General features: G+C 38.1%; 1 protein-coding gene and 1 long non-coding RNA gene across 7 annotated transcripts; one reads left to right on the top strand and one right to left on the bottom strand.

Annotated features, from left to right (window-relative positions):
• Positions 1–87,054: 87,054 nt before the first annotated feature.
• On the bottom strand, positions 87,055–249,662 carry lzts1 (leucine zipper, putative tumor suppressor 1). 6 transcript variants are annotated; one of them, XM_028805988.2, is made up of 5 exons: positions 249,419–249,662; positions 144,270–144,376; positions 105,682–106,172; positions 91,072–91,923; positions 87,055–88,638 (listed from the first exon to the last, which is right to left on the bottom strand). In XM_028805988.2, the coding sequence occupies exons 3-5, from the start codon at positions 106,036–106,038 to the stop codon at positions 87,934–87,936; spliced, it is 1,914 nt and encodes a 637-aa protein (XP_028661821.1). In that variant the 5' UTR covers positions 106,039–106,172; positions 144,270–144,376; positions 249,419–249,662; the 3' UTR covers positions 87,055–87,933. The 6 variants fall into 6 exon arrangements, with proteins under 6 accessions (XP_028661821.1, XP_051789280.1, XP_051789257.1 ...); XM_051933320.1 differs by having other exon boundaries at positions 105,682–105,770; XM_051933297.1 differs by having other exon boundaries at positions 144,275–144,376.
• LOC114655096 (uncharacterized) lies at positions 144,794–155,406 on the top strand. Its single transcript, XR_003716808.2, has 3 exons — positions 144,794–145,154; positions 147,163–147,239; positions 154,756–155,406. It is a non-coding gene; the product is annotated as an uncharacterized LOC114655096 (long non-coding RNA).
• Positions 249,663–275,000: the final 25,338 nt, after the last annotated feature.

Here is a 275,000-nt window from a genome sequence, read left to right as displayed (position 1 = left end):
AACGCTCCCGTTAAGGATTGCAATAACATATTCGCGAGATAAAAGAACGAAGTAGGGGGAAATGGAGGAACAGCCGCAAACAGCGAAGAGCAAAAAATTAATTAAACAATTGAGAACGGAGCGAGTTAAGCATACAAGCATGTTCATAAGGGAAACAAAGCACGGTGTAAAACGTAAGTTTAAATTAAGTTTATAGAAACGCTCCCGCTGCGGATTGCAATAACATATTCGCGAGATAAAAGTTTAATGAGAAGACACGAGGTATAAACGAACCACACGCCGTGGCGCAACGTTAGGGGCAACAGTTTCAACCATTCTATGATCTGCTTCTCGCAACTGAAAGACGGCACATGGCGGATGTTACCCGACTTGCTGACCGCAACGTTAGGGGCTTCAACTATGGCGCTGACGCCACATCTCAGTGCCAACACTTTGCAGACTGTACTTAAAAGACACGCCCTCCTCACTGGACAGTTAAAAACACCAATCAAACTAACGATGACATCAAGTATTACCCAATCAAAAGTAGGAAAGGAGGCATCTTCATAAAATGCGTGTGGGATGATTTGCATGAAGACGCTGCTTTAAAAAAAAAATGATAAAAAAAATACGGGATAAATCCCGTCCAGTATTGATTCAAAACGGGACGCGCAATTTATGTGAATGTATGTATGTATATATCTATGTCTATATATATATATGTAGATATGTAAATTTATATATGTATATATATGTTTATGTGGATGTGTATATACATATGTATATGTACATATGTGTATATGTAGATATGTATATATATATATGTATATATATGTTTATGTGTGTGTGTGTGCATATTATATATATAAAAGACAGCAACACTCATAACATATATATATAATATATGTATATATATATATATATATATATATATATATATATATATATATATAATATATGTGTATATGTATGTATATATATATATATATATGACAGCAACACTCATAACAATGACAACACAATTACATTGACAATCATGTTACGTTATTTTTAAAATGTTTCCTTTACTTTTTCATAACCTCTTTAACACTACTTCTCCGCTGCGAAGCGCGGGTATTTTGCTAGTTATATATATATATACACATATATATATAATATATATATATATATATATACACATATATATATATATTTGCAAACTGTTTCTTCTTCATTGAGGTTTTCTCTTGGAGAGCTTTTTTCATTTCATTGAAAATTAAAGCAGCAGCTGCCAAATTATGTAGCTTTCTTATTAATTTTTCAACATTGTGTAAAATAACTTTATAAAGTAGCATAAAAGGTTTAAATACTGGTTATCCTTTTACACTAAAATATTACTAAAGAGATAGAAAAAAAGTAAAATGCATATGTTCTTTTTCTTTCAGGAGATTAAATATTACTGAAGAAAGAAAAAAAAAACTAAAACAGCCAATTGGGGCTATGCATACAAACTTAACAGGTTTAAATAAAACAGAAATATACACTTTTTTTTTTACTTGCTTAACTTGTGGAGGGTGTATCCTGTAGCAAAGCCCTAACTTTTTTCGTAAAAGCCCGTTTCAGTCAATAAGTCTTAAAAAGAGGTGTAAAGATATTGACAATAAGCTACGCAAACCCACCAAGCAATGGAATCGTTTAAATCAAGTATCATTACATCTTCCTTTCTTAAAGAGAAGTAAGGCAGTACTTATAAGCTTACATATATATATATATATATATATATATATATATATATATAGACATACATACATATATATATATCTATATATATATCTATATCTATATATGTATATCTATATATATCTAAATCTATCTCTCTCTCTCTCTCTCTCTATATATATATATATATATATATATATATATATATATATATAAATCCCCGCGAAGTACTGCTTTTAAATTTTTATGAAGAAGAAAAGCTTTTTAAATTGAGGGAAAATATCCCAATAGCAATTTGTTAAGGATCTTTTTATTTGTGAAGCAGCCTTAACACAGCTTTTCCGCTGTTTTATAAACGAACGCCATATAAGGTCTTCCTTTTTCCTTGCTTCGCCAAGGAAACAGCCTTTTTATTAAATCCAAGGGTTCTTCACTTTTTATTTTGTTTGTTTATTACGATTGTTATAGTTCTGTTTGTATACGACGTTGTAAGTTCAGCACTCAGGTTGTAATATGACCAAGCTGTGCAAGCTTACTGTTAAGAATGCAACGTATAGTTGTACATGAGAAAAGCAATCTTGCCTCAAATCAATGGCAAACTTTTTGTAGGTCTATGAACTTAATTTAAAGTTTAGGTTTACACGGTGCTTTCTTTCCGAAGTACCTGCACTCATGAATATGTCTGTATGCGTCAGTCGCTCAAATCCCCGCGCTTCGCACCGGCGAAGTACTGCTTTTAAATTTTTTATTAAGAAGAAAAGAAAACCTTTTAAAATTGAGGGAAAATATACCAATAACAGTTTGTTAAGGATCTGTTTTTTTGTGAAGCTGCGTTCACTCGAGTGATCACTTCGAGATGACTTGCTGGCTAACCATAAGCGTTACCTGGTAGGTAACCACCCATACAATCAGATTGTGAATCAGACTACGAATGCCGTGAATGTAATTACCCCGATCTACATGCAGTCAAATAAACGAACCACACGCCGTGGCACAATTTTAGGGGCTTAGCCTCTCGCGCTGACGTCCGAGGTTCGATTCCCGTAAGGGAGTGAAGTGAGCACTTCGCACCGGCGAAGTACTGCTTTTAAATTTTTATTAAGAAGAAAAGAAAACCTTTTTAAATTAAGTCTTAAAAAGAGCTGTAAAGATATTGACAATAAGCTACGCAAACACACCAAGACATGCAAACGTTTAAATCAAAGCGCGAGTCGAAAAACACCATCCCATAATATTAGTTAACGATTAACAGATTTCTATATGTATTGTAAGCATACAATACAACTGATAATATGTTGCGCTTATTTATCTGGTGTACTGACATTTTTGCGCGTTTAACGGCTGAAATCTGACGTGGTTTGTGCCCTTCAGAATGAAAAGAGTTTGCATTTACCTTTTTAATAAAAGGCAAGCTTTTAAGCCTGAGAAATCACCCCGTAAATGCACACGTTTAATTGCACATGTGTTAATATGTATGCTTACACAGTATTAACCCTTTAACCGCCAACTCCCTAAATATTCCCCAAGCCAGGCGAAATCTGAACAATTTTTGTTTTTTTACTTTTTTACATTTTTTTTTACATTTTTTACATTTATTCAAGCAGTATTGACCACTAAATGTTGTGCAAGTTGCCAGTGTATACACGAAATCTATAAATGTAACCTGAATTCTCAGCTAAGCAAAACATCTTGATACCAAACCGTGCCCTTTTCAATGGTAGATACTGTCGAAACTGTAAGCGGCCCTTCCACGACAATAAACTTTCATCAACTGCAACTGACGGTCCTGGCATGTAGGGCAACTGAAATGCTTCAAATAAATGATCAATCAAAGGACGTAGCTTGAACAAGCGGTCGCGGTTTGGATCTTTCTTATCTGGCTCATTTCTGTTGTCATTCAAATGAAAGAATTTCAGCAGCAAAGAGAATCAGTTACGTGTCATGACAGCTGCAAAAATATGTGTTGCATACATAGGATCTGTAGACCAGTACATCTCAATATCTGGTTTTCTGATTATTCCCATCAACATCAAAATCCCAATGAATTTTTTCATTTCGTTTTCATCAGTGTCAAACCAAGCACGAACACGGGAATGTGGAGGTAAATTGGGATTTTTCTCAATAAACTGTGCTGCACACAGATTTGTCTGATGAACAAAATGTCTAATCAAATCAGGTGACACAAACAGCTCATAAAACTGCTCAGCAGTGTAATTGTTTACATCAACAATAAAGCCACACGTTCCCTCAAACGAATGCAGAAAAGGTAGTTCACCTCGGGCAGCAGCCCAGCTGAGATGCTGGGGATACACCCACTCAGTGCCGTCATCCGATGCGTCTTCATTCACAATATCATGCAGCGCACGTTGCTGCTCATCACTGTCACTAAAATCTTCTTCAGAACTGCTACAATCATGATCAGAACTGTCCAAAATCGCCTGCAAAGCCTCACTTGAAGTCAGTTTACGTTTCGCCATATTCACAGCTGTTACATGCGAATCACGTCACATGACCGGCCAAAACAACCACAGACTTGTCGAAATACAACGTAGTAATAATACCCACGCCAAACCGTCAGTTATACTACTTGCCAGGCATTCATATAACCACAGGCAAATGTGCCGGATAATTCCGGCAGTATGGCGTTAGCATTAAAACAGCGGTGCCGGATATATCCGGCAGAGGGCGGTGAAGGGGTTAAAAGACACTCAACAATTACACAGTATTAAAAGACAGTCAACAATTAACGTCATTTACCTTCGTTCCCGCGTTTGACTTGTGCTGTAAATCTCTTCCTCGTTTTCAGTTCACGTGATTACGTAGGAGGCGTAATACGTGATGACGTGATACGTGACTCCGCCTCCTCCATTAGAGTATATGGACAAAAAACAGGTTCCAGTTATGACCATTACACGTAGAATTTCGAAATGAAACCTGCCTAACTTTTGTAAGTAAGCTGTAAGGAATGAGCCTGCCAAATTTCAGCCTTCTACCTACACGGGAAGTTGGAGAATTAGTGATGAATGAGTCAGTCAAACAGGTTCCAGTTATGACCATTACGCGTAGAATTTCGAAATAAAACCTGCCTAACTTTTGTAAGTAAGCTGTAAGGAATGAGCCTGCCAAATTTCAGCCTTCTACCTACACGGGAAGTTGGAGAATTAGTGATGAGTGAGTCAGTCAAACAGGTTCCAGTTATGACCATTACGCATAGAATTTCGAAATAAAACCTGCTTAACTTTTGTAAGTAAGCTGTAAGGAATGAGCCTGCCAAATTTCAGACTTCTACCTACACGGGAAGTTGGAGAATTAGTGATGAGTGAGTGAGTCAGTCAGTCAGTCAGTGAGTCAGTGAGGGCTTTGCCTTTTATTAGTATAGATTAGAGAGAGAATTAAATTTAAAACCCATAATAATTCTCATTCAGGAAACTACTGTATAACAACTTATTTCCAGTTTTACATTTTTGTCATTTTCTCATTTGGCTATAACAAACGTCAACACAACTTGTGCTCCACTCCTGTGTGGAATGAATGGTAAATAATAGTACCCTCAGAATTCCATACTCTCGCCACTGTTTTACTAAGATATCACAGAGTATGCAGTTATAAAACATACATACACTGAATTAATATAGTCCTGTATCTTTCCTACTACCTGGCCATGGCCAAAGAGTTGGCCAGCTTTCTGTGTCTGGAAATAGATGGATTTAATAATTTGGGGGCCTCATAAATTCCATTGATCACACTTTTCTGTACTTAATTGTGTAATGCAAGGGTGGGCAATCTTTTCTGGAAGTGGGACATATTGTTAATAATGATTCATACAGTGGGTCATATAAAATCTAGGTCTGTCTATGAACCCAGGGAAACTAGCAAATGTGTTAATCTCAAATGATTATGCAAGACAATGGCAAGCAACCAGCTAAAACCATTGCCAATTATCCCTCTGCAGACTATCCCTGTTCCTATGGTAAAAGCTTGTTTTTTTTGGATGACGCCACTTGGCAGCTTACTACGCTTGCACCAGCAAACTGCAGCAACATTCTGTTAAGAGCGTCTTGTGAGATACGGAATATTAGGATACAGTACAGGGGCTGTTTGCACTTGTGCCACAGGCCATACTTTGGCCACCCCTGATTGCATGAGCTGGTGCTTTCATTATACCATCAGAAGTATATGACACAGTGGTGGTGGCAGAGCATTATCCAGTTGCCTTATTTTCTCTTTGGCTGTTGCATTTGTTGTAACATTTTAAAAATGCCCTCTGAGAAAAAGAAATCTAGTATCAAGCTGCAGGTTATTAAAAAAAAATATCTTTGGGAGCTTTGCAACTTTTTTTTCTGTTTTCTTCCTTGTTTTAATTTTTATGCTCCACTTGGGTAGCTTTGTTTCATTTTCTAGTCATGAACTTGTTTTTTTGTAGAACATTCTGATAAGAGAAAGACATTGCTGCACTTGAAGCCTCTTTACTTAGCCATGTTGTAAGTTTACTCTTTCAGGCTACACTTTCACCAGCGCAGTAGTGTGGCAGTAACATAGGATAGTCCATTGTAGTCTTGGCTGAATGGGGGAGCCCCTACGTTGACAGAAGTGCATTGAAAATAACAGTTTTAACTGTGGTTAATGTTTAAAATTAAAATAAACGTTCATAAATGCATTTTGTCATGGGACCCTGAGCTCTTTTGGGGGCCTAAGCATTTGCCTACCCTTGCCTAATAGTTAAGTCTGCCCCTGTGTGTTGAACAGAATCTCCATTTTTCCTATATGATCTGCAGGTTAAATGTTGCCCATAGTCTCCTTTCTGCCTCTTCATCATTGACGTCTCCTGTAAGGCTGAGGAGTTTGAGCCCTCAATAATAATGCAGCACACTCTGTTCTAGTTGAGAGGTGACCCTGCCCACCTGCTCTGCCAATCAATAGGCACGGTGTCCACCTTCCACACATCACAAAGTGAAAGTGTTAAGTAAAAGAACTCCAATTTACATAGCATTTTTGGACCAATGTCATCCACCCTATTCGTGCTTGTCATTTCAGAGATTCTCAACCCATCTAGGAGCTTCCATGACTTGCTGTGTATCTATAGAGAAGATCATAACTGGAGTTTCATGAGGTCTTTAAAGAGAAATACAGGGTGGTCCAGATCTAACTATGCAACTTTTAATGCAATGCAATAATTGCATAGTTAGATCTGGACCACCCTATATAAGGAAAACTTTAATAAATATAATAACGGACAGTGTTTCTCTGTCAGATCAGCCAGTCCAGGCTGAGTCATCAAATGGCTTGAATGAACTTAACTAAAAATCATTCACTATGGTCTTGGCAAACTACTCGTTTTGGTTAGAGCCAAAGGCCATGCAAGAAAAAAAGTCTTTCAACTTGTCGATTTACCAACATTATTAGTATCATCTAGGCTTGCCACCACAAGCAACCATATATACCTGCGTACAAGTCTGGTCTTGAAACCCAAAAAATCAATCATAAATTCAGACCCTGAATTATACGCCCGTTCAAAAATACAACACTTATTATTTTTTTATTTTTTTTTTACATCTTTTTGCTTCCTCCAATCACACACCAGTTTCTCAGACATATCAAATTTTGTTGCAGCAGCACAGTTACCGATTTCTTTCACCACTTCAACAGCTTTTAATTAAAAACCAGCTTCATATTTTCTTCTGATCGAACGCTCCATCGTAGATAAGGGATGCTTTTACAATAAAGGTGTATGAGAGTGTGGTAGTGGTGTTGTGAAGTAAGGGATAGTTTGGATTGTCTCCTGGACATTCTCAACAATGACTATTGTCAAACCCTTTCTGCTTCTTTGGACACAGAAGAAGCTGCCTCTGTGCTCACTAATTGTAATACGATGCCCATTATTGCCCCTTCTTTTTGTTCTCTCTTTCTCTCAAGGTAGTGGCAGTAAGCTTTATGCTTGTCTATCTTTTTACTCCTGTTGTCACTTATGATATCTCTCATAAGATCTTTTATATGCAAAGTATGTGCTTTTATTGGAGGGGAATGTATCTTTTGACTTTTCCTTTGTATTTCCAAAAGTATAAAGCCCTTTTTGGTTACAAAATAAATTGGAGCAAATGTACTTTACAACCTTTAAATTTGTATTGCAATTTCCTTTCCTTCCCCTATTTATCCTGACTGTTCTTTCCTTTTAGTATTTAGGCATCACATTTAGGAATGGACTGATTGGGTTTTTTAAGGTCGATCACCAATTTCAAGTTACTTGATACCGATTCAGATTTTTTTTTTTTTATCCCTTTAAAAGTCTTTTTGCAGTCTAATCTCCTGCATAAACACCCAATAGAAGTTTTATGTCCTATACTAAAGTGTATTTTTTTAATTAACCTATAGACCACAGGAAATGAAATCAGAACGGGAAGCGCACTGGAATAGCGTCGCAGCCAACATGGAAAAAGCAGCGTCGAGACACGAGTACCGGACACTGTACCAGACAATCCGACGGTTAGGTGGCAAAACTACATCAACGAATGACAATATTAAAAAGTCGGATGGAACTTTCGTGAACTCTCCTCATGAGCGCCTGCAGCGGTGGAGAGAATTCTTTCACCAGCTGTACAACCATGATCCACCACAAGGTCCAGTGCCCGAACCACCGATTATCGAGCAGCCGATGAATCAGTTTCCCGATACCGAACCAACAATCAACGAGGTGAAGACGGCAATAAAATCCCTGAGAAATGGTAAAGCACCAGGAGGAGATCAAGTAACCGCCGAGATGATCAAAGCCAGAGGAGACGTCTTATTACAACAACTCCACGTTCTCATAATGCATATATGGCATTCGGACCGCGTTCCATCGGCGTGGAAGAAAGCGATCGTTGTGCCTATTTTGAAGAAAGGTGACAGTCAGGAATGCAAGAATTATCGCGGTATTAGCCTCCTCTCGATTGTCAGCAAAGTTTTTATGAAAATCATACAATCAAGGCTACAGAAACATCGAGAGCAAACAAGTCAGGAAGAACAAGCTGGATTTAGACCACATCGAGGATGCATCGACCAGATATTCGCTCTCCGTCAGATAACGGAAGAAAGTATTCGATGCGGTAAACGAACTGTTATCGTCTTCATTGATTTCAAATCTGCCTTCGATTGCATCGATCGGACCAGTTTGTGGAAAGCCCTAGAGATCGAACATGTGCCGCTGAAAATCATTCATCTTCTTCAAGCATTGTACGAGGGCTCAACCAGCAGTGTCCGTATCCGGAATGACATGTTCTTAACCGATCTGATGTTCGCCGATGACAGCGCTGTTTTCGCTGACACGGATACTGAAGCAACGGACACTGTGTATGACATTTCCCGCATTGCACAGTCATACGGATTGAGAATCAGCGTAGATAAGACCAAAGTACTTACAACAGACGGATCGGAAGCCAGAGTTTACCTTGAGGGAACTCGACTCGAGCAGGTTCCAAAGTTCAAATACTTGGGATCATTGATCACGGAGAAGAAAGCAGCGTCGGCAGCCAAAGTTCACAGCCGGATCGGCCAGGCAACAGCAGAATTCGCCTCACTCAAGTGGTGCATATGGAAGCGGGAGAATATTACCATCAAAACCAAAATACGCCTATATAGGACGCTGATCCTTCCAAGTTTTCTTTACAGATCGGAAACATGGACATTGCTCAAGTCAGACCTCAACAAGCTCGAGGCCTTCTAAATGCGATGCTTGAGACAGATTCTCCGTGTCTCACTCCGCGACCGCCTCCGAAACGAGACAGTCAGTGAAAGGTGCGATCAACAGGCATCGATCGGGTAGGAAATTCAAAAACGTCGATTAAGATGGTTCGGCCACGTCTGTAGGATGGATGGAAATCGACTACCGCACAAACTCCTATGGAGAAAACGTCCTCCCGATTGGAGGATACAACAACAAGCACTGACATGGTTGAAACATGTAGAGAACGACCTAAAGAACCAGCGACTGACAAAAATCGAAGCAAGAACCGTCGCAACCGATCGACTAGCATGGAAGAGTGTGGTGAACAGAGCACGGAATCCAGCGGCACCAACAGCAGCGTATTGGCTAAGAGGTCGACCTCCTTTCCAAACGCCAGCTATGGAATAAAGAAGAGAAAAGAAGAATAGACCACAGGTGTTAACTGTTCATTTTTTATTAAGAAAATTAAATAAAATAAAATACTTAAATACTTCAATTAATAACATATGTACAAAAATATTTATCCATAATGCACATGGCATAAAAGGCACTAAAATGCTTCTCATAATTAAAAGCTGTCATATTGTTTATTTTTTTCTGTAATGTTACTATCTGAAACGAGGCTTAATTAAAAGCAGTTTTCACCATTTCTCTAAATATATTTATTTCTTTAAACGTTTATCTCATGATTAATGATGTTAAGCTATCCAGCATTACCTGGAAGAACATGGCATTTTCATTACAGTCTTCATTGTCTACTGTTAGGTTGTGCGTCATGTAAACCAGTGAGGTTGATGCGTCCACTTTGACTCAGCTTTAACTACTGGTAAAGTCGCTTATTTCTGCTTTCCAGTGGAATGGGTATAGAATGAAACTGAACCAGAGAGAGTTGAAGAGGATGAACTTTGAACCAAACTTCCTGAAGAAAGGCTGAGGGTTCCCCAGACTTGGTAAGTCAATGTTTAATTTCAAACCATTGCTTGAAGTGTCCTTCCTGAGAAAAGTTGTTATGCAGAGACTTTTCACATTTGATTTGAACAATAAGAAGTAAAAACAGATTTGCCTTTACTAACAGTCTTGAAAAGTGGAATATTGAGTAAGCTTTATTGCCATAACCATAGAAAATTGAACATCATCACAAATGCATACATATTCTTTTCTTTTACTTCTAGTTTACTCTTCCCACTCATGTATTCAAACACACCCATTATGCACACTTTTGTTATTGCGTAAACTAAAATTAACTGTTTTCTTTCTAGTGTTGTGCATGCAATGAAAGCATAAAATGTAATGGTATATTGAAGTTAAACACGTACAACATTGCTCAAGTTGTATCACACAAACGCTTCATTGTTATGACAAAAAGAAAATTCAAAATATGAAGTTCTTTGAGTTACACACACAAACGTATTTCCCCTCACATAGAATTTGCTGAAACGTTTTATGGTAATCCAAGCTCTTTTGTTATAATGTTGAAAACAAAAAAAAAAATAGCATGAAACATTTAATTTTGAAGCTATGCATTCTGTACAATCAAGGTGTGTAACATTTGTTACATTATTAAAACCAAGCAAGTTTATATTATTTCAAAAAATTGCATTTTTTTATTATGAGGTGAGCTTCTGTTTATCCTATAAAGCCCCACTTACCCCATCCACATTTCTCTTGCCCTGTGAGCATCTTGTGCCATAGTACCAAGTTGTTTTAATTTGATTTGATTTGGGTAATACCTATAAATCTGTACTAGTTAAAGGATAAGTTCAGTATTTTTCAAGTTAAAAATAGTTTTCACAATCATGGTGTACTTTGGCAAACGACAATGAATGAATTTGATACGTTTTCAAACCGTTTTCAAACACCATTTGAAACTGCAAACACTCTATGTATTTTTTTTTTAATTTATAGAAAATGCTTAACAATTTCTAATGAAAAATGAGTGTATACACCATGTTTTCTCAAAAACTAACTATGACTTGAAATATGTTTTTGCAACTGTTGTTTGAAACGCATATTCATTCATTTCTCTGTAGAATCATGAAATGTAAAAAGTGGCTGATTTTCTCTCATTTTTGCCTATACGCTTTGCAAGCAAGATTCTCTTATTTTATGATATTGCCACAACTGGAGTTCATTTCAGATGTTTCCTAATTTATTGTCCTCCTTAACTTTAAAACAATCTGCCAAGGGTAACCTAAAAAATAAAAACTCAAGGATGCTGACTATAACTCTGAGGATCTTTAGAGTATGAAAACTATTGTACCTTTAGCATGCCAGAGATGTGATTTCTTAGAAGAATGAATTACAATTTTGTGTTAAATGTATTTTTTTAAATCAACATTATACTTTATTACCCCTTGGCTGGTCAGTGTGCAGAAAAATAAATAGATAGACTGGGCATCCATAAATAAAGGCTTTAAAAATTTCACTAAGAAAAAAGGATGCCTGTTGAATGTAGATCTCTTTTCAAAATGCACAATTATGGGATTCTGCTAGTTGTGCTATAGAGAGAGGGGGTAAGCTAAAAGATGAACAGCCTGTTTAAGTGTGAATACAACTGTAAAGGGTAGACATGATATAGAGCTTATCTGCTGAGACCTTTCCAATAAGTCGCATTTTCACACTGGATTTGACCCCCCCCCCAACCCCCCCCCCCCCCCCCACCCCCAGAGGATGAGAAGTTATCCAATTAAGTCTTTCAAGTCTGAGGGTTAGCAACAATGCTTTTAATGTATGAGTGTAAATTATTGGATGCTGAACAAGACAAGATATTGATTTGTGCCATTCCTGATTATTCTGGCTACTCTTGGATGCGGGTTAAGCTTGCTGATTTATTGACTATGGCTTTCACTCCTTTATTAAAAAAAAAAAAAAAACACCTTACATATGGCTCTGAAGTTCTCCTTTGGAAAATGTGTTAACACTTATTTTAGTGTTTACCCACCTATGAATCAGTGCCACAAGCTGGTTTGGTACAGTAATGGCAGCTGTCAAATGTTTCTTCTGGTCAAAGAGCATATACAGTACATTTAATGAAAACAATGTTGCTTCCCGGCGGCGCAGTGGGTAGCGCTGCTGCCTCGCAGCTGGGAGACCTGGGGACCTGGGTTCACTTCCCGGGTCCTCCCTGCGTGGGGTTTGCATGTTCTCCCCATGTCTGCGTGGGTTTCCTCCGGGCGCTCCGGTTTCCTCCCACAGTCCAAACACATGCAGGTTAGGTGGATTGGCGATTCTAAATTGGCCCATGGGTGTGTTTGTGTGTGTCCTGCGGTGGGTTGGCACCCTGCCCGGGATTGGTTCCTGCCTTGTGCCCTGTGTTGGCTGGGATTGGCTCCAGCAGACCCCCGTGACCCTGTGTTCAGATTCAGCGGGTTGGAAAATGGATGGATGGATGGATGTTGCTTCCCTTTCATTGTATGTTTAAGATAAAAGAAAAGCTTAGCAAAGGTTTTGCAACTCAAATTAATGCCAACAAATGTTTTTAAGGTGTAGATAGAATAGATAGCATTATGTCCTGCATAGATATTTGATTTATGTATATAGTACATGTATAGCATTATGTCCTGGGTAGTGTAATATTTAAAAATAAAATGATACTGTTAATGTATCTATACTTAATCATGTAGTCATTAACATCGACTGAAAAGGAGGTCCTTCTTTACTGGTTTACCTCACAGTACAACACACACATCATTGAACAGCCAACTTAAGGAACACACTTAACATTTCAATGCACAGTATTCAGACCCCTTCAGTTTATAATAGTAATAATACATTTTATTTATATAGTACCTTCTGCACACTTTATTCTGTTGTGGATTTAGTTTTAAACCGTACAATAACCCAAAAGTGAACACATTTTTCAAAACTATTTAAAAACTTATTTAAAATCAAAAACTGAAATGTCTGATGCATAAAAGTATTCAGACTCTTAATTCAACACTTTGAAGACCATTTTGGAAGGCCAGTTTGGGTAGTTTATACCATTCTTTTTGGCAGATCCTCTCAAGCTCCATCAGATTGGATGAGAAGCGTATGTAACTGGCCATTTTTGGGTCTCTCCACGGATGTTCTATTGGGTTTAAGTCTGAAGTTGTCAGAGAGTTGTCTCAAAGTCACTCCACTGTATGCTTCAGTATTAATGAAATGCTGAAAAGTTGAACATCGCCCCAGTGTGAGGTCACATGCAGCCTGAAGCCGGTTTTCCTCAGGGGCCTCTCTGTATTTGGCACCATACATTCTCTCCCTCAGTTCTGACCAATCTGGCTGTCTCTGTCGCCGAGAAGCACCTCACAATATGATGCTGCCACCACCATGCTTCACTGTAGGGATGATAATAGGCAGGTGATGAGCAGTTCCTGGTGCTCTCTAAACGTAGTGCTTGGAGTTTTGCCCAAAGAGTTCATTTTTTGTTTAATTGGACCAGAGAATCTTTTTCTTCATGTTGTCAAGAGTCCTTTAAATGTTGTCATCATCTTACTTTTACTTGTGGGGCTTCCATCTAGCCACTTTACCATTCACACCTATGATGAAATGCTGCTGAGGTGGTCATCTTTCCGACAGGCTGTCCTGTCTCAGTAGAGGACTTCTTAAACTCTGCTGGAGTGACCAATGGCTTTTTGTTCATCTCCCTGATCAAGGCCTTTCTTGTATGTTTACTCAGTTTGGCTAGATGGCCAACTCGAAAAAGAGTCCTAGTGGTCCTAGACTTCCATCCATTCCAAAATTATTTTGGTCACTGTGCTCACAGGAACACTTAAAGCTTTAAAAATGGTTTTAAACCCTCACCCTGATCTGTGCCTCACCACAGCTTTATTTACAAAGAGCTCCTTGGACTTCATGGCTTTGTTTTGCTCCTGTCATAAAGTGTGAATTGTGAGACCTTATATATGCAGGTGGGCCTAAAACTGTCCAAAGTCAGTTTGCCATATGTGGACTCCAGTTAAGTTCTAGACATGTCAAAAGAATAATCAAAGTAAACCGGATTCACCTGAGCACAATTTGGAGTGCCACAGCAAAATGTCTGAAAACTTACAGTAATGACAGATGTCAGTTTTTGATTTTTAATAAATAAACCTTTCTGAAAGCATATTTTGACTTTGCCCATTATAGGTTATTGAGTGTGAGTTGAAGGGTAAAATTTACAAATGTATAAACTTAAAATTAAATCCATGACACAAAAAAGTTGGCAGAATGTTAAAGGTTCTGAATATTTTCTGAATCAACAGTAATAGATGTCTCAAATAATACCTTACAGATAGTTATGCATGTCAGCGCTAATTTAACAGAAAGAGGTATTCTAGAGTTTCAATCATGCAGCATAAAAATATTTGACACATAACAAACACATGAATGCTTCCACCAGGATTTTTTTTAATGATCTGCATTGTTTTAATTCAGTCCTTCACTGTCTGATCTACTGGAAACAATGCTTGTAACCAGCTGATACCTTGTGAGCCCATTTTGAAGACAAGCACCTTAAGGGTAAGTAACTCTATCAGTGTCACATGTAAAATGTCACTCACTTATTTATTTAAATAAATTAGGCTATTTATTGATACAGTTTCAACCAGCAACAAGGCACCATATTCTTTGTATTCTTGTAACATAAGTGCAGTATATGATTGTATACAATGAAAGCAAATATGACCTTCTATTCTGGGTTCCTTAGGTAATTCTATTCCATGAGCTGCATCCTGGGTCCTGCCTCACATGTACTTAAACAATTCCCCACCTTGTTACAATTAGCTCTAAGTTCAAATTAGATGATGTCAACTCTGAGAATTTCAGCTTCTTTTATCTCTGTGACTCAGAGTTAATATTGATGGTAGTAATTCTGAATCTCAATAAAAAAGTCGCTTGTTGTGAACAACAAAGTGAATGGGACAGTATCTTCAGTAATATCTGCACAATTCTAATTTCATTTCTAATAGCCATTCTTTCAAAGTGATTTTGTAACTCATCCCTAAATCCATTAATTATTCCAATGATTGATCTTCTTTCTTTTACAGGTTGTTCAATATTTAGCATGCATTCGTTTGTAAAACTTGGCCACTTAAAAACCTAAAAAAGCTTTATAAATGTACCGTATTATTATTATTATTGCATATTACAGGCCACTAACTATAAGCCATCAAAGATGAACAAATATTAGTCATTACTGTAACATTTAGTATTGCTATTATTATTATTGTGATTTTTTTTTCTTAATACTTACAGATCCAACACATCATAAATGTTGACTAACAAACTGACAGCATTTAGGTATGCTTTTAAATGGGGGAAAAATGCAAGTGAATGGCAGGAAAAGATTAATAAATAAAATTCATTATTATTATATCATTTGTGGAATATGGCCGGCAGCTTATCCCGGCCAATACCCCCAAGCCGCCTGATGGAGCCATCCCTGCACCAGGAGGGGCCCCAAATTCCAGCAGGGCATCATGGACCTTGGAGATTTCCTTCACAGCCCTGCTGGATACCGTGGGGGCCGCCAGAGGACACTGCAGGGAGGCTCAAGGACTTGTATTTTCCCTATAACCCGGAAGTACGTGCTAGTCGCAGTGACAGAGGAAATGACGTACGTCCAGGCTGAAGAAAAGGAGTTTTACATGACCCGGAAGTGTTATAAAGTCACATGGACTGAGGGACAGAAACACTTCCGGGTCAAGAAGTATTAAAGGACTGTGGGAGATCCCAGCAGTTGAGCCGAGTTGGGAGGAAGGGTGACTGAGCTGCTGGGAGGTGCGGAGAATTATTGATTATTGTGATTGTTTTGAGTATTATTGTGATTTATTTAAGTATAGTGGAGTGGAGGTGCTTTGTGCACATTATTAGTATAATAAAACCATTATTTGGACTTTTATCTGGTGTCTGGCGTCTGATCTGAGGGTTCAAGGGGACGACAACGCCCCCTATCTGTCACACATTGCATACTACAGTCAGGGCCATAAGTATTTGGACAGTGACACAATTTTCATAATTTTGGCTCTGTACACCACAATGGATTTGAAATAAAGTAATCATTGACATTAAAGGATTTTCAATGTTGAAAATGATTGTTATATTCATGATTGTCAGTTTGTCCAAATACTTTTGAGCCCCTGAAAATAGGGGGACCATGTATACAAATGTCTGTCATTCCTAAACGGCTCATGCAATATTTCTGGCAAACCTCTTAAATTGAAGCTGAATTTCTACACTCCAATCACATAATGACTGATATATTTCAAATCCATTGTGGTGGAGTACAGAGCCAAAATTATGAAAATTGTGCCTCTGTCCAAATACTTAAGGAATGACTGTATATGCCACATGACCGAAGATTCTGAAAATTAAGCCGTCGATGTACCATACATTATTTTTTTTTTCTATTTCTCCGCATACTTGCATTTTGGGGGGCTGAAGCAAACAAATCATGGTAATAACACAACACCCCAATCATACCTCTTAATGGTCGAAGCGAGGAGCAGACTCTGCCTAGCAAATGTTCCTGTCAATTTAGGTTATAATTAACATCTAATTTAACAGAGCAAAGAATGGCCTGCACACACAAAGTGGTAGATTGCTGGCTGAACATGCTAACTCAAACCTGATATTATCATCACCGAGGACTGTAACATTAATATACAGTATGCAGTTCCCAATGGCTTTATACCAAGGTACTGAGTCAGGCTCATTTGAACCTCTTGACAACTTGGTTCTGTCGGCTCCTACTTGTTTACCTTCATAATGCACAAAAAAACTTTTGTAATGCTTGACCTATTAAGTGCAGCGTTATACGTTTAAGCAAAATGGGGCACAAAGAATTATTGTTATGGTAAAAGTGAGTTCAGAAAAATGGATAATACTAACAAATTATAAGATACTCCTTAATAACTGGCTTTAATTATGTTCTTTTAATAAATGAGGTAAATGTCAGTTATTGATGAAAAATGCTTTTTTGAATAAAATGAGCATTTCTATAGGTACAAGCTATTCAGCCAGTTGCATTTTCCACTATGTGATCTCAGGGAGATGGACACCAGGGTTCAGGACAGGAAGCAACCCTGGACAGATCACACTTTCACACATATAAACAGATTCACATTTACGCAGTCTGGGCACTTTTCAAAATAATTAATTAACTTAACCTCTCACATCTTTAGGTTGTGATAACAAACCAAGAGGTCATGAAGAAGTTCTAGTTGAGGGAACATGCAAACTCCACACGAATTTGGAATGAAAATAAGTAATAAAAAGCAAACTTTATTTTTGAAGGAATGTAATTTTCTTTTTTTCATCTTGCCTTGAACATTGACTAAGACAAAAAAGGTTCAATACTAGATGGCCAAGTGGGCTGCTGCATTCTAGATGTGCACATTTAGCTCTTGACATATTTTATTTTTGCAGCAGTGCAATGATTTGTATTTAAAAACTCTGAGCATAGCAGTCATTCACATTGACAAATAGTAGAAAATACTTCTTTTGTTAAAACACAACTAGAAATGTGTCACAGGTATTAGCTCTACTGCCTTACAAATCCAGTGCTGTTGGGTTCTCCCTGTGTCTGCACAGGCTTTTTGCTGGATATTCTGTTTTTCTCCCTCATCCTAAGAGATGTTAAGGTTAGGTTAAGTGATAATTCCAAGCTGGCACTGTGTGTCTGTTTAGGGCTGGTATCTGCCTTTTGCTCACTGGATCTGGGATAGACTCTGGATGCCCTCTGAAAATGAGTTAGCAGGTTTCATGTTTTATATTATGGAAAAACACAAAAGGTCATACATACTCTACAATCCATATATTTGGAGACATTGTAATCATTTTCTTAAATATACACTTGAAATTTTAAATGGTAAAAATGTAATTAAGAAGCAATCAATAAATTGGACTTGTGGCGTATCTTTTTATAAAGTTCACTTGTCTAACAGCGAATTGGTGCAATCTCGCAACAACGTGAATTAAGCAGAGTTAGGATTCCCACAAGTATTGAAAGTGGAGCACACATATAGTTTCATGGTAACTCCAGAGTTTCCTGTAGTTGTTGCAAAGGAGGTGGTATTGGGTATTAACTCTTAACAGAATAATTTCACATCATTAAATAGATGCCCAGTTTAATTGAAATAAGGTAAATGCAGAGGATATTGCTTTAAGGTGAATTCACTGACATGTTCTGGGAACCACTACAGCCTTGTGGCATGGAGAATTGTTCTGCTAAAGAATTGCACCGTGTTCATAAAAAGTCAGCAATATTCATAAATCATGAAACATTCAAACACTGCTTACATCAAGAGATCCAATATGTGCCATGAAACCTCACTTGATACTATCAATACTCTGCATTATTGACTTCTTGGGAGATTAAATTATGTATTTGGGTGGTAGGGCTACCATATACTGGTCCTGATATGACACATCAGACCAGGAGATTTTCATTGACCTTAAAACAAAACTGAGTGCCATTATGAACAATTCCGCACATCCCCTCTCTGACACACTAATGCTGAGTACTTTTAGCCAATGAATCATTCAAAGTGTGTCAAGGAACACTACTGGACATCCTTTATACCAACAGCAAAACGCCTGCACGACTGTGATTGCCAAGTCAGAAGTTTTTTTTTTTCCTTTTGAGTCAATCTGGTATGCGTTCAGACCATAGTGTATGTGTATATCTGTCTATCTTTTTGAAACTGACAGGAGAGCAGATTGGTTAGGTAATTGGCTGCGATAACTCAATGACCTGTCTTTTCTCATTGCTGCACCCAGATATTATTTGTTGGGAGTATATTTTACCTGTTACTCTGTACAAGCCATGTTAGCTCCCATCATCTCTTTTCATCAGCTGTTCCTTTCTGGCCTGTCGTTTTACAGAAAGTCATTAGCAAATGAATCCATCCTGATTAGTCTGGCATCATACCCATATGGGCAGTCTCTGATAACGTATAGACTTCTGCATATCCTTGATTTGATTCCTTTCCCTTTCTAGCCCTTCTATTCTTCTTTCCACATGAATTGGCAAGTTATGAACAAAAATAAACATTGGAATGCGTTTTGAAAATCTAGTCAAGACTTTTACTCTTCCCCCTCTACTGCCCTCTTGTATAAATATCTTGCATCTCATTTTCCATTTGTAGGGAAGCTAGGCTGGGCTGCCTTTGTCTCCTTTAATCTTTAACTTATCTCTCAAACTACTTGCATTTGGCATACATAATTTCCACTTTCTATTCCCCATAACAGTTTTAAATTCCATTTATTAATATTCTTTTATGCTGACAATGTCCTTCTCTACTTGGGTAATACTTTGTCTGATATTCTATAGAACTGTTCAATTCTTAATGCCTTGCCCAGTTACAAAATCAATTGGTCTAAATTTTCTTTCTTGCCTGTTAATGATGTGCACTGTCAAGTATCCCATCTGCAATCTGTCATCCCTGTATCTAGTAGCCTAAGATATTTAGGAGTCGATATTACTACCTCTACCTCAATGTGTCTTTAAACAACTATTGTCACATCTTTGCTGATGTAAGAACCTCTTTTAACAACTGGTCAAACCTTTTCTTTCTAATAAATATTATTAGAATATAAAAATATTTGTTGTGCCTCATTTTAACTTAATCAATTCTATTCTCCTTCCTACTAAATATTGGCTTGAAATTGGGTCACTGATTTCAAGGTACCTGTGAAATGGCAGGAGACCAAACCTTAAACATTCAAATCTGGTCAGAGACCGATTGAGTGCTTGTGCAGTGTTACCGGACTTCAAATTGTACCACAAGGCTTCACGCTATTTGGTCATTGCTATGTCCTCTTCTCCACCCTCCTCCGTGGTTCCCTGTAGAATCCGCCCTAACCTCCAAATTTTCTTTTCAGGGTATTCTTTTTGCCTCTCTAAAGTCTAAGCCTTCCAAACATTCCTTTGGTTCACCATCAACATTTGGCACCATGTGGAAAAGCTACTTGCATTCTCTCACTCCGATATTTAATAACCCTGCTCTTTTAATAGGTGGCCATCCCTGCGTATTTTCTTCTTGGGAACATACAGAGATCGATGTATTGGAGTATTTGTTTGATAGTTCTGGATGTATGATGTTCCAGTCTTTACCAGCTCATTTTAATTTCCCTAGTTCTATTTTAATTAGTTCTCAGAACATGAGGAGTTTCTCTAATCAGTCCTGTATCAAACCATTCATTGTACTCTGCTTTGCTCTTTCTGCCCACATGGAAGGCACCTGAGCACATTACTGTGAACAACTGCCGGTCCTCCTTCAACAAATTAATACACCTTCAATTGTCCACCACATAGATTAATTATGCCTCCAGCAAAACAATTGAAACTTGGACAAGTACTGCTCAAATGTTTAAATCCCAGTTGGCTGCAGTGCTTTGACTGTTTGTGACTTCTTGATTTTTGTTTTAACGTAGCTGTTGTGACTTACTCATGATTCTTTAGCTTCCCTCTCCTTGTCTCTGGTGACTGGATTTTCTCAGAATTTTGACCCCTTGGCCCAGGCAGGATCAGAGTGTAGTAAATTTTGTTGGATTCTTTTATATCTTATGGTTATTAATTATCTCCTGTTAGTTTGCCCCCATTTAATAAAAACCTTCTTCCTGACCAAAGGATCATGTTTGTTGTGAATTGTTTTATGTGTTGGCCCATTCCTGGTGCACCCAAAATTCTATTGTGTGTGTGTGTGTGTGTATATATATTGTGGGGTACAGCCCAGACACAGACAGGTAGACAAGATGTTATCACCCAACACACGTTTATTTACATTATTCTCATCCATTACAGTGCACATTCCCAGTGCCTCAGCACCAATCACCCCTTAAGTCCTTGGCCACACTCACAATGCCTTTACAGTCTCTGGTCTGCCTCCACTCCTCTTCACCAAGCTTCGTCCTCTTTCACCCGACTCTTGCCCCTTACTGGAGGGAGGCGGCCCATTTTATACACCCCGGAAGGACTCCAGGTGCATCCTGAGGGCTTCTGTAGCCACACCCCTGTGTGGCGGAAGCTCTGTTGGTGTATCCGGAACTCCTCCGGGTGTCCCCAATACTCTTCCCCCAGCACTTCCGGGTGTGGCGGAAGTATTGAGGTCCAGGGCTCCCGAGGCATCGGGGCGCCCCCTGGCGTTGACCACGGGCCCCTACAGGGTTGAGCTTCCAAGCTCTGTACCCGTGGCCCCCAAAGTAACCAGGGAGAACGCCCCCTCATGTTCTGGAGGAGGCACAAGCCCTCCTCCGGTCCTCCTGGGCATCCCGGTCGGGCATGAACCCCCGCCGGGTACCACAATATATATATATATATATATATATATATATATAAATATATGGGAAAGTTAACACATTAATTTTTGCTATTAATTTGGCCTCTTTAACATTAAAAAATATTGTCGCATCCACAGCTAGCAACAAGGCAAACACCTCAGGCAGTGCTTTGGTCAGGGTGGCATTTTTATGTATTTTTTTTAACATTACAGAATAATAATACAAAAAAGTTAAGTGTGTATCTAAAGAATTACATACACATCCAGTATCATATTTATTTACTACCTTTAAAAATTTTATGAAGTATAATTATCAGGTTGTTGATGGTGATGAACAATTGAGGATAGTATTTGTGGAGCTTTAACACAACTTTTAAAGTAGGCCCATTTAACAGATGTGTATTCTTTCAATTAAATCGGTCTTTAGTAGTGCATTCAAATTCAACAGTTGTTTCGATCGTTTTTACTTTGACGTGTCAGTGTCTCATATGTTATGCAAATTTCAGAATTGGCCTCGTTCTCTTGTTGCCTTCTTTTCAGCTTGCCTTTTAGAAAGGTATTCAAATTCAGGTTGTACTCGCTCAAGTAGTATTTTGTTAAAAGTTCATGTTTAAGTTCATTGTTTAAGTTTAAACTATGCTATTCAGTTTTTTAATTCCTTTGTATTGATTCTACATAATTTTGTGATTCAGTATGTATTTACTTTATGATTTGTGCATTAAGAATTATATGCTTTAATGTTAGTTATGATTAATCAAGATTAATTACATACAGTACATGTATGTGATTAACTAATTTTTTAATCTATTCCCAGCTCTAATTATAATTATATACATACATCAGTGGAACCTCGGTTCACGAACGTCTCTTAACACGTACAAATCAGGATACGACCAAAAAGTTCGCCAAACTTTTGCATCTGTTCACAACCACACACTCGGTATACGAACAAGCCAGTTTCCCTTTCGGTTTGTGTGCACCGATGATTTCTGCACGTCTTCAGTCTCTCCCTGTGCATTCCCTGTGAAGCGAGCGCGAAAGAGAGCGCAAGAGAGAGAGAGAGAGGGCTGGCCAAGGTCATGACCCGAGGTTCCACTGTATATAAAATATACTGTATACATATTCTAAATAAAACAGAAGAACATAGTGGAAGGTTTGGAGTAGCCACCCCATTTACTTGAAGATTCTGGCGAATTAAAAGTAAAAAAAAACATGTCTTTGCAGACGCGAGTCCAAAACAGAACTGTCTTAATGGTACAAAGATGATGGTTTTATAAACGGTTGGAGAAAATGGTGCCAGTAGGACTGGAACCAGAAGTGATGTTGATGGGCCCAGGTGGGATTTCCATTGGGTGGTCTGCAGAGAAAGAGAGTAAGGGTTAGTGCACACTACCATTCCCTGGTCTGGTGTGGAATTACCATTTTTTGAGCCCTTTTAGCTGCCTCCCATGCACACGTGTAAATATTGTGCCCAGCATCTTGGAATCTGCTTAATTGCTTTGAACAGCATTGTCTCCATTTGTGATTTGAGTTGCTGAAAGATTTCTTGGAAAAGGCCACAGTCATTCTGGAATGTGCAAGTTCTTTGAGTGTTTTGAGTATTCTTTTTTTCTTCCATACCTTAATCATGTATATGTTAGGATAGTTATCAATTTTAATTTTGAGTCAACAACTGTGTGCATAACTGGCAACCCAGGGCTGGTCCTTATACTCCTTCATTTGCAATCAAAAAGGATGCTTGTGGCTTGGATTGAATAGAGAAATAGGCCAACACATTTGTGCACATTTGCATTTCTAGCTAGGAGTATGAATGCATCAAGACTGGAATCCTGTAGGACACAACATAATAACTGCCCACATGAGATTAAAGTCATGCCCAACTGGGGGGCTGGGTGGTTTTTTTGTTGTGGAACCCCTGTAAATTTTCGGTTTTTTCTCCAGCATTTCACCCCGGAAACATTTTTTTTTTTTTTTCTGTCCTTCCAGGCCATCTGACCATAGCATTGGACTTATCTTTAGAAACTTAAAATCAAATCTGTTTACAACAATCAGCCACATTACATCTACTGCCAAGCATTGATTATCTTGTTACAATGGCACCTGCCAAGGAGTGGGATATATTATGCAATAGTACCTACAATGGTCACATAATCATCAGCACTGGACCATGGAGCAATGGAAGAAGGAGGCCTGATCTGATTAATCACATTTTTTGTTTTAAATCTGGTACATGTGCATCGTCTACCATGGGAAGAGATGGCAGCAAGATGCAATATGGGAAGAAGGCAAGACATTGGAGATAGTGTGATGCTCTGGGCAATGTTCTACTGGAAAATCTTGGGTCCTGGCATTATTGTAGATGTTATTTTGACATGTACCACCAACCTAAACATTGTTGCAGAGCATGTAGACCTGTTTATGGCAGCAGTATTCCCTGATAGCAGAAGGACAATGCACACTGAAAAGCAGCAAAAATTGTTGTGGAATGGTTTGAGGAGCATGACAAAGAGTTCAAATTGTGCGCCTCTAAATCCCACAGATCTCAATCCCATCAAGCATCTGTGGGATGTGCTAGAAAAAGAAGTTTGATCTATGGAGGTCCTACCTCACAACTTACTGGACTTAAAGGATCTGCTGTTGAAGTCTTGGTGCCAAATACCACTGGACATCTTTAGTGATCTTGTGGAGTCCATACCTCGAAAAGGTGTTTTGATGGACTGAGGAGGACCCACACAATATTAGGCAGGTGCCAGATCGGTGTATAAGAATCCTTATACAGTATATAATTTGATAGTATCCGTATGTATGGTGTTCGCGTCAATACCTTGACTCAATGCAAGTTAGAAGCATGAGTAATGACAGCTGGGTATTAACAACGATCATTGTTTAAATTTTAGCCAATCTCGGATCTAAAACGAGTGACGATCGCAACGCAGCCACAACAGCAGCGGCCGCGGAAAGGATGCATAGGAAACGAAGTTACATGACTGACGAGGAAGGTAGACTTGCTAATGTGACCAGACGTACACAACGTGTACAACAAACGGATGAGCAGCATTCGGCTACAAATGCTACTAACGCTGAAAGAAATCATGCAAATCGGACACAAAGGACAGATGAAGAACGTGCGCTACAGAATGCTACTGACACTGAAAGAAATCGTGCCAGCCGTGCTCGAGCACGTGCTCTTGCCAGCCGAAGCTCGAGCAGCCGCAAATGCAGCACGGGTTGAAAGACATTGAGCAGCCCGTGCCTTGTGGCATGAAAATGCTCAGCGGCACGGCATTGCCATGTGCAATCACACAGATATTATTGAGGACGAAGTTCCTGAGCACCACTCTGGCGCATTTGACAACCTGTGCAAACACTGCAACTCATTCAACATAGAATTTGTAGCCCGATTCGATCAGGCTCCCAGTCGCTAGTTCTATTTAATTCTATTATTGTATATCTATGTTATATATGTACATATTAATTTATTTTTGTTTATTATTTTTTGTATCTCATTCATGTTCTTAAGTATTTCTAATTTGCTTTTCTTGCAACTGTTTTAAAGCACTTTGAGCAACATCCTTATGTGTGCTATAGAAATAAATGTTATTTCTTATTAAAGTGAGAATTGAGACTGTTGCACAAATGCGGTGATAAATTGCCCATAGTATTATAAAAAATTGTTGCTTTTCTTATGTAAAAAAAACTCGTGTTATACTTTTTGTTTTATGTATTAAAAATCCAATCGTGACACTGTTATTTTTATGTGATATCCAAGCAGCAGGTACTTTTGAGCAAAACCAGTCAGAAGATTCACAAAAAGTAGTCAAAACTGGAGAATATACCTGTAGTACACTAAAAAGACAGATAAGTTAGACATTTGGAAAGGAGATGAACTGTCAGAACTTTTACAAAGTTAGCGTGAGGCACAAAGTCAGGTACCTCTGAATTGCTGTGGCATTCTTGCTTAATCAATAATGACTTCCATTAAACAACAAACAACAGTGAAAAGTGTTAATCTTGTCTGTCATGACATTCATCCCTGTGATTTTATAGCTAGTAAAATAAAGACTTTGTGTATCTTGTGAGATTTAATGGGAGTAGTTAAACATATCTGTAGGAACAGGGCATACACAATAAGCTAAAGAGGCAGAGGAGGGAATGCCATATCTGATTGGAAGAGTCATGGGTGCAGAGAACTTCTGTCAGTTTGTTACAGACGAAGTACAGTCCATCCCCTGTATATACAGACAGACATGTCTAATTTTATAGTGTGTTTTAAACCTGTATACAGTTTATCATAACTGACACATTTAATAAGTTGTGTAGCCAGGTAATGTATTTAACAAATGAATGCACTGCAGTGCAAAGGTCAGAAAAACTGAAGGAACAGAACAGCTTTGCATGGTTGATCATACACTGAAAAAGATGCAGAAAAAAATATTTTCTCAATTTCCACTAGGGGGTGATGTTGGACAAATGTTAAAAACTAAACCGTTATTTTCAAGTGAGAAATTAAAAACACAAGTTGGTATTAAAGTCATAAAAAAGCAGTAATATAGAAGCTTTCATTTGTATCAAGGAGACTGAAACATTTCATGTTTTATAACAGCTATACAATGAAATAAATCTTACATAAATATTTTACATCTTCTTTGTAATATGAGCAGCATGGCAGTTTTGAATGGACAGGTATAAATAATAGAGGCTCACATCCTTATCCATTAATATTTGATAGCTCTTTGCAAACTTGTTTAGTAACAATCGTGTTTTTAAAGTAAATGTAAGATTTCTTGATCTTTAGCATCCAAAAAGGTGAGTGTTTTAGGTTGACTGCACTTGGTGTGGAGCAAGAACAGAGTACTTTCAACTATCCATCCATCCATTTTCCAACCCGCTGAATCCGAACACAGGGTCATGGGGATCTGCTGGAGCCAATCCCAGCCAACACAGGGCACAAGGCAGGAACCAATCCTGGGCAGGGTGCCAACCCACCGCAGTACTTTCAACTATTTTATTGTATTTCTGAGGTGACAATGACAGACTTGTGTTTGGTTTTGTGTGTTGTGTTTACTCATTTTTTGATACTCCATTCCACCCAGCCTACCTGGAAGGGGGTCTCTCTCTGAGTTGCCTCTCCTAAGATTTCTTCCATTTTATTTTCTCTGCAAGGCTTTTTTGAGAGTGGGGAGGCTTTCTTGTCTTCTTAGAAAGTCAGGGCTGGGAGGCTGTTAAAGCCCCCTGAGGCATTTCTTGTATGATTTTGGTCTATACAAGAAATAAATTGCTGTTGTTGTGACTGCCCTACCCTGTGATCTACTGATGCCCTGTTCAGTGTTGCTTCCAGTCTTGTACCTTATGCTGGTGGGCTCCAGCTCTTCGTGACTCCAAAGTTTAATAAAAAGAACAAATGATGTGTTCATTGTCAACATTTGATAAAGACATTTATGTCAGCTTAAGTGATGACTCTAAATTGTCACAGTGTACCCAGTGAAGGAGTGGCACCCGATCTAAGGCTAATTTCTATTGTCTACCTTCCTTGAAACAGATTATTGGGTCTTTTTTTTGGTGACTGCCTATATGGACATTTAATGTGTTACATTTTATTATACATCCAGGCCAACTGATACTTGCAGAAAAATACAAAGCGCCTCAGAAAATGGATGGACCATATAGAGTGAAATATTTAAATAATCTTAAAAAAGTTAGAGAAGACCAATACAGTATAATGAATTGGAAATCATATATGTTCATTCTTGTTAAGATTTGATTATGTAAATTTGCTTTGAATAATTTTTTCTGCTACTCTGTTGTGTTTTTTTTGGAAGTTGTGTGCATGGGAAGTATTAATACATAGGTGTCTTGAATTAATAAGTTGACTACAAGTAAATGTGATTTTATTATCATTACTTGTCCGAATTTGCCATGTCGCACTTTTGCAGATAATGTCTTATCTTTGTGGACTCATGGCAATTAAACTTTCTACTCCTTCAAAAGTCATGCTTGTCATCAAACAGTTCACGCAAAACTGTTAATTTCTGATTCATGGGGTGCACCTTTCAACTTCATTTTCGGGTGATGTGTTTAAGTTTTGTGATGGTACATCTTTTGATAATTAGCTTCTAGTAATTTTAAACTATCAAGGACAATATTATGGAGTATAGTACAGCTACACAGGTGGAGCAAGCAATAGTAATTCTGCTGCCTTGCAATAAGATCATGGATTTGCATCCCTCCCTGCATGGAGTTTGCAAAGAGCTTTGAGTAGTGAGTAAAATCGCTATGTAAATGTAAAGAATTATTATTATACTTGACGATTTGTGAATTTCAAATTTTAAACATTACGTTTTTTCACCAAATAAACAAAATATGTAGCGCTAGGACACTCGGCCTCTATATAACTTCATAGTACCTCAAACTTGATCCAAATGTAACATATGCATAATGCCACCTTTTCATTTATAAAAAAGGCAAAGCTAATCACATATGTGGTGATTTGAAACGAACCTTCTGTATATTCCCTCAGTGTGCAGCAGACGTCGTATTCATGTGTGTTAGTTACTATTATTACTTGCTGTGGGTTTGTGCACCAATAGCTTTGATAGCATTGATAGTACTTTTTTATTCTGTTAAATGCACATTGTGATGTGCCTGGGTCATATATGACCAAAAGATTTATTTTATTTCAAAAGGTAAATAAATGTTATTGTTAATACTGTGCACCTCTTTTTTTCTTTTATGCACATTGAAATATGCCTGAGTCAGATGTGAAGAAAACGTTTATTTTATTTCAAAAGGGAAACAAATGTTATCGCTAATACTATGCACTAGTTTGATTGAATCCACTTCGAGATGCGCATAGGTCAGATATCACCAAAATGTTTATTTTCTTATTTCAAAAGTGGAAAAAAGTATTGCTACTACCTCAGATTCTCTTCAGTGATATATATATATATTTTTATCCACTTTTTGATGTGCCCATGTCAGAAGTGACCAAATTTAAAAGGGAAACAATGATTAAACATTACTTATTTTTCAATACATTCATTTGTGTTGGTTTAGCATTTATTATTACCTGCTGCTTACCAGTCACTGAAAATGTCTGGCCCAGTTACATTTTTTGGTTTGAAAATCTGGTCCAACTGAATTTGTAATTGAGTAGCAGTGGTTTACTGTATCAAAGGCAGAAGATAAGTCTAGAAGAATGAGAACAGATGATGTAGTGGTAGTTCTAGCTACCCATAGCATGTTGACAACAGTCAGCAGAGTATATCAGTGGAATAAACCTTAATAACTCTTATAACGGTATCAAGGATAAACCTTTATAACATGTAGTTTTCTATACCCATACACCTATATACGAGTATTTGCCGTATATACTCGCATATAAGTTGGGTCTTGAAACCCGAAAAATTGATCATAAAATCAGACCCCAACTTATATTCTCATTCAAAAGTGCAACACTTAAATTTTATTTTATTTTTTTACATTTTCTTGCCTCCTCCAATCTCGCTTCAGTTTCTCAAACACATCGAATTTTGTTGCAGCAGCGCAGTTACCAATTTCTTTCGCCACTTCAACGACTTTTAATTTTAAACCAGCTTCATATTTTCTTCTGATCAAACACTCCATCGTAGATAAGGGATGCTCTTACGATAAAGGTGTATGAGGGTGTGAGATGCAATAAACACAAAACAGTGCAAACGTCGCTTCGGAATAGCTCAGGTATTACCGTGTAGTCACATAGGCACAATACATACTAAAAAAAGGCAGTGTGCTCCGTGGTTACTCTCAGGTGGGTGTTCGCATATCGTAATCTCTTGGACTAATATGGTGACTTTTCCGCATTCAACTTATACGACTAACATTATAAAATATCGGAAATTATACGGTAAAATCGACTTAAAGGACTTATCTGCAGGAGAACTTAAACGTGAGCATATACGGTAGGTTCTTTAATATTAGGAACAGCTCATTGCAAATAAGTTTCCTATTGTGGAGTTTCATAAAATATTTTTGTAATATTAATTTGAATATAACAGAGGCGGAATAGGTAATGCTGTTGCCTCACAGCTCAATATACTTTAGTTCAAGCTGTAGCCTAGTGGTTGCTCTTGTGGTTCATATCTATATTTCTGTCGTTTTTGCTTTACCACCATAAAAATGTTCTTGTTTGATAAATCAGCAACCTTGACTTGGAATGAAGGCACGGAGAAATGAATGAAAGAGACCTGTAATAAACTAGTATGCTGTCCAGATTAGTAGGCTCTAGCTCCTGCAACTCTGTAATTGAGAGCACATTCAGAAAACTCTCGAATTTTTGTGGTTGATTGCATCATATCTGTGACTTATAAATAGTGCGTCAGTATTATTTTACAATACGGTATTTACATTTTTCAGAATTGTCCCAGAACAATGCATTCTGCTGAAAATGCCTCTAAAATCTCCCCAGTGATTTTGGGTGAACGATGACTTTAGTGAAAGTGATGGAAAATAAAAGTATGCATTATTAGCTCTCTGTGCAGATACTGTAAAAGAACATCCCCATCCACCCAGAGGCAGTCTTATGACGATTGCTAGGACTCATTTTCAGTGACATTTACATTTGTTCCTCTGCTCTTATGGGAAAGAGCTTACTGTTTAATTGACTGACTGAAGCTGGACATTCAAGTAGTGTGCTGCAAGCATACCGTTGCTGAAGAAGGGCCATGTTATATTCATTAAAGTGCTCTGCACTGTGTTTGGAAATGTCATGAGTACATTCGATGGCAAAGTAGCTAACACTCTGACTTTTTCCTCTGGCCTTTGCTCTTCATATCAATTCTACAAAGGCTGTGCAGAACTATGTGAAGTTTCGAAGGTCTCCATTGATTCCTTTTGATCACAACATTCTTGCTATTGCCCTGGGAAGCCACCTAGTCAATTGAAGGTCTCTGTCAAATTCGGCCCGAATGCTTTTCTTTTTTTGAAAGCTCATAAACTACATGTCCCGGCGGATATTATGTGCGTGACATTAGAAGTGTGAACACTGCTCCTTATATCAATTTAATAAAATGTCTTCTATGAGGGGAAAGAAGGTCATACTTTATGGCTGAATTCCCACAAGTGAATCCTCCTCATCAGGGCATGTGAAAAAATCAGCTTTTAGCAAAAGGCAATTACTAGAAGCACAATGTACAATCCTTCCCATATTAGCATTTTTATGCATACTAGACAGTGTCACTACATAATTCTGTGAATTTCTACTTATTTTCATTTTATTCTATGTTGACACATGCATCAATATTTCATCATCATATAAGAGCTAATTTCAGAGAGGAACATAATTATAGGGTGTTGAGGTGACACATAGAACTTACTGTTTGTCATCTCCATTTACATGTGGGAGAACTTTGACCCAGAACAATTCCTTTGAACCCACCGATGACCAATGAATAACATCACTATTCCAGTCTCCAGGGTGCTTAGCCCAAAGAAATCAACAAGACAGTGCCTAATGGAGTCACACCGGTGTGACCAACATGATCCAACAGACAATTTTTTTCATTTGTAGTTTTAAATATCTGTCTACCCTTAGCATTAAACAGAGAAGTTCGAGGTTGACCCTCAAAACATTTTGCTTACTATACAATATAATTATTTAACTTTTCTGTGGTTGGCACACATTCCCTTGACCACTCTAAAGCTCACTACAAGGTAAGGTAGAAAGTGTTGCTTTTTGTAAAAGAGAAAGTAGACAACCTTTGCCCTGCTGGCGTACTCAAATCGTTTTTTGTTTTTTTTCAGTAATGGGATTGACCTCAGTGTTGGTCACTTTTGTCTACAGCCCCAAAAACTGGTCTTCACAGGCAGAGCGAGGAGGCCACTTTCTGTAATCTTGTCAGGCTGGGCAGAGCCAGATAATTGAGTTTCATTGGTCTATTTGTCAGGGGACAGCACCACCTTTGACATGCCTCAAGAGAATTTGAGAAGGAGGACATAGATTTTCAGACAAAAAGAAGCCCCATGTATGAGTTGTCACATTTTCTTTGTCTTGGTGATGGTAAGGAGTGTGCTTGATGGAGATGATGGATGGCAGAGTGAGAGATGGTGATTACTGATGCTGGCGGCATTCACAATGGAGGGGGAAACAGAACAAGGCTAGCCATATCTTCTCTCCAGTTTGTTTTGATGTTTTGTGAGGTGTTTCCTGAGTCTCATAATAAATAGAAAGTGAAGTAAGGTAGGCGGCATGGTGGCGCAGTGGGTAGCGCTGCTGCCTTGCAGTTAGAAGACCTGGGGACCTGGATTTGCTTCCTGGGTCCTCCCTGCGTGGAGTTTGCATGTTCTCCCCGTGTCTGCGTGGGTTTCCTCTGGGCGCTCTGGTTTCCTCCCACAGTCCAACGACATGCTGGTTAGGTGGATTGGCAATTCTAAATTGGCATTGGTGTGTTTGTGTGTGTCCTGTGGTGGGTTTGCACCCTGCCTGGGATTGGTTCCTGTGTTGGCTGGGATTGGCACCAGCAGATCTCCGTGACCCTGTGTTCGGATTCAGCGGGTTGGAAAATAGTTGATTGGTTGGTTGAACAAATGAGATGACAACTTGATACAGTATTTCCGTAAACTCATTTTGTTCTTGACATGAGACGGTAGTAGACGTGTTTGCAGGTGACAGTCATACGAAGTTCTTATACCTTCCTATCCATCCGAGGTGTTTCTCGCGATTCTCAAACTTTTTTTGTTAAAACATTTTTTTATTTTTAAAACATTTTTTATTGTGTTCTAATACTCCGTGAGAACCCTAACTACAAAGAGGACTATTTCATTTATGTTAGGTAGAATGCCCACAGGGGACTGGGCGGTCTCGTGGCCTGGAACCCCTACAGATTTTATTTTTTTCTCCAGCCTTCTGGAGTTTTTTTTTTGTTTTTTCTGTCTGCCATGGCCATCGGACCTTACTCCTTTTCTATGTTAACTAATGTTGTCTTATTTTAATTTCTTATTTAGTCTTTTATTTTTCTTTTCTTCATTATGTAAAGCACTTTGAGCTACTTTTTGTATGAAAATGTGCTATATAAATAAATGATGTTGTTGTTGTTGTTGAAGTAAGGTAGGTGTATATCGTTGGTGTTAATTACTGTTCAATAAATATAAATGTTGTTTGGCTAAGCCATCATTCAGTGTTTGCCTTAGTCCTTCTATCTTGCTGCTGCGTAAAATATACAAAGAAGTATTCGGCCCTTAGAAGTTTTCACATTTTATTATTTTACAATATTGGACACTAATACATAAAAAGACTCTTTAATGTCAATGTTAAAGCAGATCTCTACAAAGTGATCTACATTAGTTACAAATATAACACACAAAAGAATTAATTGCTTAAATATTTACCTCTTCAAGTCAATATTCACTAGATACACCTTTGGTAGCCACAGCAGCCTTGAATCTGTGTGTACAACTCTCCCACGATCAGCGTTCTTCACAAAACTGTTCAGGCTCTGTCAGATTGCACAGGGATCGGTGGACAGCCGTAAATTCTCAATGAGATGGAGATCTGGGGCCTCATGTATAAACGGTGCGTACGCACAAAAATGTTGCGTGCAAACATTTCCACACTCAAATCGTGATGTATAAAACCTAAACTTGGCGTAAAGCCACACACATTTCCATGGTAGCTCCAACCCTGGCGTACGCAAGTTCTCCGCTCGGTTTTGCAAACTGGCAGCACCCAGCATCAAAGCAGTACTACTGTTCCTGTGTGGTTACCCTTTCTTTTTTAGATCCACATCCCTGACACGGCTTTATCATATACACTGAAACTAACTGCATATTGTTTATTAGTTTAGTGCATCTGATTGTAATTAACCTGTAACAATATAATGGTTCACAGAATGGTCAAACTATAATGGTCAAACTATTCCAAATACCATTGTTACTCTCACTGCACCTTCTTCTTCTTTCAGCTGCTCCCATTAGGGGTTGCCATATTACTCTCACTGCACCACTCGGAGGATTTATATCACTGTATCTGAGTGTGGAATCACAGATCTACAGCAGCTGATTGGAAAGAGAATTATCGGGATACAGCATCAAGTACATACTGCCTCAGCCATGCTGTCTATTGAACTGCTGTCGTACGGCAAATGCTTCAGAGCCTTTCCTGCAGGGACATCGCGGTTCAGAAACAGTTTCATTCCAAGAACGATAAACACATTCAATCAGTCCATCAAGTGCTCCTTGTAGAACTGTTTGTACTTATAAGTACAATTACCCCACTGTAAACTTGCACTACAGTTATAATATTGCACAACCTGACCCACTTTATAAAGCGTGTATTTACATATGATGACGATATCATTTTTAAGATGAAATGCAGCAAAATATGTTTATTATATTATACAGATAAATTTTTAACTTCATTTAAATAATCTATATTGTTAATAATAGGACACGATGCCGCAGCACATGTTAGCGAGGAACTGGCGCTCCATTCACGTATTGTTCCTGCCACGTGCTGTATTCTTCCTGGTGCTGACGCGATGCTGGAAGGATGGATGGATAGAATAATTAAACACATACTACGAAGATATTTCAATGTTCCTTAAAAGTTTTGAAGAATCTGCGTTCTAAACTTACAGATGGCTTAACGTCTATTACAGAGCTGATTGTGTGGCGATTGGGTATTTGGAGAAAGAAAAGTAAGGACAGGAATTGGGGGTTTGTATGTTTGAAAGAGACAGTACTGCTGCAATAAAGTATTTCATCGAAGGCCACGCATGGCGCAGCAAGCATCTTGAGTAAGACATGAACAATCGCTGCACCACCATGTTCATATGTTTAATAACATGCTTTAACTCTTATCATCATGAAAATGATATCACGTATACATCTCAGTATTTTAATTATTCAGCGAGCTGTAATATTACAAATGTATTGGATTCTATGTCCTGTCAGAGGAAGAGAAAGCCCAGAAGCATGTAGTGATTCACACACATAGAGCACATAGAAGATCAAATACAAAACAAAGCATTTGATGTGCTACTTTAGTTACGGGCGGCACGGTGGCGCAGTGGGTAGCGCTGCTGCCTCGCAGTTGGGAGATCTGGGGACCTGGGTTCGCTTCCCGGGTCCTCCCTGCGTGGAGTTTGCATGTTCTCCCCGTGTCTGCGTGGGTTTCCTCCGGGCGCTCCGGTTTCCTCCCACAGTCCAAAGACATGCAGGTTAGGTGGATTGGCGATTCTAAATTGGCCCTAGTGTGTGCTTGGTGTGTGGGTGTGTTTGTTTGTGTCCTGCGGTGGGTTGGCACCCTGCCCGGGATTGGTTCCTGCCTTGTGCCCTGTGTTGGCTGGGATTGGCTCCAGCAGACCCCCGTGACCCTGTAGTTAGGAATATAGCGGGTTGGAAAATGGATGGATGGACTTTAGTTACGATTGGATGAAGTTTATGATGTTCTACTTTAGTGACAAAATAAACTACGTGATTAAAGTTGACATTTCGTGCTTTTTTCCCCACTGTGTGCCTTTTTTTTCTCTCTGTACCCTAATAAGCTTTCATATGACACTCAGACGGTGGGCTACGACTCACCTTTTCACGGCGACTTTGATATGTGACAACTTTTTTTATTTCGGGCACTGTGCGACTTTGTGAACTTGAGCTTTTGAGTTTCTCCGACATGCTATGTCACTCGATCAACTTGCTTTTGTTGTTTATACCACTGTTTGAACCAACAAATAGTACATTTTTCCTTGCCTCCACTTGGTATTCGCTGAAATTCTTCTATTTTCCCTCATGCTTTTGCCATTGTCTTTTCACAGAAGGCTGAGCTTAAGGGCTATTTATATTGATTTGCATCAAATAGGCGTACTTCTGGGAGGAGTTGGGGCAGGACAGCAGAAGAACGTGGAAGTTGGCATTCGCACTGATTTATGCATCTGGATTTTTTTGTGTGTACGAACATTTCCGCTTTTGTGCCTACGCCATGTTATAGTGTGAGTTCTACGCACAGCGTTATACAAGAGGCCCCAGGACTCTGACTGGATCACTCTGGAAAATTAACCTTCTTGTTTTTAAGCCATTGCTGTTTACCTTTGCCTTTATGCAGGAATGGATGTTGTCACAGACGGCCGGGGTCCTTGCCTTTTCACTGAGAGGACCAGGGGAGCAAGCGTGGCCAGAATAGTTCCTCCCGCGGGACGCTAGATGGCAGCCCCCATGGATTGCAGTTGTGTCTCGGACTCCTGCAGAGCTTCATGAGAGATAGAGTTGGATACAACTCTGTTGTGATCCGGGGGCGCTGACAGGGGGTGCTGCAGCTGCTGCTGAGCCTCGGGGATCAGCTCTTCCGCCGCAACCGGAAGTGCTGCCGGAAATAGGTCATCAACACTTGGAGCACTTCCGGGTACATTATAAAAGGAGCCAGCAGCCACTACTCGGTGAGCCAGAGTCGGGAGGAAGGAGAAAAAGCTTGCTGGGAGGAGTGGAGGAGAAAAGAGAAGAAGAAAGTTAAGGAACTGTGATTGTGCTTGTGTTTGGGACTGTGTTGTGGGCTCATGGGAACAGGGAAGACGTTCTCCACTAGCAAAAAGAAAATAAAAACAGCTTTTGTTTTTATAAATGTGCCTCCTGCGTCTGTCTGTGTCGGGTTAAGCGCTGGTATAGTGCCATCTATTGTCACAATGTATATTAACAAATGAAATGAAGTAGACCAGACAAAACATGAAATATCTTAGGTTCATACCGTCTGCAATGAAATAAAAGTCAAAGTAAATTTAAGAATCACTTTGGTTTATTTTTATTTACATTTTCCATACCATCCCAACTATTTATGATTTGGGGTTGTATGAAAGGGAATGAATACTTATGTGTTCAAATATTTTGTGTTTTTTATCACTTTCACTTTCGCATTAAAGAGCCTTGTTCTGTTGGTCAGTATCAAAAGGCAAAAATAGAAAATCTGTGATTCATTGTAGTGAAATAATAAAATTTGAAACTTCCAAGGGAGTAAATACTTTTTTTAGGCGCTGTATTTTTAAACTATTTCTACTTTTGGGTGCCAGAAACATAGCACTTGCAATTTATGAATCCGTAACACCCACTGAAATACCTCATGATATGCGTAATTTGGAACATAGTTGTGCTTTCAAGTATTTATTTCATGGCAAGTCCCTCAGTTTCTAAAGTGCACACTAACACAGTATGGATATATACTGTATAGATACCTGACAATGACAATAAAGGTGAATACAGTTCAGTGATAGAGGGGTCACTTCATTATATTATTGTCTACCCACTTAACACTACAAACATTCAAGTCACACAGTGCAACGTTATTAAGACGTATAACACCAGTTCCCTGTAAAATGTATAATGTGTATAAAATCCATTCTTCTGAGGAGGAGGTTGGGAGCATACACTAATACAGTGCCTTGCAGCTGCCTCCAAATGACAAACCACCTCAGGAACCCACAATAAACAGCCATAAAATAGATTAGAGAGTTCCTACCAGTTCCTTTCCTAAGCAGGCAAATTTCAAATTAGACATTGTCTTCAGAAGCGTGCTTACAGTCCCATCCTCAAAGGCCACTTTAGTATACTGTATAATCCAACATTTGGAATTGTAACCGTAATCCTTTACCTTCTGGCTTTCTTTCATCCCCTGACCAGCTTTCACCATCTGACCTACATGTTTGTTTTTCCCTTTTTCTGGTTAGTTCCCATACTCCCTATAAATGTTGCGAATAAGAAATGACTTCTTATTCTATACAGGAACCACTTTTCAGTCCTCCATGTTGAGGGGCAAAACCATGTAAAGAGTCAGTGTCAACTGTCACACACGTGCACATGGGAGGCAGCTAAAGGGCTTGAGTAAGGGCAATTCCAAGTCAGACCAGGATGTGGCAGAGTGCACTGATTCTTTTTCTCTTATATACATTTTGCAACTTTGCAGCCAGGATGCCAATATACGGGTGGCTGGCCCAAACCTTTTTATGACTGTTATGTCTGGTTTTTGCGACACAACATACATATAACATTCCATAGTGTATTATACATAAAACATGTACATATTACACAAATGTATTGCTGCTGCCAATTACATAGGGTGAAACTTTTTAGTTTCCATTGTTTAGAAAATTCTGATCTTTCCACAATAGAAAATACAAGTAAAAATAAATTGAATTCTTGAAAATACAGTATTCCCTCGCTACTTCGCGGTTCACTTTTCGTGGATTCACGACTTCGCGGGTTTTTAAATACAAGTGATTACCCACCTATCGCGGAAGTTATATTCCAGACCCATCAGCATCAGGAGAAAATCCGCGATATAGAAAGACCATATAAATAAACATTTTTATAGTTTAAGCCTTAAAATACCCATCCCACATACTTTAAACACATGTAAACTTATAAAACACACTTTGTTAACACATATGATATGTGGATGTCGGGCTAAGGATATGAGTAACATCTCACTATTATAAAACATTTTAACTTCACGCAAGACAAGACAGTGAGACAGGAAAATAGGTGATGTACACCTAAAAGCCTGATTGTACAGGCTTTTAAATTATTGACACGCAGAGCGACAAGCAGCACAAAGCCAGCACAAAGTCCACTTCTCCTTAGCGTTCATTCACCTCCCCACCCCCTTGACAATGCGAAGTGGCAGGAGCGAACTGCGCCTCCGGGGAGGGGGGTTTGAGCCGAACGTGCGTTCAGCCCTCACACACCCCCACTCCTCCTCCTACTTCCGAACGCGCAGAGCGACAAGCAGGCATTTTGGCAGAAGCAGCACAAAGTCCATTTCTGCTCTGCTGAGAGTTCAGCTGCCCCCCTTCACAAAGCGAGTGCAGACACATTGACGTCTGATCGCTGCGTGCAGTGTGCAGTGTTGGTCTGCGGTGTTTAAGAATGCAGAAAGTGTTTAAGAGCATAGGAAGTGTTTATAAGAGCGTGGGAAAGGTTAACAAGAGAGTGAGAAAGGTTTATAAGAGTGTGGGAAGGGTTTATAAAGCCTTAAAATATGTATAAATAATAAAATAAATATAGGTCGCTACTTCGTGGATTTTCACCTATCGTGGGAGGCTCTGGAACGTAACCCTCGCGATAGGTGAGGGATTACTGTATTGCTACTTTTGTCAGTTCAGTGCTGCTATAAAGAGTTTCAGCCCTGACAATTTTGAGTGCTTGAACTCTTACACTTTATTTCAAACTTAACAGTATTAAAAATGATTGGGAAAAGTTCAGGAAGTAGATCTAACACAACAACAAAGCAGAGTTCATAAGTTGTGCTTCATAGCATGAGAGCACACCTTAGCATGACTCAGTCAGATCATTTTTGGAACCAATTTCAAGGTCCTTGTGCACCCACACAACCTGATGTGACCTGAGGAAGCTGAAGGTCTGTAAAGATGAGTGCTCTTCCTGGCCACAACAAAAGAGGATGTTAAAGTTTATGAGTGGCTTCTTTCCTGCTTGAAAATGGGAACTGCTGGGTAAGATTAGCAGGAGCTGTAACTGCTTTAGTAGAAAAAATCTTCAGCAGAAGCTCTGCTTAGCCTCCCCAGGTAAGATTGTGAGCAATTTCCTCATAATATGCTGGAGTTTATATTCATTATTTAATTTAAAAGTTGCTGTAATGGACTCTATCTACTCTAAAATAAAACTTGTTTTGCAACAGACTGACCCTCACAAACCAGTATAGCCTGTTTAAGAACGACATACTGCTCGGTGCTGGGACTCCAACTGACCACCACTAAGAGGACTGAACAAAGACATTTCCCTGTTTTCCTGAATGGCTTGGGTTAGGCAAGTAAAAGCCTTAACCCCTTGGCGATTGCTAGTGTCCATAAACACAAAGTAGTTACAGTAATATCATAACTTTATTTAAATTAAAATATATATTTATTTGCAGCAGAGAAACCAGACATATCAAATACTTGGTGGTAAACAAATGAAAACATAAAACCTGAATGACATAAATTGGATAACTGAGAGCTTGTCAATGGTATTGTTACTTCTCAGTGTGGCCACTTTGATCATTACCACATAGTGAAATACAATGACATGTCAACTAAAAAGGTCGCATGGAATTATTTTGGATTTTCTTACAAGCATGCACACACTGGCTATTTTATATTAGCTTGTACAGTCTAATAGTCATGGCACTACATTAGTAATTGTTTTTAATTTTGCATATGATCCTTCAGCCATCTTCATTATTCATTTATATGATTTATATGCATTTACTGTATATGCACACTGACTAAAACTTATGTCCAAAAAAGCACTTACCTGTTAAGCTCCTGTTTAAATACACACAGGGGGTGGAGTGGTGGCTCTGAGGCTAAGGATCTGCGCTGGTATCCCGAAGGTTGCTGGTTCAAATCCCCATCACTGCCAAAAGAGATCCTACTCTGCTGGGCCCTTGAGCAAAACCCTTAACCTGTAATTGCTCCAGGGGCACTGTACAATGGCTGACCCTGCACTCTGACCCCATGTACAAGAAACGGTATAAGGCGAAATAAAGAACAAAAAAAAAATTCTTACTTTACAGTCGTGTTTACATAGTTTATTCACTTAATAACTACATCAAATCTAAATGATTAAATACTATGAGTGATTTTAGCACATAATGTACCTATACTATAAAAATAGGTGCTCTCAAGAATTTAGAGCATTTTTCTAAATGATTTTTCTAATTTTTATTCTAATTTTTCTAAATCTGATTTTTTGCTATTACAGGTCTTTGTTTTTGATACCACAAATGTGGGATATGGTGTCATGCATGGATGTCCAAGGATCACCTTCCAGGATCAACTACGGTATGTAAGAGTAAAGTGCCACCGCTGTCTCATTTCTCTTCCGTAGCTCCAAGAAGCCACCCACTGAGGACATATTAAGCCCCACCCACTGTCATTGAGGTCCGCCTTTTCGGGTCAGGGCCATATAAATCTGAGAGCTCCTGGAACATGGCATCTCAGTCGAAGGATAACAAAAGCTTCCTGACCCAGTTCAAGAGAACTGTTACTTTAAAGAAACTGCAGAGGTTATGAAGGCACTTAATACATCACCTTTCTTTTGTGATGCCACTGCATGCTCATTTCTGGTCAGTTTTATGGACAACAGTATTAAACAGGGTGAACCAGTTGGCACCCCAGCTTCTCTTTGGAGGTCCTTTGCCTCATTTGCCCTTCACAACGGACCATTTTCCACTGTAAGGCACATTTTTTCAAATTCACATCACACCAGGCTTACTTTTTCTTCACTGGTTTCCTGTTCTTTACACCATGATTTTTAAAGAAAAGATAACAGTAGGTAGACAAAGGGACAAGATTAACTGCAGGAGCACAAATAAAACACACAATCTCTATTCTTTGTCATTTAAACTAAGAACATTTAGTGATATCCATGTTTTAATATCTTCCAGATATTCCAATAAAGGTTTAAAAGAATGTGTATTGATCTGTTTCACTGGAAGGTATATCTGTGTACCAGAAATTTTGTGTTTTTTTTAAAATGGATCCTAAGGGTAACATGTACAATAAAAAAAGAATAGACCCCAGAATAGATCCTTGAGCGACCCCACAGGTGATAGGGGCCGAAGCTTCTGCCTGTGAGGAATGACCTGAACCATTTTCAAAGCAGTTCCTTGTATCCCACATACTACTCAAAACAGATGATAAGGATGTCATGGTCAGCTGTATCAAAGGCTACAGTTATATATAACAGCAACAAGACAGCTTATTACTAAGAGATCATTTGGAACACTTAAAAGTGCAGACTCTGTGCTGTGGTGTGTCTTAAAACCAGAGTGAAATACTTCAGAAATGCCATTTTTATTGAAAAAGGTTTGTAGCTGTAGAAAAACAAGCTTCTCCAGAATTTTAGGAAGAAACGGTAACTTGGACATGGGTCTGAAGTTCGAAAAGTCTGTAAAATCAGGAGCTGTTTTTTTTAAAGGGTGCACCACAGCATGAGTAAAAAAGGAACCAGTCTCAAGACAACTATTTATAATGTCCAAAATAATTGACCTAACCACTCCAAAAACAAAGACAGGTGAGAACAATATCTAGCGGACAAGTTGTGGGTTTAAGGTGACTAATTATTTCTGCCAATAAAGGGAGAGATACAGACTCAAACTGATGAAACAGAGCTGAAAGGCTGGCTTTTCTGTAAATCCGTTTGATTCTTTTAACTCTGCTATACATTTTTTGTGGATTTTTTGTATTTTTGCTAATAAATCTTTGATTTATAAAAAGATAATTTGTTGCATTTTACATCACAAGCCTGGGGTTGTTTGGTTATCATCCCTCTTGTGGGGCTTTTTGTTAGAATTGTAGATATTTTGTGTTGTATTGGGGCATGCTCAGGCTAAAATCAGCAGGTAGTATTTGGGGCCTGGCTGAGTTAAGGTAAGTTCTACCCAGCAGATTAATGAAGTTAATGACAGGTTTCTTGTCTTATTTTTGGAGACCTCACAACCATTTTGCATTTGTGAAAACTCCATATGATGACAATAAACACTTAATAATAATTTAACACACAGCTTAATAATTAAACACACAGCTTTCCCAATTGACAACTATTTGATTTTAAAAATGGTTTAGGGTTTAGGTTGGATTAGGGTTTGTTAAAATGTGTACAATTTTTTTATACGACGTTTTGTAAAGAGACATGTTTGTAAATTTTGGAAAACTGAATTACAGCACATTGTTCCTTGATTTGTTCCTACAATGTTTGCATAACTCTATCACACATTAGCAAAATGTGCTGCTTAATTTTAATTCACCAAAATCAATCAATTGGTAGTTGGTTTTTAGATTTATATTTTAAACACCAGCACATAATCTACCGTATTAGAATGTACCGTATTCTGTAATTGACTTGACAGGATTGAATCCTAAAGCCAAAGTCTACTTCAAGGCTGTCAAAACAGACGATTTCCTGGCAGTGAAATGATAATTAATTATTTGTGTGTTTGCAAGCTGCACAGTTTCCCAGTCCAATTTGTTTGAAACGTACCTTTAAAGATTTTTTTTTGTTTAATTACATGAGAACCATTCAAAAGAGAATGTGTTCCTTACATAAGCTAACAAATTCTGTTATCCTTGTGCATTTCAGGTTTAGCTGTAATTATGAGTGGATTATGTGGAGATGAGCTAAGAAATACCTGAGCCAAGCGTCACTCAGCAGTGAGATATGCAAGTCCAAGTCTCACATAAGGTAGGAGGTTTTTAAACTGATTTACTAAAACTACATTATAGAGAATAAGAGTAAAATTAATGAGGGATATAATCAGTACTAAGTCCCATTTGTTTATGTTTTTAGGAGTCCTCTGCCCAAATACAGAGCTATATAATCAAATAACCTAATATAAAGCAATCTCTCTAAGAGACGAAGACATCAAAAATGACTGCCAAATTCTAAATAAACTTTGGACTTTCATTTTAAAAAGGGGCAGAACAAACTGATACACCATACCAGATTTCTCCCATTCAGGCACAGGATTTATGCCTATAATGTCTGTTCAGTTCTTGACACTTCATTACCTGCTATGCAAGCTCAGTATTCTCTCTCACTGAAGCACACACATGCCTTACACTGAAAAAAATAAGGTGATGATTCACACTTAATATTTTCAATCTGAACCAATATAATTCTTTTTAGCTTATTGATCCCACAATTTTTAAGTTGAAGCAAATCATTTAGAGTGATTGGGTGCAATTCACTTGTTTAATACTGAAGTAAATCTATTTTTTAAGTTGTTCTTCTTTTTTGGCAGTTGGAAAGCCATCACACTGGAAAGTTCGACTGAAAGAATATACAAACGGCCCCTCAAACACAGCACGTGAACAACCTAAAATATTAAGTTAACTGAAATAGGATTTTTATGTTTATTCCCTCCACCATAACTTACTTTGGTACAAACAATTTTTTTTACTTTGATTAAGATCTGAAACCAAATATTTCAAGCTACAACACTAAATGACTAATCTTAAGTTGCTTGAAAGAGAAAATTTACGTTGAATGAACAACATCAATGTTATACTTTTTTCAGTGTATGAATCCAGCCTGACCAGGTAGTATCTTTCATATAGTGAAAGAATATATGTGATCTTAAGCGACATGGATATGCTGTGTTGCAATATGTGTGTAATCTCAAGACGTGTGGCAATACTAGTGTTCTTCTGCGAATTTCACCAACGCGTTATTCGCAGCGAATTTCCTGTGGTCACCCTTGTTTGTCAAATTATTTACTGATAATTTGGCCAGTTTAGGAGAATTTGTTTTCCCAGTGCCCCATAATGTAAGAGCCAACATTGGATGGGACCGCCTCCAGGATATTTAACGCTGATCTTTTGCATTACAAACTCTGTGGGGCTTAGTTAGTGGTAGAGATAAGGGCGAGAGAGAGAAATAAAGGACTTATTGCTGTTGGGATTTTGTTTTTCTTCGGTGATCAGTGCTGATGTCTGAGTTTTGTTTTTTTTTTTTTTTTACTTATTGTTAGTTTGTGGCCTTTTGTTATATTTTCTTTGTGGTTATTGTTCTGTACACATCTTTTGTTGTTAAAGGCATGTGGACATGTGTGGCCGGCCTTTTGTGAGGCACTGTAGGATTTAAAAAGCCCTAGTATTTTTCCTCTGGTTGTTTTGTGTGTTTGTGTATTTTATATTTATCCCCCCAAAAAAATATATTCAATTCCCATGAAGAATGGAGGAAGGAGAGCTGGCCGTGGAGTTGATGGAGGGCACACTACCACCAACCCATCCACGTGCACTCAGCCACCTGTGGCAATACATGTCAGTCTTGCAGAGACTCAGTGGTAGTAGCAAGCAGCTGTGCAGGCAAAGCAAATCTGTGCAGCCAATGAGCTGTGGCCATAGCTCCAGATCCTTAACAGGTACCCCTGAGGAGGAGGAGGAATCTCTCCTACTCTTTGATCAAACCTTGGGGAATCTCTGGAAAGAATTCAAAAAAGTGCTGAGGATAGACCTGGAAAGTGACGGACAGGAGCTGTTGGGTATGTGTTAGGCACATTTAGGGAGGAAGACAATGAGGACTTGGAGCTTCCATCAGCTACAGCCACACAATGGGGCAGGAGCAGTTCATCACCCTGGCAGCAAGGGAGGTGCAGCTGCATGTTCCTCTTATAGCTGTCTCTGTTGACCTAGGGTCTGACTCGGTGGAAGAGTAGGAGAGTGAAAGTGACAGACCCTGGGTGCCCCCTACCCAGTCGCAGAGGAGCAGCTCCAGCAGTGAGATGGAAAGGCACCCGCATCAGAGGAAGCGAGGGGGGAGCAGAGCCGCCACAGAGCCCAGTGCTAGACACTATCCTGTCTTGGTTGGCAGTGCCACTGGTAGGCAGTAGCCTGCAAGAGACAACCAGATCCATGATGTGCTGCATGTTGACGCTTCTAATGCAGCCAGGGTGGTGTTATGCATGTTGCTTGTCTGGGTCTATTTTAACATATTGCTAGAGGATCAGACCAATGCAGTATGCAACCTCTGCCAGCAGAAGGTACACAGCAGGCAGCCTGTTTCCCATATGGGCAATACCCCCCTCATCAACCATACCACCACAGGTTGCTGTGGAATCAGTATCTGGGCAGCATAGGGCAGGGTTGGCTGTCATTCAACCATGCTGTGGGTAGAAGGAGCCACTTTACCAGCAATATGTGGACATGCAGGCACAGGCAGGAGTGATACGTATCATTTACTGCCCACTGGGTCACCCTTCTAGTGGCTGGGGAAGGTGCGGTTAGGGAAGTACCATTAGAGTTGATGGTGTCTTGCTTGGGGCTTCAGGGGAAGACCAGACCCCCACACCCCAACCTCTGCCACTTCCACCTCCTCCTAGTGCATAGCTGCCACCAACCAACCAAGACACAAGGATGCACTAAGCCATCCAGCAAACACAGTGATACACAGCTGGTGCCAGGTTGTGCTGGAGCTGTCTGGGTGAGAGGAGCTGGGCTGCCTTCCAGGGTCAGGTCCTGAGGTGGATGACACCCTGGCAGCTCCAGATGTGCAGATATTTATTTGATTTTAGGGAGGCATGGTGGTGCTGTGGTTGGCAATGCTGCCTCACAGCTCGGGTCACCTTCTTGGCCAAAATAATTGGTACGGCATTGTTTGGAGGTGCTTCCCTAGCCCTAGCCATTTGGGACACATACAAAACCCAGTGAGCTTGGATTAAAAAAGTATTCTCTTTGGCATTCATTTCTTTGAATTTCCTTGTTTTAAAGATCTCATTATATCTGACTTTAGACCCTAATTTGGCATTTTCTTTTTTTTGAGGAAACATAAGATTGCCTTCTGGTTACAAAGCTTGCACATCTCTCACTACGTTCTTTCTTCTTTATCACATGGACGCACAGTTGTGCAGTGGTTGGTACTATGAGTCTACTGCCTGACACAATGCAGATCTGAACACTGAGAGAACCCTGGGGTTAGCAGAGAAATCTCTTGCAGATATAAACAGAACTGCAGATGTGCTGGAAATCGGAAGTGCTAAGGCAGCTGGTGAACTACTATAGCTTCAGTATACATACAATGATGCAAAGCATTAGCACAGGCAGCTGGGAGTGCCTTCAGCGTGACTTCAAAAAATAGAACAAGCCAGCAGCTTCAATCTTGACTCACCACTTGCTTTTTCTTCTTTGATGTCACAGAGACATGGTGGTGCAGTGGTTGGCATTGCTGCTGCACTGCTCAGGTCACCCTTTTGGTGACAATAATCAGTCCAGTATAGTTGGCAGATGTTTCCCTAGCCGTCAGAGACAATTTAAAGATGATTATAATTATAATCCAGTCACATCTAGTTCAGTTAGTCCTTCCTCATTGACTTCAATGCATTTTGCCGAGTTTGGTGATATTAGTGAACACTTCCGTGATTTCTCCAAACTCAAGGTGAAGCAAACACCATGGAGTTCACTCATTACTAGTCAATACTTGATAACATTTTTGGCTTGCAAAATTAATATATGTGGTAAGTTTTAAAGATTTTGATGTCATGGACTCTGAGTTCCGTTCAGAAAAGTTTTCAAATTTACTAAAACTTAACTGAAATCTCTCATTTATGTAAGTATTATAAATTGTGGTTAGGTGCATCCCGTTTGCTTTAATTATCCTTGTGATGTATCCAGAAATGGACTGGAGTTCACCTGTGGCAAGCTGAATTGGTTGGAAATCATTCGGAATGGTGCACACTTGTGTATATAAGGCCCCACAATTCATACTGTATGTCATGACAAAAGCCAGGCTATAAAACTGAAGGAATGTTCTGTCTCCACAATTTTGGTGAGGCAGAGATTAGGGCATAGGTTATAAAACCATTTCTAAAGCTTTGAGCATTCCTAGGAGCACAGTGAGAATTGTGAAATGGGAGAAGTGTGGAACCACCAGGACTATTCCTAGAGTTGGCTATCCAGCCAAACTGAGTAACTGTACCAGAAGGGCTTTGGGAGGTGACCAAGAACCCAATGGTGAGTCTAACAATGCTTCAGAAGTCCTTTGCTGAGATGGGAGAATCTTTCAGAATGATTACCATGACAGCCCACTTGGAGTTTGCCAAACAGAATGTAAATGAGAGCATGAGGAATACATTGCTGACGAAATAAAAATTCAGCTCTTTGGGGAGAGCGGCAAGCAATTTTTGTGGAGAAGTCCTGCCTAATGCCATCGCTAATGTGAAGCATTGTTGGGGCAGCACGTGCCAGTCACTTCACCTGCCTGTGTTCTAATTAGTAAAACAAAAAAGAATTGTAGCTAATGGTATCTTTAATGTAGAAATGTAGTTTAATGTAAAAAAAATGCAAAGTGCTACTTGTGGGCAAAAGAAATGTCAAATATAAATACAAGATGGAAAAGACATTATCCTAAAGGAAGCAACTTCTGAGAAGGATTTAGGTATATATATTGTAAGAGCCATTTGCCTTGTTCTATAAGATTCATGACTATTTCTTAGATGACAATGCATAAATAACGGGAGGTTCCTATAACCCCCGTAAATAGAATCGTAGTGGTATATTCTTACCATTTCTAACAGCTTGGAGTAAACATTGTTCTTCAGTTAGCTAGTGATAGCCTAGCCTTGTATAAGGTGTAGAGGCATACGGTTTTTAACCATGATCGCACGTCACCGTGCCTGGGCACTTGCCTATGTGCCAACCGGTTTACGAGCCTTTTAAGTGTGTGAAGTAAATATGCACTTAACAGCACTTAATTTATGTGTTGTACCGTACGTAAAGCGTACAGAAGAAGAAGAAGCTAAGAACCTTTAAGTAGAGGAAAAGAAATTAAGAACCTTTAAGTAAAGAAGAAGATACGTGACCGCACGTAATAGTGCTCGATGGCCTATGGGCTCTTTGAATGTGAGAAATAACAAGTAAAGAAAACTTGTTTACTTAAGTACCGCACTGTACGCTAAGGTGTACAGAAGAAGAAATTAAGAACCTTTAAGTATAGAAATGACTAAAGTCTTTCAAGAAAAGCTAAGTTTAAAGAAGATACATTTTTTCCCTTTTTTTTTTTGCCTTTTATTTTACGTGTGTAACTATTTTTTCTTTTATTATTGTGTGGAATATTTGCTTTTACCTTTCACTAAATACCTTTAAAGCGAACTCTTGGACTCTGAGAATTCTTTTGACATGCGTCTTACCCGTGCCTGATGACACCTTATATATTTCAGCAGCTACATATATTGACACAACATTTCCATTATCTAAGCAATGTGCAAAAGCAACTAAAATGGCAAAAATATTAGGTTGTATCATTAAAACTGTTGAATATAAATCAATGGATGTCATGCTTAGACTATATAATGCACTAGTGAGACAGCATCTGTTGTATTATGTGCAGTTCTGGTCACCACACTATAAGAAAGACATAGCAGCACTTAAAGCTGAGCAAAGGAGAGCGACCAAATGAATCTTGGGACTGAAGGACATGTCCTACTCTGACAGACTTGGAGAATTAAACCTGTTTAGTCTCAAGCAGAGGAGACTGAGTGTGAACGTAGTCCAGGTCTTTTAAATCCTCAAAAGGCATTGATAAAGCAGATCCAGTAGAATTCTTTCAACTTCACATACTCAAGGACACTTGTGGAAGTTAAGGGGACATGCATTTAGGACTGAAGCCAGAAAGTACTGCTTTATGCAAAGAGTTGTAGGAATCAGGAACTAACTACTGAGCCCATGTGGTTGAAGCAGAAACCTTGAAAACCTTTAAGAAGTATATGGGTGAGATATTGGGACAGCTTAGCTATTACTTAAACAAATGAGCTTGATGGACTGAATGGTCTCCTCTTCCTTAATTATAATAATTCTTTGCATTTATATAGCGCTTTTCTCACTACTCAAAGCGCTCAGCAATTGCAGGTTAAGGGCCTTGCTCAAGGGCCCAACAGAGCAGAGTCCCTTTTGGCATTTACGGGATTCAAACCAGCAACCTTCTGATTGCCAGTGCAGATCCCTAGCCTCAGAGCCACCACTCCTTGTCAAATTTCTTGTATTCTTATGTTCCAGGTTCTGCCTACTTTCTAAAATAGGAAAATGTTATAGATAGATATAGATAGATAGATAGATAGATAGATAGATAGATAGATAGATAGATAGATAGATAGATAGATAGATAGATAGATAGATAGATAGATAGATAGATAGATAGATAGATAGATAGATAGATACTTTATTAATCCCAATGGGAAATTCACATTTTCCAGCAGCAGCATACTGATAAATTAAAGAATGATAGAAAAATACACATACACATACAGTCATACACGGAGCTGCTGAAAAGGCTGCTACTCTCAGCGATTAGAAGTCTTAGTTGTGACAAACGTTGATTGAAGCCTCCAAGAAAGGCACATATCCAGGCCAGGATCTTCAATGACCAGCAAAGAAGAGGTTCACACTTACTCCAGCTGTTAACAATGGGCCTTGATCTAGCAGGGATCAAAAAAGTGGAGTAATTTGCTGCAAAAGGGGGAGAAATTTTAGAAAGGTCCAGCTGGTGTCCAAAAGTCAACAAGATTTTTAATTAATGAAGAATTTTTATTTAAACAAAAGAAAATAAAGTTGCGGGCGGCACGGTGGCGCAGTGCGTAGAGCTGCTGCCTCGCAGTCAGGAGACCTGGGTTTGCTTCACGGGTCCTCCCTGTGTGGAGTTTGCATGTTCTCCCCCGTGTCTGTGTGGGTTTCTTCCAGGTGCTCCGGTTTCCTTCCACAGTCCAAAGACATGCAAGTTAGGTGCATTGGCGATTCTAAATTGTCCCTAATGTGTGCTTGGTGTGTGTGTGCACACCCTGCGGTGGGCTGGCACCCTGCCCGGGGTTTGTTTCCTGCCTTGTGCCCTGTGTTGGCTGGGATTGGCTCCAGCAGACCCTGTGACCCTGTGTTAGAATATAGCAGGTTGGATAATGGATAGATGAAAATAAAGTTGCTCAAAGAGCAAAATGATTTGTTCAAAAAGGGCATTCTAAGGTAAACAAGTTCCAAAACACACATCCAGAATCAGAATCCAAAGACAGAAGCTAAGTCATCAAAGAAAGAGCAAAAAAGAAAAAAATAAAACAAAGAAATGGCAATACTTACAATGCATCTATATACAGTAACTTCATGGCAAACTGTTAAGGTCTCTTCCCAAATGAACTATATAGCCAGGGGGGAGGTCAGGATGACCTCGCCTCAAAGGACATGTAATGGAGGCACATTTAAGGAGACAGAACACAAATAATGATACTAACAGAAACAACATAAAAACATGAAAAAATAATAACACAAAAATGAGCAAATGCAACAATAAAACTGTGCATAAAAACAAGCCAGGGAACAAAGCTTGGATATAACATAACAGAAAGTCACATTAACATCACAGATGGAAGGCGTTTCTGTCCTCTTCACCAAAGAAAGCCAAGCACACTCATACTATAGCAGAGAGAAGGATTACTCTTTGGTCCCAGTCTCCAGTCCATAGTCCTTTACACTGGGGAACCTCCACTGCCTCTCAATCTTTTATTGGTCTGACAGATCTGCTGTTTTGTTATTTCTATGTTAAACAGCAACAGCAGCTCTACCATATGGATTCTTCCACTTTCCTGGCACATGCATTTCTTTGCCATGCTCTAATGCCCTCTTCAGTCTGGTTTCCCTCAAAGCATAAATGCTAATGCATTACGCCACTAGCCTCTGCCACCATATGCCTACTAAGGTCTGGAGCAAAGGTTTATTAATTTACCACACAATATTGGAATCTGGGGGGTGGGAGTGCACTAGTAAACCAAACCAAAATCACAAATGACACCAAACACTTTAATTAACAGACCTACACGGAAACGGGGAACAGTATAGATTTGTCCCCTTCTTGTATGAGCAAATGCATTATGGCTTCTGTTAGAGGAACAAAAAAAAGAAACAAAATTTTCTAAAAATATGTTAACAATTCCCACAGAAGCCGCTGTCTTTCTCTCATGACACATATGGTTAATTCCAAAGTAAATACTCCAACAAAAGGAAGTACACAGCTCGGGGTTTTGCCTGAGGAGTGGTTTTATCGATACATAACATACTAATTTCTAACCAAAATCTAGGATTAACAAACAGAGGATTACTCGGCAGGCGCTGCTCACTCAGCCAGCACCTCACACCATGTGTCATATTGAAATTCTAATGCAGGAAAGGCCAGAGCAGAACTAGGCAGACAGCCCAGGAGTATCTGCCTATCACTTCCGTAGAGGAGTTCAGCTACGAACGTTTGTTTTATCCATAAACCTTTGGATTTTGAGCATTGAACGGGGTAATTGAAACTGTGTAGAGGCTAAAAATCCAGTTAAATCTATCAAATACTCTAACCTTGCTGCAATGCCCTGGCCCTTCATATTTTTCAGCCATGCCAAATATCCTTTCTAGAGATGGTTAATGTAAAAAACATCTATGCACTCCAAAATGCTTTGCTTTTTGAGGCAAAAAATGATAACATTAAAATAAAAAAGGCAGCCATTACAAAATCATGACCATTTCAACATCCAAGAGATTATTACTGGGGCTGCTTTTCCTTGACAGATGAGAGATCTGCTTGGTATGTGTGGTAGCTGATAGGGACCCATGTTTTGTGCCTCATGTCAGTTTGTGGGGCCTGCTGACTGAAACATCAAAGCTCTATGGCTTCTTCAGATTACCAGCAACCCTCTGAGCTCAGACAGCCTGCGGCATAAACAGATGGTTGATAAGGTTAGCTCACAACCCCCCCAGGACAGCTCCCCAAACAAAGAGAGGAGCAACCCCCACACACACAATCATGCCTGTAATCCATGCTACCAGATATCCACAAAATAAGCACCAGTGACTCAGCACTGCCCTTTCAGTGTTCCCCCTACCCCCTCTCTCTTTGTGTTGAAATGATTAAAATAAGAAAAATATAGCAAAAAATCTGACGGATGAAGCTATTCAGCCATGAGGAGCTCCTCTGTGTTTATGCACCTAATGTTTCTAAATCAATACTTAAAGGTCCCTTGGGTGCTTTCTGGTTTGCATCACCACACACACACGCACACACACACACACACAAATATAAAGCTTTCTATCTATAGGGCTACATCATCTCTAAGTCTGCTTCCAGCTGAGCCCCCTTGTTATTTTTAAATAATTTATTTGGAAGCAAGTGCTTGTGTCAGCGTTATTTGTGCTCCTTGTAATATTTCATGCATGGATTTTATGTATTAAAATATATTGTTTTTGGAAACCCTACATTGATCAAATGTGAGTATGCCATGTTATGGACTGGAGAAACATTCCTCAGCTCCACATGACAGTTGGTCCACCACAATCTGAAATCTGTAAATTGAGAAATGGAGGATTGTTCATTCATTCATCCACCCCTTTATTTTCTGAACCCACTTGGAACACGGGCACACACCACCACTCAGTTACACATAGCTAATAATAATAATTCATTACATTTATATAGCGCTTTTCTCAGTACTCAAAGCGCTATCCACACAGGGAGGAACCGGGAAGCGAACCCACAATCTTCCACAGTCTCCTTACTGCAAAGCAGCAGCACTACCACTGCGCCACCTGTGAGGACAATAGCTAATTTAAAGTTACCCACCTGGTGTTTAGATTAACCCGGTAATGCTTCAGGGCTGTCTTCTAACTCCAGTTCTTTTCAATCTCTATATAGTGTAGGAGTCACTCCTTTATCTAGAAACATCATGATGTTTAATTCTGATGCTGACTGGATGGTAACCTTTTTATCCTTTGACATCTGAAGGTGAAATCCAAGACTTGTATTCTAATCCTATTTGAGCTTCAATATGTTGAAGCTGCTGCTGCCACATCCCTCACTCCTGCACACCTCCAGAATATTGTTTCCTATTGTGGCACCCGGACGGGGTTCATGCCCGGCCGGGACGCCCAGGAGGACAGGAGGAGGGCTCATTCCTCCTCCAGAACGCGAGGGGGCGTCCGCCCTGGTTGTATTGGGGGCCAGGGGGTGCCCTGATACCTTGGGTACCCTGGACCCCAGCGCTTCCGCCACACCAGGAAGTGCTGGGGGGAAGAGAAGAGGGGACACCCGGAGTGCTTCCGGGTACATAGCCGACACTTCCGCCACACTGGGGAGTGCCGGTGGAAGATTGCCGGGGAGCACCTGGAGCAAATCCGGGTGTGTATAAAAGGGGCCGCCTCCCTCCTGTCATTGACAAGAGTTGGGAGGAAGTAGGATGACGTCAGGAGGAGGACAACAAGGAGGTGGCCTGAAGAAGGCATTGTGTTGTGGCCAGGACTTTGGGGTCTTTGGGGCTTGTGAGCACAGTATAGACAATGTATATATTGTAAATAAACATGTGTTGGGTGACATAAGCGTGTCTGCCTGTCTGTGTCCGAGCCAGTCTTCACACTATATAGATTCAGAATATCATGGTCTTGAATTTGAAATGAATTGTCAAAAAACTGTTAGAGTGTTAACTAGTCTCAACAATTCCTGGACATCAAAGTAAGCTGTTAAGTGCTTGAGAACATCCACTCCTTCACCTAACTTACAAGCATCATCAATAAAAATGGTCTGATGGACAACCAGATTCAAAATAGACTCAAGCTCATGTCTTCCTAGTTCAGAAATTTTCATCAGTGGATGTTTTACGTTTGAGATCCTTTGTCCACCAAGATTACTGTATGCCATGATATGTTTGTGTTTTCAACTTGCTGTATGTCTCCGAGACTTGGACCCTTTATTAAAATCATTTAAAATCTCTTGAGGACTTCCATAGTCATTGCCCTCAAAAGATTCTAGGAATCACATGGCAAGACAAAGGCTCCCTTCTAAGATTCTTCAAAGAACAGGATCTGAGAGTATGGAGTCAATTTTCATGCATTTACGGCTTCGTTGGATTGGACATGTCATACGGATGCCTCAATCTGGTCTTCCTCATATCATTTTGTATGCAGAACTAGAATCCGGTCACTGGAGATCTGGATGACAACAAAAGCAGTTCAAAGATTATTTGAAGAAAACCTTGAAGATAAATTGTTTTGGAAACTCTACATCGATTGTATGTAAGTATGCCATGTTATGGACTAGAGAAACATTCCTTCACCCCACACCACAGTATTGGTTCCCCACAATCTGAACTCTGTAAATTGAGAAATGGATGACTGTTCATTCATTCATTAATATCTTGAACCCAATCTTGTCTCAGTCCTATCGTTTTGTATGCAGAACTAGAATCTGGTCACTGGACAACAACAAAAGCAGTTCAAAGATTATTTGAAGAAAACCTTGACGTTATGTAGCATTTCATCAGAGCAGAAATTTACACCAGATTATAAAATCTAGAAAACATCCCTCAAAAATGGCATAACGTTTTTTTGAAACCACAAGAACACAAGTTTGTGAGGAGCATTACCAACAAATTCACCAGCAATAAATCTTCTAAATACCCCTCTTTTTCAGTTTCCCCATTGTCTAAGAATGTATGGCAGCAGTATTGGCCTGTTCAGCCACATTCGCTCACGTCACAAACACCTAGGACACTCTAAGTGACTGCTACGCTTTAATTCCAAGACTATTAAATAAAAATCATGTAGCATATAGAGTGTATTGTTTGTTCAGTTAGGTGCACAGTATATCAGTATGGGAGCATATCCAAATGCCAGAAAACTATGTATCAAATATCAAATATCAAACTGAATAACAATGAATTTAATTTGGCTTTTTTGACACTGATCAACAGTAAAAAAAACTCTTTACTGTCTAATTGAAATGATCTCTGCAAAGTGGACCAAAATAATTACACATATAAAACACAACATAATTGATCACTTAAGTATCCCCCCCCCCCCCCCAAACCCTTTAATGTGACGTGCCTAAATCATCACTGGTGGAGCCAATTGGTGTTAGAAGTCACATAATCAGTCAAATGGAGATCACCTGCCTGTAATCTAAGGGTTTTAGTTGATTGTAGTCTAAATGCACCTGGATGTGGAACGCACAATTTGTGGGGAGTCAGTATCATGCCCTAACGTACCCAATGAAGACAATCAAAGCCAACAGCAACTCTGTGAAAAGGTGAATAAAAAGCACAAGTCAGGCAATGGAGACAAAAAATATGCAAGTCACTGAATATTTAGTTAAATTAATCATTAAGAAATGGTAAGAGAGTGGCACAGTTGTAAATCTGCGTAGAGCAGGCCATCCACAAAAACTGAATGATGATGCAAGAGGACTAGTTGGGGAGGCCACCAAGAGATCTATGACAACTCTAAAGGAGTTACAAGCAACAGTAGTTAGGACTGGAGACAACAACTGTTGGCTGGGTGCTTCACCAATTACAAATTTATGGATGTACGGCAAAGAGAAATGCAACGTTAAAAAAATACACATGAGATCTGTGCTAGGGTTTGTCAGAAGGAACATGAGAGATTTTGAAGTCAGCTGGAAGGAAGTTCAATGGTCTGACAAGATCAAAATTGAGCACTGTGGCCGTCAGACTTAACGGGATGTTTGAACTCTGCACTTTATCAAAAACACACCATTCTCATTGGGAAACATGGTGGTGGACGTATCATGCTATGGGAATGCTTCTCTACTACAGGCCCTGAAAAGCTTGTAATAATAGAGGGTGAAATGAATGCAGCAAAATACAGGAAAATCTCAGAGAAAAACCAGATGCCCTGGGAGAAGATTTGTTTTGAAGCAAATCAACAACCTTAAGCATAAATGATGATGACTCAGGCGCCGCCGCAAGTGGCAGCTATTCCAGCAGCTCTGTGTATGACTTTATTTTTCTACCTTTTTCTCTATTTCACTGTAAACTCCTACCACTTTCTTTTATGTGGACTCGTTCCCTGGACACTTTTTACTACTTGGACATGGATTTTTACACACCAAGACTCGTCTATTCAAGTAGTCAACTTCTAGAGCTGAGAACAAATACCCGCGCCGGTGTGGTTCCCTATCTACCTGACGAGGTAAGAAGACGGTATCGCAGCAGCAGAGCCGGTGCTAAGATAAAAGCCAAGTGTTTAGCAAGAAAGTGGCGCTACAAACCTTCGGTGCCTTCTGTGATCCTGGGAAATGTGAACTCACTACCAAATAAAATCGACAAACTGGCTGCGCTGGTGAAAAATGTCAGGACCTACAGAGAATGCAGTTTGTTGTGTTTTAATGAAACGTGGCTAACAACTAACATCCCAGATGCTAATGTGGAGTTTTAGCACAGTTAGAGCGGACAGAGACACAAATACCTGCGGAAAGCAGACAGGAGGTGGACTTGGACTTTATGTCAATAAAAGATGGTGCAACTCTGGACATGTTAACGTTAAAATCTCCAGTTGCTGCAGGGACAGCGAACTATTGGCCATAAGTCTGCATCCCTATTACTTGCCCAGAGAGTTTGGACACGTGATTGTTTTTATTGTTTACATCCCTCCTCGAGTGGACGTGGAGATAGTGGGTGACATCATCCATTCCGCAGTTGCTAAACTACAAATGCAGCACCCTGAGGCACTAGTGCTAATCGCTGGAGACTTCAACCATGTAACGCTGGACAAAACATTACCTGCCTTCTCCCAGTATGTGGATTGTAATACCCGGGGAAATAGGACTATTAATCTACTGTATGCAAACGTTAAAGACGCATACAGCGCCACCCCGCTGCCTGTGCTTGGGAAAGCAGATCATAACCTGGTTCTGCTTCAGCCTCACTACAAACCAAGAGTGAGGTATTTACCTACAACCACATGCTCATTCAGGAAGTGGTCCCCTGAGGCAGAGCAGGCTCTGAGAGACTGCTTTGGAACTACGGACTGGGATATCCTGCAGGGATCTTATAGTGAGAACATTGAGGAGGTTGTTGACTGCACTACTGACTACATCAACTTCTGTATGGACATTGTAGTTGCAGTAAGAACAGTATGCTGCTATGCTAACAACAAGCCATGGATTACAAGTGACATCAAGGGCCTTTTGAACCAGAAGAAAAGGGCTTTTAAAGGCGGTGATCAGCATGAGCTTAAGCATGCGCAGAAGGAACTCCGAGTCCAGCTCAGGGCGGCGAAGGAGCAGTACAGGAGAAAGCTGCAGCAGAAGTTGCAGAATAACAGCATGAAGGAAGTGTGGGATGGGATGAAGATCATCACTGGCTGCAGCTCGAAGTGGGGTGCCACCATCGAGAGAGACGTGGAGAGAGCAAACCAGATGAACAACTTTTTTAACAGGTTTGACCACCCTAACCCACTCTCACCTCGGAGTACTGCACCCTCCACCCATCCTTCTGATGATACCAGCATAGGAGAGAGTTTACCCCAACCCACAATTACAGCAGCCCAGGTAAGCAGAGAGCTGAGGAGACTTTGTGCCAGCAAAGCAGCGGGTCCAGATGGAGTATCGCCACTACTGCTGAAGGCCTGTGCATTGGAGCTGGGGAGTCCTCTACAGCACATCTTCAACCTGAGCCTGGAACAGGGGAGAGTCCCGAGGCTTTGGAAAACATCTTGCATCACCCCAGTCCCAAAGGTATCACATCCTAGTGATCTGAATGACTTTCCGGCCTGTCGCTCTGACGTCGCATGTGATGAAGACCATGGAGCGGCTGCTGCTTCACCACCTGAGGCCACAGGTCCGTCACGCCCTCAACCCTCTGCAGTTTGCATACCAGGAGAAGGTGGGAGTGGAGGATGCCATCATCTACATGCTACACCGATCCCTCTCCCTCTTGGACAGAGGCAGCGGTGCTGTAAGAGTTATGTTTCTGGACTTCTCTAGCGCCTTCAACACCATCCAAGCTCTAGTTGCAGTGTCAGTTGGGATGAAATGTTACTGGCAATGAGGTACAATGACTACAAGAGGAGGAGATTACTGTTAAGGTAGGCAAGTGGTAGATGCAAGTAAAAGGTTGTAGTACACAATCACATAAAAGCTATTCTCCTTTATAAACTTTTCAATTTTTATTATTATACAACATTAAGTCACAGTGGATTTAACTTGGCGTTTTTAACTGATCAACAGAAAAAGACTGTTAAAGAGTCATTTTTTTTCTTTTCCCTTACAAACTACCTCTTATGCAGATTTCCATTGCTATGAAACTTTTGAGAGTTCTTACTTGTGATGTCTCTCCTTCCCACTTTATTGTGTTCATATAAATTTCTGATTGGCGTGTGGAGAAACGCAAAGTCACTGTTGATTTGCTATTCGGAATGCACATAAAGCAACTGAATATTTCCTGTAGTTTTTTATGATAGATAGATAGATAGATAGATAGATAGATAGATAGATAGATAGATAGATAGATAGATAGATAGATAGATAGATAGATAGATACTTTATTAATCCCAAGGGGAAATTCACATTCTCCAGCAGCGTGAATTTTTTTGACACTTTTTTTTTTCACACAATTTTTTTATGTGTGAACATAAAAGCAAACAAAATGCTTTAAGTGTTTATTGCAATGCCCTAAATATAATTTGACCACACATCCCCTTTACTTGGTAATTATTTGTATTGTATTGGGTTCTTTCATAGTTTGTTAAAAAAGATGTGTAGTATTTAATTTGTGTGACATGTTAATATAGGAATATAGCATTATTTTGATAAGATGCAGCTTTTAAGTAAATAGAATAGAATACAAATGTAGAATTTAAGATGGTTGGGATGAGTAACTGTTTTTCAGGGAGAAACCAGTTTGAGGGCTGATGGGATGTATATAAACGGCATGCTCTTATAATTTGCCAGGGTTTTAGCCTTAAACTGAAGATAAAATAGAACTAATAGGCTTGCAAGAAGATATAAGACAATTGATTGAGACATTTTTAGTTAAATATTAGTAATGATAAGACAAATAACATGACCATTAACAACTTACCAGTTGTTCAGATTTAGCACAATTCAACTATTGCTTTATTTCTGTAAAACTGTTATGACCAGTCATCAAAGTATTGCATAAAAGAGAGTTGTTTAAATCATCTGGGGATTTTCTTTGGATTATCTTGGCTCTTCTCTTTTGAAAGCTGTCACCTGCAAGTACTCGTCCTCTCTTTTTCTGCCACCTGCAGCACTCTCTGGACAACTCCTGACTCTGTGACTTGTCAAGGCTCTGTACCCAATATAAAGTTTGCTGGGTGACATTGATTTGAGCTGTTAATGTTATATGATTATAACTGGTCAACTTCTGGTGTAAGATATGTCTGTTTTCTCTGCAATAACTAGGTTTAAATGAAGTAAAATTTGTTATTATCTCACTGAAACTACCTTGTTTTTACTGACACTAGTAATCACGGAGGGGGTTAGGGTTTTTTCCTACCTTATCCAGGTCCTTTTATACAATAAACATGTTGCAAACATTTCCTAATACTTAAGGTTTCAAAAAGAGTTTTCACTTTGGATACTAGTAACTGAACTTGAGCACCAGAATTCCTTCTAATTTTTAGTTTTTGGTCTGACGTGTTGATAATGAACTGTGACCATATTTAACAATATAGCTAGCTTATTTGCTTAACTAGGAGCATAACAGTTAGTATGTATGTTAATTGTGGCCCATTCACAAAGTCTGATCACTGGTCAAAAGCATTTTGCTACTGGGATTCTTTCATCTGTACAAATTTCACTTGCTCCAAATCTGAAAACCGTTTTCGTCCAGCACATCCCATTTTTTAGTTATGATGTTCCAGGTCTTGGACAATTAGGGTAACTGGACAGTAAAGGCGATGCGTTTCAGCATTTAAGAAATAAGTTTGGTCTCGAGAAAAGTGAAGCCAAAATTAAGGAAGGTGTTTTTGTTGGCCCTGAAATACGTGAACTGATGCTTGACGATGAGTTCAAAAAGAAACTGAAGCCAACTGAATCAGCACCCTCATTCATGCAGGTTGTCCAGAATTTTCTTGACAGTCATAGAGCAGAGAATTATACTGAGCTTGTGGAGAATATGCTGAAAGTATATTAGCTTACGGGAGCCAGAATGTCACTGAAGACGCATTTTTTATATTCTCATCTCGATTTTTTTCCACCAAATCTAAGCGATGTCAGAGATGAGCATGGGGAAAGATTTCATCAAGATATAAAGGCGATGGAAAACTGATATCGGGAAAAATTCACTCCGAGCATGATGGGTGACTTCTGTTGGTTCTTGCAAAGAGAGACGGATGTGCAGTACAAGCGCAAAAGCGAGTGCCTCCAACATTTTTGGGCACACTGACCTCACTTTTATATTGAGGTAAATTGACATAAATATGCTTTAACATGTCTCTGGTATCATCTTCTGGTTTGTTTTCAGAATAAACACATCAAAACAGTTTTGGTGGGACATAGTCCAAACTCCAGATATCGTGTTGATATATTGATTTTCAAAAGTGTCAAAACGTCAATGATGTGTATTTCAAAAACCTGATGTGCTAGCTTAATTCCAATTTCATATATGAAATCGGTGTAAAAAACTTAATAAAGAGATGTTCTGAAGTTCCCAGAAGCAAACAAAAAATATTTTTTTGTAGACCAGTAATCAGTGCTGATAGCAGCCCATTTAGATACCCTTTAGATGCTGCTCCTCGGTGTCTATGGCAGGCAGTCTGTATTAATAGACTTAGAGCACCTATGCTTTCTTAAACCTCAGGTGATGGTGTGCAGACAGCAATAGTATCAGACTTGGACATCCAGGAGCAGTCCGCCTTGGTGTCTGAAGCGTGTGCCCCTTTACCCATAATCCTTTTTCCCTCCACTAAAAAAGAATCATTTACAGCGAGACCCATTCTTATGTCATTGTTCACCACCTCCAACACATGCTGTAAAGCTTCCTGCGGGCCTCATCCTCTCCACCTCCATCAAGGTGTACCTCTTCACCCAATCACCCATTGACTTTAATTCCACAAGGCAACAGTAATGTGAAAGTACAATGTAAGGAAAGATAGATCAATGCCATCCCTTACTTTATGTCTTTAAATGTTCTACTTCAATATTAAAATTGTTTTCCACCATTTTATAATGTTTGTGTTTAGAAAATTAGAGTGTGTAGCACTATGTTGCAGTCATACAGTGAAAGATTCTATCATACAAAGAATAGAAATGCCTGACTCTGTCTCTGTCGGCACACAATGAAGTCACCTATTTTAGTGCTAAAGTAAGTCTTAAAAATGAATTTAAAGGACAGTGTTTTTCCATATACACATTTGAAATATTAATTTAATATTGATAATTTCTCTGTGTAATATTACATATCTGTTAATATCCACAATTGATAGTTTTTGATTTGGAAAATACAAATTTAAGTTTGCACAGCCTATAGTACTATAGACCATCTTTTGCTATTTAGTCACCTTACAACAGATTTTGAACATGCCAGCTAATAAAAAACATCCCTGAAAAATTTTGTGGCATAAAATGTGAGCGCACATTAAGAAAAACGTGTGAGTATGTAGTGTAAGTATGAAAAGTAGAGTTTGTCACTAAGGACTGTTAAGGACTGGTGGAGCCTCAGATCATGACGCAGTAAGATGATCATTTAAAAACTGCTCACAACAGGGTGGCATAAAAATAACTCTGACACTTTCACAGTCAGCCTTTTAGAAATGCCATTACTGAAACCACTGAGGAGTTTTCCTTTTTCCTTTTTAAATTATTGATGAAAAGTGGAACATTATAACGGAATAGCAATTTACTTTAAAATCAGTCTAGAGAAAACAAAAGAAAAATAGATATGCAAAAAAAATAAAAAAATAAAACAGGATTCAGGGGAAAACCATAGACTTTTTAAATTAACCTTTGCATCTGTTTAAAAAGGGGTGGCAAACTGGTGTACTGCTGCAGCACTGCTCCATAATTATGGAATCAAATCTCATGCCTGGACACTGGTCATTGTCTATGTAGAGTCTGCATATTCTCCATATGTCTGCAAGGTTTTGTACTTTTGGTTTTCCTCTGACATCCTAAAAACATGCATGTGTGTGACACAAGGTCAGTCCAAAAAGAAACCAAACTTAAAAAAAATAAAATATATATATATATATATATATATATATATATATATATATATATATATACAGGTAAAGTTCCGTTACAATGAATATCTATACAACAAAATTTTCATTACAATGAAGTATTTTTATGGTCCTGACAGTTTCCCCGTATGACACAAGTCAATAGAAATCTCATTACTACAAAGTACGTTCAGCAGATACTTTCATTACAACGAAGTGACCTTGAAATGCCTGAATGAATCATGCACAGAGCAGTTAGTTCTGTGGTCGCAGCTCAGTTGGGCACAATGATCCCCAAACAGAAACATTGTAAAAAAAAATTCTTTCTTCGAACTTTCCTCGTACTGTTTTTTTGCTGTTTTTGTTTTCGGTGGTTTTCAGTGATACATTTTGCTTATTGCTCGTCAACATTTGAAAAACATCCACTGGAATTTAACTCAATGTCACTCTCCTATAGAGACGGCAGACATGAAAAAATGATAAGAGTTCATATTAGAAAAAAAAAAAAAAACTACGTTTTTGCAGCTCTCAATTGCGGCATAAAGAAAAAGACGTTGCCAGTAAATTTGGAATTTCGCCATGGAAAGAAGAAAAATGTTGGGTTGCAAATGTATGCGAACTGCAGCATTTGAAGACATTGAGAAAGCCGTTTTTATGTGGTTCAGTGATGCTCGTTCAAGAAACATTCCTATTAATGCGGCACTCATTCCAGAAAATGTGAGGTTTCTAAACTCTCTTGGGACCTCCCCCAACTGAACAACATGCCAAAGAGCGTCCCGAAGTGCGATCACCGTGTCTGTGGAAGACTATCCATTGCCGGAGCAACAGCAGGCTCACAGCTCTGCTGCGGCTCTTCACCGAAGCAAACAGAAAAGATCTCGATGGGTGATGCAAGGAACATTGTAAATGCAGGGAACAGGATTACTTGGTCACTAGCCTGGCCACAACCCTACCTGAGTGCTGGGTCTGTGTATAGGAGAGTGGCAGATCCCACTATAATAAATAACCGTGCTGTTCCTGTTTCAAGATGAATAAAAGCTGGTTTTGTTAAAGTACTGAGACTGAGCCTCATGTTTTGGGGTGTAAAACAGGGACTTATAGCGCGACCCCGATCTTTTAGGATGCACTTTTGTGGGGCCTCACTGCAACATTGTGAGCCTGCGGTTGCCCTGCCCCGGCAACAGACAAGCAATCTTCCACAGACGCACAATCGCGCTTTGGAACGCACTTCAGTGTGACGTTCCCGTTGGGTGTGGGGGATCCCAAAAGAGTACTGTATGACAGAATTTTACTGTATATATATATATATATATATATATATATATATATATATATATATATATATATATGCCTTCAACTTAATCAGATTTTTCTCCATGAAAGTATTTCCCTCATCAATTTATGCACCACTCCCAATGGTTTTACCATTTTTGAAACACATTTGAAATCAACAACATTTCAGAGTGGATTTTAACTTTAGGAACAAAGTCCAAATCTGGAGAGTAGGGCAGCTGTGGCACTAGAGTCACTTCATGCTTCACCAATAAAGTTTTCATCAGTATTTGAAGGATCTAGCAACACCTGACTAACTGTTACTTGTTCGCTTTTTGCTCATCTGTCAAGAGAGGAGGCACAAATTTTGTTGCAACATGACGCATCTGCAGTTTATCAGTCAAGAATTGTGTAACACTAACTTTTAATGATGCCCTCTTCTTCAGCAACTTCAAGATTCACAAATCAAAACACTCATTGTCCATTGACGTGGAAGGTCATCCAGTTCTGGGATTGTTTTTGTAGGACATTCTGCCAGATTTGCAACATAAGTACCACTCGTAATGTGTGTGGCTTAAACAATTCTGTCCATCAGCTTTCTGCAATGGGAAGCACTTTGAGCTACTTTTTGTATGAAAATGTGCTATATAAATAAATGTTGTTGTTGCAACATCTGAAAAGTCTCAGTAAAAGTTTTTGCCAATTTCACACAGACTTTCCAAGAAACACATTGCTCTTCAAGATCCTTCATGTTTCAGCTTGCAAAAGATCACAAAATGTATCGGGAACAAGTTCACTTTACTGCATGTACTGTATAACAAATAGATGTAGCATGGTTGATCAAGTGGGAGGCTAGAGGTCAAAGTTGCCACAACACACTATCACTATTGTGTCTGTTCGTTGGCACCTTATTTAAGAATTTCAGTTTCTTTTTGCACATACTTTGCATACTTGCCTCTCATCTAGGGTTCATTCTTGCCTTGCACCTGATACATCCAGAATGGGCACCAATAACAGTTAACTAAGCAAGTAAATTCTATAACTACTGGATGGATGTTTGGAGTTCAGCAAAGAGAAAAAATCTAAAAAGAATACAGTGTTACTGAAATAACCAGTCTTCAAACATGTAATGATTATGAGACCTCATGAAGTGGGAATTGGCACCAAACTAAACTTTGGGCTCTTGTAGTTCATGTACCAAGCATATTGATGCTGAGATCAGAGAGACACAGACACAAAATTATAAAACTGAAGAAAAACATGTGCTCTTTATTAACAGGTGCTACAAACAAAAATGGAGAAAAAACAAAAATCAAAATGATGCGGTGTCATTAAATAAAACAATAGTCCTAAAGACACACCCACAGCAAAAATGATGAAAATCAACAAAAAGCAAATATTTACAAAAATACTGTCCTTCCCTCTTGTTTTCCTCAAAATAAGGAAAAGAAAAGAATACAAATTAAAGCTCTTATTCAAAAATAAAAAGAAATATATCTCCTTCCTCCTACCAACACAAAATAATCTAGAAGAAAGAAAAGCTTTATACAAAAACAGATGTCCTTCCTTCACCTCTGTTAAACAAATAAGGAGAAACAAATCATAAACTATTTCCTTTACTGAATACAAAAAAAAATAAACACTGTTAAAGTCCCCCTATCAGCATGCACAGGCTTTAATTCATGCTCACTACTCCACCTTCACTCTATTCGATGTTCTAAGGTTCGTCAGACACCCATCCCGGCCAAAAGATGACCTCTAGTGTCCATTCTTTAGTTTTATAGGTCAAAGGAGGATTGTGGCACCCAATCCCCACTGACGTCCTCTCGTTCCCCAATCAGGGAGCATGCAGTGACACTGCTCACACTGTGCTGAGTCCTCCTCGAGGAACTCTCCTATTTCCTGAGGCAATTGCTGGTGCGTGCGCCATAAGGAGTTGCCTCTCTCCTCCACTGTCCCGTATCCCATTGTGGTCACTCCAGTAAGTACTACTCTCTCTCATTTTAAATGTTTGCCTGGGACTTTGCAAAACTTGCATAATCGGCTTCCTTTTTAACAAGACAATGCGCCACTTGCATTGCCTCCTTTCCCTTTTCTAACAGCGGCAGAGTGCAACAGGTGGCAGACCTCACCCGATATGACACCATCCAATTCCCACCCGCAATGCCACATAAATCAGGTTTGCGTGCCATGAACACACAAGACGTTACCATTGAGAAACCGTGTCTGCTCCGCAAATACAACACACTTCCCAGTCCAAGGCAAGTGTGCTCATGATCTTGATAGCTATTTAAATTAAAGAAAAACACAGATAAGGCTATAAATAGCTATGTTGCACTAGTGTGACAAGCATTGCTTTCACTGCCAGTGGCATGCTGCACCACAATGATAGGTTTAATTATGTGAAGCATAAAATAAAATATTTTACTCAAATCTAATAATGTTATTCTGTGTCTGGTGGAAAATACATTGAAAGCAACATGATTAAGTAACTGATAGCCAACCAATTGAGGGAACAGTTAGACCTTCAGCAGGGGTGCCTACATTAGAATTGTGATTGATATTAAAATTAGAATATAAAACCAGTCTACAATCTCCTCTTTCTTTCTACTTACTGAAATCTGGTTTATTAATTCTGACACCTTTCCTTTAGCTGAGGAAGCACCACATGGTTTTACTGTTTTTCATTTGGCTTGTTATCTTTATTTTCTTCTGATTGTCCCTTTGTCTCTTTAATTATTTTAAACATTGGGTTCAGGATTATGAAGATCAATAAATCTGCTGCTTACATCTATTTTTTACTTAAATATGTTTTTAATAAGGTTGAAAATTAATTACATTCTTTCATGGTGCCATATTGTTAAGTTAAGACCTTTATGTTGACACTTGCTATGCTGTAACCAGGCAAGATGATGCCGGAGGTCATCAACATGACTGTTTAAAAGTCAGTGTCATGCAATTCCTGAATGTCTGCAGAAAAACTTTAGCTATTAAATTTTTGTTAGTATATCCTGGTTATAAGCATTTCTAGTGTTGTTTGACTATTCATAATGTCTGCTCCATTTGCTCTGGGTACATGTTCCCCTTTGACTACTAAACCCTGCACTATATTGATTCTTGATTGATGGTGTGAGCTTTGTTTATTTAGTCCACATCTTCAAACCCTCTGCTTGTTATTTTGATTTTGCAACTTCTACTGATTCCGTTTCCACTGCAACCTGATGCTACCCAGTGCGGTCCGTATACTCTCCTTCCTAAATCAAGAAAGATTGTTCAATGATGTGACCTTGGAATAATTTAAAGTGACAAACTGCAAAAAATGTAGGTGATTTCAGATCCCTTGAGGTGCTTATATTCAATATTAAAACACATTTTAGTGTAATTATAGTATACATTTATTTTTCTTTTTTTAACATTTTATTGAATTTATTAAAATCAAACAACATTCCATACAAGCAAGTCAAATTTTACAAGACAAGGTTCAAATAAAGTCAACCCCCACACATGAGAAAGAGAGCTAGGCCAACATAGTGAAACTTTAATAGTAGAAAAAACAAGTAAGTAAATAAATACAATAAAACGGGGAAGAGAATCTGCTTCCTCAATTTTAATGCTTATTCTAAAATTTTATTAATTAGATCCTGCCAGGTTTTAAAAAGGTTTTGCACAGATCTTATAAGTGAGTATTTAGTTTTTTCCAATTTCAAGTAGTATATAGCATTGGTTACCCACTGACTGAAAAGAGGAGAGTTAGGGTTCTTCCAGTTGAACAAGATAAGTCTACATGCCAATAGTGTAGTAAAGGCAATTACAGTTTGTTTGTCCTTCCCCACTTTAAACCCATCTGGAAGTACAAATGGTATAAATTTATAGACCACAGAAGCCATTTTCATTGTTCATAATTGTATTTGGCAGCATTTATCTTCCATCATTCTAGATACTTTTTACATAAAAACTCCATATCATTAAATAAGTATATATCCTTGAGCACTTTCAATAAGACAGTTTTTGTTTCTGAATGATCTTTGGGTTATTTCCTGCAGATTTCTATGTATGTACTATTGGTTGTTTTGTTTTTTCTACAGCAAAGTGAGTGGCAAAAATCTATAATAAAAAGTAATAACAGTATTTCCAACTTCATTCATTATCACAAACATATGTTTGAAACATGAAAGCCGTGATTTCTGAAATTCAAACATTTGTCACTTTGAGGTGGACATATTCAGTAATTTCAGTAACATCAACCAAATGAACACAGTAATATTGTTGCCTTATTCCACTGCAGAACCCCTAATCGAAACTGGATTGATAAGCATATTGGTATAGATTTCTGCTGAAGAGTCTTCAGAGGTGTTTCTTTAAAAGGCAAGGGGCTCTGTAGAAGGGATGAAGTTGGTCACTTGGTCTCACCAGCAAGTCAGTTATCAAAAATGTTAAAAAAATGTTTGACGGTGGTTATTTATTTCTTCCTCGGGAAGACAGCCTGTTTGTGTATGTGTGTGCAGATACCACTTCAAAGTCAGGCACACTTATGTGATTGCTCTGTAAGTTAGTGTTCCACCACGAATGTTCTGAAAAAAAGGTAACCTTTACAAAAAAAAAATTTAAATGACAGGAAATGTCCATGATCTGCATTAATGTCTTCTCAAAGTCATGATGTGTTATAGTGAACAAGTCTTATTTTAGAAGGTTGTTCAGACATATTAAAGCCTTGGATGTAAAATGGTAATGTTCATTCAGACCTTTCTCTGAACGTGCCAGAATGTCTATTTGGGATCTGGTTACGTTTCTCTGGGCAGAAAGGAGTTTTGCTTTTGTGTCAATTGTTCATTCTGGAGGAGACACAACCTATTCAACATTTTGTGGGCTTTCTTTTTCAGCTTCTTAAATAGTGCGGCTGCAATCCACATTTCAGACAGACCATTTATGACCTGTAATCTTATGTCTGGATGCTCTGTTCCTTAATTATTGATGATGGAAAGCATTATTCCTTCCAGTTAAACTTGTTCATTTGCATGGTAGTTTCAGAGAATTGGTTACCCCTGTAACGGAGCTGGATTTCGTCAAATCTTTCTTTCTGGAACAGATAAACCTGAGCTTGTTCCAACACAACAGGATTAACAAGTTATGTGTGTCTTTGGTCTCACTGGTCACATAATTCTGGCTTAATCAGTACCAGAAATACAGGTTGGGCAAAATTCAGGAAGGGAACTAACAAGATTTGGGTGAATTATGTCTTACTTGAAACAGATTTCACACTAGTCCTGCTTTCTGGTACAAACCCCTGATTAGGTTAAATTGAAAGCTTATAGTAGTAGCTTATAAATAATTGCTACTAATAAATTGCTGATTGCAATTACTCCATATTACTGTAAGTAAGAAGCAAGGTAGTCACATATTGTCAAAATAAGTCTTGTGACTGTTGTTAAACACAAATGTACAGTTTAATAGTTATTCCTAGCTTTAATGATCAAATTAGGTTTGGCAAATGTAAGCAAAACTAAATGCTTGTTTTTATTATTCCAGTCATTATATATGTCTGTGGCATTGACTCTTTCTGCCTTAACCTATTCAGTCAAAGTCAGCAGTTAAAAAAATGTTATAAAAATGAATTTACAATAACATTTATCCTGCTGTCTATGGAAAACTTTGAAAGTGATTCACGATAGTGTTTGAACTTTTTGCAGGAAATAAGAGACATAGCCACAAATTAATTTAATAACAGAAGGAGCAATAATTTGTTTGGTTGTACAGGTGGTTTAACTTATTTTTTCTGTTTGTCGTGACCTAACTGACCAGAACATAGATTGGTTATGTTTTTATTAGTAGAGAATCATACTGATGAAAACGAAACCAAAGTCATAAGTCTAATGAAAAAGAGTAATCTGTTAAAATAGTACAATCAAAATTATGAAAAGTAACACTAAGTGGATAACCCAAATAAATGACCCTTGGTAACATCAGTGGTGCATCCACAACATACAAATTCACGACACAATGAAGAAAGTGATAAATAATAAAGAAACAAACAAAACAAAACCAGTCCAATACCACAAATAAACAGTAGCTAATAATGGCAACATACTTGCACAATTTTCATTCAAGGAAGATTCACATCATGTTGTTACCTAGTTTGTCATTCAAGGAAGATTCACGTCATGTTGTTACTTAGTTTGGGTACTTACTTTTAAATTTTATGAGTCTTCCTTCATGATTTTAGTGTTAGTCTATAACCTTCCCAGATTCGCAATAACTGATCACTTGCTTGGCACCGGCTTTGGCATTCAGATGACCAACTGAAGTTAATCACCAAAACTGAGTGGAATGAAACTCAGTCACAGCCAGCTTACACCATTAGTCTATTGTGTAGTGGAGATGGAGGTAAGCAGTAGAGAAAAAATCCATGACAAGGTAAAATTATATAAAACTAGGGGGCTCTGTCCCCTACTCGCTTCGCCCACAAACAACTGGGTGGGCACTATGTGCCAGCTACTTTGCAGCTCTGCCGCTCATTTTTCTTTCCGTAATAAGTGTGTTGTTTGTGACCATTATCTCTGCAGCAATAATCAGGAAAGCCAGCCTTAGTCATATCTGTTGAATTAATGAAAGCTTTAGGCAATTTAAAGACTTTTTTTCTTTTGAGTCCCAACATACTGAATCTTTTAAATGAGGTCAGTGAGACATTTGTTTAATGACTTTGTACCATAATTTAGGATAGGTTTCTCTGTTTTGAGGTTCAGTACAGACAAACCAATCTACATCATCAACAGTTAATAATTTATTTTGCAAAGTAACCAATAAATGCATGTGAGGCAAACCCCGTTATTGAAATTCGATCGTGTAAATGTATGCTCTAATTTGACTGAACACCGATTCAAGTTCTTTCAATAAAACTAAGACTTTCTGATAAAAAAAAAATCTACTTATGAAAGTCGAAGTAGCCGGTGGCATTGTTCTCAAGAAAGGATGAATTTCTGGCCACTGTGGATTGCAAGTCATTGTAATAAATAAATCTGGCCGACCGATGGTTCGGGATGTTGCCATTGTATAATGATATAACTGTTGCAATGCTCTTGGACTACCTTGATATGATGATGGTAATATCATTGCTTTACCTACTTTGAATTTGTCGGAACTATTGATATTTGAATTTTGAACGTGATCAATGAGACCTTGCATATGTTCCGTTCTAAGTTTTGCTTGATTCGATTTAATAAAGAAGAGACGATTAGCTTTGACTTTTAGATACGCATTAATAATGTAAAGTTGCAATAGATGTTGAGATGGCAGAAGTGTGTTAAATACATTGGGACGTATCGCTAATTTTGACCCAAATATTGTGTGGTTGTTATTCGTTTAACCGAATTTGTGTGATTCATATTATACGACCATCTTGTTTCGCCATCTCGGAAAAGCAAAGGAAAGATTAAAGGATCAGAATGAGGTGATTTATTAGACGGAAATGATGAATTGTGCTGTGCTTTGGGATAAACACAAATATCAACTCTGCCTTTGATATCTCCGTCGTTCGAAACTAAAATCGCTGACAATTCGTCACATTGGTTTAATATAAATGCGAGGGTGATATTTCGGATTCATTTAGAAATCCAAGAAAACTTCTTTGTCCGTGTTTTGCAGCTAAATTTTGTGTAAAGTGTGATACTTTTGGACGCATGGTAGGTGTTCAATTCCACTTGGTCCAAGCTGATTATTACTTTCCTTATTTTCCGAATTTTAGATTATTATTGTTCTTTTTTGAATTCTTTTCTCTCCAATGCTTTTGGGCCCCTTTTTGATGCGCTGCCTTTTCTTCTTCTCTTAGTCATTGATGTGTCATCTAGAACGTATAAAAATTATTGTACAGAAAAGGACTACAACAAAGGAATCAAATAGATTGCATCTATAAAAATACTGTCCAGAAAAGCTTCTTTAAAGGATGAAACTGAGGACTTTTCATAAACGACTTAAAATGAGGAATACATAAAAAATTATAAGAGCTGAGAGCGCAGGAAGTGAGTCAGACAAAAGCATTCACATGAATGGGAGGTGAGAGGACCGTGGCCATGGGCCGTCAACCAGAAATGGTTGAGACCAACTTGAAAAAATCTCTTGGCAATAGTCACGTCTCGTATCAAGATAATAGAGAGATGTGTAATACAAACAAAACCACAGGTTAGTGAAAATGAAAAAGGCAAATTTCAATAAAGCAGCACTATCCAAAATAGGAGAGACATCACAATGCAAAAGATTGTGAACTGCTTTTTCAAAGGCCATACCTTTAGAAAACAAGAAATCAAAGAGTTTATATAGAAAATTGGAACCCATAGAAGGGAAGGCTTCTCTTTTTATATTTCTCCCTCCACCATTATATGACTGCCACACAATTAGTTTTTGCCTGTGAAATGATTCCATTTAATGGGGTCGGGTGGAGAAAGTACAAAGAAGGGGGAATTCAGAAGCAGAGTCCTGTACAGATGAGTTGCATTCAGCTATAGATTCAGATATTTGCGTTATACGTCCTCAGTGTTGCATCAAGCGCCAGATTGTTACACTACGTTGCACAGGCACTTTTCCTCATTTTTGCTGCTTTTTACTGGCGTGAAGAGAAAGAAAAAAGTAAAACTGCCTGCCTATTCAGTTAGGACATCCTGACTTTATTTGTAGCTGTACATTTCTTTTAAATAGGTATTCATCCATGACTCAAAGTTTAACTGTTTTGGGGCTTTACATAATACTTAAAGCAATGGGGTGTTTCTGGACTACACATTTTATCTGTATGAGGATTTATGTGAATGAAATGCTTCACAGTCATTATATGTAAATGAACCTAGATGATTAAAGGAAGCTTTCTGTTAGATTTCTTCAGTCTCTCATGTTGCATTAACAAAAGTTTGTGGGACTCCACCAGTTGGTATAAATGAAGTACAGTAATCCCTCACTTATCGCGGGAGATAGGTTCCAAGGCCGACCGCGATAACTGAATTTCCGCGAAGTAGGGACACTATATTTATTTAATTATTTAACGTGTATTTGGACGTTTTTAAACCCTCCCTGTATTGTTTACAACCCACCATTTACTCTATTAAAAACAGGGACAACTGCTAAGCAATATGAAATCGGTAGATAAGTTTACACTTACTGTATAGCGAAGTACACGTAGCAGCTTGTAGGCGGTCATGACGTCGTCGACCTTGTTGCAAAGATTCCTAAAGCAGATTCCATCCAGACTACTGCCTTATCACGTCCACTTGCAAGTCATTTTGCACCCTGGTTAAAGGACACTGTGGCTGTAGATCTTATATGCTTTTCCTCCTTTTTAAATAAAAAGAATCGATGTCCTGCAGCAGTGTAGCTGTTCCCTTCCTTCAACATATCCAAAACTTTTACCTTTTCTGCAATCATTTGCATCTTCTGTTGGTGCTTGGACACGGCCCCTGAAGCATTAGCACGTTAATGATGAATGAGTGAGATGAGACTTCCTGGTTAATGCAACACTCCGTCGATGAGCCAATCAGCAGCACACAGGAACTTAACTACGTGCTCTGATTGGGTAGCTTCTCAGCCATCCGCCAATAGCACCTCTTGCATGAAATCAACTGGGCAAACCAACTGAGGAAGCAAGTAAAAAGACCCATTGTCCGCAGAAACCCGCGAAGCAGTGAAAAATCCGCGTTATGTATTTAGATATGCTTACATATAAAATCCGCGAAGTCGTGAATCCGCGAAAAGTGAACCGCGAAGTAGCAAGGGATTACTGTATATCCATGTTTGAATATCATTTGTAACGATTACTCAAGACACTTTTTTATTTACTGAGTAATTTCCACAACACTAGTTTTTGGACTATTTTCATCTGATAGACAGTGAGTTGTTGATGTAGATACTCATACATTTCCTATGGACCCCATGAGCAACAGTTTACGTAAGGGTCCATTCAGGTATCTTTATTATTCAAAGTCTAACAAGTTCTGTGATATTTTATTATGTATGTGATACTCAGATACAGTATTAGTAAAACTATCAGTATTTCTTACTCTCCCCACTCTTTCTGTCAGCTTATTTAGCATTAAATTTTGGTTGTAGTAACTTTTTCATTTAAATAAATTATGATAAATCTGGGATACTCCTGGCAGTCACAAAATGACAATGCTGACCTTTTTTACAATAGTAACAAAATGTATGTAATGTATTTGACATGCAATTCAGAAAAGATGAGAACAGCAAATTACCATATGCATGTGTTTATTTTTCTATAAAATCTTCAATCCCAGTCTATCCATTTTTCCCACTGTCCTGGAAGTTTGGAAATATCCATTGCAACTGTGTATGCTGTTAATTGGGCAGCCCATCAATTCTGCTTTGAATTTTTTTTTTGCACCTTGAATAATTTATTTTTTCTTGCCAGAATTATGTATTTTGAACTCAGTGAGTCAGATATGAACATCCTTTATTATAGCATTGGATCCAATGGAGCCTACATATCAACTGGTTACTTTGTAGACTACAGAAAACGGGAAAGCAGCAATTTTTATTACGCTAGGTATATTTGCGTAGCACACTTAAGAAATACATTAGTCTACACCAATCAAAATACAAATAAATAATATAATCCATAACACATACTATATCTTTGTATATCTAAAGGTCCCAAAATTTTTAAACAGACTAAAAACCTTTCATAAACATCCTCTTATTAAATAGGAGCTTCTTATATATAACTTCTTATAATGAGCAAAAGGCTTTTAAAAGAAATTGTGATTATTTCACCATTGTCTTGCACAATATTCAATAGATCTTAATAGACAAGGATCTTAATTACACATACAGTCAGAAATACACTCAAAAATAAAATACACAAAGATACATTTTGTTTTCTTCTACAATTTTGAAAGATTAATTTTAGAGCTTTGCATTCATGTATGAGTTTACATTTTATCTTATTCTTCAAGAACGTTTTTTGGTTTGGTTAAATTAAAACTATGTCACATCACCATTTTGAAAGCTGCTATGGGCAAAAAAATGGTTGCTGTGGGATCTTGCCTGCTTGCTAGAGTTCAACTTACTGATACAAGTTGATATATTGTAGTGCAGCGATTGGAGCTGCTTTGTCCCAGATATAAATTCAAACTGTAAATAAATACTCTAGGAAGGTCTTGTTTTTCGCCTTCTGGTTTTGAGTCTAGCTCTCTTGTTTTATCTTTGTCTTGGTGCCTTGGCCCTTCTTATATGATAGAAACTTTTGTAACAATCATTTTGGTTAAGTCCTCGGGTTTAGAGAAACACCTTTCAAAGCTTAGAAAACTTTTCTATTGGTCTTTCATTTTATTCCTAGTTTTCAAGAGGAATTGTTTGTTTTATTGTTGAACTAGCTCAAATAGTAGTGAAACAGGACAAACTTAAAAAAAAAAAATGTAATACTGGGCAAGCGGAAGGCCGGTATGCTCCAATGTCAAACGTTGGTACTGTATCTGTTCGTGTTCAACTTTGATTTTGTTTTGGGGGGTTGGTGTCCCATGCTTGGGGATAAAGCAAGTGGCCATGATATCTCTGGCAATCAGCAGCTACCCTTTAAAACACACATCGCTCTGATCTCTCTCTTAAAAACATCAAACCTTACTCCTTAACAATCTCTAGATGATAATGTCTGCTGAAAAAACAGGTATCACTAGCTAAGTGGAGGATAGATACGCTCCAACACGTGGCGAGAGGTAGAGCGACTTGAACGGAGGCAGGTGCGTGAGTGAGGATTTTATATATATATATATATATATATATATATACATAGATGATATGTGCATATCCAGTTTAACTGAATTGAACATCTCAGCAGTGCTCTCTGACACAAAGTGCCAATAGTAAACCTAGGACAGTTAGTTTGGAAAAAGAGTAGAAGGTGGGCATCCAACCTGTGAATCTTCCTGGCCATTTTGAATTTTTATTTTTACTACTGACATAACAGTGTTTAAACACGGGCGCAAACAATGCCTAAGAAGCGTCACTGATTTAAATTTTATGTGATGGTTCCAGTACCCATGTCAACATTTCCATATACTTACATGATTGCCAGCTGCATAGATTTCCTCCTTAAAAGTGTGTATAAAGTGCTAGACATATTAGTGTTCTTTTTCTAGATTTATAGAGTAGTCTGTTCTCCATGTGTCTGCGTGGGTTTCCTCCGGGTGCTCCAGTTCCCTCCCATAGTCCAAAGACATGCAGGTTAGGTGCATTGGTGATCCTAAATTGTCCCTAGTGTGTGGTTGGTGTGTGTGTGCGTGTGTGTGTGTGCCCTGCGGTGGGCTGGCGCCCTGCGCATGGTTTGTTTCCTGCCTTGCACCCTGTGTTGGCTGGGATTGGCTCCAGCAGACCCCCGTGACCCTGTAGTTAGGATAGAGCGGGTTGGATAATGGATGGATGGATGGATAGAGTATTCTGCTGGTTTTTGAGAAATTCATTTTATTAATTCTTTTATTTGGAGACATCATTGTCTTCGTCGTCAATGATGTCAATACTTTTGAATCTATCACAGTGCAAGCACATTGCAACAATATCCAGTTATATTTGCACAGACACTTATGTGTCATGCTAGTTACATTTTACATAATTCCAATAGCTGCTGAAAGCAATTTCCATTTGAACTTTAAATAATTAAGTAGACTTCATTAAAAAAGAAAACTAAACTCTCATTTTTACATTTCCTGGAAAAAGAATTTCACAATTACAGTCTCTGCTTGTGTTTTCACCTCAAGCTACAATGGCTTTCAAATATCTACATGTAGCTGCCTGTGGTTTCAAATCTTCTGGTTGTCCAAAATTTTACACCTCTGCAAGCAGATTGCAAATCTAAGAACCAATGCATATTAATCAAGAAGAAATGTTTTCAATCCTAAAACAAACATGCACTTGTCAGCTATTTCCTTGTACAAAAGTCAGAACATGTAATAGAAACAGATGATGTAATTTTTTTTATTCAAGTGTAAGACGATTGATTGCACTTCTGAATCCACATCTCACATTTCAATATTGTCAGATATTGCTTGCTGATTCTAATGTGCTCATTCTTTTTGGAATGCCTCATATTTTGGTGATTGATGGTTTCCTGTCAAGCCCTTTATACTATCTACACATCTGAAACCCTTATTTCATTCTTCTCTGCCGTTTCAGACATACAATATGTTAAAATTCCAGTGAAAATGTATTTTTTTAAGTTGAAAAATCTTACAGATTTCAGACTGATCTCTTAATCTTTATTTCTCAGACATGCAAGTAAAATATGTTGTTTGGACTATTATAATATCTCATTGTAGATGCTTCTAAAGTCAACCTTAAATGGATAGTATCATGTTCAGAATTCTGCGGCCAGTTGTGTGACTTATAATAAATAATGGATATTAATTAAATTACTCCTTCTTTAAAAAGAATTTTTAGATTTATAATGCATTGAATGATTATTCACCATATAGTGGCTATAAATGGTATTCATCTGTTGAGAGTTTTCACATTTTATTGTTATACAACATTGAATTAACAATCAACTTCTGAGCACTGTGCAAGCAACAGCTTTTTACAGAAGCTATGTATGTTTCTGAACTTGTTTTACTAGTCACTAGTCTTGATTAAGATTAGATTTGATTTGACCTCTGTCTTAAACTGACAATAGCTGCTAGAAATCAGTAAATAAATGGATATTAAATTTACCAACCCAGGCTCTGGCTCATCTTGACTGCACTTCAAAATGTCTTCAAATTTGGGAGAAGTTGCAAGAGATCTCCAAGACTGCCTTATATCTGCAACACCTGGAAACGTAAGCAACTCTGAGAAAATAAAAGCAAGGTGTATTAAATACTCCTGTAATAAGCTACTTGCCCTGTGATCATGAGTGCTTAAACAGCTCAGTTTCAATGTACTGCAAGAATTGTTTGTCTAAGGACGGAGAGGGCAAAGTGTTGGTGTGAGAATGATAGCAAGGCATATAAGATTTAGAACTGGTCTGCCATCCATTGTAATGTTTGATCACTGTCATATAAGATGGATGAACTGTCTGTTCTTATAGTGGGTCAAGGAGCATACATGTACTGTGGCATTTTGTGTTTTGCAGAAAGCTGACTTATACCTGACGCTGTCCTAATGCGTCCTAAAGATCCAGTGTTACATGCAAGAAAGACATGAGGGGGACTGGTCATCTATGTGAATGAGGAGTGATGTAAAAGGGAGCATATTACAGTTTGAACTTCAGGTATTGAAATTATGACTGTTGGAATTCGTCCACGTTATTTCCCCCGGAAATAAGTTACATGATCCTTATTAATGTTTATATTCCTCCCACTGCAAATGAGGACTCATCAATGGAAATGTTTTGCTCTGTTACCAGCACTTTAATGATAAATCACTCTGACCCTGCAGCGACTTTGGTGACCCTGTGGTGACTTCAACCATGTGAATGTGGAAAGGAACTATAACAAATTTCCATCAGTTTGTATCATGTTCCACTCGATGACATAACAAGCTCGACCTGCTGTATTCAAACGTTAAAGATGTTTTTAAGTGTAAACTACTGAACCCTTTGTGCAGACCTGACCACAACCTGATTCATCTTATTCCTAGCTACAAGCCAATTCTTAGATGCTAACCTGTTGCCACCAGAATAGTCAGGAGGTGGAGCATGGAGGCTGAAGTGACTCTGAAAGACTGCCTTCAAATGACAGACTGAGAAATGATGTGTGAGTCACATAAGGATGATGTTGAAGGACTAATTTACTGCATCACAGACTATTGTAACTTTTGTCTCAACCCTGTGGTAGCCTCAAAACAACAACAAGCCATGGATTACTAAGAAGCTAAAACCGAAGAGTATCCAATGGTCACTTTGTTTCAGTGGATATGTACATGTCAACATGGCACTCTTAACTACATAACAAACAAATAAAACCACTGTGCATATCTGGCTGTCTCAAAGTGTGGTCGAACACAATATATGCATGTATTAATCTTACATTACTTAAATTACACCATTTGTGCAATACAGAATAAAGTATCTTGCTTTCTAGATCATAACATTTTCTTTTTCTCTACTGCAAACCACAGAATGTGTCCTAAAATTCAGCCTTTGATACATCTACTGTGTGGTTCCAGCCATTGAGTTTAATGTTTGGCTGTAATAATTAAACGACGTTGGGGTGACCAGCTTAATGGAATTAGATAGCTCAGCTTAAATTCTTTCTGTCCATCTACAAGTAATACCCAAAAAGTCTTTCAAAAGTAAATTAAATTATGCCCAGCTTGATATAAATGACTACTGTATATGAAGAAATTGTTCTGGACCAGCATTATTAGATAGATGGTCATTATTATAATGTAGAAATCATGGCAAGACTTCATAGACTGAGTCTTAGAGAATACCAAAACTTGGTACTAGCTGTTACCACATGTGTTATGAGCTGCATCATGTGAAAGATTGACACATTGTCTTACAAAGTTCATTTCACCTGGGATGGATGTGCAGATTCAGGACTTGTTCCCCTTTATATTGCAGACTTCAGACACATAAGTACAATTATAAGCCATATTATTTTGGAAACTAGACACAAGTTCAAGTCCAGTATACACGCTGTATTCACGTGGGGCAGTGCTTTTACTTCGCTCCCTACACCACTGTACAAAAATATAAGGAAACAATTCTCAGTCACTTCTTTCTTCTTCTTCCTCCTTCTCTCTTTCTTAGTTGCCTCCACTCCTAGAAAGCTTCCTTCCTCATGACTCTGCCTCCTTGAATGGAGGGAGGCAGCCCCTTTTATGTTGCTCCTAGGAGTGCTCCAGGTGGTTCGTTAGCATTACCTGGAATCACTCCCAGTTGTGATGGAAGTTCAAGAAAAGACAGCTCCCCCCTGGTGGCCCCCACGGAACCCAGCAGGACTGCACTAAACTCCAACTGCCGGCATGCCCTATGGGAATCCGTGGTGCCACTGCCCCCCAGGAGGGCTGCCCTGTAGCATCCCAGGGGAAGTAGAGCCTTGTAAATGCTGTCTCCCCAGGGTTGTCTTGGCCAGGCAGGGGCCCTGGTCATCCGCCATACCATCAATGCAAAAATTCTCCTCCTTTTAACTCTTCCCACCATTACCTAATGTCCATCATCTGACTGAACCTGACCATCATTATATCATACCCTGTGCAGATGTCCAAAACTCACTGATCAATTCCCACTATTAGAGTCGAGATTAGGAGGACCCCCACATGAGATAAAGTTTTCTTAAGTGTTTATCCCTTAAGAAATGTACATTTTCTGCAGTCATAATCAGAAGACTCGTCAAGCAGTATTTTAATATACTACGACTATTTTAATATACCTGCGAGTCATTCCAAGCTCGATTTTCATCAATTGAATATCACTGTCTAGAACTGCTTTGAGATTAAACTTTTCTCAAAATAAAAAACTTTGTGTCACCTTTGTATTTATGCATCTCTGGGTGAGATTCATATTATATTGATTTAGCAATGCCAAAGTGAGTTCTACAAAGAGTCATGCATATCGGAGCATAGATCAAATTGTAAAGCAGACTTCAGCATGTTAACTGTCACATCCTATTTCAAGTTACTTCTCTAACAAGACACGTCTGCTTTCAAAGGTTATCCACCAGCTTTGCATTCCGCTTAGGAGTCAGTGTCGCATAACTCAAGGGTTTCACGGTGTTAAGCAGGAAAAGTGCAAAAGGTTGACTTTGAATGAAGCTGAGCTTTTCTTTTCAATCTTACACAGAAGAATCAGGAGAATCAAAGCCTTTTGTTGTGCCCTGTACCATTTGTTCTGAGAATCTGTCATTTATTTGCCTTGTTTAGGGCTTGTACTTGTTAATTGGTGGGCAGTTCAAATGAAGCACATACTGTACATCAGTTTCCAGAGGTTGATAGAGAATCTGTCTGCCTTTTAACTGAATTTGTTATCCCTCGGTCTACATGAGAGGCCATTTTGTTTGACAGATGCAAATGATTGATATCATTTAATATCTTCTCTTGTAGCTATTCCTATTTTTATGTGGGAGCTGCTATTTCCTTTTTTTTACTAGACTTCTCCAATTGAGGTTTTGGCATGAATTTCACAGTCAGATGTCTTTCCTGATGCCAAACCTCCCCTCATCATGGAATATGCAAGGGTCAATTCAAAGTTCCCTTTCTGTAAATATTTGTATATGCTCTTGTCATTCGACTTATAAAAACAGAGGAGCTGCATCTTTATGTATAAATTAGAGTTCTGAGTGGTTCTTCCCCTTTTGAGGATTTGAAATTGTGGGTGATGGGTGGATTTTAAGGTACATAATAACATTTTGTGATCTATTGGCACTGTAATAGATAATATAGAGAACCAGTGACGACGCACTGCACGATAACATGCAGTGAATACACTTGACTTGAGCATTCCTAGTTTTCATACTCTTTCTGTGTACGTTTAGCATTTGTTTGCTCAGAGGTTGATGCACTTGCTGCTTCCTGAGCAGCTCTTCTTCTCACCACCCTAGTGGTCCACTTCTCTTCTTTTGTCAGCATCTTTTTGAGTTATAACTGATCAATTCAGTGTTTGTGTTGCAATTACTTAGTACGTTTTCCTTAAATTTTCACTTAAGCTGGCACTTAAGTCTTCAATCTGCCTCAAAGATACAAAGAGGTAGGGGAAGTGACGGTGAAGGTGGTAGGGATGAGAATGGCGCCACCCTGCTGGCCGCTGCCGAGAGTTAATTCTACAATAAAATAAAATAAAAATAAAAAGAGAAATAATCATGGAGGTCAATCATCACCCAGAAAGCGGATAGTAGACGTCTCGTAGTATATGTGTACCAAATTTCAGGTCAATAGTTCAAACGGTTTGAGAGCTACAGATGATTTAAAATCCTGGACAGACAAACAGACAGCCACGGTAACGTATTATATGGAAAAAAAAAATGTGTGAAAGCTTAAGACAACTTTAAGGCAAGTGATGCTATTGGCAAATCTTGACATGAATTGACGTATTCAATTGTAGACATGCAGTAGCTGTTTGATGCTTAAATGACACTGGTATTGTATTGACCAAGTCATAGCAACCAGACATGTGCATAGGCCATAACCCGTGATCACGCTAAGAAGCTCTTACAGTATATTAAGATTCCATCATATCTAGCAACTTTTTGAATATCTCATTTTGTTTAGAGCATTAAAAAAAGTGTTTTATAGTAAACTGAAAAATGAAAATAAATAGAAAATGTACAATAGGTATATAAACCACAACACACTTCTGAACAGAGTAATTTTTTAGATACTCAGTTATAGACTCATTACTGCCACGAGTATAGAATACAGTGAAACTCTTACTTGCATGTATTAATGAACATTGCGACATGTCACCATCAGTGATGAATGAAACAACAGGGTTTCATTTTTTGTATAGTAAATTGCCCGAAACTTTGGTTAACAATTGATTTGGCCATTGTGAAACGTGAAACTCATTAAGATGAGTTTTTAGAGTTGGCAAATGGTTTTTGGTGTGGGAAACAAACAATTTTGTTTCCTCAGGGTCATTTCATATCCGAAATCTCAGTCTGCTCTCCAACACCACTCCGACAATGCAGCTCCACCTGCTCTCAACAGCCTTTCATATTCATACCTCTTATTTGGGGGTCAGAGATAATACTGTTGTCATTTTCCCCAACTCCCTAAGCCTGGATCCTTCCACATGCCGCTTCAAAAATGGCAACTTGATTTAAAAATGGGCGTGAAGCCTCAAAAGGGGGCCATAGTCGCACTTTCAGTATTAGCTGTAGTAGAGTGCTTCATCTTATCTTGCAACAAGGGTGTTAGTTCAAACAAAGTCCATCTGCAAGCTTTGTCCTGGCCATAATATATTCTGCGTATCAAAATCCTTGCCCCTTTGGAATGTGTGTGTGCATGTGTGTGTGTGTGTGTATAATCTCATTGAATGTTCTAAATTTGGTTAAAGTGAATTTGCAGCTTATTGTATGCATGTTGCAGGCTTCTGAAGGTGTAAAGTATGTTGGCCCTGGGAATTTGAATATAGCTGTTCTGTATGTACAGCTGTGAGGACCAGCCCCATAACAACATTGCCCAACAATCAGTTGCATGAGGGTGCACTTTATGCGACAGCCTATTATTATGCCTTTCATATGACCTACACAAACTACATCTCTACTCTTCTCTTGGTTCTACAAACTGAGATACTTCAGGATGCCTTACATGAAAGAGACAGAACCCCTTCCAAAATGCAATGGCAGAATGCAACAAGTTAATTAGCTAAACTGGAAATTCATAGGAAATTTAGCCCTTAGATATTGTTGGGTTCTTGCCTACACATGCATCACTTTTAAGAACCACTGGCTGTTGCCTGGACATATTTGTTTTGCGTAAAATGTAATTTGAAAAAATGTGTATTGAAGGCACCTCTTCACGGCAGCTTCAAATTGTCAAAAGTTTCACTTTTTTAGTTTGAAATACTGGATAGCTTAAGATCAGCTCATGTTGTTGTGGCTTTGTTTTTGGCATATTCTAACAATGCCTGAATAATGTATTGGAGTTCTGATTGAAGATATACCACATTCAGTGTTTTTTTATAATTTTAATATGTTAGAAATATTGGGAATTGTAAAAAGTTTAAATCTTCACATATGATATTGCTGCATGATTCAGGAAACATTTGTATCAATAAAATAATTATTTTGTGCCATCTTTGACTGGTGTGTTTTGGTACTTTTTTGGTGTCATTTACACAAATATTAAGAGTGATTTTTTTTCTTTTCTCCTGCTAATATTCTTGGTTTGGGAGCTTTTATTCAATAATTTATTAAAATTGCCTAATATTTCTTACTTAAATCCTACCTTAAAATGTTTCATCTCATGATTCTTTTCACTAAATTCAAGCTTTTTATTTTTTCCTTACAGTTAGATATATGGTAACAATCATAATTCATCCTGAATTTGAAGGGCCATTTTTTACAGTGTGAACACTGCAGATATCCATTGAAACCATAAAGTTATAGTATACTGTAATTACTGTAGAGAATACTGTGAAACTTCTCAAGTGGTTACTAACCTATTCTCTTCTCTAAAAGCCCAGATAAGTGAGGCTACTGTGAAGCAGCTCAAATTCAGGTGGACGCACTGCCGAGCTTCTGTTATGGTTAGTCCTTGATTGATTACATGGTCCACCAAAGTTGCATGTATTTCATTGGAAATATTGGCTCACCTTTGCCTTCCTTGTCCTCCTCCTTGTCCTGGATGGCCTCCTCTGCCTGCTAGGCCTCTTCTTGTTCTCACTCTTCCTCTGTGTTCCGGCTGCTCCATCGTCTTGCATAACACCAGTATAAGTCACTTGAGGCCTCTTTTATACCCTGACACATTTTTGAATTGTTCTTCCAATTGAATTTACACAAGTGCATCATAAGTGAGATTAATTGGTAATCAACATTTTGAAGACCAGTGTTTCTAGATGAACAATGTGTGCTAAATTATGCAATTTGTCTTCAGAGATTTACAGTATAAAACTGTGATTTAGAAAATATTTGAGTGAGGCCAATGGAATTGTGCTTAGAGATTAGCAGTTTGGAGTCATGTTTTTCATACGTGAGCTTCATGTTGTTGCAGATGGCCGGGGCCCTTACCCGGCCAGGACACCCCGACTACAGAAGGACTCAGGGAGAGAGTATTTTCAAGACCATTCCTCCCCTGCACCAACAGATGGCAGCCCAGTGGGGCCATGGGTTATGAGCATGGAAGCGCAACTCTGCTGGAGCCCATGGCCACTGCCAGGGGTCGCCTGGAGATTTGCAGTGCCCTATTTGGCAGAACTTCCACTACACCCAGAAGTGCTACTGGAAGAAGCTCGTTGAGCACCTGGACTCCTTCCAGGTGCCCTATGAAAGGAGCCATTCACCATCCCTCAATGACCTGAATCGGGTGGGGAAGTGGATGAAGCTCGTCAAGAGTGGAGGTGAAAAGACTGGCTGAGGGAAGGGACTGTGTTTCCTGTAACTAAATCATGTGCTGTGTATGAAATTAGTGCCCTGCCTCTCTGTGTTAGGGTTAGGTGGCTGTACGTGTCCTTGGGCATCACAACGTTTTCAGAATTGTGTGCATAGTTGTATTTTTTGTGTGTATAAAATGGGGAAAACTGTAATATCTGATGGGCTTCCCCATCTGGGGTTATCCGCTGTCTATTAAGCAGATGTTTGAGGATAGTGGCCAAGACAGGTGAGGTTCCCTCCACCGGGCTCAAGCATGATCACGGTATTTCAGAGCTTCCAGGAGTAGTTCTAAAAAAAGATGTCCCACCAATCATTAACTAAGGAAGAGGTAGCTAGGTAGTTAGATAGATGAATGTTTTCTGTGGAGCCCCAGTAGGTGTCAGGAAGAGGAAGTGCTTCATACCTTGCTGCCTATCTATCTAGAATGTCCTGGCCTTCTTTCATTTCAAGAACCTCTGCTGGGTTTCTAGCCTGCTTGCTGTTTTCTCCCTAAGGGGGCCTCCAATGTGGAGAAGTCCCAGGCGTGAAAAGCAACTTTCTTAGAGTAACCCCACCACGCCAGCTGCAGCTAAGTAGTCAAAAGTTCTAGAGCACCTCAGTTTTTTCAGTTTTTATGTAAATGTGCAAAGTTTAATATCTTAATGTTTTAAAAAATCAAGGCATAGAACAAATAAGCAACAGCAAATTAAATTTAAGTCAAGGAATCATTACGTGTACAGATATTTATTCATATTTTTCATTCATCAAAGTAGCCACCTTTTGCTGATAACAGCCAAACTGTGGTGTCCCCTTTGATTCAGAATGCCAATCACTCTGTGCAGGTCACCAGCTCTGCCTCCAGCAAAAGAACCCCAGACCATCACACTTCCTTCCTCCTAACTGGACGGCATACAAACACCCTAGGTGATGAACTAAAAATTTCAAATTTTGATTCATTGGTCCATAAGACTTTCTTCCAGTCTGCAGTAGTCCACAGCCGGTATTTCCAGGCCCTATTTTGTTCTTTATAGAATGGCTTTCTTACTGCCACTCTTCCTGTCAAACCTGCAGCATAAAGTCTCCTCTTCACAGGAGAAACTGACACTTGCTTTTTTCGACCACTGTTAAGCTGTGCTTGAAGCTGTTGTGCTGTGAGGTGTCTATCATGCAAGCTGGTGACCCTCAGAAACTTGTCTTCTGATTGGGTTGTGACTTTAGGTCTGTCTCCAGTTTCAATTGCCTTTAGATTGTGTAGGACACAGTATTTGCTTACACTTTGATTTTTTTATTTTTTGCAATTTCTATAAATGAAAAGCCTTCACTTCTAAGGATAGTAATGCTCTGTCTCATTTCATTTTATAATTGCTGTTTTCTTGACATTATCACTGGAATTTACAACTTTCTACTGTGTAATATTGTACAAGCAGAACTTCAGAGAGTGTAGTAATACCATCTGTTCTAACTCTGCTTTAAGACAGAGTGAGGGTTTTTAAGCAATCAACTAAAATTAGGACACTTGTACAAATTGCGTCAACTTACAAGGCTGAATTTACTTTAATTGCTGCAGAACATCTGAAGGTTGCAACCTATTAGTTGTTTTTTGAAGAAGGCCCATTTGTGATATTCCAAAATTTTCTTTTTTTCAGCTTTTGCTGACCTAAACTTTAAATTTAAGCCTCTGGTAGTTTACTGATTACCTTTTCACCATTTTAGGTCATTCATTGCATTTCAACTGATTAAATCTGAAGAAAAACTAAGGTGTTCTAAAACTTTTGACATTTGAGATTTTTAAATACCTTTTTGATCCTGTAATATTCCTGAGCCATACTTTTTATTTTGAAGATTTCAGAGACCCATTTTGGCAACTTTATTCTTTGACCCTTCTACTTGACTTTAAATCTGTTTTAAAAAGAAATGGTAAAATAATTGATGGAATCTGTCTGGGAGTGACAGTTATGAATTTGGAGCTAAAGCAGAAGTAAGCAGTTTATTACCAATGGATCATTAATAATTCTTACCAACACTCTATAAGAACAGGTCCATAGGTTCCACTACCAAATTTAGGGTGTTAATATTAGTAATTTAATGAGTGAAAACTACAGTCACTAGCAGCAAAATGGCAAAATGGTCAGTGGTTTTCCATCACAGCTCCATTCTGCTTGGTCTGAATCCCAGCTCAGTCATTGTTTGCATCATTTTTTCTGAGTACTTCAGTCTCCCTTGAGAGTTACAAATAAGTAGATTAGGTTGATTGGTGTCTCTCAATTGGAGCCACATATGGATGTGTTCTCTGTGATAGATAGATAGATAGATAGATAGATAGATAGATAGATAGATAGATAGATAGATAGATAGATAGATAGATAGATAGATAGATAGATAGATAGATAGATAGATAGATAGATTTTGCCTCTTTTTCCTCAATCTGCATCATTTTTTCCAAATACTTCAGTCTCCCTTGATAGTTACAAATAAGTAGATTAGGTTGATTGGTGTCTCTCAATTGGAGCCACATCTGGATGTTTTCTCTGTGATGGATGGCTGCAGTATCTAGACTTAATTTAATGTCTTGCAGTTAATGCTGCTGGGATGGGCACTGGCTCACTGAGACCTTGTAACTGCATATGAGTACCATCATTAGCCATTAATAAATAAACTTATGGCACCTAGTACTGGACTCACCAGGTATCAAATTACCCATTGACATTGACTGAGAAACAATGATAATACTCAATGATAAACAAGCAAACAACTTTTCCAAAAACTCATTTATACAGTGATAGAAATAAATAATGAAGCATGATAAAATAAAACAAGTGTGCCAATAGAAAGTTTCAGTGTGCATTACTTGCTTTTTGGCTTTGTTCAGTTTTTGAACCTACTGGCCACTGTGCTCTGTCCAGTGCCAGGATTAATGTCTACAGCCAAGCAGTCCAGCCCATCCTGCTCTACTCAAAGGGAGAGTTAATGGAAAGCAAGGTCTAGCAGAATGGTTCCAAAATCGTAAGCATACCTTTCTTTTATTCTTCATTCAAGTAAATCTTTTTTCAGTAAATTGCCACCCCTTTATATAGTATATAAATATCAAGGATCTGCCGAAATGTAATACAAAATGATTTTCCTGTTAGTTCCATATTATCGTCATTTTTTTATGATGTAGGTGCATCGCCCCAACTCAAAGATTTCAGTTTGAATTATTGAAAAAGCTTGAAAGAATCTGAATGCAAAAATGAAACACTGCCAAAACATTTTGCACCATTTCAGCGTGTCCTGCATAAGTGCACACAAAACCCTGAGAAGGCTTCCTTTATTATGTAGCTGTGCTAATATTCAGATACTCTTAGTCACAGTTAGCAACACCAATGGAAAAAAAAGTTGGACTGAAACCAAGTGGTGCATTATAGTCTAGACATTTGGCCCTTTTTTCTTGTTAATGCCTCCTTTTCAAGTAGAGTACATTTTTAAAGTACATTGATTGCTTTGTGGTCAAGACATTAAGTGAAAATATTATCCAATGTGTCTGTGAAAGTGTATCCTGTGTAAAGTAATAAAGTAGAATTTTACCAAGTGCTAGAGGTTCAAAGGACAAGCATTATGTGCTTCCATGCATTTTGTCCTGCTTATTGCGCCATTTATATTTCAGTAGCTACAATTTCCTCATATTGAATTTCTTCGTCATGCAGTTCAATATCCATGTCTGCTCTGCTCTCCAGTTCTGCCGTTAGCTCCTTTAAGATTTTTTCTAGCTCCTGGTTCTTTTTATGCATCTGTAAGTAATTTCGTTGCAATTGCTTCTGGTACCGGATGACTTTCTCCTTCTCCCTGTTCCAGGTCAGCCTTTCTAACTGAAAAGTCGCCACCATTTTCTGTTTCTTATGTTTCTCTTCCATCAGGTCTGTTTTGAGTTTCTCCACTTCTTCCTGTAATGTCTCCATCTCATCTGCCCCCCCATTGTCAGAATCTTTGGCTTGGTGAAAAGTGGCAGCCCGGCTACCCAATTCTTTTGTGCGATTTTTCTGTTGTTGTTCCTTAGCCAGGGCCAGGTCTTGCTTCATAATCCGGATGTCCATCTCTAGCTTGCTCACTTTCTCCCTCAGCAGGTCTGCCTCATTCTTCTTCCGCTGCAGCTCATTCTCACAAACCTCTACCTCCACACTTTTTGCCCGAATAGACTCCTCCAGGTCCTTGACTTTGCTCTCTAGAGTCTCCATCTTTCCTTTGGTTTCCTTCAGCGTGGCTTTGAGACTCACAATATCATTGAGTTTGTGGCTTACATCTCCCTGGGATTCTTTTAGCTGCTGCTTTAATAAGGCAATTTCTCCTGATTTCTGGCAAACCTAAAATATATAAAAAGCTGACATCATTTTTTTGGGCAAAACACATGGACATAAAAAAAAAATTCTCACCACAGGGTGGTTCAATGTGAGGACTAATGCTACTTATTGGCATATTTTTAGGAGCATGCATGGTTTCCTTTTGTAGAAGTCACTACATTGCTCACAGTGTTGAGCAGATACATACTCACAATACCCAAAAGACTCTAAACATCGGTGGCTATTTGAGAATAGGAAAATTTTCTACAGTAGCGCTACTGATAGAATAGTAGCTGGTGGACATCTTGATCACAGCTGGAACTGGAAAGCAGCAATGGTTCAGATACCACTAGAGATAATAGTGCTAGGAATAACAGTGTCTACAATTATCTTATAACAGGTTATTAAATTGAAAACTTTCTTTACTTAAAGTGAAATTTCTCAGCATAATCAAATTATCCATAGTTCTCTAAAACTGCCTTAATGTATTAAAAGTAAATTTGTCAACTTTTCCCACAGTGAAGTGAAAGCAACCAACATATATTATACAAATTTACAATCTTTTGTAATTTGAGTTCAATCTTTTTACCATTAAAAAATTGAATTATGTATTTCTATGTGTTTGCACTGCTTATTATTAATAATAATAATAATACATTTTATTTATATAGCTCCTTCCCATGCTCAAGGTACTTAAGTGCAATGGAATCAGGAGATGGCATGGACAAATAGGAATTCAAGCAGGGGTCATAACCAGGAAGACTAATCTCTCTCTCTATATAAAATCCAACATCTGTCTGTCTGTCTGTCTGTCTGTCTGTCTGTCTGTCTGTCTGTCTGTCTATATGTCTGTCCACTTTTCACAAGAGAGCTACTTAATGGGTTTAGATCAGGTTTATTTTTTAAATTTGGTTGAACATTCCAGTTGATTTTGCGACCTCTCTCATCGCGCTAAGTATCATAGTTTGCTTCTGGTACTGATTTATTTGCACAAAGCTGAGAGAGACACATTGGGGGGGGCCCTCCTTACTCACACGCCAGCCTCTGGGAATATCTTACATCCGCTTAGCTAGCAAACGAAAGAACTACTTACCAGATTTAGATTGGGTTTTTTTCTAGAATTTGCTTGAACATTCCTGTTGATTTTGTGACTACACTTCTCGCGCTAAGAATCATAGTTCGCTTGCAGAAGTGATATATTCGTGCTAATCCAAAACAGAGGCTACGGGCTGAGGGGGGTGGGGAAGCATGACGTCAGGAGTGGGGAGCCACGCAGGGCCCTCCTCGCTGTCCTGTTTCACTATTACACGGGCAGAGCCACAAAGGATGGTTAGTATTAAATAAACAAAAATCAGGATGTGTAGCCAGAATCGTGGTCAAAGAACAGAGTGGTATGTCATAAGCAAAAGAAGGGTACATCAAACCAGAACCAAGAAAACATGAGATGTAATTCATAGTCAAAGGGCTGAAAAAATGGTTGAAACTAACAATAGGAAAGATTTTTTTGTTCGTGAATCAAAATCTTGGATAACCAGGAAGTGGAATCTTCTGACCTGTTTGCTGTTGCGGTAATGAAGTCACGTGTTACACATCCCTATTGTCAAGTTTAACAATGGTGTACAAACTGTCAGCAAAACAGCGCCATGGAGCAATGTGAATCATACTGTAACACTGACTGGGCTTCCCCACCCTGTGTGCCCATTTGAGGAGAGGAAAAGAAGCATCTGAATGGCAGCCTATCAGAGGCAGGACAAAAGAAGTGACAAAGCAGAGGAGGTGGAGCCTGGGGGAACAAAAAGAATGAGTAGCGGAGGAGCTCGGACGATTCAGGAGAATAGTGAGACGTAGGAGGAAAGCAGTTCTAGCTAGAGCAGGGAGCGAGACTGTAGGTGTTTGTGATTTTCTTTGGATCTGATGACAAGAGGAAAATGGAAGTGGGGACTACATTGCACAATTAAAGTAAGGTGCTTCAGCCTCCACAAAAAGCTTCCCTGGTATCCTGTGCAGTTCCTTCAGTATGTAACACTGGTAAAAGCACATGAGACCAAAAAATAAATATTGCCAATAGATTCCTTGACCTTCAAAATCTCAGGGAAATATACTTTTAAGGTCCAAAGAACAGTTGAACAAAATTTAAAATCCTAAGCCTTATCATGACAATGTTTCACTCGTCTTATATGTTTTGTGTTGTGATTGTTTTATGTTTTGTTGCAAAATGAGACTTAAACAAATGTACGCATGTTAGTTTGAAACTATCTGTTGATCCCTGGATACTATCTACTGGCTCTGTATACTTTACTTAAACCGTGGGGAAGGACAACATTTAACAAAAGCCTCTGCGTATACACAAGGTGAAACACCAGCTGTCCTTCATTTCCGGTTACAAAGCACAAGGTCAGACGATTTGTGAGATTAAGGCACAGCAATGCTGCCTCTACCGCAGTATATGCTACCTACCTCCCACTGCGTTTCCTCCAGTGTTGGCGCCAATTTGGTCTGCTCCTTCTCGTAAGATTTGAGCTTCACTGCCAGCAAATCTCTTTCTCGTGCAAGTTGGTTCATTTCATCTTGGAGTTTCTTTTTTTCTTGCTGTAGCTGAAAGACTTGGAGCTGCATGACCTGCTGGGCTCTCACAGCTCTTTGTGAAACTTGCCTGAGTTTTGTTGAGCACCTCTGTTTGAGTCCTTCCATCTCCTCAGCACAGTATTTTTGTTTCTCTTCAAATATCTGGCAGGTGTCTGCTTCTTTTTCCTCAAAGCTGACCTGTAATTCTTGCAGTTCTGTCTCCCTTTCCAGGAGTTTCTGCTCCAGCTGTTGAATGAGGCTTTCTTTCGTGGAAATGGGTGAGCGAATACAAGAAGTGACTTCTGAAAACATGTTGATCTGTCCAGAAGAAGAAGCAACGGGATTATGAGAAGCCTGGACGCTGTCAGAGAATGACATCACTTTTAGACTGATGATATTGCTCTCTTTTGACCCACTCACATTACTCGAGTGGCTCACATTTTGAACAGAACCACCAAATTTGTTCGGAGGGCCTACTGAAGATGAAAGATTCTCCACTTGGCAGCAGCTGTTTGTGCTTTGTGTTGGAAGACTAGACATCGAGTTCCTACCAGAGTCAGACAATGTCCCACAGCCGTTGGATGGCTTCTGTTTTTGCTCTTTTGATTTGTCTGATGGGCTCAGTCTGTTCTCATGGATTTGGCTAAGACTATGACTTTCAGTAGTAGTGGAAGTGCTGGAATTGCTATTACGGGGAATGACAGGTTTGAAAGCTGTAGGTCGTATGAGTCCCTTTTCAGTGCCCTAGTGTGAGAAAAAAATCAAAGTAAGTAACTTTGGAGTTGAAAGAGACATTTAAACTTTAAATTGCATTTCACAAAATCTTTCAGGAACAATTTTTTTTTTTACAATTGAAACCATGTTATTTCATCTCAGAAGCAATTTAGTGATTTTTCCACTGCAGGATTGAGATAATGTTTGCAATATTAATAATGAAGCTTCAAGGTCTAAACATAGAAAATCCGGTGGGTTCTTCATGATGGCCTGCAGAATATTTATAGCATAGCATGCCAATAAAGAATCGCAGAAGACAAGCTTTACTGATTCTCTATTCTATAGCTTCAGGTTATATTTGTATTTATGGGTTCTGTCTGTACATGTTATGTTTTATTCCTCCTAATCCTCTTTGATTCATTTTTAGACTGCTGTGCCACTCTCAATTGCTTTAGCAAATTTTACACTGCTTTTCTCTCATTTCCTTGACTAATAAACTGGTCAAGTATCAAGGTGCTGTATATTGCATATGTACAGTAAATGCCCTTATTCAACAGCCTGTCAAAAACAATAGGTACAAACTAATTTAAATTAAAACACTGATAATGAATTTTGGTCATTGAATCAAAACTTCATTTTCACCCAAATGTTTTTGTCATATCATAATGACTGCCTCACAAAAGATTACCAGAACCTGCCAACAAGCGAGTGTCATTTTGACTTGCTTTTATCATGTTTATGGTATTATTTTCATGTATATTTTACTGGCTGTATTTTTCACATTTTTGTCTCATGAAGAACTAGTGATGAGCAAAACAGGCAAGATTTGATTTACACACAGTTTTGTGCAATTGACACAATTTTTTCTGCAGCTGTGTAACGCATGTAATCTGTCAACCACCAGTGAAGTCAACTCTATTTATGTCTCTTATTCACGTCCCCATAGAGGAACACAAGAGATTGAGCATTTGCACTTTCCAAGTGCTGTGGAGCTTCAAGGAAACATATGCATGGTAATGATTTTCCAGTCACGCTCCCGGACACTCCCAATATAATTCCATCTTGTTCCCACCTACTTTCTCCCACACACACAAAATGTTTTATTCTGTTCCCGACCTCATTTCCACTTTCCACTGTAAAAGGCACTTGAACTGGATTCATAAACTAAGTGAATTATTAAAACAGCAGAATCTACAAGGGGGGGAGGTAAATTTGTTGATGGCTGCTTTTTGTCTTTTTCACAGTATAATCGGAGTTGATCTATTGATATCATCTTCAAAAAATAATAGATAGATAGATGAACAGATAAAAGGTGGCCAGATTTACTCTTTTTAATGATCTGGCTGGTATTTACAAAATTCCATAAAATTTATCTGGGATTTTGTCTTAATAGGTACTTAGACTGTGTAAACAAACAGCACACCTCCATATTTTGTCCAATCCATGTTTGACATGTACTGTATATGTTTGGAACCTGCAATCCATGTATGTCACGTGTGGGGTAAGGTTTGTTTGAAGAAGAGCACACATGGCAGTGTAAATCAGGTGACAGCTAGGAGGACTGGATAAAGCCATCTTACTGTTCAAAATCAACTTAAAACTACAAAAGGTACCCAAAACACAAATATTTACATTTACAGACAAGGTAAATAAATAAATAAAAATGAAAACTCATGTTTACAACTAGGATGTAACCAGTAGGAAGCTAAAGGTATGATCAGTAGAAAACCTCTAATAAAGGAGAGAGCTCATCACCAGAAGTGACTGAAAATTTAGTGAGGCTAGTTTCATTATGTTTTAAAATGTTCAATTAAAAATTGTCGCTTTTAAAACCAATGAGGACTTCTCCTTAGTTATGATATATGGAGGTATCTTCGTTTCTACTTTAGAGGTTAAAATGTCTGTTGTGATAAAAACATTTTAACATAGAACGTTTTTATGTTTTTCCTTTTTCGCTACTGTGGGAGGGAAATAACCACTCTGCAAGCCTTTGAAATGTTAATTAAGTAGTTAAATATAAACTAAGATGTTGATTGAAATGTTTGTTTAGAGAAATTAATAAAGATCCATTGCAGATGAAGGCTTGTGTCAAGTTTCACTTAAATCTGACTCCTGGGCCTTTTTTTTTGAAAATCAAAATCTGGTGGTCCTAATAGATAAATAGATATGCTTACTGTGCCTAATTTAAAAGATGCACTATTCACACACACGCACCAGTCAAGTTTACATTTAAATAAAAACTGGAAAAATTAAGGAGTACTAAAACGTTTGAACAGAAGTGAATAAGTGGGCAAAACCCACCCTTTCACGTCTGTCACATGTGCTCACAGTGAACCTGCTCTCATCTGTGAAAAGCACAGGGCGCCAGTGGTGGACCTGCCAATTCTGGTATTCTATGGCAAATGCCAATCGAGTTCCATGGTGCTGGGCAGTGAGCACAGGGCCCACTAGAGGACATCGGGCCCTCAGGCCACCCTCATGAAGTCTGTTTCTGATTGTTTGGTCAGAGACATTCACACCAGTAGCCTGCTGGAAGTCATTTTGTAGGGCTCTGACAGTGCTCATCCTGTTCCTCTTTGCCCGACGTAGCAGACACCGGTCCTGCCGATGCATTAAGGACCTTCTACTGCCTGTCTCCTGGAAACTCCTCCATGCCTTTGAGACTGTGCTGAGAGACACAGCAAACCTTCTAGCAATGGTACGTATTGATGTGCCATCCTGGAGAAGTTGGATTACCTGTGTAACCTCTGTAGGGTCCAGTTATCGCCTCATGCTACCAGTAGTGACACTGACCATAGCCAAATGCAAAACTAGTGAAAAACAGTCAGAAATGATGCGGAGGGAAAAATGTCAGTGGCCTCCACCTGTAAAACCATTTCTGTTTTGGGGGTTGTCTCATTGTTGCCCCTCTAGTGCAACTGTTGTTAATTTCATTAACACCAAAGCAGCTGAAACTGATTAACAACACCGTCTACTACTTAACTGACCAGATCAACATCTCAGAAGTTTCATTGACTTGATGCTATACTCTAACTAAAAAGTGTTCCTTTAATTTTTTAGCAATATACACTATATATATTGCTACAGGTCCAAACTGTCAACCACATTATACTTACACTAATAATTGGTTCTTAATATACATTATGCACCACTTATTTTATTTTTATGTAAGAAATTAGTTTTATGCTTCTTTTATGATTTGCTTCTGGAGCCTTTTATTTTTGAAGGTAGGGCTGGAATTTCTCCATACTATAGCAACTTGACTTGTATTAGCAGAAATATATTAATAAAACGTAACATTGTGTATTGATAAAATTATTTTTTCCAGATTTTATTAATCAAAGGACAACCTGCGGCACAGTAGTCTTCACCAAATGACAGCTTTAAGGACCTGGGTTTAATTATTAATCCAATTAATCTGTAAGTTTGCTCTGGGAATTTCATTTTTCCTTCACATCTGTAAGATCTGCGTTCTGTGTTTATTGGTGGCACTGAATTGGTCCAGTATAAATGAATGTGGATTCAAGAGTGGCCTATGATAGGCTATAAGCTTTATCGAGGTTGTTCCCTACTTTGTGTTTAATGCTACCAAGGTGCTAGTCCTCTACAACTTTGTAGTAAAAAAAGATGGTTCAGGAAATGTGATGAATGTTTGCTTTTTTATCATACAGCTCTCTGAAGATTGCTTTTTCCTTTCAGAAAGCATTCAGTTAACCTGATACATCACTCTGTTTTTGAACATTTAACGCAGAGGCAATCCACTGCTGTTGTAGTCAATGGTGCTGCCTCACAGCACCCTGAATCCTGTCACTGTCTGTGTAGAGATTATACATTTTTCTTTTATCTGTGTGGGTTTATATTCAGATACTCTGCTTTACCTTTCAAAGATACTTGTGTTAGGTTCATTTGAAACTCTGTTCTGGCATATTGTGAGTGAGTGTGTCCTCTGAGGGACTGGCACTTCATTCAGGATTATTTCTTACAATCAGGATATTGGCCCCAATGACACTAAAACAGAATTAGTTGAGTTCAGCAAGTAGATTGAAAGATTGTAGGAATGTGTACTCTGTAAATTCAACTGCTTAATATTGTCTTTAGGAGCAGCAAGTGCAATTTCTACAATATCTTATGTCATCAGCATATGTTGGCAAAATCACAGCCCCGGAACCATGCATAAGAAAAATGTTCACAAAAGGAAAAAAATGAATCAAAAGATAAAACAATTCTTTCAGTGCTTTAGCTTTTTGCCACTTTCCCTTTCACCTTATCAACTGTGCAGCACAGATTGCATTCCACTTTTATTATTAATAGTTGGCAGGATGGACTAGAACTTAATTTTGTGAATTTTACATTCCCTTGTAATGATCACATAACCCCGAATCACAGAGTGAAACTCATGACTCAAAACAAAGAACAGAGATCCTCTAAGAAGAAATATTTACCCAGGTGCAACCCTGGCAATATATCAAAGCATTCCTGGAGCGATTAATCATTGCCCTACATTGTGCCAGAATACAACAATGTATTGCATTTAGCAGGTCTGATTAACTTCGTCTCTTATTTACAAGGTCAACAGTTTCTCATGTTGAATGAAGAGTAAATCAGCTGGTGTGAAATTGCATGATCCCAAGAAGGACTTATACATACAATACATTCTGTTCCATCATGTGAAGCAAATATTCTGCCTGCACTTTATGAAAGATGCTAGTTACAGTGTAATTTGCAATAAAGAAAGGTGCATATTTTGTTAACAAAAAAAATAAGAAAAGAATTACTTAAACTAAAATGCACCCATTGTAGTATACAGATAACCTGTTTATTGTTTAGCAAAGTTGAAAGCTAAAGTTTGTAATTGGAAACTTATGCAACTATTCTGATCCTGTACTCACTAAGGACAACTATATGAAAATAATTTGAAAATTAATCAAAAACACACATAACATGAAAAATCCCTACTCATTAGACACAATTGTGATCCTGAAAGTAGGATCATAGTTAGCTGCCATGGCATTAACCCAAAGCATCTCTTAAGCTCAGAATTTTGTGTAAGAACAGTTAACCCCAAATATCTCTCAGGATAAACTGTTATGATCCTATGTAAAGCGTTAAGTCCGAATAACAAAATAGGACAGTATTTTGCTAGCATCTAGTGAATGAAATAATATTATTCTGCAAAATAATCCTGAAAATTTCTATGAGTTTTGCCACCTTACGGATAAGTTAACAAGATTCATGAGTAGGTGGAGCCTTCAATCAAAAAACACAATAGCATGGAAATGGAAAGCTGTCAAGCCAGTTTTAAAACAAACTGAAAATGAGGTATTAGTTGAATCAAATGATAGTGATGACAATGTAAATTGCTCAGTAGATGTTGGCATGGATAGTGAAACTGATGCATATGGCAATGTATGACCAAACCACCTGATGAATTTTGTTGCCTGAAGATTCACTGTAATGTACAGTAAGTAAGGTGAGGGGCAAAAGTCAAAATGATTGTGATCAAGTGGAAGGACAAGAAAGATGTTAGCCTCCTAAGCATTGTTCAGAATGTAGCAACTGTCATTTGTCTCAGGGAAAATGTGAAAGTCACTAAATCTTGTGCTGTGGTAAGCTACAATAACACAAGGGGCGTGTTGATCATGGGGATCAGGCACTCACATTCTACCCTCTCATGCTCAAGCAACAGAAAAAATATTACAACAAAAGTGCTTAATGAAACACACTTCTACTCTAGTGAGTTGGTGACAATTTCAAAATATATCACACAAAGGTCATGTGTGTATTTGCATGTATTTACATGTTTCTGTTACACATGATTACATTTTTTCTTTTTGAAAAAAGTAACGTTTTTGGCTCATTTTTTTTGGGGGGGGAGGGGGTAAGTATAATGCTAGAGAATGCCATTTCATATCGGGAATCCTAGCCTTTGAAAAAAACGCTAGTAGCTAACAACAGTGAGGTGTCACAAGGGAGAAATAAACTAAATACATGTTGCTGGGATGCAGAAAATGATTGCATCATGGACAAATATATTAGGGGGGTCTGCTTGGTTTAATTCCAGGGAGTGTGCTACACCCCTTCTGGAGCCATCCCTACATTTAATGATTTACACATGTGGGAGTAGTGGGGACATGTTTGTCAGGACACGTATTCTCTCTGTACTTACTGTAGAGCTACCTAGCTGGAAAGGAATGGCATTGCTTTCCAAAGACTGAACCAGGCAAATCTTCTGCATAGTCATCATTGAGCTTAAACTTTAACCTTATATTGATTTTAGGTTTGGATTTTGGTTTGTTGGCAAAAGGAAGAAGGATGAGCAAGGGTTAATGTGATGGTTCAGAATGGGACCATGAGGTGGCTTATACTAATTGTCATTAACTTTTTACTGAAAAAATATTATCATAAGTCATTGTCATAACAAATTGGTCTCTTACCCACACATAGCCTAATGTTCTTTGCTAACACTTTATGTAATACTGTATATACTCACGGATAAGTTCTCCTGTAGATAAGTCGGGGCTTGATTTCCGGTATTTTATAATGTCAGTCATATAAGTTGAATGTGGAAAACTCATGCAGTTGGTCCAAGAGATTATGATATGCTAACATCCGCCTGAGAGAGCAACCATAGAGCACACTGCCTTTTATCTATGTATTGTGCTTACGTGACCACATGGTAATATCCAAACTATTCTGAAGCAACGTTTGCACTGTTTTGTGTTTTTTGTATCTCGCACCCTCATATACCTTTATCATAGCAAGTGCTCAAAGCACTTTGAGCTACTTTTTGTATGAAAATGTGCTATATAAATAAATGTTGTTGTTGTTGTCATAAGAGCATCCCTTAAATACGAATAATTGTTCGATCAGAAGACAATATGAAGCTGGTTTTAAATTAAACGTCATTGAAGTAGTGAAAGAAATTGATAACTGCACTGCTGCAACAAAGTTCGATGCGTCTGAGAAACAGGTGCGAGATTGGAGGAGGCAAAAAGATGTAAAAAAAAAAATGTGTCGCATTTTTGAACAGGCGTAAAAGTTGGGGTCTGATTTTATGATCGATTTTTCGGGATTCAAGATCCGACTTATACGTGAGTAAATACGGTATTTATTTGGCACTTTTTTGTCACAATTTATTGCTTCCAGAGGTCTAACCTTTAACTAACAGCAGTGTTACTGGTCAGCCAGTATTAGCCTAGGTACATACTGTGAGAAAAAATAGCTATAAGAAACATATGTAAAGGAGAAGTGAACATAGTTTTAAAACCATTATGGTACAGAAGCATGGTCAGTTATATAAATGATTATGCTTGTGTCTTTGCTACTGTTATGCTAAAGGAGAATTTACCAGGAGAAGAGACATAGTGAGGGTCTGAAACAGGAGAACTAAGGGAAAGACAGAAATGAATACTAAAAATATTAAGTTAAAAGCAAAGCAAACTTTGCTTTTAAACCAGAAAGAGCTTTTTGTTAGAGAAAATGGATTTGAAATAGCAAGAATTACGAATACCATGAGGTGTGTTGTATCCGCAAACCCGTATTGGAAAACACAGCAGTAGATGACCTTTCATTCCGTTGCATCGTGCAGGCAAAGGTCGCAACCTCTGACGACCCACCTCTAACAACCACAGGATGCATCCTAATGAAGGGTGGACAAAATGGTCCAAATAAATTATTAACAATTAAATATCTCTATGTTAAGAATGAAAAAATCTAATGTAGGACATAAATTCATTGTGCAAGAAGAAACACTGACAGGATAGTTAGATCACAAAAATCCTTGAAGGAGAATGAGTTAAAAGTCCATGGCTGATTGCCGTCTTTTGAATAAATGATTGCCAGACTCCCGTCTTCAGGTGGTGGCATGGTAGTGTGGTGGGAGCGGTTCCCATGTGCTATGCGGGAGCGGACAGCCCTGCACTTAGTGCACAGGTACAGGAATGCCTGCAACTCTAATTGACCCCAGGAGCTGCTGGTTGCCTCAGTTGTGCCATGTTCCCATTTTAAAAGGGAAGTACGAGTGCAAGAGAGGCGAATCAAGAGGAAAAGGCCTATTGGTAAGAGAGAGAAAAGAAAAGAGTTTAAAAGATAGGGAGAGAAAAAAGCAGGGGGTGAGGGTGAGAGCCAGTGCAAGTGAGAATAAGACAGGTGGAGAAGGCAGACAGCTGGACAGAAGTCCCTCGGAGCATGTGAACAGCGCTCAGGGGCTGACTGCCGCTCCTGCTGAGTGACCTGGGGAGTGGAGTGGCCGAAGCACTGTTTAGTTGTAGTGACTCACCGGAGAGAGGCATCATGGCTGTAGGTGAAGGAGAGGCTGGTGAGAGGCGTTCAGCGGGTAGTGCCATGGACCCCGGGCACACAAGCCTGGCAGTGGGAGTCAGAGGTTCAATGTGGTGCCCTGCCTGGAGGCAGAGAGGGCTAAAAGGGTCAGAGCCTAGGAGCAGTACTGGAGGTGGGCTGAACTGCTGGATAGGCGCCTCCTTGGCTGCAAGGACCCGCTCTGGGTTGAGTAAAGGAGATTGCCAGGTTTTAAAGGACTGCACCATGGCTCAAGATTTTAGGGATTTAAGATTCTGAAGCACTGCACTTTGGGACACTGTTTTGGGAATTATTTTTAATTAAAGCACTTGAGCAATTTTCATCATCCCCTTACTTGGTGTGTTTGTTCTCATCTACTCAGCTCATCCCGGTCATGACTATTGACGGTGTTGGGTACAAGAAGTTACCAGTAGGAACATGGAGCCAACCAGCACCATCACACAGAAAAGGCAGCATCTGGAGTTTGATTGTGTGCAATTTGGGATATTTTACTGTCATTGCAGCTGGGTTGGGGCGGCACGGTGGCGCAGTGGGTAGCGCTGCTGCCTCGCAGTTGGGAGATCTGGAGACCTGGGTTCACTTCCCAGGTCCTCCCTGCATGGAGTTTGCATGTTCTCCCCGTGTCTGCGTGGGTTTCCTCCGGGCGCTCCGGTTTCCTCCCACAGTCCAAAGACATGCAGGTTAGGTGGATTGGCGATTCTAAATTGGCCCTAGTGTGTGCTTGGTGTGTGGGTGTGTTTGTGTGTGTCCTGCGGTGGGTTGGCACCCTGCCCAGGATTGGTTCCCTGCCTTGTGCCCTGTGTTGGCTGGGATTGGCTCCAGCAGACCCCCGTGACCCTGTGTTCGGATTCAGCGGGTTGGAAAATGAATGGATGGATGGATGGATGGATGCAGCTGGGTTGTCCATATTCTTTTGGAATCAGTATTTAATGGGCTGGGGGAGCAGAAAAAGATTTAAATGAGTAATCACAAGTATTAGTTAATGTTTTTAGATTATTTGCAAATATTTGTGCAATGACTAAGAAACACCCACATCTCTCTTCCTCATTAACACTTCGCAAACACAGGAAGTCCAAGGAACTTAGAAATGTCCATAGATAGTCACTCAGTTGTTATAGACTACTTTCCAGTGCACAACAGTGAATGTGTTACAGTAGGCAAGCCATCAATAACAAAAAGAAACAGACAATCTCATGGGCACAACCCATTAACTGAAAACTTAGAATCAATACCAACTTGAAATGCCCCATAATTGTGATATACCCCAATTGTGAAAGCGAAATCATCAAAACCATCTTGCCCAACTTAAAAAAAAGTTTTTAATATTGAGCTTAATTTAAGAATAAAGAAGTTTAAAATACAACAAAAACACTTCAAAACACCTAAAAAACAAAATTCAGATTACAATTCAACATTCAAATTTAAGAAAAAAAGATCAGGTGCAATTTACCAAGGTGAAATGAATAAAGGTAAAATTCAAAAGCACAACATTTTGGAGCCTAATAACCTTAACCTAATCACAATGAGAAAGTGCAATTGCAAAAGAAAGCAAAACCCTAACAAGGAGAATGCAAAAGAGAGATAAAGATCACCACCTATAACAGCTAATACCACAGCAAGGAGAGCCTAATGTCTACAGCAACTGAAGGCTTTAGCTCAATTAAAGGGCTTGGATATATAGAATCAATTGAAGTAAATATTAATTAACTAAGACAACACTTAAAGAAATGAAAACTACCAACAAAAAATATCCTGACAACAAAGGATAGAATCGATTAACAAAAAAGGAAACCAAAGAACAGATTACAAAAATCTCAGCCTGGGATTTCCCAGGGAGGCTTTAAAGTGTGATCCCTCAGTAAATGGAACATATTATCTTGTTTCCCTTGTTAAAAAACTGGGACCACCACCTCTGCCAGTATGTTTGCATATTCACTAAAATACCACTGCAATATCCAGTGATTTTGGCTTTCCCAGTCAGATCTATCCTGTAGCCTTACTTTTTACTCATTCCAGTGATCTTAGCCACAGAGGTGGACACAACCCCAACAAATCCTTCTGGCATTTCCTTTGACAAAGAGATCATATGCCCCGAGTTCAGGAATTTGTTAAAGTGGTCCTCTTTAACCTCTTGATGGGGTTATTATGCTAGATGAGCTAGCAAAGTAAGAGGGGTCAACCAGAAGAAAATTTGTAGTTAAAAAGTCAAAACAAAAGGTTCAAAACTGGGAGATCAAGCTGAACCTGAGTCAGAACTGAGTCAAGAGATAAAAACAAAAGTCAGAAATTTCAGGCAGAGGTCAGTACTAAAAAGATTATGATAAAACTAGCTGTGTGACCCATGTTGTAAAAAGCATGCAATCCTAGAAACTATTGAAATCATCAGAAAAAAAATTGAAATGTAGAGATATCAGGTAATTGAAAGGAACTACTCTGCGCGTCTCTGTCCTGGGGGGTTTCGTTTTGCCGATGTCCTCACATCGCTTGTGTATTAGTGGCGGGAGGAAAAGTAAAAGGGACACCATTTTGTTGATATGCTCACCACGCGTCTGTAATAGCTTAAAAGCGAGTGACTCTCTCAATTGGATGATTCGCTTTGCCGAAATGCTGGCCTCACTTGCGTATCCTCGGAGATGGAGCCCTTACCCCAACTCCACCTCTCACTTGCGGGACGGATAGACACACACACTTTCACACACAGATGTTTATGTATAAGATTTTAGTTTAAGGAAAGTGCACAAGGCAAAAAAAGGTTTAAGAATCTGCAAAGCTCAGATGAGGAAGTGAACTACAGATGACCTTTTTATCCTGTTGATTCATTCTCAACAGGTCATGTCTACTGATATGGCCATAGCAACTCAGGGTGCTATCCTAACCTGACAGTGACAAAATGGTGGCAGCCAATTTGCTGGATGGAAAAGTGCAAATAATTAAGCAGAATCAAATCTAAAGTCAGAATCAAAAACTTAATAACAGATTTGAATTTTAGGGCTAGGAAACCCCCCGAAACAAGTGGTAAATTATGCATATTAATAAGGAAAAATCCCACAGATCATTAACCAAAACCTGTTCCAAACAGAGTTGGCTTGGGTCGCATTCTACCTGCCTTCCCAAAGTCATGGAATGGTTTACGAGAGCCTTTCTGAGGCCGAACAAAAGATATGCTATGGAAGTGGACTGGGTCTCAAAACCAGCCCGGGCATCCTTCAACGTGTGAGGTGACAAGGTTGACCCACTCTGCCCATTATTCATTATCAGTCAGTCAGTCATTTTCCAACCTGCTATATCCTAACTACAGGGTCACAGGGGTCTGCTGGAGCCAATCCCAGCCAACACAGGGCACAAGGCTGGAAACAAACCCCGGGCAGGATGCCAGCCCACCGCAGGACACACACACACACCAAGCACACACTAGGGACAATTTCAGATCGCCAATACACCTAACCTGCATGTCTTTGGATTGTGGGAGGAAATCAGAGCACCCAGAAGAAACCCACACAGACACGGGGAGAACATGCAAACTCCACACAGGGAGGAATTATTCATTGTAATTTTCTTCAAATTTGTGATGAGTGCGCGGCTCGCTACTTGCTATGAGCCTATGATATGAACTCTGTCTAAACTGTTGCTAAACTTAATCTGTACACAGTTGTTTAGACACAACTTAAAATTTGACGGCATGCTTAGAAATAAAATTTAATGAAGAATAAAAATTTACTAACACGGCTTACACGCTATTAGAGTACATGTCAAAAGTCAATGTCATGTCCAAGTGCCAGTACCCTAGTAGGCTAGTAGCTGCTAATTTACAATGGAATACATTATAACCGAGGTTATAATGAAAACCTCACATTAACTTAATAATAAACTATACAATATGAAAAATTCCAATCCTGTGCTTTATAACTTTATTTCATCATACTAATAATCGCAGCTGAAAACCACTAATTATTGCTCACACCGACGACCAGAGAACAATAAAATGCATAACACATAATCAAAACTAATTATTCGTACCAAAAATTTTAATATTAGATATGAGATCATATAAATTGAAATAATGTATATGCTAACTGAAATGTAGAGGTATCGAAACAGAAATCGGCAAAAAGGCAGTTTCACCAAATTTTTCTTGCAACGTTGTGTACTGACAACTAAAACAACTTGATGACATAATACAGTATATTATATAGGACTATATAAATCGCAGTACTGGACAGTACTGGACTACTGTTTAGTAGTTTAGAAAATTGATTTTAATGTCAAACAGTAACCAGTACATAAAATTTATTTCATGAAACGGCCGGCCCATGACCAGACCAGAGTCTGCGGCCCACCGGGCATTGCCCAAATACCCTAATGGCCAGTCCGCCCCTACTCTATGGTCTTGCCAGACTCCACCCACATACGGGCCATCTCTTCACTGCCTGTAGCTGCTGCCTTTTTGGCCTGTCAGTATCTTCAACTCTTCCTTCAACTTTTCAGCTTCCTTTTTTGCTAGTGTTAACCAACAGGCTCTGAAATGCAACATTTGGGAAGCTGACCTTAGACACAGCAGTAGTAAATCCATTGTTGTCACTGATTCAGGTTCAGCTAAGGTTTGTATTTAAAATTAACAATAGAAGTTAGCTTAAAAGTAGTTTTTTTTCATGTGAATACTTAGGTTGACCAAATTTTCACAGTCCTAATTTAGGACACAATTTATTAATCAAGCACTCGGTTCAGGGTCAACAAATAATTTAGACATTTATTGAATTGAAAAACCTTGGCAAGGGTCCCCACTTAGAGTTGTGTGTGCTTTGTTAGAAGAATATACAATTGAAGGTGGGGGGGGGGGGGTATTTTGTTATATTCCATAGGTTTGATCACCCTATAACTACTGTATCTATTACAGTATTAGTTCTTTTTGTTTACAATGTTTACAAGTTGCTTTAACAAGGGCCTTGCAGCTTTAGGTAACTTAAATAATTTTTAATCTTGACTACCAAAAAATATGCACAGTACAAAAGCTAAATCATATTTTCAGCGTGTGATCCCCACTTATTCATTGTATCATGACAGGCAAAAATAATCTTGTAGTTACATAAATTCAGCAGTGTATAGGCATATGTAGTGTTACCTACTGGTATGAGGTGGAATAGCAAACAGTGTATGGGTGAACAGCATAAAGCACTGAAAAGTTAAAATAAGGTGAGAAGTACAAGTAAAAGATATATTATGTATTTTTAAAGTAAAAGAATTAGTATAATATCACTGTTAAAGTCTGTAAAGTGGAGTAAAAAAGTTAATGATGCCATAAAGAGGGAAATGGTTTCAATGTCTTACTTTTTAAAAAACAGCAAAATAATAATAATACATAAATACTTACAACAGGAAAGGGAGAACCATCACTAGCAAGGTCTCCTCCTGAGAGAGAGTGAATGCAAAGAAATATATTCAATGTATCAAAAAGCAGCCCGAGATACTCACTTTTCCTAACTGTCCAGAAATGGGCACCAGTTTTGGCGGTGTTGACTTCCCAGTCTCCATTTCTTTCTCTGCTCTGTTGTCTTCCTCTCCTGCAAAAGGTTTGCTGGTGTTATTTCTGGCAGGTACTCTATCTTTGTGGCTCACTTTAATATAGAAGAAATCCTCGGTCTTCCCATGTTTGGAGATTGCTTTGGCATTGTTGTTAGCTGAATCCTGGGAAAAGCCATACTTGATGTAGCCTTCCGTACTGCGGCTTGCTTTCTTTGATTGTGATGTCTTTTTCAACTTGTATTCAGAGGCACGGCAGTGCTTGTTGTGTAAACTATGACCTGTTATCAGACTGCTAACACTTCCCATGATTTTTTGGACTTCAGGAAGATCAAAGTAAAAGTGGATTTAGCCTTAGTATTCAGAGTAGCGCTCTGATGGGGGATAACATGTAACATGATCATAGCCACAACATATCCAGAACAAATCCCCTTGAATTAAACCTGCAAGAAAAATATACTTGTGATCAGTACTTGGCTCACTATGTTACTATACTTGATTAATTATTTAGAAATCTATTCACTGATAAATACAAGAAAAGCAGCTGGTGCTCAGAATGACAGAAAGAGACATAGTAGGAAGTTCTGAGACAAATTAAAAACCAAACCACTCATCATAAGTATTCTTTTGAGGTGCCTTTCAACTAAATTAAACAGGTAACAAGTAAACAGGATATTCAAATTTTGCAAAATTATTTAACATAAAAAACTGAAACATCACATTAAGACATGTGTTCAGACCCTTGGTTTGACACTTTGAATTAAGCTCAGTTGCATCTCATTCTATTGATCATCATTGAGATGTTTCTATGCCTTCTCTGGAGTCCAACTGTAGTAAATTTAATTGACTGGACATGATTAGGAAAGGCACATACCTGTCTATATGATGCCCCACAGTTGACAATGTGCATCAGAGCAAAAACCAAGCCATGAGTTCAAAGGAATTGCCTGCAGAGCTTAGAAACTAATCTGTGGAAGGCTACAAAACACTTTCTTCAGCACTGAAGGTTCCCAAAAGCACAACGGCCTCGATATTTCTTAAAAGCAAGAAGTTTAAAAACAACCATGACTCCTCGTTGAGTTGACCACCAGACCAAACTGGACGAGAAGATTCTTGGTAAGAAAGGTGACAGAGGGCCCGATGGTCACACTGGCAAAAAGTGTGGAGATGAGAGAAACATCTAGAAGGGCAACCACCACTGCAACACTCATCCAATCTGAGTTTATGACAGAGTGCCCAGACACATTCCTCTCCTCAGTAAAAGATATATGAAAGCCTGCACTTCAAGAACTAGGAGAAACAAGATTCTCTGGTCAGATGAAACCAAAATTGAACTGTTTGCCCTTAATTCTAAGTATCATGTCCAGAGTAAACCAGACACCGCCCATCACTTGTGCAATCCCATTCCAGTGGTGAAGGATGGTGGTGGCAGCATTATGTTGTGGGGTTGTTTTTCAGCAGCAGTGATTATGAGACTAGTATATATACTGTATATGGCTTGAAGTGAGCTCATGTACTGACAACCATTTTTTGGCACAGCATACTGGCATTAAATTCCAGTATACCGGAACCTCTCACTCTGACCATCAAGGGGGATCTGTTTGAATCCTTGATTGATATACAGCTAGATAGATTTCTTAATATAGGATGGCACAGTGGTTTATGCTACCTGGGTTTGAATTTTGTGCCCAATCATAGTCTGTTAGGACCTCACATGTTCGCTGCCTGGGTTTCCTTCATGCACTTGTATGCTATACAGCAGTATAAAATCAATTTGAATCATTAAACTGTTACTTCTTCATTTAATGCTTAGTTCAAGTTGAATCCTGTATCCACTTGTGTAGGTAAACTCCACTGTATTATTTATGATTTAACTACTTAGCAGATGAGCACTTACTGTAGTCTGGAGATTGACATGAGATGAGACCAGAACTTAATGTGTAGATCATAAAGAGTCAGAGCTCATAGTGACAGCCTGGGCAGAATGGGGTGCATTGACAATGGCAATTTGAGCACCGGAGCACAGTGCTGTTACTTAGGCTGATGAGGTTGAATTACTTCATCATCCTAACAAATAACATGAAATCAGTACTGTTTACACAAATGCTTGCATGTATAAATTCACTTAGACATCTTGTAGTCTTCAATTGTTCCATTGTCCACATCTTGTACAGTTGTGCAGCAGCCAGCTTATTTTTAGACTACATTGACTTGATGGTGTTTTTCAGTTTGTGCAGCTGCCAGTGTGACATGCGTTTTTTTCTTTTTTACTTTAGCAATCAAGAAACAGATAGGGTTAATATTAAGTAGGCTGATTTTATGAAGTTTACACAAAGCCTGTGTAATAAACTTTGTGCATTTAAACATTCTAAAAATGTACAAAGAAATATTTAATGTAGTTTGGGATTTGGAGTGTAGAGTGCTGAAAATCAGAAGTAGGAGAGCTAAGTGCTGGGTGAGACTGAGAGCTCATTAGCATCTTCAGATTAAGGAAGAACCCAACTTTAAATTAATTCAAGGAATGTTCCTGAAAATTTCACTTAGTTCATTGTGCTCCTGAATTATACAAATAATGGACAACAGACAGATGAATAAAGTATATAATAATTGAAATAAGCTAAAACTACAAATTGACAACATAAAAAAATAGATGCAATGATTAATGCAAGAAGAATTTAGCAGTAATTAATATGTTTGAAAATTGCTAATTGAGCTGAGAGAAAAACATTTAATGTACTGTACTATAGAGGACGTCTAAACAAGGAGATAAAACACAAGAACATGAAAAATCTGTGTTCTTCCCAGTTGATTCTGGGGTTCGTCAGGGGTGTATTCTAGCTCCTACTCTGTTCAATGCTTGTATGGACTGGGTGTTGGGCAAGGTCGTGGGGTCTAGCGGCTGTGGGGCATCTGTTGGTGAAGAAAGATTCACAGATCTTGACTTTGCTGATGATGCTGTGATCTTTGCGGAGTCAATGGAGGATCTGATCGGGGCGCTCGAGTAGACTGAGTGAGGAGTCTGAATGTCTCTGAATGTTTAATGACCTCTTGAGCACAGCCATCAGCAGTGTGTCTGTTTGCAGACAGAGTGTCGACCATGTGGAGAGGTTTACTTATCTTGGCAGTGACATTCATGTCTCTGGTGACTCTTCCTATGAAATCAGTAGACAAATTGGGAGAGCATGGGGGGGTCATGAGGTCGCTGGAAAGGGGTGTGTGGCGATCCCGATATCTATGCAAAAGGACGAAGGTCCAAGTCTTTAGAGTCCTGGTGCTTCCTGTCTTGCTATATGGTTGCAAGACATGAACGCTATCCAGTGACCTGAGACAAAGACTGGACTCCTTTGGTACTGAGTCTCTCCAGAAAATCCTTGGGTACCGTTATTTTGACATTGTGTCAAATAAGCGGTTGCTCATGGAGTCCCGAATGAGGCACATTACCTGCATTGTGAGGGAGCATCAATTACAGCACTACGGCCATGTGGCGTGATTCCCTGAGGGTGATCCAAATCGTAAGATTCTCATTGTTGGGGACCTAAGTGGCTGGATCAGGCCAAGGGGTCACCCACGTAACACCTGGCTGTGGCAGATAGAAGGTCATTTCCGGAGGGTGGGACTGGACCGCATGTCGGCCTGGAGGATTGCCAACCGGATCCCGAGCTGTTTCATCATGTGGTGTGTATAGCAATGGACTGTACCAGTGCATGCTCCCCAACTTGACTTGACATGAAAAATGACCAAGTGCTTTGTGCTTGCAAAGAGATACAATGGTTTGCTGGAATAGAACTATGGATTTATACTCGTGAAAACATTTGGTTATTAATATTATGAAAAACAATCTGAGATCAATATAAGTAACCAGCACTGTAAAGCATAAAGCATCTTGCTAAATGCAGAAGAAAGAAACAGAAATTTCGCTTCAAGAGAGTATTATCTACAAATAATGCCTTAAATAAGCACCCATTCAGCATGAGAAGAACTGTTGCAGTGATCGATAGAATGAACAACAACAAACAGGGAAAAAGCACAGTAGTTCTTAGTGGAAAATACAGTTATCAGTACTATATAAAGAGGAATGATCAATACAGTGAGACAGTATATCTTGATTAATGAAGGAGTGACACATTCGCTGATTCATTCAGGCAACAGTATTTAGAAATCAACAGAGAACAAGAACACCCAGTGATCGATAAAAAGGAGCAGATTCAACATTCACTATGAAAGAAAAGAATGTAGTGATTAGTATTAGTGAGAAATGGAGTGATCAATTAAATCAGATACACACTGCCAATTACTTCAGAAGCTTACTGAGTGATTATTAGAATTCGCTACTATTTAAGATTATTTTAGAGGGCTTCTGGCCATTTTTTCTAATATATTTTAATATTTTTATGTTCTTTTCCTGTTGTTTATGTTATCATCCAATACTAATGGTGCAGGATAGTCACCGTGATTGAAGTATAAGTTCAGTACTTTTTAACGTCAAAGTTCTTTCTTCACCATCATGGTATATACCAATCTGTCACATAAAACTGTGTTCTAAAGTGTAGCATTTTTTATACATTTTAAAAATACCTTGTCTGTTCTTGCCGCTTAAAATGAGACCAAATGGCACATGGGGCCATAGATGATAGAAAAAAGTCTTAAAACTTACCAAATATTTCCACTTTGTAGCAGCAAAGGTTTTGAAAAACATGCCTTCTGCATTTAAGAGGCATCATTGCGATAAAAAAAGAAAACGGGGAATATTTATTTTATTACAGATTTTTGGTCCAATTTTTCCTGTTTGCTTGTCATCTTACAGCCATTGTTATGAGTTGAGTTATGACATCCCAGCCAGCCCCTTCTTTGACAAACTATATTACCCATAATGCCCTACTTTTGCTTTTGCAATTCTGCCTCTTCAGCAGTTATGTTCTGCCTTGGCTTGTAACAATAGACAGATGTGCACTAAAAGCATATGATTATTTTTTCTGAAACAGTGCATTCTCTCTTGTTATTTTACATAGCCTACAGAGCAAGATTCACGGCAAGAAGACATATATTGAAAAGAGCACATAAGAGTTTCATTGTACTTTGTACAAATAACAGTAAATCTAAATCAAACCAATTGCATTGCATTGTATTTTAAATAAAAGATTTGGATTTTTGTAAGAACCAAGCCAGAGGAATGTATGACAGAACAGACTGAAGCCCCAAAAGGCAACTATTCACATTTTTCTTAATGCAAGATGAGTCACAGTTGCTGAAGATATGGTAATAAAAAAACTGAGGACTGGCACTCACTAACACCAGTCAGTCTGTAAATACTTGAGAGAGAACATGCAATACTGATGCAGATCCTGGAGCTGTGAGGCACGGAATCATAGCTCTGCACTATCACTGTGCCTATGTTAAAAAATTAGTATTGAATTTACTAAACCTCAACCTGATTAAACTTTGGTGATTTGGCGTTACTAAACTAACCCTAATCTGTGTACGTGTGTGTATGTATGTGTGTGTATGCTCTGCTAATGACAAATTACCTGATCTGCATCTATTTTGAAAGTTTATTAGAATGTACACAAGCTAAAATGTTGAAAGTCTTAGGGCTCAAATATTTTTTTGGATAATTGTGAACCTGTAATATCTAATATATGAACAAAGATTTTTGAAAAAGTACTTTGCTGTTTTGAGTTTCTGTATAACTGCAACTAGTCTGGTATAATTGTGGGGGCTTGTGATTAAGGGGCTCAATGCAGTCTGTATCAGGATACATTACATTGTACTTGTGGAAAGAATCTTCATGAAGAGGAGAGACATGGTAGCTCTCTATCTCACTCTTTCTCTCTCTCTCTCTCTCTATATATATATATGGTTAGGAAGTCGGCGATTGTTCAAGTAAAACTTTTGTGACACTTTGTCATGTCAGTCACTACAGTATCAAAGAAAAGATGGAAAAGATCGCATTATCGCAAACAAAAGGTGATTAATCATCAGAACCAGGTGTAATTGAAAAAATAGCAAGAAAATTCGAGGTCAGAAAAAAAGAGTAGACAACAAAGTCTTTTCGCATTCGCATCATTCAATGCACAAAACATGGATTTACACAATAATGGACCAAACGCTATGAGAACCTGTGGTCCCGGAACAGTTTAAGCAATGACAAATTAAATTTCAAAGAATACACAATTCGGTTAGGTGTATATTGATGATCACAGAGAAGCGATGCAAATTTTAACAGGAAAAAAGAAAGGTAATGTATATATTCCGCGAATAACATTACACACTAAAGGAGATCGTGTTATGCCATTCGTATTAAAATGTTTACAGTTTACCGTGAGAATAGCTTTTGCTATGACAATCAATAAATCACAGGGATAAACATTAGAAAAACTCGGATTATTTATTACAGAAACAGAAACAACATTCACTCACGGGCAGTTATACGTTGCGTTGTCACAATGTGTCTCCAAAAAATATTGTTTTTAATGAAGCTTTAAAGTAAAAGTGCAAATAATGAAATTGAAACAATTCCAAAGAAAAAAAAATTTTAAATTGTATATCTGATTAACCAAACACAGTGGTTGGTGAGCGAAGCGAGCAGGGGGCGAAGCCCCGTAGTTATACAGAAAAACTGATCTAAATCCATTAAGCAGTTCTCTCATGAAAAGTGGGCAAACATGCAAAAAAACTATAAGAAATTTTGCGCTTGGACCATGAAATTTTTAAAACCGTTTCTTAGCAAGCAGCTATGGGCCAATGGTAACCTACATTTCAAATTTCAAGTCCCAAGTCCTCATGGTTCGGGAGATTTCGTGATGAATGAGTCAGTGGTATTTGGCTTTTATATATATAGACTAGCTGTACCCCATGGCTGCTCCTACATAGTAATGAAACAGGACAAACTTTAAAAATGAAGAGACGTTAGCACTATATCTGATCGTGTTCAGCTCTGACGGGAATGTGTTCCCCGCGTGGGGAGAAAAGCACATGGCCGTGATATCTCTGGCAGTCAGCAGCTACCCTCTAAAACACATGGAGCTCTGATCTCTCTCTCAAAAATGTCAAACATTACTCCTTAACAATCTGTAGATGATAATGTCTGTTGAACAAACAGGTATCGCTCGCTAAGCGGAGGCAAGGTGCACTCCAATATGTGGTTTTTGGCTTTTATATATATAGATATATACTTATAATCCCTAGGCAGATTATTGAATTTCCCAGAATAAGAGCTTTATATGCCCAGAACTATGACTTGGAGTACAGTAGCTGAATTGTGATTCTTAATTATCTGAAACTAAATGCTGCCGTGACTCAGTTAAGAGAGCAAACTACTGAATACAACAAAAGGTTTGAACCAAGTTATTCTACAAACTATAGTAGTGTTTCTTTTTGATTCTTAGATTTGAGACATTTCTCTTCTTTTTTGCTTTGTGTTTGGTAGCCTCCTCTTCTACCAACTTACTCTGTTCCCAGTGTCTGTTGCAAATGAGGCTGAATAACACGATTAGACATCACAAGTGAAATTGATGAATTTATTACAAATGAGTCTTCTATGACAGAAAAGCTGTAAAAATGACTTTATGTGGCCTTTTAAAGAGATGTAAGGAAAAAAAAGGTTTTGTTGTTTCAAAATATGTTATAGCTTTGTCTTATGGAAAAATACTGACCCATATAAACACACTGTACAATTCATAGGTTGCCCTAAACAACAAAATGAACCACATTTGTATTTAATGGCTTCTTTTTGCTTTTTTCATTTTGGATAATCAATAAAGAGTGGAAAGAATGGATCCATTTTACATCTGTGAATTATCCTAGGGGCATCACTTGAAATGTAGGTAATTTCAGCCTTGTAATAAATGAAGGGCCTCCAGGGATGTTATGCAGACACTGCCAGGAAATGGAGAATCCTTTCTGGATGAAGGATGACTGAATTGGTAAATGCACATTTGGATATCTGCAACTTCTGCTTTCTTTTTGCAAAGATGAGCACTTCTGTAAAATAAGACTGGGAATAATTGCTTAGTCTACCAATAAAAATTACAGCAGTGAGTGACTGATTTTATGGTTCACTCATGTCAAGTGAGAGTCTCTTGCTCATCATATAAGGAGCCAAACACACTTCCAAGGTATGCTACAAAGAAAGCAGGATTTCTGTTTGATTAATTTCTTTTCATGGGCAACATAGGCAATTATCAGTGTTTGAATAGCATGTTAAATTGTGTAGCTTGTAATAGAAAAGTTACTCCGGGCCTAATCATTTCGCTTTTGTCTATTTAGGCTACATGTCTAAATGCCAAACTCTTTAGGAGGAACTGATGTCAGAGTTATCATGATCTTTAAGATGCCTAACCTTAACCAACTAGCTCAAAAACCTGATATACAGTACCTTTTTCTGACAGATGGTAGAGTCTGCATAAGGCTCAGTAATTCTCAGAGTGTTAAAATAATATCTGCACGGGCCATTATCACACTCATGTGCTCTAGAACGCTGGCATCTTCTTTATCTGACAATCAATTTCAGAAAAGCGCTCATCTGCCATTTGCCATTTGTTTTTTTTTTAAGAAGAGAGGAATTTCAGCAAGAATATTCAGGTTCACAGCACAGAGGTCTTTCGTGGTGGACACGATCTTAAAGCATCTACCACAAACTGGGCAGTATTGTTTACTGAGATGTGTTTCTGTTAAGAAATTCATTTTGAAGACAGAGCAGATTATCAGGCTTTAGCGTTCTGCTTTACCACTAAATTCATTTATTCATTCATCCATTCATTCAATGAATCATTCATATTCCAGTCCAAATGATAATTGAGAAATCATTATTTCAAAAATCTCAGTTTCTCCATTCAGTTTTTTTAACATTAGCCCTTCAACAATATGTCACATATTTTAAAATGTAATTAAGTACAGATTTATATGTTAATACAGATGTAATGACATACATAACTAGTATATTGCAAGTTTTAAGGAAAACAAAACACAAACATGTATGTCAGATTAACACTATAATCTAAGCCACCTTGCCATCTAATATTAAATACCACTAGTTGTACCAATAGTCCTGTCATGTATATACAGAGCAGGGAAATTCTTATTTGCATGTCTGACCAACATACAACAATTCACCATGACTTTTGATTATACTGTCTATTACATAAAACTGAATAATACCAAGTCTGTTAAATAAATATAGATACATTCATCTGTCAATTGATTGTATGTTAGTAACTACATTACAAATACAGTATATATGGCTTATAGTCTGAGAAAATGTTATGTACCTATTACATATATAGTAATATGCATATTATAAATATTATTATATTATATATTGTGACAAGCATCAGCATTAAAGCTATGACACACTCAATTTTTACGTGTAAGTGAGGACTGTTATTGTTTTCTTCTGCTCCAGTCCCACCCACATTTAGCCACATGGGACACCATCAAAAACAGCAAACGTGCAGGATCCCCACAATCTGTTCTCCGAATCTCACTTTCTGCCCCTATTGCTTTCCATCTACTCTTTCTAGCTTTTTTTCTTGACGCCAGTCTGCAGGTCTTTCCAGTCTCCTTTCATTCCTGCTATTGTCCTCATGACCCTGCAACGCGTGCCCAGCTGCCTGGTTTATTTGTCTCTATGATGTCATCCATGTGTACTGGGCTGAAGTGCCTACACAGCTCCTCTGTGCTTTGGCAGCAGGTTACAATATAAAATTATCTGTTTGATTATTATGTATACTAAGCGTAAGTGCTGCCCAATATAGCATGTGATTGTATTACTTGGAAACTGATTGCAATAAAACACATATACAGTATTGATTAATATAAAATGATCTACTATAGTTGTACATACATATTGTAACAGATATGTAAAAAATCTATCTATCTATCTATCTATCTATCTATCTATCTATCTATCTATCTATCTATCTATCTATCTGTCACATATTACATTAATAATAATATTACTAAGTATAATATAAACCTGTATATTTATATATTACGCACATAATTGTGGCTTGTACAGGTAATAGCATATTAAATTTTTAAGTTCATACATTTTATACCCTTTTCAGGTTACTTTTGAAATATGTTTTATAACAGACAAATTATAATTTGTTTATCTAATATGTACACATTTTCTTTTGTGGTGAGCAGAAGTAAAAAGGGGTGAACAGATCATCAGGCTTTACCTTTCTGCTTTACCACTACAGTCATTCATTCAATCATTCATTTTTTAGTCCCACTGAGACTAAAAATTGAGAAACCTTGTTTCAAAAATCCCAGTTTTTTCAGTTGTGCAATTTCCCCCATTCTTTTATTTTCTATGTTGAGCCCTTCTCAATCTGTCAAAAATTTTAAAATGCAAATTAGTAGATCAGGACACAATCCACAAAGAAATCAATTTGATAGACTCCGTAGAATAACTTGACAATATTCCTAATGATAAATTCAGTGCCAAGCTGATGAAGTGACATGCTGAAATTTCAGATAGAGCTGGGATTTTGAAATCAGTCTTATCACCACGCATTCAGCATGACAGCCAGTAGAAAAGATGCATGTGATGACATATGGGCAGAATGTACAGCGAAAACCAAAGTACATGAGTGACATTTATGTTTGCCTAGGGTGTATTTATTATTTCAATCCCACAGTCCTATTTCAAGGCATTATTCAAATATTGTTTGTCAGAACCCTAGACACAAATTTTTTCATAACTTTATCGCTTGTTGTTTTCTTGATAAACCAACAGAATGTAAAAATATGAAAATATTTTGTGGGTTTGAGATGCTATCTCTTTTAAGGATTCCGCATAATGTAAACTGCTTGTCTTTTTTAACCTGACTACTACTACAGTACATCATCATTCTGCCAGTCATGACAGCACCTCAAGCACATATACAACATTTTAAACAAAGTGCAGAAAATGTTAGGTAAAGACAGGCAAAAATATAAATGAGTTAGCTGCAGGTGTACAACTTCCACTTCAGGTTATTCTTTGCATCAGTGGGCCTTTATCCTGAAAGAAGAAATATTGCTATGCTACTTACAGGTTGTTGGGATTTTGTCAGGTTCCTCTTTTGAAACAAAATGATGCTAGCTGCCCATTTTCTTCAGTAAAGACATCTTTAGCTGCTACCTTTGGTGTGAAGAAGGGATCAGATTAGCCCAGGAGAGAGCACAACAGACAGCCTAGGTTTGTTCATTGAAGAACCAGCATCCATCTTCTTAGGTGATCCAAACCCTCACATCTTGTACATCCACACATTACCCTTGGTGGTGCATACCTGTTCGTTTTTATCTATTTTTTTGGAATATTTTCTGAATGCCAAGACTTGCTTACTTACTTAAAGTCCAGGTAAGGCAGCTTAGCTTAGTCCACTGCTGAAAGGCAGTACCCATCCCTGCTTGGGACCTTTTCTCATTACAGAGGGCTCCTGCTTTGCTCAAGGTGATGAATGAGTCTCAGGCCGCTCAGTGAATAGTCCTCCCAATTTAACTTGCTCTCTGCCTGCCAGCCTACTACTTGGGGGGGTCAGGGGCATTTATTTAACAAGCACAGCTTTGCATAACTGACATGTAAATGTGGAGTGGGGGAAGTGTTTGAGAGTGTGTGCGCGCGCGCCAGAGAGTGATTTGTTCCCCCTGGGAGCAGACAGCACAACGCACACATCGTTACACAAATGTGCCTCTAAAGTGATTAACTCCTCCACTGACAATGCTTTCTTTGGCCTGACTTTACATCCTTCACTCGGCACACTTCACACTCACAGTTCAGATCGGCTCAGCTCACCAACGTTATATGGTGCGAACAATGAACTGATATGCTGATTAGACAGAGGCCAGGACCCTTTGTCTGGACAGAAGGAGCATTGCCATCTAATTTATTCTTTATCTCTAACCAATCAATGGAACATTTAATGAAAATCACCCTTGAGGGAAAAAAAAAAGAATGAATCATAACAATAGTAGTAAAAGTGCATAATTAAAAAACGATATCAGTAGGGATTTTGTAGACAGAAATTATGCATCAAATGAACAAAGCGGGCGGCATGGTGGTGCAGTGGGTAGCGCTGCTGCCTCGCAGTTAGGAGACCCGGGTTCGCTTCCCGGGTCCTCCCTGTGTGGAGTTTGCATGTTCTCCCCGTGTCTGCGTGGGTTTCCTCCGGGTACTCCGGTTTCCTCCCACAGTCCAAAGACGTGCAGGTTAGGTGCATTGGCGATTCTAAATTGTCCCTAGTATTGTGTGTGTGTTTGCCCTGTGGTGGGCTGGTGCCCTGCCCAGGGTTTGTTTCCTGCCTTGTGCCCTGTGTTGGCTGGGATTGGCTCCAGTAGACCCCTGTGACCCTGTAGTTTGGATATAGCGGGTTAGATAATGGATGGATGGATGAAGAAAGCAAAATTTACTGAAACTTTCTTCCTACAGAATAGGGATACTACTAATATATGTATTAATAAACATAGAATCACTAGTATAATTTAAAAAAATGAAAGCAGCATGTGTCCTGTATTCACATTCTGGTTACTGTGTGTGTGTGTGTATGGTATCTGCAGGTCCTCCCTGTGCCCACATGGCTTTTCTGCAGACATTCACGGTTTTTGTCCTTACATCCCTAGAAACATTTGGTAGAGTCTCTAAATTGCCACATTGTCATTGAGTGTGGGTGGCAGCTTAAGAGTGCCCTGGGACAGCCTGGCATCCCACCATCCTGGTGATGGTTTCTAACTTGCAGTGAGTTCTGCTGGGGTAGACCTCAACTCACCACAGGCCAGTAGTGCAATAGCTTAGAATAAATGGATGGATGGATGGATACATTAAAAATGCCTCACAACCTCTGCTGAAAACTATTTTTACCAAAAGGGTGTCATGGAAGTTAGCGTTCCTGCCTGAATCCTGGGAACAAATGTTCACTTAAGCACTGCTTATGTAAGGTTTGCATGTTTTCTTGTGTTCCCAGATTCCAAAAACTGTGCACTTTAGGTTGGTTTGTGACTTTAATTTGGCCCATTGTGTCTGAATATGAATGTGTGTGTGTGTGAGTGTGCCCTGTGATTAATTGGTGCTCCATTCAGGGTTGATTGTCTTCTCATCAATGGCGTGGGCATAGACACAGGCTTGGCAAGACTCTGGGCTGAATAATGAAGTTAAACAAATGATGAATGAATGGATGTTCCCTATAGAAAGACAGACAAAGCAGCATCCCACACTAATTATTTTGATATTTGAATTATTGCTTCTCTCCTATGACCTTGAATTTAATAGGAAGTATAAAAAATGGATAGGTGAATTATAGCATCTATAAATTGGTAGTATTTCAAATGGAATAATTTACTTTCACAGCAAAATTTTCTGGCGAGTGCCACCTGCACTAAGAAATCAAAAATTACTGTTTCAAGTAATAATTCTGTTTTTTAAAAGAAATGTGTGGACACACTGCTTGGATGACTATTCAATTATTGGTAATATTTTAGTTTAGCTACTGCAAAAATAAATCTATTACTCATTTACTCTTATGTAACAAGACCTTAATAAAGGCTTCTCTGGATCTTCATAACACTTAACAAAGCAACAATAAAGTGTTTTTTCATCTCTGCAATGTTACCTACTAGTAAAACTTCACTTTGGAATGGTCTGAGGTGGCTTACCTGAGAAACATTTCTCTTGATATTATATATTTAGTATAAGACCAGTCAATCCTTCATATTAACAAGTTATTTTACCACCAGGTCAATATGCCACACTGCACAGTGATGAACAACATTGTTATTGTTAACATTGTTATGAAGACTAAAAGAAGCCTTTGTTGAGGTCTTGTAACATAAGAGTAAATGGGTTGGATGCATTTTTGCAGTACCTAAACTAAAGTGTTACCCAATTATTAATTAAGCTGTTGTCTTTGTGAACTTTGTATGTTCTCCACAAGTCTGTGTGTGTTTTGCTTTGGTTGTTGTGTCTTTCATCAGCTGAAAGCTTTCTGTTAGCTTGATTAATAACAGTTAAATGAGTGTGTGTGGGTGTATCTGTGTGGACTGTCGCCTCCTCCAGTGCCTGTTGCTGCAGGAATCAGATTCACTTCCCCACCATCTTGAACAGAAAAAAGCAAGTTTAGAAAATACACGGATTGAAAGTCAAAGCATGAAACAGACATTTAAGATACAGCTTTATGTTCATATCATATCCATGTGGTGAAATCAAATAAAATGAGATTTAACAGTTTTTATTAACATGTCAGACACACTACAACAAGGACTCCACAATTCCAGTTTAAAAAACTTCTTATTGATTAATGTGATGGTTTTTGCTGGTTTTTGAAAAATATAGTCTATTGCTAAAAAAAGTAAAGACAATGGGCAAAAATTGGTTTCTTGGAAAGTGAAATTAAAGGAAAACAAAAGTGGAACACTTAAACAAGAGTGACTGGAGCTTTTAGAGTCTTTGAAATGGTTATGAAGAAAAATATGGTCTGATGTAAAACAGTATTTTAATAAAGAAAAGAGAAATGTTCATTCGTTTTAAGTCAAGTTTTAAAAACCTGGTTGAGCTCTGATTCTTGGTGTACTTTTATTTTTTGATAAAGGTAATAAATAATAATACTAATAATATAATAACCCTGTAATTGACTAGCACAGTCCAGAGCTGCTCCTCTCCTGGTGCAAGATACTACCAGCGTACACAGAAATTCTAAAATTAATTTAAGCCTTTTAAAATGTCGGATGAAAAATAATAATAATAATAGTGATGCTGTTACTGTAATGGGTAGTGTCACTAAATCAGAGCAGACCTATGTGTGTGTCTGCATGCCCTCCTCAGATGTTTCTGTGGGTTTCCTCCCACTGTCCATAGACCTTCCATTAGGTTTATTGGTGATGCAGTTTTGAGTCATTCTGCATATGGATGTATTGGAGTCAGTCTGGTAATGGACTGGTATCTTGGCTTAATTTGCCTGGTCATGGTTCCCCTATTACTCTGAATTAGATAAGAAAATAGATAATAGTATTAAAAAAATAATACTATTAATAATAATAATACTAATTCTATTACTAGTACTACTAATAATAATAGAATTATAAATGCATTGCATGCTACTCCTTTTACTATATAATCAGATGATTCCATTGGCCTTGTTACTTAGAAATTTAAGTATTAAGTTTGACCCCATTCTTTACTTTCCATAGCCATATTACCTCTGTAGCAAAGTGGTCTTTCAGGAATACTTCAGGAATATATCCAAACTCAGATCATTTCTGCTGATGCAAGATGTTGTAAAGCTAGCCCACTGTTTTACATAATCCTGCTTGGATTTATGCATCTTTCTTTCAGTTAGCCTCCTCCAAAAGACCATCCAGAAGTTCAGGTACTGCCCAAAATAGTGCTGCATGTGTACTTACTAATACACAAAAGTATTTCCATATAACCCCTGTGTTTTACTCCTTGCCTGTTGAGGAGTGGATCCCGTATATGTTTTTTGCTACTCGTACTGTATATAAGGGTCTTGCTGCTACTGCAACTACATATCTTTTGGACTTACTTATTCCATCCACTTCAACTATCTCTCTTCAGTCTGCATTACTTTAATTACATTATATCTAATTATATATCTAATTATATATATATATATATATATAATATATATATATATATATATATATATATAGGGCGGCACGATGGCGCAGTGGGTAGCGCTGCTGCCTCGCAGTTGGGAGACCTGGGGACCTGGGTTCGCTTCCCGGGTCCTCCCTGCGTGGAGTTTGCATGTTCTCCCCGTGTCTGCGTGGGTTTCCTCCGGGCACTCTGGTTTCCTCCCACAGTCCAAAGACATGCAGGTTAGGTGGATTGGCGATTCTAAATTGGCCCTAGTGTGTGCTTGGTGTGTGGGTGTGTTTGTGTGTGACCTGCGGTGGGTTGGCACCCTGCCCAGGATTGGTTCCTGCCTTGTGCCCTGTGTTGGCTGGGATTGGCTCCAGCAGACCCCTGTGTTCGGATTCAGCGGGTTGCAAAATGGATGGATATATATATTATATTATATTATATTATATTATATTATATTATATTATATTATAACTGGGAACCCCTCTTAATTCTTTGGATTTTTGCTTATCATTAGGTGAGCTTTCAAAGTAGCAACTTCGTTTTAATATATGACATGCCTTATGGAAACAGTAGTATTTCAGCAGTGACATTAAGTTTATTGGATTAACAGAAAATATGCAATATGCATCACAACAAAATTAGACAGGTGCATAAATTTGGGCACTATGACAGAGATATGACATCAGTACTTAGTTGAGCCTCCTTTTGCAAATATAACAGCCTCTAGACGCCTCCTATAGTCTTTGATGAGTGTCTGGATTCTGGATGGAGGTATTTTTTGACCATTCTTCCATACAAAATCTCTCCAGTTTAGTTAAATTTGATGGCTGCTGAGCATGGACAGCCTGCTTCAGATTATCCCATAGATTTTCGATGATCTTCAAGTCAGGTGACTGTGACGGCTATTCCAGAACATTGTACTTCTCCCTCTGCATGAATGCCTTTGTAGATTTCGATCTGTGTTTTGGGTCATTGTCTTGTTGGAATATCCAACCCTGCGTAACTTCAACTTTGTGACTGATGCTTGAACATTATCCTAAAGAATTTGTTGATATTGGGTTGAATTCATTCGACACTCGACTTTAACAAGAGTCCCAGTCCATGAACTAGCCACACAGCCCCACAGCATGATGGAACCTCCACCAAATTTGACAGTAGGTAGCAGGTGTTTTTCTTGGAATGCAGTGTTCTTCTTCCACCCTGCAAAGCACTTTTTGTTATGACCAAATAACTCAATTTTTGTCTCATCAGTCCAAAGCACTTTGTTCCAAAATGAATCTGGCTTGTCTAAATGAGCATTCGCATACAACAAGTGACTCTGTTTGTGGCGCGAGTGCAGAAAGGGCTTCTTTCTCATCACCCTGCCATACAGATGTTCTTTGTGCAAATTGCACTGAATTGTAAAATGATGTACAGATACACCATCTGCAGCAAGATGTTCTTGCAGGTCTTTGGAGGTGATCTGTGGGTTGTCTGTAACCATTCTCACAATCCTGAGCATATGCTGCTCCTGTATTTTTCTTGGCCTGCCAGACCTGAGTTTAACAGCAACTGTGCCTGTGGCCTTCCATTTCCTGATTACATTCCTTACAGTTGAAACTGACAGTTTAAGCCTCTGAGATAGCTTTTTGTAGCCTTTCCCTAAACCATGATACTGAAAAATCTTTGTTTTCAGATATTTTGAGTTGCTTTGAGGATCCCATGCTGTCACTCTTCAGAGGAGAGTCACATGCATTCAAATCAGCAAAATTACAAGGGGACCCAAATTTTTGCACTGCCAGTTTTTCACATTTGATTTAATTTCATACAACTAAATACTGCTTCACTAAAAATATTTGTTTGGAAAACACCCCAGTACTCAGATGTTCCTAGGAAATGAAAGACATACCACTGTTATCTTTTTTGTTGAAAGTAAATATGCAGCTATTACCCTTGTGTAAACATTGTCAACAGGGAGTGCTACTGTATATAACAGGTATAAACAGGTAGCAACGGAAAGGACAATGAATGTGAATGTTTAAAGATACTAGCAACTACACTTTGCATGACTTCTTAGGAAAATAATTATTTAGAGGGTTATCAAGTTCCTCTTTATTAGGATTAATAGGAGGGACATCTACCTGTGTCTCACTCTTTCTATCTGTCATGATTTAAAATACCTAAAGAAACAATTCAAACTTGAGTTATCTCAGACAGCCATTATGAAAGACGATCATAAGGGCTTGATACTTTAATCCACTTTTAGGTTCCACAGTATAGAGGTCAATGACAAATTCAATAACTAGGCAAGATTCCTATTGAGCATTTGAAACATTTGCAATAAAAATGCATTTTTTTGCTTTTAAGGGTATCAAAAACCAACTGAATAAGAAAATCTTTGCCCCAAAATAACATTGTCCCAGTGAAAAACCATGCCAACCAAAAGATGATGAAAGTATATTACCTTTCCTCTATTTTTAACAGAAGATGACAGCTATAACTCTAAAGTAGTTGAGCCTGAGTAACAAATCATTATGGTGTTAGACAATGCTCAGAATATTCACAGGCAGCTCAGCTGATGCTTTGGAGGCAGTTACAGGAGAGCTTTGAACCAGAAATCCATCAAATACAATATAAATAGCCCTTAAGCTCAGCATTCTGTGAAAAGGCAATGGCAAAAGTACGAGGAAAAATAGAAGAATTTCAGCGAATACCAAATGGAGGCAAAGAAAAATGTACAATTTGTTGGTTTAACCCTTTAACCGCCAACTCCCTAAATATTCCCCACGCCAGGCGAAATCTGAACAATTTTCGTTTTTTTACTTTTTTACATTTTTTTTACATTTTTTACATTTATTCAAGCAGTATTGACCACTAAATGTTGTGCAAGTTCTAGAAATGGGCAAACACATAATAAAACACAAAATGTACCTTTTCTCAGGCTTCCACAACAATAAACTTTCATCAACTGTAACTGACGGTCCTGGCATGTAGGGCAACTGAAATGCTTCAAATAAATGGTCAATCAAAGGACGTAGCTTGAACAAGCGGTCACGGTTTGGATCTTTCTTATCTGGCTCATTTCTGTTGTCATTCAAATGAAAGAATTTCAGCAGCAAAGAGAATCGGTTACGTGTCATGATACCTGCAAAAATAGGTGTTGCATACATAGGATCTGTAGACCAGTACATCTCAATATCTGGTTTTCTGATTATTCCCATCAACATCAAAATCCCAATGAATTTTTTCATTTCATTTTCATCAGTGTCTACCCAAGCACGAACACGGGAATGTGGAGGTAAATTGGGATTTTTCTCAATAAACTGTGCTGCATACAGATTTGTCTGATGAGCAAAATGTCTGATCAAATCAGGTGACACAAACAGCTCATAAAACTGCTCAGCAGTGTAATTGTTTACATCAACAGTAAAGCCACACGTTGCCTCAAACGGATGCAGAAAAGGTAGTTCACCTCGGGCAGCAGTCCAGTTGAGATGCTGGGGATACACCCACTCATCGCCATCATCCGATGCGCCGTCATTCACAGTATCATGCAGCGCACGTTGCTGATCATCATTGTCGCTAAAATCTTCTTCAGAACTGCTACAATCATGATCAGAATTATTGTCCAAAATCGCCTGCAAAACCTCACTTGAAGTCAGTTTACATTTCGCCATATTCACAGCTTTCACTTTCGAATCACATCACGTGATCGGCCAATACAAGCGCAGAGTTGTCGAAATACAACGTAGTAATAATACCCACGCCAAACTGTCAGTTATACTACGCGCCAGGCATTCACATAACCACAGGCAAATGTGCCGGATAATTCCGGCAGTAAGGCGTCAGCAATAAAGCTACGATGCCGGATATATCCGGCAGAGGGTGGTTAAGGGGTTAAACAGTTATATAAGCAACAAAAGGAAGTTGATTGAGTGACATAGCGTGTCGGAGAAACTCGAAAGCTCAAGTTCACAAAGTCGCACAGCGCCCGAAATAAAAAAGAAGTCACATATCAAAGTCAGCGTGAAAAGGCGACTCGTAGCCCATCCTCTGAGTGTCATATGAAAGCTTATTAGGGTACAGTGAAAACAAAAAAAGGCACACAGTGTGAAAAAAACATGAAATATCAACTTTAATCCTGAAATTTCCACTTTAATCACGTAGTTTATTTTGTCATTAAAGTAGAACATCATAAACTTCATCTTAAAATCGTTTAATTTACTAGTTTCTCAAATCCCATCATAACTAAAGTAGCACGTTAAATGCTTTGTTGTGTATTTGATCTTATATGTGCTCTATGTGTCCAAATCACTATGTGCTCTTCCTCTGACAGGATACAGAATCCATTACAAAGTAGCTCAGGTTGTGCAATATTATAACTGTATCATAAGTACAATAACCTCACGGTAACTTGCAAGTACAAACAGTTCTACAAGGAGCACTTGATGGACTGATTGAGTGCATGTATAGTTCTTGGGATGGAACTGTTTGTGAACCGCAAGGTCCGAACAGAAAAGGCTGTGAAGCGTTGGTCGGATGAGAGCAGTTCAAATAGCGAATGGCTGAGGCAGAGAGTGCTTGATGCTGTATACCGATAATTCTCTTTCCAATCGCTGTAGATCTGTGATTCACACTCAGATATAGTGATATAAATACTCCAAGTGGTGCAGTGAGAGTAATATGGAAAAAGATGATCCGCTGTGGCAACCCCTGACAGAAGAAGAAGAAGTTGCAGTGAGAGTAACAACGCTAAAGCAGTTATGGTATTTAGAATAGTTTGACCATTTTGTGGACCATTATATTGTTACAGGTTAATTACAATCAGATGCATTAAACTTATAAACAATATGCGGTTGATTTCAGTGTATTTATAAAGCCACGTCAGGGATGTGGATCTAAAAAAGAAAGGGAAACCACACAGGAACAATAGCACTTCTTTGACTCTGGGTGCCACCAGTCTGCAAAACCAAGCAGAGAACTTGCGTATGACAGGGTATGAGGTACCATGGAAATGTGCGTGGCTTTACATCAAGTTTAGGTTTTATACATCACGATTTGAACGTGGAAACGTTCTAACGCAACATTTCTGTGTGTATGCACCGTTTATACATGAGGCCCCAGGACACCAAATTTCCAAAATGTCCAAGTTGGCAAGTTTAGCTAAATACAAACACTGAGATCTTGAAGATAAGAAACCTCTGTTCAACTATAGATGAGTAAACATAACATCCTAAAATATCATTTTAATAGACAATGAAAATCAGGTGAATGGTAAGTTGGCAAATAGGTCCTATACAACCAAGTAATATTCTAGCTGAGTAATATACTGAGCTTTATCATAGAAATATACTATAGATGTCAGTGATGTATGATCAGCAGTTCTGGTAATTTTAATCTTCAGAAAAGTGCAGGTTTACTGCCAAAGATCTCAGAAAGTGGAATATTGGATAAAAGTTAAACAGTGGTGTCATTGGCTAAAAGAAACAAATATGGAGGAAAACAATTGGAGAGGCTAAGCAGGAAGGAGAGAGGGGTGATAAAGGGTGGGCAAGAAATACAAAACAAAAGAGTAATCTGAAAAAATATGTTTGAAAATTATAAGAAAGTGAATATGCTATAATGAACTACAGACAAGACACACCAGGACGGCATACCCTATGAATGAAATGCATTTTTGTAAGTTATAAGTACCAGGTGAAATCCAGTAACCAAGCAGAGCAGGAAGATGCCATAAATCCTTAGCCCAGAATATTGAGAGATCTAAAGGTTTATTTGAATAAATGAGGAAGGCTGTTTTTGGAAGACTTGGATGTTAGGAAATGAAACAGAGAGTTCAGACTTAGTTTAGCTTGTAGGCATAACCCATGGATCTTCAAAAGAGAATTGCAATAAAGACAGAAAATTTGGCAAATTGTTGGACCATAACCATACTTTCACTAAAAAAGCAATCATAGCAATGCTTATTCTGGGGCATTTTAGAGAGCAGGCAATGGAAGCCTTGAGCATTTATAGCAGGGTTCTGACAACTTGTAAAACCAACAGCTTTGCCATTTTTCAAAAATGGAATTGCTGCAGTTACATGTAGCTCCTCTGGAGAGAACAGAAAATATTCAAAGTTGTTTCATGCCCTTTTAAATAGAACAATTTAAGTAAAATGATTGCCTCTTCAGGAGATGTATTGAATCAGCGTGTTATCCATTTATGAAGAACCACATAACAACTGAGAAAAAGTTCCCAACTTGGTAGTGTTTATTTATAAATCTCAGAATGTTATTTGCACTGCAATGAGAGAAAGTCATGTAAAATTCAGCTGTGCATATTCTGTAAAAGAATGCCAACATAAGTCATAATCACAATAAATTCTGAAGGGTTGATGAAACTGTAAATGGAAAGGATTACAATACAAACTAAGCAGAAATTCACAGAATACCATTCCCCAAAATGATTGCGTGAAATACTTCATGGTAATTAGGCTCCATTAGTCTTCCATTTTTGACTGAACACTGAAATCTGAATATACTGCTATTACCACAACATGTAACTGTGCTATATAAATTCAGAGGCTGCATGGAGTATCATGACATCCATTGTGAAAAGTACTGTGATGAAATGTGACTTACAAAAATTCTAAATATTAAATACATCTTTGAACAGGAATGTATTTAGCTAGAAAGGTGCAAAAAGAGTGGATATGCTACCAAAGACAATGAATGTGCTTGCAATTTTCATTTATTTTAATTCATAATCTTGAAAGTGACATGTTGCATGTTGGTGGGGGATACAAATAAAAATTTCACTTTACTCTGCACAATGATAATACTACTACTACTAGTTTGGTACTATAAAATATTCAGTGAGCTGTGTAGAATCGTATCAATTGTAATATGCATATCTTAAAAAAACAGTGGTGCAGTGGTGGCTCTGCTGCATCACAGTAAGCAGACCAAGGTTCACGTTCTGGGTCCTCCGTGTGTAGAGTTTGCATGTTTCCCCCATTCCTGAGTGGGTTTCCTCCCAAAATGTCCAAAGACATGCAGGTTAGATGAATTGGAGATGCTAAATTGGCCCCAGTGTATGGTGGGTGTTTGTGTTCGCCCTGTCCAAGCTTTTTTCTGTCTTGTGCCCAATCTTAGCTGGTATAGGCATCAACCCCCAATCTTGCGACTCTGGTCTGGATTAAGTAGGTCTGAAAATGATCTGACATACTGTATCTTAAGTATACAAATCGCATCGCCCACAGATACAAAATTTGTTAACCAAATATAGGCTACCTTGTACTTCTGGCCATCACACTTTTTGTGACACACATGCACATAAGCATGAGAGAGCAGAAGGTACCAACGTCGTAACAGTGCTGACAATAGCTTCAACAGCAGTAAGGCTTTTGGGTTAATTTTGCTTTGTCTGTGACGTGTTCATTGTTCAGTGCTCAGTTTGATTTTTTTTATAGTAAATCCAAACTTTTTATGCATAGAACTTTGCTTTCTTTCCTTCCCAAGAAATTAGTAAAATGGAGCTGAACTTTACAAAATATGTGAATTGTGATGATATAGAAAATGCACTGCTGAAAAAAGGGGGATTACAACAGTATAGAATCATTCAAAACCTAGTGAAATTTACAGAAAAAGAACTGGTTATGAAGAAATCTTCAAGGACATTTGAAGGGGCTTTTGGATGAATTGAAGACCTGAAGTAAGACAGACAGGTTGAGTAGATGAAGATGACTTGAAGTTTTGAAGCATCAGCTCCATGAATGATGGGTTTTGAAAGCTTTCCACAAGATGGCCATTTGCTTGTAGAAGTCCTGGTATGTGTAATATTGAGGCTTCAAGGTTTTGAGTATATACTGCATATATATATATATATTCATTGCATTCGTAGACTGAGTCTCGACGACCTGAATTGTGTGGGTGGTTACCTACCAGGTAACGCTTGTGGTTGGTCTGCCATTCGGCAAACATTCGCCATGGTGCCCTCTTTCAGTTGCGAGAAGCAGATCATGGAATGTTGCATAGTGTTTCGTCCTCATTTGGGCTCATCAGGCGTACACACTCTACTTTTCCCCTCTCGGGGAATTGAACCTCGGATGTCAGCATCAGAGACGAAGGCCCTTTATGCTGCGCCACAGTGTGTGGTTCGTGTATTTGACAGCCTGTAGGTCCGGAGTAATTACATTCATTGCATTCGTAGACTGAGTCTCGACGACCTGAATTGTGTGGGTGGTTACGTCCGAGGTTCAATTTCCCGAGAAGGGAGCAGTAGAGTGTGTACGCCTGATGAGCCCAAATGAGGGCGAAACACGTGTCACATACTCTTTGCATTATTTGACAGTAAACTATGCAAACTATATATATATATATATATATATATATATATATATATATATATATATATATATATATATATATATATATATATATATATATATATATACAGTATACTGTATATATATGTAAAACATTTACTCACCATACACAATTTCTTGTATTAGTCATTTTCACATACCCCAACTTACTCTCCAGAGACTCCTGGAGAGTTTTTTTTTGGGGTCAAAGCACAGGGTCAGCTATTTGTACAGTACCCCTGGAGCAATTGCAGATTAAGGGCCTTGCTCATGGGCCCAATCGAGTAGCATTCCTTCTGTCACTTCTAGGATTTGAACCAACAACCTTTGAGTTACCAGCCCAGCTCCTTAAGCCAGACAGCCACCACTTTGCTACTGCAGTAGAAAGGTGAACAAATATCAGGGACAGCCAATTTTAAATCACAGGCTCACAGCAACGCAAAAACACAGGCAAACAGACATAAATCTTTTCAAAAATGTACCATGTATGTTCTAAGGATATCAAAAATTGCTTTTCCATTGTTAGACATTTGCGATTAGTAGGTAGTTTCAGGGCACTGACATTACTTTTATTTGCCCTCCCTAGCATGAGCGGACGCTGTTGGCAACTCCTCCTCCTCTGTTGCCTCCAGAACAGTTTCACATGCTGTCTACTGATGTCAATTCCTCCTCCACTGGACTGAAAGTCACGCCACTTCTGCCCCAGACAAAATATAAATCCATCTGAAACTGGAAGCAGAGGTCACTGTGGAATCAACTCCACACCAGAAGCAACATCCTGAATAAGGATACTTGATCTTGCGACCCAAGTGGTCATATTCTGTTTTTGTGGCTTCACTTTCTTTTATTTTTTTTCACTATATGGGGTTTACAGAGGAGATACCAAATCCTTTTTCTTGTGTTTGCTGTTTTATTACAATAAAAAAATAAAATGTGAAGTCTTTTTTTTTCATGAAAACAATACTTCTTGCATAGATTTCTGAAAGTAAAAAAACTTTTCAAATGAGAATGCGTATGTCATCTTCTATTTAAAAAAACTAATAAATAAAGCTCTGCCAATACACAGAGGCCCCTGAACACTGAAACAAAATGGAACAAAAATCATAATCTTACTGTGTTTAAATGATAATAGAGTACAAAATAAAATGAAAAAATACCACAACTGCTCAGTCACCTATTCACTCTCCAAGTGTAGGCCTACCTGACTCAATATGATCCTTTAGTGTACCATTTAAACTTAAAATCAAAAAATGAGCTAGAAATTACAAGTGCATTCTTATTTCTTTTTTCTCAAAAATGTCCTACAGTACAAAGCCGCAATGACTCTGCTCTCTCATGCGCCTTATTCTGCCAGCTCATTTTGTCTTGCTGGCATCAGAATTTCTCACTGCCGGCTGCAATCATTGTCATCATCCATAAAGGCTGGGATTGATCTGATCCATCACCAATCTCTGTCTCTCTTCTTCCAGTTTACACTTAAGGTAACTATTTCAAAAAGATATTTCAATACGTCCAACTTAAATGGCAATTAGTTCGACTCACACAAGAGAAATGTGCACTCACTTTCATTGGCAAGGTGGAACAGTAAGGTAATACATTAATTAGCATAAGATAAAAGCAAAATCATTGTACATTATTATACAGAATATATAATAAAGCATATACAAAAATAAAGTAAAAAATAAATAATCATGCTGATGAACAAGCATCACAGAAGCATCTCAAATTTCCAAACATAACAGAAGTAAAAATAAAACATTAAAGTAAACAGTTGGCTACAGGGTAATAATTTGCCACATCTAAGGCCAAAAAACTTTCCGCCTTTTAAGAAACAAATTATGTTTTGCAAATAAAGATATATATCAACAAAATATTACTGAAGAATTAGGGTGAGTTGCACACCGTTTGGAATAAAACCACTCAAACATTTTCCAAAGACTTATGAATGATTTATTATACGTCTGCTCAGAAGTGTACTTTTATCTAAATGACTTATTGGTGGCAGGGTAAGCCATAAAAATATTACAGTTATGCTGAGTCCACATTATGTAAATTGAATATTAAATATAAATTGTGACAAATGTGGCTTCTGCCAGCATGGCATGACATATTTAAATCACGAAAATGATAAAGAGGGCTTGTATCCAGATACAAAGAAAGGGCTGAGTCTATGATGAAAAGCCAGTGAACTACAAGCATTTTTATCACTCCTGTCGTTTTTTAGGAAAATCTGCAGATCTGCTGAGCCAATTAAACTCTACCTGTCATTGATCAGACACAGTAGGTAAATTGTAATGTCTAGTCCATGGCCTAACATTAGTTGTAGTAAAAACAGTACTGGTGAGGGTCCATTTCAGGTTCTTCTGACTCCTGATTTATCCGACTTCAGATTTTATTACCTCCATTTCAAATCTGCCTCAAAAGGGAAACAACAGCTGCGGAATTCAAGCATTAAATCAACATATGGCCTTGTATTACTCTCACGTTTATAAATTAAAGCAGATAAAAATGAAAATGAAGCCAGAGAAATAATCTCTGTTTATATGATACCTTACTATATGTGACATACTGGAAATAATAAAAGTACTGGACATCATGCCAAGTACTGGAAATAATAAAATGCATCTAACAGAGATATATAGGTCTGCAATTGGAATGAGGCTGGTGATAAGGTCTGAACTTGGACTCAGTTTTATTGAATACTAAATTAAAATATGTTTTTACTATGGTCCATAAATATATGTGGTGCCAAATGTGCAGTCTTGTTGGATTATTTCCCCTTATCATGCCCTCCTTATTTATTTTTAGCGTAGGTCTCTTTCTCTCTCATCACAGCAGACTTTACTATCTTACTATTCTTTAAATATACAGTGGGAGAAGTTAAAATAAGATAGCATTAATTTCCTGCATAAACTGCACTTTTATTTAAAGAAATGTCAAGCAATGTAAAAGCAAAATATACTTTTTGATGTTGTTCATGTAAGGACAAACACAATTTGGAAGGCCTAATATTGTAGCAAAATTATTATTAATGATGTTTGAGCATCTTTAATTTCTATATATTGTGGTACCCGGCGGGGGTTCATGCCCGGCCAGGATGCCCAGGAGGACCGGAGGAGGGCTTGTGCCTCCTCCAGAACATGACGGGGGCGTCCTCCCTGGTTGCTGTGGGGGCCACGGGTACAGAGCTTGGAAGCTCAACCCTGTAGGGGCCCGTGGTCACTGCCAGGGGGTGCCCCGATGCCTTGAGAGCCCTGAACCTCAGTACTTCCGCCACACCCGGAAGTGCTGGGGGGAAGAGGATTGGGGACACCCGGTGGACTTCTGGTTACACCACCAGAGCTTCCGCCACACAGGGGTGTGGCTACAGAAGCCTCAGGATGCACCTGGAGTCCTTCCGGGGTGTATAAAAGGGGCCGCCTCCCTCCAGTCAGGGGCAAGAGTCGGGTGGAAGAGGACGAAGCTTGGTGAAGAGGAGTGGAGGCGGACCAAAGACTGTGAGAAGGCATTGTGTTGTGGCCAGGACTTAAGGGGTGATTGGTGCTGCGGCACTGGGAACGTGCACTTCAATGGATGTAAATAGTGTAAATAAACGTGTGTGTGGTGAAACTATCGTGTCTACCTGTCTGTGTCCGGGCTGTTCCCCACAATATATAAAATCCAACATCTGTCTGTCTGAACTACTTAACGGATTTAGACCGGGTTTTTTTCTATAATTTGCTTGAACATTCCGGTTGATTTCATTTAAGTATCATAGTTCGCTTGTGGTACCAATTTATTCGCTTGAAGCCAAAAGAGACATGCAGCGGGCCGAGGAAAGGGGGGGCAGGTACCTCCTCACTCATGCACCAACCTCGCGGTGTGTACCTTACCCCTGCTTGGCTAGCAAACGAGAGAACTACTTAATAGATTTAAATCGAGTTTTTTTCTACAATTTGCTTGAACATTCTGGTATATTTTGCGACTCTAAATGAGCTAAGAATCATAGTTCGCTTGCAGGAGCAATATATTCACGCTAATCTGAGACAGAGGCAGTGAGCCGAGGGGAGGAGAAAGTGTGGCATCATGAGTGGGGAGCCGGGCAGGGCCCTTCTCACTGTCCTGCTTCACTACTACGTGGGCGGAGCCACGAGAGACGGTCAGTCTATTATAAATATTAACTTATAAGTACAAACCTGCCTTTTTAATATTATTAAAGTACTGAAGTTACTGTCTGTATTCTATAATACACTACTAAAATAAAGGCATCTTTCACTAATGCTTTCCAGCATTATACAGTCGTCCTCACTAAGATGCGGCTTATCATCCAACTGAAGTAGACACACATTTAAATTCTGTTTTACATAACCCCTAGAGTAATTATGGCAAAAAGCATATGGTTAGCAGAACAACCTTGAATTCATAATGACATAGAGTGGTACAGATGCTGAAATTTATGTGTATGGTTCTATGTAATTGCAATTCTAGTGATTCAGAAAGGGTGTAGTTGGTATCCCCAAATGTCTCATGTATGTTATATTGAAAAAGATCTGGGGATATGACTCCTTATGCTGATGTCGCATAGGAATTGTGGAGGTTCCAGCTGTGAGTGGTCAGACTTTGTACTGTTAGGAATTGCACCAAACAGACCTATGATGACAAGATCTATGATGATTTTTGGTAGCATCTTTCTAACATACTGTATCATAAGTTGATAGTCATTTTTCTGCCAGTGATAAATTCAAGAATATCTCATTTGCACAGGTGTCCAGGTCACCTCACTGTGTGAATCTAGTGGTAATCAGTGTCAAGTGGGTTGCAGGACCAATTGCTGAAAACAACTCAAAGCCAGAGTATGCAGTCCAGGTAAATATGTACCTGGAACTGAATAATGAAAGTATTACATATTTATTTTTATTGGGATTACACTTTAAAACTGTTAAGCAATTATGCAATTATTTACAATGCAGAAACTTTAAAAATATAGAGAATGCTGCCAAGCACACATAAGTCTCTTTGGCATTTTGAAAGCAGTTAGGTTAAACTCGAAAAGACATGCATCCATTAAAAATTTATTTTCCTGAAACCATGGCATTTTTTAAATGCTTTGCTTTTAAAAGTACTCAAATATCTACTTTATAGGCCTGTCAACATTAAAGATTGACCATAAAAAGATTAAAATAGAAACCGACACCACTTTAAAATGCTGATCTGCAATGAGAGAAAGGCAATGAAAAGTAAATCAGCTAAAGTGCATTTGTGCAAGTGAAAGGGTTGAGGCCAAAATGAGAAAACAGATAAAGAGTTCCGTTATAAATAGGATATGGAAGAACCTCTGCGTGCAACATCACAAGCTTAACTTTGATAAGGTTAGATATACATCAAGTGAACTGCAGTTTTTATGTGGCTTTGGCTAAGGCTGAAGTCTCACAACTCCAGAGTCTTAAGTTCAGGTCCTAAGCTTAACTTTTGCACTATGCATATAGGCGTTCACTTAGTAGATGCTTTTTTTTCCTAATTTAAATCCAGGCTTTACCACTGCATCTGTGGCATTTATACATTTTCCCTATTACTCATACAGGCTTTCATTTTAAACTTCAGTTTTTTCCTTTAACCCTTTTCTTGTCTTCTTAGAGAGTCGAGGCTCAGGGGATGTCAAAAAACAGGGCCTGTTTGAGGCATTCCTTGTATGGTTTTGGGCTAAACATATGTTTAGCTTATACAATGTTATTGACTGTTATACCTGCCTCACACTCTCCACCTTGCACTTTTTAACTTGCACTGTGTTTTTATCACGTTTTAATTAATATTGTTTTTATCAGTATGCTGCTGCTGAAGTATGTGAATTTCCCCTCGGGGATTAATAAAGTGTCTATCTATCTATCTATCTATCTATCTATCTATCTATCTATCTATCTATCTATCTATCTATCTATCTATCTATCTATCTATCTATCTATCTATCTATCTATCTATCTATCTATCTATCTATCTATCTATCTATCTATCTATCTATCTATCTATCTATCTATATAAACAAGAAATAAATTATTGTAGCTATTGTCAGTTGATTGTCAATCCTAAATTGGCCCAGTATGAGAAAATATTCCCTGTGACTGATTGCTATCCCATGCTGGGTTGGTTCCTTCCTTGGTCTGGAGCTGTGAAGACAGGCTTCAGTTATCTCCATGACCTTTTTGATTGTATATAATGAATGAATACAGTTGATACATACATACACAAATTTTATCATTTTTAATAGTAATGTTCATCTAAAATTGTATGCCAAGAAATATATATACATAGTGTCACAGGAGGCTGGGGGACAGACCCAGCCGAGACGCCTGGAAGGACCGGGAGGTGGCATATACGTCCCCTGGACCACGAGGGGGCAACCGCCCTGGATGTTGAGGGGACCTCGGGAAAGGAGCAAGGAGGCTCAAGCCCACACCAGGAAGTGCTGCTGGAAGAGTGTCATCAGGCACCTGGAACACATCCGGGTGGGAATAAAAGGGGCCGCCTCCCTACAGTCAGGGAGCTAGAGTCGGGAGTGGGAGCAGGACGAAGCTCCCGTGAAGAGAGGAAAGGCGGCCCACGGACAGGGAGAGAAAGGCCCGTCTTGGGACTGATTGGTGCTGGGAGCACTGTGTGCTGTGCGGGACTGTGTTTCAGCAATAAAGGTGTGTTTTTTATAAATAAGCGGTGTCTGTCTGGTGGTGTTCGGACCCGGGTCTTATATTGACGTGTGAGTCACTGTCTTGCACCCCAAAACACGAGGCTGAGTCTCAGTACTTTAGCAAAACCAGCTTTATTCAGCTTGAAACAGGAACAGCACTGTTATTTATTGTAGCGAAATTGACCACTCTCCTGTACACAGACACAGCAGTCAGGCAAGGCCGTGGCCAGGTTGATGGCCATGTAATACTGTTCCTGCAATTATAATGTTCCTTGCATCACTCATTGACAACAGGTGCTTATACCGTGACCACGATTGGCTCGGATTTGCTTCCTCAGTGCTCCACTGCAGCGCTGTGAGCCTGCGGTTGCCCCGACAAAGGACAAGCAACCTTCCACAGACATGACAATCACACTTTGGGACGCACTTCAGCAAGTCGTCCTGTTGGGAGGGAGGTTCGGGTAGGGTCCCAAATGAGTTTAGAAACCTCTCACTACATGTTACATGTTACTCTGCTTGACCTCAGTAAAACTGCTGCTGATTAATCAGCTGTAGCAGAAGTACTATATAGCTAACTTTTCTTTACACAATATTTGCAGGTTTTGTGTTTTTTTTTAACCAACAGGCTGTGTGATTTGGAAGTGGCTTGTGTGTTCAAATCTTGCTACAGACACTCTGTCATCTTGAGCAAATCATTTCACCTGCCTGTACTCCATTTGGAAATAAGAAGAAATGCAACCAATTGTATCTCAAAATAATAAGTAAAATAATAAGAATAATATTATTAGTTCATTGGAGCTGCTTACTCTTAAACATGTTATTTTCATTTTTTTCTGTTAGTAAAATCTTCCTCCTATTAGTAAAATCTTCCTAGTGACTTAGTTTTGTTGATTGCCAGTGAAAAGCACTGTTTTACAGTAAAGTGTATTCATTTGAGTTGAAACAGATAAGCAGCTATGTTCTGTCTTAGCATCATTTTTCTGGGTGCGGCACAACACATTTGAACTGCACTCATGGCTCCTGAGACAGCCCCAAAATCTCAGTCGTTGTTTATTTGTTGGTGATAAGTGCCACTTGACACCTCCAGTCACTCATCATTTATGTATGTGTGTCTCGTTGCTCGATACTTAATGCCAGGTGTGATGATAGACAGCATGCATCTAAGAATGCTCATAGTCAAGTGCAAAAAACGGCGCTTGCTAACCATTGAGCTTTGCATCTTCTTTGAGCTTTAACACATTTTCTTCTTCCTTTTCAAAACGTGACCATGTCTCTTTTTTCCTGTACAGGACATCGCATCATCTTTAGTCATCCATACAACCTATTGATGAGTCCTGATTTTCATGTGACCTGTCAGTCAGTTCTGCTGAATCCTTCATTTGAACAAAGCATGATTTTAGTGCGATGCAGAGCTTTTAAATTAGCATAATATTAATAAATGCTGACAAAAGAAATTCATCAACAAATAAAAACACACTTGTCAGCTAATTTTGTTTTTTCTATAATGTCACTAAATTTTAATCAAATCTGTTAAGGCATTTTTGAAATTTTGGATTATTTTAGTTTTTCTGTTGTGGTGGGGGTTTACACATATATATTTATATATCAAAATATCCTTTCTTAGCAGACACCTACCAACCTAGATATTTCATCATCAAATTTCAGCTTTATATTTTTTTAGAAAAATATTCACATTTTAAAATGTATTTCCCCAGTGTTCCTTTCAATCACATCTTTGCTGCCCAGCTTCACCAGACGCAAACCTTCATTTTATTTTAACAGCCTTGAATTACATATTTGTCCCTTTTCTAGATAGATAGATAGATAGATAGATAGATAGATAGATAGATAGATAGATAGATAGATAGATAGATAGATAGATAGATAGATAGATAGATAGATAGATAGATAGATAGATAGATAGATAGATAGATAGATAGATAGATAGATAGATAGATAGATAGATAGATAGATAGATAGATACTTTATTAATCCCAAGGGGAAATTCACAAGTAGCACACTGAAAGTCCTTTTCTAACTATTCAAACCAATGTTTGCTCTGCAAGATACTTTGAAGAGAAGAGACATATTTATAGCATTTTAAATCAGAATGAGATATTTCCTTGATTTTCTTCTGCATCTCAAACATGTATACGTTAGGGTTAATTGGAAGCTCTAAATTGTAGAGTGTGAATGTGTGTACAAATGTCTGATGAGGTTTGTTTCCTATTTTATGTCTATTGTTTTTGGGATAAGCATGCATTGTCCAGAGCCCTGAGCTGGATAAGCAGATTAGAAAATAAATGAATAGGTGGACATTTTCCTTTCTCCTTGATAAACAATTTCACTTCACCGCCTGTGCTCAACATACAAAATCCAAGGAAAATGATTGCCAGATTGATCATGCCCTGTATATCCTGCGATCCCTGAGCCAAGCTAAAATGTTAAGGCTAAAGAGTTCAGGTTTGATTTCTCCACAATGTGCCCCATGCAAGCTATTATTTCAAAAGGGAGGCAAATTGTACTAAAGAAATTGATTAGATCTTATGAAAGCAATGAATTATTTAAGATAGGCTATAGCTCATAAACTGTAACAAAAGCTAAACGATTTTGGAAAAAAATAATGCATTGCTACTGAAATGAAAACCTGACCTTAGGGAACAACAATGTACAAATGTAGTAGGAAGGACAGTATAATCTATCAGCTGAACTAAGATAATAATGCAGTATACATTTTACAATTTGCCAAGTAAATGGATATCACACTGCTTTATTTTATAAGAAGTTCAGTTTAGACATTATACACTGCTTGAATGACACTTATGTTTTCTATTATATTGTACTCCGGAAATGAAAACTTACAAATTGTGTTTTAACTTTAAGTTTATTTTTAACTCTGTTTTATGGGAATGTACTATAAAGCTTAATCTGCATCACTGTAGATTGTTCTTTCTAGCTTATAACTGCCTGTGCTTTAAGTTTCTTGTCACCCCTCACAAAAACACACAAAACACCCTAATTATTCAGTTCCCTGCCTTTCCTCCAGGGTTAAGATTCTAATTTTAATCCTAATGGTTCAATGACTACCATGCTAATTTTCTTGATTAAGGCATCCATGCAAACAAGAAGTCCCCAACTAAGCAATGATGTAGGTTATGCAGGAGTAATCATGCTGCAGGAAATGTATAAAATAGTGTAAAGTTTCAGTAGACATTAACAGCACAGAAACATATCAGACAAATATAAATGAAAGACCTGTGCACCTATTGAGCAGTATGCTCTATTCACCCTCAACCACAGCCACTAGATGGTGAATGCATGCACTTTTACATTTTTTAGGTGCTTGCATGCACCTCATTTCTCACTACAAAAGACCTTTGTGCAACAAACACCGCCACACAACAACGTCATTCTAATAACACAACATTGAAACGAAGCAAATGCTGCAGCTCAACAACATATAAGTGAAACACCTCAGCAACAGAGAGTGAGGCTTGAAGTTTTCACTAAAAACACAGTTTATCTGGAGGTATTTTCTCGAGGCAGAAATTAATAGAACTCATATGCCAGCAATATGGCTAAGATATGATATCACCAGTGGGGCAGCAAGCACAGGTGGGTCCATGTCCTCTGCACTGGGTACTTCTTAAATTCTCCAAGTTCATGAATATAGTAAAACTGCAAGATAGTCTTTGGGTTAATTTGGCTGGGCCTCTGGCACTGAGTAAACTGCCTGGATTTAGCTGGTTGGCTGTCTGATTAATCTCAAAGATGACAGAGTTGTATGTGGACATGAGAGATTGTATGAAAGTTAAAAAAGAAAAGGAAAAAGTGGTGGAAACAAAACTATGGTTCAGAACTGTTACGGCTCCCATGATGTAATGGAGCACTATAAGAAAATAGAGAGGAACAAATAATGTTATATTTTTCTTGTCTTTTAGCTGTCCCCAACACTAATAAAAGATGGGCAGTTGTGATAGCAGTTTATTTAAAAGCTAGGATGCCAGAATCTGTGAGCCACCATCCTATATAGGCAGAGAGTCATGATGTAACATGAATTCTTTGACATTTGACCAGCAAATGGCATAGTAACAGTAAATAATAAGGTGTTGCCCAAGACAAAACAGAAAAAAATTTCTGGTGCCAAAAAATAATGTTTATAATAGTTTAAACAGTAAGCTGACATACTAAAATATACCAAAGTATGCCAGGTGGCCAACAATAACTATAACCAACGTATCAAGTGATCAAATTTCTTTTTAGATATGTAAAGATGTTAAGACCTTCAGAGGAGACCATATCAAGGGAGTCCAATTAACGGTCAACAACAGTTGGTGAAGTAATAAGACAATGCTAGCAAGTAGTGTGCAAGAGTATATGAAAATGGTGGCATGCTCATGCTTTCTGTTGAAACTCTGCAGTGTCTGCTGTATGAAATACCACCTTTACTGCCACCTTTACTATTTATGGTCATGAAAATGATCAGATAGTACCTGAAAGTGCTTTACAGTGCAACTAAAACTGCAACATAATTCAAAATTTCAAACAGAATGCTGGTCTACTACAATATCAGATCCAACTTTTTCTCTCTGGTAAATGGTGAAAAGTGAAAAGGTGCATAATCAAGAAACTTTAACTAAGTAGACACTTTCTGCATCGTCAAATGCTGTATGTTTGCATCAATAGCTTCTGTATGCAGAATGTAAGCATCAGTTAGTCTAGCATAACCAGCAGGGGCTATTGGAAAAGTATCTGTGAGAAAAGACAAAGTCAAAAGATGAAAAGGAGTTAAAAGCCAGGAATTAAATCACACAATTTCCAAAGCCAAATTGCAGGACAAGACATGAGTCAAGAGCAGGGAAACTTACTTTTTGAGAGACATTCAAACCTGTTAATTCATTAGTCAAAGATCACAACCTCTGAGGGCACACCCCTAGAAACATGGTAGCTAACCTAATGAGAGGTGAACATACCACCGACAATTGTAACTATGCCAATAACATAAAAACAAATGTAAGGTTATAGTTGAAAAACTAATGAAAGATCCAGAAGCTGCATCCAAAAAAATTCCAAAAAAACAGATCTCTCAAAATAATGATGATGTCCTGAGAGCAAACTTTTTATGAAAAACCTGAGATGGGTTCAGCTGCAGACCTCCATTGCTCTACAATCCAGTAGCTCCGCTGAACAGCCAATTGGATTGCGGGTTTATGCCACCTGGTTTGCTCCACCGGAGTCAGATAATCCTCCCCCAACCCTATTCTTAACCATATTGTAACCAGGCATATCAATAACGTATAATGTAAGGCAGTAACCTCTTCAACAGAGAGGATCTCTGGAGGTCTACAGCTGGAGTCTATTGGAAAAACCAGGAGATATGCGTAAAGACAGCAAAAAAAGGGTCTAAGCTGGAAGATCAAAAATAGCCACCAAAACCAAAGGGGAACAAAATTCAAAATCAAAATGTACAGGCAATGAGGTAATAACCAAATAATAGAAACAGAGCAAAGGTCTTTGAAAGTCTTTATTAGGTATCTGTGAATTGGTTAAGGAAGAGAACCCTGGGGGATGCGGACCTAGTGACTGGTACTCAAAATTGTGGGACCTGAAATGGAATCTAAAATGAAAAAATTGAACAAATAATGACAGGAAAGGAAACCCTGACCTCAAAACCCCCCAGTTCAAGGAGAAGATCATGCCACTTAAATATCAAAATGAGCAAAATCAAATCATGATGGATGAAAAAGTATAGAAACAATTAAGATTAAACAGGTAGTCCAATCATAACAGATGTACATTGGGTGCACAGATCAGTTTACCTTTAAATGCTGTAGATTTACAATCAGAAAAGACAAGTCTCATACTTTAGTTGGTGCTGTTTGCACTACTATCATAAACAATAATTTGGGCTACAGAAATCTGCAATCCACCCAATGTTAACAAAGCCACAATCATGTTACTGGCTAACAATTCATCTTAAACATTCTGACTGCTTTGTTAATTTTATGTGAAATATTTTCAAATTATGCAGAAAAAAGGAAAGTGTATGCATTCTACATTTAGCCAACATAAATCCACTAGCTGTAATTTATTTGGTTAATTCCTGATATTGTCATGCCTGGAATAGAGTATGCACAGGACAATTAAGTCAGAAATTGATTTATAATATATCATCTCATGTTGCATTCACTGTTTGCTAAATTCATTATCTGTTGAGGTTTTGCTCTTGGGCTTGTCATACCCTATGGGTGACACACAACAGCAAAATTCAATGTGTTGTTTCTACTTAACAATAAACGTGATCTTCAGCTTCAGCTAACTTCAACATTTGAGGCAAATCACAGGATTCAATGCCATGTATTCCAATGTAAGAAATGTACAATTGAAAAAGTAGTTTAGCAATATTATTGAAGAATACACTGGAAATATAAAATTTTGAAGAATTAGTGAGAGATAAACTGTTGGCAGGGCAGTACGGTGGCACAGTGGTAGTGCTGCTGCCTCACAGTACAGAGACCTGGGTTCACTTCCCGGGTCCTCCCTGTGTGGAGTTTGCATGTTCTCCCCGTGTCTGCGTGGGTTTCCTCCCACAGTCCAAAGACATGCAGGGTAGGTGTATTGGTGATCCTAAATTGTCCCATATGTGTGTGTGTGCCCTACGGTGGGCTGGTGCCCTGCCCAGGGATTTGTTCGTGCTTTGCACCCTGTGCTGGCTGGGATTGACTCCATCAGACCCCCATGGCCCTGTGTTAGGATATAGTGGGTTGGGAAATGACTGACTAAACGTTGGTTACAGTAACTTTATCACTCTAAGGAGTGGGTAGGTGCCACTATTTTTCTAAGCAAATGTAGGGAACTGGCATCTACCCCACCACCTATGAGCCCACAGCGGGACCCATTGTCAGATATATTCATCCACACAAGGTGAGAATATTACAGTCATAATTATTATTAAGTACTGTACTGGAGAGACTGCAGCTTTAACATGTCCTGGTATGGATGCAAATTATTAAATAACTTAAGTATCCAGTGTGGGAATAATATTATAATGAAAGCACAATGTGAGGACAACAGTTCATGGACTAGATGTTCCCCAAACAAGTAGGTGACAGCAGGAAGGCACACTATCTTACATTTGACCCTTTGCTAATTGTGTTAGTCAAGACTCTACAAGCTTATTTTACCTGTAACATTCAAGGCTGCAGTGGAACACGGGAGCTGAGGGGCACTATTGGGCATGCTTTACCCTGATAAGAATTCAAGGCTTTGCTCTGAAACTAAGTTGGGAGCGAAAAAAAAAAAATCTAAATTCTCCACTAAGTAAAAAAAAAAATTAAGCACCCTCATAAGAATTCAAGGCTTTGTTCCAAAACTAAGTTGGAAGGGAAGCCAAAAAAGTTCTTTTCTTCCAGTCATTGTTCCAGCAAGGTTGAAGTTTGGGGTGTAGTGATTGTCAAGGGGTCCTGTGGCAGGAGGAAAAGAAGCCAGTGTATTTCAAAAGAAAGGAACTGGAGGCAGAAAAGAGCACCTCCTTTTGGTTCTTGGTGTGGGATACTGGATCAGCCACTTCATGGACCATAAAAGTCCGATCCAGATGTGTTTTAGGTTTTCTGTTTTTGTTATTATTTTGTGTTTTGTTACTCCTTTTGTGCATCTTAAATAGGCTTCCCTGGTATTTTCTGGGTTTAGTGGCAGTTCACGGGTGCCCCTACAGACTATGTATCCAAACTTTGATTCACCGGTGAGCCACTAGTATCAGGCACAAGGCAGGAGCCAACTCCTGATGGGGCATAAGAACACCAAGGAAAACCCATCCAGGTACACATGAGGAAGCCGTGTAAAATGCCTGGGCTAGGATTCACTCCCAGCAAAACGTAAAGCACCAAGTCACTATGTTGCCCTATAAATATCTGTATAACAAAACTGCATATTACTTCCTAGTGTGAAAAAGTGTTAAAAAACAGATTTCTTTTCCATACCTTACATTTTAAGGGCTTGGGATTAATTTGTGTTTGCTTCCAGTCAAACCAGGTAATCTTCTTTCATTTTGCCACACTATATTTTTTTCTTTTGGAATTACTGTTTCCTAGAAAAAAAAAAAGTTTCAATTATGGTTACTCATAGAAGTTGTGTACCGAATAGACAAGCTCACCTAACACTTCCTTTTGGAGTGATATAATAGTGGCTAACTTGAAAGTTGATTCACTAGGTGTTCTCAATTGATGAACCTTCTAATCCTAAACAATAATTTTAGTGCAACACACAAATCAGCTCTTAAGCAAATTAAAGTGAGTACCTTATAAGCAAATGGTATCTTAGTTTGTCACTTATAATGTCTTTCTTGTACAGACACAGAACCATAAAAGAACAGAACAGCAGACAAAATTTCTTAGACATGTAAAATAAAACTGAATCATCAACATTAGGAGCTTCAGCTAAAAATACACCACATGCATCTACATTCTTGCTGAGGGAGATAAGCCAGAAGCGATAAGGTATGAAAACAAGGACAGAAGAGTGAACTTGAATGTTCTATGAAAGTTAAGTAATTTTTCTTCAGGACAGGATTTAACCTGTCTGTCTTTCCCAAGAGCACATTCCAAGTGCATTGCTCATAAACCCACTGAAGTGTGTCTTTAGAGATTTAGTAGACAGTGAAGCTGTCAAAAGACAGACTGATCGATGGACGACCTTACTCAAAACAGTGAATTACTAGAATTCATATTGTAGGTTAATTAAGCACAATTGGGAATATGATACAAAATATTAGGGAGCAGAGTGTTCTGTCTGAGGGACAGGCTCATTTAACTATCTCTACCAGATGGACTCCTCCATATTTAGAAGCATGCTGAAGTTGACTGAAGGTTAGTGTTCTTAATTTTCTTTTTACTTAGTGGAGAATTTTGATTTTCACTCTATTTTTAGCTGTTTTTATGCACTGGTATTTGGTTGCCCTTGGCACCTTGGTACAAGTGCAGAAATGAAAGCAGACACTGAATAAAATCTTTTATTCATGAATTTATCAACAAGCCATGCCTACTGCATTTATTTAGTCAGATTTCGTCACTTTAAATCAGGCTAAAATGCATGTTTCTGTCTCTCCAGTTTAACTTTCACATATTAATGCGCAAGGAGTTTTTCATTTTACTTAATATACATGGTAGATTTACCATCAGAGATCACTCAGTTTAAAGAATATCTCTCACCTAGGACCACAGCTAACCTGCCAGGCTTTTCTTCATTCTCTCTTTCTCTCTCTCCTACTCTTTCAAGGTGCTTCTCTTCTAAAAAAAATTCAGGTAAATGAACATATTGATTCTGGAAATCATTTTTACTTTATTTTAGGTTGTCGGTGGATGATTCAATTTCTTTGACACTAGACATTGCTTTTAACTTGAAATGAGAAACTTATTTTAAAATGTTTTTTATTGATCAGAGCTTGCCCTTAAATGCAATTGTTATTTTCACAATTGTTTTGAGTCTAGATCCAAGACTGTCTGTCTTGTAGTTTTCACACAGTTTTACCTCATGATACAGTCAAATTTTCTGATGATGAAAATGTTCAGCATCAAAGACTAGCCGGCATTAATAATGGAAGAATCAGATCCGACAAAATTGTGACAATAGATTGCCCTGAATGTCAGCATGACGAAAGTACTGATTGAGGACTTCAGTAGACTGAGAAAAGCAACCAAATATACAACCATAATTTGTATATTTTTATGTGTAATCTTTTGATTTACATGTTCACATTATTGGTTTGAGTGCCACTATACTGGTTTGATTCATATGAACTGTTTTGGTTCATGTCTGTATATTATTGGTTTGTCTATGTATACTATAGATTTGCATATGAACTTCATTGATTTGTCAAGTCGTCAGTTTTATTTATAGAGCACATTTAAAAAAATAGAAGGCGACTCAGGTGCTTTACTTATTGGTTTGTGAGAGAACTGCATTAGTTTGACATCAGTTTGTGTATTAACTATATTGGCTTGTTCATAGAGTAAATTACCAGTCTATTTAAATTGCAATGGTTTTGTGTATTCACTATAGTTTTACGCATGTCTTATACTGTATTCATGTGGGTAATATATTAGTTTTGGGTATGAGCATCACTGCTTTTATGTATGCATTAGATCAATATTAAAGTAGTTTTGTACTCGCCGTGGATGACAGAGGAAAAGTCATGGAACCACAGATGCATCATGAAGACTCCACATAGTCAAATATAGTCAAAATTCAACCTCAGAAATGCTGTACACAGTGACAATAATCATTGAGCCAGCTTAATCTAAACACACAAGTATTTATGAGATGAATTCATTCAATCTTCAAGGGAGGAGAAGAAAATACTTTAGAAAATAACCCGTGGGTCAACATTCTGCATTAAAATTTAAAAAGTCAATAAGACCTAGGTTGACAGTTAGTAAAGTGAAGTATTGTGGCTAAGATTGTTGTGGAGTAATGTTATGGTCTGACGTGGGGCTGTCAACGTCATTGGCTTATCTCTCATTCTCTTTCATATTGGACTACAAGGGCAGGATGAGTAGCTTGGTCAAAACGAGAAACGGATATCTGGCATTTATATACTAAACTTAAGTGAAAACCAATGTAGTGACTTTCTTCACATAATATAATCATACTTTATCTTTATAGATCCAAGATCCTGAGTTCATATCCCACAACCTGTTTCAGTCAATGTGTATTTTGGACATGTCTTGATGGCTTTTTCTCTGTGTACTCCATTTTCCTCCCACATACCACAGACATGCATGTTAGGTCAATTTGTGATTCACAATTATTCTTTTGTGAGGGTGGGTGTTGGTGTGCTTGTGAATTTAACCTTTAATAGATTGTTGCCCTGTCCAGATTTATGCCTTGGATTCAAAGCTGCTAAGAAGAGCTCTGACTTACCACAATCCTGAATTGCTTTAAGTTGACTCAAGGTAAGTGTGATTGAAAATGGATTGATATTATATGTTATGAATTATTAAAAAGTCTGATTGAATATAAGCGCCACTAAACTGGGGTGTTCATTTCAACATTTACATTTCCTTATTTGATTAATGTCTTTATCCAAAGCAACTTACAACATTTATAATATAATTGGTTACATTTCTTTTGGCTTTACAATTGGAGATCAAGTGACTTGCTCATGGTCACACAGTGTCAGTAGCTGGATTTGAACCCACAATCTCAGGGTATGAAGTCCAAAGCCTTAACAAAGAAATGTAATGATTTTCTTCATGAGGGAAAAGTACAGACTAAACAAGAATAGTTGCATCAGATGTTAAAAAATATTCAGTTTAAATATTTAAAGTTTAAATCTTCTCGAATATAATAAAATTCATCTGTGCTCATAGAGCTCCATATAGAGACAGATCCCTAGTAAAGGATCAAATAACAAAAATAACATCATATTCATAATCACTGAACCTGAAATAATCTAAAAAGATGTTTGAAATTTGTCACTTTAACTGGAAGTGTCTCTTCAAGGGCTAGGACCACAATTAAAAAATCAAAATGATATATTTGTGAATAGCAACCATGAAATAGCTTAAAACAACACTACACATGCCTATATTACCGATCTCCATTTTTTCAATGTTTTGTGAAAAGAAGTAACTTTGATTCCTTGTATCCCATTCTGTGGTGAACCCCTGGGGTTGAGTGTTGTGGCATGCAGAACTCCATGTCCTTCTGGTCATTTTTAGTGCAGCAAGATATTGATTTACTCTTTATTATAAAAGTGTAATTTCCGGCACAAAATTTGGTCCCAAAATAACCTAAAAATTAGGGTTTTTGTTTAGGTTTAGGACCAAAAATAGAGAGGAACATCAAAATTTTGCACAAGTAGATATCAAGATGAGTCAAACAGTATGTCAAATGTGGAGATTTTCTTATACCAGTGGAGACAGGCGATTACAAAAAAAACTAAATTGATTCCAAAGCGTAATTAAGTAATTCTTATGAACACAATAGAGGCATCCATTGTTGCAGATATGACTTTAACCCAAGGTCTAGATATGATTTGGTTATAATTTTTATGTTTAAGTTTTATGTGGAGAAGTAAAAAGTGAGAGTTTGAATATTGATGTTTTCCCTTTTGTGCTTCTACAACAGCCTCCATTCTTGAACTCTCTTAGTGCTTTATGTTCTCTAGGTGTTTTTGTGTCTTTTTTGGCTTTGCTTATGGTTTATGACTTGTGTCTAGTGATTTAGCTTTATTTTGGCAGTGCCTTCCTGCCTTGTATTCTGATCTTCTGCTAGCATTTTGCCTGGCACATGTCAATCCGATATTTAGACATTGCATGCTGCCATGTAAAGCAAAGCTGGCAGAGCTAAGGCTGTATTCAGATTGTAGACCTGGATGAGATGAAGGTTTAAGGGCAAAGAAAAACAGTTCTGAATATTATGTTATTTAAAAAAAAATCTGCTAACAGTAATCCAAAACAAACAGGCTCTAGTAATCACAAGGTAGGCAAGCACAGGCAAAAGTTTTCAACCAGTTTCTGCTACTATGGCCTCATGGGTGTTTTAATCAGTTATAGCCAGTCAGTTTTATTGCCTTATTTGGGGTAACATGAAGTATTCTTTTTGGAAAAGATCGTTTCTTTTTTAAACCAAAAGTTACAAAAAATCATGACAATTATTTACAAAGGCTATGACTTCATATGCACTAACCAGACATATTTATATCTTGACAGTAAGCTCTGTTTTTAAACTTTTAACTGCTAACAACAAATATCTTTAGTGACAGGATACACAGCCAAGAATGAGACTTCTTAGTAGGGAAGCATGTCTAATAAGTCCATAATATTTAATACACTTGACCCTATTTTCCCAGAGTACGTCACTAGGCTTGGTAATATTCACCAAAATTAATGAAAAATTATAACTATTTTTTTATCATTGTTCTAACAGTACCTGTGAAGCATTTTATTTCTAGTCTACCTTTTGTTTTTACCTGTTTCTGTAAGCATAGTTTAATAATCACTTTGTGGCTGAATTTCTGTTGCAAATGAGATATAACTAAATGACCTGACTTCAGACTTAATCCTTTTTTTGATGTGCTGCCTGAGCTGACAGTCAGGGCAGTGAAATATAAAGAATAAGCCAAGATATGAAATGTAAACCTTAAATGACTGTGATATCGGAAGATCTATTGACAGAATAGAACACTAAACCTATTTCATCATCAAAAAGAGTGCTGCAAATAAGTTGTTAGTATTCACAATCATGATGTTATTAGACACATGGTGCCAGCTTATAAAACATTGTGCCATGTCAAGAAACCAGAAACCTTGAAAAAAAAAAAGAAAAAAAAAAAAAAAAGAAACCTTGCCCACTAGCGTGAGATCAGTTTAAGAACAGAATCAGGCCAAATATTAACTGGAGAGATTCAGCTCATAATAAAATATTGAAATTGGCTTGTGAAAGTGTGACTATCAGTTTGGAAAATTTGAAAATTGAGCCATGTGCTGAGCATGCAAGTTGTAATGCCACTTGAAAAATTACATCTTGTCAAGTGCTGCACAAGAAACTGAACATTTGAACTGCTGTTTTTTTATCACCTGTCAAATACAGCACAGAAATCTGATCTTTTGAGCTGTTACATTTTGAAATTATTAACTGTATGAAGCATGAAGTATGAAGAATAAGGCAAACAGAAATAAGAAAATATTACTTATGCACAGAAAAGTATGATTTGATTGTTTGCTATGGGCTGACATACATGAAAAGAAACTGTTAGTTTCAGAAAAACTATTACAGCATCCTATATGGGAAAGTCCAGGAAGGGACAAAAGTTAATTTTTGTGTGCAAAAATGATTTATATAAACAAAATGAGATTTACAAAACACTGAGATCATCTTGAATACCAAGAGGAAGGTCGGAATCTGTATCATCATTGTCAGACTGTTATAAGAAAATACATTTTTATTATTACTTATATTTTGCATTTAATCTTTTATTTTTATTAGGGCAGAGTAGTAGCTCTGAGGCTAAGGCTCTGCACTGGCAATCGGAAGGTTGCCGGTTCAAATCCTGTAAATGCCGGAAGTGACTCTACTTCTTTGGGCCCTTGAGCAAGGCCCTTAACCTGCAATTGCTCTATCCTGGGTATGATGTTAATCGGCATCCAGCCCTGCAATCAGGTCCTCTAACCTACAGGGAAAACTTGGAGGTCGGTGGCAGGATTGGCACTCCAGCCACCGTAAAAAAACTCATACTGTCCAGTGTGGTGCTGTGGTGCCACCCACTGCACTTGGGTCCCAATCCAGGTGGTTTCTTGTGTGGTGGTCGCGGTAACATGCTATCAGTGCATGCTCCCAACCTCTCTCTCTCTTTTATCTTTGTATTTACATTTTTGTGCCTTAATAAATAAGCTACTATTAATTTAAGATTCTTACATTTTTTGGTGTTAGAAGTTCAGGTGAAGAAGGTGTTAACTTAGGGGTTTTATTGAAGAGCTAAACAGATTTAAGGACATTTAATACAAGTCTGTGACACAATAGTCTACAACAGGTAAGCAAACCTGTTGAAGTTTCAAAACCAGAGATTTGGAACTTCAGGGTGAACTTTAAGGGCCTTAAACTCACCAGTACCTCCAGATCTCTCACAGAGAGACCAGGGTACCTCTCCAGACCCAGATTTAGACAGCCAGTGACATCACACAGCATGACTTCTGTGACCCCCCCCCCCCCCCCCAGCAACAAAGTGACACAGTTTGACAATGGGACCGCTAAATGGCATCATTTACGGAAACATAAAACTGGCATTGTGGAAAAAATGAAAACATAACAAAAATAATATTTACATAATTTCAGACACCCAACAGGACATAAATAATTACACATAAATAGTCTTGGATGCTTGAAACATCCAAAATTAATCAAGAACATTCCAGGAAAAATTCATCCAAAGCATAAAAATATTTTTAATTTTGTCTGCATTGTAACTATTCGTTTGCCTATCAAGGCCCTTACCTGGTCATCCGATTTAAGTATCCTTGCAAACAAGTTTAAATGGCAAATTTAAATAAGTAATCATTTTTTCATGTAAAAGTGCATCATCTGTAATGACAGTGAAGATATTGTACAGACACACAGATGGCCTCAGATGGCATGGCAGAGATATACACTTAATTCACGCTGATTTACGATAAAGAAAGGTCCTGCTAGAAGGAGGTCTGGATTGGAATTACTCAACTCAGCTGTGGTTTCATGGTTGACACATTCAATTATTTATAATAATTACAACAACTATTAGTATTATTTCATACAACTAACCTTTGTCAACTCACTACTACTGTATATTATATTTTAGACCTAAATTAATTTGCTACTGCTTTGAAAAATAAATACATAAATAAATAAGGTACAATAATTATTATGAAGTGATGGACCAACAACAGCAAAACATCTGAGAATAGAGGTTCTTGCTGATGTTTAAATATGAACAATACTGTGAGAAGATGCTAGCAGAAAACCTCATATCCAGCTCTTAATGCAAAGAAAATCAGGGGGTTTCACAAACTTCACTCAAAACAATTATGACAGGTGACAGAGTTACATATTACTGAAGGCACTGCTCTAAAATTAAAGCCATGGTACCATCCATACTATATACCTTAAATCTCTTTGTTTGATATTCTTAGACATTTTGAATATAAATGCCATACATATGTTCACTGTAAAACACAAATAAGCAGCCTTTTTTTCCAGAAAACTGCCAGTCCAGCTTTCTGAAGCTAGTTGAACCATAGTGTTCACACAAAGAACCATAAATATATGGAATAAACTGTCGAGAAGTGTGGAAGAGTGTAGGGTGTTAAGGACCTTCAGATCTGAATTTGATGTTATTTCTGTGAAACTAGCCGAATAGGATTAGCAGGGTTGCTGGTCCGAATTGCCCGTTCTCATCAAAATGACTCAATTTTTCTACTATTCTAAACTATTAGATGCTATGCAATTTGGTCAACACTGGTTGGCACACAGTTCACTCTGATATGATCCTTGCGTTACAACCTCCATGTTGACTTATGACGTCATCTTTTCAGACAATCTTCAATGACACGGTATGGACAGACTTGTTTCTTGTTTTTGTTGCATAGCTCTTAGAACACGTAGTCTACCACCTTTTCACCAGTCTCAGAATTGTGTGTGTCAGAGGAGCACTCACAATATAATGTTGTTCCATGGATTTTTCACATGTCAACTTAAATGGGCCTGTACTAACAATAAGCTATACAATCAAAATATGCTGTTCCATAGAAAATGGTATGTCTCCTCTCCAGCACGCACAAATAGAACAAACAAAACTAAACAAGACATGCATGAGGACATCCTATGAACAGTACTTGATTTTGTTTTCTGCAACTAAATCATTGCAAGTGTACTTTTTCATTCATCACTATTCACCAGTTTAATTCATTCAGTATTTTTTCTATTAATTGTCACTCTGTATTGAGGGTTGAAGGGGGAGAGAAAGAGAGCAAGCTATTTCTAATCTATCCCTTATACCCCCACAATTGTAAGTGCTAACACAACAATAGGCTTCATTGCAATAACTCTTGGAAAAATTGAAAATTAAGATTAAAGCTATATTATGTAATAATTTACTACCTTAATTTAAGACTACAAAATGTCAACAAAAGTTCAGAAGCAATGTCTCTATGACCAAACAGTGAACTTCGTGAGGTGGAATGTCAAAGGTCTCAATCATGAATTAAAGAGAAAGAAAGCATTCTCTCACTTAAAGGGTCTAAATGGCAAAATAGTATTTTTACAGGGGACTCGTTTATTAAGCAAGGATCTGTTTCAGTTCCAAAGACATTGGACTGAAACAACCAATAAAGGCTTCATTTAAAAGATGTCATTAAATAAAATTTTTAAAAAATTGTCTCTCTGTACAAAGAAAGGCTCCAGCCTTGCAGCCATTAGTGCCAAGTGTGATGAATGGCCGGGGCCCATGCCCAGTCGGGACGCCCCTGCAGCATATGTACCAGGGGAGCAAACATGGGAAATACAACATCTCCCCCTGGACGCTAGATGGCAGTCTCTCTGGGTTGCAGCGGTGCCTCGGACTTCCCCAGGGCTTAATGGGGGTTGGAGTTTTGTGCAGCCCTGTTGGGTTCTGGAGGTGCCGCCAGGGTGTGCTGCAGCAGAAGCTGCTAGCCCCTTTTGGGCACTGGTTTTGCCACAATAAAAGGAGCCAGCAACCACCACTCAGTGGCCAGACTCGGGTGGAGGAGAATGAGGTTGCCTGGGAGGAGTGGTGGTGCAGAGGAAGAGTGGTTTGCTTTGGTATGTCGGTCTTTTGGGACTGTGTTGTGGCTGGGGGACATGGGGAAGACGTGCCCTCAAGCTGAAGAAAATAAAATTTTATTGATTTTATACAGTACATGTGCCTCCATGTCCAATCTGTATTGGGTCGGGCGCATATATATATATATATATATATATATATATATAGGGCGGCACGGTGGCGCAGTGGGTAGCACTGCTGCCTCGCAGTTGGCAGACCTGGGGACCTGGGTTCGCCTCCCGGGTCCTCCCTGCGTGGAGTTTGCATGTTCTCCCCGTGTCTGCGTGGGTTTCCTCCGGGCGCTCCGGTTTCCTCCCACAGTCCAATGACATGCAGGTTAGGTGGATTGTCGATTCTAAATTGGCCCTAGTGTGTGCTTGGTGTGTGGGTGTGTGTGTGTGTGTCCTGCGGTGGGTTGGCACCCTGCCCAGGATTGGTTCCCTGCCTTGTGCCCTGTGTTGCCTGGGATTGGCTCCAGCAGACCCCCGTGACCCTGTGTTCGGATTCAGCGGGTTGGATAATGGATGGATGGATATATATATATATATATATATATATATATATATATATATATTACACAAGCTAGTACTTAGCTCACAGTGCTCACAAAGGTGATAACATAGATAAATGGATGTCTTTGACTAGAATAATAAGTAGATGTAATATGTTGCTTAATTATTCACATACAGGACTATAGAACAGCTGTGCTTCAGTGCACAGTTGCTACTAATTATATGCACAAAATCTTTAGATTAAAAAGCATTCTGTGCGCACTCATTTCATGGCAGCTCTTCCTAACCTCCTAGATGCTGTTATCAACATGAATATAAACAGCACAAGCCTGTCTAGGGCCCTTGCTCCCATCTCTGCATTAAACTGAAATAAATGACAAACATAAATCCTGTGTATAGGGACATCGTAATGCTTCATAAAGTACAGTATAATTAAGATAATGCTTTACTCATATATTCAGATGTTGACTGACTTCAGCTGACCGCACCAAAACATTATGGGCCTTATTTTTAAATGGTATTTGTTGCTAGCAATATATAACAAAGTAAAGATTCTGCAGGAGTTGGATTTTCTTTACAGTCTTCTATCAGTCCTTCTGTTCATCCTTCCACTCATTCATGTTTGGAATCTACTTCTTCCAGAATCACTGTGAGACCCAGACAGTCAGAACAGCAGTGGGCACAAGAAACCATTCCTGTACTGGGCACAATCATTCCTGTTCAGTTTCAGGACACCAGTTAACCTAAGATGGATGTTTCATGAAATTTGAAGAAATCTAGATGACCCAAAGGAATACTGCATAGACATGGTGACAATGGGGATTAGACTGAGAGATTAACAATAAGAACAGTAATAAAAAAAATCACAAATCAAATATAAGCAAACAGTCAAAAAAAAAAAGATTTATATGTAGAGTAAACTTTGCTTCAGGCACTTTTCATTCACCCTTCACAGGTAGCTGATGTGATGTAAGTTGATTTTGTTCTGTTCAAACATCTTTTATTTTTTTTCTGTTCTTGTTTTCTTCTGACACTATGCCAATGCCTGTTCCCTAACATTCCAACCCTCAGTAAAGAAAGAAAAAAGAATACAGTGATGACTTCAAGCTGCAGTGGAAAGGATAATCACAATAATTCTTTATTATAGTGCTGCTACTGAACTGCAGGAGGGCCTGTCTGTGTGAATTTTTCTTATATTTTGTATTTCCTCTGCTTAATAAAGATATGTTGGTTACATAACATGGCAAGTCAGAAATGGTCCAGTATTAATAAATGAGGGTATGAGCCCTTGATATCCATGACCCTGCAATAAAGAAAGTTTTAAAAAACGGACCATAAGATAATTATTGTATTTTTTGTCGACACTCCTCCATTTCCATTTGTGCTTCATCCAGTCATTTAGCATCTCTTGTGCTAACACAGCTGTTTTCCTTGCACAAATTCTTCATATTGTTTCTTTTGCATGTCCAAAAAATGTTGCCATCATGTCACTCACATCCATCTTCTTCCTCTTCCTCCTTTTATTGTGTTGTTCTGGGGGTGTGGTATCAGGTTGTCCACTGTAAGTGCTTTCACTCTTAGTGTTTGTGTGATCTGAATGGAATGATGTGACTGTCAAAATAATAGCAGAATAAGCATTGTAAACACTAATATAAATAACAGTTCATCATAATCTTACTACTTGTTTCCTTTAAGATATGGCCAAATGATAATATAACGTATGCATTACATCACTCACTGGTAGGTGGGCTACATTACTCACTGTAAGTGGACTAATTTACATGATAATACAGAATACACGTTTCATTACTCACTGTTAAGTGGGTTAATATATGATAATATAGCAAATACATTCTGTTACTTACTGGTTAATGGGCTCACCAGTTCAGTGTCCCAGTGTTTCATATGACCTGTACTATTCATTGTAACAGCAATCATGCCATTACATGTGCCATGTACTACTGGATACCCACTCAGATGCTGACGTCTTCTGCTCTTCCTGCCCCCAGAGGACAGATGAGAGGCTCTATAATGTCGTGCATGATCTTGGCACAATGAGCTGTGGAGCTTACAACACGATGCATCAGGAGGGAGAATGCTCTACCAGCCAATGAAGGTCTGCAGCATCATGATTGTATTTGTCTCAGCCCGGAATTCTTTGTGCATTCAAATGTGCATATTTACAAGAAAGTTATTATTTATAACAGTAAATTGCATAGACATGTGCACACATCGGGTTTTACAAATTGGATTTTTTTTGGCAGGTTCATTTTCCTGTCTTCTGGTATAAGCATATTTTCATGCTCAAATCCACACAAAGTTTTATAAATGAAACCCATGATGTCTGATTGTGTGGAGTTTCTACGTGGGCTTTTTGTGTGGAATGTCCGTGTGGGTTTTGCTCAGTAAGGTCTTGTTTTCCTTTCACATTTCCAAGATGTACACAATGAGTTCATTGACAGCCTCAACTGGCCCACTATGAAAGAGTTACAGTATGAGCTTGTGTGTGTGCTGTCCAGAGTTGGTTCCTCCTTTACACCCAGTTTTGCCAAGACTAGACATTGACTATACTGGCTATATGTCTATACTGACTAGATATTGTAGAACCTGTAATGAATAAGCAGGTTAAAAAAAACATTCATATTATGTATGGATATTGTGAAAAGTATTATGGATGTAGTTTTGTGGTTAAAATATTTCAATCTATCCATTTTGAACATTCTTAATCCAGCTCAAGGTCCAGAGGCTTATTCAGGAAACACCAAATACAAATCAGCACCCAACCTTAGATGAGGTGCCAATTTGAAAATAATTGCCAGTTAAATTGAGTTCAATAGCAATTAGCTGGAATTTTCAAGGATTATGAAAAACTGTTCTGGAGTATAAAATGACAACTTTTGGAGCATGTAAGCCCTGCTATGAACTTTCATTTTTATTACGCTCAAGCAGAGAAGGAGTTGTGCTAATGAGAGTGTCCGCTTTCTGTCTGGCTTCAGTGAGCTAATCCCTCAATCAGTGAAAGACAGCTGTTTCAAAGAGTCCATTGTCTGGTGCATATAGGAGTTAAGACCTAGTCTGCCACATTATGAGAGGAGAGATAAGCGCGGATCAGCATGGATCAGAATTATTAAATCTAAAGGATATACCTTTGATGGTGTAATTTACCTACTGCCATCTACAGACCCCCTATACTAATGAGAATTTTCAGAATCTTCCCAATCAAATCGCCCATTTTCATAGCTGAGCTCTTTGGCACTGCACTGTAGTCAGTCAGGGCTAGTACAAAAATGGACTTCATTAACACAGAAATGAAATCACAATACAGCAAAGATTTTGGTGTTTCACAACAATAAAATTCAGAGGGAAAACCTTTATTATGTAGTGAGCAGAACGGAAAGCATGTTAACCTATAAACTGTACAGATGTATGGGACAAAACATGGGTAGTGATCCCTAGGATAAGACTGAATTTTTGCTGAACTATATTCTAGTTAATACATCTCCACAATTAGAAACTAATAATATGTTCAAATTTATGTATCCAGGATGTGAGAGAATCATACAAATAATAACATTTGAATATTACAAATGGTTTGACAATGACTGCAAAATATGAAGCAAGCAACCAGTAACGCTGCAGAGTTGTGTAACAATTACAGTGAAGAAATAAGAACGTACAAAAATCTCCCTAATTTATACAAAAACGAAACCTAAAAAATACCAAATCCAATGCTATTTTGAACAAATTAACACCATGCAATTCTAAAGATAATTTAATGTCATTTTTAAAAACAAAACTACCATGGCAGCCTTTACCAAAATGTATATTTAAATTAATTACATGTACAATACAATTAGATAAGCAAACAAAGTTAATGACTGTTCAAAGCCATGGGATATAAATTGGCGTCATACTTTTCTAATTGAACAATGAAAACAAGTCAAAAAAGATTAAAATTTTCACAAAATTCAGGCTGAGATAACATACTGTGGTTATTAAAAATGACCACTGAAGAAAGATATGCAGCAAAAGTAAACAGAGCATGTACAGTATGGTCATTGCGAACAGCGAGAGGGGAAGAGAAAACAACACCTTCTTCCATTCTGCCACACTTATCAGAGTTTTCTTACTGTTTTATATTTAAGCATCATTGTAAAGCTCTTAGGTAAGAATAAATTAAATTAAAATGAATCAAAATGTATAAGTTATATCCTTTAAATGTTAATTTCACTGGTCCTCCCAACATGGAGTCTGCATATTCTCCCCATGTCTGCACGGGTTTCCTCAAGGTGTTCCGGTATCCTCCTACTGTCCAAAGTGTGCATGTTAGGTGCATTGATGCCCTGTCCAGGTTTGTTTCTGCCTTATATAGTCACAAGGCTATTTACCCCTCAACACTAGAATTGACAAGGGCTCCCTAGCTGCCAGTGTGTGTGCTCATCTTTCTTTCATTAGTTCTTGTCCTGCCATATCCTTATCTCCATCCAAGCTGATGCCTGTGGCAACTCCTTAAAATGCCTTAAACCCAAGTATAAATAGGTTAATTATATTCCATGTTCTGGAGCTAAATCTGCCCTTTGGATTTTTTGTTATTCCTCTCATTGGTCTATGCCATCCCCTGAAGAACAGACAGAAAATGCCAGAAATAATATTCATACACATGCCGATGTGTTTGCATATTACCTCTTATAGACATAAATGTGGTGACACATCTGGAACATGGAAATAAGAATTCCAGTGGGAATTACAATGGCTGTTAAACATTTGCAAGTTTCCAGATACAGTACCATTACAGGCTATTGTACTATTTGCCTTAGACTTGAAGACAAACAGAGCCAGAGATTAGTAGGAAATTAACCAGCCATATCTTAACTTAGTGATGGAAAAATATTTATAAGTATTATAAATATGAAGCCAATCTGCATTCTCAGTGTACTAATTTGGGAATAAATTGACTTCTTTGTGTGTACTGAGAAACTGTGAGAGGGGAACCTATAAATAAATCTCATGCTGCATGGAAAAAAAATCTTAAATTGGGTACTGAATATATACACACTCCATATACTGTATGTATAGTATAGAATAACTGTTACATCTATAAAATCTGAGAATGTACACTCTGAGGAACTTAAACTGGGATATATTAAATATTCCCACATTCTCCTGGTAGCACTGTGATCACTGCTGCCCTGTTACACCCTATTGGAAGAGCAGCTTGTCCAAGATGGAAAGAGTGAAGATTCAGAGTGAGGATAAAAGTTAAAAGCTTGTCCAAGGGGTGAAGATCCAGAGCAGTGATAAGGGGTAGAGGGTTCAAATTTGGCCTAACTCCATATGATAAGAAATTGTTGATTGCTTTTATATAAGTTGTACAAAACTGCTATATCTCATGGGGAGTCATGGTGAGTTCAGGTGCACCTATTTTGATGCTAGGTGGAGTTGTAAAATGATAAAGAAGTCTAGAGATGTATGTGAATGAGCAATGGTGAAAAGGGGGGGGGGGGGGGGCACAGTACTATTAAAACTAAATGTGCAATGCAGACATTGAAATGTAAACTAAATTTGCCCACATTACTGCCCAGGGAGATAAGTTACATAGCACTGCCTGACTCAACAACAGAAATGATTCTCTCTGTTGCCAATATCTTAATGATGAATCATTATAAATGTTGGTGACTTCAATCAAAGAAAGAAGGAAACTTCCATCAGCATGTTCCATCCGTGGATACTACAATCTGGACCTGCTCTATTCAAATGGTAATGACTTTAAATATAAATTTGTGGTACAATCTGAACAGTTCTGAGCTAATCTTACTCTCACCTACAAGCCTGTTACTGACAGCAACAACTCTGTATTATCAAAGCCAGACGTTCTTATGTGTGTTTAGGGAAAATGTTGTTTGTTTTTATTGTTTTATATATCTCTCTATTATAAAAGAAAATCTTGAGACAAGACTTTTGCCAAGAGATTTTTTCAAGTCCTGCCCTCCTCTCAACCATTTCAGGTTAACGGCCCATGCCCACGGTCGTCTCACCTCTCATTCGTGTGAATGCTTTTATCAGACACAGTTCCTGCACTCTCAGCTCTTATAAATTTTTACATTTTCCTCACTTTAAGTTCCCAATAAAAGAAGACTTGTTATGTTCAAATCTTATTGAAGAATTTCATTGCAAAGGATTATCAACAGAAGAAATAAGTACACGGGCAATCCTAGCACTGAGAAACAATGAAGTCAAACGAATTTAAACGTTTACAGTTTCCCATTAGAATAGTTTTTGCTATGACAATTAACAAATCACAGGGACAAACATTTGAAAAAGTTGGTTTATTTATTAGAGAGAAGGAAATGATATTCACTCACGAGCAGTTATACATTGCGTTGTCACGATGTAAGTCCAAACTCGGAATCAAAATTCAATGCAATATTGATGAAAAGTTAATTAAAAAAATTGTTTTCACTGAAGTTTTACAGTAAAAGTGTGAGTTTAAAAAGTATTTGCGTGTTAATTTCAAAACCAAACAGAACGAAAACATATAACACAACGAATACCTCTAATGCAACATGAAACATAATTTTCTTTCAACTGATTACGTTTTACTATTTTTTACTATGGTCAATTACTCGCTGTAATGTTAAATAGTTAGTTCTATTATGCATATGTAACAATTCCCCTGAAAATAACAATCTGTTTAAATTGTACATCTTCTTCCCCATATGCGAGCAACACATCTGCAAAGTGGCTAGCATGTAGCGCCTGCCCAGGGGTTGGTGAGCGAAGTGAGCAGGGGGCAGAGCCCCCTAGTATATATATATATATATATATATATATATATATATATATAAAAGCAATACCACCCTGGGATGAGAGGTCACGAATGATGTCTTCTCTTTTGCCTCAGTCAAGACATGAAGTCAGAGAAGGTTGTCTAGCACCACCCATGCTCCACCCAGATTCGCCACACGCCTTTAGACAGAACAGCCATAAAAACAGATGTGCCCCAATGAATGCCATCAGAACTCGACCAAGCATCGTTGAGGATGGAGCACCCTACGAAGCCTTATTCTCTGATTGCAAGAAACAATAACCAAAGATAGAACTAATAAAGGAAAATGTGAAAACCCATATGCACAGCAACCAGGAATTTAATTCAAACCCAAGGTAACGGATTGGCAGCAGCATTAACCACTGCGCCGTCCAGCCATCTCTCTATATACTAGATACCGAAAATTAAACTTTACAGATAACCTATTCAGTGAAATAATAAAGTGTTGAAAGGTTCCTCAGTATAAAATAGTATATACAATTAAAGGATATTTCATAAAATGTTTGGGTTTACATTTTATTGTTAATAAACTGCCATGGCTGGCATAGCAGAATGCAAATTAAATGTAAAGATGAGATCAACAACGCAGAAATAACAAAGACAAAGTAAAAAAATAATCAGTTTGTCAGTTCTCTACTTTCAATACAAAAACAAAGGGATAAAACACAATAGAATAAATGTGTATTGGAAGAATAATAGTTTTTCAGTTGATATAATATCTAAGACTTCAAGAATGGCAATCAATTGAACCACGTCACTTGAATAATTCTAAAAAAAATTCTTTTCAAAAAGAAGATGCTTTTAGTATGACATAAACTGCATGTTTAGCCCCACAGCTTTCAAAACCCACTTAAACATTGTGGGGACTACATCTGGTTAGCTCCCTTGAGACAGGATGACTTACATTAGCCTGAACATTGGGAGCAAGAGGGGTGAAGAAACTGGCTGCTGTCCAGCTTCTAGAGAGAAAATGGCACTATTCTGAGATGATTGTAGACGAGAGGTTAGCTGCATGAACTAAAGCTAACAGCCTTTATCAGGCCTCCTCTGGCAGCACAGCATCAGAGAATGGGCACAGAGTGAAAAGAACAGTTAGCATTGGAAAGGAACATGGCAGGAGTGAGGAAAAAGGTTAATGTAGCTAATTTGAAAAAAATTTTAACTAATGTTTCTTTCAAATGTCACATTCATCAATGCTCCAGACAACTATGTTTTGTAAAATCTCTTAAAAGATTTACTCTTATTCATGGACAATTAGTTTGATTGAGTTGATTAATTTATTTAGTTTACTTCCAGTTCTGTGCAGCTCTTAGAGCAAGTGATTCTCACACCTGTAAAATTGAAAACGCATCCAGAGTTAAAGTTTTTGGACACTCTGCATACTACAGGAGTGCCAACAGCAAAACAGACACAATGGACTTTCACCGCTAACAGTGCTATGAAGCAGTGTGGTGCTTGGTGTCTGTTAGAAGTTCAGAGAGGCATGGCTCTCATTGTTAGCCAATATGCTGCACTTGTGGTCAGTATCGACCAGCTATATAACCCAATTATTCTTTTTGCCCTTTTTTCTGGCCATCTGCCCAATCAGTTGTTGGTCAATATGTCTAGAGACAGCAGCCATCCTGGCTTGTCCGGCTTTTGTCCACTACAGGATAATCCTTTAATTGAACTGACTTGACCCAATGACCTTTGCTTCTACATTCCCAAGTGGCTATATGTTTCAGAAGATTTGCCAAAGGATTTTGTTTTAACTACAATATTACCAGCCTAGAAGTAATAAACAGAAGGGATTACGGGGTTGCTTTTAAATGGCATTCAATGCCTACTATTATACATGGAAGCTTCCTGCAAATGGATTTGATTAACTTGAAACGCCTAACCCCAAAGCCAATTCCCTCTCACACGTGGCATTATTGATTTTCTTGCAAAGGCGACTTTCATATTAATATGCAAGATCAGCCTTCTGTGAAAGTTCCACCTGTCTTTTTGAAACATCCTTTTGTAGTCTGCTTTGTGAAGGCAAGCAGTAAATGCGTGTGGCAGAGTGGATCATCATCCAAATGTACGATGGGCTGCACCTTTTGGTTTGGTGTGCTACTTCAATGAATTAGATTTATTTCTTAACAAAAATCAAATACTATTGTGACTTGCTGAAAGGTTGCTTTTGAGTGATTTTTTGGAAACAAAATGCAGTGGTCACATATAGTAAAACATTCTTACAAACTGGGTAAACGTATTTTGAAAATATAGGCAAGGTGGTGTAGTGGTTAATGTCTGCCTCTTGACTCTTAAAACCTGGGTTCAGTTCTCATCATTGTCTCTTCTTGTGTGGTGTTTGCATGTTCTTCCCATGTAAGTGAGGGTTTCCTCTACATAGTCTGCTTCGTCACACATCACACAATTTGGCTGATAAATGAATCTAAATTTGATTGATACGAGGTAATATAGGAGGGCAAATTAGTATGCTCATAGACTGGTGACCAATAAATGATTGATTCCTGCCTACCAGGCAGTGCTGCATGGGGTTTCTCTCTGGTTTCCTCCTCACCCTAGAAACATCCATGTTATATTAAATGCTAACTCTAAACTGTTTGAACATGAGTGTGATACTTGCTGGTCGTAGCACAGAAGAAGGTAACTATTACATGGTTGCTGGAGAAAAAATTTGAAAATGATCCTGAATGTACCAAGTGATGGACATCTTCTAGGATTAATTTTTGCCTAAATTCAATCCTGGCAGAATAAGCACTTGTACCCTGTGTAAAGGAAGGTATGAATGGGTAGGCATTACAGCAGGGATAGTTGTTAAACACTTACAGGCATGAATGGTTTGGGATTCTTGCTGGGATGGCTGTTGCACCCTTACTTGGATGGAAGGCTATTAGAGCAGGACAGACAGTGGGAGACATCATCCCATAGCCATATTAGGTACTGGGTGGCAGCATCTCTACCAGGAGGCTCCCACTTGGATACCTCCAGGAATGCTTTGAAGTCCCATTAAACAATTCTGTTGTGGTCCATGGTGCCACTGGAGGGCTGTCTTTGGAGGCCACTTTGTCATATGGAAGTTCCACTTGACTCAGAATCGCTTCCAGGATGCACAATCATTGTATCAGAAGTGATTCTGGGTCCAGCTTAAAAGAACTTCCTGTGCCTCAAAGGGGGGAGTTAGTGGCAGGAGAGGAGGATGACAAAGCTCCCCTGGGTTGGAGTGGAGGAGGAAAAAGAAGAAAAGAGAATTATGTCATTGATTGTAGGGAAGGAGCCTGTTTAAAGATACTTGGTGTGCAATAATGTGTATTTGCACTGTCAGTGCAGTTGTGTCTGGGGCTTGAGGGTCTGAGATGCCCCCCCATAGTGTGGTCACAAATTTCACACTATAATGAAGGAAAAAAATACAGTTTTGGAAATGAAGGAATGTAAAAAAAATGGTACAGTATCACCTTAAAATAGTGGGCTACTGGAAACTTTTAGAATTTTAATAAGCTGTCTACTTCTGACATATGTGTTTGGTATCTCTTAAATTTGAAATGGGAATTTGGCGTATGCGAAACCTTGCTGAAACAAAGCAAAAAGCAAAGCCTCCCCTACTTCCTAATAGCTTCAGAATCTATTTGTAGGCTTTTCTACATAATTAAATCACTTAAGTTTCATATTATACAGCACCTTTCACAGAATAAAAAACAAGGCGCTTAACAAAACTGACTTGACATGCTTGAACGGAACCAAAGATTGCAAGGTAAATCACCAACTTGGAAAATGGAATATAAAAACAAGTGACGTGAATGATTAAGACTGCAGAGACACCACTGTGGAATCATCATCAGAGTCAGTTTAAAAAATATAAGGAATTAAAATGAAAGAGAGAAAAGATGGGATTCAAGCAAGATCAGAATATTGTAACTGTTGCGGTGTCACAGGCAGACCTTGGGAAAGTATTTCTTAGAGTTTGTGCTACAGAGGGTCACTGAAACAAATGTGACATGAATGCTAGAAACTTGATCTTCATTCGTCTTTTTTGCCTGTTTTAAAATACATTTTTGTTCTGTAGCTTAAATAATGACTTATCCATAACTTTGTTGATACATGTTTGTATAGTGAGGGTTTTCAGTTCCTGAAATGGGCTACTAGTAGAGTCATACTGTACAGTTATCAAAAGAGATGATGATATATTTTCAGTATCTTTTTGTATATATTTGCAAAATTCTGGCTACGCTATCTTACCAATACACTGCACCTTCAGCTGACCAGCTTGCATCAAGTCTCACAGCGGCAGTTTCACCCTTAACAACCTATTCACATGATATTAACGCAAGGGATTTCTCACAAATAAAATACTCTTGAGGTTGCCACAAAACAATCTATCGCACATTAGGAGTTTGTGTGTTTTGACACTGCTGTCTGTTTATTTAGAGCATGCTGAGCATTTGTGCAAATAAAGATTCATGTCAGTTGCGGTCATCATGTCTTGCTGAGAGGAAGGCAGCATGTGTTGACGTCCTGCTGCTGACAATGAAGCAGAACATTTGTGCAAATAATGCAAAAGATCTGTAAGCATGGTGAGTGCCATTCTATTCATTCTTTTCAGTGAGGCTCATCATTATGATTCCTAGAATGAATGCGTGAAGGGTATATGTGCTTTAAATATAGATCATTTTGGAACTATTAGCTGTTTATTTGTGTGCCACAATAACAAATATGATAGACAAGGCAAGTTGCCTGCAGCAAGTATTTGAATTTCATACTATGAATCTTTGAACAATCCTACATGGTAAGTATTTCCTATTGTCTTACAGCTGAGTCTTGTTTTTTTAGTTCTTGTTAACCTTTTCATCAACTAGATCACAATTTATATCACAGATATAATCACAATTCCTTTATTAATTTCCACTATCATTGTAAATTAGGACTGTGGTCATAAGCAGTACAGACTCATAAATGACTCAAGCATTTTGATGCACACCAAGTTAAACAAAAGGTAATGCTGTCTCATGTTTAAGACCTTCTTCTTAATTTTTGTGTTTTGTTTTCATTTAATTTACCAAGAGTATTGGGGGCTTAAAATGATGTTTAAGCTGAACGTACGATTGTTAATTGTGCTATACTACTGTTGTTTTTTGATTTAGGTGGGTAATGTAGAGGCATTCAAATTTTGCCCAAATTTAAAGTCTGGAGTGCCAATCCTGCCACCAACCCCCAAGCTCTCCCTGCAACTTGGGGCAGGATGCAGGTTAACATCATACCCAGGACAGAGCATTTGCAATGTGCTGTATCAGCCCCGACCTCTCTCCTTAAAAGCTGGCTTTAATTTTGTTTTGGATTTCTTGTTGATTTTCTTGTCCTTTGTTTTTAATTTTGAAATTTTATCATGTTTCTTATATTTTTAAAAGTATCTTATTTTGGTTTTCCTTTTGTTTGTTTATTATTGCTTATTTCTCTTTAGTGTTTTAATTACGATTGATCTTTTCAGGGGGCAGGGCCTTCTTCTTCTTCTTCCGCTGGTGTGCTGTTTGGGTGATCATCTGAGCCTGCTGTTTCACTCTTTATGGTGCTTAGTAGGCTGTTGACTAAAAGTGAGTGTTGCTACTTTTCAGTTGGGTGATTCTTTGTTTCTTTAGTTCTTCATTTTGTAATTTATCTACTGGTATTTGTTCTTGTATGTTTCTAACCTTGTAAATTAATTATGGTTTGCCTATTGGCAATATTTAATTTAGGATATTTTCTATCATCATTCAATCCCTTTTCTTGCCCTTCTTGTGACTCCCTGTATTTTGCTTTTTTGGCTTTGTTTTTCGAGACATAGCTTGTTTCGTTTTCAGGTTTTTATGTCAATTAAGTTAGTATCTTTCATCTTTTCTTAAGTTGCCTAGTTTTTAGTTTCATAATCTTTAAACAGGCGATCTGATGGTGCTGTATCACAGTAAGGAGACCGGGAGTTCTCGTCTTGTCTGTATGGATTTCCTCCAGGTTCCTCTGGTTTTCTCTCACAGTCGAAAGATGTGCAGGGTGTGTGATCTGGCGCTGCTATGTTGGCTCTAGTGTGTTTGCGTGTGTTTTTCTCTGTGACGGACTGGTGCCCAGTTTAGGTGATGTTCCAACTTTGTACCCAATTTTAGGATAGGCTCCAGCTGCCTTGTGACAGCCAAAGTTGGTTTGGAAAATGGATGGATAATATCTTTAAATGTGGTTTGCACAGGTTTTGTTTCCTGTCAGGTATTACTGTTAATTATCTTGTTTATTTAATAAATCATTAAACTCAATTTATTTAGTCAAGCTTTCACTTTCATACCAGCTGATTACAACAAAAGGGGGAGCTTAGGACCTTTTGTTTGGTTCTCAAACGACTTTCCTTCTATTCCTTCTTGTTCTTTGTAAGCTAATGTGAGTTTCCTCGGTGGACACTGATTCTGTAGACACATTGATAAAAAGATTGTCCCTTTGTGCTTTGTCCATGAGAGTTTCTTGGTATGGAATGTTTATTCGTGTCATGTTCTGATTACTGCAGGGATAGACTGTGACTTTTGATGTCAAAAATAAGTTCTGAAAACAGCCAGAAAGAATAATGGTTTCTTTAGGATTCATTTGATTACATTTTTTTTTCATCAAATAACCTAACAGCTTTCACATACAGAAGTGTTTTGCCATCATTTTGAGTAATAACTGATTTAATTATTTGTTGCTATAGAGAGCGGGTCCACAGTAGGTGATATCAGAGTCATAGTGTCAGCAGTACTAATTCTGCCTGAATGTCTTTATTGAATAATTAGCTTATCAGCATATCAAATTATCCAAATTACCAACTCTCAGGGTAAAAGCAACTACCTGGAGACAAACACATCATTGGTGTCAAAAATCTGATGAATGTGGTCTACACAGCACTTATTTATGCAACATACAGTACAGTACATATACAGATTTAGGTGGCACATTAGTGCAGTGGTTAGTGCGGAAATCTCAAGGCTCTAGAATACTAGTTTTATACTTCAGGATAGTCCCTGTCTCTATAAATAATAATAATACACTTTATTTATATAGCACCTTTCCTAAGTGCTTCACAGAAATTCAGAATGAACAACAGGGCACATACTACATTGCATACAAATAATGTTCATTTTAAACACTAAATAAAGATAAATACAGGATATACAAAGCATTGAAATAGAATGAGATATATTAGACCAGCATAAAATAAAAAGATACAATCAAGAACAAATTACAATTTATGATAAAAACACAAATTATCCACAGCAACTTCACCAAGAGAGTAAACTGAAAGAAGGTGGTGGCTCTGAGGCTAGGGATCTGCACAGGCAATTGGAAGGTTGCCGGTTCGAATCCTGTAAATGCCAAAAGCGACTCTGCTCTGTTGGGCCCTTGAGCAAGGCCCTTAACTGGCAATTGCTGAGCGCTTTGAGTAGTGAGAAAACTGCTACATAAATGCAAAGAATTATTATCCCTATCAGACAATGGGAGAACATGCATACACAAGGAGCACCTGGGATGTGAACCCCAGTCTCAAGGTTACGAGGCAGCAGGGCCACCATAATTAAGAATAATCAAAGAATTATTATTAAGGTTTAAAAAGTCAGGGTAAGTTAAATGCCTTCCAGTTAAAATAAGTTATATATTTTTTTTTTTTTTCAAAAGAATAAATAGAGTTTGCTGATTTCCTTCATTTAGGAAGGCTGTTTTCTGGGTCTGGGTGCAGTAGACATGAAGACTATGTCACTCATAGAGCACAGGTTAGTTTTGGGGCACAAAGAAGACTGGGAGAATCATTGGACCTTAGTGGGTTGACAGAAGCATAGTGATGGAGGAGGTTATTGATGTATCTTAGTGCAAGGTAATTTAAAGCTTCATAGGCTATTGATAGAATTTTAAATTCAATCCTGTAAGATACAGGGAGACAGTGAAGACACAGCAGGATGGCTGTTATATGCTTGCTTTTATGGGTCTTTGCAAGGACTCTTGAGGCCGAGCTTTGAACCTGCTGGAGCTGTGATAACAGAATAGAAGGGGCACCTGTCACTACAGAGTTATAGTAGTCAATGTGGATATAATAAAAGCATAGACAAGTTCCTAAGCACCAGAAAAGGAGAGGAATGAGCGAACGTGGGATTTGTTACAGAGGTGGAAATAAGAAAGTTTCTTAATATAATTAATGTGGCTAGAATAAGAAAGGGAGGGATAAAAATGACACCTGGATTCCTCGTAGTAGCAGAAGATCTGATAACATCATCACCAAGCTAATTTTCTTAAGCTGAGCTTTAGTGCCAATTAGCATGGCCTTGGTTTAGTTGCAGTTTAATTTTCAAGAGTCATATTCCATCCAGGCTTAGTTTTAGTTCCAGTCGAAGGACAATGCACATATAATTGGCATTGTTTTGCTGGTTAGTTCAGCTCTACCAATTACAAGGCCCTCCAGCCTTGTTCTGAGTTTCTAGCCACTGCAAAGTAACACAACTGGATGGAGTTGCCTCGATTAGAGACACAAACTCCTTCAGTTTTTGCAATGTTTCAGTTAAACTTAACATATCAAGGTTGCAGTCTGCACAGAATTTTGACAATCCCCGTGCTTTGCCATTGATGGACTTTATGTTAAACACTGTGATATTAGCAGCTAGAAGTTTGTTGTGCCCATCTCCACATATTTCAATGTAGTTCAGATTTAACACTTTGACACCTTTATTCCCAAAATCCTGAATAGGACAGCATAATCCAGAAGTGCTGCTGGTGAACTTCCCGGTCACAGCCTGGTGATAGTTGCATCCTGATCCACGATGTAAATATTTTGCGCACTGCATAATACTAATGTCTTTCCAGTCTGACTATTTGCTATGAACAACCTGTTTAAAAAGCAATGGTTTCACACGTAAATCAACATAAATTGTCTGTTGCTATGTGCTGTGGCTGATGTTGGCGCATGTTCGGCATCTCTGGGAGCAGTGGCTGTGCAGGGACACCTCGATAGTCAGCAGGAGTACATAGTGAGACAGCTACATGGCTGTCTTCGCACAGCAGGTTGGCAGCGGCAGTGTGACGCAATATGGTTTGTACCTCTTGTCATCATAAGTGGTGGTCCCAGGCGAACGCTGCTGTAGGCGCATCAGCTACACAAAGTGTTTAGCACCACGATCAGCTGGAGACCGATCAGATGATGCTGTTACCTCACTTTCGTTTTCGATCTCCATCTGCAGATCACTTGCATTAAACTCGGGGTCTGACAAGTAAGAGACCTATTCAACGAAATTACGTAAAACGTCCATGGAGTATTTTGCTTTGTACATTCGCGTTGGTCTCTCGCCAGATGTTGATGCCATTTTACAGGTTGTTTGCTCTTCACTACTCATAGGGAATCGAAGTTGAATGAACAAAGCTATGTCATTTTCCTTCTAGCAAAGAGAGTTGAACTAAAATTTAAGGGAGAGCTTTGTCGCAGTTTACAGCTGACTACTGTCCTCTACTCCTGAATTTTGACAAAAGTCGTCATCAGCCCTGAAAGAGTTAATAACGTAGGCAACGATAGAAGATGCGTATAAAAATTATTACCAGAGCTTGGGGGTGTTCAGCACACAGCCGTGGGCAATCAACAAATGTGATTGCCCTGGTGCTGCTTAACCCCAAGGAAAGTTGATGGCAAAGGAGCAATGATTCTCACAAATGTCACAAAAATGGTAATCACAGTGGCCAGTAGGCTTGTGGCTGCACAAAAAATGAACAGAAAGAATAAACTACTCACGTTATTATTTTATTTCTGCTGCATTATAAACAAGTGATGTTTCAGTTGATGGGTGACTCTAAATTGGTTCATTATGAAATAGTGGGACAGATGTTTGAGTGTCTCTGTTTGTTGAACTCACTTTCTTTTGACATATTCTTCTTCTCTTACACTCGATATGTCTTGGAAAAGGTTTGGCACACCATGAATTAGCAGGTTAAAAAATGGGTGGATGAATGGATGGAGGGTTCCATGAGACACATGGATGAATAGATAGGTAAACTAGCTGCACAGCTTCACCCAATTCTTCACAAGACAGAAAGTCACTTAAAATATGTAAGAATTACCAATCAATCCCTGAATGTATATACCATCTATCAGGGCAAGTATTAGGCACAAGGCAGGATCAGTCCCTGGACAAGGCACCAGTCCATTGCAGAAGAACACATTCACGCACACACAAACAATGCCAATTCACCTACCTTAATTTCTTAATTTGAACTGTGGGAGTATAACAGAGCATACGGATGGAGGCGGAGTGGTGGCTCTGAGGCTAGGGATCTGCACTGGCAATCAGAAGGTTGCCAGTTTGAATCCCATAAAACACCAATAGGGACTCTTCTCTGTTGGGCCCTTAAGCAAGACCCTTAACCTGCAATTGCTGAGCGCTTTTAATAGTGAGAAAAGCACCATATAAATGCAAAGAATTATTATTATTATCCCAATCAGACAATGGGAGAACATGCAAACTCTACACAGGGAGCACCTGGGATGTGAACCCCAAGGTTACAAGGCAGCAGGGCCACCATAATCAGTCTATTATGATTACTACTATTACTTATATTTAATTAAACATATTCTGTGTTTTTACTAAAGAAATCCCCAAAATCCCTCATTTACCTTTAACATCTATTCACTCATTTATGTCCATGTTTGCTTTTTACTGGTTACGAGGGGTGCAGAGAAGCAACCAAGATGAACACAATATTACTTATCCAGAGAAAAAACCCTTCATGTTGACCAAGCTCCAATTATAAAGGTATAATATCCAATCTGAAATTCTGTCAGTTTCCACAAATATTTGCAAAGTATGAAAATATACATGACATTCTTAATTATATATATAGCAGTGGTTCCCAAACACCATCTTGGGGACCCCCTGTGACTTCAGGTCTTTGCTCCGACCAACTTCTGTTTTGAATTGGACTCCTAGCCTAATATGTTTGATACATTTTCACTAAGCAGTTATATGGGAATAATGTATGTTGTTTTTACTTTTTAGCAATATTTTCATCCTGATTTTCATTCTGCTTTTCCAGGAGTTCTGCTTATTTAATTCATTATTGACTAATTACTGGCTCTGACGCTGAAGTAATTGCAGCCTTTCATCCTTTGGAGTCGTTTGCTCCATCTGTGTCTGCTCTGCTCATTTTTAATTGTCATTAGGATACAATGAAGGGAGGAAACTACATGGAAAAAAATAATAGGGAAGCAACACAAGACAGTTTAAAGCATTTAGGAACAGAAATATTTCTAAATGTCTTCTAAATGTAAAAATCATACTGCTGTGGTTTTCTGAATGCATAATAAGAAAAGAAAAAAAACAGCTAATTAAATGAGATCCATTTTTATCACTGATTATGAATCCAGAAGAAACAAACACCTGCAGCCACAGGGGGCCCCCAGGACTGTGTTTGGGAACCACTGATATACAGGGTGGCAAGTAAATGCCTATCTTGGCAACATCAAGTCAGGCGTAAGGCGGGAACCATACCAATGCAGGGCTCTTTCCCATAAAATCAACTTAGAGTCCCCAATTAAACTAACATGCACAATCTTTGGGGATGTTGAAGGAAAATGCATGTAGACACTGCAGAATGTACAAACTCGACATCATGGAAACTTACCAGAATTGGGATTAAAACCCAGAACACTTGACCCTGGTGACAGCACTGATTACAAGTGCACCACAGTGCAGTCCATTTTCTTAACCAATAATAGACTTTATAAAAAGTGCCATATTCCTAAAATAAACAAATTCCTGTAAATGCATTTAAAATTTCCATTCAGAAGCCTTTCATACACTTTTATATACTTCTGTTTAATGGCAAGCATTATTTAGTTACCACTCTGTGTGCCTGTGTCTCTCTCTCTATATATCTATCTATGCTCATGAATTCAGACATTCAGAAGTGGCACTGGCAGATGCTTTAGTGTCAGCTGGTATGGGCTCTTTCAAAATGTGCACACTGCAGGGAACTGCATTTGATTTGCTTAAAAATGCAGTAACATACGTGAAGCTGTCATTTGTGTGCCCTGGTGGGGATTCATTATGATGCAAATATAGGAGGCTCCATTGTCCTGGTAGTTGGTGCTCTCTTACTGGCAACTCGCTCAACCAGTTACTGAGAAATGACAAAAAGATAATTAAATAGGGTTTCTTTCCACTGTTATTAACTTATAAATCTGAAATGGAAAAGCACGTACATTACATTTATGTTAATTTTGTTAAAAATGTCACAAATGTATAGCTCAGTGTTTCCTAAACTCGGTCCTGGGGACCCACTGTGGCTGTAGTTTTTTGTTCCAACCAGCTTCTGTTTTTAATGGGACTCCTGGGCTAATTAAGTGATGTGTTATTTCTTAAGTTCTGAGTTTTGGGAACAATATAGAAATTAGAAAGCTGAAATTGGTAAAAGAAAAAAATATATATTAAAATGTACCAAGCAGTTATATGGGAATGTTTTTTTTTTCTTTTTAACAATATTTTCGTCTTGATTTTCATTCTACTTTTCTAGGTTTTCTAATTAACCCATTATTTACTAATTAGTGGCTCTGACACTAAAGTAGTTGCAACCTTTGATTATTCAGTGCTGTTTGCCTGGGTGTCTGCTCTGCTCATTTTTAATTGTCATTATTAAGATAAAACAAAGGGGGAAACTGCACAGAGAAAGGGCAAAATATAATGAAATTAACAAAAGAGAGTTAAGCATTCAAATTTATAGCAAAAACAGAAATATTTCTAAATGTCTTATAAATGTAAAAATAATGCTGTTGTGCTTTTCTGAATGTAGAATAACAGAAAAAAATACCAGTTAATTAAATGAGATCAGTGTGTGATGATTCAGGTTCTCGCTCCATGCCCCCACTACTGTCACCGGATGAGCGGGACAGTGAAGACATTAATGGTGAAGCAAGGGGATGGTGCAAAAAGGTGCAAAGTGCTTTAATTTAAAATGTCAAAACCAAAAACAAAAGTGTTCAAATAAATAGTTCACAACGTTATTAAATAAATAATCCATAAAAACAGGTAAAAATCCCAGACATTTAAAACAAGGCTAAAACAAGATAAAAATCCTGCTGACAACATTGGGGTCATACCAGCCAAGCTCTGCTCCTTCCTAGTCTCTCCAGCTCTTTCAAAGTTGTGCTCAGCGGGCAAGACTTCAGCCACCGCAGTCCTCATACTGCCTCCACTGGCATCTGCCTGACCGCCCAGGGTCGGTTGTCCTCCCGTCTTCCTTCTCACACTCAAAGTCATTCCACGGATCCCTAGAGCAGACTTGTCCCTGATCGTACCCACTCTTCTAACTCAGTGGGCACCATCCTGTCCTACGAGCACCGATCATTCGCTCCATCTGGGACCCCTGACTGCGCTGATCTTTCTCTTCCTCATCTCGCTCGCAGGTACACTCTTTTCACCAGTGCTGCCCTCTGCCTCTTCCTTTCTTTTACCGTTTTTTCTTTTCGCCTCACGCTTCTCCTATTTATCCTGGGGACGTGGCTCCGGTGTGGCGATTAGCAGCTCCCGGCTTCAATTATGGATGCGGACAATTCCTCACCTGTGCACTTAAGTGAGGAAACGTCCACCTCACGTAGTGTCCAGGAACCGCTCCGGCCACACTACCACACCCCCTCTTTAAGATGCGAGTGCAGTGATTATTTATTTAAAAACTGGGCTTTCATTCTAAGCTGTGAATTCGCTATATCATACAGTGTGATCAGGTGTTGTCACTGATTAAGTCACTCATGGGAGCGAAAATGTTTGGAACGAAAATGTTTGGATACAAATATAAGAAAAAATCATGACAAAACTGAAGATTTCTCTGAAACGGTACATGATGTGATATTCGTGATCAGCACCCAAACATCTATAAGAAACACCCAACAGTGTTCAAGAAGCAAAAACTTTGTTGTGCAGTGTTATGAATCTGGTTGGAACAAAAACCTGCAGCCACAGTGGGCCCCCAGGACCGAGTTTGGGAACAAAGCCAAAGAGAACAGTGGTTTCAGAATATCTCTGCATCATGGGTAGCATTTCTGCCTCATATAGCGTCCACATGGACCTGTCTGCCTGGGTTTCTTCTGGGGGTCCACATTATAAAAACATGCTATTAGGTTAATTGGACACTTCATGGGCCTTTTGTGAATGAAAGATTGTGGGGTGTTTGTACATTTGCTGTCTAGTACAGAAATGTTTTTGGCCTTCTGCCCATTGCTGTTTTCATAGCCTCCAGTATCTTAAGGGTCTCTACTGAAAATAGAAAGTTCAGAACATAGATACACAGATATGTGTTCACATTCATTAAGTATCCATCTCTCCATTGATACATTTTTTAATGCTCTTAGGCTGACACATTTTTTTATTGAAACCTATAAAATACACATTCATCGAGCATTCATTTATGGCAGGGGTTCCCATCCAGGATTACCTGAACTGCCATGGTTTGCAAGATGGCATTTCTGGGGGTGGGACAAAGAGGAAAGCTGTGTCGTGATTTACCGAAATTGAGTGTGGTGCATTGTCCGACTTTATCGTGGTGCAATCATTGTCTTGCAGTGTACCATCCTTTATAGGTTATCTATTAGTTAGCACTTCTGTTCTGTGATTTGAAAAGAATCAAGCATTGTACATGCATGTGTCAGCTGTGAATCAGCCACAGAAATGCATGTTCTCACAGTTCCTTGCTGCAGGCAGAGCATTCTTAAAGGAGAATAACTTTTGTTAAGAGAATTAAATTTGTAGCCTGCAATGATCCTTAAAGAAGGGTGAGGTTTAGTATTGATTTCTGTGAGGGCCCTGATTGTGAAACATACTTATTTTCAAGTTTCATTGACATTTTTTCCTGGGGTGGACAATGGGGATTGGACTGGATGCAACACTTGCTGATGACAACAGGGCTTACAAGTGCATTACAGTGCAGTCCATTTTGTTAACCAACAAAATCTAATACATAGACTTTATAAAAGAAGCAAATTCCTAAAATACGAATTCTTGTAACTCTATAAAGTAAAATTCTCTGCAATCATATTTAAAATTTCCATTCAGAAGCCATTCATACACCTTTTTATACCTCTGTTTATAGGCAAGTGTTATTCAGTTACACTCAGTCCTTCTCTCCTGCTGGTGGTCCAGGCAGTAATACAGCAATTTTAACTGTGTGGTGCATCTGTTTCTGAACTGCAGTGCATGTGTTATCAGGAGACAAAGCTCATCGACTGTGTTTCATTAGCGGTGCACCAGCACCCATTGCTTCATGGGAGTCTCCAGACCCCCAAACATCTTGATTCTTGGTCTTGTGTCATTTCCTAGTGCCACTTGATGGTTTGTGAGATACTCCAACCCCAGGATCATCAATCGAATGTCTAAGCTTCATGGGGGACACATTTACAAGATTATTGTGATTTATAAAGGTAAATTGTGCAATTTATATTTAAATGTTATACACTGAGTTAAAAACGTATTAATTTGTTCAGCCGCAGTGCTGTATGTGGTTCAAAAATGAGAAATTTGACTTCTGCGTCTTCAAAATTAATGTTACTTTTGTAGGGGGCGCAAATATAAATCAAAATTTTCTAAATTTTCAAAAACTTGGCAACCAATGATTTATGGTAATGCTGATTTTGTCTTGTAATGCCATTTGGGACTTTCTAATCGCCCTGCAAGTTATTTTCATTTTGATGCTTATTTGAACAGTAGAACAATTGTGATGAGAACAGGCCATTCGGCCCATCAAGCTGGCCAGTCCTTTTTACCAAGATTCTCCAAAATAACAACATGTGGATATCTAACGCCCCCTAAAGTCCTACTCTTTCCCACACTACTTGGTAATGTATTCCATGTGTCTATGGTTCTTTGTGTTAATGCTATGCCTCAACTATAACAAAAGGAGAGAAAAAACAGATATACACACTCCATTTGATTACTGGATTTAGCTAAAGATAAATGCAGAGCTTTCTCATTTCAGTGTCCTACCTTCCACCAATAACTCCCTGTAAAAGTATATATGTAGAGAATACCGGCCAAATATAAGCCTTAACCAAAGAAACAAATAATAATACGCAGAGACACCCATGTCAAATATATTCTTTCTGCAAAATCACACCCCTTAAATTCACACATGGCAGGTGTTACTTAATGCTCTCAAAAGAGCTTTCAGGAATTACACACAGCATATCCTGGCCTGACCTTATGTTCCTAAATTACGGGTCACACAAGGCCACAGCATACAGCAGCACCTCTGTTTAAATAAAAGCATCTGTCTTTATGAAAAGAGAGCATTTTGCAGATATGTCTGTGTTCATTTTGTGAGAACATTATGAAGATTGTACTTAATTGCATTGAAAAATGCTCCGTAATAACGGGGAATACAACATCTCCATCAATGCCTTTTCTCACTTTTGAGTTTAATTATCATAATATTAAAATTGTTTAGCAAGTAGGAGTGCTGCCTCACAGTCCCAGAAACCTACATTCTGAGTTCAGGCCCATTCACTGGAGTGTGCAGGCTCTCTTGGTGTCTCACTGGGGTTTTTTTTTTGTGTGTTTGGTTAATTTAATTGGCTTTGGACATGTGCAGAGGGGAGATGCTGAGTATATTGGGAAAAGAATGTTAAGGATAGAGCTGCCAGGCAAGAGGAAAAGAGGAAGGCCTAAGCAAAGGTTTATGGATGTGGTGAGAGAGGACATGCAGGTGATGGGCGTAACAGAACAAGATGCAGAGGACAGAAAGATATGGAAGATGATGATCCGCTGTGGCAACCCCTAACGGGAGCAGTCAAAAGAAAAAGAAGAAGGTTAGTTTAACTGGCAGTTCCATATTGGTCCAGTGTGAGTATGTGATTCTTGCTAGATGCCAAGTGTTTCTTAGAAAGCCCAACACACCCACACACCCCCTCTCCCAAATTTTTATAATTAAAATATTAAACTGTCATTATTATGATTGTGAATGCAGTGTTATTGTGAAAGAAGAGCTCATCTCCATAATATGAACCCCAAAAGAAAGCATACAGCTGTGGTTCTGAATCCACTGAGTATGTTCTCTTTATAGTACTTAATAACAACTGGCAACCTCAACAATGACTAAAGAGTTCAATTTGAACACCTGCTCGATCGTTTCTGCAATAATTGCACGCCTCGTGTGAAATCCCTTAAAATAAATTATCAGTTACATACTTAAACATTTGCCAAGCTCTATTAATACTGTATTTACTTTGTTCATTAGAAAGACAAAACACAGGAAAACTGGAGTAGATGCTTTTGGCATACCGTTATATTAGGAACTAAAAAATCACTCTTAGTCAAAGTAAAATTACTTTGATATTCAATACACTTAGTCTGCAAATTTCAGAAATCAGGGAGCCACAAAAAACAATTTCATGCAGAAGTAAACTTGACAGTTAGGCAAATTAGTTTCCTCGCATATTGAAAATACATGTATTGTATTCATTATGAAAATTGGGCAAAACAACCCAAGGCTTGTACAAACAGTACTTTATATAACTTATGAAAATATAATAGTGCTTAAAAGGATTTTATTGATGTTTTGATCTTTTGTGCATGCATTTTGCAGGAACTGAGTGCAAGAGGAGAAGATCCATTTTTTGAGGGCACATATTGTATACAAGGATTTGTAGATTTATGCAAAACATTCTAACTAGACTAAGCAACAGAAATTTACTCTTGCCTGGGGTGGACAGTACACTATAATGTTTAAGGCACTGAAGTTTTAAGGCAAAAGGTAATCACTTCAAGTCCTACTTCTGTCTCACTGTATGACCCCAAGCAAGTCACTTAGCCTGCCTGTGTTTCACTTATGAAAACCTCTGTAAACAGTTGTAATGCATCCTGTTCTTATAAATCACCTTGGAGAAAGGAGTCAGGCAAATATCTAATAAAAGAAAGTTTGAGTGCTAACATTAGTAGCGCAAAATATATGATGTACAATGGCATTACAGAGCTATAATATTTTATACTTTAATAGCCTGAAGAATTAAAGTGAATTCTGATCCATTTTATAACTAACTACATACTGTACAAGTACTCTGTCCTCACTCTATATTATCATTGTACATTGTAGATTTATTGAATAACTAGCTATACTACCAGTAGAAGACATTTAATAAAAAAATATAAATTATATTTGATATGTATTACTATGTGTACCTTCAGTGCCTTTCCTCGTTATCATCATGAGTCTGAACTTCTCTTGCCCAGCATATCCTCTCTCAAGTGCATTCCCTTAAAGCCTTCTTCTCAGATCCTATCATTTTTATTTTTTTTTTTGTTCTTTATTTCGCCTTATACAATTTCCTGTATTAGGCATTTGTTAGTTTTCGCATACCCCTTGGGGTCAGAGCGCAGGGTCATTGAACAGCGCCCCTGAAGCAATTACAGGTTAAGGGCCCAGCAGAGTAGGATCTCTCTTGGCAGTGACAGGGATTCGAACCGGCAACCTTTGGGATACCAGCGCAGATCCTTAGCCTCAGAGCCACCACTCTGCCCATAAACCCACCACATCCGTATGATTTTGGGTTGTCAAAGGCTGCCGATGTTTATTTCCATCGTTAGGTCCACTTCCAGCATTGCTCATGCATAATTGATGTAACGGGATAAAAGGACGACTATGACTGCAAATTCTTATCCAATCTGCAGATACCAAATCTCTGAAATATTCAGAGTTTATCTTTGTGCTCTTTTCTCGCTTGTACTTTTGGTTTTGACTCTCTTGTTCTCTCTACTATGATTATTATCTCTCATATTGTGCTTCAACTTCATTTCACTTTATATTTTTTCTTTGTTTTGTTTTGCTCTTTATGCGCTTCTCCTGGTTTTTGCTCAAACGTTTTGTCTGCCAGTTCACCAACAGAACATTGAGGCTCCTTGCTCACATCCTGTCAACTTTCAGCCTTTGAAGGCAACTCAAAGCTTGCCTCCTACACCTTTACTGCTCCTTGTGTATCTCACACTCACACATCTTATACTCACATCACCAAAGACAAACTGACCAATCAGATTGCTTGGAGAAATCTGGACAAACATACAGACCTTAGTTTTATATTATATCTTCAAAAGATTAGTCAAAATGTTGAAATCAAAATGTAGTCCCTCAGCATTCCTGATTGTTCCTGTCACTGTTGTCTCAGGAAAGGGAAGTTGCCATCTTTAAAGCTGTTTAAATCTTACTTGAGCTCTAACATGTGCCATGGGAGACTTTCAGCCCTAGCTCTAATTTCAGTATCATGCAGTGTTTGAAGGTTTTTGGATCACAAAGACATAGTGGCTTTATTTGCTGTAGCCAAAACCCATAAGCAATGATTTAGAAAAGCAAAAGTAATACCTTAACAAGCCATTTTTTGTTTTTAAATATTCTCTTGTGTGTTTTTATTTTTTTAAATAGTACAATTTGCATTTACTTTTTATTACCATGTGTACCTTATATTTATTTGCTTTTTATTCACTTTTTAATTTAAATTTTAATATACATTTTTCTATTACAGTAATCCCTCCTCCATCGCGGGGGTTGCGTTCCAGAGCCACCCGCGAAATAAGAAAACCCGCGAAGTACAAACCATATGTTTATATGGTTATTTTTATATTGTCATGCTTGGGTCACAGATTTGCGCAGAAACACAGGAGGTTGTAGAGAGACAGGAACGTTATTCAAACACTGCAAACAAACATTTGTCTCTTTTTCAAAAGTTTAAACTGTGCTCCATGACAAGACAGAGATGACAGTTCTGTCTCACAATTAAAAGAATGCAAACATATCTTCCTCTTCAAAGGAAACAGAGAGTAAAGCAAACAAATCAATAGGGCTGTTTGGCTCTTAAGTTTTTTTTTTTTGTTTTTTTTGTTCTTTATTTCGCCTTATACAATTTCTTGTATTAGGAATTTGGTAGTTTTCGCATACCCCTTGGGGTCAGAGCGCAGGGTCAGCCATTGTACAGCGCCCCTGGAGCAATTACAGGTTAAGGGCCTTGCTCAAGGGCCCAGCAGAGCAGTGGCCTTTTTGGCAGTGACGGGGATTCGAACCGGCAACCTTCGGGATACCAGCGCAGCTCCTTAGCCTCAGAGCCACCACTCCGCCCTAAAGTATGCGAAGCACTGCCGGTACAAAGCTGTTGAAGGCAGCAGCTCACACCCCCTCCGTCAGGAGCAGGCAGAGAGAGAGAGAGAGAGAGAGAGAGAGAGAGAGAGAGAGAGTTTGTTTTTCAAGCACAAATCAATACGTGCCCTTCGAGCTTTTAAGTATGCGAAGCACCGTGCAGCATACTTAAAAGCTGCACACAGAAGGTAGCAACGTGAAGATAATCTTTCAGCATTTTTAGACGAGCGTCCGTATCGTCTAGGTGTGCGAACAGCCCCCCTGCTCACACCCCTTACGTCAGGATCACAGATAGTCAGCGCAAGAGAAAGAGAAAGAAAAGTAAGTTGGGTAGCTTCTCAGCCATCTGCCAATAGCATCCCTTGTATGAAATCAACTGGGCAAACCAACTGAGGAAGCATGTACCAGAAATTAAAAGACCTATTGTCCGCAGAAATCCGCGAACCAGCAAAAAATCCGCGATATATATTTAAATATGCTTACATATAAAATCCGCGATAGAGTGAAGCTGCGAAAGGCGAAGCGCGATATAGCGAGGGATCACTGTATTGTTTTTTCAATATTAATTTTATAATAAAGGTAAAAGGTACTACAGTTCCAACATGAAAAAAAACAATTTACTGAATATGTACATTTCAAAGCCAAAAGTGTTTGAGTATCGATCCACATCTTGAGATTGCCGACATATTGCAAAACTCCATGTCCGTGTCGTTTTAGGAACGAAAAAAGGAAAAAGTCAAAATAATTTTGTGAGATTCAGCCATTTTAAAAGAAGGCTTTGCACTTCACTTTGCTGCTTGTCTTCCTCCACAGCACTCTTCAGGGCCAGAAGCATGGATTCACCTGAGTCATCTCCCAGCACTGTTAATGACATTATTGACTGCTGATTCCCAGATGTGAACAGCTGTTTCTGTTTTGTAGACAACTAGAGAATAATAACTGAAAAAAGTCACATGATCACTCACAGCCTTTCACTCCACAGAAGTTTATTTTCCTCACTCAAAAAAAACTATTGAATTATTTCAAAAGATATTGTTTGCTGTCACGGGCATCAAAATGCATGCACAAGTTGTGATGGTCTATCAACAAAGTTGTGCACATGAGTAATATGCAATGAGTGACAAGAAAAGAACAGACATTATAGGGATATACTGTATTTAGATTTAATCAGGTTGAAGGTTAGCAAATTTAATGCAGATGTTTTATCATAGGCAGTGTGGTAGCTCGGAGATGTCATTCCTGCTTTGCATAGTGCGAGTCAGCAAGGAGTTTACATGTCCTTCCTGTGTATTTATGGTTTGATTGATATCAGTGAGTGTCAGTGGATTTTTCTCAATCAAAACCATTGTCTTTGGTTCTTTTATTACTATATCCTCAGGAAGAGTGACCCACCAAATGCAATAAAATTCAGTAATAGGTTTGTGGCACTTCAATTTCTTTGATCATGGTTTGGCTCTATCACACACTCTGTCATTTTCCATTTCTAAGCGACTGAATGTGAATGTGCACAACATACCATGGAAAGTGTGTAACACTTAGTGTTGATTAGTGCTGTGTATTTAGTATATATAATGCTTTTATAAAAAATGCAATGTAGTGTAATCAGTTGAGGTTTATTGTTGTGTATAAAATACAATAAAACTCTTTCAGGGCTGTTTACCATGACACTGCCACTCAGTGTGAATCTCACTCTAGTCTGTATACTATGTAAAATAACAACACAGACTATGATAGGTGAAAAGCAGACGGTGTTTAGACAAAATAATAAATTGATTTAATTGCACATCTGTCTGTTGTTACAAGCCCTGGCAGAGCAAAAGAGCTGAAGAAACAGAATTGCAGAGGCAAAAGTCATACATATGTAGCCTGTAGTGTCAGATATTTGCCATGGAGGTTGGTGGGTGGATGTGGGGAGTTGGGGTTTTGGGGGTCTTGTCTTTGTCAGAACTTCACCCATGATGATCCCTATGAGCAACATATCCTGATCTGAAGAAAATAGTACTAAGAATCTGTGATTAAATGTATTACTTCAGTTAACTTTTGTTGTCACAAGCATGTCTAAGAAACATGGAAGACTACTTTACTTAAAACAAAAACTTTGCTTCTTCAAATTGGATGTGGTTGGTAAGTTTTAAGGCTTTTATTTTGACATTGGGACACCAGTGCCCTTAACCTTCATTATAAACACAAGTGCAGGCTAGGAATTTTTTTAAATTTATAAAAAAAAGGCTTCACTTTAGAATATAGTTTTATGTGGCAAGTTAATATATGCCATGATTGTGAAGAAGTGATTTGAAAAATACCAAACTTATCCCGTAAGCTTTCTTTCTTTTGATGTTTCATTACAAATGAGATATCTCATAATGGGCTCTATGAACCAGATAGGGGAATGGTATTGAATTTCAAATATGACTTCATTAAATTTAACTTGAAACATTCAATTTTTGTAAGGACAGATTTTTATTTGCATAAACTGTGATTTTGTTATTGTAAAGTGATGTATAAAATTATTACACAATTAAAAACAGTTCCAAAATTTTGTGTAAATATATACAGTATATACTGTATATCTTTTAAAAGAGAAACACAAATGGCTTCTGAAAGTAAGGCCTTTAAGCTCTTTTCTAGCACCTTGAGCTTTGGAATGGTGCCATATAAATAAAATGTATTATTATTATTATAAGTACACACATTTGTTTTTACTGAGATTAACTCCATACATTTTTCAAATGTTGTTTTCAAGAAAACAGCTATGAACATAAACCCGAAATGCAGCCTAAGAATAAGAATTTATGTAAGAAGGAAAGTGAAATGGGTGTTCTGCAATTGCTAATTAATTTTCAAAGCCTGATAAAGTGGGAAACTGAAGCAATAATATAATCAACAACCCCAACCCCCATTACCCTACATAATTAATTTTTCCTTTTTTTTTCAGTAATCACACTTCAGAAAAGCATATGTGCTGAGTTTCAACGTGTTATAGGTTAATTACTTCCATTTCGGAGACAAAGGAGTGAGAAGACTTCCCTCGTAGCAATTAAATTACAATAGAAGATGTGATTTGAAACAGCCCGCTCATTAATCACTGATTGTGTAAAGGTTGGCACGGTTGTATGGTAGAGATCGATGGATGGCATTAACATCTCCTAAAAGTACAGAGTGGTCTATAAGCAAAGAGTGTAGTGTAGTGTGGACCTAAAGAAATTATTAATAAGACTGAATATCTGCCATTTGTAGATTTTTTTTTATTATTTTAAACTTCTATTTTCCATATTGTCTTTCAAACTAAAATATATTCCTCTCTGTTCAGGTGAAACAAAGGAGCTATGCAGACTATCGGCAGTGGGTTTTTTTTCTCATATTGAGTTTTCACTAACACAGGTCTAACTGGACCAGTCTAAAGATGACTGGCTGCTTCTAATATGCTATTTAGAGTAGGATACTATATTATATACTGTAACTAGCTGAAACAGTGGCTTAGGGAAACTTCTTGAATAAGTTACTTTTCATTAAATGTTGTTTATTCAATAGTAGCACTATAGACCGTGTTGATGTAGTAATGTCTTAAAATATAAGGTAGCAGGTTTAGTCCCAATCAAAGTTTACAGTTTGATCAGGAGCAGTTTATTTTCCTTACAGGTATTTTGAGATGTGTTTGTTTAATCAGAACCCCCACTTTGATACTGTAAATGCAATCCACAGCAATTGGGCAGCATGATGGTGATAAGGTAAGCACTGGCTCAGATCCCTTCCTGGTTATTGTGTATTTATATGGAGTTTACAAATTTCCCCATGGTACACAGGGGTTCTTCAAGGAGTCCTTAGGATTCTTCATATATTTCAAAAATGACTAGATGAGGCTGATTGGTATGAATGTAACAATGAACATATTTTGGACCACCACCTTCTCTATCCAGTATTACTTTTACACTTCAGTTCATCCATCCATTTTCCAACCCGCTAAATCCAAACACAGGGTCATGGGGGTCTGCTGGAGCCAATCCCAGCCAGCACAGGGTGCAAGGCAGGAACCAATCCCGGGCAGGGTGCCAACCCACCGCAGGACACACACACTAGGGACAAGTTTGGATCGCCAATGCACCTAACTTGCATGTCTTTGGGACTGTGGGAGGAAACCCACGCAGAAACAGGAAGAACATGCAAACTCCACACAGGGAGGACCCGGGAAGCGAACCCAAGTCTCCTTACTGCGAGGCAGCAGCACTACCACTGTGCCATCGTGCCGCCCACACTTCAATTCTACTAATCATATATTAAAATAAGCAGATTCTAAAAATGAATGAAAGAATTTGCAATAAGAAAGTACCACACAAAAAACTGTATTTTTAAAATACAAGAACATAAACATTTTGACAAATTGAAGATCATTCAGTCTATAAAGCCTATTTGGAGCTAATAACAAGTGTTAAGAAAAATGGGCATAAGAATATTCTCATCTACTTTATACATTAATCCAATTGGTTAGTTTAGTAAGAATAGAAAATTCATCTGAGTCACAACTCAGCAAGACCAAGATAATGCTAGCATTATTGTTTAAATTGATTAATTTGCTACTGTTCACTGCTTTGTGTTTTTGTGATTTATGTGCTACTAAATATTAGGAAGTGGTGAAGATTATATTAATGAATGTCCTGTAAAGCTAGTCATGTAACTGAAGTAGAATTCTCAATAGCTTTAAAAAAATTCCTGACGGACTGAAATGATGTCATCTTGTTTGTCCGAATTGTCATTTTCAAATATTTTCATAATGTAAATTCTACTCAATCCCTGTTTATAAACACTAATACTTAAAACTAAGGGGCCAAATATAACTTCCATGAAGCGTAAATAAAAGAAACATTCATTGCTAAGAGCATCAGCCTCATATGACTATTTCTAAATAAATGCAGTATAAGACAATACGTTAATGAATATTTGCTGAAAATGTATTGACTTCTTTGGGTGCTACAAAATATTAGTACATATGAAGATGGTGACATGGAAAAGTCAACATTTCCTTACTGGAAAGCACAGTAAATATCAGAATTAAACTAAATGAAAAGTTTGAAAAATGACATTTCCTTTTTTGCAGAATAAGCTGCCTTCATGCTCAAGGCTCATATCTCACAGTAATAAGAACCTTTATAAGAGATTTATTTTTCTAATGCAAGTAGTTCTTCCCTGAGGTGGGGTTTTTGTGACTTGAAGACCACTCATGGATCTTGTGGTTCCTACCTCTGCAGGAGGACAACTGTGCTGATGACAACTTAAATTTTTGTAATTCTAAAAAGACAGAAATCAATTCAGAGGTCTCTTAAACATTTACTAAACTCCAGTATGGTTTCTACAATTCCAAAAATAAAGTGTGCTTAAAATGACAGTTTTATCTGTGCAACTCTGAACCTGTCACTGTATATATAAGGTATACAGGTATATATAGATATGCACATATTGAAGTATTAAGTCTAGCTAATAAAAATAGTGAACCCATATAAAAATGGGAATAGCTATGGAACAAAAAGAAGAAGAAAACAGATATACTTTATTTGTCCCCATGGGGAAATTAAAACTTTAAAGAAGCTCAAGAACAAAGATATATATAAAATTATATATAACAATTAAACAACAGCCTGCCAAAAACAAATAAAACATCTTCTGGCTTGCATAAGAAAGCTTCTACTGTCAATTACAGCCTTGTTGGTAGCAGTAAGATGAGGTGAGATCTGTTTGGTTATATTGCAGGTTTACATTTAAAGACGTTGACATTGGAACAGAGCAAAAACAACTTGTTGTGTCCACAAATTTAACATGCTAAATGAAGTTTGTGTGTTAAAACATTCTTGAGTCAGAATGATTCATTCATAAATATACAGTATTAGTACAAATAATCATTTCTGATACTAAGCTAATAAAAATTAATCAGAATGATTCAACTTGCTCCTGATGGCTCACATATATATATATATATATATATATATATATATATATATATATATATATATATATATATATATCCTCTTTAATAAAATCCCTTTGTGCGTCCAGGTGTCCGTGTGTGTGTGTCTTCTGGTCAAGTGCACATGCGCAGGGCTTCTGGTGAAGTGCGCATGCACGGGGCACGGTGCAATGTGCAATATTACTGTCAGAGAAAGTTAGAGGCGTTTTACGGAAATTCAAACCAATATTACTGCGAGAGGAAATTAAAAGTACACAATACAGTGACATATATTACAGCCACATACAAGCCAGTATTACTGTCAGAGGAGATTAAAGGCATATTACCGACACGCACGCCTGTATTACCACCAGAGAAAATTAAAGGTATATTACGGACGTACAAGCCAGTGGACGTACAAGACAGTATTACTGTCACAGAAAATTAAAGACACACAATACACGGCGGCAGCTCACGAAGAACGGTCAGCTCAGCAAGTACACATCAACAAAAGAAAGGCTGAAAGAAAGAAAAATACGACCAACAAAAAGAATGAGGTCAAAGTCCCTTGCCATTTAATATAGACTGTTCCTACTAATGTTTATGCACTACTGTTCTAGCGCCCGTTATTGTAACGGGCTAAATGACTAGTATATATATATATATATATATATATATATATATATATATATATATATATATACACAGTATATATATATTCAGAATGCCAGTCACTCTGTGCAAGTCACCAGGTCTGCCTGCAGCACAAGAATCCCAGACCCTAACAATTCCATCTCCATGATTGACAGTTGGTGTCACACACTGAGGAACCATAATTTCGCCAACTTGATGGTGTTCAAGTTCACCATGCAGGATGAATCAAAGATTTCATACTTTGATTCATCGGTCCCTAAGACTTTCTTCCAGTCTGTAGTAGTCCACAGCCGGTATTTCAAGGTCCTATTACTTTCTGTAAAGAATGCCTTTCTTACTGCCATTTGCCCTGTCAAACCTGCAGAACAAAGTCTCCTCTTCACCGTAGAAACTGAGATTTGCTTTTTTCAACCACTGTTAAGCTGTGCTTGAAGCTCTTGTGCTCTTGAAGATCATGCCAGCTGGTGACCTTCAGAAAGTTGTCTTCTGAATGGGTTGTGACATTGGGTCTGCCAGATCTTTTTCTATCAGAGCTTCTTTCAGTTTTCAGTTGCCTTTGGATTGTGTAGGGTGTCATACTTACTGACTTACTGACACTTTGATTTTATATATATATATATATATATATATATATATATATATATATATATATACTCTTTATATAAGAAATCCTAAGCCTAAAGGTGCAACAGTGATGTTTTTATGTCAGGTTTTTTGTCACACTTTAAATCGGGCTTATTTTAAAACTTGTTTGGTATCATTATTTTCAGGATTTATCAAACTTTAATGTGATGTTGTTAGATTTTCAGATTCTTATTCCGTTTTTAAATTATAAACTAAAAAAATAACAAGAACTCACGTCTCGCGAGACGAGACTTTGTGGCAAAAGATTTAACCACGCCTGGGGCTGGAAATAAAACACAAAGAGTAGGACAGCTGCTGTACAGGCTTTTAAATGTTCGAAGCACCACACGAGATGCAGATCACGTGGCACGGCAGCAGCAGCAAGCCAGCAGCTTATCGAGCAAAGAGGAGGTAAAAAAAAATATTTGTTTCCCATTGTATCACCATTTAAGAGGGGGTTTCGGAGGAGCGACCGCGTCTCCTTGGGGTGTGTTCAGCCCCCCTCTTCACAACGTGAGTGGCAGAGATGCAAAGTGGCTGGCGAGCGAAGCAAGCAGGGGGGAACCCCCTGGTATATATATATATATATATATATATATATATACATATATATATATATATATATATATGTAGACAGTATAGTATATACTTTAAGTATACCATTTTTTCATAGTACAGTGATCCCCCGCCTATCGCGGAAGTTACATTCCAGACCCACCCATGATAGGTGAAAATCCGCGATATAGAAAGGCCACATTTTTTTATAGTTTAAGCCTTAAAATACCCCTCCCACACGCTTTAAACACATGTAAACTTATTAAAACACAATTACACACATACACATACAATACACAGATGTCGGGCTAAAGATATGAGTAACATAATAATAATCATCATCAGTTTTACCTTCTCCTGTATGGTCAAGGTCTTCCTCTGGCGCTAAGGCTCACTGCTACCAGAAGGCTTACAAGATGCAGGACGCTTGGGAGCCATCATAGGGTTTAAAACAAACGAAAAGCTCACAAAAGTCGGACCACAAGCAAGGTACGCGATACTCGATTCGTTGGGGACCCACGCTCGCTGTTCTTGCGAGATTACACCACGTTAGCAGCAGCTAATCACAGCCCAAGAGAATAAAATCTGCTCTGATTGGTTGAGTCTCCTCTTTCAGCCAATAATGGGCTTCGTAAAAAATCATCTGGGTACTGTAACGCGAAACACTTTGTCTGCTGAAAACCGTATGCTTTGTTATGAATTGGCTGCAAAGTACACTAAAGGTAGGATGTACTTATTGAATTTTTCCACAATATAGCGGGGGCACAATAGCTGAACTGTGATAGAGCGGTGGATTACTGTATTGGATTAGTAAAGTTACAAAGAGTGGTGAGACCTGTCACGTAATACTTTATAGTTGTATATGCTGCATTTCCAGCAATACAGTTCTAATTTAAAAAAGAACATACCACTTTTTAAAACATCAAGTTTATTTTACCATCAGTGAAACATTTTGTGTATGTTTGTAACAATCTAATTTATTTCTTTTTTTTTGCCTGAGCATACAAAATAAATGTGATGCGTTTGTTTTTTTTTTGTTTGTTTTCTTGTTTCCCACCATACAGTCATTCTTAGCTACAGGAAAATTCTGCTCATTTTGCACAATGATGACATTTTCTGTAATAAAATTAAAGGGTATCATACAATCTTCTCATTTTACTGATGAGGAACATTTGCTGTTATATTATTGAGAAAATGAAAAAAAAATCTAGAAAAAGAAACACATTTGTTATATTGTCGGCAGTCCTGAACAAATGAGCACTTGCATCTGAATAGAAAATGCGCCTTGCCAGCCTCTTTCTTTGGACAGTGACAACTGGTGAAAAGGAAGCCATATAATCAAATGTTAACTGCACTTCATTATAAATGCATTACATGTCACAAGGAACCAGGAAAACAATTCAAAGCCACTTAACCAGAAAGGCACCATTGTGATGCAAATACTGAGTTACAAATTATATTATATGTTGAAGAAGAACAAGAATGATTTTCCTTTGCAATTACACATAACCACAAGATAGTTTTCTTTTGGCTTCAATTAGGCAGCCTAAAACTTGCCCTTGTAATGCATATAGGCATGGCAAAAAAAAGCTTGTAAGAAAGAAAAAGAAATGATACCCATGTCAGCAGCTTTTCATGGACAACATAGTACTTGCCGTAATCTGGATTACTGCCTAATTATATGATTTTGCCTGCTGCTTGCTTGTATAGAAAACATTCATCGATTACTGAATACTACAACAATGTTGCTCAATCAAGGGCTTAAAAGTAAATTGGTTACAGAGTGACAAAATGGGAAGGAATTTAAATTGTGAATAGAAGTGGGATTATGCTCCATTCGTTGTATCGCAAAGAACAGAATTATACTTTTCCCAGTTGGATTATGTAGAGTTTACAGAGTAAGCCTTGTTTTTAATGTTTAAAATTAAGAGCCTATCTCATGATCCTTGTTGTTTCCCACATCTTTGAATGTCAACCATTCTTTTTACTCAGAGTTGAAATTCACTTAAAATATACAAAATATAGCATGTTGAACATTTGCCATTATTTTGAAAACTTGTGTGTTTAAATTCTGAATAGAAAAAAAAATCCTAATTGATAATAATTTTCACAAAACATCAGAAATGCCTAAGGTGTAAATTAACTACTTGCTTTACATTGATGTCGGACCAGTTTGTGGTTTAAATAATTATTTGTTGAATGTTAGTGAATATTTTAAACATTTAATATACAAAAAAATGTAGCATAATTAAACTCAACAGCATACACTGCAGGGTAATTTCCATTGAAAAAGTAAATTTAAAATCAAAATATGGTTATTCATTCAATATAACACAAAATAACAGGTAATAAATATGATAAATGGGATTGGTGAAAACTGGCACTGAAACCACAGTGAGAGTACCAGTCAGGATTCGAGCCATACAATGTCCTAGTGATCTTAGCATATCACCAATATGTGCCCCAACTGTGCAGACATCAATGAGCTGATAACTCCAGGGGCACAAATTGTTACTTGAAGGGTTAGACAGGGGACAGCAGACAGACCTAAGAGTCTGCCTACAACCTCCAGGTTCCCCACATGTAGAACAGGTAAATTAGGATTAGCCTGGTCCTTTAAGCAAGGGCTGGGAGTCAGACACGTAGGTACACCTGGGGCTGCTAGACAGAGTTGGAGCCATATGGCCCCAGGAGTTCCCAGAGGTTCTTCTCACCCCAGAAATAACCCAGCTTCCTGTCCTGGGGAGATTACTTGGGAAAATTTAAAGGGCCCTTCCAGTCCCTATACAGGTGAACAGAGACAGAAAGAATGATGTTAGCAAGACCAGGCCAGAATGGAACAGGAATCAAGCAGAAAGCACAGAAAGATGTGCAAGTTGAACAGCTGGCCTATCAGGCAGATAGGGCAACATATGTGTAGTTGGACCCAAAGAGGCAGTGGTTTTATTTTTCTTAATCTGTGTTTATTGTATCATTTGTCTTTTATATATTTTTCCTTTCCTTGAATATTTTTAGATCTGGGGTCTGCTCAAGAATGTCTCCATCTGGCAATAATACATACAAATTTACATATATATTATGCAAGATATGACACTTGATCACAATTAATTTTGGGGCACCACCCAGATCGCCTTGTTCAATTAAACGAAGAACTTTAATCAGAAAAATCACAAAATGGCTCATACAAAGGCAAGTAAAGCATCGCTGTTATGATTAAGTCTGGTTCTCTCTTGAGTGCTGGTCCAAAATGAAATGCTACCTTCTGTGATCACTTTGAATATATTGTCCTCTGGAATGCCAGGGGTGGAATCAGTTAGTCTCCCTGGGAATCTTCCTGAGGTGGGAGTGCTTACTCAAGATGAGTCAGGAGGGTGATCCTCACACACATATGAATGACATTATATATCCTGAACATAGTTTTAGTAGTAGTGGTATTTTCTCATGTACAGAGTACAGTAAAATTCTCTTTTGCTTGTCTAATCATCATGCAACATGTCACCACAATATGCAAGAATGCGGTAAAATAACTAACCATCTATCATCTACAGTTACTTTCTTAAAAGATATTATTATTGATTTTACAATATGTTGGGAGTTAAATATAAAATGGATTTTGTTTAGGAAGCAAAATGTTTCAAACAAACTTATTTCACAGAACATTATCAATTTTTCAGTGTATTTTACCTGTATCTCTACTGTATATACACCATTCTGACCTTTCAAACCGATGTCACATCATGCAACTTCTAGATATTGAATGTCAAAATTGCCAAGCGCAGTTGCTGATCTCTTCATCGAGTTGATGTGGTATGTGACATTTAATGGCTGCAGGCTGACTTTCCAGCACAGTCTTGCTCACTGCTTTTTTTGACAGCCAATTGCGTGATCCCTGATGGACCGAGTCCTGTACAAACAGTTAACAGTTACAGCAAGTTCAGTAGCAACCTCTTCCCTTTTTGCTATTTTTTTTCCATTTTGTCATGATACATAAAAGACAAGACATCAGGCAGAAGAACTTATTCCATATTCCATATTCGCCCCATTATATGCATTGCACTTGTAGATGAGCATTCACTGGTTGTCAGTCGTCTTGCACACAGTGCCCATTCCCCATGACTAAACACAAAATCAAACTTGTGTGATTTGGAGCAAACCATGGACTAGGTGGAGTATCTATGCCAGATTATGCCACTGATCTTCATAGGAGCATGTCATCAACTGCCTCCATCTTGGTAAGACTATATAAATGAAAACTATGACTTCAACTCACTGGAAAAATCATTAAATGTGACATTGGTTTTAGCTTATTTTGCCACTTTTAAAAGAAGGTTTGTGGTTCCCCATCCAGTGATTGTGATACAAATGTTTTTTCACCTTTTACCCCTTTCATGTTGGTCATTCATTCTGTTGTAGTGCTATGCTCAAATGATTTTATAATGTTATAGTAGTAAAATACTAAAGATGTTTTGACATATTTCTTAAAAAGTTAATTTAAACAGTGGCAGCCATGCTATGCTCTAGAGATATCAAGTAGTATCAAGTAGATCAGAGACTTAGAAATACCTAAATATGCAACTTCAGAGCTTCAGACCCAGCTTCCTGTGAAACTTCCTGTGAGAACATCACTTTTGCTTTCATTGTATGAATAAGTACTGTAAGAGCCAATCTTAGAAAGTTAAAACTTTGAGTTAAACTCATATTAGAATTGGCTTAATTTGAATAGAATATAAATTTATTTCATAGTCATAGACAATGGTATATAGTCTTTTCCCCTTATAAGTTAGTAAGAGATAGAACTTTCTTGCTATAACTGAGATTGTGTCAGTTGTTATTTAGAACAGGTCCCAGTAAACGGGGATTTAAAAGCCCCATTTCCAGATTACAAATGGGATAGACCTACAGTTTTCTGACTGTTTTGAAATGATTCAGAAACGTTTTGAAGTGATTTGTAATGATTTGAAATGTAACAAGATTTAAGCTATGAACAGAGCTTTTCCTAACAAGAACTTTTCCTTTTTTTTGCTATTTTATTTTTTTCTTTTTTGTGTGAACTGTTTTACTTTGAATTTTAACTAAAACTATATCTTTAAAACAAAGCTATTTTGTCTGTGGAATCATTTCAGTGCATCAGGCTTTTGTTGAATCCCATTTTTATACTAGAGCTGCTGAACTTTGGTAATTTTGGAAAAATGCAGCTACAAGTATAAAATCTTTACAAATTGTACTGGACATGTAAAGCAGATGTAAGGAAAGAAAATATATACAGTTTAAAAGGATAGTAGTAAAAGAACAGGAAGGTTCAAAAGCATTCATACAGAGTCGTGTCAGTCATCATCACAAAGAAAGGGCTCAGCTGCCGCTTCACTGAAAGTTCATTGGAACAATTTAGGTGGAATGGGAGAGCTGAGTACACTATGTGCAAAGAGCTTCTGATTTGATAATTTGAGTGTTTTGTGGAGTGTGACAATCCAGGAAATGAACTGAAAGAGCTTTCAGTCATCTATGCTCAAAGTATACATTTTTTAATTAGATTCCCCCATTAAACCAGCTGCAGTGGAAATAACACTCCAGAAAAAATAATTGCGTCTGATGATTTCAAAGTAGTTGTAAGCACCTCCACACCATGTTGTGGCCATAGGGCTTAATCAATACAATTTTCATTTATAGATTTGATATTAAGACAGTTTAGAAATCAATTTAAGGCCAATCTGTTAGTTCCTTTTGATTTCTTTTATTTTTGTTTGACAGTCTTAAGATCTTTAAGGAACAGAATTACCCTGAAGGCTTAATGTCCACCTATAAATATGAACAAAGACAAACATTAACAATAAATGTGTGTAGCTTTGGCTGAACACTGAAATCCCCAGAAGTGACTCACTCCTGAAAGCTTGCACACTATCGTGTTTTGTCATCAAGTAAATAATTTAGAGAAAATCTGCTAAATGGATTGAGAGAATTTATAGTTCACTTCACATACTGCCTTAAACTTCATCTATCAAGATCATTACCTGTTTAAGTGTACTGTGGATGCTTTAAAACAAACCACCAGGTCAAGCGTGAGAATAAAAGAGCATGACGGTAGTTAGCACTGCTGCCACCCTGCTTCAGTCAATGTAGTTTGATTCCCAGCCAAGGTACATGTCTGTGTGAAATTTCTTACTTTTTTTGATGTAAATAATAAGTTAAATGGCAACTCTAAAATACTCTGTTTTGTGTTAGTGTAGGTGGATGTATGAGTGACATCCTATCTGGGATTGCTTCCTGCCCTTTTTCTGATGCATCTGAGAAAGACATCTGCCACCGCAACACTAAACTGGACAGCTTGGAAGCTCAACCCTGTTGGGGTCCGTGGTTACCCGCCAGGGGTCGCCTGGACCATCTCAGAACCCTGGATGGCAGCACTTCTGCCACACCAGGAAGTGCTGCCAGAAGAGGAACTGGCCACACCTGGAAGGTGTTCATGCAGCACTTCTGCCACACCAGGAAGTGCTGCAAGAAGATCATTAGGTAGCACCTGGAGCACATCCGGGTAAGCCATAAAAGGGGCCACCTCACTCCATTCAGGGAGCCGGAGTCGGGTGGAAGAGGATGGAGCTTGCGAGTGGAGGAGTAGAGGAGGCAGAAGACTTGGGAAAAGAGAAAGGAAGGACTGAGCCATTATTGTGGGTTGGTGCACTGTGTGTATTGTTCTGAAAAAGAGTAAAAGCGTGTGTATTGGACATCTGGCTGTCTCGGTGTCTGTCTGTGTCCTGGCATCTTTCAAAGGACTCAGACTTTCTGCACGTTATGTTGCAGATTTTAAATTGATAAATTTGTAATTTGCCCATCAATCTACACTTAATTACCTGCCATTTTCAGGACTTACCACAAATGTTTTATGGGGTTTAAGTCTAGGCTTTGGCTGGGTCTCACAAGGACATTCAGAGACTTGTCCCAAAGCCACTTCAGCATTGTCTTGGCTATATGCTTCAGGTCATTGTTGTACTGAAAGGTAAACTATTGTCCCAGTCTAAAGTCACATGCATCATGGAGAAGCCTTTCTTCGTGCAATACCTGGTATTAAAAAGACGTAGTGTTCAGAGTTCTGCTCAAAGAGTTCAATTTTAGTCTCATGATACTGGAGAATATTTTTCTTCATGATCTCAGAGTCATTAAAATGCCATTTGGCAAACTCTACGCAGACTGTACTGTCATATGCTTTTACTCAGGAATTGCTTCTACTCAACTGATGGAGCGCTGCTGAGATGATCATCTTTCAACAAGCTCTCCCATCTCTGCAGGAGACTTCTGAAGCTCTGTTAGAGTGACTATTGAGTTTTTGGACACCTCACCTACCACAGCTCTTCTTGCCTGGTTACTCAGTTTGGCCAGGAAGGCTAACTTTAGGAAGAATCCTGTTGTCTCCAAAATTCATCCATTTCCCAATTATTGAGTCCACTGTACTCCTGGGAACACTCAAAGCTTTAAAAATGGTTTTATACCTGTACCGTGATCTGTGACTCGCCACAATTTGATCACTGGGGTCTAAAGTGAGTTCCTTGGGCTTCATGGCTTGGTTTCCAGTATGAAATGTGGGGCCTTATATACAAAGATCTGTGCCTTTCTAAATGATGTCCAATCAATTCAATTTCCCACGGGTGAACTCCAATCAAGTTCGAGAAACATCTCAAGGATAATTAAACAGGATACACCTGAAAACAGTTTTGAGTGCCACAGCAAAGGTTCTGAATACTCATGTACAGTAAAGGAACGATTTCAGTTTTTGACTTTTAATAAATTTGCAAACCTTTCTGAAAACATATTTTTACTTTGTCATTATCGGTTATTGGGTGTAGGTTGATTGGTAAAAATGGCAAATGTATCCATTTAAAATTATATCTACAACACAGAGAACAGAAATTGAAGGCGTCTGAAAACTTTCTGAATCCACAGTAGCAGGTTCTGTAGTGGATGGATTGATATTTAAAATACAGATATAGATTTTGAATATTTTTATACAGCTCTGCAAAGAAATAAGGCATAGATAAATAGATAAAGAATTTTAAATTAATTTGTTTTTATAAAGGTCACACAGGGTTACAAATATGATGTTATAACAACAAATGATAAAACTATTAAAACATTTGTATGCATAAGTCACGTATATATGTTTACAGAAGCTTTTTTCAGCCTTGAATTGGTTTAAACAGGTTTGAGAATGTTACGTTATGTAGTAATAGATCACTTAATTCTTCTTGTAAAACGGTTTTAGACTAAATTGCTCCACTCAAGATACACTGTAATAAGGGAAGACCTGCTCCCTGGCAAAATGAAACTACACGACCGCTACATGACACAGATTTTTAGGACTTCGCTATTCAACTTCCAGGTTGCAGTTAAGAAAGCTATACATGATTTCTTCACTGATTTAGTATCCTGTCATTCTAAGAATCCTAGGGTCTTATTTAATTCAATTAATGTGGCCATTCACCCTCATTATGTGATGGAATTAAATAGTTCTGTTCTTTCATGTGAGCAATTTCTTTCATTTTTTGTCAGTAAAATTGATACAATCTGCTGTGGTATTGTTCCAACTGGGTATGAACTTCCTACTGTTAATCATGGCATTGTCTTGGAATCTTGATCTTGTCTCACTTTCACAGTTAAAAAGTACTATTGACACCCTTAAACCTACTAAACCTATGTTTTGGGTCCATCTTTACTAGCCATTATCAATGGTTCAATTAGCGAGGGGGTTGTACCCTCATTTTTTAAACATGCATGCTGTCTAAAAAAGGCAGAATTAGATCCTGGAGTTTTAGCCAATTTTCGCCCGATTTCCCAATTGCCATTTCTGGCTAAAATATTAGAAAGAATTATTTATAATCAATTGGTTGACCACCTTAACTCCAATAATTTATTTGAGATCTACCAATCTGGTTTTAGGCGTTATCATGGTGTTGAGACAGCCCTCCTGAAAGTATTCAATGACATCTCTATTATTACTAACTCAGGTGGAGCTGCAGTCCTTATCCTCCTTGACCAGTCCGCTGCCTTTGACATTATTGACCATGAGATATTGTTGTTGCGGCTTGAACATCTTGTTCAGGTCATATCTGATTGGTAGACACTTTTCAGTGACCTTAAATTACTCTTTTTCGTCTACTGCTCCTCTTGAATGTGGTGTTCCTCAGGGATCCATTTTGGGTCCTGTTTTATTCTCTATATACCTTCACCCTATTGGAGTTATTTTTGGAAATGTACCATTTCTTTTCACTGCTATGCTGATGATACACAGGTTTATATTCCCGTCTGCAACTCTGCAATGAATCAACTACACAACTGTCTTTTTGAACTAAGATCCTGGATGGCTAATAATTTTCTTGATCTGAATCAACATAAAACGGAGGTGCTTATAGTGGGTCCATCAGCTAAAGCTCAAATTGGTCTTGGTCTTCTCGGCTCTTTCTCTGTCTTTTGCAAAGTCCGCAATCTTGGTGTTGTCTTTGACAGTAACCTCTCTTTTGAGAAACAGATTAATTCTGTAGTCAAGAGTTGCTTTTTCCAGCTTCATCTTTTAGGTAAGATCAAGTCTTTTTTATCTTCTATGGATCTTGAGAAAGCTACTCATGCTTTTATCTTTTCTTGCTTTGATTACCGCAACTCGCTGTATTCTGGAATTAGCAAATCCCTGATACGCAGGTTACAGTTGGTCCAGAATGCTGCCGCTCGCTTTCTGGTTGGGGGAAGAAAGTCTGATTCTGTTTCTCCTATTTTATCTTCCTTACACTAGCTGCCTGTCAGTTTTTGAATTGATTTTAAAATCTTGTTGCTAGTTTTTAAATCTTTACATGGGCTTGCTCCTGCCTATTTATCCGAATTGTATGTTTTACACCAGCCAGCCAGAGTGCTTAGATCTTCTGGTCAGCTGTCTCTTGTTGTTCTTTGTACCAAGTGTAAAACCAAGGGAGACAGGGCTTTTGCAGCTGCTGCTCCTCACCTGTGGAACTCTTTACCTAATTATATAAAGGAGTTGTCTACAATTGAACTGTTCAAAACAAGATTAAAGACTCATTTCTATTCACTTGCATTCCGTGACCTTCAGTAATACTGATGGTTTCCTCATTGGGATTATATAATCTTACTTCTATTTATTATTTATTTTATTTATGTTCATTTATTTTATTTGTATTTATGTTAATTGTATGTTTTTTTCTTCTTTTATTGTAATGCACTTTGGCCACAGGATTCCTATGTTGTTTTAAATGTGCTATATAAATAAACTGACATTGACTTAAAATCAAGATACTTCTTTGACTGCTTCCAATGAGGAAATTATCAAAAGAGCAATCTACAAATGCATAACAAGGGCATGTTTCTTTTTCTAAATATGTGACTCCATCAGCACACAGTACTCCACATGTTTCAGTCTCATGAGTGCATTCTACATTCTAAATATAACGCTTCTCATTTATATATAACAGTTTTCACAATACAACCTAACCTTTTATTTGCCTTTTCAATTGCTTCTGCTCTTAGCCTAAAAGATGAGAATGTTGTTACCAACATAAATGTCTAAATCCCGCTGTAGGTCAGTACTACCCTGTAATTAAGATTAATGTTCCTTTTGCCTGCATGTAGCACTTTGCAGTTATCAACAATAAACTGCCTTTTCCAAGTGCTAGCCAGTCTTAAATATTTTGAATTGTTTTTGCTGTCTAATAAGAACAGATAATGAAAAACAAAGGCGATCAGAATGGTGTTTCTGTCTGCTGGTTGTACAATAACAACCCAACTGAAGCTGCTCATTTTCTTTGAAATGCAGCTCCTAAACAAAGATTACTATACAGTATCATGATTGGACTGTGACAGCAGACCCAGAAGGTTATGCCACATCATCATCTGTCCTGCTCAATGTGCAGAAACCCAGACTAGTACATTCTTTCTATTCTTCTAATATGAAGAAAATGCTTCAAACTGTCAAGTGTGTCATAGTTCAATAACTTCAATAACTATGGCTTCCTTGATTTCCTGTACCATTTATTTAAAGGAGTGTACAGTGATTACTAAGTCTGCCTCATTGCTTTTCGGATCCTCATTGAATTGCCAGCCCAATTACTGCCTTTGTGGAGGTTGCGTGTTGTCTCCATGTGCATTTACATTAATATGGACACTCTGATTTACTCTCATATCACAAAGACATGATACTTAGTGGAATAGTAGCATTAAATTATCCTGGAATCAATATGTGTGTGTGTGAGAGAGACTGAGTGGCTGCCATTCTGTCTAAGTCTCATCTTTAGCCTTGCACCATTTGTTTCTGGGATAGGCTCTAGCTCCCTGTGCAATAATGAAGGCAACCTATCCCTGGCTTTTCTGATCCAACTTTTCCTTTATAGTCTGTCTCACTTGTATGGCATATAACAATTTCCCATTCTTGTCATTGCAAAGATCCACCTTTTCCAAAGTAAGCGTCTTTGCGACCCACCGTGGTAGGGGGTTTTCTCCATGATGATTCGGGCACAATTATCAAAGCATGGGTGGGAATCGAGTAAGATCATCGGTGAGGTGATCTGCCGCAACCCACTACTATTATAAACAACAGCATGTTATGACCCAAGATGCAGTATCCTGTGGCCCAAAAGTGAGCTGGGTCCCAGTGGTTCAGAAACACTGGCATAAAAAACATGTGCAGGCAGGGGCACTCCTTACTAGGAAATGTTACTGTTGCCAGTTAGGCAACATTCGCAATTTATGGATGTGAGAGAAAAACGGAGAAAATGTCGAAAATGATAATAGACTGCACAGTTTGGTTCTTTAAGTCCAGGATTTGAAAAAAAGGGGTTCAAAATCAGATGGTTTAATTAAATAAGATAGAGTTGCTTACAAAGATAGGTTTATTTATCATACAATATTTCTAGTGACATAATGAGCTTCAATAGTTTTTATTTGATATTAATTTCCTAGCTATGTATTTTTCCAATTATTTTAATAAAATTTTGCACTGTTAGTTTCTGTAAAAAGTATTTTGTTATTGCTTATGATGAAAGACATTACTTTGATTGATAGTACTGTCTGAGATTCATTACCATTTGTTCGATTCAACCACCTAACATGTACGTTTAATTTCATAAACTTTGTGTTTAATATAAGCAAGTAGAACATTATGTTTGCATATTTTTCTTACAATATTGTCAGCAAGGTAGAAATATAAAAACAAACCGGTTTCAAACTGGGTATTGTTTTAAAGAATCACATGGTTGTGCTGACTCACTGTGCCTTGTGAAGTCTGATGAATAATTTGCTCAAGCTGAATGCTGTAAAGCCCTTTGTTATCCTGGGCTGCCTGATTCAGCTGCTGTCTGCTGGGAAAAAAAAAAAAGAAGACCATTTCATGATCTCTTCTCCATGAGTTATCTCAGCTGCGTGGGGTGTGACTCGGTTGTTTCTTTTCTTCTGATCTGCGGGAATTTATTTTCTAGGCAATTAACTTAGTATGTTTCAGCTTTCTTTGCACTGAAATACATCATTCAGCTATTTATCTTGTAACAAGATCTAATTTGCTCAGCTGACTTCTTTCACTAGACGATTTCTGTAAGTGCACAGAAAACTGTACAAATCCACTTGATTTGCAGAGGAGCAGTAAAGTAAGACATAATTTCCCATCATTTAATTAGCTGTTGCACTTAAAATCCTTTCAGATCAGAGGAGTGAACTTTTTTGTGCAGTTTGAGTCATGGATGATTCTAGAGTGGTTTAAATTCAGCTATGCTGTCAGGGTCTAACTGAATTGAGCAATTACTACATTTATTTTATTTATGGTGTATACATCACAAAAAATACTTTTGACAAGTGAGCAAACATTATCTTGTGTCTTTTGCGCATGATCAGAGTACGTTCATTGCGTACTTTGATATTCATAAAACATACAGTATGTTGTTCTCATTAACTAGTTAAGCGAATGTGACTGAATGCAATGAACACACGACTTCACTCTTCATTTTTATTGAAACAAAATTTGTACACAAGAAGCCAATTATGAAAAGCACATCATAAGGGTAGGATAGTAGGTTTATTCTTATTATTGTTACATGCTATAAAAAATTATAATGGAAATACATTTTTGTAATTGACTAAATGTAACAGTTATGTAAGAAAATTTGTCAGAATTTTGGAATTTCTGGACTAATTTTCTCATGTCAGTTTGGAGTTTTGGTCTTTTCTTTGTGTTTTGGTACTCACAACACTGAACATTGATGTGGGAATTCATGGATGCCCTATGAACTGTATGCACAGCACCTTTGAAATGGCTTGCATAAGTTACAATTCAAGGTTAATGCTGTGGCGGAGTGGAGATGTTACTCATCAGAGGCCACATTAGAAAAGAAAAGACAACAGACTTTTGCGTTATGTTTAATGACTAATTGCAATGCAGGAAATCATCTTGGTGAAATTGTAATGAAAAATTATCAGGAAATTAAACTAATTAATGTGAACTTTCATAGTCAAGAAACAGTTAAGGATCTAATTTGATAATAAACATTAAAAAATCCGGCACTATAGTTAAAAACACAATCCAAAAATGTAAAAACTGAACAAACCAAAGCTGCTCAGTTTAATCTTCAGTCCATCTAATAGCTAATTAACTACACACTCTGTGAAACATTTTATTGAGAATACAAAGATTTGAATACAGGAACAATGAGTGACCATCCTAAATCATGAAAGTGTCTCTACAGCATATGTAACGCCTACATGATTCCACACATCATGCCCATATGGCCAGCAATGGCTGTGATAACTATAAACAATATGGTGGTGCCCATGTAAAAATAATATGAATTCTTGTCACTGAAAGAAAAAACATAAACAAAATGGCAATTCAATAGAGAAAATTAAAATAATAGCAATAATAGTTGTAAATAATAAAGACAGAATATTAAGTGGCTGGACGACCATTTTGTCACGAAGTCTATATTTTCTGTTTTAGGGTAAAGGTCCTCTGAAGTGTCATTGAATGTTGTTAGTTTAGAATCATTTGCATCAGTATCTTTGGATTTTCAGATTTTTTTTTGATATTTTGTACTGTTTATTTGGATTATGATCTTCAAATATTGACTGCATTTGTTTGCTTAGGGTCACTTTTTAGGGAAACCCCTGTTGATTTTCTGTTGCTCTTTTTTGCATACCTTTCTCTGCTTTGTTCTCCTTTTTGATTATTTAATACATTCTTAAAGTATAAAGAAACTCAGTTTTGCTTTGCTTTTGTTCTAAAGGTTGTTCCAAAGGTTTATGGTCACCTTCTCTCTTAAATTACATTTTTGAGTATTTTGAGATTTCTGAACTTTAAATGTCTGAGCTCCATCTTGGGACTGTGCTGACTAGAAAGCCAACATTTTGAGTTTGGTGTTAGACTATGTAAGGTGAAGCTTGACTCTGGGGCCCAGGCCTGGTGGAGTAGATAGATAGATAGATAGATAGATAGATAGATAGATAGATAGATAGATAGATAGATAGATAGATAGATAGATAGATAGATAGATAGATAGATAGATAGATAGATAGATAGATAGATAGATAGATAGATAGATAGATAGATAGATAGATAGATAGATAGATAGATAGATAGATAGATAGATAGATAGATAGATACTTTATTAATCCCAAATTCATTTGATGTTATGACTTTTGTCAGCTGCACCGCTTTTTTGCTATTTTTGTATTGCTGATTCACAAGAGTCTATTCATCAGGCTATCCTACATATGTGGATGTGATCTTGTTTCTATCCAGTTGGCTTATTCACACTGATGGCATCTGCCTGGATACCATCCACTTGGTACTTTTAGTTCTATATATGTAAGTAGCATTTTTTAAAAATATTTGTAGTCAACTGCACCGTAGACATCAGCAGACATTTCTGTATAAATGGCTGACCTGTATCAGTACTTGCACTGTCTTTTTTATATATACAGCAAAGGTGACTTATCATTTTCACTTTAAGATCTGTTGGTTCAGACCTTGACAAATACTTTAGAAAATGTTATGCTATTATTATTAATGACTCCTTCTTTGTTGCTTAGGACCTAATATATAATTTATGCTGCATAAAAGCATAATAAGGTGGAAACATGAATCATAACAATAGTTTTTCATAGTAAAACATCCAAGTAAAATGTAGTAAACTATCAGATACTGTTCAATAATACACGTTTTGTCACAGTTTACCAGGGTCCCATCTTTGATTATAGTTGTGCTTATCCATCCATCCATTATCCAACCCGCTATATCCTAACTACAGGGTCACAGGGGTCTGTTGGATCCAATTCCAGCCAACACAGGGCGCAAGGCAGGAAACAAACCCCGGGCAGGGCGCCAGCCCACCGCAGTAGTTGTGCTTACTTTTGCTTAATGGTTTGTTTCTTGAAAATTGTCTTGTTGATGAAATGTTCACTGTTTTAAGTTTTCTATGTTCTGTTAATCATTTTGCAATTTTATTTGATTGGTTTTGTAATTGTTCTTTGTTGTTGCTTCTTTGTTTTGCCTGCTTAATGTTGACCCAGGAGGGCAGGGCCTCCTGGCACTGCAGGTGAGCAGCTAATGAGGCCCTATTTAAGAGCTGAGCAGATTCAAAGGTGTAACATTGAGATTCTCCTCTTTGGTTTTGGCTCCCTTAGTGCTCTCTACATTTACTCAGTTTGTATTTGTTTTTTGTTTGTATTTTGATCTTTTTTTATTTTTCCTGCCTGGCTTTGTTTTCTCTAAGATCTAGTATGCAGACCTTTTCACATTTTGATTTTTTGACCTAAAGATATATTTGATTGGTTATATTTTTGTCAGGTTTTTAACTTGTAATAATAAGCAGGTGTTTCTGCATTCTGGATCTTTCTGTTCTGTATTTAAATTACTTGGTTTTTATTTATTTATTTGATTACTTAGCCTTTGTAGTGTGAATGTATTAGATTGCTTTACTTTTATTCTTTTGTATATTTTCATTACTTGTTGTCATTATATATGCTTTTGCATTATAGTCAATTATTGGCTTAAGTATCAATTATTGTTTTGCTTATGATCATTATTTAATCAATTAATTGTTGTTAATTAATCAAAGGATGTCTAGTACTGTGGAGAGTGGAGGAATAAGACTGGACAAATCCAGAAAATGGCTGTTAAAACAGCAGTAAAAGAACTCATAATCTGATTTAAATGGATGGTGGATAGCTTCTTAGTGATGGATGAGGATCAAAGAAGGTTTCGTAAGAATAGAAAGTCTTATCTTTTGACAAATAAGGATAATTCCAGAGTCATTTTGGTTTATTCTGCTTTTTGATATTTGCTTTTATATGATTACATGTAAATTTACACATTAATAACATTATGTTCGAACAGGCCCTAATAATACCACTTCTCAAAAAGCCCATATTTGATCCATTTCAAGTAGTCAATTACAGAATGGTTTCTCTCCTCTCTTTTCTATTCAAAGCATTTCACTGTGCTGCTACTAATCACTGAGATAGCTCTACTGACAATAGTTGACATGTAATGGCTTGTTAGAGCTAACAACATGTCATCTGTCCTCATCCTTCTAGACCGCTATTCCTCCTTTGACACCATCAACCATCAGATTCTCCTTGTCACCTGCTCTGACCTTGGCTTCACTGGGACTGCTCTGAGATGGTTTGAGTCCTAATTCTTGGACAGATCCTGGTGAGAAGAGATGTTAAGTGTGCATCAGGTAATTACAGGGGTGCCTCAAGGTTTGGTACTGGATCTTCTCCGCATCTCTTTGTATACAATCTCACTAGGCTGTATCATCTAGTCCCATGGTTTCTCATATCAGTGCTATGCCGATGCCACACAGGTGTACCTGTTGTTCACTCCAATGGATCATATAGGATCAGCTAGAATATCTGCATTTCTTACTGATATCTAAACCTGAATGAAGGGGTACCATTTCTAGCTCAAACTGGAAAAGACAGACCTCCTTGCTAACCCCGGTAGTTCATCTATTCAACATCCCATCTTTGTTTAGTTTGGCCTACTATCACTAACACTTGCCAAGTCAGTATGCAGCCTTGGGGTAATAATAAATAACCAGCTATCTTTCAGCGACCACACTGCAACTATTGCTTGGTCTTACAGAATGATGCTGTGTAATAAGATCAGACTGTATCTCACAGAGTATGCAACACAACTACTTGAACATGCTTTGGCCACATCACATCTGAACTACTGCAACTCTCTTCTGGCAGGAGTACCTGCATGTGCAACCAAGTTGCTGCAGATGATTCAAAACGCAGTGGCACGTCTGGTGTTCAATTAGCCAAGACAGGCATATTTCACTCTTCTTCTCAGGTTGCTACACTGTAGTAGCAAATCTTAACTTCAAATGACTGATGTGTGCCTACAGAGTAGTCAATGGGTCAGCACACATGTGTATAGAGAAACACATGCTCATTTCTAGCCCACTCAGGGCTGCTAGTTAACAGCATGCGTTAATGCCACATCTGTGTGGAATCAAATCTCAATCATGCTTTTATCATGTGTAACTCCAAGCTGGTGGCATGAGCATCCGACCTCTATCCAAACTGCTGACTCCCTCATTATGTTTAAGAAGCATTTGAAATCTGTGTGAATATCTGTCTAATTGATTTCTTTGGTAGGTTTTAGTAACTAAGCAAAGAGTAACTTGTTTTGTGTTCTGTTTGGTTAAGAGCTCTTTACTCATGATAGCTTACACAGTTCCCCAGAATGATTTTTACTCGATTATGTTGACCTATTTTGTAAATAGCTTTGGATAAGCATCTGGGATGTGAATAAATGTAAATGTAAATTTTGTCTCAAAAACATTACTAAATCAGTTACAAAAACAATATATGTTGTTTCCAGCTTGTTAATGTTCATGATTTCTTTGGTATTATTGATTTTCACAGTTTTTTTGTGTTAATGCGGAAGAAATGGAAATAAATATGAACTATAAAGCTACAGACAAGTTTGAGAGTGGGGCACATATATTAATCAGATAAATTAAAAATGAAAAAATTAATATGAAAATAAATAATATATATAAACGAATGCAGTTTTTTAGAGCATTTTACAACCTTTATTCATCAAAACCCTCATTTCCAAAAACAGAACAGCATCCATCCATCCATTTGCCAACCCGCTGAATCCGAACACAGGGTCACGGGGGTCTGCTGGAGCCAATCCCAGCCAACACAGGGCACAAGGCAGGAAACAATCCTGGGCAGGGTGCCAACCCACCACAGGACACACACAAACACACCCACCCACCAAGCACACACTAGGGCCAATTTAGAATCGCCATTCCACCTAACCTGCATGTCTTTGGAATGTGGGAGGAAACCGGAGCGCCCGGAGGAAACCAACAGAACAGCATGTCACACTTATTTCCAAAACTCCTCCATTCTTGAAATCTAATATTTTACATTCCAATCAAACAATAATGTACATCATTCCACATTTTAATTAATTTGCTAACCTTCTTGAAACTCATGAGATCATCAATATTAATTGATGACCTCTACAATAAAGTACGGTGGAAAATAATTTCAATTAGAAAGAGTAACCAAAATATCTGTATAAAAAGGAGCTATGAATCTCTTTCTTCCTAGCTCATTGATATTTGGAATTCTTCCTGACACTGGGGATCCTTAAGTCATATATATATATATATATATATATATATATATATATATATATATATATATATATTATACTGTATATACATTGTGGCAGAAGGCTGGGGGGCCTGGAAGGACCGGGAGGTGGTTTATACGTCCCCTGGGCCATGAGGGGGCAACCGCCCTGGATGTTGAGCAGACCACGGGGAAGGAGCAAGGAGGCTCAAGCCCATTGAGGCCCATGGCCACTGCCAGGGGGCGCTCCACTGGGAAAGTGGAGGAAGATCTTTCCAGCGATGCCCAGAGTGCTTCCGGGTGCAAGGGCAGCACTATATATATATATATATATATATATATATATATATATATATATATATATATATATATATATATACATATATAAATATAGTGTATATATATATATATATATATATATAATATAAATATAGTGTATTGTATATATACATTATATATATGTATTAGCGGTATTACCTGGCTTCGTCTGTCAAATTTCCTAAGTCAATGGGCTTCAGTTATAGTTCCATCAGTTTACTAAATTTATCACAAATACAATGCAACTAAGTACTTGTCTATATACAATGTTTGTACTTTTTTTACTTTGGGATAATATTAATATTATTATTATTTTACTTTATGGAGCTTTTCAGTCTTGAACATGCTACATGCAATTGGCCATGATTAAAAAAATTCTAGCTGTAGATCAATTCCTGCTTTTCCAAGTGACTGACTTTGACTTTTGTTGGTAATCAATGCAAAATACAATTTTATTGGCAACTAAAGTATATCCTGTTTAAATGAAACAGGTTAACAGTAGTAATATTGAGAATTTGGAGTATTTATGTCCATTTGCTTTGCACCCTGTGCTTGCTAAGATAGTTTTCAGCTTCCCTGAAATCCTGCTCAGGGTAAAGTAGGTTTAGAAAATGGATGAATGGATGGATTATTATTATTATTTTTATAATTATTACTATTCTGTGTGTTTTACACACATTTTTGTCATTAATTATAGTTTTACAGGGTTGCCCCAAATATTTGACCTTGTCTTAGTTTTTTCTTTACCATATATATGTTTTTTAACCATCCATTTATTTTTACATACTTTATACAATACTGGGCAGAGGTTTATCATAAGATAAGTATGAAGTAAGAAGTTAAATTTGTGTTAATTATATATAAAATCTCTTTTTTTAAAACTGATCAATACATATCTTTCATTCTGTCAGTCTTTTGGCACCGAGGCTCCACATCTTTTACCTTTTTGGAAACCAGTGGCAGCCAGCTTAATAACAATGAATGATGTTTTGCAGCCTATTCTTGTTCAAATTTCAGATATGAAATTAATGCATCGGTCCCTACTGACAAATGACGGGACTGTAATTTTGCAATAATAAGTATGCATGTATGCTTTATTCACATGCTATAGGACAGATGGGGAATACGAGTTTCACAGTGGGAAATTTCAAATGAATGCCCTTCATCATTGTTGCTCCCAGTGGGGCAATTTGGAGAAAACAATACTACCTGAATTAACCGAGTGGTGATGTTACATTGACATTGTGTCTCATTCAGTAATATAAAATAAAAAAATAATAACCAGAGATGGGTTTTCAGAAAATGATGCATCTTAGTGAATAGCAAACAATCCAACAAAGGGCATGAGTAAAGTACTCGCAACCATTTCCCAAAGGGCTTTGTTATCCGATTTTAAACAAGGCAGTTTAAAGTGCTTCTTTGTTGATTCCTCCCTTGTATTAGCTTGGAAAAAAGTATCACAAGTTGAAAACTGAATAAATACCAAATATCTTTTTCACTATTACATTCAAGAAGTACATCTAAATGCTTAGAACATGTATTAGAAAAACATCAATAACACGTACACCTAAAAATTCACAAATGAATTAGTTATTCAGTTTATTAATTTATTCAATAATGGTGTACAGCAGCTCTAAAATAAACAATATTTTTCTATTGGAGAAGGTGGAAAGCAATAAAGATGTCTTGTTTTGCTAAGCTCAATGCAGCCTTGCAAATGAAGAGAAGAGAAGAGATTGAATGAAATAGCAAAAAGGTGAAGAGCTTGCACTATTTTAGTAGATTTGGAACAGTGGTTAGAAGAAAGTGGTGAGGCTTTTCAATTCTAGCAAAGAAAATGGTGCCAGAGCAGAACCAAGAGGCGAATAAGACTGGTGGAGGTCAGTTATTCATAATGCCTTTCACCCATGAGAAAGAGAGGGTCCCGGGCATCAGAACCTCCACACTAGTGCACGTCGTATAGTGTAAAGGGTTATACCTTCCTTCAGCCATAGTTCGGAGATTCAACTGTGGGGTTAACAATTATGAATGGAGAGGATACCCACTGTCACCCAAATCAAGACTGAATTAGGGGATTATTTGCTATAAAAATGACAACATAATAATAGCAGTTGTAATATCGACATAATATGTTAATGTTACATGTATGGATGTTGGATTTTAACCTTGTTCTTAGAGTAGGAAGGCCATGTGCTCTGGCTGATAGAATAAATAGCATAGGCTACAAAGTTTGCAGCTAGTGGGCTTTTCAAGTGTTCAAGAGTGAGGTTTATTATAACAGCATTGTGACTGAGGTGTCCATGAATTTTCTTGTAGCATGATGAGCGACTGCTAGCTTTAGTGAGCAGAACTGCAGGCAACATCCAAGTGAAGAAGCTCTTTGTGGATAATGACTAGGCAGTGTAGGCCATTAATTTACGACCAGGTTCACATACAGTACTACGTTAGTTAGTTTTGGGAAACAGTCATTAATTAATAAACAATCTTAAGAAAGCACTTATGGCTATGACACTTTTGGGAAACTCATCCCTGGTCGGTCAGAAATGTCAATGCTGAATGTGTTGAGTTTCTTTTTTGTTTTCACATAAAAAAATACAGTCGATCTTTAAAGGGGAACAGTCATGTTCATCTATCCGTTAGCAGGCGGACTGTCTGTGTATGGAATTACTCACATAGCCAAATGATTTCTTAGGATTTTGAGATTTTCCATCAGCTTAATACTAAACTGGTGATGTCGCTGGTACTCTCTTCGCTGGTTATTTATACAAAAAACAGCTGCATTGTTTCACACCACAATGTTTTCAAACCTCCAACATGAAAGAGTACTTTTGCTATTAAACATAGGCAAACGTTTTCCTTTAATTGCTTTGTGTGAGGACAGGATACCAAATTAATAGCAACCTTATGTTTCTCATGAAAACACAAAGTGGGTAACTGCGACATCATAAGTGGTATCTCCAAAAATTTCCTTAGGACATGAATGCACCAGTGCTCTCCAAAAAGAATGTTATTAGGATTTTTTGTGATATGTGTAAAATAACCAAATACAGACAAACAGTATCCACATATAAATTATGCAATACAGTAATAAACTGAAGTATCCATCCCCCCATAGGCAACCACCCTCCACCCCAACAACCTAAATCCCAATTCCTTTGCCAATTCCTATCTCTTATATACAGAGGAAGAAGCCTAAACTGACAAACGAGTGAAGAATGATGTAAGACAAATCATAATTCAGAATTCAGTAGATTGGCAGAAAAAAATTGTGTTCAAGTCTTAATGCCCACATGATTTTGACAGATTTACAGTTCAAATACTGACAGAGGTAAAGATAAAGAGACAACACACTTCTGATGAAAAAGAGCACCATTTCTTTTCGTGCGTAGGTCCATCTGCACTAGAGTTGATGGTACTCTTCTGTTGTTTTGCTCTGGCCATAACCAGTAAAGGCATGTAAAGAAAAGTTGTGTTTGTTTTGTTGAGTCCAATACAAAAACTCACAACAGTGTAATCTGATTATCTGGGACATGAGAAGGAATAGGATAGTTACTAGTCAGCAATCATCTCTATATTTAAAATTCACAATCCTTCTAAAAATGTGGCGCAACCTCTTCTTAGTAGGGTTCAGTCCAACCTGTTATTGAAACGGACCCCAAGTACTTGTAGGAGTGCACTACCTCTGCATCCACTCTCTGAATAGTGACTAGACAATGAGACTCTTTGGTACAGCAAAAGTCAATAACCAGTTCCTTGGTTTTACTGATGTTAAACTTCAGACAGCCTTTGTGAACCAAGAAACAGAGTTCTTCACTTAACACCTATATACTGCCTCATTCCCGTAATCGATAGACCTCATACGTGCAGAATTATCTGAGAATTTCTGCAAGTGGCATGATCTGATATTATATTTATGGTCGGAGGTGTACAGATTGAAGGGAAAAGGAGACAGGACTGTAAATGAATCACAATCTGAATGACCTAGCTATGTTCCTATTGAAGACAGCACAAACATAGAAATTAATACAACAATTTAAAACACACGAGTACCAACATACTATGTTTGAGTGCATCAGCAGAATGAAACGTTTAGAAAAGCACAGACACGTTAGTTGATGTCTTTCTTGGGACTTCTGGTGATGTTAATGGCCAGATTTCAAGGGCTAATATTCCCAATATAACCCTGCACTTCCCGCATGGAAAGAAAGGAGAAATTAGATGGTTCATTAAACCAGTGTCATTCTGAATTAGGCTTGTTGACTTATCATTCTTCACAGCAGCATTCATTGTCATTACTATCACAAAGCCCTTTACACTGCAAATTACATTTCAGTACAAGAGGACTCATGCCATGCATTCATTTTGCACAGAAATACAAATCAACAATGAAATCATGTTGTACATTAGAGAGGCAGGCAGCAAAGCAGCAGGAAGACTGTAAATGTTTTTGAATCCTGGCAATCTGCTGCCACTATGCTATATAGTATAATGTCCTCTGAAGGTGACCGAGAGCCAGGCACTGAGAATATGCCAGGTCATCTCTAATAGGCAATCATTTTATTAAAATGCCTTAAACTATTGCATGGCTCATGAGGAACTCAAGACTGAGCAGCTGTCTTATAACTCCCCCAACATTCATTTCTTTGGTGGTGCACCCTGTGTGAGCTATTTTGCAACAAAACCCTTCATATACTGTTTATGTGGCAAATAAAATGTTCACTAATGCAGTCCATAAATTAATGTGTCTTTTAAATCACTGCACACTTGCAAAAGTGGAGTTTTCATTTTTACATTTTTGCAATTGTGATATCAATCTCTGGATGAAATTTTAAACAAACTGTTAAGAGAATTGTCCCTTAATAACAAAAAAATATAATACTTGTACTTCTAATTTCAATTGCATGCTGAAATTATTCTTTTTATGCTTAAGGATAAATATACTTACATAACAAAGCTTAGCTTATTTTTTTTTTTTAATTTTATAAAGCAATTTATGCATTGAAATTCAGATTAATTGGGATGATTGAGTGCCGCGTTATTTTGACAGGCTTGAAACTGGACGTCTCTTCAGTTAAATACTTTGAATTTTAATAGAACTCATTTAGTGAATCACTCCATACAATGCGTGTAGCTGCTTGAGCACTTTCACTCTGGAGGCATTAAGAATGATTGCACCACACAAAGAGCTGGAATCTCCCTGCACCTGCCAGTATTGGAGTCTCGTACACAGTGGAGCCTGGCACTTTTAATTCCTAATCGAAAAACAAGAGGCAGGGATCTGTGATAAGTACCTCTTAACAACGTGTTGAAATCCATTTACATCCCTAAATCAGCAAAGCTTTGTGAACCCCAAATGAATGAAGAGGCACTTAGATTGGAGAGCTACTCATTTAAGCAATAGATGTTTATTTTTTCCAGTGCTGTTGCATGATATGCTTTCATCCACCCACCCATTTTCTAACCTGCTTATATAAGCAAAAAAAAGCAACTTTGTACGTGTCAGGGGTACTTCTTGCATTCATTTCTGTGACTACCCTTTTAATGGCTGTTCTATGCTAAATTTGAAATATCTATGTGAAAACTGAAAAGATTTTTCAGGTATTTAAAAAATAAGAGGAAACATGTCTACAATTGACCATCAATAAGTACCACCAATCATTCTCCTCAGCCTTCATGTTAGTATAGTATCCTTGGCTAAGTGTAACATTTTAACTTAAGATGCTAACCAATGTGTTTCTTTCTTCTCTATATAAAAGTCTGAAACGTGATTTTATGAGCCACACTGAGGATTATTTTCTGCTGGAAAATTAAATCTTGATAAGCTTTTAAAATTATCTGACAATGTAAAATAATGTACTGACTCTTTTTGCTGGTATTGTACTACTGTCAACTGCTCCTAGCAGACTTCAGTCAGTCAGTCATTCTCCAACCCACTCTATCCTAACATAGGGTCACCAGGGTCTGCTGGAGCCAATCCCAGCCAGCACAGGGCACAAGGCAGGAACAAATCCCGGGCAGGGCGCCAGCCCACCACAGTCTGAGCAGACTTGCAAGTACGAATTTCATTGTACTATGTACGAGGGATGTTCAAAAAGTTTCCACACTTTTATATTTTCATTGGAAATGGTCAAGGCGGGAGAAGTAGTAACTGGTCCTGTCTGAGAGTGTCATGTGACTAGTTCTGTCTGGTTGCCCTTGGCTGCAGTTTAGTATAAGAGTTGTCACCCTGTGGTGAAGATGGCTGCAAAACTTATAAACTAAGAGGAACAGTGTTCTGTCATACGCTTTTTGTGGGCAGAGGGTGTGCCAGCAGCACAAATTCATCTCTGCATGTGTGCTCAGTATGGGGATATAGTTCTCTCTTGTAGTGTCATCTATGAGTGGATTGAAATGTTCAAAAATGGCCGTACTAGTCTGACGAATGCAGAGCGCTCCGGACGTCCAGCTACAGCCACGACCATGAGGAATGAAGAAAGAACTCTAATATGAAAGCAGCGGTGCATCAGTGGCTACATGCCCAACCAAACAGTTGGTACGATGCTGGGAAAATTGCATTGTAAAGGAAGGTGAATATGTAGAAAAGTGATGTAATTTGTTTTTGAAATTCTTAATAAAGTTAAAAAAAAGTGCAGAAACTTTTTGAACGTCCCACGTACATTATCTACTATGTATGCATATCATAAAACTTTAAAACAGTGTTCATGTACTATTTCTTATTGAAGCAAAATCCGAAAAGCAAGATTTTCTTTTAGTATGTTGATGTGCTGCGCTCTAGATGGGAATTTCAATTTCTACATGCATAACTTTTACAAGCAAACCTGCCAAAATACCTTTTGTTATTCATTTTTTAAGTATTCTCAATGTGAATGTACAGCGTACACAGCACTGCATATTTAAAAAAATGTCTTCACAATGACGAAATTTTAGTTAACTTAATAAAATGAATTTCCCCTTGGGATTAATAAAGTATCTATCTATCTATCTATCTATCTATCTATCTATCTATCTATCTATCTATCTATCTATCTATCTATCTATCTATCTATCTATCTATCTATCTATCTATCTATCTATCTATCTATCTATCTATCTATCTATCTATCTATCTATCTATCTATCGCTATACTACCTGAATACAAAAATCATGTGTATCCAACTAAATTGAACTTGCTTCCAATGTGGACAAGCCTAACTATTTTAATGTGGCAATCAGTAACTGCTAAAAAGTAAATCTACATTTGTCAATTTCTTATTGTAAAGTTTTAAACTTTATATTCACATCAAGTCAACCTATTCTTGTAAACCAGCTTTCCACCTATAAGCCTATCATGAGATGCAGTATATACAAATAGAGGTAAATTACAAAATGCTAATAAAGTTAAAACACATTGTGACATGCAACAATAAGAAAAATATGATGGTGTTTGTGAATGATATGTAGATAAAAATGTTGGAACTTACTGAGTAACTACTGTAAGAAATGTGCTGCTTGGACAGACCATCTTAAAACTGGTACAGGTAAAAAATATATATATATAGTAACAAGCCAGAGACCAAATCTTATCTGGAATACAAGAATATTTATCTTCATTGCTATTCTGCTTGGGGTTTCTTGCCTGGGAATTAAGAGCACATTAACTCACTACAGGTCAATAAGGGTGAAAGAGGACACTCTGAATAACTAGTCTGTGTATAGTCTTCAGCCAAACAGCACTATATGAGCAAAGATGTACCTAAGTAGTTGAAGCCCTAACCTCCTGGTGGTCATGCTATTGGTCACAATCCTTGAGTCTGTAAGTAGAAATGTGAACACACACGTTTAATAGACAGTCCAGTCATAGTGCAGTCTTGGGTGAAACAGCACTATAGGTAAGAATGCACCTTGGTGGCTGAAGCCCCAACTGCTTATGCTTTATAGTGTCCACACTATAGTTTGGAGGGTATGCTCCCATATAGCAAACCTAAAGTTCAAGGTCAGTGTGAAAAGAAAAGGATTTTGCACGATATTACAATAGTTCAACTAATCCTCCAGGTCAATGGTATGGACTGCTGAAAAGCTTCTTTGCATACTTTACATAATAGTTGTCAGTACAATACTAGACCTAGGGTAAAACAATGTCTCTGGCAGTTAGGCCAGTGGTGGGCATTAAATGAATGAGATACTGGTTCGTTTCGATCTTTTCTCTAAGACCTCTGATCTTTCAGCTCTCACATGGTTTCTTGTTCAGTATTAGTTCCAACTTATCTGACTAGCATTTATACATGTCAGCCTCTTATTTGAAATTATTTAAACAATGAAACTGACAATATATGTGACAATGTACTGCCTAGACAAAATAAAAACGTTTCAGACTTACTTTTATTTTTTTAACTGGAGGGACAAAACTGTATAAAATTATGAGAAGGTTATACTTGAAAATGATTTTTTATGAGCCAGGTTTAAACTATCTTTGATAAACATAAATGTAAGCTATTTTGGAACTAAATGCTGCATTGCATGTGTTGCATTTTTGAAAAATAAACTGATTTAATACAGTGTTGGACAGTGTTGCTCATTCTTTTATTTTAAATTTTTAATGAAAAATGAAGAAGAAGAATTCCTATTGCCTGTTGTTACAGTTTACTCTTTGTCCTTGTGCCAGCTGAGTCAAAGGCACAGGGAAAATCCTGAGGAAGGGACAAGGAAGTTAAGATACCTTAAGTCATGTTCTTTTTTATCAGAAAAGGTGTAGAGAATGGCTGACAAGGGGGAGGGGCTATCGACAGCACCAGAAGTCCCAAGAAGGACACGGACCAATGAGGTCAAGTGAGTTCAGAAGAGCCCCAGCTAGGGCTTAGAATAAAAGAAAAGGTTGAAAGGGAAGAGTTTGTGTAATTTTTGAACAAGCTATGACATGGAACTAAAACTAGTGCTAGGCAGCAGTTGGATCAAAAGGGGCCCTAATGCTGACATTCTTTTTGTTGGCAGGAATCTGGAAGTAAATGTTCCTAGATGAGACTGTATATTCAATATTTATTCATTGTTTTTCTCTAATGTAAAAAGCCAAAAAATCCTTATTTGTAAGCATAAGCATATTTTAAGTTACATAATTTACACCAGCAAACCATCTCAGAACCCAACATATGAAAAATGGTGTACGAAACAAATGCAGGTACACAACTGAGCCATATATGACGATTAGCAGCATTCATCTTCTACAAAAAATATCTGAAAATTAGCACTTGAATATGTGAGTTTTCAGAGCAGAATGAAGCAGCTAATAGAGCTCCAAAGAGGCCAGATACTCAGCACCCAAATTGCAGGTGCATCAGTCACAAAAATCTACTAAATTATTCATGTGTCAAGGGAAGCAGTCTAAGAAATAATGACAGCATATGCCAAACACGGACAAACTGCTTTGGCAAAGAGTGGTTGCAAGTCAAAGCAAATCAACAGGGATAAAAACTGAAACACATTATTTATATAACCAATTTTCAGACACAAAATAGCAGTATGTTTTTTTTCCAGTAATAACAGCTTTAATAAAGGGTTATAAACAAGAAAATAAAAAAACTAAAGATAAATCACATATAAAAATTTGTTTAAGACTGTGCAAAAAATACAGTAAAAATCCAGCTTAATTATCAGATACTATGGTCAGATGGCCAGAGAGGAGAGGAAAATGAAAACCTTGCCAACAAGGATAATGTAAAAAATTAACCTCTATGGGAAATTAAAATTAATTTAAAAAGTACCATGAAAGTTTAGCCAAAAATGACCACAGAATTGAATCAGGCCCTCTGTGACCCAGACTCAAGAAAAACATTCTGTCCTTCTCAACATACTGCAACAATTTGGAAACTACTTGTATCTATGGCAAATGCACAAAGACACATGGACTGGAGCAAAGGGCACAACACCAGGAACCATTCAGCATGATATGGTCTAATAAGCAGTTTTCCACCTTACTTCCTATATTTGGATGGGTTCACATTTGGACAAAACTTAAGAATGTCTTCTACCCACATTATCTGTTGGCAGCTATTAAACATGGGAGATGTGTGGTAAAGCACTTCAGGGATCCGTGGTTGTGCATGATTTTTATTAAAACAGTGCAGCTAAGGCTTGTTGGTGTGAGAGCATGCCATTAGAAAGCCTTGTGGCTGCAGGGTGTTCTGTGAGAAAATTTCTTGATTGCTAGTTCATGTGCAAGGGCGATTAGCAAAGACATTCCTCATTGATACTCCATGGGTTGTTAACTCTTTCATGGTGGATGTCGACTTTTGTTGAAACGAGGGGTTGAGGATGGATATCAGGGGCAGACGGCGAAAGAAAGCTGTAAATGCTGATAAAACTCACCATTATGTTATATGCATACCCTCTTTGCTCGAAGGACTGTTAAACTCGTTGACTTATCGTTGAAACCCTGCGTGTGCGTCAGTAGTGTAGAGTAAGCAATGTCTAGAATGGCATCGGCATCGGCCGAGAGAGTGAAGCAAATGCACAAAGAAAATACTCTGTATATTATTTATTTCTTTATTCATCTTTTGCGCATTATTGCTGAATCGGACTCTGACTTATTGAACTCTGATTTTGATACAAGTGATCTGGAGATCGAAAACAAAAGTCAGGAGCCTGCATCAGCTGACCGGTCACCAGCTGATTGTAGTGCTGGACACGCTCGTGCAGCTGACACGCCAACGAAAACATTCGCCCTGGGATGGCTACACAGGCATCGATCTGTGAGAGACAAGCTGGCAACTGGACTTCACCAAACGATGCAGCCTGCTGTTAGACACTACAGATTAGCAGCCCCTCAACTACGTCAAGCTGTCTTTTACCAAAAAGTGCCTTTCAGCTTATGAGTGATGGGACAAGAACGTATGTAATAAGTATGTGAATATGCCTACTGTAGTGGCTCCTGGAACAGAAAACAGAGTGACATTTGTCTTAAATAAGTATTTTATGTTGATTTATGTTGAGTTTTTTGGAAAAATATTCAGCCCTGGGACAAAAGGAAGAAAAAATAATTAGCCCTAAAAGAGTTGTTAGGCACATACAACCAAAAAGTATAATAGGTTTGAGTAAACAGAGCAAAGTGAGAGGAAAAAGAAAGAAAAGCTAAAGGAGAAAATCAAGAAAGATGATTGGAACATCATCAAAGAGTAAAATTGGGAGATCAAACATGTGTGTTGGATAGAAGGCAAGGAGGTCAAGTGTCCTGGCAGGGAGTAAAAGGAGTGGTGTTTCAAGAGTGGGTCAGTTCTGCTGAACATTGGAAGGAGCAGAAGTAACTGAAGGCTTCAAGGATCACCTCATAAATGCCAAAACAGAGCTGGGCTTTGGATGTCACAGTCTTTTATCAGCTGAGTTGGTTAAAACAAAAGCCATTGTTGGTTGACTGCATTTGCCAAGCAAACTGCAGTAAGCACTTTGCAATAGTCTTGTTGTTTGTGTCCTCATTGCATTAGTTCATCTCCTCAGTGCATGACTATTGATGTCCCGGGTGGCAGAAGATGCCAAGGCATCAAAAGACAATATACAATGGTATAGGCAGCCATCTTGTGGGCATCATTTGGTCTAATGATTGTATGGCCAATTAAAAAAGCTAGATGCACCCTATGGTGCAAACATTATTGCCTCATGATGTTCCCCTGTGCCAGGATGATAATGCCTCAAAGTACACTGCTAAACTATTTTAAAATTAGTTTTATAAAGACCAGAATTTATTCAACTACTTTATATGTCTCCCTCAAACATCAGAATTAAATATCTTTAACATGTATAGGAGGTTCTGGAGTGCAGAGTAAAGCATATTTTCACCTAGTCAAAGAACTGAAGGCTTTCCCTCTAGAGCAATGGTGAAATATCCCACTGTACTGTACACAGCTCAGGACGTGTATGATAGCATTCTAAGAAGGACTAAACCGGCTCTGAATTTAAAAGGGGACCCTGCTAAATATTAGGTCTATGATATTAGCCTCATTGGCACTAACCTCAAGTATGACCCAGGCTTAAAATTCTATGTAAATATAGCTGTACCTGCGTTAGACTTGGGGTGTTGTGTAATGATCCGCTTAACAGTATTGCGCCTGAATATCTCTCAGGACAGTATTCTGCTGCTATCTAGTGGATGAAATAACATCATGCTGCAAAATATAATAATATTTATATGCATTTTGCTATGCTAAGGTAACTCAGTAATATTCATGAGTGGGGTGGAACCTTCATCCAAAACACAATGGCGGTTAAACGAGAAGCAGTAAATCCAGTTTAAGAGCAAACTAAATTTGAATTATTAGTTGAATCAAGCAACAGTGGTGACAGTGTGATTTGGCCATCAGACATTGACACGGATAGTCAAACTGCTGCATACAGCATTGTACAACCAAGCCACCATAATACGTCCAGTGAATTTCTTTGTCTAAAGGTTCACCTTGATGCAAATAGGTGTGTGGTAAAAAAGCAAAATGACTTTTGAAGGACAGGAAAGGCGTTAGCCCCCTAAGCACTGTTCTCAACACAGCAGTTGTCAATGTTTGTGTCAAGTTCAAGGGAAATGTGAAAGTCACTAAGCTGTGTACTGTGGTAATATAAAATAACACAAGGGGTGCGTCAATGTTGTGGATTAAGCACTGACATTCTAGCCTTTCATGCTCAAGTAAAAGAAAAATATTATAAGAAAAGTCTGTAAAGAAACACATTTTACTGTCGATTGCAACATCAGACTGTTCATTGGTGACAGTCTCAAAGCATATCACACAAAGAGCAGATACTAAAGCTGGATCAGTACAGCAGTAGACACTAGACATTTTTTCCTTCTGTATTCATGTTGACATTTTGATATTTATAAGTTCCTGTTATATGTAATACTATTTTTTTACTGTTTTAAAAAATGGTTTTTGACTCATTTTTATTTGCTTAATAAGAAAATAAATAATTTGTAGTAAAATAGAATAATTTTTTATGGACTTGTAAAAGGATGGACAGTGAAATATACAAATATGGTGCAAGATGGTGGCACATGTATATACAGTGGCTGCTCCAGTTCTGAAGAATACAGTGAAAAATGTGTTAAATATTGTCTTTTTTATGGATTGTGCTGCATATATTACAGTACTACAGTACATATATTATAGTAACCTACTGTTACTATACAATGCTTTACAATACCACAGGCTGTGAGAAAATCACAAATCTCCTTCACACAAATCTGATATCAAAAGAAAGATCTGCTGCAACTGTAAATGATGTGGACAAGCTGGTGTTGACATCAAGATACTCCAGGCACTCCCTTCTATCCTGCTTTCAAACCTTCACTCACTGAACAACATAATAACATCCTTAACATGGCCATTCAGTTGGCTGGACTGACCTCTTTCCAAGTAAGAGATAATTTTGTAAACTGGTAAAGTGCATGGAGTTGGTCTGTGTGTTAATGTGTACAGCGAATGGTGCAAAAAATGCTGCAGTAGATTCAAGCCAGTACTCTCCAGTGTCTAATGGTAAAGTGCCATCATTTTTCCCTACCATGAGAATCTACCATTATTTTTATTCAGACCATTTACATCCCCCCGGGAGTTAAGAAACACTGAGTATACTTTACAGAACTGTCACAGAGCTGCAAACCACACATCAAGGTGTTTTTTTGCTGTGCCTTGACATTTTAATCATTTGAACTTTTCTCCCTAACTTTTATGAACATGAATACTTTCCAAAGAGGGTTGAGAAAAAACTGGACCATGTGTTTACAAACTCTCACAATGTTCACAAAGCCATACCCACCCACATCTTAGTTTTTCCTATCATGTTTCTTCTATTCTATTAACTTCATACAGAACACAGCTTAAACAGTCAAAACCAATACTCAAACAAATCAGGATGTGAACAGAGGGAGCTGTTTTCATCACACGACTGGGTCATGTTTAAGGCAGCTGCCATCTATGGCCATCAGATGAACATAAGAGGAATATAAATCATTAGTCACTGGCTATATTAACAAATGCACAGTTGATATTGACTGCCTGAAAGACCATCAGAACCTGTGCAAATCAGAAATTGTGGGTGACATTAGAGGTACATGCACTTTAAAAAAAAAAATAATGCTACCTGTAGATCAGGTAACAAAGTAACAGTGAGGGCAAACCTATTTTGGGGCAACAAAGCCTCTAAGCAAGAGTATAGCAAGAAAATTAACAGCCACTTTCAGGACACCAAAGACACATGGCACATGTGGCAGGGAATCTACAAAAAGCCATCTAAGCACATTTCACTAGTTTTAGAGTTGTTACATTGGTTACCTGTGTCATGTAGAATTGACTTTAAAATCTCTCTATTATAATAAAAAAATCTTGGGATGAGACGTGACTTTCTCAGAGAGACACTTTCACACCCCGCGAGATGAGACTTTGCGCCAAGTGATTTAACCACACCTGGGGCCAGAAATAAAAGACAAAGATTAAATGACAAAGTAGAACGTTGTAAAGATTTCAAAAACATTGGTGCGATACACATGCAGAGCAGGTTAGAGATAATGGAAGTATAAAAATTCAAAAGTCTCAAAAAATGATGGTAAAGCTCGCATTAGCGCAAACAGAAATTATTACTCGGTGAAATAACGCAACAGCGAAAAGAGATTAAATATATTGTTCGGATTTAAACTTTAAGTTGGAGACTTGTAGATTGTCTAATTTATGTTACCATCAGGGAACAGTAGTGTTTCTTCCCAATGAAGAAGAAAAGTTTTTATGCATATGTTGTACTGCGGTCCTGGGGAGCGTTACTCCATGTCACTGTATGCTGCAATACTGTGTTTGGATGGCATGACAATAAAGCCACATGACTTGACTTGACTTTGATCACAATAAAACACACTTTCTTACAGACTAAACAATATGAGAGTCACAATTTTGAAATATCTAAATACAGTATAATAATATGCCAAAAAAGCCCCCGAGATTTCAAAAATGTGAGTAGTAATGGGAGGACAAGGAAAACAGCATGGGTGTTAAAAAGGTCAGGCAGCCCTGTTTGTAATTAAAAAATATAATTAATTATGACAGTCCTACTTCTATATCAAGCTCACAAGAATGTGATTTCAGAATCACAATACAGTAAATGTGTAGTTATTAGAAATGAGTGTAACATTCAAGTTAGTTAGAAAAAGAGCCAACTTAATCAGTTAAAAATTGTAGCTTAAAAGAGTCAGTTGTGGTAAGGTTCTGAAAATGTCTCAGGTTGTAATGCATTTCAGCTGCTCTCATGCACAGAAACATTTAACATCGTCATAATTTTACCTTTTTTACTAATATAAGAAGCAAAAATAAGTATAGAGTATTTTTTCTCTTTTGATTAGTATTTATATGGTAACCAGCTGAACATTCCATGCAAAGTTACGATAAGTACACCAAAATATATTACTAAGCATCTCCTGTAACCATTTATTCAGTGGAGGGTAGTGGGGAACTATAGCTTTTCACAGCATCAATAAATGCACGGCAGGAATCGGGAAAGAATGCATTAAGAATTCTTCAGGGGTTGACAGCAAACCTACTATACATCATTGCCATTTGTGCTAACATACAGTACATATTCACAGGAGGCAAATTTAGAGTCACAAATCAACCTGATTGCATGTCTTCAGACTGTAAATGTTAACCTTAGTCCTTGTAAAAACACATGAAAACATTAGAAATGAATATAGAAACAGAAGGCAGACCTGCTGTGAATAGAATCTGAGGTATAGAAAGTGTAAGGTGGATGGTATATAGGATTCAGAGAAAGCCCAGCGAGGAAGTAGTTGTTCTTTGTACTGCTGTTTTTCTTTACTATTTTCAGTTCTTCCTTTACTTCATCCCTTTTATGTTTTATCAAGGTGTACCCCACATTTTTGAATTCTTTTGGCTTCCTTAGAATTACTGTGGAAAGTAGATTGGCACCATAAAGGTCCCCTCCATCCATCCCACTCTGATGAGCTTTCTGTCCTTGAGTTAACTTTAAATTATAGGAGATCTGTACTGCTGTTACAAAAAGGCACTTAAATGGGGTTGTGCCAGGAATAGTCAACCAGGCATGTAAAGGTCTTAATCAGGAAAGTAAAAACAAACATGAAAGCACCAAGGCCCAAAATGTTATCTGAAAGTCCTAGTCAAAATAGTTGCTTCAAAGTCTTACCTCACTGAAAGAAATCAAACACTAGCTTGCTCCACAAAAGATTGTTTTTAATCCAAAATCTTGGACACCAGGAGTGATGTGTCATCATCTTAAATAATCTTCAGTGGCCTTATTTCTAATGCAAGTGTGAAAATATGCACACCCCAAAAAACAAGAAAATGCCAAATAAAAACAGATTTATACAACCTGGTGTATGCACATTTCTGTGCAATTTACCATTTATAAATCACAATCACCTTGTAAATATGAGTACATGAACACGCCTCAAATGCCACCCTGAATCAATCTCATACATATGCAATCACAATGATGCAGAAGTTCATTGGCTGGGAGAGCAGCTCCCTTCTAGTGTGTCAAGACCATGCCATCTGCATTCAAGAGTATTTGGCTGCATTATGGCACCTCTCCTGGGGGTCTGGGAAAGGTCTAATGCACCATTGTCTGAGTGGGTAGCTACTATTATCTGGCAGAAGTAAAGACAAGATTGCTGTTACAACGAATAGTATAAGTCATATAAAAGACTGAGAGTTTAGCCAGTTACCTTACCAACAAGTCAGCCACCACATAAAGCTCCTACTACTAAAGATACTTTGCTTCAAAGTTGGCCCAGGCGGTTTGTGCCAGTCACATCTTGGATGAGTTGATTTAGGTCCTGATGCCTAACACATTTGAAACAAATCTGTGTGAATGAGTAGGTAAGGAATCTTCCCATTTGAAATAAGGGATTGGCGTACATTTACAGGGAATAACCAAATTATATTATTTCTTGCAATGAGGACAGAAATAGCCACTGTAAGGGTGCAAGATATTCCTTGGAACATGATGGAATTCTTGCATTGTCCAGTCTTGCATTGTTATCTTGCATTAGTTTTGCAACATATAGATATTGAAATGGGGCAGCACGGTGGCGCAGTGGTAGCGCTGCTGCCTCGCGATTAGGAGACCTGGGTTCGCTTCCTGGGTCCTCCCTGCGTGGAGTCTGCATGTTCTCCCCGTGTCTGGATGGGTTTCCTCTGGGTGCTCCGGTTTCCTGCCACAGTCCAAAGACATGCAGGTTAGGTGCATTTGTTGATTCTAAATTGTGCTTGGTGTGTGTGTGCCCTGTGGTGGGCTGGCACCCTGCCCAGGGTTTGTTTCCTGCCTTGTGCCCTGTGTTGGCTCCAGCAGACCCCCGTGACCCTGTAGTTAGGATATAGCGGGTTGGATAATGGATGGATGGATATTGAAATGAGATCAGATTCCGATTACATTTTTTAAAATGTATTATGCCCATGTTTTTGCAGCATTCCATAAGAAGATTACAATATCCATTAATAAGCTTTAGTTAATTACCAGCACTTTATTAGTGTAGCTTGACAATACCATTTTTTCAGGGAGCTACAGCACACAAAAACGTACACACACAAATTGCACGGAAACAGCAACAACATCTGATCAAGATTGAATCCCCTGTCTGCCTCAGTTTTCTTGATGCTACATTACCTCCATGATTAATCCCTCTTTCCAGCTACGTTCTCCGGGTTGCAGCTATTTCATCTGTTACTGCTGAAATGCACAATGAAAAGTGCACCAGCTATCAACGTCAGCTTCAATTCCCTTCAGACTGTAACATCTGGCATAACAGCATATGCTGTGATTGATTACACAATGAGGAGGGCACATTGAATGAACGGCTTATTCTAAATTTCTCTAAGTCTGTAATGATGCCTAACCACTAGCTCCTTAGCAGGATAAGTCATTTAGAAAATCGATAGATGAAAGAAATGATGTCATGGCCAAAAATCCATGCCAGCCTGTACTGTATATGATAATAGTGGACATTCTGTGATGTTAGGAACTTCTTCGTGTTTATAGATTAAGGGTAATTTTCATTCCTTGCAGCACCCTTTTATGGCATAATATGGTGTCCATTACTATAGCTGTTTCTTTGCGGGTTTAGATCACCCTGTGTAGTTAATTTTTTAATTCTTTAAAAACATTTTTATCCATCCATCCATCCATCCTGAACTAACTTTATCCAAATCTGTATTTCAAGTGAAAGAGTATATGTTGGCAGCTCCTGGCACAAGAAAGGGACAAACCTTGGATGGGGTTACTTGTCCATTGAATAGCACACTCAAAATCTCTCTTCACTCTTTAATTAATACCAGTTGATAGTACATTCTATTACACCATACAATGTAAATTTGTAAAAATCTTTGTGCAATGGTATAATATATACGGTTTGAGATTTTCCAGGTAAGAAATACAAAGTTTCAAGACAAGGCGGTGCAACTCATTTATATGATGGTGTGGTGACATGTTGTATGTTGATTAGCACAAGTAAAACTTTCACTGCACTTTGTAGAAGTGACAATAAATTCCCAATACAGTAAACTTACAGTATATGGGGTCAACAGAATTTCTGCACTTCTCTCCAACTTTCAAAACTCCCCATGCCCTTTTAGAGGGAGAACAAAAAAACTTTCCTTTTTATTGCTTTCCACTTTTTCTTTGTTAATGGTGAAAACTTTAAAAATGTCATACTCTACTCTCTTGTGTTCTGGCCATGATTTAGTATGGACTTCGGTTGGCACATTAGCCCTGGGATAAATAAGAAGATGCTTTCATTTATTTCCTAGGCAAGTTAAGACAAAGGCTACAGGTATGAAAATACTGGGTTGCATTCAAATATTATGACTCAGTATGGGATGCACATTGCAAGCATACCAGTAGGATTTTAAATCTCTCACCTCTTACCCCAGAAGTGCAGTGAAGAATATACAGAATTCCATCATATTTTTCTGGCAAAATTGGTGATTGCTTTTCTTTCTCTGCTCTGTTGGCATGTGGAGTCCACCAGGGATCTGTATTTGGTCCTATATTGTTATATGCTCCCCTTGACTAATATCTTTAAGAAGTACAATGTTATGCGTCAATGTGTTGCAGACGATACTCAAATTTAACTGTCTCTGACCTTTCAGGATACTGAACAAATTCAGTCCATTGCTCGATGTTTTCATGAGGCCATATCCTGGATGGCAACGTGTTCTCTTCAGCCTAATGTAAGCAAAAACGAGCTGATTGTTTTTGGCAGGACTGTTAAAATCAAGAAGTCCAATCTAGGCTTTGGAAGTATTATACCCAAATCAAAAACGAATTCATGATTCTGAGGTAAAATCTGTCTAACTAACTTCTAAGTCTAAGCCTTTCAAAGACATATCATGTCACAAATCTCAAAGCTCAAGTCTTTTCTGCCTTTCAATGACTTAAGCCTATGTCACATTTAATGACTTTTCTAGCAGTTCTCAATTATAGTCTTCATTTACATGATCCTAGTGAGTCGGAGGCAGTCGCCAGAATTCTCCTGTGAATCAGTCATCTAATGTGACGTGCCCAGCAACTCACTCCAACTAGTCCTCATCTCGCTCTGTCAAAACCAAACAGTACAATTCATAAAAGTCAGCAATAAGGAATAAGAAACACAGGTGTTTTGAATCTCCCAAACAAAAAAGAAACTGATCTGTCTGACGTTTTGTGTTTTACATACCATGACAGAATGGAAAAAAAGAAAATAGGGATGAGATTATCGCTGAACTCACCATGCCTGTTAACCCTTCATGCAGCAGCCAGGCAGCATACTATTGTCCATTAGAAAAAGGGGGTGAGTACAACTGTAGCGGAAAATTGGTACTCATTTGCAACATATAACATACCAGGTGATTTTCACTTGTATAAACTGACATGGTCCGGTGATGAGATCAGCAACTATGGTCAGCAAATCTGACATACCCTCTGACTAAAAGCTCAGTAATTATTATAATGCACTTTACTTTAGGTGTTAATCGAGTCTGTGTTATCTTGGCAGATTGCAGCTGCTAGGATGTTCACCGGTACTAAGAGGAGGCATTGTATTTTGCCAATTTTAGTCTGTCTCCTTTGGCTTCTTGTGTGGTACAGAATTCAATATAGTTTTTGTCATTGATTTACAAGGCTCTGAATGGCCTGGCTCATTTTTATTTCACTGAGCTATTTTGTCCAATATCAGCCTCAAGATCTTCAAGGTCTTCAGGACAGCCATTTTTGACTAGTCCCCATTCTTGTTTGAAAACAGAGAGAGTCTGTGCATTATCAGTAGCTTGCCCAATGTTTTGGAACATTCTGCCTCTGATTAGTTGGTCTGCTTCTGTTAGCGTCTTTAAGGTCCATCGCAAGGTTTGTTTTCTAAGGCTTTTTTTGGGTTCCTGAGCCCTTCCTTTTTTGCATTAATTTGAGTTGCGTCACATGCATAGTGATTATTTTACTTTTATTTGCTTTTAATTTGCATTTTTAGATTGTTGTGTTTTATTATGCCATACAGTGCTTTAGTGTTACTTAAGTTATTTAAAGATGCCATACAAATACATTGATATTGATAACTGACATTGACATCACAGTGCTAGAAAATAAACAAGAAAAATATAAAAGTGGTGCTATATTTTATGATCTTTTGTTGTTTAATACTGAACATCCAAAAAACAAAAAAGATTTTACTGCAACAGCTAAAAAATTTATCATTGCTTCCTTACCCTGTGACTGTTATTTCACTACTTAATACAACAGGTAGTGTTGTTAAATACAGGATCAATTGGACTGCATTTCCACAGCAAACAAAAGTGGGAATACAAAAGAGATCTTGTACAATGGACATCATGCAATGTACCTATGCATGTGTCTTTTTAATTTGCTTTTCCTAAAACTTTTCTCTGTATTAAAAAAAATCCCTGCAAGAGACACTTTAATGTCACGCGAAGACAATTTGACGTCCCACGAGAGACACTTTAACGTCACGCAAGACAAGGCAGTGAGACAACATTTAAAAGAAGTTCACGGACTTCTAACCAAGCAGTTGTTGGAATGCTTTTGGTAGACAGACATCATGTGCTCCCAGCTCTTAAAACAACAACAAGTGACAAGCAGAAAACGCAGCTTGCCAGCAGCAGCAGCAGGAAGCATGCGTACAGGCTTTGAAATGATCAACGCAAAGCACAACAAGCAGAAAACGCAGCTCGCCAGCAGCAACAAGCCAGCAAATGATCCAACTGCGATTCCTTAGCGAGTGTTCAGCTGCTCCCCCTTCACAATGCGAGAGGCAGAGAAACAAAGTGGCAAAAGGACAGCTGCTGTACAGGCTTTTAAAAGATCAACGTGCAGTGCGACAAAAAGAACACATAGCTCGCCAGCAGCAGCAGCAGCAGCAGCAGCAGAAAGACAGCAGATGATCCAACGTGTGTGTTCAGCCGCCCCTCCCCTTCACAACACGAGCAGTGCTTTACGTCCTGCAAGAAAGATGTAACCACACCCGGGGCCGGAAATAAAGACCAAGTATTGTTTTTAAAAAAGTAAAAGTGAAAATAATGCATATGTAACAATTCCCATGAAAATAACAATGTCTTTAAATTTTATATCTGGTAAACCAAACCCGGGGGTGGGCGAGCGAATGTACTTTGGGAACAATGGTTAGTACTGCTTGTTTTGTGAATGCAAGGTCCTTAGTTTAAGTTTTGGGACCAGTTTTTCTATGTAAATTGTTCATGTTCTAACTTTGTTAACATTGTTTTTTTGTTTTTTTGAGGCACTCCTGGTTTCTTTAAACTTCATAAAGATGTGCACTTTAGTCATAGTAAATTGACCTGGTGTGGTATAACAAGTGTGAGGATTGTGTTTTGGATTTCTCTAGTGTCTTCAGCTCCATCCACCCATCCCTGTTAAGGGGTAAGCTGAGGGATAAGTAAATGGATGTATTCTGGATAATGGACTGTCTGTCCAGAAGACAGTAGGTTGCGTGGCTCAAGGACTGTGATGTGGATGTAAGCAATACTGTAGCACCAAAAGGAACAGTACTGCCAGCTTTTCTGTTCATCATGTACACTTCAAACTATAAATATAATACCAGGTCAATCTTTTGCAAAAATTATCTGATGATGCTGCACTAATTGGCAGATTTGTCAAGAGAGGTGAGAAAGTGTTCAGGAATCAAAATGAAAGCTGTGTTTCTTGATGCAAAGAAAATTGTCTGCAACATAAAATCAAACCAATGGACTGTTTATTGACTCTCACTGCACCAAACAGTTTTCATGTCCAGTCTGTATTCATGGAGTTTAGGTAGAGGTGGTACACTGCGACAAGTACTTGGGGTCCTCATTAATGACTGGCTGGACTGGTCTTGGACTATTCCCCTTTAATGTGGGTAGTGACATCTATCTATCTATCTATCTATCTATCTATCTATCTATCTATCTATCTATCTATCTATCTATCTATCTATCTATCTATCTATCTATCTATCTATCTATCTATCTATCTATCTATCTATCTATCTATCTAGCACCACCAGCACAACAGCACCATTTGCCAATTGCATGGATGAATGAGTGAATAAATGGAGGTGTTGAGACAAAGGGTGAGAGAGACCTGATAAAATTTGATTTGAGCTTCAAAAGTGGAATAAGGAAGGTTCATCAAAACAGAAGAAAGATGTGGCTACACGCCTAAGGTTTGCTATATACCTCAAGTCCAACTGTCAGTACTGTATTTAAATTCAGGATGGAGCAAGTAATACAGGAGGAGTCTCATTCCTCATCCCCAATACAATAAGTCATTAGAGATGGTGCTAGTGCAGCTCAGAAGAGAGAGTGGATGGACAATGTGTTCAGTGCCTGTCAACATATTGGGTAACATAGGTGAATCCTATGCCCCCCGTCAATTTATTATACCCTTGTATTTATTATACTTCACAATATTTCTTTTCTATAAGGCACCATTTGTGACAAAATTAATTCTTCAAAGTACATACACCAAATGCCAAAACACTTACAATGTGTACTGAAAGGGTTTAAATATACAGTAAAACAAATACACTATATACTGAAACACATAATGTATATAGTGCCCCTCCTTTAACCGCCACCTTATCGTGGTGGAGGGGTTTGCGTGTCCCAATGATCCTAGGAGCTCTGTTGTCCGGGGCTTTATGCCCCTGGTAGGGCCACCCAAGGCAAACTGGTCTTAGGTGAGGGATGAGACAAAGAGCGGTTCAAACCTTCTATGATGAATGAAAACTTTGGACGTCGTTTTCCCTTGCCCGGACGCGGGTCACCGGGGCCCCACTCTGGAGCCAGGCCTGGAGGTGGGGCTCGATGGCGAGCGCCTGGTGGCCGGGCCTGCACCCATGGGGCTCGGCCGGGCACAGCCCGAAGAGGCAACGTGGGTCCCCTTCCCATGGGCTCACCACCTATGGGAGGGGCCAAGGAGGTCGGGTGCAGTGTGAGTTGGGTGGTGGCTGAAGGCGGGGACCTTGGCGGTCCGATCCTCGGCTACAGAAGCTGGCTCTTGGGACGTGGAATGTCACCTCTCTGAAGGGGAAGGAGCCTGAGCTAGTGCGCGAAGTTGAGAGGTTCCGGCTAGATATAGTCGGACTCACCTCGACGCACAGCTTGGACTCTGGAACCAATCTCCTTGAGAGGGGCTGGACTCTGTGCCACTCTGGAGTTGCCCCCGGTGAGAGGCGCCGAGCGGGTGTGGGTATACTTATTGCCCCCCGACTTGGAGCCTGTACATTGGGGTTTACCCCGGTGGACGAGAGGGTAGCCTCCCTTCGCCTTCGGGTGGGGGGACGGGTCCTAACTGTTGTTTGTGCGTATGCACCGAACAGCAGTTCGGAGTACCCACCCTTTTTGGAGTCCCTGGAGGGGGTGCTAGAGGGCATACCTCCTGGGGACTCCCTCGTTCTGCTGGGAGACTTCAATGCTCACGTGGGCAATGACAGTGAGACCTGGAAGGGCGTGATTTGGAGGAATGGCCCCCCCCGATCTGAACCCGAGCGGTGTTTTGTTATTGGACTTCTGTGCTCGTCACGGATTGTCCATAACGAACACCATGTTCAAGCATAGGGGTGTTCATATGTGCACTTGGCACCAGGACACCCTAGGCCTCAGTTCGATGATCGACTTTGTGGTCGTGTCGTCGGACTTGCGGCCACATGTCTTGGACACTCGGGTGAAGAGAGGGGCGGAGCTGTCAACTGATCACCACCTGGTGGTGAGTTGGCTTCGATGGTGGGGGAGGATGCCGGTCAGGCGTGGTAGGCCCAAACGTGTTGTGAGGGTCTGCTGGGAACGTCTGGCAGAGCCCCCTGTCAGAAGTAGTTTCAACTCCCACCTCCGGCAGAACTTCGACCATGTCCCGAGGGAGGTGGGGGACATTGAGTCCGAATGGGCCATGTTCCGTGCCTCTATTGTTGAGGCGGCTGACCGGAGCTGTGGCCGTAAGGTGGTCGGTGCCTGTCGTGGCGGCAATCCCCGAACCCGTTGGTGGACACCGGTGGTGAAGGATGCCGTCAAGCTGAAGAAGGAGTCCTACAGGACCCTTTTGTCCTGTGGGATCCTGGAGGCAGATGATAGGTACCGGCAGGCCAAGCGGAATGCGGCTTTGGTGGTTGCTGAGGCAAAAACTCGGGCGTGGGAGGAGTTTGGGGAGGCCATGGAGAACGACTTTCAGACGGCTTCGAGGAGATTCTGGTCCACCATCCGGCGTCTCAGGAAGGGGAAGCAGTGCAGTGTCAACACTGTATATGGTGGGGATGGTGCGCTGCTGACCTCGACTCGGGACGTTGTGGGTTGGTGGGGGGAGTACTTCGAAGACCTCCTCAATCCCATTAACATGCCTTCCAATGAGGAAGCAGAGCCTGGGGACTCAGAGGTGGGCTCCCCCATCTCTGGGACTGAGGTCACCGAGGTGGTCAAAAAACTCCTTGGTGGCAGGGCCCCGGGGGTGGATGAGATACGCCCGGAGTTCCTCAAGGCTCTTGATGTTGTAGGACTGTCTTGGTTGACACACCTCTGCAACATCGCATGGACATCAGGGACAGTGCCTCTGGATTGGCAGACCGGGGTGGTGATCCCCCTCTTTAAGAAGGGGGATCGGAGGGTGTGTTCCAACTACAGAGGGATCACACTCCTCAGCCTCCCTGGAAAAGTCTATTCAGGGGTCCTGGAGAGGAGGGTCCGTCGGATAGTCGAGCCTCGGATTCAGGAGGAACAGTGTGGTTTTCGTCCTGGTCGCGGAACAGTGGACCAGCTCTATACCCTTAGCAGGGTCCTGGAGGGTGCATGGGAGTTTGCCCAACCAGTCTACATGTGTTTTGTGGACTTGGAAAAAGCATTCGACCGTGTCCCTCGGGGAATCCTGTGGGGGGTACTCCGAGAGTATGGGGTACCGGCCCCCCTGATAAGGGCTGTTCGGTCCCTGTACGATCGGTGCCAGAGCTTGGTCCGCATTGCCGGCAGTAAGTCGAACCCGTTTCCAGTGAGAGTTGGACTCCGCCAGGGCTGCCCTTTGTCACCGCTTCTGTTCATAACTTTTATGGACAGAATTTCTAGGCGCAGCCAGGGCGTTGAGGGGGTCCGGTTTGGTGGGCTCAGGATTGGGTCACTGCTTTTTTGCAGATGATGTTGTCCTGTTTGCTTCATCAGGCCGTGATCTTCAGCTCTCTCTGGATCAGTTCGCAGCCGAGTGTGAAGCGGCTGGGATGAGAATCAGCACCTCCAAATCCGAGACCATGGTCCTCAGCCGGAAAAGGGTGGAGTGCCCTCTCAGGGTTGGTAGCGAGATCCTGCCTCAAGTGGAGGAGTTCAAGTATCTCGGGATCTTGTTCACGAGTGAGGGAAGAATGGAACGTGAGATCGACAGGCGGATAGGTGCGGCATCCGCAGTAATGCGGGCGCTGCATCGGTCTGTCGTGGTGAAAAAGGAGCTGAGCTGCAAGGCGAAGCTCTCAATTTACCAGTCGATCTATGTTCCTACCCTCACCTATGGTCATGAACTATGGGTAGTGACCGAAAGAACGAGATCGCGAATACAAGCGGCTGAAATGAGTTTCCTTCGCAGGGTGTCTGGGCTTTCCCTTAAAGATAGGGTGAGAAGCTCAGTCATCCGGGAGGGGCTCAGAGTAGAGCCGCTGCTCCTCCGCATCGAGAGGAGTCAGATGAGGTGGCTCGGGCATCTGATCAGGATGCCTCCTGGACGCCTCCCTGGTGAGGTGTTCCGGGCACGTCCAACTGGGAGGAGGCCCCAGGGAAGACCCAGGACACGTTGGAGGGACTATGTCTCTCGACTGGCCTGGGAACGCCTTGGGATTCTCCCGGAAGAGCTAGAAGAAGTGGCCGGGGAGAGGGAAGTCTGGGCATCTCTGCTCCAGCTGCTTCCCCCGCGACCCGACCTCGGATAAGCGGGAGACAATGGATGGATGGATGGTAAAACAAATACACTATATACTGAAACACATAATGTATATAGTCAGATTTTGTCTCACACTATAGTTTGTACTGAAATGAGCACATTATGTATATGCTATTTGTTGTGTTAATAAATAATCAAACTTTTTTTACGTGTTCAATATTTCCAATGTTTTCTTTTTTTCAATGTTTCCATCCTCTAGTTGTGGCAATACATGCAGCGTATGTTGATATTTTGTCTCATACAGTTACAGTATATGAACTTTTGCGATATGAAACATTTATATAATTAGTTTATATAACTTACACAAACATTTACTAACACACCTGTAACAGACTTGTAACAACTAAGAAAATCAGTTGTGAATTTGTGTGTTTTAAGCTGTAAACGTCTTGCCAAGCAGCATCTAAATGTGAGAACTCACGCTGTGATGTTGTACTGAAAATCTCATGACACATATTATTCTTCTCATAATTCAGAAAAATCTGTTCATTGGTATTTTACAGGTACGCTCCATTAAATAAGGATTTACATTCTATTGCTTTTTTTCATGTAATTCCATTTTCTAAACCACTCAATCTAATTCCTGGCCTCATGGCTCAAGGAGGTGTGGGGAGATGCATTTTAGTATGTTATGCATATCTTTTAGTTTATAATATAAGCTTTTAAAATATTCAAATATATGCACCTAAATGTGCAGCCTGTAAACATCAATGCTTCTTTTAAGGAGTTGTAGTAAAACACAAATTATTGGCATGACTTTATTGACTGGCTATAACAAAAAAAAAAAAAGAGAAAAAGGAAGCTTAAACAAATAAATGACGAAAAACACAAAAACTAATCTAATGCTTAAGGGAATTACAAATGAAAATCTTTTATAATAATAGTATTCATTCATCAATTTATAAACCTGCTTTATTCTTGAAGTTAGAAGCAGGAACCTATCCCAACTAGCACAGGTTGCAATGCAGGTGGATATAAATACTCAAAATACACATTATTAGTACTGATAACTTGTTCCAAATCAGAACAAAACAATTTGCAAAAATTCTGTTTTTCAATGACCATCAACAAAAACCAAAATCAGTCAGTAGGAAAATAAGTAATTGGTCTACGGCACAAATGTTTTACTCATGGTCAAATGTATGCAGCATCTGACTAAGCAGATTCAGTGAACTACAGTAATAATATTAGACCCTGGTAAAAAAAAAAAAAAAATATTGTATACAAAAAAGCACTTAGTTAATTACTTAGTACTTCTGATACATCCAATTAACTGTTAGCACTATAACTGTGGCCCATTGTCTTAGGAAATATCCTGGGCAAATATATATATATATATAATTTTATTATATATATATAATTTTATAATATATATATATATATATATATATATATATATATATATATATATATATATATATTTACAGTATATATAATATATATAATATTCCTGATTCCTCATCCCCACGACAATAAGCCATTAGAGATGGGTTTATTTAATAAAAAATAATTTTATTATTTTATATTTATAAATTTTATATTTTATATTTATGAAATATATTCATAATGATTGTGTTTATTTCAATGACAAACCATTGCCTTTGTGCTCAAGAAGAGGTTTGCCTTTCTGTTACAATCATTCCCTGATTTCTGTGCCCTACACCAGGGCCATACTAATTCATGTTAAAAATTCCAGGTTATACCTTCTGACAAGGCTTGATTTTTCACACTGACAGCATTACCTCCACTGTCATACACCCTGCCTTGGCCCTGAGGCTGCTAGAATAGGTTCTAATTTCCTACAATCCTAAACTGGTTTGAGTAGACCTGGTAATGGCTGAATTGATAGAATAGACTTCCAATTGGACCAATGAATTCAGAAAACAAACTGATTTAAACAAAAATATGATGGTGATCTAATCAAAAATACATGCATTTCTGAGAAATAAGTTAAGCGACAGAAATAAATTACATTTTAAATAAATACACTTAAAAATGGATGGAAAACTGGCATGATCAAAATGCTTATTTTGGCCTGTCCAGACAGTAGCTGACATGTTTTTTTAAAAAGCAAGGCTGAGTCTTAATAGAAAATATTGAAGATGGCAGAGAGAAGCCATAAGACAGATTCATCTAATATTTATACATAATTTAACATGCAGGAGCAGATTTCTGTAAGAGTTAAAAATAGAAAAATACATTCTGTGCACCTTAACACTACCTGACTACTGTCTTCCTATACAGAAGTGGAGGAGAATCAAATTATTGTCAGTATAATCAAAAACCTGTAATGGAAATATTGGTAAAGGTCAAAGCAGCAGATCTTCTGTTTAATCTCCCTGCTTTAACTCTCCCTGCCAAGTGTACATCTGAGTAATGACAGCCCTAAAGCACTCCATACCACACATATAACCCACACAGAGAGAAGGAGCAGCCCATCAAACATGACTGATCTGAACAGAGCTCACTTCTAGAATACTTTGATGGCACATCGTTACTCCCTGATATAGTCTGACTGATGAGTCATCCTTTGCATAATCTAGTGAGAATAATCCATTTCAATCCAGCAGGGGTGTACATATTATGAATATAGTCTCACTTCCCTAAAGCCATGAAGCTGCATCACTGATCACTGTATCCCAGTGCCATGCATCCATTGATTGTATCTACTTCACCCAAGCCGAAGCCCATTCTGGCATCACTGGGTGCAAGGCTAAGTCCCTCCCTGTAAGGGAAGTCATATGTAGCAATCCAGCAATTGGTTAATAAACACATTAGCTGGCAGTTAATCTAACACAACATAATTGAACTACTTTTGGCCCATTGCTTTCTGTGTTGTTATATTTCACATAATCTATGGAACAAGATTTGCAGTGTCAGAAAATGGGGTGTGTTGCATGTTGGTCAAGCATGCAAATAGGAATTTCACTACACTTTGTGCACTTGACAGTAAATCTGAAGTGTGCTGATTACATGGTATTATATGATCTGTGAAATCAAAAACCTTGCATTTATAGATGACCCAATGTCATTGGCCTGCTGCATGTTGTCATTTAATTTGCAAAACCAATTAACACTCAGCATTACTTATTTTCTGCATGGCAAGTCATATGCATGGTAAGAAAAATCCTGATGTACTTTTTGCCTTTGCATTTATATTTCTTCTTTGTTTTCTCTGTATTGCTTTTGAAATGAATGTGCTGTTATTACTATTTGATTGATTGAGGAGTTTGTCATTGTAATATTCAGCTTCTCAAAAATACAATAAAAATGTATATAAAAAAGAAAGAAAAGAGAAGCTGTTCTTTTATAGAACTGAAAGGATAGCTCAGTATGTGTTCAGAGAAAAGAAATACAATACTTGTCTAAATAAAAACAAAAAAAAAGTAAAAAGAAATAATAATCCTGAGAAAGCAACCATATAAAAAAAGAATGAAGAATGAACAAAATGAAGCACCACTAACTATTTACCAATTATTTTTAGTGCCTGCTAAGTTGCTTTTGTTGAGAATACTGAAGAGATAGAGAGGACGTTATACTGATTCCCATTGGTGGACATTTTATTCATGTCCGTAATAAGATATTTTTTGGTTTAGTTGGTGATACAGAGTTATAATTCCTATTATTTTAAACCATCATTTTTTAAATTATCTTTATAACGGTACCAAATACAAGAAGTACCATGTCAATCTCTGTGTAACTGCTAGTCAGTGGAGAGCACATATGAGAATGGAGCATTGACCGTTTGTATTGTCAATAATATTCATATTTATTGTTTATTGTTTTATGTTTTAGGGTGTCAGTCTCCAACTTGTTAGCAATTGATGCAATGCCAGAATCAACCTTGGATAGGATGATAGACTGTCACACAGAACACTCATTGCCCAGTTACTAACACTGGGCCAATTTAGCTTCACCAGTCCATTCAGCCAACAACACTTCTTTTTATCAAAGTAGATAAACTGAACTACAATGTGAATGAAATGAACACAAACAAACTCCTCAGGATAGGCACTCCAGTAGGGAAATGATCCAAGAGGTACCTGGCCTTACAGTCTTTTAGATAGGTTGCGATATCCATGTTGATTTTTGTCCCACTTTCATATAAGTTAAGTCCTAAACAAGCACATTCAATATTACTAAACTATAGGGGGCATACATAGCAGTACTTTATCAAAACCAACTTTTTTAAAACTCCTTTATTATTACTTTGCATAAGATTGTGTTTAGAAAAGTTGAAAGATTAAAACATTAGGAATGTCCACCATGTAAAATACAACAAGAGATGGAAAGTCCATCTGTATTTGTCACTGCTTTATCCAATTTTCAGGGTTCCATCCTTTCCAGGAAACATTGTACAGAAGGTAGGATACAATTCTAGATACAAAACCACCATACTGAGCACTTCTGTTCTCACACAACCCAGGTCAGAGTCACCACTTAACCTAACATATATATTTCTTTGAGAAGTGCATCAAAAATAGGAGAATCCAGAGAAAACTCACCAGAATAATGGGAGAACACGTAAACTCTGTGTAACCAGTGTCATGCATGTTATTACATATCTCAGGCTCCGTTGCACTTTGGGGACAAGAAGGGGTTCTAACGCTAACATTGTTATCTCCTTCTGTCTGCAGAGAATTGCCTGGTGAGAGCAACTGACTTCACCCTCTCCTTAAAAGCTTGGTCTTCCTGGAAAGAGGTGTCATTTCTGACAAGAGCTACCTGCCGGACGGAGCTTTTCAGAAGCTGACCGAGCATCAGTGGCTAACCAGCCAATATATTTAGTTATATTTTTGTTGGACTGTAGACATTAAATAGGAGAACCCAGGAGGCATCCCAAATTTTTCTTTCCAGCAGTTCAGTAAGAATTCAAAGTAGCTGTGAGGAAGTAGTCCTAACCACTGCACAACCTGAAAGTGAACAGAAAGTGATGAAGGAATTGTAACTGATCCAGCTGAAATTAGTTTTTAAAATATATGAACTCTTTTTATGTCAATTGTTTGGTTCTCTGTCTAGGTGTTGGTTCCTGTCTTTGATCTAATGCTACGAGGACATGTTGTACTCCTGTGATCCTGAACTGGATTACTGATTTCTTAATGGTTGGAAGAAGATGTATTTTATATGAATTCTTGTTTAAGATGTTGTTTTAAAATGTGACTCAGCCAACACGGAGGGTGCATGAGTACTAAAGGGCATCAGAGAATATTGTAGCCTGGTGTTACTGATACAAAAATGGAGTTTATCTTTAACTTGGATATAATTCCAGAAGTGACTTCAGAATAAGGTTTAAAGAGGTCTTTAGCCCATTATCACACTTGTCTCAAAGTTGGGAAGTAGGTCGGGGCAATAACTCTGCTGGTAGCTGGAATAGAGCCTAAAGTATAGAGAGAAAGAGACTTGGGAGGAGAGAATAGCAAGGTTATCAATTTTGTTATTTTTCTTTTTTATTTGCTACTTTTTTTTTCTTTTGTTTAGCTCCTTTCCCCTCCCCCTAAATTGAGCTTGGGTCTTTAGCACCCCTTCTTAGATACAATGCATACTCTACAATGACCAGTAATGTTCCCCAGTTTATGCTTTGGACAGTTTTTAAAACCTTGTTTTCAAAGATATAAATCACATAGCTAGTCAACCACAAAGTTCCCACTTCACTTCTGCACAGCCTAATGCCAAGTCTGTGAGATAAGCAAGGATTAACATTGGATGCCATCACAAAATATTTCAAATCCTTTGCTCTTAAAAGACTGCAATGTGAAAGAAGCCATCTGGGAAATATAACCTAATTTGTAGAGCTCATCAGTGTTCTGAAGAAGAGATTTTTTAAAACAGAGTAGTCTGAAATTAAAAAGATAAAGCATTAAGGGAGTAATCTAGTCCTATTGCAAAAAATATATCAGTCTTATTTAATTAATTATTTACCTCTCTATTATTTATAAACTGATAATGAATGAGCAGTAGCTGAGAAACACTGACAAATGTAATACTTTACACCTAGCTAGAATTGAATTTCACGGTTCTATTTTTGGTGAGTGAATATGTCCTGCAGAAATGATCTGAGTATTCTCTGTACATGGCCGACCTTGAAGGTAAAGTAAGAATCCATTCCTACACTCATTCCACAAGGGTAAATAAAACAGGGGAAATGAGGTGCCCAGGTCCAGTCACAAGTCCTATGTTTAAGCTAATTAGAACATGGTTTGTGAAGAACGCCACACTCTGCACTCAATGTAAGGAGCAAATCTCTGAGGGGATAGAAGGCCTCCATGTGTTCAATGAACAACAATTTACGAGTTACAGGTCAACAGGCTTAACTACACTAGCTTCTGTCTGATATAGAATTGCCATCTCAACACTACTTCTGGCATACTAAACTGGAAATTGCAATACTCCAGCTTTCCTGTCATCAACTTCCACATATATAAGTTCTTCTGAATCACCACATTTATATTTCCTGGGTTTATTTATTTTTTATTTTTTTAATTTCCAGTTGATACTTTTAAGACTTCTGTACCAGGATGCAAATTCAGTTGATACATTTATTTATGACTTCTGTACCAGGATGCAAATTATGCTGCAATATTTTGATTGAAAATTTGAAGTCGAAACCTATTGCGTCAAAGCCTAATCGCTAATCAGAAATTAAAGTCAAATGGAAAACTGAAAGTTCAGAAGCCAAGGGAGAGAAATTCGCACCATGCTTTTTTAAGGGCTGATGATGTGAGATGTGGTGCCATCTGAAATCATGTTCCTTGGCAACCAGAAGCAGTGTGCCAGTAACGAAAATCATAACATGGAGACGCCTATATGCAAAACAAAACAACATTACTGCACCATGAAATAAATAATCACTGCTGTCAGGAATAATTTTAATGCAAAAGTAACTGGATGGAAATGATACAGAATTATAGAAACTCATATTCCCATATATATTTTTACCTGGTAAAATGTATTCTACGAAAAATAAAGGTCATGCACATCTCGTCACTTTAAACACAAATAAGCTCTTGAGGTTTAGAATCGTTTATCACAACTTGACCAATGTACATTTGGAAGTTTGGATATTTTTTGTTTAATTTTTTCTTTTGTAAGTGACAGTTTGTAGTATGGCTATTGGCGTCATCACATAGATAGTCACTCAGCGCATAACTGAAATGAAATGTACCCTACACTGAAAACGTATGACAAAAATAGACACTGACGAGCTGCAGTAAAATGCAAACATTTTAAAAACTTTACTCATAAAGCACATTCTTCCCAAGACACTGTGTATCTTCTGTTATTCATGGCTCAATTTTATACAAATTTATTCTATGTTAAACATTAGCACAATGAAATTATCATAGCTTAGACAGTTCCAAAAGCAAACATTTAATTTCCATTCCAGTAATTATGGGGTGTGTGTTTTTGTTCCTTTACCAGTGGTGATGCATGTAGTAGATTTTACAAAGGTCTGCCAATGTCAAAAATGTGATTTTTAGCACCTTCTCGGTTGATATTTTATGGCTCCACTATTAACAAAAAACATTAGTGGCACAGATGAAACAGTTAACAAGGTACACTAGGAAAGCTTTAAGTTGAGATGTTGCTATTTCCATGCGTTGAAATGTTTGCTCATTTTGATATGTGTGAATGCTTTGTCCTCTCTGTCTTTTTAATCAGACTGGGAGCAGTCAATTTGTTTTTCAAGTTCAGTCTATTAATAATCTAATCCAATAGCAACACTTAATATGCTTCATTTGCTACTTGTCTTTGAAATGGCCTGCTTCTTTCTGCCCTTGAAGTAACCCATGAATGAAATATAGCTTTTCTTGTGCAGTATGCACACTAAACCTACTGGAAGAGATTTTGTTGCAGTCATTGCATGATTTAGTTTCCCATTTCTGTATCAATGTTCAATTGAAGATATCAAGGATATAACAAGGATAAACTGCAGTGTATATCCAAGGAGATATATATATATATATATATATATATATATATATATATATATATATATATATATATATATATATATATATATATATATATATATATAAATATGTATATATACTGTATATACATTGGGGAGAAACAAAAAAATTAAAATAATAATAATACATTTTATTTAATAGGCCCCTTTCTTAGCACTCAAGGTCACCTTACAATAAAATTAAACAACATTAGTAAAATAAAAACAAGAGAATGATAAATCACAAAGCAATAATTACCAAACAAACAAATATAACAGGGAGTGACAGTGTAGAATTCACAATTGATATGCCAGTTTGAAAAGATAAGTTTTGAGGGTAGTTTTAAAATGTGTTATTGAATCGAGCTGACGTATATGAGAAGGAAGAGAATTTCAGATTTGAGGAGCACTATGAGAGACGCTCAAGCTCCCCCAGAACAGAGTTTGATGTGTGGTACAGAAAGTAGAGCTGCAGATGAGGATCTGAGTGAGCGAGCGGGAGTGTAAGTCTGAGGAGATCAGTGAGGTTGTGGAGAGTTTTAAATGTTAAGAACAGTATTTTTTATTGTATTCTGCAGTTAAAAGGGAGCCAGTGAAGTTGAGAGAGAATCGGTGTCATATGTTAAGTGGATTTAGAACAGCAGGTTATTATCCTGGCAGCAGAATTTTGAAGAAATTGTAAACGATGCATAAGTTTTTGTGGGATGCCAGATAGAATAGCGTTACAGTAATTTATACGTGAGGTGTCTAGGACATTAACCAACACTTCAGTACTGTGTTGCGTAAGAACAGGACAAAGTCTAGAAATGTTTCGAGGATAGAAGAAGGCAGTCTGAGAAATGTTACTTATATGGGAAGAAAAGCCAAGCAAAATGACACCTTTTATTGGCTAACTAGAAAGATTACAATATGCAAGCTTTCGAGGCAACTCAGGCCCCTTCTTCAGGCAAGATGTAAGATGTTGAGTTTCTGTATTACATCTTGCCTGAAGAAGGGGCCTGAGTTGCCTCGAAAGCTTGCATATTGTAATCTTTCTAGTTAGCCAATAAAAGGTGTCATTTTGCTTGGCTTTTCTCTACATTCATAATGGCTAACACGGTACAACACCCTAGTACTACTTATATGGGAAGAAAAAGAGAGAGTACTGTCAAGAATAATGACCAGGCTCTTAACTTGGGAAGAGATGTTTGTGTTGATATTGTTAATTAAAATAGAAGAATGGTTAACCTTAGCAAGTGTAGATTTAGAGCCAATGAGGAGAACGTCCGTTTTATTGCTGTTTAGTTGGAGAAAAATGTGAGTCATCCATGTCTTTATGTCTTGGAGACATGCCATAAGAGTATTTGGAGGGAAAACAGAAGTGGATTTAGTGGATAGATATAGCTGTGTGTCATCAGTGTAACAATGAAACCTAATACCATGGTGCCGGAAGATATTACCTATTGGGAAGATATAAATGAGAAAAAGAAGAAGAAGCAGTTGCACCTTATTTAATGACCTACTGCAAGCTAGGATACAGTAAGTGGCATTTCTTATTGAGGAAGCAAGAAAATGTTAACACGGATGAGACATAGCTGCCATCTTGGCAGCAAGTAGATTTTAAAAGGGAAAAAATGTGATAATGCTTTGTTTATGACAGAATGTGCACAAAACAATGAAATTCTAGTACTGTTTTTAAGACACCCTTTGTTAAGTGAATATTAATCACAATCAATTAATAACATTGTGTTGAAAAATTGTTCATTGCAAAAAGCAAGAAAAAGAATTGCATGGTTTACAGTTGACGAGCAGATTGATAAGATGGATTCTATCAAAATTGCTGTTGATGCTGTAAGATTTCTGCATGAAGATATGAAAAATAAAGAAAGGTAGTTTTTTTAAATAATGAGGAATATCAGATTTGTGAAAATACTGCTGACTTGCTCTTTTGGCATTTAGATATACAGTGGTGTGAAAAACTATTTGCCCCCTTCCTGATTTCTTATTCTTTTGGATGTTTGTCACACAAAATGTTTCTGATCATCAAACACATTTAACCATTAGTCAAATATAACACAAGTAAAAACAAAATGCAGTTTTTAAATGATGGTTTTTATTATTTAGGGAGAAAAAAAATCCAAACCTACATGGCCCTGTGTGAAAAAGTAATTGCCCCCTTGTTAAAAAATAACCTAACTGTGGTGTATCACACCTGAGTTCAATTTCCGTAGCCACCCCCAGGGCCTGATTACTGCCCACACCTGTTTCAATCAAGAAATCACTTAAATAGGAGCTGCCTGACACAGAGAAGTAGACCAAAAGCACCTCAAACGCTAGACATCATGCCAAGATCCAAAGAAATTCAGGAACAAATGAGAACAGAAGTAATTGAGATCTATCAGTCTGGTAAAGGTTATAAAGCCATTTCTAAAGCTTTGGGACTCCAGCGAACCACAGTGAGAGCCATTATCCACAAATGGCAAAAACATGGAACAGTGGTGAACCTTCCCAGGAGTGGCCGGCCGACCAAAATTACCCCAAGAGCGCAGAGACGACTCATCCGAGAGGTCACAAAAGACCCCAGGACAACGTCTAAAGAACTGCAGGCCTCACTTGCCTCAATTAAGGTCAGTGTTCACGACTCCACCATAAGAAAGAGACTGGGCAAAAACAGCCTGCATGGCAGATTTCCAAGACGCAAACCACTGTTAAGCAAAAAGAACATTAGGGCTCGTCTCAATTTTGCTAAGAAACATCTCAACGATTGCCAAGACTTTTGGGAAAATACCTTGTGGACTGATGAGACAAAAGTTGAACTTTTTGGAAGGCAAATGTCCCGTTACATCTGGCGTAAAAGGAACACAGCATTTCAGAAAAAGAACATCATACCAACAGTAAAATATGGTGGTGGTAGTGTGATGGTCTGGGGTTGTTTTTGCTGCTTCAGGACCTGGAAGGCTTGCTGTGATAGATGGAACCATGAATTCTACTGTCTACCAAAAAATCCTGAAGGAGAATGTCCGGCCATCTGTTCGTCAACTCAAGCTGAAGCGAAACTTGGGTGCTGCAACAGGACAATGACCCAAAACACACCAGCAAATCCACCTCTGAATGGCTGAAGAAAAACAAAATGAAGACTTTGGAGTGGCCTAGTCAAAGTCCTGACCTGAATCCAATTGAGATGCTATGGCATGACCTTAAAAAGGCGGTTCATGCTAGAAAACCCTCAAATAAAGCTGAATTACAACAATTTTGCAAAGATGAGTGGGCCAAAATTCCTCCAGAGCGCTGTAAAAGACTCATTGCAAGTTATCGCAAACGCTTGATTGCAGTTATTGCTGCTAAGGGTGGCCCAACCAGTTATTAGGTTCAGGGGGGCAATTACTTTTTCACACAGGGCCATGTAGGTTTGGATTTTTTTTTCTCCCTAAATAATAAAAACCACCATTTACAAACTGCATTTTGTGTTTACTTGTGTTATATTTGACTAATGGTTAAATGTGTTTGATGATCAGAAACATTTTGTGTGACAAACATGCAAAAGAATAAGAAATCAGGAAGGGGGCAAATAGTTTTTCACACCACTGTAGTTGCAATATGTTTTTGGAACTTGTTGAGCAAAAAAATTATGCACTTTTTATAATTTGTTCAGATTTTCACCACTCCATGTTTTAAACATTGAGGAGATCATTAAGGGTTCATAATATTTCTCATTTCTATATTTCTGCCCTATTTATGTAAAACTTAAGTCTAAAAGTTTTGGCACCTTCTTATATAGTGTTCACTATTCTGCATTAGCATTGCATTTAGTGGTAATGACAATTCTTGCTTCCTCAATAAGAAATGCCACTTACCGTATCCTAGCTTGCAGTACACAAAGGTCATTAAATAAGGTGCAACTGCTTGAATCCTTTATAACATCTCTGGTTATGAAAATCGTCTTTACTAATAATATTAATAGTAAGTGAGCCATCTTTTCTATCGTTACTATTCAAAGAACGTCTGCATCAACTTAGTCGACCAATTTATTTCTCATATACTTGGGGGCAAAAGCAAGGTACAAGTCGGGACACCCATAACCAGTGTCTAATTTCTTTTATGCCTCTTCACATCAATTGAGTATAATGACCATCTTTTAAAGAGTGTGTAAAACTGTCATGGCTAGGGATAATCTATAAGAAAGAAAGATGTGCAGTGCCAAGCAGTCTCTTTGGAAATGAATGATGGGATAATCTGTAAGTATATATATATAACACATTGTTGATATATGCTGTGGCAACAAACATTTAAATTATATTCATTTTCCAGCTTCTTTTACTTTAAGCCAATGCCATTGATCATTTGTTACTTTCAACTTTAAAAGATAAATGCTAAAATGTTTACAAACCTTGCCTCAACTAAAACACTAAAATTATTTTAATATTATTATATTATAATTTTATAAAATATAAACATAAATACCAATTTGTAATGCATAGCTATTATAAACTACACATTCAGTCACCAATTTAGCAAAAGAACCACTAAGCACATAGCATAGGCAGGCATTCTCTCATAGGTTTGTTTCAACTTCCTCTTCCTCATGGTCAACCATAACATTCTGAAGCAATTTGTATGTCACAGGATTGTAGAGCAGCAAAGGGCTTAAGGCAGGGCTCAAGTGCTAATCCATCAGCGGGCATGATCATACAGTGCTAATTTAGAGCTGGTATTTAATTCTCTTTGGAATGTTGAAGACACCCACACAAATATGGGGCTAATATGCAAACTTCACACAAACCGAAACGTTCAAGCAAATGTCACTGGTGATCATGAAGCAGTGGTAAATTTCACAATAGACCGGAACCTCTTTCCTTGCACTCGCCATGTTAAAAAATGTGTTGGATCTTCCATTTAGGTTGTGAAAAGGAAAAAAAATGTAAACAAAACACTACGATAAGATACTCTCTTGTAATGAGCTTTTCTAATGAGGGATTTTGATTAATAAAAACAAAATGCTAAATTCTGTTGGAATATTACGAGGTATCGTGAGCTTAATTTAAAGATTTCACGAATTTTCTTCTTTTTTTGTACAATTAAAACTGATAGACTTATATTGCAAAGCACAGTTATTGTCTTAATTTTCAAATACAAGATACTTTTACTGATAAAACATATCATGTAATTTTCTACCCTGCTTAATCCAGACCAGAGCCGTTGGAGCCTATCCCAGCTGGCACTGGGTGCAAGGCCATGAACAAACCTTGGACAGGGCGCCAGTCCATTGCAGAGTGAACACACACATACCAGGGCAAGTTTAGAATTGCCAGTTCTAACATGCTAACCTGCATGTCTTTGAACAGATGGAAGAAACCAGAGCACCCGGACACAGAGAGAACATGCAAACTCCACACCAGGAGGAGGCAGGATGCAAATGCTGGTCTCCTTACTATATAGTGGCTAACAGTGCACCACCATGCTGCCCTGATGGTTAAAACAGATCTTTTAAAAAGTGAAATAATTATTCATTTTTTTCAAAACAGGATTGTGAGCAGCTGAAGGCTGTCATGATAACATAAAGACAAGATCTAATGCTGGGTGAGATTCCAGTCCAGCACATACATACATACATACATACATACATAGATAGATAGATAGATAGATAGATAGATAGATAGATAGATAGATAGATAGATAGATAGATAGATAGATAGATAGATAGATAGATACATACATACATACATACATACATACATACATACATACATACATACATACATAGATAGATAGATAGATAGATAGATAGATAGATAGATAGATAGATAGATAGATAGATAGATAGATAGATAGATAGATAGATAGATAGATAGATAGGATAGTCAGACAGACAGACAGACAGGCAGACAGACATGGCACTCTTACTCACACACAAACCCACAATCTCCAGTCAAACTATCCAGCACAAAACTGAAATGTAGGTAGAAACTGGAGTAACTGGAAAATCTCATATGGACAAGGTGTGAACAAGTAAACTCCACACCGACACCACTAGTATGCTAAATCTTTTTGTTCTCTAGCTTAGAATCTGCAGATAATACCCAAATGTTTAGATTACAAAATATAATACTATAGTAGTAACAAGTACACAGGACTGTTAGTTCAATATTATTCAACTATTACTCACTCTTATTATTTTTCATGACCACGATGGCCTATGATTAGGCAAGAAATTAAAATACACAGCTACTAAATGTTAATGTTAACATCTTGTAAAAGTTTTAATTTGCATGTAACTGTTGAACAGGACAGGCTTAAAAAAAGTCCAAAAATTTTGCAAATTAAAATACACAGCTACTAAATGTTAATGTTAACATCTTGTAAAAGTTTTCATTTGCATGTAACTGTTGAACAGGACAGGCTTAAAAAAAGTCCAAAAAGTTTACACAAACAATGCAGAGGTAAGAATTGAAAACAAGTTGGCATAACCCTTAGCTGTTGTTATTGTCTTCAATAAAAATAAGCTGTTGACATCTACCATCAATACTTGATACTTCCAGCTTTTTGCTACCAATAGAAAATCCTTTTAACTTAACTAAAACACATCTCGCTCAAAACCTATAAGATGACAAAAACAAACTCAGTTTTATTGTCTTCATTCTTTGTAGTTGAGTGATTCTGTCCATATGCCTTTTACATTATATTAATAAGCTCTTTTGTTTATTATATAAGAGGCTTCTAAATGGTTAATAATTGTGTTATTATAAGAAGTACTTGCCAATAATGTGCAGAAGCATTTCAATTCAAAATCAGTCTTGCAGGACACTGTGTCACTGCTGTATATGTTGTAGCCTGTCACGATGTAAAGGTCTGTCTGTGGAGAGATGCACGAGTGCTCGGTTGCCAGACTCACATTACCTTAGAGAGACTCAGCGTGCACACAGTATATAACTGTGAATGCTCATTAACATTCTTAAGTCATGTGCAGTCTGATCCCTTCTAGTTATTATTTACATACACAGATGCTGGTAATTATTCAAATATTTATGCGAAACACATAAAGAGACTACCCTTATTTAGCCATTCTTAAACAAAAAATATTTTGTTGACTAGATACAGTAAGTGCAGTAAGGCACTTGCTGAAATATCAATGAAGCATTTAGTATACTCAGTCTACATGGCTAGATAGATTATAAGTAGTAACATTATAAGTAGTAATGACAGACAGACAGACAGTCAGATAGATAGATAGATAGATAGATAGATAGATAGATAGATAGATAGATAGATAGATAGATAGATAGATAGATAGTGTTTGCACAGGATCACTTAACTTACCTCAGGCCATGGCTCACACTCGGGTAGGTGTTCTTTCCTTAATATGCTCACACTGCTTGTTCAGTGCTGCACAGTCGGACCTCTTCGTCGTCCAACTCTTCTTTCTTCCTTTACTCCCCCCATGGGTGCTGCCAACCAATCTCCCAGGATGCTCACACAATTCCACTGTAATATAAACACACTTTCTGGCAAAGAGCCCAGAGTGTCTCTGCTATTCATCAAGAGTGGCTGCTGCCTGTGCTGTGAGAGAGAAAAGCCCAGCCCACCAATGACCCCACTCCTGCTGATTGGATTGTCTGCGCTGTTGGCTGAGAAGAGAGCGTCTGGGCTGGATTTTTTTTTTTCTTTCACATGAAGGTAACAAAAAATTCACATAGTTGGTTTGCTTCCCTTTCCTGGGGTCTGCTTTTCTGAGGGATTCATAGGACTGTGAGTTTCAAGGCTATTGTTTTTTCTTCCTGCCATAGGCTAGCAGGTTTTTGAGTTGTAGTTAAACATATAAGGTATTTTTTCTCAAAAATGTTTTGGTAATATATTACAATATACTGTATGTTAAAATATGCATTTACTTGGTGGCACAAACACACATACAACTCATATTAAGCAAATGTGCTTTCTTTTTTTTGTAGGAAAAAAGAAAAGGAAATAATATATTTTTTAAATTTTTCATTTGAACAATGGCATCTACTGTAGTTCTCTATTATATAATAGAGGAGAATGAAAGGAAATCTACATAACAAATTCAATCCTACTACTGTTCAAATTGAGAAAGATCAGTAACATATTTTGAACTATAATACTTATCTTACCATTCAAAAACAATTTTACTCATTTTCAAATAATAATGGTGTCTATCTATCTATCTATCTATCTATCTATCTATCTATCTATCTATCTATCTATCTATCTAATAATGTCTCAAAAAATGTGCATAATAATTTTAAATCATATTAAATATTATATCATAGTAAAATAACTCCTGGATCTCCAGGTCAACCGTATGAACAAGGGTTGTTAGAGGGTGTAAGAAAAGGTGCTATATTGCCCCGACCCGACACAAATTCACCCGGAGGCACGTATAAAAATAAATAAACTTTTATTTTTCTTCCCCTGTGGGCGCACGTCTTCCCCGTGACTCACAGGCAATACACAGTCCCAAGAACAGTACTAAGCACCACTACAACACACTCTCTTCTTTCCACCACTACTCCTCACCAAGCTTTATCCTCCTTCCACCCGACTCTGGCTGCTGAGTGGTGGTCGCTGGTTCCTTTTATAGTTCACCCGGAAGAGCTCCAGGTGTGTGATCACCGAGTTCCAGCTGCACTTCCGGGTGCCCACAAGGACTCAGGAGTCCCAAACACAGCACCCCCTGTCGGTGCCTGCGGGATCCAACAGGGCTGTATCCAACTTCAATTCCCAGGGAGCCCTGTGGGAAACCGAGGCTCTGCTCCACCCCAGGAGGGCGGCCATCTAGCGTCCAGGGGGAGGTATTGCAGTGTCCAGGGCTACTCCCCCTGAATATAGTGTGCAGGGGTGTCCCGGCTGGGCATGGACGCCAGCTGCCTGCCACAGAGGGGAACAGTAGTTATGCAAAATTAAATACAATGAAGCCATTAAAAATGTACAATTTACTTGTCACAACTAATCCAGAAAGCAAACTGTATGCATTTTTCCTGTCAATTACAGTCTGTCAGATTTTAAGAAGGGATTAGACACAAGATACAAATAATTGGTGTTAAAGCATTGCCCAATAACAGCAGAGATCTGTAAAATAAATGTAATGTACATCCTCATAATATATAGGGATAAACAATGTGCAGTATTTTTCTTAGGTTACTCTAAGTACTGCATCATTTAACTTTTATGTGAATAAAGTATTGCATTATTTGTACAATGTGGCAACTGGATTTTTTATCATCTGCTTCCTCCTAGAAGTGTTAGGTTTACAATGCCATTAAAAGGTATGTGAACCCTTTGGGAAAACACAGAATTTATTTAATAATTTGTCTAAATATGGTCTGATCCTCATCTAAGTTACAATAATGAACATACACAATCTGTTTTAACTAATACCACACACATTGTTGTATTGTTTTTGTACAAATTGAATAAATTGTTCATTCATTCACAGGTCTGGGTTGGAATAAGTATGTGAACCCCTAGGCTAATAACTTCTACAAAATCTAATAGGGGGCAGGAGTTAGCAAACATGGAATCCAATAAATGAAATAAGATAGGAGGTGAGGTTTAGAGCTACTTTGACCTATTAAACAAAAGACTCAGTCATTTAAATTTGGCTATTCACGGGCTGATATAAAGCATGTCTTGCAAAAAAGAGATCTCAGAAGAGCTATGGTCAGTAATTGTTGATTTGAATAAACCTGGAAAGGGTTACAAATTAATTTTAAAGAGTTTAGATATTTCTGGAAAACATGAAACATGAAAACATCATCCTAACGGTGAAGTAAGGTAGAGGGAGCATCATGATATCGGGGCAGATTTGCACACTCAAGACCTGGAGAGCTTGCCATCATTAAGGGGCAAATGAATTCCCAAGATTTTCAAAGTAATGTCAAGGTGGATGTCCATAAGCTGAAGGTTAGTAGAAGTTTGGTGATGCAGCAGGACAATGACAGTCAACATTGACATTAATCTACTACAGAATGGCTTAAAAAAAAAACACCTTTTGGAGTGGCCCACTCAGAGCCCAGAACTTAACCCAACAGAGATGCTGTGGAATGACCTCAAGAGAGTTGTTCACACTAGATGTCTTAAGAATACAGTTGAACTGAAGCAGTTCTGTAAACAAGAATGGTTTCAAATTTCTGCTGAGTGTTATGCAGGTACGACCTTCAGCAGCTACTGGAAGCAATTGTGAGAGACTACTGCTACCAAAGGAGTAGTTATTTAATTCAAGAGTTCTCTTATTTTTTTCCATAGCACACTGTGAATGTTTGATAAGTGTGTGTTCAATAAAGATATGAAAGAATATAACTATTATTGGTGTAAGCATATTGTGCTTTTACATACTTGTGATTCAGTCAATGATCACGTCACATTTTATAACCAATTAATGCGGAAAGATGGGTCGTTTTAAAGGGTTCACATTCTTTCTTTTGCCAATGTATAGGTTTGTACAAACAGAGCCAAAGCATCCAACCAGCAGATGTAAAAATCAGTTAATCCTCCATCCACCAGTACTCTTTCTAATCTGCTTCTCTAGTTCAGGGATGTAGTAAGCTAGTGTCTTCCATGGCAGCACTGGATGAAAACCAAGAATCAGTCCTAGATAGGACAAGATTTATCACATGATTAACCAATCAATCTATTTAGAAAGTGTGGCACTTAAAACCAGCAAATAAAAAAACACTATAAATGCCAGAGCTGATGAAATTGGTAGAAGTGAAGAGATGCTCCTTGTATAAGGTAAATAGCAATGACAGATGATCACCTAGTCCCTGTGATGATGCGGGTTCAACTCCATGCTATCGTCTTGCATCTGGGAGCCCTTGAACCCTTCACCGTCGGTGATGTTACCGATGAGCTTGGCAGTGAGGCATAACAAATGGAGCAAGGGAATGGTGTAAAAAGGTGCAAGAGTGCTTCTATTAAAATGCAACAAAACAACAATCAAAAACAAAGTGTCCAAATAAAGAAGTGCATCAAAGATCATTAAATAAATAAATAATCCTGAGTGGAGGTTAAAACCAATAAATAGAAAAAACAACAATCCTTTAAAACGAGGTTAAAACAATGCTGGAAGCAGACCTTTTAAAATCCAAAGCCTGGTGTCTTCTTTTATCTGGTGGCTCCTCTGCTTCTCCCATACGGGCTTCTCAACAGGGGAGTCGCCCTTCCTGCAGCTGACCTTACTACTGTCCGGTTGCCTTCCGTTCCCTGGCTCCGTACCGGACAGAGACTTGGGTTCCTCAACGGCCAGGTCTCTCACACTGAGGCTCACCTTCCCAAGACTCCATGACTCCCGCTGCCATCTCGGCCTTATGTGGCTAGCTGTCCTTCATCCCAGGTCACTCCAGCTCCTTGTACGCTCAGCTGGAGCGACCGCTTCCTTCTGCCTCCCCCAAGTGTCGGCCAAACACCTCTGCTAGGGCTCACTGTCCAGCTGCCTGCCTGCAAGCACACGCTGGCTCTCGCTCTCTCGCTCACACCGGCTTTCTCCTTTACCTTTTTGCCTTCTTCCTCATTCCCACATCCTCCGTTTCTTTTATTTCTCTTTTACTTTTTTTTCTTTACCTGCCTTGCGCTTCTATTTATGAGGAGGACATGGCAGCTCTGGCAAATCAGCAGCCCCGGAAACAATCACGGATGCGGACGGTTTCTCACTTGTGCACTTAGGTGAGAAACGCCCACATCACGAATCACCTGGGGACCTGCTTCAGCCACACAACCATGCCCCCTCACTAAGCCGCGAGTGTGGCGATTATTTATTTAAAACTGGCCTTTCACGGGAGCTGTGGTCCCGTTATACCACAGTCCCTCTTTGGTCATTATATCAGTTTAAAAATACACAACTCTACACAGAAAAGGCTGTAAGAGTAAGAGGTTGCTTAAAGTGGGAAGTAACATAACTGGTCCAGGAATTTGTAACAATTCAGTTTCTGATGCTGTACCAATCGCCTAAAAAAGGGGTGCGATTGCTACACTTCACCACCCACGAGTGAAGTGGACAATGTTCAAAGGATATATTAGCATTAAAAAATATTCAGTCTTCAACCCCTCTTCCCCACTGTCCGCATCTGCCAATGCTTGACGGAAACCCAGATGGTAGTTTGGTTGGTTACTGTAAATAAGAAAGTGTATTGTAATTCAGGGTACAATATTTATGCATTTACATGAAAGCTAACTGGGTGCTCGTTCGTGGTCCCATTTTCCCTAGACGCCCTCCCCCGCCTCCATTACCCTCAGTGGCCAAATCTTAATCCCCGGTACAAAACATACACGAAATAAAAGGCAAATGTAAAGGGGAAGGATTGAACATAATCTGTGTGAAATGGCGATGAATCTGAACATACAGTTCTCATTGATGAAAGAAAAAATGGACCTCAGGTGAATATGGCTGCCTTCTTGTTATCCTGATGAATTTAGAAACACAAATCTGACATACCAACGGGAGCACCCGGAGAACCACAGATTCATCTACCGCAACCCCTTGTCTCCTCTTGGGATTCGCCTCACTGTTTTCAATTTCTGGGTGGCCACCCACAAATAGCAGACGTCCCTGGGTGAAGTCTGATTGCGCTGTATTCTTAGGCTTAGATAGCTGAGCTCCTTGTCTTCTGCTTCTCTCCCTTCTTCTATTCTTTGTCCGCTTTTCCCCTTAAAAAGAAAACTTTCCCGCGGAAACATCCATTTCCTTCTTAGTTGTCATAGCAATATGATGGCTGCACTAGGCAGCTGGAATCCTGCTGGCTAGGATCCGGCGGGGTCCTACCAGACTTGGTTGTCCACAATAATGCCCGAACCTCCAGACCATATAATACAGTGATGGACAGTCCACAAAACCAACCCGCTTGTAGTGTTATGTAGGCTTGCTACAATGCTGCTACTGCTCTTCAAAGTACAGAAGTAGTGTTGTTATTCACATGAAATCTCTCACCAGCCACACTAACCCTGGGAGGAAGATGCTATCACTACTCTGGTTAAACCCATTTGGCTTGATACATGACCATTGGTGGTCTCAGGAAGGATTTTGTCTTGGACTAGATCAGTGTACAGAGTTGGAGAAACAGAATGCAGATGGTGTTGCTTCTGCCCCAGAGTGAGCAGTGTGAGGCTGGTGTGTTGGCAGGATACACAGCAGAAGATAGATCATTGGGGCTATATATAAGGTACCATGGCACCATATAGTAGCAAAAGAGAGACCAAGGGGTTTTGCAATGTATTAGGCTACAAGCACCAGTGGTGATAAAATGACAGCCAAGTTATACCATAGAAAAATTACACAGAAGATCTATCAAGATACGGTATTTTCATCCTTCACAACCACCAAAGGACAGTATTAAAAGACATTTCAGCATCAAATGCTCAGCGCAGAAAGCAGACACAAATAAACATTTATAACTTTCCGATTTCTGTTCATTTGGACAAAGTGCTAAATCTAATTGTCAATAAGCAATCAATGTGATTCATCAAATTGATGACAACAACTTTAGAAAAACGAGATATACAGTTTCATGCATGCTTTAAATTGCATAGCAAGAAATAAACAAAATGGGCTGCTTGAAGTGTGTCTATTATTCAAGCCCCAAGGCAGAACTGAAAGATGCAGGCTGCACATGTGTGCACGCGAGCAATTTATGCATAAAACATGGCAGGATCTAAATGCCTGCCCAATCAACTTGGAAACAGATTGGCTGCACCAGGCACAAATAAAGTTTCATATACTCCAAAAAGAAATATTTTTGCAGACATGCAATTGCATTGAGCAAACAGGGTTGAGTTTGCTGTAATCATTTGAAAAATACATTAAATTATTGAAGTGAATTTACTACTTATTTCATTTTTGCAGAGTAGCATCATCTGTTGTTGATGGGGAGGCATTGCCTCACTTGCCCTAAATATAGAGCTGCCGCTCTGCATACAGTAGTTTTCTCCATTCTCTAAATGACATTTTCTTTTTTTTAACACATGCAAATGGTCTGGTGAATAAAGATTAATATACATATTTTATAAAATGATCAAAACAATCTGTAGCTTTGTAGATTCACTAAATTTTCGAAGGGATTCACAACTGAACAATTTTGATGAAATCTCCTAATTAGTGTTATGACCCTTGATCCTGTTTTTTCATAAAATACTATATGATGATGTTGCATCTTAATATATTGCTATTCTGTTATAAAAATTGGATTGTTGTCTAAGGCGTGTATGATTATTTATTCTGAGTGGCAGGGGCAGAGTATGGTGGAAAAACACAGTAATGTTTAAACATTTCTAATTTGTTACAGTTTTATTGTGCGCTCTGATCACTTAGGATCACAAAAAGTACCAACTAAAGTCTTAGGTTCTTTTCTTAATGGGTGATAGGAAGAAATGTCAAAACTAGCCATAAACTCTGTTACTTGTAGCCTCTTCCATGTCTCAATGTCCTTAGTGCACCTCACATATTCAACCCTAGAGACCACAAATGGATGGCTGCTCACTGACTGTGACTGTCTTTTACTTTCATTCTTTTACTTTAACCCAGTTTTACCACCAATACAGGGCTACCCAAATGCATCCGCTTGAGCCCTTTGGGGAGCACAGTTTGACAAGGTATGATCAATCTTAAAAATCATAGTATGTGATGAGAGTAGATATTGATGCATCCTGAGGGTTAGTAGAATTTCAGTGTATTTTAATTAATGAAAAACGACACATGTAAAGTTCTGCTATGTTTTAAAGAAGTATTCAAGAAGTTTCAAGAGTGATTTTGATTTTCTATTTAATTTTTAAGAAAAATAGGATGTCTTTGTACCACAAGTGTATGGTAAGTGAGTTAGGATAGGTCTAGTTTAGTAAAAAAGGGCAATTTACTAGCACTTTAGTGTAAGTTACCACAACAGTTCATTTAGCAGTGAGAACTCATTGGGTTTGACTTTGATTGATAAGTACCAGTTGAGCAGTGATTCCCAAGTTCAATCCTAGGGCAACACTAAAAGTTTATTTTTTGAAAAATGAAGAGATGTTAAACATTCCACTTGAATCCAATCAATGGGTAATGAATCTATACTCAAAATAAAAACAGCAGCTATAAGAATTAATTGTGAATTTGGAGAACAGAAGCAGATAATAACAGGAGTGTGATAAGGCTATGTTCTTTCACCAGATATCTTCTTCTTTTGTGGGTTGAAATGATTTTAAGAAGTGTTGAGGAAATGAGTGGAGAAAAGGGTAGGAGGTGTCAATGTTACCACTGTGTGATTTGCAGAGGATACTGTATCAATTGGTGAAAGTGAAGAAGATTATATTTCATTGTAAAATATATTACAGTGATTTGAGGGAAAAAATATAATGTAAACCACTTGACTGTAGTATTTTGGGTACATGCAGATTTCAACATTAGGTCAGTATGAACCGAGCTCATGATGGACGTTGAGATAAATTCACGCCCAATGATTTTGAAATGGAGATTTTTTATACTTGGTGTAATCAAAATGGAGCTCTGAATGTAGATACAGTACATGGAAAGTAGTGCATGCATGTACTCATGGTGCCACAATGATGTTATCCTACATCAACTCTGAAGACATGAAACATAAATAAAACACTCAAATGACAATATTTATAAGTAGAATTACACCATGTAATGAACTGGTACCCTCTCCAGAGTTGTTTCCATTTATATTTGGTTTAGACATTGAGAGTCGAGGAAAACGACTGCAACTATTTACTTATACATTAATTATTTTGCATGCATCACACACAGTGTCAAAATATAATTGCCTGGAAAAATATAAACATTTCTTAATGGACAGTAGTACTAGGGTGTTGTACCGTGTTAGCCATTATGAATGTAGAGAAAAGCCAAGCAAAATGACACCTTTTATTGGCTAACTAGAAAGATTACAATATGCAAGCTTTCGAGGCAACTCAGGCCTGAAGAAGGGGCCTGAGTTGCCTCGAAAGCTTGCATATTGTAATCTTTCTAGTTAGCCAATAAAAGGTGTCATTTTGCTTGGCTTTTCTCTTAATGGACAGTAGATACAGTAACTTATTTTGAATAGCATATTTTAAATATTGTTGAATGTGGAGAAAGGCATAATTGAAATTTCAGCAGCAAACAGCATAATGACTAAATGCTTTGAAAGCAAAAATGGTTAGTTAGGGGAGCAGCAAACATCTGTACTGAAAATAAGGAATAGTTCAAATCTGTGACTTAGTTAAAGAAATGCATCCAACAGGGTCCTCTTCAGGATGTAAGTAGGTGAGATATATTAGTGAGCTGTCCCAGTGAAAAGATGTGTCCTATGTAGAACAAATTTAGCAACCCTGGGGGAAATCCATTGTATACTTTTGTGGAAGGGTTTGTACATTTACATGCATTGTGCTATTCTTGATAAGTACTATAATGGTAAGGACGTGGGACAACTTAGAAATTGTGAGAGAGGGTAACAGTATATTCACAAACAATTATAGCCACTAAATAACATATTTAAAACTACAATAATAATAATTCATTACATTTATATAGCGCTTTTCTCAGTACTCAAAGCGCTATCCACACAGGGAGGAACTGAGAAGTGAACCCACAATCTTCCACAGTCTCCTTACTGCAAAGCAGCAGCACTTCCACTGCACCACCTTGTAATTGTTTTAGACACCTTGAGAGAAATAATGACTAGAGGGAAAAAGAAAATAGGAAAAGAAAACAGAAGATGATGCTGTAGTGCGGTACATAAAATGTCAGTTGTGTTTGTTTAATGTTTGTAAGTGTATATTTTATATATTTTGTCTTTTTTGCATATAAAATGTATATATACCTGAAAAACAGTTTCCCTGCTGCTTCGGCATGGACGTCACCAAGCACTGCACTTGACCCTTTAGTAGGTGGGGATTCCTGTTTAGTTCTGGGGTTGTGCACATTATAAGCTAAGACAACACATTCTCAAAAGAGGAAGAAGGGGGGGAAGCGTAAGACAACCATAATAAGCCATATCAAGCACTGCTATTGTTTCATCGAAGGCATCCACAGATCATCTTTTATGGTTACACACGACAGTAAGGTAGACTTTTTCATCATCCATTTCCCAGGGCTGTTGAACTGCTAAACAGTCATCGCTTTTTGAATGTTGATTGATGAAAAGCGCCCACGCTTTTATTTTACGAGTGATGTATGAGACTTATTTTTTACTTTTTAGTACACTTTTTAACTTAATACAAGAGTGTTTTTTAAAAAGTATTTTTTAAAATATATATTATTTTCAGCTTTTTAGTCTTGGGTTTGTTTTAGTATGATTTTATAATCAATATTTTAACACTTCCTTTAATATATCTGTTACTACCGCCATCTATTGGTGAAATCTTGAACTATTCTTCATATGAAAATTTCATTTCTTAATTAACATGGATTAATTAGTGAAACTGATTATTGATTCATTTATTGTCATTGGAAGTGAGTGACTGTGCAAAATTTCAAGTCATTTGGACAAAAGGAAGTGGGTTAAATATCGATTACAAGATTTGTACCAAACAACAAACAGGTGAAGTTAATATAAGCTGGTAAAATGAAAAAAAAGAAACTAAATCTGAAGGGGTTCTAAGGTCAACAGTCCACCCAGCCCCCAGCAGGCATTCTCCCTAACATAAATATGCTTAAGTCATTCCTCATTGTTTCCAGGCTTTGTCGGAGAGGATTCAATGCAATTGGTCTCATGGGCACCTAGGGCACTGGCCTCCATTTCAGCATCACAGGTGGCTTTACCGTATCTCAGTCAGGTGGTGACTTCACCATAGAAGAACCAGATAAAAATTGTGAACTATTAAAAACATATTATTAAAAAAAACGGAATATTTCAAAGAAGGAAGGACAAAAACTTGTAATAAATGCAACACAGACAATGTGAGAAGAAATTAAATTGTTATGGGCAGTCTTTTCACATGAAAATGAGCCTTAAAAAGTGACAAGAGAGTATATAGAATCAGTGCATGTTGAAACAGGAAAATTAAAAAAGCATGAAATATGTATATGTTTGTTCACTCTGCAGTGGGCTTCTGGCTTGTCCATGAAATGTTCCTGCCTTTGCCCAGAGCGTGTTGGGGTAGGTTCCAGATTCTCCAATACCCTTCTCTGGATAAGCAGATTTAGAAAATGAATGGATGGATGGAGTCCTCTTTTTTGGGAGAAGTGTGTACATTTATAGAGTGAAAAAGATAGAGAATTACAAAACAAATTTAGATATTTATTATCGTGGAGTTTTTATGATGATAATTTATAAGAGTAATCTAAATATTACAATAAACTAATGCTAGCAGATTCACAATCGAATACAAAAACAGTCATTCTTCTGGAGCAATTTATTCCAAGCTACATTATAATAAAAATGTTTCAGCCTGACTGAAATGTAAACAAGATATTTTAATTAACATATGACACTCAGAAGAGAATACTTTTATTTCAATATGAGAACTCTGATGTTACAGATGTAAGAGTGTAATCTTTCAGAAATCTCTTCATTAAAATTTTACCTACAGTTAGTGGGTATCGATTGATCATTATTAACTCATTCTGTCACAGCACAATTTTTGCTACCATTTACTTAAGAACTCAGAAGAGATTCTTTTAGCCATTTCTTTGTATAATTTAGAGCAATACATCAAGAACCATAGAAATGACAGCCACTTACTGTATCCAGCAAAGTACAGGCTTTTGACAAGAATAGGTTGCTCTGCCGAGTTAATCGCTGAACCACAAACTAATTTCCCTGGGTAAAGTTCTCAGAATTGCTGAGTTCACACACTGCTGAGTAGTGCTAGGACTTACAGGAAAATCTCATGTTTTTACTCTCTATCAGGTGATGAGAATTGTGTGTTCATTTCATTTTTAAATCCCTCTTGACTGCAGGAGTTTTAAATTACAAGCTTTGATATTTCACCATTCCTGGCTTTCTTTTTGTACATAATTCTGCTCAGCCGGTATGGAAATGTTTTAATGAGTCAAGAAACAAAAGCATAATCACAAATTTGGAAACAGCTATGAGTGGAGCCATGCAGTTTATATTAAGAATTAACTGGTGTTAATAAATGCCATATTTATACTTACAGTGAGTATTGGCCAAATGGCCTGAAAGACGACTGTTTTTCAGTCTTGTGGTTCCAGCCCTGCTACTGCCCAGACTTCTTCCTGATGGGAAAGGGACACATCATGAGCAGGGTAGGTGGAGTCTCTCATAATGCTGAATGTCTTCTTCATGCATCTAGCTTTGTAAATATCCAATACGGAGGTTAAACCGGTACCCACAATCCACTGAGCAGTTTAGTTCTCTCCTGACTGTGGTGTAGCCATACCATACTGCAGTGCAGGATGCCAAGATACCCCACACCTGTAAAAGGTGGCAAGGACTAGTGTTCCAAGACCAACTGTCTTAAGTCTCCACAGGAATTAGTGACATTGATGGACTTTTTCACAATGTATGTTGCATTTATTAACCATGTTACACTATCTGAAATATTCAATCCCAGGAATCTGATGATGGTGGCCCACTCTGCTTCTCTACCCTGGGGCAAGGTTGGTGTTGGTTTTTCTAAAGCCAATGATCATCTCCTTCATTTTCCTTATATTGATGGAGAGACTGTTATCTATATACCAAGCGTCAACTTCTTCCAATTCTAGTCTGTATGCAGACTCATCATAGTTAGTGATGAGTCCTGCTACTGTAGTATCATTGGCAAATTTAATTATATAAGTGCTCAGCTGAGCAGGACTTGGGACATATTCTTGTGGGGCACCATTGTTGAGAATGATGAAGGAAGAAAGTTAAGAATACTAACAGACTGATGTCTTTTGGTCCAAAAACTTGCAAATACAAAATTGTATTGAGTCCAAGGTATGTTAATTTGTTCACCATAGCCTGTAGAATAATAGAATTGAATGCATGTCCAACTGCAAGAAGGATACAGTGGAATCCCTGGTAGAATGGTTTTGTCTATATGCATACTGATTAGTATCCAGTGAGACAGTAATAGAATGTTTCAAGAGTGTAATGACCAGCTGTTCAAAACACTTAAGGATTATCAGAGTTAGCACTGCTAGATAGGCATTGTTCAGTCCAGTCCTACGACTGTGGAATTTCTTGGGACAGGAATAATAACTGCTGTTTTAAAACATATTATGACAACAGCTTGGCTTAGTGACATTTTTTAAATTTTAGTAAAGATATCAGTGAGTCGATGAGCACACTCCCTGAGGGCATGGCCTCGGATATTATCCAATCCTGCAGCTTTAAGGGGATTGACTTTCTGCAAAGTCCTCCTCACATCTACTGCAGAGACAGTCAGTAGAAGTTCAGTGGAGTGGCTTTAATAGCTAGGTTGGTATTAGATGCTTCAAAGCGAGCATAGAGGTCATATAAGAGTGTCTGGGAGGGACATTCCTCTGGGACAATCCATGCCTCTTCTGGTTCAGTCAGTGATACTCTTTATGCTGTCATGCATACATGTCGAAGGATCACCTTCCAGATTTATCTGAGGTAAGCAATACCACCCTGGGGTGAGAGGGGGCACTGTCATTAACAAGGTTGTCTCTTTTCGCACCCACAGTTGTGAAAAGACACTCAGTTAGGGTAAATGACTCCACCAGAGAGAGGACATCTGAATCCAGGATGTGAACTGCTACCAGAATGGGGTTCCCAAGCAAGACCCACTCTATCTAGCCGATAGCCTTTAGAGGAAAGAGAGTCAAGAACATTACTTTTGGTTGTGTTTTGCTGCCTTTTGCAGCGTTGCATGCTTATTTAGTGATATTATTTGTGTAGGATTAATAGGGGTGACCTTGCTGCCATTCCAACACTTCCTTGATGTTCACGAGTGTCGTTCCACTGGTCCACATTTCCTATTCACTTACTCCGTGGGTGAGTAGTGGAAAAGTAACCCTGCAGTTTTTGTGCATAGCTAGCTTCCTAGCTACTCTATTGTCTGATGTGAATCAGACAAAAAAAAAAAGACAGAAGAGCAGCTTCAGCGACAGACTGCTGTCACTGTCCTGCTCCACAGACAGATTGAGGAGATCGTACCTCCCCCAAACTATGCGACTCTTTAATTCCACCCGGGGGGGTTAACGTTAATATTTAACATTATACATAGTTATTGTCTGTTTTTTCACCTGCATTATTATCATTCTCTAATTTAATATTATTTATTGTATCAGTATGCTGCTGCTGAAGAATGTGAATTTCCCATTGGGATTAATAAAGTATCTATCTATCTATCTATCTATCTATCTATCTATCTATCTATCTATCTATCTATCTATCTATCTATCTGGAGTCCCAGGTCTTTAGTGGGGAACAAACCTCTACATTCAAAAAGGTTTTCTAGTTGGGATATATAGTGCTGCGGTGGGTTGGCACCCTGCCCTGGATTGGTTCCCTGCCTTGTGCCCTGTGTTGGCTGGGATTGGCTCCAGCAGACCCCCGTGACCCTGTGTTCGGATTCAGCGGGTTGGAAAATGGATGGATGGATGGATATATAGTGACAGTTTCTGAGGTAGTAACATCTTTCACACATTTTTTGACATAACTGGTGGCAGATAATGCATAGTCCTCAGAGAAACAACCTCATCTGACTGCATAGTGATATATTTTATGACTATCTTCATTATTTTTAGCACACATTGGTAGTCAGGATTTAGAATGATAAAAAAGTTGTCAGAGAGGTGGAAGCACTACGTGGATGTATATGCCCCCGGTCTATTAGTGTATACTGTACCCAGTACAGAGTCTTTAGCCTTCTTGTGGCCTTGGCAACATGAAATTTGTTAACATGAAATGTCCGTTAACTTGACGGCAATTTAAACAGTGCCTCTGGATGTTTGTTTAGAATAGGGCTGATGGTGCTGTATAACTAGCTGAGAGTGACAGCATTGGTGCTTCACGGTATATAAACAGCAATAATAAACAGCATAATAAACTCCCATAACAAGTAATGCAGCCAACATTTTATTGTTAAATATCCAATTGCCTTGGCACAGAAACTGCTAATAACAGAACAATGTGTGCATCAACCTCTGTAAACACCACATAGCCATATTCCCCTTGTATTCTCTGTCTGCAGGTTCCTATATATTCAAAATTGTAACATTTCATCAAGTTGAAATGTTGAGTCAGGCATGGTATTGTTAAGCCAGGTTTCTTTAAAAATCGATGTTCAGCGATTCCTTATTTCCTTGTATGTCTTCAGCCTTAATCTTATCAAGTCTTATTGTCTTGTGAATGAACATTGTTTATGAAGAGAAATGGTGCAGTCACCCTAGTCACAGTATCCTTTAACCTTGACAACACTCCAGTTCTCATCCCCAGCTTCTGCTTTCTGGCACCTGCATTTACTCCTGTGCTGTTCGAACCATCAACATTGGCCTGGTGTAATTGTACCTTATGTCTGTAAAAATCCAAATATTGCCATGTTTCACTATTAGCTTTTACATTTGAGACAGACACATATGCAAATTCTTCTTTATGCTTAATACTAACATTTATTTCTTATATTCTTGACACTTCTAGCATTAAGGCAAACAGTTTTCATATATTCTACATGTAATATATTCTTGCATTGTATTACCTCATTCTTAACACTTGGACTGTGACTGCTTGAAGATTTTTAACTATGAAATTGCAGTAAATATATATGTAATGGGGATTGTGAAGTGGTAGCACTTCTGTGTCTGCATCCCTTGTCTTGCCTGTGTGGAGTTTGCACGTTCTCTCCATGTCTGAATGGTTTCCTCTCACTGTCCAAAGACATACATGTTAGGTGAATTGGTGATGTTAAATTGGCCCTAGTGTGTGTTTAGTGTGTGTTTGCCCTGCAATGGGCTGGCGCCCTGTCTAGAGGTTGCTCCTGCATTGCAGCCTTTGCTAAATGGGATAAGCTCCAGCCACCCCATGGTGACCCTAGTCTGCATTAGAAAATGATTTCTTCCTAAGACCCTTTATATGATGAAGAGCATCCTGGTTTCATTCTTTAATATACTTTCCCTTAATTACCATGATTACATAATTCATAATTTAGCTGAAAGCATTCTGCTGCTTTATATAAATTCTGCCCTTATCTACTAAGAGATATTTTAATGTGTAATTTATTTCACATACCTATAATGATGGCCATCACACATATTGTATATATTGCAAAAATATATTTTAATTCCTTTTATGTGAGATTATCTATGTATTGATTTAATTTAGGCTGCATAACAATTCCCTCAGTGCATTAGGAGCAGATATTCCAGAACCAGATGATTACTTTCATAAAGCTTTAGATTTGGCATATCCAATTATAATATGTAGGAATTAAAATAGGAATTGAAGTAGGCTTTTCCTGCTACTCAACAACATATTATCTTCTCCTCACTGCTGATTCTCTGTAATGTTGCTTATTGAAATATAAGCCATTAAGATCCTTTCTGATCCTTAGCATCTTGTGCACCTCTATTTATTCTCTTTATATCTGGTAAATGGTGAAGTTCAATCGAGACCAGGGCCATTATATTTCATAAAAGTGTTCATCTACAAGCTGTAAAGGTGCATGAAAATATCTTAATGTCTTGACCTTTACGCATCATGACAATAATCTGTTTGTGTTAAATAGGTTGTTTATGGGAAAAGGATTATCACTGTTATCTTTGTTTTGCAAGTGTGTATTTACATATGATCTTTGCTACACAAATTCCATGCCATTATTGTTGATAAAGCAGTAAGGTAACTTCTTTTTTATGTCCCTTTCTAAGTATTTTGAGTTAAGCAACTGTTTTGTTGCAATAGATGTAGTGACCAAGAGAAATCTATACATTGCAACATTACAAAGCACAAAATATTGCCTCTTAAGTAATGGAACCCAGTCATAGCTTATTAATACTGTAAACTTTAAAATCGTATAACAAAAAGAACATATTGAAAAATAATAGCAAAGTGTATCCATTACGCTCAGTGAAATACTCTAGTGAACTGATACATGATGAAATAATTCAAAGACAATTACTAGGAAAGGCATTATTTTTGAAAAAATAATTACTATAAAATTCCCTTAACATATTTGGTTTGAATATTTTCTAATTATTTTGTTGCTTACCAAAAAATGCAGCAGAAAACTACACATCAAATTTGTCATTATTTAAATGAAACCTATAGAATTAGAACAATTCTCAGAGTATGTTTGTAAAAAGCATTTCTATATGTTGGTTTGCTATATGCATAAAGCGTTTACAAATATACACTTTAAATATGAATATGACATTGGTGATTTTTCTGTGTAATTTGTACTGAGCTAAAAGCATATACTGCATCCTTCATTGTTAAGCAGCAGGGAAGAAAGACAGATATAATTATAAAGTGTTTACTTACATAATTAGAATGATTCACTACATAATTATACTCAATTCTACAATAAAATGTAACGACCTGTAATAGTTTAATAAAATAAAAAATGGCATTGTGCATTTTACTCCCCAGTATTACTTTACACAATCAATTTCACCATGGCAGACCATCACCTACAGGATTAATGTCAGCATGGTTGATTGGCACATTCATTCAAGTCACTGGGATGGAGAACCATGACTGTAATTTTCCTTTTTTCTGTCTTGCTCACATTGTGCTTTTCAGAGAAGTTTCTGAGTTGTGTTTTAAGGATGAAACAGACAAGTTTTACATATTTAATAATATGACACATAGGATAAAGCTATTAAACAATATACTGCCTTTACTTAAGATTATAAAATGTCCTCAAAAGTTCAGAAGAAGTGTCTCTTTGACCAAACAGTGAACTTTGTGAACTGGAATGTCAAAGGTCTCAATCATGATCTAAAAAAAAAGTAGGAATCCTAAATGCCAAAAAAGTATTTTTACTGGAGACTCATTTAATAAGTAAGGACCAGTTTCGGTTACAAGGATATTGGATTGGCCTAATTCCTTTGTTTCAAAGATCTCAGGGTACCTTGGTGAAACGATTTTTCATTTAACATCTCAGAAAAGGAGTAGAAGGTAGCCATGCATAAAAAACACTCTAGCTCCATATACACAAATCATTCAATCATTAAACTTAAAATCTTTTATTGATCACATTTATCTCATTTAGAATTGTCCAAAATGTATCTAGGCCAAGATTCAACCTGTGAATGTTCAATTTAGCTTCAGCCTAACTAGGCCACATGTTTTGGGCATGCATCACATTATTTTGGACAGAAATCTTTGAATGCCTATCAGAATTCAGGTTTGTTAAGTGTGACTTGATTGTATGTGATGCTATTTTTTTGTACCTGTTGATCATATGGATTTTTTTTCTACAATTAAAATCATTAAAAAATAAGTGTTACATACGTATGTCCAAGGTTACTTTAAATAAAAAGTGTCACCTGCTCAGTACATGGCGACATAAGAAATCAGACCGTAAGAAAACCTTTCAAGTTTATTCTAAGATACTGAGCAGAATTTTTCAGTTACTAGTTGAGAACTGTTGAATCTGAATTTGAACTAAGCAAATGGATCTTAGACATAACAAGACATATTTCTATTATTAAAGTGCTAAATAGGTTTGATGTCAGTACATATTACTTTAAAATGAGTATGTCAACAAAGACATAATGGGACAGCTAAAAGCTGATAAATGCAAATTCATCTAGTATTGTTGATTAAATAGGGCATACCCCAAATAATGCCCAGATTACAATTTTGATATATATATCCATCCATCCATTTTCGAACCCGCTGAATCCGAACACAGGGTCACGGGGGTCTGCTGGAGCCAATCCCAGCCAACACAGGGCACAAGGCAGGAACCAATGCCGGGCAGGGTGCCAACCCACCGCAGTTGATATATATACCATATATAAAATGCAAAGATGACTGACTGACTGACTCACTCACACACACATTAACTAAACACCATTTTTCAGTTTAGGTAAAAAGCTGATATTTGGCAGGAATTTACATCTAAGGCAGTGAGTATCCATTAAGTAAGGACATTTTGATATTCCAATATATTGGGGTCTGCGGTGGGTTGGCACCCTGCCTGGGATTGGTTCCTGCCTTGTGCCCTGTGTTGGCTGGGATTGGCTCCAGCAGACCCCCGTGACCCTGTGTTCGGATTCAGCGGGTTGGAAAATGGATGGATGGATGGATATATTGGGGTAAAAACAACCCCTAAAATACATAAAAACTAAATATGCTCTGATTGATTTGATTGAAATCTGGTGATGTTATAGTAAAAACAAACTTAGCTTACCTATGTTTTGTTATTGGTCAATAATACAGTAATCCCTCGCTATATCGCGCTTCGCCTTTCGTGGCTTCACTCCATCGCGGATTTTATATGTAAGCATATTTAAATATATATCGCGGATTTTTCGCTGCTGCGCGGGTTTCTGCGGACAATGGGTCTTTTAATTTCTGGTACATGCTTCCTCAGTTGGTTTGCCCAGTTGATTTCATACAAGGGACGCTATTGGCAGATGGCTGAGAAGCTACCCAGCTGACATTTCTCTTTCTCTTGCGCTGACTTTCTCTGATCCTGACGTAGGGGGATTGAGCAGGGGGGCTGTTCGCACACCTAGACGATACGGACGCTAGTCTAAAAATGCTGAAAGATTATCTTCACGTTGCTATCTTTTGTGCAGCTGCTTCCTGAAACGAAATGCTGCACGGTGCTTCACATACTTAAAAGCTCGAAGGGCACGTATTGATTTTTGCTTGCTTGTTTTTCTCTGTCTCTCTCTCTCTTTCTGTGCTCTTGACGGAGGGGGTGTGAGCTGCCGCCTTCAACAGCTTTGTGCCGCGGTGCTTCGCATACTTAAAAGCCAAACAGCCCTATTGATTTTCCTCTGCCTTTATGACAGTCTCTGCTCCTGACTCCTTTGAAGAGGAAAATATGTTTGCATTCTTTTAATTGTGAGATGGAACTGTCATCTCTGTCTTGTCATGGAGCACAGTTTAAACTTTTGAAAAAGAGACAAATGTTTGTTTGCAGTGTTTGAATAACGTTCCTGTCTCTCTACAACCTCCTGTGTTTCTGCGCAAATCTGTGACCCAAGCATGACAATATAAAAATAACCATATAAACATATGGTTTCTACTTTGCGGATTTTCTTATTTCGCGGGTGGCTCTGGAACGCAACCCCCGCGATGGAGGAGGGATTACTGAAATGCTACAGCGAGTAGGCCATGCTAACACACCGTACAAATGCACCATGTCCTTTTTTTCAGCTCATTGCTGAAAAGGCATCAAGGAAAGAATTGGGGCTTGCCGGTTCATGCAAATTAAAGCCACCAACAAGGACGATGGGGGAGTACAAAAACAGTGACACTAACCAATAAGGTGGATAGGTAAGTGAAGAACAGGAGGTTTTCTGCACAGGAAAAAAAAAGATGGGGTGGCATGCTGCATGAAAAGTGAGTTGTGAAAGGGAGGGAGGAAGCTCAATTAAGATGTGGTTACCAACCATTATAGGCGCTATAGCTGTGAGAAACCATAAGTGTTTTCTTGCTAGAAGCAAAAGGGAGGGAAAGACAAGTACAGGAGGAAGTGGCTTCAGTTCAAGACAAGCTGTTTACAGGCAATACTTTTATACAGCTCATGCAATAAGAATTGTACAGAAAAGGAAAGGTGAAAAGAAATAATACTGTAAACTGTGTACAGTGTCCACTACCATTTCTGGCTGTAGGGGACTCTTTAACTGAGCTGAGCAACTGGGCCTAAGGATGCCACTTCCTCCTGTACTCCTATGGTTAATCACAACCATAATGCCCAGTGTGTTTGCTAAGAACATCTTAGTTGAGCTCCACTGAACTTTCCTCTATTCACTTTCCATGGAGCAAGCCAAATCATTTCTTTTTTCTGTTCAGGACACTTTCCATTCTTCACTTGTCCATCCACTCTATTAGTCTGAGCTACTTTTTGTGTACTTCCCCATCATTTCTGCTGACAGCCTTAATTTGCAAGGTGTTTTATACAATAAATAATCCAGAACAACTTTTAAAACATCATTAAGAAGTTTTTATGTTAAACATTACAAATTCAAGATAAATCTCATGAAAATAATACATTCATCTTCACTTCCATTTAATCCAGTGCAGTGGTGTTTGTGCCCAGGATGGTAGAAAAAGATTAAATATAAATGGAAACCCACAATATCTGTTCATTAATTATTTAATGAATTATGGCCAGTTGACAATGGTGGAGATTAAAATTGGAGGTCTCTGCCACCTTGCTGCCTACCTGCTCCTAGGTTTTCTATAATGGAGTCTGTACTGGCCATCCAATCTGATGAGCGAATGATTCCAACGCTCCTTTATGTGAGACAATTTTTCCATATGTGGCCTGGCAGTAGAGCAGTGGCACCAAGTGCCATATCCAGATAACAAGACGAGAAGCAGTATAGAGGAGGGTTAGTAACAATTTATAAGTATTTTATTACTTATATTTGCAGAAATGAAGCATGTTCAACTAATCAGCAACTCTACTCAAGGTATGCTTGACTAAACCAGTGAGCCTTCAGCCAGGATTTAAAAGCTGAGACCTCTTATGTGAGCAGGCAGACCATTTCACAAGTTCAGGGCACCTTAGCTAAAATCTTAACCTCCCACTGTTATTTTATTAATCCTTGGAATCTTAAGTAGGCCAGCACCTTGAGATCTTAATGTGCATTCTGGTTTGTAAGTAATGGTAAGTTCAGATAAGTATGCAGGGACTTGGCAATTTAAGGTTTTAGATGTTAAAAGGAGGATTTTGAAATCAGCCCTAAACTAAACTGGGACCCAGTGTAAGGGCTTGAGAACTGGAGTTATGTGTTCATATTTTCTGGTTTGTGTAATAATTTTTGCAGCAGTGTTTTAAATTAACTTAACACTGCATAAAGAATGATTTGAACAGCTAGTGAATAACACACTGCAGAAGTCAGTCCTACTAGAAATAAATGCATGAATTAATTTCTCAGTATTTGCATACTTAGAAAGCGTTTTACTCTTTCAAACATTTAAGATAAAGAAATATTTTGGAAAGTTTTGTGTTTTAAAAGTCATTCAAAAATATTACCTAAAATAAGAAATGATATACAATACAATATTGTGAGCATTGCTGGTAGGTAAAAAAAGTGGTTTATGTATTTTTAAAAGACATGTTCATAGTGTATCTGCCCTCATCCTCACAAGCAAAAATAAAATTATTAAGAATTCAGTCATTTTAGGACTTATTCCTAACTATATATGATCTGGTAACCTGATATTGTGTAATTTTTCTTGAATAGAACTGTGTTATCAGACAGATTAGTTAATATGCATAAATACAATGCAAAAAAATGTATCTCTGAGGAAAAATAAAGAATAATAGCTTAATTGAAAAATGAATTGGATGGTAGGATGATGCTGTGATGGCACTTTCATAAAAAGATGATGATTCAGAAAATTGATGGATAAACAAATTATGTAATTACTTAGAAATCTAAAAATGGCAATGTTAAAGTAGTCATATTACTTTTTGCGTCTCAGTAGCTCTTACAAATTACTTGTGCTTGACTGAAAGTATTACTGTAAAACTGACAAGCGAGAGAATACAGAAACCTGACCTTACCATCAGCATGCTACAAACAGATGTCATGGGTCCAATCTGCAGGCCAACTCGTTTGTAATCCACCGTCAAAAATTTGCCATTAGCGTTTGCCAAAAAAGTTTTACATTATCAAATTCTCAGCCAGTAATATAACACTAATAATGCATAACATTGTCAACCCAACTTGACCTAGCTCGAGTTTCTAGGGGATCGAAGTCTGTTTTGGCAGCAGTAAGCACAGAGCAGGGATCACTCACATCAGCAGACCCAATTAGGAATGGCCATTTAATGTAACACACCTTTTTGGGGTTATGGGAAGAACACCAATCTACCCATTGAAATAAAAGAATGTAGAAACTCCCCAGCTATAACAACTAGATTGGGTTGCTGGGTCCAAGAAGAAGCAGTGCTTACCACTGTGGCATCCTTAATGCTAATACTGATTGAATGCATTAATCTCCTTAGCATTACATTTTTTTCTCAAAAAAACATGTAAAAAGCGTTGCATTTTTTGGCTTCAAAAATGCCATTGTTGTTAAATCTCATATTTCTACTGTAAAATAGTGCAAAACACTAAAAGTACAAAGTCAGAAGTATAGAAAGTAATGATACAAATAATAATAATTGATTAATACAAATAATATTAGCAGCAAACTGCACATGTGTGAGTGACATGAGCATTACCTTCAGATTCACCGGAATCAATTTTGGTTTCACTGTCCGTTTCATTTTCACTTCCTGAAGACAGATTCACCTCATCATCACTGCTGATGAGAGGTGTTTCTTATGAGATGTCATTAAGAGGCTATGTCGTTGGCAGGGTAACGCTTGGGCCCGACGCTTACGCAAGACACACCTATACCGTTGCTCAAGTAATGTTCGGCACTAACACTATTGGCACTTTTACATCCTGAGCAATCCTCATATCTTACGCGAGACATGTCTATACAGTTGCCCATGTGACACTTGGGACTAACGCTTTTAGCACTGTTTTTGCTTGGGTCTAACGCTACGGAGGTTAAAATATACTTTTGTTTTTAAAATTAGTTTAATGTGGAATTTCAGAGTTGAGCACATTGGTTGTGACCACCCAATGATCTTCCTCTTACAGGTGTGTTCACTGTCTGTTTGTCTGTCCATCTATCTATAGGCCTATGTATGAAACACCTCAGTTCTCAGTGGACCAGTTTTATTAAAATATGTCATGCTTGTTTTTAAGGAAATTTTGAAAGGAAAGATAGATAGATAGATAGATAGATAGATAGATAGATAGATAGATAGATAGATAGATAGATAGATAGATAGATAGATAGATAGATAGATAGATAGATAGATAGATAGATAGATAGGTAGGTAGGTAGGTAGGTAGGTAGGTAGGTAGATAGATAGATAGATAGATAGATAGATAGATAGATAGATAGATAGATAGATAGATAGATAGATAGATAGATAGATAGATAGATAGATAGATAGATACTTTATTAATCCCAAGGGGAAATTCACATACTCCAGCAGCAGCATACTGATACAAAAAACAATATTAAATTAAAGAGTAATAAAAATGCAGGTAAAAACAGGCAATAACTTTGAATAATGTTAACGTTTACCCCCCCCCCCCCCCCCCCCCCCCCCCCCCCGGGTGGAACTGAAGAGTCGCATAGTTTGGGGGAGGAACGATCTGAACGAAAGTTCAGTTTTCATTGAGATGTCTTGAATAGTGTGCACTGTTTGAAATTTCAAAACTTTTCATTGAAAAGTGCTATCAAATTTGTTTGCTTGTCAGTCTTAAAAAAGGAACATTTTTTGAGACTTCCATTATGTCTTAGTTTTACTGTTTTAAATTTACCTTTAGAAGTTATTTCAACATTTATATTTTGTATATTTCCCTCGCTTAATCCTGACAGTAAAATGGATCCATAATATAAGTTGCTCAAATGCCATAGCACAAACAAGCCACCTGTGCACCAGTTCACATCCCCTGTTGCCATTAAAAAAATAAAAAAGCAAAAAGTTAGTTCTGTATAAATCAGCAAAATTAAAGGAATTCCATAAGCATTTCTCTGTAAGTATAGAGTGAACAAATATGTTCTCGATAAACAGCCTCATAGCTGCATTACCCTCACATTGTAATGATTCGATATTTTTCTGACACTATAATTTATTGGCAAAGTGACAGACCTGCTCTCCATTGTGTTTTGAAGCAGCCAACAATTTTATCTTTAGACTTCAACAGAGATCTTAATTCTCAATTAGGTAGGGCTTTCAAAATCATTACGTTTAAGAAATTTCAACTACAGTTAATCATAGACAATCCACAAGTAACAGTAGTTTGTCATTTATACATCACTTGAATTGGACTCTGCTGTCTATAAAAGCCATACCACAAAACTTGTTATAACTAGATGACATGCATTTATGTAATGAAAGCATTTACAGTATATAAAATTTATGTAATATGGTCTACTAGCAAATGTAATTGCATTCTGTAATCACAATTGTTTTTGAAGATGACTCAATGTTGCAAAATATTTAATAAACAAAAATGTGATGACCTATTTGATGACAAAAACAAAATGCTCCATCTTTCAAATCATTAAACTAAGACACATTACGCACCTGAATGTTATTCTATGCATGCATTTTCTAACTTCCAAGTGTTTCAAAAATATATTGAAAATGTAAGTTTAATAACATATTGTTAAGCTGAACATATATAAACTATACTAAAAGAGTGGAAACTGCTTTCTTAAATCATTAAGTTTAACTGTAAATTGAACTCACAGGGCAGTCATTGATCTGGGGGGGCATGCAGTCAATGTTTCACTTGTTTTGTCCAAGAAACTGCAACTCTGCAAAAACCTGTAGAACATTTCAATCAAGAGTGACATTCTTTTGGCTGAGTATGCCAACTGCATGGAAGTATTTGTGTCAGTGCTTAATGAAAAACTCAAACCTATCTGTTAAGCACACTGATTTTACTCTAACATGTTTAGAAATGTGCACATATTTTAATTCTTACTGACTCCAAAGCAACTTACTGATAAGTATTGCAGACAATACTTAATGAACAAAGATGAGTCTTGAGCTGCTGCTATATAAAAACTACAAACATGGATGTCCTTTATTTACACCTACAGGTGGAGTCCCCATATCAGCTTGTTAATGCAGCAGAGCAGACTGAAGAAATCTACCTCATAACATCCTTTAATTAGCTAGGTTCATTTATATACTGTATAATGACTACCGAGCATTTTAAACAAACCAATCAGCACACAGATAAATGGCATGGTCAAGAAACCCACCAACTGCTATTAAGTATTATGTAAAGTCC

This window comes from Erpetoichthys calabaricus, chromosome 1 (genome assembly GCF_900747795.2).
Source record: "Erpetoichthys calabaricus chromosome 1, fErpCal1.3, whole genome shotgun sequence".
In the NCBI taxonomy this organism is placed as follows: domain Eukaryota; kingdom Metazoa; phylum Chordata; class Cladistia; order Polypteriformes; family Polypteridae; genus Erpetoichthys; species Erpetoichthys calabaricus.
Note: the sequence above shows the minus strand (reverse complement) of the source record. Positions and strands in the feature narration are given on the sequence as shown.

Bases quoted from the DNA above. Each gene is read 5' to 3' on its own strand.
- lzts1 (XM_028805988.2), bottom strand. From the start codon at position 106,038: ATGGGAAGTGTTAGCAGTCTGATAACAGGTCATAGTTTACACAACAAG. The intron at 91,924-105,681 runs GTGAGTATCTCG...TTCTCACACTAG, and splicing joins TTTCTGGACAGTTAGGAAAA to GGCACTGAAAAGGGACTCAT. The intron at 88,639-91,071 runs GTAGGTAGCATA...TATATATTTTAG, and splicing joins TGGAGGAAACGCAGTGGGAG to GTTTGCCAGAAATCAGGAGA.